We start from the raw sequence: 288,358 nt of genomic DNA, 5'->3' as shown, positions 1-288,358 counted from the left end.
CTACGCCACCCGTTGATTTGCGGTCAATACGGCCGCCGCTGCAGCAGGGTCCGCTGAGGCTGGTGGTATGTGTGCAGCTTCGGGTAGTATAACCCCCAACGGGAGGGGTATAGCCTCAGGGGGTCAGGTGTAGAGGATGGTGGTAGTGGTGGTGCAGTGTGGATGGTAAGAAGACTCAGAGTCGGGCAGTGCAGTTCAGGGTTTTTACTTACTGCTGTTCTGTTGGTCACTCCGGCCTTGAGTGACCGCCCGAGCCGTGCTGCGTCCACCAGGTCCTGGACTCGGCCAACCCCCAAGCAATTCCGGAGCGTGGTCCTGAGCTCCCTTTCTGACTTTCCTTTCTACTGGCCTTTCTCACCAGGGGTCCACTTATATCCGGCTCCCTCGGGCCTCTTGGTGGGTGCACCTCTTCGGGGTTCCCTGACCCTATACCTGGTGTGCCTTCTTAGTGGACTTAGTGAGGGGCTGCTCCACATGTAATGTCGCAGCCTCCGGTTCTTAGCTGAGGGTTGTTTCTCTCCTCCACTAATTTGGGATCCGGTTCCCTTGCGTGCCAACCCTTCACCCTTCTGGTCTAATTCTGGGTTCTTGGGGTTCCTTCTTCTCCCCCTCTGGGTCCTTCTCTTCTCCTCTCTCTCTTCTCTCTGCAGGCGCTCCTGGACCTCTCTCAGGACTGACTGACTCTCTACAGAAGACTGACTGACCCTGATCTAAGATGGTTCCCACCTTATATACTCCCTCTATGTGTGAGCTCAGGTGACCAGCACCCAATGAGCTCCTAGCATTACCCAGACTGCTCCCCCTATCTGCCCCTACACTACTGGGATGTTCCACCCCCCTCCCACTCCAGCCAGGGACAGACACTGTCGTACCTGCACATATACCTAGTGGGAGTACCATCGGTCTGTCCCTCGGAAATGGGATGTATGTAGTGTATGCAGCTAACTGAGCTCAGTTCCACACTCCATCCTTACCCGGGAGTGGAATATCACACCTCTGGCTTCAGGTGCAATACCCCTGTAGCAGCCGAATCCTCAGGGTGCTACATTCCCCCCTGGTAAATCACAGCATGTCCTCGGGCTGTAAGAGAATAAACATCCAAAAACATACAATTTTTTTTTTTTCATAACAACATAAACATATAAAACATTATATATATATCATAAACTTTCTTGTGCCTCCGGCCACAGTGCAAATTGTGACCGGGTAAAGTGCGACAGTCTCTTCTGGAAGAAAAAACAGTTTCCTATAAAACCGGTAGGGGGCGCCTTAAAAAGCGCAACTATATACAAGGGGAACATGGCCGCTCTCAGTCCTCGGCCAAAGGGGAAGAGGAATGGCTGTTCACAGTCCTCAGCCTGTTGGGGGATAGGGACACACGGGTACAGTTCAATTTGCTGGTCCCAACGGGGACTATATTTTAACTAGCAGCAGTAACAGTTCTTATACCCTGACGGGTAACTATGTACAGTTTCTTTACCGTACTTTAACGACGGCGTCCTCCTGCTCCTTCTTTGTCTTCAGACCCGTCCGGGTCCTCTTGCTCCTCCTCACACCGCAGCTCCTCCTCCGTCAGGCGATGTACATGGAGGGCGTAGGGTCCTTTGGCACACTTGTGCCGGGTGAATGTGACCTCGTCCCCTACATATAGGTCACGACCTCTGTGTCCCTCCGGCAGATGGCTTTCTACGTCTCTGCGGGTGACAAAGACGTCGCCGGGGGTGTGATGATCCCTGATGAAACCCCAACCGTGCTGCAGTTGGAATTTAATTACAGTCCCGGTGGCACGGGGACCGTGGGCTGCACGGGGGTTCCTCCTGGTCCGGCTCTTCTGCTCTGCGCTCTGTTCCTGCAGCCGCTGCTCTCGGACCCGCCTCTCTCTCCTCTCCCGGTCGAAGACCTCTAACTGCTGCCGGCAGCACTCCGCACGCTCAGCTGCGGCCGCCCGTGTTTCTTGGGTGAACCCCATGAGGTCTCCTCCGGTGGGGTCCCACTCGAACTGCGCTTCTTCCAGCGGGAGCGGGGTCCTCTTAACGGGCTTCGGAACCGGAATCAGGGGCTCATCTAGGGGTCTTTCTTTCCGGAGTCGGGGATGGTGGTACTCCGGTGGCCACACAAAGGGCTGCCCATACGGGCACGTGTGCTGGGCAAACAAGTCTTCACCCAGGTGTGGCACTCTAGATGTTGAGGGCGCGGTGGTGGAAGCGGCGCCCGGATTGACCAGGCCTTGCGACCAGGCCTGGGGCACCCTAAAGGTAAAGGGCACCGTGAAGACGGCGGCGCCCGGGTGTTCCTGGCCTTGCGACCAGGCCGGTGGCTCGGCAGAGGTAGAGGGCGCTGTTGGTACTGCGGCGCCCGGGGGCACTCGGCCTTGCGACCAGGCCGATGGTATTTCCTGCTTCGCCGCGCTCAGGATTGAGGCGCGTGACGTCACAGGGGTCGCAGCCGCGGCTTCTGCTTGAGGCCTAGTCTGGCACGGTGACGATGCAGCGACGGGCACGGCAGGGGGAATTTCGGGCTCTGCGACGGGGAGCTGGGACAGGTACACGGTTTCTCGGCTCGGGGTAGAGACGTCCCCTTTACCTGCCTCCGTCCGTTCAGCTCCCTTCTCGGCGCCGTCTCCTGCCTTCATTCCTCCTGCGCCATCCTCAGAGGCGGTCTGTCTCCTCGTCTCGGGCGGCGTGCTCCGCTGACGGGTTCCGGTCTGCTGGGCCATCTTGCTGCACCTGGGCCATCCTCCGTGCGAGGCCCTCCAGCGCGGTCTGTGCACACTCCCGGTCTCGGGGGAGCTGTGCTAGGATCTCCACTAAGCCTAGTGGGGTTGTTGCTTGCAGCAGGCTCCTGACCACTGGGTCGGTGCTGCCTGTCTCTCCCTCCATCTCCGGGTACGCTCTCTCTGGACTCCTCTCCAGACTTCTTGTCTCCGGGTGCGCTCTCTCCAGACTCCTCCAGGCTGCACCCATCTTCGCTCCATTGTTCTGTCTACGCCCACATTGAGGGTGGTCCCGGGGCAACTTAGTGATTGTCAGTTCCAGGGGCAGTTCTCTCACGCTGATGGACACTTCCAGCATCACAGTCTCTGTTGGTGGGCGCGGTTTCCGCTTTTGGCGCCATTCTTCGACCTGGCCCACGATGGGAGGTGGCCTTTTGCCACCCTCTGGCACGCCCATAATGGCGTCCGCTCTTCCAAGGCGGGAAATCTTTGGAAATGGCGGGAATCGTCTCCCAGTGGCGGGAAACTCCATGGATGGCGGGAAAAAGCTGCAAATGGCGGACAACCGGCGGGAAACGACCTGTGATGGGGTCCGTTGGCGGGGACCCTCCGGAACCGGCGGGAGACTTCTTTTTGAGGTAACGGTGAACTTTCCTTCAGGCACGCAGTACCCGGTTGTTGCGGGCACGTGATCCTGCCGACTACGCCAAAGTTGACGCGCCCCCTGGGCCAAGTTGTTAGGGATACCCGGAGCCGGATCAGATGGGGGTTGTAGTCTCCGAGTGGCTGTGACCCGGTCCGTGCCCAGGGTGTCAAGCTCAGTGTGTGGCAGTCTTTACAGATGTTATTAGTTCTTAGTGTCGACTACGCCACCCGTTGATTTGCGGTCAATACGGCCGCCGCTGCAGCAGGGTCCGCTGAGGCTGGTGGTATGTGTGCAGCTTCGGGTAGTATAACCCCCAACGGGAGGGGTATAGCCTCAGGGGGTCAGGCGTAGAGGATGGTGGTAGTGGTGGTGCAGTGTGGATGGTAAGAAGACTCAGAGTCGGGCAGTGCAGTTCAGGGTTTTTACTTACTGCTGTTCTGTTGGTCACTCCGGCCTTGAGTGACCGCCCGAGCCGTGCTGCGTCCACCAGGTCCTGGACTCGGCCAACCCCCAAGCAATTCCGGAGCGTGGTCCTGAGCTCCCTTTCTGACTTTCCTTTCTACTGGCCTTTCTCACCAGGGGTCCACTTATATCCGGCTCCCTCGGGCCTCTTGGTGGGTGCACCTCTTCGGGGTTCCCTGACCCTATACCTGGTGTGCCTTCTTAGTGGACTTAGTGAGGGGCTGCTCCACATGTAATGTCGCAGCCTCCGGTTCTTAGCTGAGGGTTGTTTCTCTCCTCCACTAATTTGGGATCCGGTTCCCTTGCGTGCCAACCCTTCACCCTTCTGGTCTAATTCTGGGTTCTTGGGGTTCCTTCTTCTCCCCCTCTGGGTCCTTCTCTTCTCCTCTCTCTCTTCTCTCTGCAGGCGCTCCTGGACCTCTCTCAGGACTGACTGACTCTCTACAGAAGACTGACTGACCCTGATCTAAGATGGTTCCCACCTTATATACTCCCTCTATGTGTGAGCTCAGGTGACCAGCACCCAATTAGCTCCTAGCATTACCCAGACTGCTCCCCCTATCTGCCCCTACACTACTGGGATGTTCCACCCCCCTCCCACTCCAGCCAGGGACAGACACTGTCGTACCTGCACATATACCTAGTGGGAGTACCATCGGTCTGTCCCTCGGAAATGGGATGTATGTAGTGTATGCAGCTAACTGAGCTCAGTTCCACACTCCATCCTTACCCGGGAGTGGAATATCACACCTCTGGCTTCAGGTGCAATACCCCTGTAGCAGCCGAATCCTCAGGGTGCTACACATACAGTGCTGAAAAGACATGGAACAGCATGGGGAAGACCCATGGAAGCATCTCTGACTCCCAGGTCACTGCCTAAAAGTGTGCTCATCATAAGTGATCCTTGGCACATGCGAAGATGCCTCCCGCCAAGCACCTGTCGTTGCAGACTTGCAACAATCACCGTCCACGTCCTTGTCCCAGCACAGCATTCAGTTGTCCCTACCCCATTCCTTGGAATGCAAGCGCAAGTATGCAGCCAGCCAGCCACCCACCCACATGCTGCAATAATATACTGTCAAATTTTTGACAGCTGCTTGCACTTGAAATGTGGCCTTTTAGGCTCATGGAGGCTGAAGCTGTCCACAATCTTATGGCGGCGGCGACCGTGTATCCATACTCGGTCCCCAGCCGCCACTATTTTTCCCGGTATCGTCTGCGCCTTCCACAAGCACGGGTCCCACAACATTGCCCGTGCCCTCCCCAGTGCACTTACAGGGAAGGACCACCTAACCACAAACACGTGGACAAGTGAATGAGGCCAGGGATAGTACCGAGCCAGTCCACAGCTTTTTTTGCTGAGTTGTATTTAGCTCGGTGAAAGGACTGGCATCCGGTCCAACATCAACTTGCTCTTGTCGGTGGTGCTTTGACACACAAACATCTTTCTTTGCGCACTTAGTTTCATGACTACAGAGTTGGGCAATGGCCAGATCTGCAATGCGGTTTGAGAAATAACATGCATAAGCACGTCCTATCCACGTTAAAATAGCAGCCATAGAGTGTCCGGGAACCTTCCCCCACACTTTTCTTACCCAGGACAGCTTCTCGGCAGGGTTGGACCATCCCACCAGAGAATCCTCAGGAAAGTTCATGATAGCTGCTATGGGGCTCTTGAGCGGGGGAGAAAGGTGAGCACTCAGAATCAAATCCTCTGGTGGGCACAATGTTTTTCAATCTGAAACAGCTTCTCAGTGGGAGTTGTATTTCACCACAGCCATATTCTTTAGCTCGGTGAAAGGACTGGCATAGAGGGAAACCTGTTAGAACTCTCCTGTTTGTTTTTTCCATCTTGTGTTTTGCGGTCACGTGACCATCTACCTTTATATTCCAGCTCCGCCCTTTTGGCTGTGCTGGACTTCAGTGTCTGACTGTTTCTCTAGCCAGGTGCTTCTGTGCCTTTCTCTGTCAGTTCGCTTGGTCCTTCTGGGACATCTAGTACCTTTTTGTCAGTTTGTATTTTTGTGTTCTGCAACTCCTTCTCTGTTTAGGAGGTGTCCCATTTTTTGTCCCAGTCCTTAGTTCTTTTAGGGACCCCTCCCTTTATGCTAAAGGTCTTCGTTCAGACTAGCCGAGGACTAAGGCGGGTCTGTTCGCTAGGAACAGGCAGCCCGCTACATCGTAGGGATTCAGCTTAGTCTTACTGTAGGGACTGCTTTCCCCTATCTTTCCTTAGTTCATGTTGCAGATCATAACAAAACCGTATCAACTCCGGCTGTCATTTCTCCGCCACCAGTTTCCGCCCATTGTCACACACGACCATGCCTGGCTGTAGGTTCAGCGGTGTGAGCCACAGATCTGCCTGCTCTTTCAGAGCTGTCCACAACTCTTCAGCATTGTGCGGTATGTCACCTAAGCATATTAGCCTCAGCACAGCCTGTTGCCACTGGGCCGAAGCAGTGCTGCAGTGCTTCCAGCTTGTGACTGATGTGGTCATTTCGGAGATGGAAGCTGTAAAGGAGGAGGAGGCTGAGGAGGATGAGGTGCAGGAGCTTTAGAATTTGGGGGCAACCCTGATTGACCTAGGGCCCGCAATCCTTGGCGTCAGGAGGACGTGTTCCGTCCCAAGGTCCGACTGGGTCCCGGATTGCACTATGTTAACCCAGTGTGCCATCAGCGAGATGTACCGTCTCTGCCCACAAGCACTTGTCCACATGTCCTTGGTTAGGTGGACTTTCCCGGTAACTGCGTTGTTGAGGGCATGGCTAATGTTTTGGGACATGTGCTTGTGTAATGCGGGGACGGCACACAGGGAGAAATAGTGGCGGCTGGGGACCGAGTATCGAGGGATTGCCGCTGCCATCAGGTTGCGGAATGCTTCCGTTTCCACGAGCCTAAAAGGCAACATTTCGAGCGCAAGCAGTCGTGAAATGTGGGACTTTAGTACTGTGGTCTGTCTTGCGTTGACTGCGTATTTGCGCTTGCGTTCCAAGGACTGGGGTATGGACAACTGAACGCTGTGCTGGGACAAGGACGTGGATGTGCTTCTTGATGCTGCTACTTGAGAGTGTGCAACGACAGGTGCAGGGCAGGAGGCATCTTCGCATACACCATGGACATGGGATTGGCTTTGCATGCACAACAGCGGAAGAAGCAATGGTGCCACCCACAGGCACTGTTCCTGGACCCTGGGGTTCGGCCCACAAAGTCGGGTGCTTTGCTGCCATGTGCCTGATCATGCTGGTGGTGGTCAGGCTGGTCGTTTTGCACCCCTGCTGATGCTGGCTTGGCAAGTGGTGCAAATGGCCTTTTTGGGGTGATCGGCAAAGTCATAAAAAAACAACCAGACTCGGGAACAGTTGTACTGGCAACTTCCTTCGTGTTGGTGTTACGGGGAACGGTTGACTGCCTTCTGTCTGCAGCCACCACACTGCTTCTACCTGCCTGTTGGGGTGCTCTGCCTCCCTCCCCCTATGTGCTGCTGTCCTCGCTCTGCATGTCCTCCTGCCAGGTTGGGTCAGTTACTATATCATCAACCACCTCGTCTTCCACTTCCGCACTCTGGTCCTCCTCCTGACTTTCTGGCAATTTTGTCTCATCATCGTCCACCTCTTGTGACACTTTCCCACCATCACCTTCGTGTGACGTGGCTGCTCAAATATTTGGGCATTGCTACATGCGATCTCCTCTTGCCCCGCTTCAAGTGGACCGGGCGAGAGGCTTGAATCTATAAATAGGAACGTGAACAGCTCTTCGGAGTGTCCAAGTGTGGGATCAGTTGTCTCTGGGCACTCGGCATGGTGGGAGGAAGGAGGTTCAAGGTGAGAAATATGCGGTCCAGACTCACAGCTACTGAGACTTGACTGTGTGGAAGACAAATTGGTGGTGGCTAAGTGACTGGAAGCATTATCTGCTATCCAACCAATAACCTTTTCACACTGCTCTGTGTTCAATAGTGGTGTTCTGCAGTCCCCTATTAATTGGTACAGTAATGTCGTGCGAGAAGATGTGGGTGTTTGTTGTGGCAAAATTTCTGCTTGCCTACGGCCTCAGCCTCTGCATGCACCATCATCACCATCATGTCCAGTTCCCCGTCCCTTGCCACTTGCCTTGCCCATTTTACATGGAGGACAATATCTTCCACGATCACAACAAATGACTGAATTTGGAGCGAACTTATATGTGATCCGTGTGACGGACAAACCACAGTTTTAAATACCTGGCCTGTAGGTAACTATTTTGAACAGCAATCTGGTGTCAATTGCATCACTGACACACTGAAATTTTTTTTTAATGGAGGCCAGAAATGGCAGTATTTTCTGAAAACGTATATGTGATCCGTGTGATGGAGAAAACACAGTTTTAAATAACTTGCCCATAGGTAACTATTTTGAACAGTAAACTGGTGTCAACTGCTTCACTGACACACTGAAACAAATTTTTAATGGAGGCCAGAAATGGCAGTATTTTCTGAAAACGTATATGCGATCCGTGTGACGGAGAAAACACAGTTTTAAATAGCTGGCCTGTAGGTAACTATTTTGAACAGTAAACTGGTGTCAATTGCTTCACTGACACACTGAAACAAATTTTTAATGGAGGCCAGAAATGGCAGTATTTTCTGAAAACGTATATGTGATCCGTGTGATGGAGAATACACAGTTTTAAATAGCTGGCCTGTAGGTAACTACACTGCTCCAAAAAATAAAGGGAACACTAAAATAACACATCCTAGATCTGAATGGATGAAATATTCTCATTGAATACTTTGTTCTGTACAAAGTTGAATGTGCTGACAACAAAATCACACAAAATCATCAATGGAAATCAAATTTATTAACCAATGGAGGCCTGGATTTGGAGTCACCCCCAAAATTTAAGTGGAAAAACACACTACAGGCTGATCCAACTTTGATGTAATGTCCTTAAAACAAGTCAAAATGAGGCTCAGTATTGTGTGTGGCCTCCACGTGCCTGTATGACCTCCCTACAACGCCCGGGCATGCTCCTGATGAGGTTGCGGATGGTCTCCTGTGGGCTCTCCTCCCAGACCTGGACTAAAGCATCCGCCAACTCCTGGACAGTCTGTTGGTGGATGGAGCGAGACATGATGTTCCAGATGTGCTCAATCGGATTCAGGTCTGGGGAATATATACACTTGAAGAAGTGGACGGGACGTCCACGAAACGCGTCTGTTTTTAGCTTGTCAAAGGAATAAATCTATCACAAAAGGACTGGATGCTGTATAATCTAATTTAACAAAGGAGCGCGGAATTACTGACACCTTTCATCATTCTTCTACAGCGCAATTATATGTGATCCGTGTTATGGACAAACCACAGTTTTAAATAGCTGGATTTTTATCGCTGTAATATGGAAAGGACCTGGCTGTATTCTGCAGTGCCAACAAGCAAATGGTGCAGAACAACGGTGTTCTCTGGATTGCTTTTTAAGCAAATAATGAGGATTAAGATCCCAAAAAAATTATTCCTAGCCCCTGAGACCTGAGTCTATTACTATAAATATCTAACAGCAGCAGCAGACAAAACTGGAATTGGTCCTCTTGTGCTATGTGCACTGCAGTCTGCTATATACCCTGCCTCCCTATATACACTGCCTTCCTGATATCTCTGCAGATGGATTAGTCCTCAGAAGGACTGTTTGTTGAGATGGATATGTGTCTCTAATATAGTTTGGTACACCTACACTAACTAGAAACAAGTAAATCTCTCCCTAGCTCAGCAGCAGCTCTCCCTACACTGTCTGATCCGAAGTGACTGTGACGATCATGGTGGTGCCAGGTCTGATATAGACCTGATGATGCTGTGCAGCCAGCCAATCACTGTAATGCCACAACCAACATGGCTACGGCATTACAGTAAGTGGCAGGCAATCCCTGCATATTTATTGGCTATGTAAAGAGCGCCAAACAAGCAGGGAGGATACCCGAGCTCCCACTGAGCAACCCCGGAAAAACTCGGCAAGTGCCGAGCATCTCGAACAGTGAGATGCTCGGGCGAGCACCGAGCAGTAGCGAGCATGCTCACTCATCACTAATTATTATACATAATTACATTTTTGGATGAGAGATTGAACAGTGTTCATAGTTTGGGCTATTTTTTTAATAACCTAACCCTGCTTTACTCTTCTCCGTAATTTTATCCCTGACATGACTGGTGTGTTCCTTGGTTTTCATGATGCTGTTTGATTCCTAATGTTCTCAAACAAACCTCAAACAGAACAGCTGTTGTTATACTGAGAATAAATTACATACAGGTGGACCCAATTTACTAAATAGGTGACTTCTGGAGGCAATTGGTTACTTAGACATGGGCTTTTATTTAGGGGTATCAGACTACAAGGGGCTGAAGACAAATGCACATCAATATTTTCAGATTTAAAGTGGCATGTAAAGGTTTGGGGACCCCTGGTCAAAATTACTGTTATTCTGAAATGGTATGCAAGTTGAAAATGAAATGGTCTCTAAAAGGGATAAAGTAAAGGTAACACATTTTCTTTGTATTTTAGGCAAAAAATAAAAATATATTGTAATTTTTTACGTTTTAAAAATTACAAAAAGGAAAATGGGCGATACCACTTTGTAAATGTTTTTCCCAGCAATATGCGCTCCAGAAGGATGATGATGGAACTTGATATTCGGATTCAAAGATAATTTTTATTTCAAACTAAAATACAACCGGTTTTGACTTCTTTGAGCCTTCCTCAGGTGTAATATCATGCTCTCATCAGCTCCCAGATTTCTGCAGCAAACTGAATGGAAAGAGGAATGGAGTAATCCACTGATTGGATTTACATGCAGTACCTCAAGACACCAAATAGGTGAGTGGATTTATACTGAGTATATACCCTTGGAATCTAACTACTACTACACTGAGAAGCCTGCGCTTCCTATTTTCTCTCCCTACAATCCTCTCTTGTTTCAAAAAGGAAAATGGGCAGATGCAAAAGGGCATCCTTGGAGCTTTGTGTGCTCAGATAACTTTGGCCAAGGTTTCAGACCTTAATTAGCCTGTTATGGTTTGGTCTTGTTCATTATCATCATTAGGAAAGGCCAGGTGATGAAAATTTCCCAACTTTATAAAAACCCAGCCTCCTCTAACCTTGTGTAAAAAAACAGCAGCCATGGGTTTTCTAAGCAGCTGCCTAGCACTCTGATAATAAAAATGGTTCAGGCCCACAAAGGAGGAGAAGGCCATAAGAAGATAGCAAAGTGTTTTCAAGTTGCCTTTCCTCAGTTCGAAATGTAGTTAAGAAATGGCAGCTGACAGGAACAGTGGAGGTCAAGATAAGGTTTTGATGACCAAGCAAAATTTCAGTGAGAGCTGCTCTTAGGATTGCTAAAGAGGCAAATCAGACTCCCGGCTTGACTGTAAAAGACCTTCAGAAAGATTTAGCAGACTCTGGAGTTGTGGTACATTGTTCTACTGTTCAGGGACACCTGCACAAATATGGCCATCATGGAAGAGAACCTCTCCTGCATCCTCACCATAAAATTCAGTGTCAGAAGTATGCAAAAGAACATCTGAACAAGTCTGATGCATTTTGGAAACAAGTCCTGTGGACAGATGAGGTTAAAATAGAACTCTCTGGCCACAATGATCAAAGGTATGTGCGGAGAAAAAAGGGCACAGAATTTCAGGAAAAGAACATCTCGCCAACCATTAAGCATGGGGTAGATCAATCATGCTTTGGGGTTGTGTTCCAGCCAATGGCACAGGGTACATTTCGCGGGTAGAGGGAAGAATGCATTCAATGAAATTTCAACAAATTCTTGTTGCAAACATAACACCATCTGTAAAAAAGCTGAAGTTGAAACGAAGATGGTTTCTACAAATGGATAATGATCCTAAACATACACCAAAATCTCCAATAGACTACCTCAAAAGGCGCAAGCTGAAGGTTTTACAATGGCCCTCACAGTCCACTGATCTGAACATCATTGAAAATCTATGGCTAGACCTCAAAATAGCAATGCATGCAAGACGACCCAGGAATCTCACAGAACTGGTAGAATTTTACAAGGAAGAATGGATGAAAATCCCTCAAACTAGAATTAAGTGGCTGGTTACCAAAAACGTTTACAAGCTGTGATACTTCCAAAAGGGGGTGCTACTAGGTACTAACCATGCAGGTTGCCCAAACTTTCGCATCGGCCTATTTTCCTTTTTGTAATTTTTAAAATGTAAAAATGACTATATATATGTATATATATATATATATATATATATATATATATATACAGTATATATACATTTTTTTTTATTTTGCCTATAATACATAGGAAATGTGCCATCTTTAGCTTTAGCCCTTTTAGAGATCATTTCATCTTCAACTTGCTTAACTATTCACTATAACAGTAGTTTTGACCAAATAATTAGAAAACCATGTTCCATTTCCTTCACACTTCACAAATATTTACCACATTGTGTAGGTATATCACATAAAATCCCGATAAAATACATTTAAGTTTGTGGCTGTAATGTAAAAAAATGTGGAAACGTTCACACGGTATGAATATTTTTTCAAGGCACTGTAATTGCATGCAGCGCTTGGGGCTCCCCTTTATGAGCCAGCACAGAGAGCCAAGCAAAAATAATTGTGCTCTGTGTCATAAAAGCTCAACTATATATCTTTTTATATGTGTAAATTAAAAAACACCAGATTTTCCTTGGATCATTCTGTGAGGGGGTTCATTCTATGGAAGGGCTGTCATAAAAATCATTATTGATACAACCTATTAAAACATAGGGCACAATCAATAGAAATACCTAAACTCAGCAAACTAAACATAAAAAATAAATAATGTGGTTTGTGCATTTGTGAAATTCTGAACATTGCTATCTTATTTGTGGCGTTAAAGGGGCTGTCTATATGAGATCCTGCTGTTTCTTTAACTGGCAGTGATCAGTTTTTATCATCAGTGAGGGGTTCACGATGAGACACTTCTTTCTATGAAGTCCATATGCCCTAATAGGACACATGATTGGGGTTGTTCTAGTGAGACAACCCCCTTTTATGCCATTATAAGCTTTTACTTGGATGGTTCTTAGGGTTTGCATTTATTTATTACACTTTTATTATAAATTTATAGTGTTTAGTGTCTCTTTATATATATTGTGAATGATGGTGATCACATTATTTATCCTTGCATTTGTTCTTCCTATAACCTTCAAGATGATTTTATATTACTTCGATAGATTATTCACTGTATTTTAGTAAATGGTAATCTGAAGCTCTGGGAAATTGTGGTGTTCTATGCCCCTGATTTTTATTGGTGCGTCTAGTTCAAATAATAATGATCTGAGCGATTTAATAGAATGTGTCTTTTTCCCCAGGTCATTACATCTCACAATGTCAATGACTTATCATCATGCTGCGCTGCAAAGGGAGTAGGAAAGGTTGTAATTAGGAGCCCCTGTAGCATTAACCAGTGAGCATTACAGACTCTAGAAACTGCATTGGATCCATCCACCTGCAAAGAACATGCCTTGGAGGGAATGGATTCATTGTAATGTATGACACATCTTTAATTAAAATGAAGGAAATATATATATATATGAATATGTGCAACCCTTGCACAGCCTGGGGTCCTTGATCTTTCATCTGCTGTGCCTTCTGCTTTGTAACAGTCAGCATGTGGGAAATATCCTCAGCTTGCCTGCACTTGGCTTCATTTTGTGATTCTCCAGCCAGATAAGATGTTTTCAGGGTCACCGCAGCTTCATATTTTCAATGCTATACCAAAGCTAACTGTATATTTCACTCACCTTTAAGCAGACACATTCATATTGGCATTTGGCAATATATACTTCCATATAATTATAAGCAAATTACATAAAATTTCAACTAATTTCTTCCATCATGGCACAAAGAGTATACTCAGGTCCTGATGCCTGAAATCCTGACAAATCATGCAGTAAATCAAGACTGTTAGAAGCTTGCACAGTAAAGAACAAATGGTATTGACTATCTATTTGTAACAACCGAATACTCTGATTGGATTTGAAGTCACATATTATAGTCTCAAAGAAATAATCTATGTTAGTAATAATTTTATTCAATGCCATGTGTTAATACAGTGCTTCTTCTGAACCAATGGTTTCACCTCATGTGGCTCTAAGGTCTTCTGTATTGGGCTCCAGGTATCACGGGGATTTCGCGACACAGAGGGGCCAGAAGATCATGGCGTCTAGTTACCCGGACTCCTGCACTGGTTAGAACTGCTTCACCATCATACTAAACAGTGCAGGTTTTCTTTGCTCTGGCTTTTCTGGGGTCAATCAGTTCAGTTGATCTCCTGGAGCTCTCCATCATGGAATGCCTCAGCTGTTCTGTGTTGGACACTCCTCTCTGGTATATACTGTATGCTTGCAGGGCTGGTCTTAGACAAAGTGGGGCCCTGGGCAAAAGTTTAAAGTGGGGCCGCAAATGTTCACAACACACAGAAACATTTTGGTTGTATTTACATGTGTTGAGTTCAGGCCGCTAAACGAGCGTCATCAACAATATTGAAATCGTTTGACACTTTTTTCCCGGCCTCTTTACACCGGCTGAGGAAGAATGTTGGGAACAGAACAATCATTAATAGATCAATTGGTCCACATACACAGGGGCATACATAGAAATCATGGGGCCCCATAGCAGAAGTTCTAATTGGGTCCCCCTCCCCCCACAAAAAATAAATAAATATTTGTCTGTGTCACAAAAGAGCAGATGTCACAACTTTCCAGCCTTTACATAGCAATTTTACTCCTGCTGAAGTCCTAGATTCCTCTTTCATTGCCCCCATAAAGTATGATGCCAATAAAAGTTCCCCCCAAACTCAGTATTATACCCCCATGGTGCATTCCTCCACATTAGTCTCCACATATACAGTATAATGACCCTACTGTGCCCCACCTCAACTCTCAAGGCCAAGTATGGTGACCCCAACACAGTATGATCCTCCAACTGTGACTCCCACACAGCCCTACATACAGTATAATGGGCCTACATACAGTATAATGGCCCGCATTAGCCCTCCAAACAGTATAATGGCCCCACACAGCCCTCCAAACAGTATGATAGACTCCCACACAAACCTTCACACCGAATAATTGCTTTCATACAGTATAATGGCCCCCCACATAAGCCCTCAAAATATTATAATGGCTCCACATAGCCTTCCATATAGTATAATACGCCACCTATAATCCTCCATATAGTATAATGCGCCCCCCATAATCCTCCATATAGTATAATGAACTTCACATGGTCCTCCATAGAATATAATGCACTCCCAATAGTCCTCCATACAGTATATTACACACCCCATAGGGTAAAATGCAGCCCCCATATAGTATAATGCATCCCACAGTCCTGCAGTATTATGGGCACCACGTACTCACTGATTTTAAAACACAGTATATTTTAAATAAGCCGACCTGAGTATAAGCTGAGGTCCCTAATTTTGACACAAAAAACTGGGAAAACGCATTGACTTGAGTATAATCCTAGGGTGGGAAATGTTGCAGCTACTGGTAAATTTCCCCATCCTGGTACGCATGGCTCCCTCCTCACCAGTCCTGGTATGTATGGCATCCCTCAGCCCCCCAATTGTGGTATGCATGGCCCCCTCATCCCCCAATCCTGGTATGCATGGCCCCATCATCCCCAAATCCTGATATGTGTGGCCCTCTCATCCCCCAATCCTAGTATGTGTGGCCCCCTCATCCCCCAATCCTGGAATGCATGGCCCCCTCATCCCCCAATCCTGGTATGCGTGGCCCCCTCATCCCCCAATCCTGGTAAGCGTGGCCCCTCATCCCTCAATCCTGGTATGTGTGGCCCCCTCACCACCCAATCCTGGTATGTGTGGCCCCCTCATCCCCCAATCCTGGTATGTGTGGCCCCCTCATCCCCCAATCCTGGTAGGTTTGGCCCTCTCATCCCCCAATCCTGGTATGTGTGGCCCCTCATCCCTCAATCCTATTATGTGTGGCCCCCTCACCCCCCAATCCTGGTATGTGTGGCCCCCTCATCCCCCAATCCTGGTATGTGTGGCCCCCTCATCCCCCAATCCTGGTATGTGTGGCCCCCTCATCCCCCAATCCTGGTATGTGTGGCCCACTCATCCCCCAATACTGGTATGTGTGGCCTCCTCATCCCCCAATCCTGGTATGTGTGGCCCCCTCATCCCCCAATCCTGGTATGTGTGGCCCCCTCATCCCCCAATCCTGGTATGTGTGGCCCTCTCATCCCCCAATCCTGGTATGTGTGGCCCTCTCATCCCCCAATCCTGGTATGTGTGGCCTCCTCATCCCCCAATCCTGGTATGTGTGGCCTCCTCATCCCCCAATCCTGGTATGTATGGCCTCCTCATCCCCCAATCCTGGTACGTGTGGCCTCCTCATTCCCCATTACTGGTATGCATGGCCTCCTCATCCCCCAATCCTGGTATGCATGGCCTCCTCATCCCCCAATCCTGGTATGCATGGCCCAATCACTACACACATAAAACAAATAAACACTTATACTCACCTTCCTTCCTCACCTCTGCTCCAGCACTGCATCCTCTCTGCCAGCAGATCATGTCAGCATCTGAGTAGTGCACGCTCTCAGAAGCTGATATGAGCTTTCGGCATCTTCACTCCTCTCCACGCCGGGACTATGTGCGTGGAGAAGAGTGAATATGCATTCTCTTTAGTAGCGGGCACTGTCAGCAGGAGCTGTGGCTCAGCGCTCCACCGTGCCGGCTGCTAAAGAGAATGTATATTCATTCTTCTCCACTCCCATGGGAGTGGAGAAGAGGGAATATTAATTTCCCTTTAGCAGCAGGCACACTAAGGTAGCTGCAAAAGTGGCTACTGCCACTATGCCTGCTCCTCTGCCGCCGCAACTTCGCCTCCCCCCGTAAATACAATACTCACCTATACTCCTCGTCACCCCGCTGCTTCAGGGCCCCCCCCCGGCTTATGGGCCCCAAAGCAGTGTCGTGGCCTGCCACCATTGGCGGTACGCCACTGCCCATAGAGTATCATGTTATCAGCAGCACATCTGCAGTTTTCACAGGGCAATGTGCTGCTGAGAACAATGATTTTTGTTCCGACATAAACAATCCAATCACCCGATGAATAGGCAGCATTTTGCTTGTGTAGTATAATATACCCCCTAGTCCTCCACATAGTATAATGCACCCCATAGTCCTCCATATTGTATAATGCACACCATATAGTCCTCCATATAGTATAATGTGCCTCATAGCCCTCTATATAGTATAATGCACACCCCATAGCCCTCCATGTAGTATAATACACTCCCCATAGCCCTCCATATAGTATAATGCACACGTCATAGTCTTCCATATAGTATAATGCACTCCCCATAGTCCTCAATATTGTATAATACACCCCCATAGCCCTTCATATAGTATAATGTGGCTCATGATCCTTGATAGAGTATAATGCAGTCCCCCATAGAGTATAATGCAGCCTCCCTCATAGAGTATAATGCAGCCTTCTCAGAGTATAATGTAGCCCCCCTCATAGAGTATAATGCAGCCCCCTCAGGGAACAGATAAGGGTAACTCAGGAGCATAGCAAGGCATGTGATACCGGCGTCTCCAAGTTCAGGGGTAATCCTAGGGACAGGGATAGACTAGCGCACCCCCTAGTGTGAGAGATAGGGAAGGAGCTCCTTTCCCTGAGAAATCCTGCAACAGTATTGTCACACTAGGCGTACTGGTCTGATGGCATGAGAGTGCTTTAGTGCTAAGGACATGATAATGGTACTGAAACTCTGATTCATCAAAGCAATTTCACCAGAATTATTTGGTAGTTGTGCAAACATTGAGACTTTTGGGCGTTTTCATTCTAGTTTCTTCCTGTTCCGCCAAAATGGGCTGAGCTAGGGCAGGAATGGGGGCGCAGGGGGGTCATTACACCACAGCTTGTCTATTTCATGACGAGCGGTGGCATTCCATACACCAGAAATCTTACTCCAGTCTGGGAGTAACATTTCTGGTGTGGCACACAGAGGAGCCTGCCACTGTTCAGACACTTCTGATTCATTAAGAGGCGTGCACTTTTTCATGAACCAAGAGTGCTTGACTGGACCACGACCCTCATCAAGATCAGCAAGAAAATCCCTGGTCTTGATGAATTAGTGCCCTGACAAATGGATTTTGTACTAAGACAACATAATTTCCACTCATCAGATTTCACATTAAAATTTTGTTTTCCTTTTTATTCCTTATTCCTAATAACAAAGCACAGAGAACTTTAAGGTTCTTCATACACATTAGATTTCTGATGGTCAAATTATGCTACTGCTGATTGTTTGGCCAACATCCATCTCGACCATCTCTCCTTTACATAGGAGTGTTAATTTGTCTGTTTTCTCTATGAGAGAGCCATCATCAGACATGTCTGGCATCAGCATATCTCCAAAAGAACAAAGCAATAGTCAGTCTGAAATTGGACATGCCCAATCAACATCTTCCCCAAAAAGTTGTCTGAAGCCCCAATACATATTAGGCTGTCAGACGAACCAGTTGATATAAGCAGGTTAACTAATAGAGGTCTTTAATGTATCTTTCATATCTTGTAACTCACATGCTAACATGGATTGGAGACCTACATTTTTGTGTTTTATTTGAGGTTGTGGGTGGAAATAGGTTATGTACAGTACAATGCCTAAAAGAAATGTACCCCTTTTTCATATTTTATTGTTTAGCAACATTGGACCACAGTGCATTTAACTTTTTGCAAAATCATGAGATACAGCACAGTATTTTTCCTTCACCATCAACATATTGGTGAAGTCTGTGATTGACAGATATACTTCCACTGTAACAGTTCCCAGGCATTTAACTACATACAGAAGATGTCACAATCAATATTAATCAATACAAGTCAAACTGATACTATATTCAATAGCTGTTTGTGAAATCCTTTTTCAGCCAACGGATATTTTGCATGACCTTTTTTCCCATAGACATAGATGCTTGGAAAGGGGTGTGAGCTGTTGCCAGACTCTTCTTGTGGCAGTTTACCTGATCCTTCTGTCTTGACTTCATCTTTTAGATGGAGGTGGAGGGGTCGGGAGAGTAGTGAGACCCTCATGCACATAAGATGGATAGCCTATCCCACATGAGGGATTTCATTAACTTTTAACTGTGTATAGATTCTTGAACTGTAGCCTATACACAAATAGTGAAGCAAGCAGCACTATTTTGTCCAGAAAAACGAAAACCAAACATACGTCCATTATAGAATTGGATTTGCACTGTTGGTGTTCACCATGATACACATCTGATAATACTGTAATTTCTCTTGTTTTGCTTCCATAACTAAGCAGAACATCATAAATAAAGAACATAAGGGCCAATTCATGAATCAGTTTAGTGCTCAAAATGTCACACATGTTTTGCACAAATCAAAGTTGCGCAAAAATTATGTAACTATTGATAATTTTATGCCAGTCCTGGCTAGCTCCGGCAACCTTTTAAAAAGTGAGCATAGATATGGTGTGATGGGGCAAGGCCAAACACGCCCAACAAATTGATCATGATTTATATTACTAAAGTGGCATAAATTACATCAAGGGCGCACCACAGTTCAGTGGCAGTGGCACACCCCAGTTGAAAGATACAAATTCACTAAGAGGCACACACAACTTTATTTAAAAGTTCTCCAATTTTGATGAGTTCCACAAAAATGAATCCCTTAGTGACCGAGCCAATTTTAACTTTCATGACCAGGACAAATGTTTTAAATCTGACCAGTGTCTCTTTATGTGGTAATAACTCTGGAACGCTTCAACGGATCCCAGTGATTCGGATAATGTTTTTTTGTGACACATTGTACTTCATGTTAGTGGTAAATTTAGGTCAATATGTTTTGCTTTTATTTGTGAAAATATGAGCATTTTGGCAAAAAATTTGAAAAATTCGCAATTTAACTTCCAAATTTATATCCTGAAATCAGTTTGTCATGCGGTACAAAATAATGAATAAATAACATTTACCATATGTCTACTTTACATCTGCATCAGTTTTCAAATGTCATTTTATTTTGGTAGGATGTTTGAAGGATTAAAAGTTTAGCAGCAATTTCTCATTTTTTCAAGACATTTACAAAACCTGTTTCTTTATGGATATATTCAGATTTAAATAGACTTTGCGGGGCCTATATGTTGGAAACTCCCCAAAAGTGATACCGTTTTAAAAATCGCACCCCGTCAAATACTGTATTTTGTGGACTATAAGATGCACCGGACCATAAGATGCACCCTAAATTTTGGGTAGGAAAATAGGAAATCATTTTTTAAAGTAAAATGATGGTGCCTCTTATAGTCCTATTTTATGGTAACTTACTGGGGTGTGGGGAGGGGGCGGCTGCAGTGGAGTGGGGTCACCGGGAGCAGGGTCGCTGCTGCATGTGGCTGGTGGCGGCAGGAGTGGGATGATATTGTTGGCCCTGTGCTGGGTGGAGGGGTTGTGCCAGCGGTGCGAGGCTGCGGGCCCTGGGCTTTCATTAAATGTCGGCAGTGAGCGGAGTCCCTTTCCCATTGATTTCCCTGCGGTTGGCTTTGGGAAAATGGCCATCAGAGGCGGCACATGTGCAGATTGAGATCTCGGCTCCCGAGTTTCTTTTTTTGTTTTGCTGCTATTGTGGAACCCCAGGGGTCTGGGTACCACAGTAATAGCAATATTACGTCTGAGAGCAGGTGGGAGGTCTCCTGGTCAGGTACCCTAAGCATGCCACACCTCCTGCCCAGTCCTGGGAGGGGAAGAACTTCCCCTATATAAACTGGGGGCTGAGGCAGGGTTAGGAGAGAAGAAGAGGAGTCCCAGACAGAGACACAGTCTGGTCTGGAGTGGAGCAGATACAGGGAAAGTAAGATCAGGAGCTCTGTGGGAGCAGTGATAGAAGGGGTCAGGGACTGGAAGCTGTAGAGCTCATCCTGACTGAAGAGATCTCACCGGACACGGAGTCCGAGGCTGTGGGGACTGATCCATACCCAGCAGCAGAAACCGACCGGCAGGGGATTTCAGGTCCTCTGGCCAAGAAACCCGAAGGCACGGTCACACGTAAGGGACCAGCACCGCCGGCGTGGAGCGGAGGCTACCAGAAGGCCCCGAGTCACCGGCCATACGGGTGAGCACCACACGGTACACTCAGGGACGTGGGCTACTTCTACCCGCTTCTAGCAAGGTAGCCAGGAAGAGTACAATTAGTTGGGGAGGCCTACAACTCCGCCTGGCCAGGGGAGATCCTATCTGCTCACGGACTGACCAGGCCCCGATCGCTAGCCAGTACTCCCGGGAGGGTCTACCTTTGCCACCAGTAAAGACCCTGAACTACACCGCACCATCTCTGAGTGGTTCCTGGTGCCTGCGTGCAATTCTGCTATCCCCATCATCCACGTCCGCTGCCCTGAGGCCATACCCCTCCCGTTGGGGGTTATACTATCCACGCTGCACAACCGTACCACCGGCCTCAGCGGTCTGCCCTGCAGCGGCGGTTTCATAACCGCATTCAACGGGTGGCGTAGTCGAACTCTATAACATCTTATTCTAAGTTCTGCCACTTTGTTTGACACCCTGGGCACGGACCGGGTCACCGCCACGAGGACTACTACCCCTATCAGATCCGGCTCCGGGTATTCCCCGAACAGGCCCAGGGGGCGCGTCAAGTTTGGCGTAGTCGGCAGGATTTCGTGCCCGCAACCACCGGGTACTGCGTGCCTGAAAAAAGACTGTTAAACTTACCTGTGGTGAAGATTCCCGCCATCCGACGCCATCTTCTGCCTTCTTCCCGCCATCCGTGGAGTTTTCCCGCCATCCGATGCCATCTTCTGCCTTCTTCCCGCCATCCGTGGAGATTTCCCGCCATTGGACGCCATCTTGAGGACGCCGCGCGGGAAGAAGAGGGGCGTGGACTCCGAAAGCGCGCGAGAACTGAAGCTCCGCCTCACGTCCGGACGTTGCATAAGGTCCTGGAAGGAGCCCAGCAGACGCCGACGTCACAGGAGCGCGACGGAAGGTCCTCAACCCTGACGATCGACTGCGGAGCCGCGGCCTACGGAAGAGGATCATCGCAAGGTAGGCCACGGTCCACTAGGGGGGAGGAGGATGTCGGATACGGAAGAGAGCTTCACTGCCACAGCCACCGCCAGCGCCACCGCTGCTGCGGTCATGCCTTTCACCATGCCCTATATCCCGGGGGCAGCCTGGCTACCCCAGTACTCAGGGGAGTCACATACCCTAAATGACTTCAGAGAAAAGCTGGATAGCCTCTTCCAGGTGTACCCCCTCACAGAAGAGCAAAAAGTGAGCATCCTGGTGGCTCAATTAACAGAGGCAGCCCAAAGGGAGGTAAAGTCCTGGCCACTTGGGAGGAGGAGGACTGTCGCAGAGATACTAGCCCGGCTGAAGGACGCCTTTGATACCCGTACCTCAGCCGAGATCAAGCTTAGATTCTACGGGTGCAAGCAGCGAGCACATGAGAATATAAGGGACTATGCACTAAACCTACAAGAGGCCCTGAGAGCCATTAAGCAGGCTGACCCTGACGGCGTGGGAAACGAAGACAAGTTGTTGACTGAACAATTTATAGAGGGTCTACATTGCAATGCCCACCGAACCCAGTTGCGGGCAATGGCCTTACAGGACCCTCATCTGGACTTTGCACAGTTCAAGGACAGAGCCATCCGGGTGCTCCGAGAACCGGCACCAGGTGGCGCTGTGACCCACAGATGCCCTACTACCACTTACCACCAGGAGACGGCGCCCTTGTCGGCAGGGCCTGTGGGAGCTGATGCGCAGGCTTTAAACAATGACCCGGCTACAGACCTGCACCATCAGGTCCAAGAGCTAACTAAAAACGTTGCCGCGCTAACCCGAACTGTGCAGTCTTTACAGGTTTCTACTCCAGGGAAGGTCCAGCTGGCATCCGGACCGGAGGATATCCCGTGGCGCCGACCAAGGAGGACCCCACCGGCCAGAAGAAGACCCAGCGACCGATACAACGAGGACGGACAACCCATCTGCCGCCGCTGCAATCAACCCGGACATATGGCAAGGTACTGTCCTTTAAACTGGCACAACCTGGGGTAGAGGGCCAACCCCTAGGAATAAGATCACCAGGCCCATCGAACTGGCGTGACAAATATGTGGGAGGACGTCCAGTCTTGCCTGTGGTACTGGATGGCATTCCTATGAGTGCCCTACTGGACACCGGGTCACAGGTCACCACCATCCCGTACGTGCTCTTCAAGCAGTACTGGAATGACTCGGATATAACCCGCTACCCTGGCGACGACTTGAGTATCATCGCCAGCAATGGTCAGCCCGTGCCACAGATCGGATTTAAAGAGATGACCATTAAAATCGGTAAAGTCGAACTGGCAGCACAGGGACTGATCATTGTGGACATTGACAAGCGCGAGAGTCACCCAAAGATAACTCTAGGAACTAATGTGATTGAAAATTGTCTTGCAGAGGTGATTCTCATTTTACAGCAGGTTGCCAAGAACGCCAGCTCCGGCCAGCAGCGAGTGCTCCAAAAAGAGATCCGGGCACTGATGCGACGGCAACAGGTGGAACTCTCCGGTGGTGAGATTGGTAGCGTGAGAATGTGTGACCCTTTCCCTATTGCCATGCCCCCGAAAAGTGAAATGATGATTTGGTGCTGGGCAGCTATTGGTCTGAGAGGTAGAGATTACCAGGCAATGGTTGAACCAGTCTACTCAGACAGTAGGCCCACCATTTTGACGGCACGGGGGGTGGTTGATGTACGCCATGGGAGGGTGCCCGTTCGCATAATAAATATCGGGAAGAGGGAAGTGTACCTGCCCAGGTATGCTACGCTAGCCAAATTGTATACCATCAACCAAAATTCTGTACAGTCCGTGGAACCCTTGCCTCCATCTCATCCAGAGGAAGATAACGGCTCTAAGCAACAAATGGGGGACTGGTGTCAGCAACTGCATTTGGGTACTGACTCCACACCCGCTCACCAAAAGCAGGGAGTCTACCGGGTGATCCAGGAATACGAGAGAGTGTTCAGTAAACACCCGCTAGACTTCGGGCGAGTAAAGGGAGTGGAACATCACATCCCCACGGGAGACCATCCTCCCATAAAGGAGAGATATTGTCCCGTACCCCCTTCACACTACCAACACGCCAAGGGGATGCTTAGAGACATGAAGGAGGCTGGGGTAATCAGGGATAGCTGTAGCCCCTGGGCAGCTCCACTAGTCTTGGTTAAAAAGAAAGACAACACCATGAGAATGTGTGTAGATTACCGGAAAATCAACCGTATCACACACAAAGATGCGTACCCCTTACCAAGGATAGAGGAGTCTTTGGCTGCTTTAAAATCTGCTAACTTCTTCTCCACTTTGGATCTCACTAGCGGGTACTGGCAGGTTCCTGTAGCAGAGGCGGACCGGGAGAAGACCGCATTCACCACCCCGATGGGACTTAGCGAGTTTACCTGCATGCCGTTCGGACTCTGCAACGCACCAGGAACCTTCCAACGATTGATGGAATGCTGTCTGGGACACCGGAACTTTGAGACGGTCCTGCTGTACCTGGACGATGTTATAGTTTATTCCAAAACCTACGAGGACCACCTGAAACACCTAGCGGAAGTGTTTGAAGCCCTGGCAAACTACGGTCTGAAGGTGAAACCGTCTAAGTGTCACCTGCTAAAACCAAAAGTGCAGTACCTGGGACACGTGGTGAGTGCTGACGGAGTGGCTCCCGACCCTGATAAGATCACCGCGATTAAGGAATGGCCAAGACCCTCCAGCGTAAAGGAAGTGCGGCAGTTCCTCGGGTTGGTAGGCTACTACCGAAGATTCATTCCCGGTTTCACCAAAAAGGCAGCTCCTATGCAGGACCTCCTGATAGGCCAGTCCAGGAAGGCCAAGAACCAGAAGCCGCCCTTCAGATGGGAGAAGCTGGAAGAAGAGTCCTTCCGCCAGCTGAAAATGGCCCTCACGGGGGATGAAATCCTGGCGTACCCTGATTACAGCCAGCCCTTTATCCTCTACACCGACGCAAGTAACATCGGGCTAGGAGCCGTACTGTCCCAGATCCAGCAGGGAAGAGAACGGGTAATTGCTTACGCCAGCCGAAAACTGCGACCCACCGAAAGAAACCCTGAGAATTACAGCTCATTCAAGCTAGAGTTCCTGGCAGTGGTGGGGGCAGTCACCGAACGCTTTAGGCACTACCTAGCCTCTTCCCGGTTCACCGTGTACACGGATAACAACCCGTTGACACATCTGGACACTGCAAGACTCGGTGCCCTGGAGCAGAGATGGATGGCCCGCCTGTCCAACTATGAGTTCATGATCAAATACCGGGCAGGACGCTCCAATACCAACGCGGATGCCTTGTCCAGAATGCCAAACCTACCGGACGTAGGGGAAGATCCAGAGGAACTAGAAGAAGTTGAACTCCCCGCGTTCCACCGTCATGGGACTACCCAGTATTCCCACCGTGTAAGGGGTAAGCAATCCGCTACGTTCAACCCCTTACCTCATTACAACTGGGCGGAAACGCAAGACAGTGACCCCGCCGTCCGACTGGTGAAGGAGATGCTGACTCAGCCAGATGCCCGCCTTGACCCAGACGCTCCGGAGGAGACCAAGCAACTGTGGGCTGAGAAGAGTCGACTGTTCCTTTACAAGGGGAAGTTGTGCCGCAGAGTGGTTAACTCCCGGACGCATGAACTGATCTGGCAAGTAGTGGTGCTAAGAAGAGACGCGGCTATGGTACTGGAGGCATACCACGACAGAGCTGGGCACTTCGGATGGAAGAAGCTGGAGTTCCTGCTGCGTGGGCGGTTCCACTGGATAGGCATGAGAGGAACCATCGAGAGGTGGTGCAGAGACTGTGGCCCATGCAGCCTAAGAAGGAAGGACCGTGCCAGCCAGAAGACTCCCCTGCAGTCCATCGTCACCAGGCAGCCGTTGGAACTGGTAGCCTTGGACCATGTAAAACTGACCCCCAGCAGAAGTGGCTACGTCTATGCGTTAACCATCGTGGATCACTACTCCCGGTTCTTGGTTGTAGTCCCCGTCAAGGACTTAACGGCTCAAACAGCGGCTAGAGCCTTCCAGCAGCACTTCTGCCGTCCACACGGATACCCAGAGCAGGTGCTGACGGACCAAGGACCTGCCTTTGAAGCGGAAGTCTTCCAGGAGTTCTGCACTCTGTATGGCTGCCGGAAGATAAGAACAACACCCTATCATCCGCAAACCAATGGACTCTGCGAGAAGATGAACCAGGTGGTGATAGACCTTCTGAAAACATTGCCCCTGGAAGAACGCAGTCTGTGGCCTGAGAAACTGCCTGATCTGGTGGACCTATACAACCACATCCCTGTAGGTTCTACCAACTGTACCCCGGCTTACCTAATGAGAGCAAGACCTGGTAAGCTGCCTGTTGATCTGGATATGGGAGTCCTGACACCCGAGGACACTTCACCAGAAGCAGACTGGGACACAGAGAGGCAGCAGCAGTACCGGAAAGTACAGGAGAGCATTGAGCGAAGTCTCTGTCAAGCAAGAGAAAGACAGGAGAAGACTTACAACCAGTATGCTCCCGCTGTTCCCCTGGTACCTGGAGAGCAGGTCTTGAAGAGGAAAAGACGGCTTCACAAGTTGGACGACCAGTGGGAGAAGGACCCGTACACCGTACTGCCATCAAGCCATGAAAACCCAAAAATCTGCACAATCAGTAAGGATGGAGGAGAAACCACAGCCATTGTCTCCCGAGATCACCTGAAGAAGTGTCCCGAGCAGCTACGAAACCCTGAAGAAGATCAAGAAAACCCTCGACCCGCAGAGGAAAGGGAAGAGATGGTCAGTACTGTACTCGGAGACTTCCCTCGGTCTTGGACACAAGTGAATGGCGCTGTTGTGGTACCCGTCCTCACCTTCCTCCAGCCAGCATCCCAAGTGCCTACGGAAAAACAGGTAGAGCTGGAAGAGCAGCCGGTCCAGGAGGCAGAAGACCCCACACAAGCAGACCAGGAGAATCGACCCTCTGCTTATAGTGAGCCTGCCGTGCCCCTAGTGAGCCAAAGAACCCGTAGACAGCTGCCCAGCTTACCTTTGACAGCTCCTACACCCTGTAGCTCAGGACCGGTCAGTAAGCTCCGTAGGTCTACTAGGGCCACTAGAGGCCAGTTGCCCGTACGTTGGAGGATCTAAAGTGTTCAGACTGTTTTATTGGTATTTACCTGTTTACTGTTGTTTGTAAATAATTATGTTTTTCAAGTTATTTTATAGGTGTCTTTTGTGGATTAACCGGAACTCTGTTGTATATATGTTTGGAGCGTAACCCAGGAACGGACTAAAGACTGTTAAAGACTCGGGGCAGGACAGACCCCTACCTGGTTACGGCTCCCCGTTCTTTGGTGAAATGGACACCCTTATTGCTTCAAAAACTGCACCCGGTTGCGGACACGCCGTGACCACCCTAACGTGTTTTTCCTTATTGTATTGTTCCTGTTTATACCCTGTTATGTTTTCAAAAATATGTTTAGTCCCGGAGTACTAAATTTTACTAGGGGGAATGTGGAACCCCAGGGGTCTGGTTACCACAGTAATAGCAATATTACGTCTGAGAGCAGGTGGGAGGTCTCCTGGTCAGGTACCCTAAGCATGCCACACCTCCTGCCCAGTCCTGGGAGGGGAAGAACTTCCCCTATATAAACTGGGGGCTGAGGCAGGGTTAGGAGAGAAGAAGAGGAGTCCCAGACAGAGACACAGTCTGGTCTGGAGTGGAGCAGATACAGGGAAAGTAAGATCAGGAGCTCTGTGGGAGCAGTGATAGAAGGGGTCAGGGACTGGAAGCTGTAGAGCTCATCCTGACTGAAGAGATCTCACCGGACACGGAGTCCGAGGCTGTGGGGACTGATCCATACCCAGCAGCAGAAACCGACCGGCAGGGGATTTCAGGTCCTCTGGCCAAGAAACCCGAAGGCACGGTCACACGTAAGGGACCAGCACCGCCGGCGTGGAGCGGAGGCTACCAGAAGGCCCCGAGTCACCGGCCATACGGGTGAGCACCACACGGTACACTCAGGGACGTGGGCTACTTCTACCCGCTTCTAGCAAGGTAGCCAGGCAGAGTACAATTAGTTGGGGAGGCCTACAACTCCGCCTGGCCAGGGGAGATCCTATCTGCTCACGGACTGACCAGGCCCCGATCGCTAGCCAGTACTCCCGGGAGGGTCTACCTTTGCCACCAGTAAAGACCCTGAACTACACCGCACCGTCTCTGAGTGGTTTCTGGTGCCTGCGTGCAATTCTGCTATCCCCATCATCCACGTCCGCTGCCCTGAGGCCATACCCCTCCCGTTGGGGGTTATACTATCCACGCTGCACAACCGTACCACCGGCCTCAGCGGTCTGCCCTGCAGCGGCGGTTTCATAACCGCATTCAACGGGTGGCGTAGTCGAACTCTATAACATCTTATTCTAAGTTCTGCCACTTTGTTTGACACCCTGGGCACGGACCGGGTCACCGCCACGAGGACTACTACCCCTATCAGATCCGGCTCCGGGTATTCCCCGAACAGGCCCAGGGGGCGCGTCACTATCACACAGTAAAATGCTTTTTTAGTTAAAAAATTGTTATTTCGTCACCATATTCTGAGAGCTGTAACTTTTTTATTTTTTGACGAATAGAGCTGATCGAGGGCTTATTTTTCCCGTGATGAGTTGGAGATTTTTTTGGTACCATTTTTGGGTATATAACGTTTTTGATTTTTATTCAGATTTTTCAGACACACAATGAGCAAAAACCAGCAATTCAGTAATTGTTTTTATCCTTTTTATTGCGCTGTTCCTCGTGCGGTAAAAGTGATAAGACGGATTTATTATTCGGGTCAGTAGGATTACAGCGATACCAGATTTATATCTATTTTTATGCTTTGCTGCGTTTATAGACTAAAAACAATATTTTACAAAAATGAAGTTGTCTTTGTATCACCATATTCTGACAGCTGTAACTTTTTTATTTCTTTCCCAAATGAGATATATTAGAGCTTGTTTTTTGCGGGCCGATTTTGCGCTTTTATTTATACCCTTTTTTTTAACATATGACTTTTTGATAGCTTTTTATTCCATTTTGTTTGTGTATTAGTATGTTTTTTATTATTTTTTACGATATTCACCATACGGAGTAAATAATGAGCCAGTTTTATAGATCAGGTCGTTTTGGACATGTTGATGCCAATTATGTGTACTTTTTTTGTTTATCTTTGTTTTATTACAAACACTGTTTTTAATGATGAAATAGATTTTCATGATTTTTGTGTGCTTTTTTGTGTTTTTTTACCTTTTTACACATTTTATTTTACTTTTTTCACTTTTTCACTAAGTCCCACAATTGGACATGTATATTTTTTTACTCTGATCATTGATCTCATGCATTACAGTACTTGCGTACTGCAGTGTCTTAGATCTGTCAGTGACTCACTGACTGTGTCTGTGAGACCCTGCTTATGGCTGGATCTCACAGGCCACCATACACTTGGATCATCACATGACCTCGGGGCACCGTGGCAACGATCGGCACCCGCGATTACGATTGCAGGGGAGTCGATTCTGCCTTGGGGGATCTTTTTACCCTCTTTTAACCACTGAGATACCGCTGTAACTACTAACAGCAGTATTTAAGGGTTAATTGGCCCCGATCAACTCCAAAACTGGCGGGAGCTGATACCACAGGGTGTCAGCTCTCATATACAGCTGTCACCCGTGGGAATTTTAACCGTGGGGCGGCGCTATTCTCCTATTCCGATCGCTGTTTTAAAATGACGATGAGGGAATAAGGCCCCTTAACGGCCACTGTTTTAATACATATTGGCAGTCTTTAAGAGATTAAAGGTTAATTTACAGAATGAACGTTTTTTACCTATTTACCTATCCTGTGGATATCTGATAGTTATCACCTATGGTATTTTTCGTAAAGCCAAATAGTGATACCTACTCTTTGTTTCTAATCTGTTTTTAATTTTTGATTGGTTAATCATCCATTCTTATTTCTGTATAAAACTATTGAGGCTGCCATATTACCAGAGCTTCTGTGAACAGCATTTAGAGATATGTTTTACAGCAGCACAATAAAATGTAATTAATTATTTCCATTAATTTCTATAGAAGAATTTTCTATACATTCTCTGATTAAGGCAAAGGTGCACAGGAAGGAAGGGCATGAGTTGTTACAATTGCTTTTTCTCAATAGTAGATCCTACAGTATGTTATCAACTGAATATATCCCTTTATTTCACTATGACATATATATATTTTTTATGAGCACTTGTCAATTAATGCTCCATGACCGTTATAGACATGATGCTGATCACATGCATATGAAATCATTAGGAAAATATCCTTACAAAATATTGAGTTTTTCATGTACATTAAAATTCTGTGTCACCAGGCTATGCATTTCAGACAGACAAGTTTTTTTTTAAATATTTTTTTATATGCAAGTTTGGTCCACCTGATTTTTGGATGTCCATGCACGTGAGTTCCTTGTCCACAGAAACTAATTGGTGAGCTGATTGCTTGAAGGTGATTATATCACTATTGCTCAGAACCCATGTGATCAGCTACCGGTGTTTGCCTGACATACAAATCTGAGTTCCTTAATACGAATATAGATCAGAATATAGCAAAAAAAACATATTGAAATATTTTTTAAAAATCTGAACATAAAAACATGGTTTAAATAATTCATTTTCTAATGACAATTTCTTTAAAGTCCTCCACGTAACTTAAGGATATTCAAGACCAGGAACTGAATATTCTCGCTTGAATAGGAATGCTGTCTTTAGAAATTGTGATTTTACATATGGTGTTGTTTCATATGAGCACTTTATAACCTTGATAAAGGCGTTCAGCCGAAACGTTGGTTAAAGCTCTTTTTTTGGTTACATGTAATTAAATTAAAATCATTTTTTTGACACATTTTTTCTACATTATTGGTGCCGAAGGTTTCTTTATATACTATTGAATTTTCTTCCTTCTTAGCACAAATTAATTTAGTCTGTGCAGGCCTTTGTGATTATATACAGTATATTCTACTATTTTCATTAAAAACGCAGCAAAACCTGATAGCTATGTTCACATATCAAGGTTTTTTCAGCGTTTTTTTCAAAAACACTGAAAAAAACACTGAAAGAAGTGACATGCTCTGTTTTCCAAAAACCCAACCAAGGCACAAAATATGCAACAAAAAAAAACAAGATGTGTGAACAGAGAATTCTGGTTTCTCATAGACTTTGCTGGTACTCAAAACTCAGTTGAAAATTTACATAAAAATCTGCAGCAAAAACCGCTGAAAAACCCAACATTTGTGAACATAGTCTTAACTGGTAGAAAGGCAAAATGAGCAATTGTAAGTAAACAATGCCATATAATATGATGATTACAATATAGTAAGATAATTAAAACTTTGATGGGAGTGCTTCTTTAAATACTAACCTTGAGTAAAAGCAATTTCCTGTCAAGTGCTCTACATTTATTGTTATATTTTCTGTAATTTTACATTTGTTCTGTCTGAGGAGACAATAAAAACATCTTGTAACAAAGGATGAATGAAATAGGAACATCTTTAATATCTTGTAAAAGTCTCCTTAAAGAGGTATTCCCATCTCCAAGATTCTATACCAATACATAGTAGGTGTAATAATAATAATATTAGAAAATACCTCCAATTAGAAATGTAGTATAGTTCTTCTGATTCGCTATGTCACTTACTCCACATTCAGGGCATTGCAGTAGCTTAGGTAACCATGGTTACAACCACTAACAGCTAACTAACTAATAGTGTTGAGCGAGCGTGCTCGTTTAACCCTTTAAACAAGCAAGCTTGGGTACTCGCCGAGTAGTCTCGGTGTGCTCGGCATCTCTATTTGAGCCTTTGTGGCTGCATGTGTGGCGGCTGTTACACAGCTGTGACACATGCAGCGATTGCCTGTTTGTTAGGCAATGATGAGTTTTTCAAGCAGGAGACTCTTCAAGAATATCCAAAGTTTTTTTTCCTAAAGCTTCTTTTGTATAATTTGTTCGGTTGTTTCCTAAGAAGTTCTTTTCAGCCGTAGTTTTTTTGGAGAGTTTTCCCATGGTTTTTGTGAAGTCTTTTTGACTTTTGTTTATCGGTCATTTTGTTTTTTACTACATTTTAATAATGAAGAAACTAATAGCATTTTTTAAGTAAAAAATCATGGTTAAATGCTCCAAGAAATGTCTGGTTGTCTTTTGAGTCTTCCAGTTGACTTGTATTGCAAAGGAGAGAGTCAGAAGAGTGGTCACATAATTTCTTTAAACCATTTGGCATTTTTAGAAACATTAAGTGGTTAAAAGAAGTTCCAAAGCCTGAACATACAGTGCTGGCCAAAAGTATTGGCACCCCTGCAATTCTGTCAGATAATACTCAGTTTCTTCCTGAAAATGATTGCAATCACAAATTCTTTGGTATTATTCTCTTCATTTAATTTGCTTGCAAGGAAAAAACACAAAAGAGAATGAAGCAAAAATCAAATCATTGATCATTTCACAAAAAACTCCAAAAAAGGGCCAGACAAAAGTATTGGCACCCTCAGCCTAATACTTGGTTGCACAACCTTTAGCCAAAATAACTGCGAACAACCACTTCCGGTAACCATCAATGAGTTTCTTACAATGCTCTGCTGGAATTGTAGACCATTCTTCTTTGGCAAACTGCTCCAGGTCCCTGATATTTGAAGGGTGCCTTCTCCAAACTGCCATTTTGAGATCTCTCCACAGGTGTTCTATGGGATTCAGGTCTGGACTCATTGCTGGCCACCTTAGAAGTCTCCAGTGCTTTCTCTCAAACCATTTTATAGTGCTTTTGGAAGTGTGTTTTGGGTCATTGTCCTGCTGGAAGACCCATGACCTCTGAGGGAGACCCAGCTTTCTCACACTGGGCCCTACATTATGCTACAAAATTTGTTGGTAGTCTTCAGACTTCATAATGCCATGCACACGGTCAAGCAGTCCAGTGCCAGAGGCAGCAAAGCAACCCCAAAACATCAGGGAACCTCCGCCATGTTTGACTGTAGGGACCGTGTTCTTTTCTTTGAATGCCTCTTTTTTTTTCCTGTACACTCTATGTTGATGCTTTTTCCCAAAAAGCTCTACTTTTGTCTCATCTGACCAGAGAACATTCTTCCAAAACGTTTTAGGCTTTCTCAGGTAAGTTTTGGCAAACTCCAGCCTGGCTTTTTTATGTCTCGGGGTAAGAAGTGGGGTCTTCCTGGGTATCCTACCATACAGTCCCTTTTCATTCAGACACCGACGGATAGTACGGGTTGACACTGTTGTACCCTCGGACTGCAGGGCAGCTTGAACTTATTTGGATGTTAGTCGAGGTTCTTTATCCACCATCCGCACAATCTTGCGTTGAAATCTCTCGTCAATTTTTCTTTTCCGTCCACATCTAGGGAGGTTAGCCACAGTACCATGGGCTTTAAACTTCTTGATGACACTGCGCACGGAAGACACAGGAACATTCAGGTCTTTGGAGATAGACTTGTAGCCTTGAGATTGCTCATGCTTCCTCACGATTTGGTTTCTCAAGTCCTCAGACAGTTCTTTGGTCTTCTTTCTTTTCTCCATGCTCAATGTGGTACACACAAGGACACATGACAGAGGTTGAGTCAACTTTAATCCATGTTAACTGGCTGCAAGTGTGATTTAGTTATTGCCAACACCTGTTAGGTGCCACAGGTAAGTTACAGGTGCTGTTAATTACACGAATTAGAGAAGCATCACATGATTTTTCAAACAGTGCCAATACTTTTGTCCACCCCCTTTTTTAGGTTTGGTGTGGAATTATATCCAATTTGGCTTTAGGACAATTCTTTTTGTGCTTTTTTCATTGAAGACAAATTAAATGAAGATAATAATACCAAATAATTTGTTATTGCAATCATTTTCAGGAAGAAACTGAGTATTATCTGACAGAATTGCAGGGGTGCCAATACTTTTGGCCAGCACTGTATGCACAGCAAGTAGTTTTTACAGAGAAATGCATATGTTCATTCTTTTGAACGTTTTCTGATAGTTGTTTTCGGTGGTTTCAGAATCCACCTGAAATGGCATTGCATGTACATAACCAGTCTCCGCTTCAAAAACTCAGTAGAAAGACTCAGTGTGCACATACCTTAAAGGGAACCCGTCTCCAGGTTTTCCCCATATAAAGTATAAAACACAGCCAGCATTAGGGCCTCTTTTACAGCATACTGGCATGCTTTAAAAAAGTCCCCAATCAGTCTGAAGATCCCTAAAAATACTTTTTATTAGTCACAGATGGCGTGGTCCAGTCCCATGGGCATCTCTAGTCTTGATTCAGTGCCTCCTCTCTTCTTATGATCACTGTCCTCCTTCCCTGCTTCATGTGGATGATGTGTCCTATATCAGCACACAGTGACCCCATTGTGCTCCTCCACTGCCGCACTTCTCTCTGTCCTGCTGAGGGGAGAGCAAAGTACTGTAATGTGTATGCTCTGGGAAAGGCCAAAGCGCGCCGATGGTCTGGAAGTAAAGTTGGCACATGCCCACTACAGTACTTTGCTCTGCCTTCAGCAGGGCAGAGGGATGGAGGATACTGTGTGAATGACATAGGACACATCATCCACAAGAAGCAGGGAAGGAGGACGGTGATCGTACGAAGAAGAGAGGAGACGCTGGACCAAGGCCAAAGACACCTGTCGGATCGGACCACACCGTCTGTGAGTATAATGAAAGTAATTTTTTTGGATCTGCAAACTAGACTGGATGGGGATTTTTTTTACAGAATTCCAGTATGCTGGTGACAGGGAACCTGGTGACAGGTTCCCTTTTAAAAACTTTTTAAAAGTTTTCAAAACTTGCTGAATAGTAGACAGTAGTGCAAAGTATGAGAACTGATTTGCCTAGGTGAGAGGCTCTGGACTGATATAGCCAAATCAGTTCTCATACTTTGTAGTGACGAGGGCCAACAGCCCGAAACACCGTGTCTGCAAATTGAGATTCTGATTTGGCTTTTATCCTAAGTCATATTGCACGACTCGTTAAAGGATTGATTGTGACTTATAGGATTGCTGCTTCCAATAGGTGGGTGGCGCTATAGAGCTCAATGCCTCTTTTTCTCTGAAGAGGCAATTTGCATATAAACTGAGATGTTATTTTTGTGCTGTTTTAGGCCCTTTGTTTTACTGCAGCAGTCAGATATGCATTACTGTTTTTTATTTTTCATAATTCAGGCATCCAATGTTTTTTCTACATGATTTCATGGAACTAAGGAACTTATAGTACAGTAGAGTTCAAAATAATAGCAGTCCAATATGACTAACCAGATTGATCACTGTTTTTCGTATAAATTATATTACCACATGTCAAACAGTTTACCAGTTGGTGCAGTAGATTCTAAGAAAACCAACAGACTCAGCATTCATGATCTGCATGTTTTTGAGTCTGTGTATTTGAATAATTATTTGAAAGGGGGTGTGTTCAAAATAATAGCAGCGTGAAGTTCAATTACTGAGATCAATCATTCTGTGAAGATCAGGTGTGAATCAGGTGGCTCTTATTTAAGGGAGAAGCCAGCACATGTTGTACATGCATTTCTCCTTGAAAGCCTGAGAAATATGGGTCATTCGAGACATTGTTCAGAAGAACACTGTACTTTGATTAAAAAGTTGATTGGAGAGGGTAAAACTTATAAAGAAGTGCAGAAAATGATAGGTTGTTCAGCTAACAAGATCTCCAGTGCTTTAAAATGGAAAGCAAAACCAGAGAGACGTGGAAGAAAACTGAAGACTACCATTCCAATGGATTGAAGAATAGCCAAAATGGCAAAGGCTCATCCATTGATCAGCTCCAGGATGATCAAAGACAGTCTCAATTTACTTGAGTACTGTGACAGAAGATGCCTGTGTGAAGCTAATCTCTTAGCAAGAAGTCCCCGCAAAGTCCCAGTATTAAAAAAAAATGTACTAAAGTGGATACAATTTGCCAAAGAACATCAACTGGCCTAAAGAGAAATGGAGAAACATTTTGTTGACTGATGAAAATAAAATTGCTCTTTTTGGGTACAAGGGCCGCAGACAGTTAATCGGACGACCCCAAACTCTGCATTCAAGCCACAGTACACTCTGAAGACAGTGAAGCATGGTGGTGCAAGCATCATGATATTGGCATGTTTCTCTTACTATGGTGCTGGATCTATTTAGCACATACCAGGCATCATGGAACAGTTTTCAGATATTAAAATACTTGAAGAGATCATGCTGCCTCACGCTGAAGAGGATATGCCCTTGAAATGGGTGTTTCAGCAAGATAATGACTCCAAACACACCAGTAAAGGAGCAAAATCTTAGTTCCAGTCCAACAAAATTGAGATTATGGAGTGGCCAGTCCAATACCCAGACCTTAATCCGATAGAACACTTGTGGGGTGAAATCAAAAATGCCATTTCTGAGGCAAAGCCAACAAATGCCAAGAAATTGTGGGATGTAGTCAAAGCATCTTGGGCTGGAATAACAGTTGACAGGTGCCGGAAGTTGGTTGACTCTATGCAACATAGATGTGAAGCAGTTCTAAAAAAAACTGTGGGTATACAACTAAATATTAGGTTAGTGATTCACAGGAATACTAAATCCTCAAAAAAAAGAGTACATATTGTGAGTTTGTAAAGACAAATGCAGACACTGCTATTTTTTAGAACAGCCCAATCTTCTTTTGTTGTTATTTTCGGTAAAGTAGTTAAAATTATATACATTTATCATGTTTTGAGTTAGAAAACAGTGTGCAATGTTCCCAATGCATGGAAATAAAAACTAGTATAAAGATTTTATGCGTAACTCATGTTTTTGAACACACTGCTATTATTTTGAACACTACTGTATGAACAGAGCCTCTGTAGAAAAATAGTGACTATATTAATTTCTGCCTTAATGCCTGTGACATTATTTTTTATTGTTCATTTGCTTACTGAATACAAAATAAAGTAATTCCTACCATGCTGTTGTAGTATGTGCAACTCCTTCACATAGCTAGCTGTTCTGATGTTACTAAAATTGATCTGTGAGCTCACAGCCACCAGCTATGTTGGCTCTCTCTACTCTCCCCCTTCCTTATCCCAGTGTTATAGGTAGCAGCAGAAAAAGGAAAAAGAACAGCTCAGAGTGTGGATAAAGAGATCATCCATGTGTATTGTTTATTAGATAGCTCACAATTACGGTAATTGTGGATTGTTATAGACAAAATGTATAAGGTGGTGCTCTGTGATAACCTATTTTGCTGAAAGTGGCCCATTTACTGCCTTTTCATGGGTTTTGATGTGCTGTGTTTCTTCCTCTATCAGAAAGACTGTATTGTATCCTAGTGGGAATAGTGCTGAAAGCACACAAGGCAGTCTGCAGGGGGATGTGTAATTCACAGGCTCTATGAGAATGGAAAGAGCCTATGGCGGACTCTGCAAGAGACAGAGGTAAATCACACACTCATCATCATCAGTGTATGACAAGTAAAAACAAAATCCACCCAGTGATATAGAATGGAAAATAGATAGTCAGTAAAGGATTCAAGCTGTGCTAGCACACGAGAGCTAGTGAAGGCAGCAACATCTTGGAGTCTCAGTATACAAATCTAGCATGACTTAATGAAGGAAAGGTGTGCAAGACTATATGACAAAAGTTTGGAAACTGTATATCGGTGGCTCTAAAATCAATAAAGAAATCAAGATTACAACCTGATAGTTAGTGCCACTTATAATTTCTTGCATGCCACGGCACTTAAGATGGTATTTGCTGGTCTTTTTCCTTACTGACTTTCAAGGATACATGTATCAAAGATATTTCATACAGATTTATTAGATTCCTGTTGAAAGGGCACCCATTTCATGATGGTCTTAGCCTTCTTTTTTATTAAAGTGGTTGCGGTTGCCTGGTCTTTTGCTAAAAGCATGCAGTCAACTCTATGTGACTGCAGGCATCAGAATCCTTGCAGCGATTTGCCACATACCGACTAGATGTGCACAGGCTTGCTCAATTCACTTGTATTAGCGAGACCACGCGAGACCACGCATGTCTAGTAGGAATGAGGCCGGAAGTATAATGTATACTTGAAATCACATGACTGCTCGCTTTGCAGAGAATACTGAGACAGCATGCGGTGCGCACACTGGGAGGCAGCAATATTAGTAAACATATTATTAAAATGGAGTGTGGGAATGGGGATATTCTGATCTGGATATTCGGGAAAGCAAATTAGGAAAGGATTTTTATCTTTTTTTTAACTTTGCCTTCTATGTGTGCTACTGAAAAACAAGATGTACATAATGATGTATATATGGTATTCCACATATGGCTGTGTACTGTATGGGAAAAATTATAGGAATATTTTCTAAAACTGTTTGTTTAAGAACAGTGGGCCTTTATTGCATTGCTATTGTACAAAAATAAAGGTGTTTGTATAAAAAAAAAGATTATGTGTTTAGTAAAAAAAAAAAGCAATCACACTCTTTTCAAGAGCATAGAAACCATTTCTTGTGAATAGATAATACAAAAGAGAAGTCTTGTTTTTATCATTGCAAACAACACATAATTCAGAACTCTAAAGTACCATTATTTTCTGAATGATGCAAATGTTTAATGACTGTTAATGAGGCTGAGCATAATTAACTCCTTCACTTTTTGAACGACCTAGAAGTTAGTTACTGTGCAATCCACTCCTATGTCTCTGCTGGAGCTCAAGACATTCAGTAGTAATTCAAAGTCATTGTTTTGTATATTAACCATTATATAATAGCATCAAATCATGTAATAGTACATGTCTAAAGCATAAAGTACCATTATAAAAAATGGCACTGAAAGTCCTGGTACAGGTGAATTTGTGCTACCATGATAGCCAATGTATAGATGCTAGAAAAACTGTGCAGTAGACTAGAAATACTGTATATACTTTCCACCCTGCAGAACGGTGCTGGACACCAAAGAGATCAGCGGTAGGCGAGTATATTAATACACTGACACTACATTACATCGATATATACACACATTTAATGAATAAAAACCTTAGTGGGAGTACTTCTTTAATAGTGTATTTTCTCAAATACCAAAATTCAGAGCGAATGAACAAAAGAGAAATCTTAATCAAATCAATATTTCATGTGACAGCATCAAAGTGTCAATTTTTCTAAGCCAGTGATCAACATCCTTTCTTACCTTGAGAGACATGTTCAGCTCTGAGAGATGGTTACAAGCCACATCCAGCCAGCCCTCCCAATAATGACACCTTGAGTCCCTATTAGTGGTATAATGACGGACAAAGCTTCCTGACCTACTCTTCTTCATAGATTTACTCAAAAAAGTCATAATCTCGAGACCTTCTCTATATAGCTCTTTGCTAGACCTGGTGCTAATGCACAAAGTTGGTAGACAGTTGTGAGCCATACATCATTGTCCCACGAGCCTCATGTAGCTTCCAAGCCACAGGTTGAAGACCCCTGTTTTAGGTACATTTACAAACAGCTTTTGGAGGAAGCCAGCTGGGAGGGTGTTCCAAACATCTTGGAGAACTAACCACAGATATTTTGTGAACATGGGATTGTGCAAATCCTTCTGTCTCATCATGTAAACCCATATAAACTCGTTGATGTTGAGATCAGGTATACCCCAAAACGCTGTATTTACACATTGAGATTCTAGTTTTGCTTTTATCCTAAGTCCTATGGCAAGGCTCATTAAAGGGTCAATATTGACTTTTAGGATTGTTATTTCCAATAGGTGGTGCTAGAGTTCAAGTTCTCTTTCAATCTTCTTGCACATCTGTCAGCACTGAAGTCACATGTTTTTTTTGTCATACATGCCACAGCACAACTAGCCAATCACCAAAGCTGCTGATATGTGAGGCTGCTGCTCAGTGGTATTACATAGGACTGCAGGTAACATCTACTGCATTATCTGTACTCAGAGAATTATTACTGTGTTGGGTTATTGTGGTATGATATAGGTCTACAGGTGGCATCTACTATAGTGATGATTCTGTGACCAGGAATTTAAATTGAATGTTCTGTATTTTACTGTTTAGTCTCTCTATACCCCAGAGCATAATAAAAATGGTTTGAAAAAAAACATGCTTACCTCAACCCTCACAGACCAGTTTTCCAAGCATTGTTAGTACTTGCAACGTCATGACATGATGACACATGTCTCGCGAGGCCAAGTCAGTGCCTCAGTCAAGGTGCATCATGATGTCATGAAGGTGATGTACATCAGCCAAAGCCAAGGCACCGACTAGGCCTCAGGGGGTGTGCTTTGCGCCATAATAATGTCACTGCTCATGGTGTAACATTTGAGACCTGCTCATCACCAGAAACACTGGTCGGAGTGAAGATGATGGAAGAGCCAAAAGGGATGCCAGAGATGTGGCAGCTAAACAGGCGAGGGGCCAGGAGATTATTTTTTTCCAATCCTCTACAAATCAGCAAAATGGTGGCTGGATGATTGCCATTTTGCTGAATTTGCAAAAAGTGAATCACAAAAAAAATTGGATTCAGGAGATTCTGAATTTTTTAACATTCAAGGTGAATTAAATTCCTATTGAACAGACTCTCTAGTCATCTTATTACTTACAGAGTTATCATTGTGTCTTATGTGTGGTATTACATAGGAGGTAGTATCTACTTCATTATCTTATACTCAGAATTATCACTGCTATCTATGATGTTACATAGGACTGCAAATAACGTCTACTCCATTATCTATTCTCAGATAATTTTGTGTGTTATCAGTGGTGTTACATAGGACTGTAGGTAACAGCTACTACATTATACGTCGTTCTCAAAGAGCTATCATTGTATGTTGTCTGTGGTGTTTTTGCCGGTGAAATCTACTTCATTATCTGTACTCAGAGAGCTTTTACTGTACGTTATGGTGTTACATAGGACTGCAGGTGACACCTACCACATTATCTGTACTCAGACAGTTATCACTGTATGTTATCAATGGTGTTACATAGTTTTGCTTGTAACAATTACAATGTTACCTGCACTCAGAGAGTTAAGGCCCCGTCACACTAAGCGATGCAGCAGCGATCCCGACAACGATACGACCTGTCAGGGATCGTTGCTGCATCACTAATACATCGCTGGTGAGCTGTCAAACAGGCAGGCTCACCAGCGATCAGGGGAGCAGCGATATCGTGGAAAGAATCGTTCCACGATGTCCTGCTCCCGTTACCAGCCTGCTGCTTAAGCAGGAGCAGGCTGGTAACTATGGTAAACATCGGGTTACTAAGTGCGCGTGTGCCCCTAGTAACCCGATGTTTACCACGCATACCACTCTGCTACGGTGCGCGGGAGGTTACCGTTCACCTTAGCGGAGTCGTATCCATGATAAACTGCGGGTTACTAGGGGCATACGCGCACTTAGTAACCCGATGTCTGCTAAGGTGAACGGTAGCCTCCGCGCACCGTAGTAGAGTGGTATCCATGGTAAACAGCGGGTTACTAAGTGCGTGCCGTGCCCCTAGTAACCCGATGTTTACCATGGTTACCAGCCAGATCGTTGGTCACACACAGCGATGTGTGCTGGCCAGCGGGAGGCCAACGACCAAAAAATGGTCCTGGACACTTTGCAGCGATCAGCGACCTCACAGCAGGGGCCTGATCATTGCAAAGTGTCACACATAGCGACACCAAAACCGTGACTCAGCAGCGATCTCGCTAGCGATATCGCTATGTGAGACGGGGGCTTTACAGTGGGGGAAATCATTATTTGATCCCTTGCTATTTTTGTAAGTTTGCCCACTGACAAAGACATTAACAGTCTATAATTTTAAGGGTAGGTTAATTTTAACATTGAGAGATAGAATATCCAAAAAAAATAATCAAGAAAATCACATTGTATAAATTAGATACATTTTTTTGCATTTTGCAGAGAGAAATAAGTATTTGATCCCCTACAAACCATTATGAGTTCTGGCTCCTACAGACCAGTTAGACGCTCCTAATCAACTCGTTACCTGCATTAAAGACTCCCATAGGAGTCTTTTATAGAGACCATCATCTGTATAAAAGACTCCTGTTCACAGACTCAATTAATCAGTCAGACTCTAACCTCTACAACATGGACAAGACCAAAGAGCTTTCTAAGGATGTCAGGGACAAGATCATAGACCTGCACAAAGCTGGAATGGGTTATAAAACCATAAGTAAGAAGCTGGGTGAGAAGCAGACAACTGTTAGTGCAATAGTAAGAAAATGGAAGAAATAGTAAATGACTGTCAATCGACATTGATCTGGGGCACCATGCAAAATCTCACCTCGTGGGGTATCCTTGATCACGAGGAAGGTGAAAGATCAGCCTAAAACTATACGGGGGGATCTTGTTAATGATCTCAAGGCAGCTGGGAGCACAGTCACCAAGAAAACCATTGGTAACACATTACGCCTTAAAGGTTTAAAATCCTGCAGTGCCCGCAAGGTCCCCCTGCTCAAGAAGGCACATGTGCAGGCCCGTCTGAAGCTTGCCAATGAACACCTGGATGATTCTGTGAGTTATTGGGAGATGAGACAAAAATTGTCAGATGAGACAAAAATTGAGCTCTTTGGCATTACCTCAACTCGCCGTGTTTGGAGGAAGAGAAATGATGCCTATGACCCAAAGAACACCGTCCCCACTGTCAAGCATGGAGGTGGAAACATTATGTTTTGGGGGTGTTTCTCTGCTAAGGGCATAGGACTACTTCACCGCATCAATGGTAGAATGGATGGAGGCATGTACCATAAAATCCTGAGTGACAACCTCCTTCCCTCCGCCAGGACATTAAAAATGGGTCATGGCTGGGTCTTCCAGAAAGACAATGACAAAAATCATACAGCCAAGGCAACAAAGGAGTGGCTCAAAAAGAAGCACTTTAAGGTGGCCTAGCCAGTCTCCAGACCTTAATCCCATAGAAAACTTATGGAGGGAGTTGAAGCTCCGAGTTGCCAAGCGACAGCCTCAAAATCTGAATGATTTAGAGATGATCTGCAATGAGGAGTGGACCAAAATTCCTTCTGACATGTGCGAAACCCTCATCATCAACTACAAAAAACATCGGACTGCTCTGCTTGCCAACAAGGGTTTTGCCACCAAGTATTAAGTGTTGTTTGCAAGAGGGATCAAATTCTTATTTCTCACTGCAAAATGCAAATAAATTTATCTAATTTATACAATGTGATTTTCTTGATTTTTTTGGAGGATATTCTATCTCTCAATGTTAAAATTAACCTACCCTTAAAATTATAGACTGTTCATGTCTTTGTCAGTGGGCAAACTTACAAAAGCAGCAAGGGATCAAATACTTTTTCCCCCCACTGTATCACTGGGTTCTTTCTATGCTATTACATAGGACTGCATTAACTTCTGCTTCATTATCTGCACTCAGTTGTCACTGTGTGTTATCAGTGGTGTGACATCATCGTTATCTGTACTCAAAGAGCTATCACTTTCTTTAGTGTTACATAGGACTGCAGTTAATATCTCCTACATTATCTTTACTCATAATTATTACCATCTCAGGTGTTGCATAGGGCTGCAAATAAAATCTACTACATTATCTGTACTCATAGTTATTAATGTGTGCTATCTGTGGTGTTACATAAGACTATAGATAACATCTACCACATTACTGTATCTGCACTCAAAGAGCTGTCACTGTGTTCTGTGCAATTACATAGGACTGCAGGTACCATCTACTTTATTTTCTGTACTCAGAGAGTTATCACTGTGTTAACTGTGGTATTATGTAGGTTTGAAGGTAATATCTACTACATAGTGTTATATAGGACTGCGGGTAACATAAACCACACCGGTACTCAGAGTTATAAACTGTTTTATTTGTATATTTATATAGGACTGCAGGTACAATTTACTGCATCATCTGTACTTTTAGAGTTATTACTCTGTTTGGTGTTACACAGGACTTCAGGTAGCATCTACTGCTTTATCTGTACTCAGAAAGTAGTTATCATTGTGTTATTTATGGTGTTACATAGGACTGCAGATAATATCTACTATATTATCTGTACTCAGAGAGTTATCACTCTATTATATTGGTGGTGTTACATAGGACTGCATATTACATTTACTACATTATTTGGACTCAAGAATTTTAACTGTAAGTTATCTGTGACGTTACATGGGACTGCAGGTAGACTATACAATATTATCATTATTCAGAGTGTTATCACTGTGTGTTAGGCAGCACACCAAAAAGAATGGCAAAAAAACTTGTGGTTTATTAGTCCATAGTGGCTGGCAACGTTTCGGCTCTGAAGTGTGAAACTTGGCTTGAGGAAGGTTCACACTTCAGAACCGAAACGTTGCCAGCCACTATGAGCTGATGAACGACAGTTTTTTTGCAATAATTTTTGGTGTTCTGCCTCCATTCATTGTTTCTCGTCTGGATGGTTTGATTTTTGCCAGGCTTTGCACCCATACCCATATTTATCTATCTATCTATCTATCTATCTATCTATCTATCTATCTATCTATCTATCTATCTATCTATCTATCTGTCCATTCATACATAGATCTCTCCGTCTGTATTAAATAGATATATCTTCTATAAAATGTATATGTTTATATTTTACATTTACCGATTCTTCTCTTTTTCTATGATATACTGTTCATTCCCATGTGTTCTACTCTATATTTCCATGAAAAGACTATGATTTATACTAATTACTTTATACACTTGCTGACTTAATATGCCTTGGGAGTCATTTACATTGAATAAGATGTGCCAGAAAACGTTAAACAACAATAATTGAATTTTTGAAATACGGAAGTGATTGATATATATGAAAATAAGTAACATTTTATTGTGTGGCAATAAACTGTATTCATACAATTTTATGTTTTAGAAAGTCTATGCGTAAATACTAACGTTGTAATGTAATGTATATTCAGTTTTAATATATGTGTTTTACTGGTTATAGAAGTTTTTAAATTCTATTACTGAGGAGATGTAGCTTGTACCTGATGATGGCCATTAACTTGCTATTGTTTCTAAGCTATTTCCTAAACAACTTCATGAAGAAAATGCATGGTATCATTCTTGATATAGTCTAAGTAGTAATCAGATTTAAGAGGTAATCAATGGAATTTCCTGGTTAGCATTTATACAGCTAAATGATTACACATTCTATAGAAACTTCCTTTTCATTCTGCCTTTGTTGAATTATTCAGAAAATACAATACTCTGGTTGCAAAGTATGTAGTAGATACACATTGCACATAGTAAAATATACAAGTTATAGATGAGTTAAAATATTCAAGTTGAATTGAATATTACTTGAATATTATAAAAATTTGTATTAGACAAAATGCATATTTTTTGTAATTAGCTTCAACAAAATGGCGGTCAGCTGGCCACCATTTGGTTGAATCATAAAGAACCATCAAAAGTTAAAAAAATATATTTATACTCACTGTCGAGTCCTTGGCGACTCTTCATATCACCACCATTAAGCATGGGCCATTGTTATTATGTAATTCAGTACTCAATGGTGATAAGAAGATTTGCTGAGGACTGGACTGAGGACAATGAAGAGTTGAGGGGCCAGTAAGGTGAGTATAACTATCAATTTATTTTCGACATGTTACGTTTATTATGTTTATTATGCTTTGGGGTCCTGAGAGACCCCAGAACATAAAAATGGGCATTCAATTCATGGAAAATAACATCTCTACAAATCTAATTACCCTGACAAATCAAATTGGCAATTCATACTTTGTCAAATCTGATTATCTCTAATACAAGTAGTGTAAACTATTGAGGAGGTTTTATATATCTAACAACTAGTGTTGAGCGATACCTTCCGATATCAGGAAATATCGGATCGGATTGGATCGGGCCGATACCCAAAAAGTATCGGATATCGCCGATTCCGATACCGGAAACCAATGCAAGTCAATGGGACACAAATATCGGAATGAAAATAAACCCTTTCTTTCCTTGTAGGTTAATTCTACATGAAGGAAAACAACTAACAATAATGTAGAATGTATTGGGGGAGGTGGTTCCCCAAATCGATGGGAACAGTGCTCACAGTGAAACATGAAAAGCAGGCAATTCAGCAGCGGCATACACCGGTACCCGACAATTTATAACAGAAAGAATAGAACTTCACACATAGATTAGATAGATAGAAACATGTCAGTCACATATATATGAAGTACAGTGACAGTGTTGCTTACTGTACTTGTCATTTAGTGTAAAGGGTTTATTAAAAAAAATATTAGTGTTTTCATGCACCGTCTCTTTTAAAAAGCCGGCCGGCAATTCAGCATCGGTACCCGACAACTTAGAATAGAAAGAATAGAGAATCACACATAGATTAGATAGATAGAAACATGTCAGTCACATATATATGAAGTACAGTGACAGTGTTGCTTACTGTACTTGTCATTTAGTGTAAAGGATTTATTTAAAAAAATGTTAGTGTTTTCATGCACCGTCTCTTTAAAAAAGCCGGCCGGCAATTCAGCATCTGTACCCGACAATTTAGAATAGAAACATGTCAGTCACATATATAATAAGTACAGTGATAGTGTTGATTACTGTACTTGTCATTTAGTGTTAAAATAAAGGATTTATTATTAAAAAAATTGGCGTGGGGTTCCCCTTAATTTTAGTCTCTAGCGGAGGTTAAGCAGACGGCTGGGGCAGATGTTTGAAGCCTGGGAAGGGGGTAATACCCACGGAGCTTCCCAGGCTACTAATATCAGCCTCCAGCTGAATACCTAGCCTTTACTAGTAGAGATGAGCGTTGTTCGACTCGAACTGTTCGCCAATCTCAAATTTGAGCTGTTTTGGGTGGTGTTCGAGCCGATCGGCGAACACGAACAATTTGAAAAAAATTCGGCTGTTCGAGGTTATGTTCAATAACTGTTCGTGCACCAAAATCATAACTGGATTTTTTCTCAGTAATGCTGAAAATTAATGTTAATACGCAGTTTGAGTGTTCAGCGGGGCGGGGGGAGGGGCAGGGTATGGATCTCTGCAGGAATAATGAAGATCTCCATTTTTTTTTCTCTTTCCCGCATTTACAGTGGGGAGGTGCAATCTGTCAGCCTATCAGCAGAGCACACACGGAGCGAACTGCTTTTTTTCACACAAGCAAGGGCATGTGTCATTGGCAGTGTATGTCACATGTCCTTGCCCTATAAGACCCAGCCATTTTCCCCGTCGCCACCATTTTCTCACTGCTGCAACTGAGTGTTAGACGGCACCGCTGTTGCTGTGTGCGCTATACCTTGTTAATTTAAAGCCAATTTTCGCACAAATCTACAGATAGCTTGGGAGTAGGGAAGAGTTGTGATTGCAGTCCTTTTAAGGACTAGGTTACAGCATTTCCTACGACTTTTATCAGGCAGGTCTGTGCTCTTAAATAGATAGGTTGGGAGTAAAGACTAATTGTAATTGCAGTCCTTTTCAGGACTAAGTTACATCAGTTCCTATCAGTTTTTGCCAGGCAGGTCTGTGCCAGTGCTGTGCAAGTTTTTTTCACAGCATTTGGCTAAATCTAGCAAAGCTAATCCTTTTTGGCCTATTGCAGAGTGTGTTAGTCAGTGGAGTAGCCTATCTCTGTTGCAAGCTACACCACCTGTGTATAGAACACCAATTTTTTTACTGCACCTAGTGAAGTAAAACATTTTGGGCATAGCATCATTCTATTAGTCCATCTATACTGACCTCCATAAGGTTGCAAATTGAATATAATTTTTATCTGCATCTAGCTCTGAAAAAATATTTGGGCTTCTAACAGTGTGTGGGACTTGTTCTATTAGTCCATCTATACTGACCTCCATCAGGTTGCAAATTAAAAATAATTTTTATCTGCATCTAGCTCTGAAAAAATATTTGGGCTTATAGCAGTGTGTGGGACTTGGTCTATTAGTCCATCTATACTGACCTCCATCAGGTTGCAAATTAAAAATAATTTTTATCTGCATCTAGCTCTGAAAAAATATTTGGGCTTCTAGCAGTGTGTGGGACTTGTTCTATTAGTCCATCTATACTGACCTCCATCAGGTTGCAAATTGAATATAATTTTTTTCTGCATCTTGCTCTGAAAAAATATTTGAGCTTCTAGCAGTGTGTGGGACTTGTTCTATTAGTCCATCTATACTGACCTCCATCAGGTTGCAAATTCAATATAATTTTTTTCTTCATCTAGCTCTGAAAAAATATTTGGGCTTCTAGCAGTGTGTGGGACTTGTTCTATTAGTCCATCTATACTGACCTCCATCAGGTTGCAAATTGAATATAATTTTTTTCTGCATCTAGCTCTGAAAAAATATTTGGGCTTCAAGCAGTGTGTGGGACTTGGTCTATTAGTCCATCTATACTGACCTCCATCAGATTGCAAATTGAATATAATTTTTTTCTGCATCTAGCTCTGAAAAAATATTTGGGCTTCTAGCAGTGTGTGGGACTTGGGCTATTAGTCCATCTATACTGACCTCCATCAGGTTGCAAATTAAAAATATTTTTTTTCTGCATCTAGCTCTGAAAAAATATTTGGGCTTCTAGCAGTGTGTGGGACTTGGTCTATAAGTCCATCTATACTGACCTCCATCAGGTTGCAAATTCAATATAATTTTTTTCTGCATCTAGCTCTGAAAAAATATTTGGGCTTCTAGCAGTGTGTGGGACTTGTTCTATTAGTCCATCTATACTGACCTCCATCAGGTTGCAAATTGAATATAATTTTATTCTGCATCTAGCTCTGAAAAAATATTTGGGCTTCAAGCGGTGTGTGGGACTTGGTCTATTAGTCCATCTATACTGACCTCCATCAGGTTGCAAATTAAAAATAATTTTTTTCTGCATCTAGCTCTGAAAAAATATTTGGGCTTCTAGCAGTGTGTGGGACTTGGTCTATTAGTCCATCTACACTGACCTCCATCAGGTTGCAAATTCAATATAATTTTTTTCTGCATCTAGCTCTGAAAAAATATTTGGGCGTCTAGCAGTGTGTGGGACTTGTTCTATTAGTCCATCTATACTGACCTCCATCAGGTTGCAAATTGAATATAATTTTATTCTGCATCTAGCTCTGAAAAAATATTTGGGCTTCAAGCGGTGTGTGGGACTTGGTCTATTAGTCCATCTATACTGACCTCCATCAGGTTGCAAATTAAAAATATTTTTTTTCTGCATCTAGCTCTGAAAAAATATTTGGGCTTCTAGCAGTGTGTGGGACTTGGTCTATTAGTCCATCTACACTGACCTCCATCAGGTTGCAAATTCAATATAATTTTTTTCTGCATCTAGCTCTGAAAAAATATTTGGGCGTCTAGCAGTGTGTGGGACTTGTTCTATTAGTCCATCTATACTGACCTCCATCAGGTTGCAAATTCAATATAATTTTTTTCTGCATCTAGCTCTGAAAAAATATTTGGGCGTCTAGCAGTGTGTGGGACTTGTTCTATTAGTCCATCTATACTGACCTCCATCAGGTTGCAAATTGAATATAATTTTTTTCTGCATCTAGCTCTGAAAAAATATTTGGGATTCTAGCAGTGTGTGGGACTTGTTCTATTAGTCCATCTATACTGACCTCCATCAGGTTGCAAATTGAATATAATTTTTTTCTGCATCTTGCTCTGAAAAAATATTTGAGCTTCTAGCAGTGTGTGGGACTTGTTCTATTAGTCCATCTATACTGACCTCCATCAGGTTGCAAATTCAATATAATTTTTTTCTGCATCTAGCTCTGAAAAAATATTTGGGCGTCTAGCAGTGTGTGGGACTTGTTCTATTAGTCCATCTATACTGACCTCCATCAGGTTGCAAATTGAATATAATTTTATTCTGCATCTAGCTCTGAAAAAATATTTGGGCTTCAAGCGGTGTGTGGGACTTGGTCTATTAGTCCATCTATACTGACCTCCATCAGGTTGCAAATTAAAAATATTTTTTTTCTGCATCTAGCTCTGAAAAAATATTTGGGCTTCTAGCAGTGTGTGGGACTTGGTCTATTAGTCCATCTACACTGACCTCCATCAGGTTGCAAATTCAATATAATTTTTTTCTGCATCTAGCTCTGAAAAAATATTTGGGCGTCTAGCAGTGTGTGGGACTTGTTCTATTAGTCCATCTATACTGACCTCCATCAGGTTGCAAATTCAATATAATTTTTTTCTGCATCTAGCTCTGAAAAAATATTTGGGATTCTAGCAGTGTGTGGGACTTGTTCTATTAGTCCATCTATACTGACCTCCATCAGGTTGTAAATTGAATATAATTTTTTTCTGCATCTTGCTCTGAAAAAATATTTGAGCTTCTAGCAGTGTGTGGGACTTGGTCTATTAGTCCATCTACACTGACCTCCATCAGGTTGCAAATTCAATATAATTTTTTTTTGCATCTAGCTCTGAAAAAATATTTGGGCGTCTAGCAGTGTGTGGGACTTGTTCTATTAGTCCATCTATACTGACCTCCATCAGGTTGCAAATTGAATATAATTTTTTTCTGCATCTAGCTCTGAAAAAATATTTGGGATTCTAGCAGTGTGTGGGACTTGTTCTATTAGTCCATCTATACTGACCTCCATCAGGTTGCAAATTGAATATAATTTTTTTCTGCATCTTGCTCTGAAAAAATATTTGAGCTTCTAGCAGTGTGTGGGACTTGTTCTATTAGTCCATCTATACTGACCTCCATCAGGTTGCAAATTCAATATAATTTTTTTCTGCATCTAGCTCTGAAAAAATATTTGGGCTTCTAGCAGTGTGTGGGACTTGTTCTATTAGTCCATCTATACTGACCTCCATCAGGTTGCAAATTGAATATAATTTTTTTCTGCATCTAGCTCTGAAAAAATATTTGGGCTTCAAGCAGTGTGTGGGACTTGGTCTATTAGTCCATCTATACTGACCTCCATCAGGTTGCAAATTGAATATAATTTTATTCTGCATCTAGCTCTGAAAAAATATTTGGGCTTCAAGCGGTGTGTGGGACTTGGTCTATTAGTCCATCTATACTGACCTCCATCAGGTTGCAAATTAAAAATAATTTTTTTCTGCATCTAGCTCTGAAAAAATATTTGGGCTTCTAGCAGTGTGTGGGACTTGGTCTATTAGTCCATCTACACTGACCTCCATCAGGTTGCAAATTCAATATAATTTTTTTCTGCATCTAGCTCTGAAAAAATATTTGGGCGTCTAGCAGTGTGTGGGACTTGTTCTATTAGTCCATCGATACTGACCTCCATCAGGTTGCAAATTGAATATAATTTTATTCTGCATCTAGCTCTGAAAAAATATTTGGGCTTCAAGCGGTGTGTGGGACTTGGTCTATTAGTCCATCTATACTGACCTCCATCAGGTTGCAAATTGAAAATAATTTTTTTCTGCATCTAGCTCTGAAAAAATATTTGGGCTTCTAACAGTGTGTGGGACTTGTTCTATTAGTCCATCTATACTGACCTCCATCAGGTTGCAAATTAAAAATAATTTTTATCTGCATCTAGCTCTGAAAAAATATTTGGGCTTCTAGCAGTGTGTGGGACTTGGTCTATTAGTCCATCTATACTGACCTCCATCAGGTTGCAAATTAAAAATAATTTTTATCTGCATCTAGCTCTGAAAAAATATTTGGGCTTCTAGCAGTGTGTGGGACTTGTTCTATTAGTCCATCTATACTGACCTCCATCAGGTTGCAAATTGAATATAATTTTTTTCCGCATCTAGATCTGAAAAATTATTTGGGCTTCTAGCAGTGTGTGGGACTTGGTCTATTAGTCCATCTATACTGACCTCCATCAGGTTGCAAATTCAAAATAATTTTTATCTGCATCTAGCTCTGAAAAAATATTTGGGCTTCTAGCAGTGTGTGGGACTTGTTCTATTAGTCCATCTATACTGACCTCCATCAGGTTGCAAATTGAATATAATTTTTTTCTGCATCTAGCTCTAAAAAAATATTTGGGCTTCTAGCAATGTGTGGGACTTGTTCTATTAGTCCATCTATACTGACCTCCATCAGGTTGCAAATTGAATATGATTTTTTTCTGCATCTAGCTCTGAAAAAATATTTGGGCTTCTAGCAGTGTGTGGGACTTGGTCTATTAGTCCATCTATACTGACCTCCATCAGGTTGCAATTAAAAATATTTTTTTTCTTCATGTAGCTCTGAAAAAATATTTGGGCTTCTAGCAGTGTGTGGGACATGGGCTATTAGTCCATCTATACTGACCTCCATCAGGTTGCAAATTAAAAATATTTTTTTTCTGCATCTAGCTCTGAAAAAATATTTGGGCTTCTAGCAGTGTGTGGGACTTGGTCTATAAGTCCATCTATACTGACCTCCATCAGGTTGCAAATTAAATATAATTTTTTTCTGCATCTAGCTCTGAAAAAATATTTGGGCTTCTAGCAGTGTGTGGGACTTGGTCTATAAGTCCATCTATACTGACCTCCATCAGGTTGCAAATTCAATATAATTTTTTTCTGCATCTAGCTCTGAAAAAATATTTGGGCTTCTAGCAGTGTGTGGGACTTAGTCTATTAGTCCATCTATACTGACCTCCATCAGGTTGCAAATTAAAAATAATTTTTTTCTTCATCTAGCTCTGAAAAAATATTTGGGCTTCTAGCAGTGTGTGGTACTTGTTCTATTAGTCCATCTATACTGACCTCCATCAGGTTGCAAATTGAATATAATTTTATTCTGCATCTAGCTCTGAAAAAATATTTGGGCTTCAAGCGGTGTGTGGGACTTGGTCTATTAGTCCATCTATACTGACCTCCATCAGGTTGCAAATTAAAAATAATTTTTTTCTGCATCTAGCTCTGAAAAAATATTTGGGCTTCTAGCAGTGTGTGGGACTTGGTCTATTAGTCCATTTACACTGACCTCCATCAGGTTGCAAATTCAATATAATTTTTTTCTGCATCTAGCTCTGAAAAAATATTTGGGCGTCTAGCAGTGTGTGGGACTTGTTCTATTAGTCCATCTATACTGACCTCCATCAGGTTGCAAATTGAATATAATTTTATTCTGCATCTAGCTCTGAAAAAATATTTGGGCTTCAAGCGGTGTGTGGGACTTGGTCTATTAGTCCATTTATACTCACCTCCATAAGGTTGCAAATTAAAAATAATTTTTTTCTGCATCTATCTCTGAAAAAATATTTGGGCTTCTAGCAGTGTGTGGGACTTGGTCTATTAGTCCATCTACACTGACCTCCATCAGGTTGCAAATTCAATATAATTTTTTTCTGCATCTAGCTCTGAAAAAATATTTGGGTGTCTAGCAGTGTGTGGGACTTGTTCTATTAGTCCATCTATACTGACCTCCATCAGGTTGCAAATTGAATATAATTTTTTTCTGCATCTAGCTCTGAAAAAATATTTGGGCTTCTAGCAGTGTGTGGGACTTGGTCTATTAGTCCATCTATACTGACCTCCATCAGGTTGCAAATTAAAAATATTTTTTTCTGCATCTAGCTCTGAAAAAATATTTGGGCTTCTAGCAGTGTGTGGGACTTGGTCTATTAGTCCATCTATACTGACCTCCATCAGGTTGCAAATTCAATATAATTTTTTTCTGCATCTAGCTCTGAAAAAATATTTGGGCGTCTAGCAGTGTGTGGGACTTGGTCTATTAGTCCATCTATACTGACCTCCATCAGGTTGCAAATTGAATATAATTTTTTTCTGCATCTAGCTCTGAAAAAATATTTGGGCTTCTAGCAGTGTGTGGGACTTGGTCTATTAGTCCATCTATACTGACCTCCATCAGGTTGCAAATTGAATATAATTTTTTTCTGCATCTAGCTCTGAAAAAATATTTGGGCTTCTAGCAGTGTGTGGGACTTGGTCTATTAGTCCATCTATACTGACCTCCATCAGGTTGCAAATTGAAAATAATTTTTTTCTGCATCTAGCTCTGAAAAAATATTTGGGCTTCTAACAGTGTGTGGGACTTGTTCTATTAGTCCATCTATACTGACCTCCATCAGGTTGCAAATTAAAAATAATTTTTATCTGCATCTAGCTCTGAAAAAATATTTGGGCTTCTAGCAGTGTGTGGGACTTGGTCTATTAGTCCATCTATACTGACCTCCATCAGGTTGCAAATTAAAAATAATTTTTATCTGCATCTAGCTCTGAAAAAATATTTGGGCTTCTAGCAGTGTGTGGGACTTGTTCTATTAGTCCATCTATACTGACCTCCATCAGGTTGCAAATTGAATATAATTTTTTTCCGCATCTAGATCTGAAAAATTATTTGGGCTTCTAGCAGTGTGTGGGACTTGGTCTATTAGTCCATCTATACTGACCTCCATCAGGTTGCAAATTCAAAATAATTTTTATCTGCATCTAGCTCTGAAAAAATATTTGGGCTTCTAGCAGTGTGTGGGACTTGTTCTATTAGTCCATCTATACTGACCTCCATCAGGTTGCAAATTGAATATAATTTTTTTCTGCATCTAGCTCTAAAAAAATATTTGGGCTTCTAGCAATGTGTGGGACTTGTTCTATTAGTCCATCTATACTGACCTCCATCAGGTTGCAAATTGAATATGATTTTTTTCTGCATCTAGCTCTGAAAAAATATTTGGGCTTCTAGCAGTGTGTGGGACTTGGTCTATTAGTCCATCTATACTGACCTCCATCAGGTTGCAATTAAAAATAATTTTTTTCTTCATGTAGCTCTGAAAAAATATTTGGGCTTCTAGCAGTGTGTGGGACTTGTTCTATTAGTCCATCTATACTGACCTCCATCAGGTTGCAAATTGAAAATATTTTTTTTCTGCATCTAGCTCTGAAAAAATATTTGGGCTTCTAGCAGTGTGTGGGACTTGGTCTTATAGTCCATCTATACTGACCTCCATCAGGTTGCAAATTAAAAATATTTTTTTTCTGCGTCTAGCTCTGAAAAAATATTTGGGCTTCTAGCAGTGTGTGGGACTTGGTCTATTAGTCCATCTATACTGACCTCCATCAGGTTGCAAATTAAAAATATTTTTTTCTGCATCTAGCTCTGAAAAAATATTTGGGCTTCTAGCAGTGTGTGCGACTTGATCTATTAGTCCATCTATACTGACCTCCATCAGGTTGCAAATTAAAAATATTTTTTTTCTGCATCTAGCTCTGAAAAAATATTTGGGCTTCTAGCAGTGTGTGGGACTTGGTCTATAAGTCCATCTATACTGACCTCCATCAGGTTGCAAATTCAATATAATTTTTTTCTGCATCTAGCTCTGAAAAAATATTTGGGCTTCTAGCAGTGTGTGGGACTTGGTCTATAAGTCCATCTATACTGACCTCCATCAGGTTGCAAATTCAATATAATTTTTTTCTGCATCTAGCTCTGAAAAAATATTTGGGCTTCTAGCAGTGTGTGGGACTTAGTCTATTAGTCCATCTATACTGACCTCCATCAGGTTGCAAATTAAAAATAATTTTTTTCTTCATCTAGCTCTGAAAAAATATTTGGGCTTCTAGCAGTGTGTGGGACTTGTTCTATTAGTCCATCTATACTGACCTCCATCAGGTTGCAAATTGAATATAATTTTATTCTGCATCTAGCTCTGAAAAAATATTTGGGCTTCAAGCGGTGTGTGGGACTTGGTCTATTAGTCCATCTATACTGACCTCCATCAGGTTGCAAATTAAAAATAATTTTTTTCTGCATCTAGCTCTGAAAAAATATTTGGGCTTCTAGCAGTGTGTGGGGCTTGGTCTATTAGTCCATCTACACTGACCTCCATCAGGTTGCAAATTCAATATAATTTTTTTCTGCATCTAGCTCTGAAAAAATATTTGGGCGTCTAGCAGTGTGTGGGACTTGTTCTATTAGTCCATCTATACTGACCTCCATCAGGTTGCAAATTGAATATAATTTTATTCTGCATCTAGCTCTGAAAAAATATTTGGGCTTCAAGCGGTGTGTGGGACTTGGTCTATTAGTCCATCTATACTGACCTCCATCAGGTTGCAAATTAAAAATAATTTTTTTCTGCATCTAGCTCTGAAAAAATATTTGGGCTTCTAGCAGTGTGTGGGACTTGGTCTATTAGTCCATCTACACTGACCTCCATCAGGTTGCAAATTCAATATAATTTTTTTCTGCATCTAGCTCTGAAAAAATATTTGGGCTTCTAGCAGTGTGTGGGACTTGGTCTATTAGTCCATCTATACTGACCTCCATCAGGTTGCAAATTGAAAATAATTTTTTTCTGCATCTAGCTCTGAAAAAATATTTGGGCTTCTAACAGTGTGTGGGACTTGTTCTATTAGTCCATCTATACTGACCTCCATCAGGTTGCAAATTAAAAATAATTTTTATCTGCATCTAGCTCTGAAAAAATATTTGGGCTTCTAGCAGTGTGTGGGACTTGGTCTATTAGTCCATCTATACTGACCTCCATCAGGTTGCAAATTAAAAATAATTTTTATCTGCATCTAGCTCTGAAAAAATATTTGGGCTTCTAGCAGTGTGTGGGACTTGTTCTATTAGTCCATCTATACTGACCTCCATCAGGTTGCAAATTGAATATAATTTTTTTCCGCATCTAGATCTGAAAAATTATTTGGGCTTCTAGCAGTGTGTGGGACTTGGTCTATTAGTCCATCTATACTGACCTCCATCAGGTTGCAAATTCAAAATAATTTTTATCTGCATCTAGCTCTGAAAAAATATTTGGGCGTCGAGCAGTGTGTGGGACTTGGTCTATTAGTCCATCTATACTGACCTCCATCAGGTTGCAAATTGAATATAATTTTTTTCTGCATCTAGCTCTGAAAAAATATTTGGGCTTCTAGCAGTGTGTGGGACTTGGTCTATTAGTCCATCTATACTGACCTCCATCAGGTTGCAAATTGAATATAATTTTTTTCTGCATCTAGCTCTGAAAAAATATTTGGGCTTCTAGCAGTGTGTGGGACTTGGTCTATTAGTCCATCTATACTGACCTCCATCAGGTTGCAAATTGAAAATAATTTTTTTCTGCATCTAGCTCTGAAAAAATATTTGGGCTTCTAACAGTGTGTGGGACTTGTTCTATTAGTCCATCTATACTGACCTCCATCAGGTTGCAAATTAAAAATAATTTTTATCTGCATCTAGCTCTGAAAAAATATTTGGGCTTCTAGCAGTGTGTGGGACTTGGTCTATTAGTCCATCTATACTGACCTCCATCAGGTTGCAAATTAAAAATAATTTTTATCTGCATCTAGCTCTGAAAAAATATTTGGGCTTCTAGCAGTGTGTGGGACTTGTTCTATTAGTCCATCTATACTGACCTCCATCAGGTTGCAAATTGAATATAATTTTTTTCCGCATCTAGATCTGAAAAATTATTTGGGCTTCTAGCAGTGTGTGGGACTTGGTCTATTAGTCCATCTATACTGACCTCCATCAGGTTGCAAATTCAAAATAATTTTTATCTGCATCTAGCTCTGAAAAAATATTTGGGCTTCTAGCAGTGTGTGGGACTTGTTCTATTAGTCCATCTATACTGACCTCCATCAGGTTGCAAATTGAATATAATTTTTTTCTGCATCTAGCTCTAAAAAAATATTTGGGCTTCTAGCAATGTGTGGGACTTGTTCTATTAGTCCATCTATACTGACCTCCATCAGGTTGCAAATTGAATATGATTTTTTTCTGCATCTAGCTCTGAAAAAATATTTGGGCTTCTAGCAGTGTGTGGGACTTGGTCTATTAGTCCATCTATACTGACCTCCATCAGGTTGCAATTAAAAATATTTTTTTTCTTCATGTAGCTCTGAAAAAATATTTGGGCTTCTAGCAGTGTGTGGGACATGGGCTATTAGTCCATCTATACTGACCTCCATCAGGTTGCAAATTAAAAATATTTTTTTTCTGCATCTAGCTCTGAAAAAATATTTGGGCTTCTAGCAGTGTGTGGGACTTGGTCTATAAGTCCATCTATACTGACCTCCATCAGGGTGCAAATTCAATATAATTTTTTTCTGCATCTAGCTCTGAAAAAATATTTGGGCTTCTAGCAGTGTGTGGGACTTGGTCTATAAGTCCATCTATACTGACCTCCATCAGGTTGCAAATTCAATATAATTTTTTTCTGCATCTAGCTCTGAAAAAATATTTGGGCTTCTAGCAGTGTGTGGGACTTAGTCTATTAGTCCATCTATACTGACCTCCATCAGGTTGCAAATTAAAAATAATTTTTTTCTTCATCTAGCTCTGAAAAAATATTTGGGCTTCTAGCAGTGTGTGGGACTTGTTCTATTAGTCCATCTATACTGACCTCCATCAGGTTGCAAATTGAATATAATTTTATTCTGCATCTAGCTCTGAAAAAATATTTGGGCTTCAAGCGGTGTGTGGGACTTGGTCTATTAGTCCATCTATACTGACCTCCATCAGGTTGCAAATTAAAAATAATTTTTTTCTGCATCTAGCTCTGAAAAAATATTTGGGCTTCTAGCAGTGTGTGGGACTTGGTCTATTAGTCCATTTACACTGACCTCCATCAGGTTGCAAATTCAATATAATTTTTTTCTGCATCTAGCTCTGAAAAAATATTTGGGCGTCTAGCAGTGTGTGGGACTTGTTCTATTAGTCCATCTATACTGACCTCCATCAGGTTGCAAATTGAATATAATTTTATTCTGCATCTAGCTCTGAAAAAATATTTGGGCTTCAAGCGGTGTGTGGGACTTGGTCTATTAGTCCATTTATACTGACCTCCATAAGGTTGCAAATTAAAAATAATTTTTTTCTGCATCTATCTCTGAAAAAATATTTGGGCTTCTAGCAGTGTGTGGGACTTGGTCTATTAGTCCATCTACACTGACCTCCATCAGGTTGCAAATTCAATATAATTTTTTTCTGCATCTAGCTCTGAAAAAATATTTGGGTGTCTAGCAGTGTGTGGGACTTGTTCTATTAGTCCATCTATACTGACCTCCATCAGGTTGCAAATTGAATATAATTTTTTTCTGCATCTAGCTCTGAAAAAATATTTGGGCTTCTAGCAGTGTGTGGGACTTGGTCTATTAGTCCATCTATACTGACCTCCATCAGGTTGCAAATTAAAAATATTTTTTTTCTGCATCTAGCTCTGAAAAAATATTTGGGCTTCTAGAAGTGTGTGGGACTTGGTCTATTAGTCCATCTATACTGACCTCCATCAGGTTGCAAATTCAATATAATTTTTTTCTGCATCTAGCTCTGAAAAAATATTTGGGCGTCTAGCAGTGTGTGGGACTTGGTCTATTAGTCCATCTATACTGACCTCCATCAGGTTGCAAATTGAATATAATTTTTTTCTGCATCTAGCTCTGAAAAAATATTTGGGCTTCTAGCAGTGTGTGGGACTTGGTCTATTAGTCCATCTATACTGACCTCCATCAGGTTGCAAATTGAATATAATTTTTTTCTGCATCTAGCTCTGAAAAAATATTTGGGCTTCTAGCAGTGTGTGGGACTTGGTCTATTAGTCCATCTATACTGACCTCCATCAGGTTGCAAATTGAAAATAATTTTTTTCTGCATCTAGCTCTGAAAAAATATTTGGGCTTCTAACAGTGTGTGGGACTTGTTCTATTAGTCCATCTATACTGACCTCCATCAGGTTGCAAATTAAAAATAATTTTTATCTGCATCTAGCTCTGAAAAAATATTTGGGCTTCTAGCAGTGTGTGGGACTTGGTCTATTAGTCCATCTATACTGACCTCCATCAGGTTGCAAATTAAAAATAATTTTTATCTGCATCTAGCTCTGAAAAAATATTTGGGCTTCTAGCAGTGTGTGGGACTTGTTCTATTAGTCCATCTATACTGACCTCCATCAGTTTGCAAATTGAATATAATTTTTTTCCGCATCTAGATCTGAAAAATTATTTGGGCTTCTAGCAGTGTGTGGGACTTGGTCTATTAGTCCATCTATACTGACCTCCATCAGGTTGCAAATTCAAAATAATTTTTATCTGCATCTAGCTCTGAAAAAATATTTGGGCTTCTAGCAGTGTGTGGGACTTGTTCTATTAGTCCATCTATACTGACCTCCATCAGGTTGCAAATTGAATATAATTTTTTTCTGCATCTAGCTCTAAAAAAATATTTGGGCTTCTAGCAATGCGTGGGACTTGTTCTATTAGTCCATCTATACTGACCTCCATCAGGTTGCAAATTGAATATGATTTTTTTCTGCATCTAGCTCTGAAAAAATATTTGGGCTTCTAGCAGTGTGTGGGACTTGGTCTATTAGTCCATCTATACTGACCTCCATCAGGTTGCAATTAAAAATATTTTTTTTCTTCATGTAGCTCTGAAAAAATATTTGGGCTTCTAGCAGTGTGTGGGACTTGTTCTATTAGTCCATCTATACTGACCTCCATCAGGTTGCAAATTGAAAATATTTTTTTTCTGCATCTAGCTCTGAAAAAATATTTGGGCTTCTAGCAGTGTGTGGGACTTGGTCTTATAGTCCATCTATACTGACCTCCATCAGGTTGCAAATTAAAAATATTTTTTTTCTGCGTCTAGCTCTGAAAAAATATTTGGGCTTCTAGCAGTGTGTGGGACTTGGTCTATTAGTCCATCTATACTGACCTCCATCAGGTTGCAAATTAAAAATATTTTTTTCTGCATCTAGCTCTGAAAAAATATTTGGGCTTCTAGCAGTGTGTGCGACTTGATCTATTAGTCCATCTATACTGACCTCCATCAGGTTGCAAATTAAAAATATTTTTTTTCTGCATCTAGCTCTGAAAAAATATTTGGGCTTCTAGCAGTGTGTGGGACTTGGTCTATAAGTCCATCTATACTGACCTCCATCAGGTTGCAAATTCAATATAATTTTTTTCTGCATCTAGCTCTGAAAAAATATTTGGGCTTCTAGCAGTGTGTGGGACTTGGTCTATAAGTCCATCTATACTGACCTCCATCAGGTTGCAAATTCAATATAATTTTTTTCTGCATCTAGCTCTGAAAAAATATTTGGGCGTCTAGCAGTGTGTGGGACTTGTTCTATTAGTCCATCTATACTGACCTCCATCAGGTTGCAAATTGAATATAATTTTATTCTGCATCTAGCTCTGAAAAAATATTTGGGCTTCAAGCGGTGTGTGGGACTTGGTCTATTAGTCCATCTATACTGACCTCCATCAGGTTGCAAATTAAAAATATTTTTTTTCTGCATCTAGCTCTGAAAAAATATTTGGGCTTCTAGCAGTGTGTGGGACTTGGTCTATTAGTCCATCTACACTGACCTCCATCAGGTTGCAAATTCAATATAATTCTTTTTTGCATCTAGCTCTGAAAAAATATTTGGGCTTCTAGCAGTGTGTGGGACTTGGTCTATTAGTCCATCTATACTGACCTCCATCAGGTTGCAAATTGAAAATAATTTTTTTCTGCATCTAGCTCTGAAAAAATATTTGGGCTTCTAACAGTGTGTGGGACTTGTTCTATTAGTCCATCTATACTGACCTCCATCAGGTTGCAAATTAAAAATAATTTTTATCTGCATCTAGCTCTGAAAAAATATTTGGGCTTCTAGCAGTGTGTGGGACTTTTTCTATTAGTCCATCTATACTGACCTCCATCAGGTTGCAAATTAAAAATAATTTTTATCTGCATCTAGCTCTGAAAAAATATTTGGGCTTCTAGCAGTGTGTGGGACTTGTTCTATTAGTCCATCTATACTGACCTCCATCAGGTTGCAAATTGAATATAATTTTTTTCCGCATCTAGATCTGAAAAATTATTTGGGCTTCTAGCAGTGTGTGGGACTTGGTCTATTAGTCCATCTATACTGACCTCCATCAGGTTGCAAATTCAAAATAATTTTTATCTGCATCTAGCTCTGAAAAAATATTTGGGCTTCTAGCAGTGTGTGGGACTTGTTCTATTAGTCCATCTATACTGACCTCCATCAGGTTGCAAATTGAATATAATTTTTTTCTGCATCTAGCTCTAAAAAAATATTTGGGCTTCTAGCAATGTGTGGGACTTGTTCTATTAGTCCATCTATACTGACCTCCATCAGGTTGCAAATTGAATATGATTTTTTTCTGCATCTAGCTCTGAAAAAATATTTGGGCTTCTAGCAGTGTGTGGGACTTGGTCTATTAGTCCATCTATACTGACCTCCATCAGGTTGCAATTAAAAATATTTTTTTTCTTCATGTAGCTCTGAAAAAATATTTGGGCTTCTAGCAGTGTGTGGGACTTGTTCTATTAGTCCATCTATACTGACCTCCATCAGGTTGCAAATTGAAAATATTTTTTTTCTGCATCTAGCTCTGAAAAATATTTGGGCTTCTAGCAGTGTGTGGGACTTGGTCTTATAGTCCATCTATACTGACCTCCATCAGGTTGCAAATTAAAAATATTTTTTTTCTGCGTCTAGCTCTGAAAAAATATTTGGGCTTCTAGCAGTGTGTGGGACTTGGTCTATTAGTCCATCTATACTGACCTCCATCAGGTTGCAAATTAAAAATATTTTTTTTCTGCATCTAGCTCTGAAAAAATATTTGGGCTTCTAGCAGTGTGTGGGACTTGGTCTATTAGTCCATCTATACTGACCTCCATCAGGTTGCAAATTGAATATAATTTTTTTCTGCATCTAGCTCTGAAAAAATATTTGGGCTTCTAGCAGTGTGTGGGACTTGTTCTATTAGTCCATCTATACTGACCTCCATCAGGTTGCAAATTGAATATAATTTTTTTCTGCATCTAGCTCTGAAAAAATATTTGGGCTTCAAGCAGTGTGTGGGACTTGGTCTATTAGTCCATCTATACTGATCTCCATCAGGTTGCAAATTGAATATAATTTTTTTCTGCATCTAACCCAGCCAATAGTTTTGGCCTAATACCACAGTTTGGCCACTCAGCTCTGCTCGGTTCCCATCCATTGTTTTTTTGTGCAAACAACTCCAGAGTTGTGAATTAGTTAACCATCAAAATGAGTGGAAAAAGGCCTGCTGCTGGTGGAAAGGGGAATAGGCGTGTTGGGAAGGGGAAAAAAGGTTGTGTCCGTGGGGTAGGTGTTAAAGCAACAGTAACATCTGCAGAAGAAAGACCATCTTCCAGCCAAACTAAAATGTCTACTTCTTTTAGCGGACAATGTGATAAGATCCCTTTGTTACGGCCACGCCAATCGCTACAAATTCCAGATGAGGCACAAAAACAGCAGGTGCTTCAACGGATATCAAGTGCTCCTTTAAGTGGGCTCTCCTCCACATCAACTTCAACATCACAAATACTCCAGTCCTCAAAGGTGTCACCCCAATCGCACTTGCTTCCTCACAGCTCCCAAATCTCCAGCTGCCCGTCTGAGTATGAGGTAGAACAGATGGTTGAGTCTGCAGAGCTGTTTACTCATACTATAGCCTGGGAATCAGAGGTCGACTCCAGCGCTTCTGTGAATCCAGACGAGGAAATGATCTGCACTGATGCCCAGAATCTTTATGAGTCGGATCCAGGACCAAACGCAGATGGTTCTGACCATAATGTAGACCCTCATTCCCAAACTGTAACTCCTGTTGGTGGAGACAATGAGGAAGACGATGATAAGACTCAAATACCTGATTGGAGCGACAACTTTAGTTTTTTGTCAGGGCAGGAACAGGTTGGCTCTGAGGACGACGGGTGTGATAACGCACAGGGTGATGATGATGAAGTTGGAGATCCCACTTACTGTCAACCCACAGTCAGCCAAGAGATGAGGTCAGCAGAGGAGGTGGAGGAAAATGCTAGTGACGACGAGGTCAGGTTGCGCCTTCCTGGACAGAGACGTAGTACTGGAAGCACGTCAACAACTGCATCCTCAAACACAACTCTGCCTCTCACCACAAGTCGTGGTGGCTCTTCAGGTCACATGGGTGCTAAGCCTTGCATAGCCTGGGCATTTTTTCAGATCGATAAAGATGACCCAACTCGTGTTATCTGTAACATTTGTTAGCAAAAGCTAAGTAGAGGCCAAAAAATACATAGTTTGAGTACTTCATGCATGAACCGGCACATGGACATGAAGCATAAGTTGCAGTGGGAAGCTCACTGTGCTACAATGTGGCCTAGCCAGCCGGGCCAACCACCGTCTGCCATATCTTGTGCATCCGCGGCCTCTTCATCCTCTGTGACTGGAGGGACAGCAGTCACACCTGTTTTGGGACGCAGACCTGCCACCTCTTTACCCGCAACAGCCAGCGTGATTGGCAGGTCATCATTTTCTTTGGAGGTGGTAACACCAGCTGGTGTTGAGCGCTGTCCGACATCGATAGCACCACCTTTGGATCAAGGCAACCTAACATGTCCGCCTGCATCTTCCTCACAGACCGGCAGTTTGCCGGTGACACCCTTATCAACCCCGTCTAAGCACAATAGCCAGCCCTCGGTCACTCAGATGTGGACAAGTAAAAGACCATTTCCTCCTAGCCATGAGAAAGCTAAGAGGTTGAATTTCACCATCTGCAAGCTCTTGGCTACAGAAATGCTGCCTTTCCGCCTGGTGGACACAGAGGATTTTCGAGACCTTATGTCCGTCGCAGTGCCCCAGTACCAGATGCCCAGTCGGCACTACTTCTCAAAGAAAGGTGTGCCTGCGCTCCACCAGCATGTCGCACACAACATCACTGCTTCTTTGAGAAACTCTGTGTGTGACAGGGTGCATTTCATCACAGACACTTGGACGAGTAGGCATGGACAGGGGCGTTACATGTCGCTGACTGGGCACTGGGTAACTATGGTGACAGCAGGACAAGGGGCTGCTGTCCAAGTCTTGCCGTCCCCACGAGTTGTGCGTCAATCCTCTTTATCTCAAAGTTCCTCCACTGCTTCTGCCTCCTCAACCTCCTCTCGGTCCTCCACCTGCACCCAAAGCTGTTAGAACTCTCCTGTTAGGTTTTTTCTAGTTTGCTGGTCACATGACCATTTTTGCCTATTTAATCCGGCTCCGCCCTCCTGGCCTTGCTGGACTTCATTGTATTTACTACTCTTGACCTAGCTTGGTGCTCTGTTACCGTTCTCTGTTAGTTTTGCTTGGTCTTCGGACCTCTATGTTCTTTGTTGTGTGTTTGTCTTTGACTGCTACAATTTCTGCTAGGAGGTGTCCAACTTTATCCCAGTCCCTAGTTCTTGTAGGGATTCCTCCCTTGCATCTATAGGTCTTCGTACAGACTAGCCGAGGACTTTAGCGGGTCTGATCGCAGGATCAGGTTCCCCGTTACATCGTAGGGATCCAGTTTATTTCGATTGTAGGGACAAATCTCCTGTCTTTCCTTAGTGCTTGTAGCAGATCATAACAAAAGCTTGTCTGGTCATGCCTCAAGCTTTCTAACTGCGCAGAAGGGATCCTGCACACCTCCTTACTATGCTGGCAGTAGGGCTCAACGTCATCAGGCGGTTTTTACTTTGAAATGTCTGGGAAATGTGAATCACACAGCTGAGGAGTTGTGGTCAGCTCTGGAGAACCAATTTCATGAATGGTTGTCTCCACTGGACCTGAAACCAGGGAAGGCCGTGTGCGACAATGCTGCAAACCTGGGTGCGGCCCTTCGCTGGGGCAATGTCACACACGCGCCTTGTATGGCTCACATGTTGAACCTGGTTGTCCAGCAATTTTTAGCCCACTATCCCGGACTAGATGGCCTTCTGCAGAGGGCACGGTCGCTGTTTGCTCACTTCCGCCGTTCGCATTCCGCAGCTCAGCGACTTACATCTCTACAGAAGTCGCTGGGCCTGCCACTTCACCGGCTAAAATGCGATGTGCCTACCCGGTGGAATTCAACTCTGCACATGTTGCAGCGACTCTGGCAGCACCGACAAGCCCTGGTGCAATACGTTCTGACGTATAGCCTGGGCCAACGAGATCCAGAGGTGGGGCAAATCACGCTGGAGGAGTGGTCTCAGATCAGGGACCTATGCACCCTTCTGCACAGTTTTGAAATGGCGACGAAGATGTTTAGTGCTGACGATGCCATTATCAGCATGACTATTCCGGTGATTTACATGCTGGAGCACATGTTAAACAGAATTCGGAGTCAGGTGGTGGCACAAGGAGGTGGAGGAAGTAGAGGAGGAGGAGTTGTATGCGGAAGGGCTAACATCTGCAAGGTCCAGACGGTCGGCAGCACCAAGGCGGCAGGCATGTGAGGGTGGGGGAGATGGTTTTACCAGGGCGCATGGTAGCAGCCAAACTAGTGAGGAAGGTGCAGGAGCCCAGGAAGAAGTGGAGGACGAACTGATGGAAGACTCATCAGATGAGGGAGACCTTGATCACATTTCTGTTGTGCGAGGTTGGGGGGAGAGGACAGAGGAAGGAAGCATGATTGTTACCTCGCCACCAACACAACAGGGACTTGGTGCTCCTGGATGTGCAAGACACATGAGTGCCTTCTTGCTGCACTACCTGCAACATGACCCTCGAATTGTGAGAATTAGAAATAATCCTGACTACTGGGTTGCCACACTGTTAGATCCCCGGTACAAAAGTAAATTTGCAGAAATTATTCCTGCCATAGAAAGGGATGAACGCATGCAGGAGTATCAGCAGAGACTGTTGCAGAATCTTACATGTGCTTTTCCACAAAACACCAGTGGTGCACGTAGTGAATCTCACAGTTCCAACTTGCCAACCGTGGGACCGTCGAGTGTTCAGCACTCAAACAGTAACAGAAACACAGTATCTGCTGGTAACATCAATTTTGCGGAATCATTTCACCACTTTTTTAGCCCATCCTTTGCAAGGCCACAGGAGACAAGAAGTCTGACACATAGTCAACGCCTAGAGACGATGGTACAGGAGTATCTCCAAGTAAACATTGAAGCCATGACTGTGTCACTGGACCCTTGCTCTTTTTGGGCTTCCAATCTGGATAAATGGCCGGAGCTAGCCACTTACGCCTTGGAGATCTTGTCATGCCCCGCAGCCAGCGTTCTGTCTGAACGTGTGTTCAGCGCTGCTGGTGGTGTGCTGACAGATAAGCGCACGCGGCTCTCCACTGATAATGTAGACAGACTCACGTTCATAAAGATGAACAAATCATGGATCCGAAACGACTTTTCTACCCCTGTGTCATCCTGGGGAGAGTAAAAGCTTGATGATTGGTTAAAATCACCTCACCAACCGTTTTAAGCTTTCAAATTACTAATCATGTTTATCTGTATCTTGGCTGGAAAATAATTTGGGCTTTGTAGCAGTGTGCAGCACTGATTCTAATAGGCCATCTATACTAAGCTCCACCAGATTTAAAATTACTAATCATGTTTATCTGTATCTTGGCTGGAAAATAATTTGGGCTTTGTAGCAGTGTGCAGTACTGATTCTATTAGGTCATCTATACTAAGCTCCACCAGATTTAAAATTAATAATAATTTTTAGCTGCATCTAGCCCGGAAAATAATTTTGGGGCTCCGAGATGCGCAAGACTCATAAGTGCCTTCTTGCTGCACTACCTGCAACATGACCCTCAGATTGTCAGAATTCGAAGTAATCCTGACTACTGGGTTGCCACACTCTTAGATCCCCCACACTCTTCGATCAACCTTTTCATTTTAATAAAGACCAAAAAAATGGTCATTTTTGAAATTATAAGCATTAGCAGGTTATTAGAAACTGAAATCAAACAGTTTTCAACTCAAAACTTTATTCTAGGTGATGTTACATTTGCACATAGGACCCCTTGTTCGAAAGGAGCTTTTGAACTCTCTCGTCCATTGAATTTGTCAGGTTTTGGATGGTTTCTGCTTCAATTGTTTTGCATGAGGACAGAATACCCTCCCAGAGCTGTTGCTTAGATGTGAACTGCCTCCCGCCATCATAGACACTCTGTTTGATGATGCTCCAGAGGTTGTGAATGGGGTAGAGGTCAGGGGAGCATGGGGGTTACAGCATAAGTTTGTCCCCTTTTATGCCCATATCAGCCAGAGATGCAGATGTGTTATGTGCAGCATGAGACGGTGCATTATCATGCATAAAAATGATATTGCTGTGGAATACACGGTTCTTCTTCTTGAACCATGGCAGGAAGTGCTGTTTGAGAAACTCCACATACATTATGGAGTTCATCTTTACCCCTTCAGGGATTCTAAAGGGGCCGACAATCTCTCTCCCCATGATTCCAGCCCAAAACATTACTCCACCTCCTCCTTGTTGGCGCTGTAGCCGTGATTGCGTGGGGTGTCCATCAACCAGCCATCCTCCACTCCATCCATCTGGACCATCGAGCGTTGCACGGCACTCATCCGTGAACAAAACAGTTTTGAAATCAGTCTTCATGTAATGTTTGGCCCACTGGAGTCGTTTCTGCTTGTGTGAAGTGGATAGAGGAGGTCGACAGGATGGCGTATGCACAGCTGCAAACCTCTGAAGGACCCTGCATCTTGTTGTTTGGGGGACGTTGGAGGCACCAACCGCTTCAAAAACTTGTCTGCTGCTATGACCAGGCTTTTTTGCTGCTGCTCTTTTAACCTGACGTAATTGCCTGTAGGAAAGAGTCCTCAATTTGCCCTTATCAGCACGCACACGTGTGTACTGTGAATCAGCTACATACTTCTTGATTGCCAAGACACTTCATCCTGATCATCGCACAATGTTGATTGTAGTCATGCCTTGACCTAAACACTCCACAATTTGTTGCTTCTCAGCAGCCGACACATCCTTTTTCTTTCCCATTTTGGCAGAAAATGTAGGCTGCTTAATAATGTGGGACAGCCTTCTTAAGTAGTCTTACCTTTCATTGGACACACCTGCCAAACTAATTAGCACAGGTGTCTGCAATTGCTTACAGTGATATAAAGAGCCCTGACACATATCACCATCAATGAGTTTAACTGACAAACAAACAAATTCTTCCCTTATCACTCCTAAACTCTTTTTGCATAATAATTTGGAACACAGTGTACATGTGCTTTTCCACAAAACACCAGTGGTTCACGTAGTGAATCTTACAGTTTTAACTTGCCAACCGTGGTCTGTATGGAGTTGTTCAATAAAGGGCCCAAAATTAAAATAACATAGACGGGAGAGGTCTCTATGAATATGAATTCCTAAGTATTTGATACCCTGTGAGGGCCAGGCAAAGGGAAAGTTGGACTGGATGGAATCCTGTATGGATTTTGGGAGGGAGACATCGAGGGCCTCAGACTTTGCTGCATTGATTTTAAAATTTGACCATGTAACAAAGTGATCTATTTCAGCCATAACAGCAGGGATGGATATATGTGAATGAGTGATATATACTAGGACATCATCAGCAAATAGAGAGCACTTGTACTCGGTGCCTCCCACCTCAATCCACCTAATATTGGGGTTATGGCGAATTGATGAGAGCAGGTGCTCCGTCACTAGGATGTATAAGAGAGGGGACAGAGGACATCCCTGCCTTGTCCCATTGGTGATTATAAAAGGTGATGAAAATGTTCTGACGCGCCCCCTGGGCCTTGGGACACCCGGAGCCGGACCATTTTTGGTGGATGCTTGTGGTTGTAGTCTCCATTGTGGCGACCCGGTTCCGTGGCTCAGGGCGGTCAAACCAGTGGCGGAACTATTTATGTGGTTTTGATGTTTAAATGTCCGACTACGCCACCCGTGGATTGCGGTCAGAGTGAACCGCCGCTGCAGGGCAGACCGCTGAGGCTGGTGTTGTGGGTGCAGCAGAGTGTAGCATAACTCCCCACGGGAGGAGTATAGCCTCAGGGCAGTGTATGCGGAGAATGGGGGGTATCTCCAAGTAAACATTGAAGCCATGACTGTGTCACTGGACCCTTGCTCTTTTTGGGCTTCCAATCTGGATAAATGGCCGGAGCTAACCACTTACGCTTTGGAGATCTTGTCATGCCCCGCAGCCAGCGTTCTGTCTGAACGTGTGTTCAGCGCTGCTGGTGGTGTGCTGACAGATAAGCGCACGCGGCTCTCCACTGATAATGTAGACAGACTCACGTTCATAAAGATGAACAAATCATGGATCCGAAACGACTTTTCTACCCCTGTGTCATCCTGGGGAGAGTAAAAGCTTGATGATTGGTTAAAATCACCTCACCAACCGTTTTAAGCTTTCAAATTACTAATCATGTTTATCTGTATCTTGGCTGGAAAATAATTTGGGCTTTGTAGCAGTGTGCAGCACTGATTCTAATAGGCCATCTATACTAAGCTCCACCAGATTTAAAATTACTAATCATGTTTATCTGTATCTTGGCTGGAAAATAATTTGGGCTTTGTAGCAGTGTGCAGTACTGATTCTATTAGGTCATCTATACTAAGCTCCACCAGATTTAAAATTAATAATAATTTTTAGCTGCATCTAGCCCGGAAAATAATTTTGGGGCTCCGAGATGCGCAAGACTCATAAGTGCCTTCTTGCTGCACTACCTGCAACATGACCCTCAGATTGTCAGAATTCGAAGTAATCCTGACTACTGGGTTGCCACACTCTTAGATCCCCCACACTCTTCGATCAACCTTTTCATTTTAATAAAGACCAAAAAAATGGTCATTTTTGAAATTATAAGCATTAGCAGGTTATTAGAAACTGAAATCAAACAGTTTTCAACTCAAAACTTTATTCTAGGTGATGTTACATTTGCACATAGGACCCCTTGTTCGAAAGGAGCTTCTGAACTCTCTCGTCCATTGAATTTGTCAGGTTTTGGATGGTTTCTGCTTCAATTGTTTTGCATGAGGACAGAATACCCTCCCAGAGCTGTTGCTTAGATGTGAACTGCCTCCCGCCATCATAGACACTCTGTTTGATGATGCTCCAGAGGTTGTGAATGGGGTAGAGGTCAGGGGAGCATGGGGGTTACAGCATAAGTTTGTCCCCTTTTATGCCCATATCAGCCAGAGATGCAGATGTGTTATGTGCAGCATGAGACGGTGCATTATCATGCATAAAAATGATCTTGCTGTGGAATACACGGTTCTTCTTCTTGAACCATGGCAGGAAGTGCTGTTTGAGAAACTCCACATACATTATGGAGTTCATCTTTACCCCTTCAGGGATTCTAAAGGGGCCGACAATCTCTCTCCCCATGATTCCAGCCCAAAACATTACTCCACCTCCTCCTTGTTGGCGCTGTAGCCGTGATTGCGTGGGGTGTCCATCAACCAGCCATCCTCCACTCCATCCATCTGGACCATCGAGCGTTGCACGGCACTCATCCGTGAACAAAACAGTTTTGAAATCAGTCTTCATGTAATATTTGGCCCACTGGCGACCCGGTTCCGTGGCTCAGGGCGGTCAAACCAGTGGCGGAACTATTTATGTGGTTTTGATGTTTAAATGTCCGACTACGCCACCCGTGGATTGCGGTCAGAGTGAACCGCCGCTGCAGGGCAGACCGCTGATGCTGGTGTTGTGGGTGCAGCAGAGCGTAGCATAACTCCCCACGGGAGGAGTATAGCCTCAGGGCAGTGTATGCGAAGAATGGGGGTGATGGTGCAGGGCAGCAGCAGTAACGACACGGAGTTAGTGATGCAGTCCAGGGCCTTTACTCACAGTTCTTATTATCCAGACCACTTCTGCAGGTAACGGCTGCCCACGTCGTACTGTGCTTACCAGGTGAGGGGCTCAGACAACTCCCAGATAACTTTGGAGCGCTTCACAGGACCCCCTTTGTGTGTCCTTTGTCTGGCCTTTCTTACCAACGCTTCTGTCCAGCTGCCTCGGGCCTCCTCTTGGTAAACTTGGCGCCAGTTTCCCTGACCCTATGTGGTGCCTTCCTAGCGGGTGTAGCGAGGGGCTGCGCCGCATAAAATGTCACAGCCTCCGGTTTCTAGCTGAGGGTCGTTTCCCACCTCCACTAGTTTCGGGGACCGGTCTCCCCCTTTGGCCTGACCCCTCCACGCAGGTGGATTCGGGCGTGCGGTGGCGACTCGCCCGTCCGCACCCCTGGGATCCCTTCATTCCTCGTTCCTGGAGCCTTCTCCGCTCCTCTTCCTTCCTTCTCCCTCTTCCAGGCCTGGGCCTCTGTTACTAGGCCCGCCTCCGGAGCAGAGCTCATGCAGAGCCCCTGCTCCCTGTCACTTTTGCTCAGACTTCTCTGCACTGAACTAAGATGGTGCCCACCTTTTATACTTCCTTCTCAATGCACCCAGGAACTGCTACCTCCCTGCTCCTGCACTACAGGCTTCCCCTTCCTCAGTGTTCCCTCCCCCCACTCCAGCCAGGGACAGAGACTGTCATGCCCATCTCAGAGGCATATTGGTCGCCCTGCCCCACGGCAATGTGGTGTAATGCATGCAGGTCTCGGGGTCCTGATCCACACTCCATCCTTACCTGAGAGTGAGATATCACACCTCTGGGTGAGGTGCAATACCTCTGTAGCAACCAAGCCCTCGGGGTGCTACAGTTCCATTTATCTTCATCCTAGGTGACGTATTGCGATACAGGGCCGTGATTTTTGCTATAAAAGGGTCCCCTAGACCCCTACCCCAAGCTTTTTAAGAGAATAATATATGGCGTGCCAAGAGACTCTATGGAATGCTTTCTCAGCATCCAACGAGAGTATCTAATTACAAATTTTTAGCTGCATCTAGCCCAGGAAATACTTTGTGCCTAGTAGCAGTGTCTGCTAGTCAGCGGATTATCCCAGCTGTTAAGCAAGCTGCACCACCTGTAGTTTGGACACTTAATTTTTTCAAAGGAAATGCTTCGGGACCCTGGGATGCTCCGTGAAGAGCATCAGGAGGCACCCCAAGGAATAGGGGCTGGGACTGGCGGTAGGACGCCTTGCGGTGGACCGCCGAGCTCGATCCTTATAAAAGCTTTTTAACTGCAGCAGCTTTAGTGGACGCTAATGGAGCTGGAATTACGCGGCTGCTGGCATGAGACTTGCCCTCCAATAGATCCTTGTAAAAGGATTTAAAGTGTATTCATTCAAATTAGAGAGACAATTTAAATTAAAAAGCTTAGACCTTCCTCCACCACAGGGGGCTCGCTCGACCCACCAGCAGACAGGCACCAGTATTGGGAGAGGGGGGCTGGCCGTCAGGGTCCACCGCGGCTCTGGCACAAACCCGGCGACACGGAGGTGGCACGGGCAGGAACGGACTGGCCGTGTCAGCTTCTCACTTTTTGGATTTTAGAAGGGCATGACATGCCTATATCTGTGTCTCCCCCTCCTTTTACTCCTCCACCTCTTTTCTTTTCGCATGACTATATGTACTTGTCACTTTTCCATGTGTTAGTTATGTCTTCTGAGCAGTTTGTCAGCTTTTGGACAGCTTTTTCTATGTGTTTTTGTTTGCCTGCCATTGGTTTTAACGGTGTTCGAAGGTGTTCGACGAACAGTTCGACGAACAGTTCGGCGAACACAAGGGTGTTCGACGAACCGAACCGAACTCGAACACTACGGGGGTGGCTCAACACTATTTACTAGCTATTAAAATGGGGGACCCCCCCAAAAAAAATGACATGGGGTCCCCCCTATTTTAATAGCTAGCAAAGGCTAGGCAGACAGCTGGGGGCTGATATTAATAGCCCAGGAAGGGTGCCATGAATATTGGCCCCCTCCCAGGCTAGAAACACCAGCCGTCAGCTGCCCCAGAAATGGCGCATCCATAGGATGCGCCAATTCTGGCACTTAGCCTCGCTCTTCCCACTGCCTTGTAGTGGTGGCAGTGGGGTAATGGGGTTGGGGTTGATGTCAGCTTATAATGCCAGCTGACATCAAGCCCAGGTTAGTAATGGAGAGGCGTCTATAAGACACCCCCATTACTAACCCCATAGCCAAAGTTAAAAAAAACACTAACACCCAGAATAAAATCCTTTAATTGAAATAAACACACAATTCTTTATTGTTCTAAATTAAACCTTACTTACCGTCACACCCATTCCAGCTGAAGCTAACGATCTCCTGCAATAAAAATAAAATAATAAAGCAACATCATCCTTACCTTTCCATGGTTCCCAGGACAGCTTCAGCTCTGCTACATCGAGATGACAGGCTGGACCGCAGCAGAACGCTGCCATCCAGCCTGTCATCCCGCAGACACTGAGAAGCGCAGGCATGCTTGCGCTCCTCAGTGTCTGGCTGTGACGCCATCCAGATGAGCCGACAATGAACTCAGCTCACCTCATGCACGACACTGACAGAGTGGGAGAATTCTCCTGCACATGCGGTGAGCGTGAGAGACTCGGCTCATCGGGATGCCGTCACAGCCTGACACTGAGGAGCGCAATCATGCCTGCGCTTCTCAGTGTCTGCGGGATGACAGGCTGGATGGCAGCGTTCTGCAGGTCCAGCCTGTCATCTCGATGTAGCAGAGCTGAAGCTGTCCTGGGAACCATGGAAAGGTAAGGATGATGTTGTTTTATTATTTTACTTTTATTGCAGGAGATCGTTGGCTTCAGCTGGAATGGGCGTGATGGTAAGTATGGTTTAATTTAGAACAATAAAGAATTGTGTGTTTATTTCAATTAAAGGACTTTATTCTGGGTGTTGTGTTTTTTTTTAAATACTTTACTAGAAATTCATGGCGGTCATGTCTAATATTGGCGTGACCCCATGAATTTCGGGCTTAGGGCCAGCTGATAATGCCAAGCTGGCCCTAACCCCTTTATTACCCAGTGAGCCACCGCACCAGGGCCCTGGATGAGTTGGGTACAGCGCCAGAAGATGGCGCTTCTATGAACGCGCCATTTTCTGGGGTGGCTGCGGACTGCAATTTGCAGCGGGAGGGGCCCAGAAAGCTTGGGCCTCCCTGCGCTGCAGATTCCAGCCCCCAGCTGCCTAGTTGTACCTGGCTGGACACAAAAATAGGGCGAAGCTCTACTTATTTTCTTTTTAAATTATTTCATGAAATTCATGAAATAATTAAGAAAAAAAGGGCTTCCCTATATTGTTGTGTCCGGCCAGGTACAAATAGGCAGCTGGTGGTTGGGGGCAGCCCGTTCCATAACTGTTGTACCTGGCTGGACACAAATATAGGGCGAAGCCCCACATTAATTTTTTTTTAATTATTTCATGAATTTCCTGAAATAATTTAAAAAAAATTGACGTGGGGCTTCGGCCTATATTTGTGTCCAGCCAGGTACAGCAGGCAGGAACGGGCTGCCCCCAACCACCAGCTGCCTATTGGTACCTGGTTGGACACAACAATATAGGGAAGCCCTTTTTTTCTTTATTATTTCATGAATTTCATGAAATAATTTAAAAAAAAATACGCGGGGCTTCTCCCTATTTTTGTGTCCAGCCAGGTACAACTAGGCAGCTGGGAGATGGAATCTGCAGCGCAGGGAGGCCCAAGCTTTCTGGCCCCCCCCCCCGCTGCAAATTGCAGTCCGCAGCCACCCCGGAAAATGGCGCGTTCATAGAAGCTGGATGCTGTACCTGGCTGGCATACAAAAATATGGCAAAGCCCACGTCAAAATTTTTGGGAAAAATTAATTAAAAAATAAATAATAATTTAGGGACTGCATCTTTATTAACTCCTCAAATGTCATTTAGTGTTAAAATAAAGGATTTATTTAAAAAAAAATTGGCGTGGGATCCCCCATAATTTTAGTCTCTAGCGGAGGTTAAGCCGACGGCTGGGGCAGATGTTTGAAGCCTGGGAAGGGGGTAATACCCACGGAGCTTCCCAGACTACTAATATCAGCCCCCAGCTGAATGCCTAGCCTTTACTAGCTATTAAAATGGGGGACCCCCCCCAAAAAATGATGGGGGGGTCCCCCCTATTTTAATAGCTAGCAAAGGCTAGGCAGACAGCTGGGGGCTGATATTAAAAAGCCCAGGAAGGGTGCCATGAATATTGGCACCCTCCCAGGCTAGAAACACCAGCCGTCAGCCGCCCCAGAAATGGCGCATCCATAGGATACGCCAATTCTGGCACTTAGCCTCGCTCTTCCATGCTACCCTGGTGCGGTGGCAGTGGGGTAATAGGGTTGGGGTTCATGTCAGCGCCAACTGCCATGAAGCCCAGGTTAATAATGATGGGCGTCTATAAGACACCCCCATTACTAATCTACAAAGTGTTAAAAAGAAAAACACACTCTACACCCAGAAAAAAATAATTTATTTGAAATAAAACACACCATTTTATTTAATTCTTAGTTTACTAAAAAAAAATAGTTACCTGTCCACGTTCCTGCGCTGATCTCCCATGCACAGCTGTCACATCTGGAGATGGTGACAGCTGTGCATGGCTGCTGTAAGCTCACGCTGCCGGGAACCCGTCCGCTCCCGGCAGCTGGAGCCCCTGACTGAGGTCACCGGAGTGCATTCAGGCAGCGCAGCTCCGGAGACCTCCTTTACGGCACTGCTGTACCGTGGGAATTTCTCACGATACAGCAGGGCCGTAAAGGAGCTAACCGGAGCAGCGCTGCCTGAACTCCGGCGAACCCGCTTATGCAGTGACGGGGCTGCTTTACGGCCCCGTCATTCTAGCGGCAGCAGCGGTTCAGAGCGGTCACATTCTATGTGGCTGCTCTAAACTGGAGATCATCGTGGGACACTCGTGGACTACTACGGAGGAGTAAGGATAAGGTTGTGGTTTATTATTTTATATTTTATTACAGGAGATCGATGGCTTCGGGGAATTAGGTGTCTAGGTGAGTATAGGTGTAGTTTTTTATTTTTTACTTTATTTTAGGTGGCGATCGGCGGGGACAGGTAATGTATGAACTAATTTATTGTAGGTAACCACTGGCCACCAATGACATGTATTTAAAATTTATTGGGGACACAGTAGGGCAATTTAAATAGCAGGATCAGGCTGATGGGAACTACTGCTCCCATCGAGCTGATCCTGCTGGCACGAGTGGAAGGGGGACAGACATAGGCCGATGGGAGTAGTAGTGTCACATCGGCCTATGTCTGCCTGCACGCACACACCCCCCAGACATAGCACACACTCGCAGACATCTCACAGACACCGCGCACACACCCGCAGACATCGCACAGACACCGCACACACTCGCAGACATGGCACAGACACCGCGCACACACCCGCAGATATCGCACAGACACCGCGCACACACCCGCAGACATCGCACAGACACCAAACACACTCGCAGACATGGCACAGACACCACGCACACACCCGCAGATATCGCACAGACACCGCGCACACACCCGCAGACATCGCACAGACACCAAACACACTCGCAGACATCGCACAGACACCGCACACACTCGCAGATATCGCACAGACACCGCGCACACCCGTACACACCCGCAGATATCGCACAGACACCGCGCACACCCGCACACACCCGCAGACATCGCACAGACACAGCGCACACCCGCACACACCCGCAGACATTGCACAGACACAGCGCACACCCGCAGACATCGCACAGACACTGTGCACACACTAATCATGACGGGCTGATGGTCTGGGAGGTGTGGCTGACCTGTGCGGCCGTGGGAAAGTTCATGTGAGTTCATGCAATGCAGTCAAGCATGAACTCACATGAACCCTCTGAGGGCACCGCGGCTACTTCAAATGAAAAGCTGATCAGCATCACCTGATACCTCAGCTGTTCATTTGAAATAACCGGCCGGAAAGCGCAGCACAGAACGGGAAAGCCGGCGGTGAAGTCTTTTCACTGCCGGCTTCCCCGCCCGGGTCCTTGGTGCTGTGCTCCCCGCCCGGTCCTAACTTACGATCGGGATGGGAGGTGGCGAGGGGAGCGGAGGATCGGGGTCAGAGGCTGGGGGGAAGCAGTATGGGGCTGTGTGATTGTTTAAAAGCCGGTGGCATTTTACCGCCCGCCGGCTTTTAAACAATCAGGAGAATTCTTTCAAGCTGGGATGGCATTCTGATGACAAGTTGGATCGCAGCTGAGCGCTGCCATCCAGCTTGTCATCCTTCAGAGACACTGCAGAGCGCAGGCATTATGGGAACTTCCGATTCCGGTATTCGATATTGTAAAAGTATCGGACTTAAGTTTCGGAATTCCGATACCGCGAATATCGGCCGATACCCGATATTTCAGTATCGGAATGCTCAACACTACTAACAACTCCAAAATAAAAAAGACAAAACCGTGCAAATAATTAATTAATGAAAAGCTATTTTGACTCAAAATATCAATGTGGGTGCTAGTACTCCAGGTAGGAATTTATAGAATATATACAAATAAATCTACACTACTCAACGTTGAAACTGCAACACCAAAAAGGAAACGTTATGGAATTATGGAAATAACAGGATTGATAGACATGTTATTACATGCAAATAATGAAAAAATGGAAACAAAATTTTGAAAACAACTCAATTTATTATGTACCGAGAATGAGGTTATTAATGGCTGTCTCAGGAAAGTTCTTCCACACTGAATGCAGTTGGCATGCAAATCATTAAGATCCACTGTTGCAGTTCCCTTTGCAATTGACAACCAATAATATCCCAGATATTTGAAATCCTTTTTGGAAACCGCAGGCGCCGTGTTCAGCAGACTTAAGAGGAGAGGGACCATCCAGCTTGTTATCAGAACACTTAAAAACTTGTATCTTTAACCCTTTTACCCCTGAGGGTGGTTTGCTCGTTAATGACCAGGCCAATTTTTACAATTCTGACCACTGTCACTTTATGAGGTAATAACTCTGGAACGCATCAACGGATCCCACTGATTTTGAGAATATTTTTTCAGGACATATTGCACTTCATGATAGTGGTAAAATTTATTCAATATGACTTGCGTTTATTTATGAAAAAATCAGAAATTTGGAGAAAATGTTGACAATTTTGCTATTTTCAAAATTTTAATTTTCATGCCCTTAAATCAGAGAGATATGTCACACAAAATAGTTAATAAATAACATTTTGAACATGTCTACTTTACATCAGCACAATTTTGGAACCAAATTTTTTTTTTATTAGGGAGTTATAAGGGTTAAAAGTTGACCAGCGATTTCTCATTTTTACAACAAAATTTACAAAACCATTTTTTTAGAGACCACACCACATTTGAAGTCACTTTGAGGGATCTATATGACAGAAAATACCCAAAAGTGACACCATTCTACAAACTGCACCCCTCAATGTGCTCAAAACTACATTCAAGAAGTTTATTAACCCTTCACGTGCTTCACAACAGTTAATTGAATGTGAAAGGAAAAAATGAACATTTACCTTTTTTTAACTAAAATTTTACTTTAGACCCCCATTTTTTTTATTTTTGCAAGGGTAACAGGAGAAATTTAACCCCAAAAGTTGTTGTGCAATTTTTCCTGAGTACGCTGATACCCCTATATTGGGGAAAGCCATTGTTTGGGCACACGGCAGGGCTCAGAAGTGAAGGAGCACCCTTTGATGTTTTCAACGCAAAACTCGCTGGAATTGACAGCGGATGCCATGTCGCACTTGGAGAGCCCCTGATGTGCCTAAACAGTGGAAACCCTCCACAAGTGACCCCATTTTGGAAACTAGACCCCTTAAGGAACTTATTTAGATGTGTGGTGAGCACCTTGAACCCCCAAGTGTTTCGCAAAAGTTCATGACGTAGAGCCATGAAAAAACAATCTTTTAGCCACAATTTTTTCACAAGGGTAACAGGAGAAATTGGACCCCAAAAGTTGTTGTGCAATTTCTCCTGAGTACGCTGATACCCCATATGTTGAGAAAAGCCATTGTTTGGGCACATGGCAGGGCTCGAAAGGGAAGGAGTGATGTTTTGGAATGCAGACTTTGATGGAATGGTCTTTGATGTGACTAAACGGTGGAAATGCCCAACAAGTGCCCCCCTTTTGGAAACTAGACCCCCATTGAATTTATTTAGATGTGTGGTGATCACCTTGAACGCCCAGGTGCTTCCCAGAAAATTATAATGTTTTTTTTCCACAAATATGTTAAAAAAATATTTTCACAAGGGTAACAGGAGAAATTGGACTGCAAAATCTGTTGTGCAATTTCTCCTGAGTACGCTGATACCCCATGTGTTGGAGAAAACTACTGTTTGGGTGCATGTCAGGTCTCGGAAGGGAAGGAGTGACGCTTTGGAATGCAGACTTTGATGGAATGGACTGTGGGTGACATGTCACATTTTCAGAGCCCCTGATGTGCCTAAACAGTGGAAATGCCCAACAAGTGCCCCCTTTTGGAACTGATGTCTGATTTGTGAATTATGTAATGTAGGGTCATATGTCAGTTGTGTAGGACAACCTGACGAACACTATATAACTGACGTAGGACAACCTGACGAACACTACGTCAGTTGTGTAGTGTTCGTCAGCTTGTCATACATCAGAAATATTTAGTAGTGCATGAAAGTATGGTACCTTCTGAAGCATTCTTTCATGCACAAGCCAGGTTTGTTGGGGCAGGTGTCACATTGATAAGCGTTGTCCTGGCATATTCCCCTTTTGTAACACACTCGGCACTTCTTTTGTGACTTACCTTTTTTTCCGCTATGAGGGACCTCCCCCGGGAAATGCTGGCCTGGTACAACTCGAGGTCCTTCAGTTCCAGAAGTACTGGGGCCCGCTCCATCACCACTGCCAAATATCAGGGCCTTGGTCACTGCCTCCTGGAAGTGAAGGTATAATGTAGAAGTTTGGCCTGCACATCGTGATAGAAGGAAAGCATTGTGCATTGCCATCTGTACGATGTGCACAGCCAGCTCCTTGTACCACACCTTGGCCTTTCTCAAAGCACTGTATGGCTGGAGGACTTGATCAGAGGGATCAACACCCCCCATGTACTTGTTGTACCCCACTACACAGTCTGGTTTGGCAACCTCGTACAGTGCTGAGGGTGCTGCCATCACCATGTATGGTGGTCAAGAGAAGGACATCCCTCTTGTCCTTGTACTTGACCACCAACAGGTGGTCGCTCCATTGGGCTCTGCTCTCACCCCTTCTGAGCAGCTGCCCAATTAGCGTCTTTGGGAAGCCTCTCTGATTTTTGCGGACAGTACCGCAGGCAACAGTACCTCGCGCAGACTGGGACTTAAAGAGAGGAACACTGGTATAAAAGTTATCCACGTAGAGATGATAACCTTTATCCGGCAGTAGATGCACCAAATCCCACACAATTTTCCCACTCACTCCCAGAACAGGGGGACATTCAGGGGGTTCAATCCGGGAGTCCTTCCCTTTGTAAACTGTAAACTTGTGAGTGTACCCTGAGGTACTCTCACACAGTTTATACAGCTTGATTCCATACCTGGACCTCTTACTAGTCAGGTACTGCCAGAATCCAAGCCGCCCCTTAAAATGGATTAAGGACTCATCCACGCAGATGTCCCTTTGGGGCACATACACTTTAGCAAACGCGTTGTTGAAGTGCTCGATGACCAGCCGAACTTTGAAAAGACGATCAAAGTTCGAGTCATCGCGTGCAGGACACCGTGCATTATCGTTGTAATGCAAGAACTTGTGGATTGCCTCAAAACGTGTCCAGATCATAGCCATGCTGAACACTGGAGTGTTATACAAAACGTCAACACTTCAGTATTGCCGAACTTCTGGCTTCTTCAGGATCCCCATATGAAGGACAGACCCCAAAATGTCATAATTTTTTACTGCGTCTACAGGAGACCAGTTAGAAAATGATGAAGAGGGATTTTGTTCCAAAAATTGATGAGCAAACAAATTAGTTTTGCCCACTATTAAATGAAGTTTACAAAATCCTCAGAGAAAAATACTTTTAAAAAGTCTGTTTCTGTGAGGCCTGTGGTGTCAAACTTGACTCCTGATTCCACTACGAAATCAGGAATCAGTGGCTCATATTTTTTGGGGGGCGAGATCCATACAGGATCAGTAGTGGGGGGCGCTGGTTCATCTTCTCTCCTGGGACAACTGGGAGGAGGTTCAGAAGCACCTGAGGAGGAAGGGGAGGAGGAAGAAGAGGAGGAAAAGGAGGATGATGATGAGGAGTTGGAAAAATAAAGAAAGGTGGGATCCTCTCCCTCGCTGTCAGTGTCAGAGGCAAGGAAAGCATATGCCTCCTCCACTAAATAGCGAGTTTGGGATGAGCGGGACATTTTTTTTTTATGCATGTGGTGCGTGTGTGTCAGTACTTTATTTAGAGTGTGTGCGTGTGTCAGTGTGCTTGGTGTAAACTTTTTTATTCTGAAAAAAAAAGAAAAAATAGGAACAACTGTAGGTGGTGCAAACAGCGAGCATTAGTGCGGATCAGTGAACTACGTCACCGATCAACGCTCGGCGGCTGGGTATGCGCATGGATATGGTGCAAAGGAGGGGGGGAGTGTAAAACAGCGAGCACGAGTGCGGATCAGTGATCTGTGGTCACTGATCAGCGCTTGGCCGATGCAGGAAGCTCGAAAAAAAACCTTACAAAAGTCGAGTGATGGCAGAAAGGGGGATGGGGAGGAGAAAGGGGAGAGAGGGAGATTGCGGTGGATGAGGAGGGATCAAAAAATTCTAGTTACAGTTGTCTTCTGTCAGATGTCTTCTGTAAGATGTCTTCTGTAGCAGCAGCAGGAGTGATGATTGTGATGTCACAGGCTTCTGTGGCACTGCAAGGCCCAGTGCGGCACACAATTGAACAGTGCAACCACCCTATACAAAAGAAAAAGTGTTAGTGGAAAAAAAGTGTAAAGTAGCGAGCGCGAGTGCTGATTGGTGATTTTGTCTCACCAATCAACGCTCGGCGGCTTCTGGATGCACGCACAGAGGTGGTGCAAAGTGGGGGGGGGTGAAAAAATGGACAGAGACAAAAAAAAGTCCTGGAAAGCAGCGAGCACGGACGTTGATCATTAACGTCTTTTCCCTTTAGTTTACTAAGTGCGCTCTTGGTATCTGACCCCGGAACCTTTGGCTTCCCTACCTCACTGTTTCATGCTAGGTATGGGAAGAACCCAGAGTACAATGACGGGAAAAGGGGGGAAGCCCAGCAACTAGGTCCTAGGTCCCTAAATAGGTTCTGCACCTATTGCCAAGCAGGATACCTTAGCTCAGGCTGACCCTAAAATTAGGCCCTAGGTAGGAAGTGGGAGGAGTCATCACTAGCCAGCCCCATTGCAACAAAAGACAAACCAGGGAAACAGACAAGGGAATACACTTAGCTTTGAGAAGACTGTTATGATCTGCAACATGAACTAAGGAAAGATAAGGGAAAACTGTCCCCACAGTAAAACTAAGATGAATCCCTACGATGTAGCGGGCTGCCTGTTCCTAGCGAACAGACCCGCCTTAGTCCTCGGCTAGTCTGAACGAAGACCTATAGCATTAGGGGAGTGGTCCCTAAAAGAACTAAGGACTGGAACAAAAAATGGGACACCTCCTAAACAGAGAAGTTGTTACAGAACACAAAAAGACAAACAGACAAAAAGGTACTAGAGGTCCCAGAAGGACCAAACGAACTGACAGAGAAAGGCACAGAAGCACCTGGCTAGAGAAACAGTCAAACACTGAAGTCCAGCACAGCCAAAAGGGCGGAGCTGGAATATAAAGGCAGATGGTCACGTGACTGCAAAACACAAGATGGAAAAAACAAACAGGAGGGTTCTAACAGTACCCCCTCTTTTATGAGGATCCTCCGGATCCTCCAGGCCTAGGCCTATCTGGAAACCTCTTGTGGAAAGCTTTTACAAGCCTAGGAGCAGAGACATCATCCGTCCTTACCCAGTAGTTGTCTTCGGGACCGAAACCCTTCCAGGAGACAAGATACTGTAATCTTCCTCTATGCCATCTAGAATTCAAGATACGAGAAATTTCATATTTGCCATCTTCCACAACAGGAGGAACTGTGACAGTGGCGTCCCTATCAGATACATCAGCCTTTTTCAACAAGGAAACATGAAACACAGGATTAATCTTCCAGGAAGTAGGGACATCCAACCTAACAGCAGACGGGTTAACAACCTGAAGCACTTTAAATGGACCCACAAACTTAGGACCCAGTTTTTTAGAGGGAATCCTCAACCGCAGGTTCTTTGAGGACAACCAAACCATGTCACCCACAGTAAACAGAACCTCCTTACGTTTCCTGTCAAAATACTTCTTGGACTTCTTGTTAGCCTCTTGAAGGTTGCAATGTACATTAGTCCAAACTCTCTCCAAATCACCGGAAAAATTCTCCTCCTCCGGCACCTCCGACCCCAATTTGGAGAACGAACCAAAAGACAGATGTCTCCCAGTACAACAAAAAAAGGAGAACACCCAGCAGAGGAGGATGTATGATTGTTAAGAGCAAATTCTGCAAGAGGCAGAAACTCAGACCACACCTCTTGATTGTCCGCCACAGAACAACGCAAAAACTGTTCAACATCCTGGTTCTTTCTTTCAGTCTGTCCATTAGACTCAGGATGATACCCAGACGAAAATGACAAATGGACTCCCAAACTGTCACAAAAAGCACGCCAAAAGCGAGCCACAAACTGAGGTCCTCTATCAGAAACAATATCCGTGGGAACGCCATGGAGCTTGACAATCTCCTTAACAAATGCCTTAGCGAGTGTCTCGGTGCAGGGCAACTTAATGAATGGAACCAAATGACACATCTTACTAAAACGGTCCACGACCACCCAGATGACAGTAAAACCCTCGGAAACAGGAAGATCAGTTATAAAATCCATTGTGAGATGCGTCCAAGGCGCACTAGGAACCTCCAGAGGGCAAAGCAACCCCGCAGCAGGAGTATGTGAAGCCTTTGACCTAGCACACACAGTACATTGACGTACCCACTTGATGACTTCCTTCTGCCATCCAGGCCACCAAAAACAGCGACTGATAAGTCTCTTAGTCTCTGAAATTCCTGGATGACCTGCCAACCGAGACTCATGACAATCCACAAAGAAATCTCTCCTAAAGGCTTTACGCACGAACAACCTCCCATGGGTTGTGTTAGATGGAGGATCATCTTGAGCTTTCAGAATCCCATTCTCCAAAACGGAGTCCAATGCCGCTACCACAACTCCTTTCTGTAAAATGCTCTCCTCCTCCTCGGCACCGACCGTAGGAGAGAAGCTGCGAGATAAAGCATCGGCTTTAACACTCTTAGTACCAGGGATATAAGTAACAGAAAAATGAAACCGAGAAAAAAAAGTGCCCACCTAGCTTGACGGGCATTCAAAGCGCTTGGCAGCATCCAGATAGATCAAATTCTTATGATCTGTGAAAACCTGAATAGGAAATCTAGTGCCTTCCAAAAAATGACGCCAATGTTCAAACGCGAGTTTAATAGCCAGCAACTCCCAATTTCCAACATCATAATTCAGTTCGGTTTCCGAAATTTTTTTCGAAAAGAAGGCACAAGGATGTACTCCATCCTTGTTCTCCTGAGACAAAATTGCTCTGACCCCCACCGATGAAGCAGCGACCTCGACCAAAAAAGGCTTGGTCTCATCAGGCTGCATAAGGATAGGGGCTGAACTGAACCTCTCTTTGAGATACTCAAACGCTTCAATGGCCTCAGTAGTCCACTGGACCGTATTCGCACCTTTCCTGGTGAGATCGGTCAGAGGCTTAACAATTACAGAAAAATTCTTAATGAATTTCCTGTAATAATTGGCAAAACCCAAAAATCTCTGTATAGATTTCAAACCAATAGGCCTAGGCCATTCCTGCACAGCCTGAACCTTCACGGGGTCCATCTCAATGCCCTCGTTGGAGACAATGTAGCCCGAAAAACTAATTTTATGCACAGCGAACTCACATTTCTCCTGCTTAGCAAAGAGTGAATTATCACTCAATAACTGCAAGACTTCACGTACACTCTGCCAATGGGACTCTAGATCTGGTGAATAAATCAAAATGTCATCCAAATACGCAACCACATTCTTACTAATCAAAGGTTTCAGGATGTCATTAATAAGGTTCTGAAAAAATGCAGGTGCATTGGTAAGACCAAAAGGCATCACCAGATTCTCAAAATGACTTACCGGAGTGTTAAAAGCAGTTTTCTTTTCATCACCCTCCTTCACTCGTAACAAATTGTATGCCCCCGCAGATCAATTTTAGAGAACCACTTGGCCCCCACCAACTGGTTAAACAAGTCATGAATTAACGGCAATGGGTAGGAATTGCGTACCGTAATCTTATTAATTTGACGAAAATCCAGACATGGACGTAAACCCCCGTCCTTTTTTTTAACAAAGAAAAATCCAACTGCCACAGGCGACTTAGAAGGTCTAATGTGACCAGCAGCCAGGCTAGTCTGTATGTACTCCTCCTAGGCCTTTCTTTAAGGGATAGTCAGATTAAACAAGGGACTCTTGGGAAGAGTAGCTCCAGGAACAAACTCAATGGCGCAATCATAATCCCTATGATGAGGTAAAACTTGCGACTCCTCCTCTGAAAAAAACCTCCAAAAATCTTGAATAAGTACAGGTAATTCCCCTTTTTCCAGAGCCGCAATGCGACCATTACAACATTTATCATAGCACTTCGGACTCCAAGACTTAATCACATTAGTAGACCAGTCCAGCAAAGGATTGTGCAGTTTTAACCAAGGCAATCCTAGAATGACCGGAGAGGGTAAATTATCTAATAAAACCAATCCAAAATTTCTTGGTGAACTCCATTGATAGTGAGGGGAAATGCAGCAACCTTGCGAGTAATACATTTCAAGGGAGTGTTATCAATTGTAATCATAGAAATAGGTGATGACAAAGGTTTGGATTTCAATTTAAGGTTTTCCAAAAACCCTTTATCAATCACATTAAGTATTGAACCACAATCCACAAATAGCTGAAATTCAATCAAATTTTCCTGTAAAGTAGTACTCCCAGAAAGAAATACTCCTGCAGAGCATAAACAAGTTATACGGGCGTAACTGACCTTTTTTTTTTCTTTACTTAAACGAAGCTCACAATACTTAATCAAATGGTCAGCTTTACCACAATAAAGACACAATCCCTCGGCGAACCTCCGGTCTCTTTCCAGAGAGGGGAGTGACTTTACCCCAACCTCCATCGGTTCTCCGCTGTCAGAGCAGATTTTCTGGGGACTAGGACCTGGCATTACAGGAGTCTTTACCTCATTCTGTCTAAATCTCAGTCTCCTATCCACACGAACAGCTAATTGCATGGCTTCCTGCAGAGTCTCAGGTGCGGGGAATGCAATTAGCAAATCCTTAACCCTTTCACTCAGACCTGCAAGAAATACACATTTCAGAGCTGGATAATTCCATTTAACCTCTGAGGCCCATCTTCTGAAGTGTGTGCAATCATTTTCAACATCACCTGACCCCTGATTAAAAAGCCTGAGTTCTGCCTCAGCAGATGAGATTTGATCAGGATCATCATATAATAGCCCCATAGGAGAAAAAAATTCTTCTACAGACCTTAAACATGGATCATTAAGTTGGAGAGAAAAGGTCCACCTCTGTGGTTCTTTGCGCAAAAGTGACATAATAAAACCAATGCACTGTGATTCATTTCCAGAGGACCTTGGTCTCAAACAAAAATATAACAAACAAGCATTTTTAAAGGAAAAAAACCTTGCTGTTTACCATAAAAAACATCATGCAGTCCTACCTTGGGTTCCACAAAATGCGCTTCAGAACAGCTACTCATGTGTTGCTGGAGCTTGGCCACCTCCAGAGACAATCCCTGTAAGCGTTGAGCCAAATCCTGGATGGAAATCATACTGATCCCCGAATTTCTTTCATTTTAGTTTTTTTGGGCTGGACTTACTGTTATGATCTGCAACATGAACTAAGGAAAGATAAGGGAAAACTGTCCCTACAGTAAAACTAAGACGAATCCCTACGATGTAGCGGGCTGCCTGTTCCTAGCGAACAGACCCGCCTTAGTCCTCGGCTAGTCTGAACGAAGACCTATAGCATTAGGGGAGGGGTCCCTAAAAGAACTAAGGACTGGAGCAAAAAATGGGACACCTCCTAAACAGAAAAGTTGTTGCAGAACACAAAAAGACAAACAGACAAAAAGGTACTAGAGGTCCCAGAAGGACCAAACGAACTGACAGAGAAAGGCACAGAAGCATCTGGCTAGAGAAACAGTCAAACACTGAAGTCCAGCACAGCCAAAAGGGCAGAGCTGGAATATAAAGGCAGATGGTCACGTGACCGCAAAACACAAGATGGAAAAAACAAACAGGAGGGTTCTAACAAAGATACCAGAGAGATTATGACTACAATCCACAAAGGAACTCCAACGAGAATCTAGTCGACTGCTAGAATTTCAGACCTGAACAGAGGAATTAACTCTATCACCAGAAACTCTCTGGAGAAACTGAGTGTATTTAAAGATCCAGCAAGGGTGCATTAATTAGCAGCAGAAGGTAGACATCACCGCTGGGTCCTAGAGAGGGAGGGATGATGAAAGGATCAAGAAGGTGTCTGCAAGAACAGCGACCTTCTACAGCCGGATCCAGGATGACTGTCTGTCAAACCTGACACACCTGTAACAAATGGCCTGTCCGTGAGTAGTGACTAGCGCCACAGATGCTGCCTAAAAGATAACTCTGCCTCCGTATTTCATTATCATGTGAATCGCCACACACAGCATCACTATGTGCCTGTGACACCATCTTTTCATCCTGGAATCTCGTGCCTGCGCAGTCCCAGTGCTGTCATTCCTCTTTAATGTTCCACCTTTCTCTGAGCTTGGCTTCACATTCATACTGCGCAGCTGCTGGCGAGTCACTGGTACTTCTGCTCATAGTATTTCTGCTTACTGGAGAATGCTGGGAGCAGAAGGCCAGTGCTTGCACAGCAGGAATGTGAACACTGATGAGGAAAAAAGGCACTGGAATTGCGCAGGATGGAAATCTGACATCACAGGCACACAGTGAGGCTGTGGGAGGCAATTCACATGATTGCATCCTCCCCATAGCCTGAAAAAAACTCATTTACATAAAATAATAAAAGTGTATTTCTCAACAATAAGGCATCTGATATGAGGCACACAGGTTGGACTTTTTTCAGTAGTCTATAACCTGCATGTCCATATTAATAGGTAGCATAGCTCAAAAGTGGTGACAGATTCACTTTAATGGTATGGGGTTTCATTAGTTCCTATGGCATGGGAAGCTTACACATCTTGAAAGCAACTATCAATGCTGAGCATTATTTAGCATTATGTAGAGCAGAGGTCTCAAACAACCGGCCCGGGGGGGCGCATGCAGCCCCTGAGGCTGCATTATGCGGCCCGCAGGCACAGACTCCTTGACAATCCTGACCTGGTCCAGGAGGAGCCGCCGACAGCAGCGCTGCATTGCCGCGCAGAGACCGTCTCCCAGAGCAGCATTTCCAATGCCAGCCGCCGGCCAATCAGAAGCCAGCAGCTGATATCTGCGTCCCAGCGCAGCGGCGTATGACGTCACTGCCATACGCACATTACTGCAAGATGGGGACCACCAGGATGGGGCACATTACTGCAAGATTGGGACCACCAGGATGGGGCACATTACTCCAAGACGAGGACCAGAATGGGGCACATTACTGCAAGATGGGGACCACCAGGATGGGGCATATAACTTCAAGATGGGGACCACCAGGATGGGGCATATTACTACAAGGTGGGGACCAGGATGGGGCACATTACTGCAAGATGGAGACCACCAGGATAGGGCACATTATTACAAGATTGGGACCACCAGGATGGGGCACATTACTACAAGATTGGGACCACCAGGATGGGGCACATTACTCCAACACGAGGACCAGGATGGGGCACATTACTACAAGGTTGGGACCACCAGGATGGGGCACATTACTAGATGTTTGCCAGAATTACTATATGGTGCTAATTGTAAAACAATATTACTGTATGTGGCCAATTGGAGGAAACAAAATTATAAAAATAAAAAATAAAAATTAAAATAAAAGCATGAAAAAATATTTTGCCACTAAAAATGCTGTTTTATATATAAACTAAAGTAAACACAAAAAAATGCATCTGTAACGACCCAAGCTATAAAAAAATAAAATAAACACAGCAAAAATGTTCAGACGGTGTATACAAAAAAAATGGTATCACTAAAAATGTCACTTTGACCTGCAAAGAATGCGGCCCCCAAATTCAAATTTTTTCCATGTGCGGCCCATATACCCAGCCGAGTTTGAGACCCCTGATGTAGAGGGTTTAGAACAACATACCGTATTTTTCAGACTATAAGACGCACTTTTTTCCTCCAAAATTTTGGAGGAAAGTGGGGGGGGGGTGTCTTATATGCAGGATATATGGTTGTCTGGCTATGGATTATGAGGGAGGGAGGGTTGGCAGCGGGTCACAGAGGCAGGATCCACCTGCTGCAGCTCACACTGTGCCCGCTGCTAAAGAAAATGAATGTTCACTTCTCCCCATGCCCATAGTCCCTGACACCTCTACACTGAAGCCAGAAGTGGGAGGGACTATGGGCATGGGGAGGAGTGAATATTCATGCTCTTTAGTAACTGGCGCTGTGTCAGCCACTGCTACGGCTTCTGCAGCTGCTCAGCGATTTAGTGTGCCCACTACTAAAGAGCATGAATATTCACTGTTCTTCACTCCCATGGTCGTGGAGAACAGTGAATATTCATGCTCTTTAGTAGCGGGCATACGATAGCCGAGCAGCTGCAGAAGCCGCGGCTGCGACTAACAGCTTTAGGAGACAAGCAGGAGAGTTTAACTCTTGCAGCCAACGAACAATGGAAATCTGCAAAGTTAACTGTAAAGCAAAGCAGATCCAACCAGTGCAGGCGTGCGTGCAGCGAAATGCTGCGATATTCTGACCCCTGAAAAGTAGAAAACCACTCTCTGTTGCATTATTCCCGTGACATTTGCCCCAGTAGAGGCATATCTTATAGAAATGCTTACGGTCCCATTGACTAATTTGTGTGCTAAATACCTTCATTTTATAAGAACATTCTATATAGAAGTAAAGCTGTTTACATTGGATTGTAACTATGCATATATTTATATATATATATATATATATATATTTATATATATATATATATATATATATATATATATACATCTATTTACTGTATATAAAACACTGTGCAAAGGTTTTAGGCGGCATTTTAAGAATGCTTTCTAAATTAAGAAGTGTTAATAGTTCTTTAGTGTGGCCACCCATTGCTTTTAAAACAATATCAAAGCATCAATTCTTCTAGGAACACTTGCACAGTTTCTGGAAGGAACTTGGCAGGCAGGTTGTTCCAAACCTTTTGTAGAACTAACCACAGATCTTCTGTGGATGTCAAATTGTAAATCCAAAGGCAGATCATCAGCACTCAATGAATCGGGGTGGTGCTCGTGGAGGAAATAAAAGTATATTTCAATAAGGTCCCAGTACTCACGTTCTGGTGACTTTGTCTTTAATTCAATTGAATATACTACACGTTTAATCCCATCACAAACTGGGTGGGGCTGCCCGAAACGCAACCTAGAATTATTGGAATTAAAGACAAATTCACCAGAACGTGAGTGCTGGGATAATATTGAAATCTTCTGTGGATGTAGGCTTGCACACATCTCTTTACCTCTTCATGCAATCCCAAACATGCCAATGCAAATCTCTATGATGTTGATATCAGGGCTCTGAGGGCAATATTATGGCTTCCAGAACTCCTTTTTTTACACGTGAAGATACTTTTTAATAACATTGTCTACACACACACATACGTACAATCACACACATGCTGAATTGGAGTGCTGCCTCTGCACTTCTTCCTTCCACCTCCCTCCCCATCCCAAAGCCTTGCTCAATATCCTTACTGTGGGCTGCCTATTCTCCCCTTAGGGTGCTTTCACATTGCGTTCTGTGTCCCCGTCAGGGCATACGTCCTAAAGTTCCCCGCAAAACGGGGTCCGGACAGATGCTGTGACAGGGGCCATAGTCCGCAAATGTGCGCTCTGCCGTGCACTTTTTTCCGGAGTGTACGCCCACTGGAGCCGGACACTCAGACGTAGGCTGCTGCGTCTGAGTGTCCGCCTCCTGTGGGTGTACACTCCCGAAAGAAGTGGTTGGAAGAGCTTACGTTCACTCTGCCGTCACCATTGCGGTCTATGGCCCCCGTCACAGGGGACACAGAACGTAATGTGAACGCACCCTTACACACACCAGCATACAGCAGAAAAGTTATTAACTTCCGAAGACTCATGTAGATTGCTGGAGTACTGATTGTGCTCCTTCCCCATTGTTTCCCAGCAGAAAGGGGGGAGAGGAGAGAAATATTTATATACTGTATATACATGTATGAAATGTTTGCTTGTGTGTGTAAAGTATATGTGAGAACTGTGACTCAAAAAGGGGCCCCTCACATACAGTACAGACCAAAAGTTTGGACACACCTTCTCATTTAAAGATTTTTCTGTATTTTCATGTCTATGAAAATTGTACATTCACACTGAAGGCATCAAAACTATGAATTAACACATGTGGAATTATATCCTTAACAAAAAAGTGTGAAACAGCTGAAAATATGTCTTATATTCTAGGTTCTTCAAAGTAGCCACCTTTTGCTTTGATGACTGCTTTGCACACTCTTGGCATTCTCTTGATGAGTTTCAAGAGGTAGTCACCGGAAATGGTTTTCATTTCACAGGTGTGCCCTGTCAGGTTTAATAAGTGGGATTTCTTGCCTTATAAATGGGATTGGGACCATCAGTTGTGTTGTTCAGAAGTCTGGTGGATACACAGCTGATAGTCCTACTGAATAGACTGTTAGAATTTTTAATATGGCAAGAAAAAAGCAGCAAAGTAAAGAAAAACAAGTGGCCATCATTACTTTAAGAAATGAAGGTCAGTCAGTCCGAAAAATTGGGCAAACTTTGAAAGTGTCCCCAAGTGCAGTTGCAAAAAGCATCAAGCGCTACAAAAAAACTGGCTCACATGAGGACCTCCCCAGGAAAGGAAGACCAAGAGTCACCTCTGCTTCTGAGGATAAGTTTATCCGAGTCACCAGCCTCAGAAATCGCAGGTTAACAGCAGCTCAGATTAGAGACCAGGTCAATGCCACACAGAGTTCTAGCAACTGACACATCTCTACAACAACTGTTAAGAGGAGACTTTGTGCAGCAGGCCTTCATGGTAAAATAGCTGCTAGGAAACCACTGCAAAGGACAGGCAACAAGCAGAAGAGACTTGTTTGGGGTAACGAACACAAGGAATGGACATTAGACCAGTGGAAATCTGTGCTTTGGTCTGATAAGTCCAAATTTAAGATCTTTGGTTCCAACCAACGTGTCTTTGTGCGACGCAGAAAAGGCGAAAGGATGGACTCTACATGCCTGGGTCCCACCGTGAAGTATGGAGGAGGAGGTGTGATGGTGTGGAGGTGCTTTGCTGGTGACACTGTTGGGGATTTATTCAAAATTGAAGGCATACTGAACCAGCAAGGCTACCGCAGCATCTTGCAGTGGCATGCTATTCCATCTGGTTTGCGTTTAGTTTGATCATCATATATTTTTCAACAGGACAATGACCCCAAACACACCTCCAGGCTGTGTAAGGGCTATTTGACCAAGAAGGAGAGTGATGGGGTGCTATGCCAGATGACCTGGCCTCCACAGTCACCAGACCTGAACCCAATCGAGATGGTTTGGGGTGAGCTGGACAGCAGAGTGAAGGCAAAAGGGCCAACAAGTGGTAAGCATCTCTGAGAACTCCTTCAAGATTGTTGGAAGACCATTTTCAGTGACTACCTCTTGAAGCTCTTCAAGAGAATGCCAAGAGTGTGCAAAGCAGTCATCAAAGCAAAATGTGGCTACTTTGAAGAACCTAGAATATAAGACATATTTTCAGTTGTTTCACACTTTTTTGTTAAGTATATAATTCCACATGTGTTAATTCATAGTTCTGATGCCTTCAGTGTGAATGTACAATTTTTATAGTCATGAAAATACAGAAAAATCTTTAAATGAGAAGGTGTGTCCAAACTTTTGGTCTGTACTGTAAGTGTCTCAAAGGTCTAACTGTTATGATCTGCTACAGGGACTAAGGAAAGACAGGAGATCTGTCCCTACAATAGAACTAAACTAGATCCCTACGATGTAACAGGGAACCTGATCCTGCGATCAGACCCGCTAAAGTCCTCGGCTAGTCTGTACGAAGACCTATAGATGTGAGGGAGGGATCCCTACAAGAACTAGGGACTGGGATAAGTTGGACACCTCCGAGCAGAAATAGTAGCAGTCAAAGACAAACACACAACAAAAAGCATAGAGGTCAGAAGACCTAGCAAAACTAACAGAGAACGGCAACAGAGCACCAAGCTAGCTCAAGAGTAGTAAATACAATGAAGTCCAGCAAGGCCAGGAGGGCGGAGCCGGATTAAATAGGCAAAAATGGTCATGTGACCAGCAAACTAAAAAAAACCTAACAGGAGAGTTCTAACAGTACCCCCTCTTCTAAGAGGATCCTCCGGATCCCCTAGGTCCAGGCTTACCAGGAAACCTCCTGTGAAAAGCTCTGACAAGTCTGGAAGCAGAAACATCATCCGCTCTCACCCATGAGTTATCCTCAGGTCCGAAACCCTTCCAAGCGACGAGATACTGCAAACTCCCTCTATACCGTCTAGAATTTAGGATGCGGGAAATTTCATATTCCCCGTCCTCCACCACCGGAGGAACAGTGGCAGAGGCGTCACCATCCGACACATCAGCTTTTTTCAACAGAGAAACATGAAACACCGGGTTAATCTTCCAGGACGTAGGAACCTCCAACCTAACAGCAGATTGGTTAACTATCTGAAGCACCTTAAAGGGCCCTACGAACTTGGGACCCAATTTTTTAGAAGGAATCCTCAATCGCAGATTCTTAGAGGACAACCAAACCATGTCACCAACAGCAAACAAAACCTCTTGCCGTTTCCTATCAAAGTACCTCTTAGATTTTTTGTTAGCCTCCTGAAGATTACCACGCACATCCGTCCAAACTCTCCAAATCACCGGAAAAACTCTCCTCCTCAGGCACAGCCGAAACCAATTTGGAGAATGACCCAAAAGACGGATGTCTCCCAGAGCAACAAAAAAAAGGCGAACACCCAGCAGAAGAGGATGTATGGTTGTTAAGAGCAAATTCAGCAAGTGGCAGAAACTCAGACCACCCCTCTTGATTGTCTGCCACAAAACAACGCAAGAACTGCTCAAAATCCTGGTTCTTCCTTTCTGTCTGGCGATTAGACTAAGGATGATATCCGGATGAAAACTAAACAAATGAACTCCCAACCTGTCACAAAAGGCACGCCAAAAACGAGCCACGAACTGAGGTCCCCTATCAGAAACAATGTCAGTAGGAACACCATGTAGTCTGACAATTTCCTTGACAAAGGCCTTAGCGAGTGTCTTAGCGCAAGGCAGTTTGATGAAGGGAACCAAGTGACACATCTTGCTAAAACGGTCCACGACCACCCAGATGACCGTGAAACCTTCAGAGGGGGGAAGGTCAGTAATAAAGTCCATAGCCAGATGTGTCCAAGGTGCACTAGGAACCTCCAGAGGGCAAAGCAACCCCGCAGCAGGAGCATGCGAAGACTTGGATCTAGCACACACAGTACATTGGCGCACCCACTTAGTGACTTCCTTCTGCCATCCAGGCCACCAAAAACTGCGACCCACAAGTCTCTTGGTCTCAGAAATTCCTGGATGACCTGCCAACCGAGACTCATGACACTCAACAAACAAATCTCTCCTAAAGGTCCTAGGCCCAAACAACCTCCCATGGGGAGTATTAGATGGGGCATTCTCCTGAGCTTTAAGAATCTCATCCTCCAAAACGGAGTCCAAAGCAGCAATCACAACACCTTCTTGTAAAATGCTCTCCTCTTCCTCCTCAACACCGACCATGGGAGAAAAGCTGCGAGACAAAGCATCCGCTTTAACATTCTTGGTACCCGGGATGTAAGTAACGGAAAAATTAAACCGCGAGAAAAAAAGTGCCTACCTAGCCTGACGGGCATTCAAGCTCTTGGCAGCATCAAGATAGATCAGATTTTTATGATCAGTGAAAACCTGAATGGGAAATTCAGCACCTTCCAAGAGGTGACGCCAGTGTTCAAATGCGAGTTTAATCGCCAGCAATTCCCGATTATCAATATCGTAATTAAGTTCAGTCTCAGAAAATTTTTTTGAAAAAAAGGCACAGGGATGTACTCCATCCTTGTTTTCCTGAGACAACACCGCACCGACCCCCACCGAAGAAGCATCAACCTCAACCAAAAACGGCTTAGTCACATCAGGCTGCATAAGGATGGGAGCAGAGGTGAACCTCTCCTTTAGAAACACAAAAGCTTCAATGGCCTCAGAAGTCCACTGAACCGCATTAGCACCTTTCCTGGTGAGATCGGTCAGCGGTTTGACAATAATAGAAACATTTTTTATGAATTTTCTGTAATAATTGGCGAAACCCAAAAACCTCTGTATCGATTTCAAACCAATAGGCCTAGGCCATTCCTGCACAGCTTGAACTTTAACCGGGTCCATCTCAAAACCTTCACTGGAGATAATGTAGCCCAAAAAACTAATTCTCTGTACAGCGAACTCACATTTCTCCAGCTTAGCAAAAAGCGAATTGTCCATTAATAACTGTAATACCTCACGTACACTCCGCCAATGAGACTCCAGATCAGGCGAATAAATCAGAATGTCATCCAAATACGCAACCACATTTTTGCCGATCAAAGGTCTAAGGATGTCATTAATAAGATTCTGAAAAAATGCTGGAGCATTGGTAAGACCAAAAGGCATCACCAGATTCTCAAAATGACCCACAGGAGTGTTAAAAGCAGTCTTCCATTCATCACCCTCCTTCATGCGCAACAAATTGTATGCCCCCCGGAGATCAATTTTAGAGAACCACTTGGCCCCCACTAACTGGCTAAACAAATCAGGAATCAATGGCAGTGGGTAAGGATTGCGTACAGTAATTTTATTAATCTCACGAAAGTCCAGACAAGGACGTAAACCGCCATCTTTTTTTTTTACAAAAAAAATCCAACAGCCACAGGAGACTTGGAAGGCCTAATGTGACCGGCGGCCAAGCTTGTCTGTATGTATTCCTCCAAAGCCTTTCTCTCAGGAATAGTAAGATTAAATAAACGACTTTTAGGAAGAGTCGCTCCAGGGACAAATTCAATGGTACAATCATAGTCTCTATGGGGAGGCAAAATTTGTGACTCCTTCTCAGAAAAAACTCTCCAAAAATCCTGAATAGGTACAGGTAATTCCCCTTTTTCCACCGCAGCAATACGTCCGTTACAACACTTGTCATAACACTTAGGACTCCAGGACTTAATTTCATTGGTAGACCAATCCAGTACAGGATTGTGCAATTTTAACCAGGGTAACCCCAATATTACTGGAGAAGGCAAATTATCCAATACCACCAAATCTAAATTCTCTTGATGACCACCATTAATAGTGAGGGGAAATTCACAGACCTTATGAGTAACACTCTTCAAGGGAGAGCCATCAACAGAAACCACAGCAATAGGGGATGACAAAGTTTTAGGTTCTAATCTAAGTTTTTCCAAGAATCCCCCATCAATCACATTCAGAGTAGAACCACAATCCACAAATACCCGAAATTCAATTAATTCATCCTGAGCAGCAGTAGTAGCAGATAGGAATACTCCCTTAGAATTTAAACAGGCAATATGTGCATGACTGATCATTTTTTTTCTTTCTTCATACGAAGCACACAGTTCTTTATAAAATGACCAGAATTTCCGCAATAGAAGCACAAGCCTTCAGAAAGCCTGCGGTCTTTTTCCTGAGAGCGGGGTGCCATCGCCCCAATCTCCATCGGCTCTCCATTGTCAGCACAGACCCTCTCAGGACTCGGAGCTGACATAGCAGAGGATTTGCTCTCATTAACCCTTGCACGCAGTCTCCTGTCCACCCGTATAGCTAATTGCATTGCCTCCTGCAAGTTTCCAGGTGTGGGATAAGCAATCAGTAAATCCTTAACCCTTTCACCTAGCCCTGCAAGAAACAAGCTTTTCAAAGCTGAATCGTTCCACCCCACCTGGGCAGACCACCGACGGAAGTGAGAACAATATTTTTCCACATTACCTGATCCCTGCCTCAAACGTCTCAATTCAGACTCAGCAGATGAGACACGATCAGGATCATCGTACGACAAACCAAAAGCAGAAAAAAAACTATCCACTGATCTAAAGCACGGATCACTAGGTTGGAGAGAGAAGGCCCATCCCTGAGGATCTTTGCGCAAAAGTGACATTATGAACCCTATGCGCTGTGATTCATCACCAGAGGATCTGGGTCTCAAAGGAAAATACAATAAACAAGCATTTTTAAAAGAAAAAAAATCTTGTTGTTTGCCAAAAAATAAATCAGGCAGACGTACCTTAGGTTCCACAAAATGTGCTCCAGAACAGCTACTCACGTGTTGTTGGAGCTTGGCCACCTCCAGAGAGAGTCCCTGCAAGCGTTGAGCCAAATCTTGAACCGAGACCATGATGGAAAACTGGAGGTCTTTCCTTAGGGAAAATTTTTTTTTTTTTTTTTCTTTTAGGGCTGGACTTACTGTTATGATCTGCTACAGGGACTAAGGAAAGACAGGAGATCTGTCCCTACAATAGAACTAAAATAGATCCCTACGATGTAACGGGGAACCTGATCCTGCGATCAGACCCGCTAAAGTCCTCGGCTAGTCTGTACGAAGACCTATAGATGTGAGGGAGGGATCCCTACAAGAACTAGGGACTGGGATAAGTTGGACACCTCCTAGCAGAAATAGTAGCAGTCAAAGACAAACACACAACAAAAAGCATAGAGGTCAGAAGACCTAGCAAAACTAACAGAGAACGGCAACAGAGCACCAAGCTAGCTCAAGAGTAGTAAATACAATGAAGTCCAGCAAGGCCAGGAGGGCGGAGCCGGATTAAATAGGCAAAAATGGTCATGTGACCAGCAAACTAAAAAAAACCTAACAGGAGAGTTCTAACACTAACACATCCAACTTTCTAGCTTATAATTTCCTGTTAGAGGCTATTTCTTATTAATTGAATTGCATTTAGTAATATGGGCCTTTTCTATGCAATGATAGCAACAAAGGTCACTATTACTTTACAAACCGGACATGTACAAATTCTACATGGAATGAGGGTCGAGCCTCAGAATTATTTCCTCCGGATGGACCAAAGAACCTCAATCCAAAGCTGTAGCTAATGTTTAGGTGACTTATTTGTTTAGCTTAACATGTCCTAATAGATATTATAACAAGCCCTTAAAAGGGGTTATCCAGTACTATACCATTTAATTTTTTTTTACTGTGGGCCTAAGAGCTAATAGGCATGTAGCTGCCTACCAGAGATTCTGCAGCTTCCACTGCCATCATGTCGACAGAGCAGCGGCTTCTCTTCCACTCTGCTCTATTGATGGGGCATGGCTGTTAATTTTGTGCTGATTGATGGCCAGCTCCCATCTGCATAATTGCAAGAAGCCTGTTGTCAATCAGCATGACATTGGCAGTCACGATCCGTTAACAGTAGTGTTGAGCGATTTTGTTCGGCATTTCAAATTCATGTTCGTGTTCAGGGTTCTGACTTGAAATGCAAAACAAATTCGCTCAACACTAGTTAACAGGGCAGCCTGAAAGAACATGAGTTGCTCTGTTGATGTGTAGCAGCTGAATCGCTGGCAGGTGCCGTCAATGACCGCTCTGAGCTGGCGCCGGATAGAACAGGCAGGTAGTTACTAACCAGCAAGCAACTATCTTCATGTTAATTTTTGGCTGATAGTAAAAAAAATTTGTCCTGCATAACCCCTTAAAATAATATACATAATGTCTTGATTCACGTAGCTTCACGAAGAACTAAAGTCTCAGTATTTGATCTGAAAATCACATTACTTTTCAAGCTGTAACATATTTGTTCTTTTCAAGAATAAAGTAGAAGTCCTAACCACTGCGTCCTCCCCATGCACCCCTTTCACATTATTGACTTTAGACTTCTGTTCCCAGATAAATCCATCATTTCTATTTAATCTTACCTCAGGCTTCATTTATTGATCCTAGCAAACAATAATTACAGCTGTTTTAATCAAGGGACAGACGCATTTTTGAATGCGTAAGTCTATTAATATATTGAATGATGGTTCTAGCATTTTAAAAGCATCTTCATTGAAAGAAGAATCTTTTTCAACTCAATCCTGAATGTGATATCGACAAATAAATCATTTTCTCTAAGTCTCACGATGTATATTGGGAAATGATGCTCTATATATTCATTAAAAGGCTGGAAACTAACTCCAGTTCTCTGTGTGTACAGTTCACATTCTGGGAAAGGGGTATAAAATGGATCATTTTTTTTTATGCATAGAAATGTAAGAAATATTACATTAATGTCATAGCTGTATGCAGATAATATTAATAACTGTATTTTCAAAGCCAATAGATTTTGGTTAGTAAATATACAGTAAATCCACTGCAAGCTATCAAATCAATCTCTACTGTTTCATCTATCATGCTGCAATTTTTGCCAGGACATCTCAATTGTCCCTTGAGTATCAGGCAGCATGTCTACTGCACTACACAATAATTAGAAGTCTGCAAGTGTATCATAATCTGGTAAAACTCTATGGCACTGTCACTAGTTTATTGATCAGTACTGTTTCCATTGGGTTATTTTAGAGAGGTTAGACAAGACTTTCCCTATTTATAATGTATCTCATTTGTAGCCAATATATCCAACACAACTTCTTCATTATAGTTACATAGTTACATAGGTTGAATAAAGACCTAGTTCCATCAAGTTAAACATTCCTCCACCAATTGTACATTTTGTCACTAATTTAACTACAATCCACAATGGTTTGTGTATCGAGAAAATCATTCAGTCCTTTTTTAAAAGCTGTTATAGTGTCTGCCATTACTACCTCTTATGGTAGGGAATTCCATAGTCTGACTTCTCTGACTGTAAAAATCGCCTTTCTTCCACTCGTAATGAGTGCCCCCTGGTCCTTAGTATGGTATTTGGAAGGAATAAGTCATGTGCCAGTACTTTGTACTGACCACACATACAGTATATTTGTACATGTAAATGAGGTCTACTCTGAGGCGTCTTTTTTCTAAGCTAAACAACCCAAACTTTTCCAACTTTCATCAAATGAGAGGCCTTCCATCCCTTGTAATAATCTAGTTGCCCATAGTGGTGAGTGAGCATGCTCGCCACTGCTCGGTACTCGCCCGAGCATCTCAGTACTCGAGATGCTGGGAGCTCGCCGAGTACTTGTGCGATGCTCGGGCGGGAGCTCGGGTACCCGTCCTGCATGTCTGGCGCTATTTAGAGCACCAATCATGCAGGGATTGTCTGCCACTCACTGTAATGCCACAGCCATGGTGGTTGTGGCATTACAGTGATTGCCCAAATCGATTGAAACAGTTCTCACAGTGAAACATGAAAAGCCGGCAATTCAGCAGCGGCATACACTGGTACCTGACAATTTAGAACAGAAAGAATAGAGCATCACACATAGATTAGATAGATAAAAACATGTCAGTCACATATATAATAAGTACAGTGATAGTGTTGGTTACTGTACTTGTCATTTAGTGTTAAAGGATTTATTAAAAAAAATAATAGTGTTTTCATGCACCAGTCTCTTTAAAAAAGCCAGCCGGCAATTCAGCATCGGTACCCGACAATTTAGAACAGAAAGAATAGAGCATCACACATAGATTAGATAGATAGAAACATGTCAGTCACATATATAATAAGTACAGTGATAGTGTTGGTTACTGTACTTGTCATTTAGTGTTAAAATAAAGGATTTATTAAAAAAAAATTGGCATGGGGTTCCCCGTAATTTTAGTCTCTAGCGGAGGTTAAGCAGACGGCTGGGGCAGATGTTTGAAGCCTGGGAAGGAGGTAATACCCACAGAGCTTCCCAGGCTACTAATATCAGCCCCCAGCTGAATACCTAGCCTTTACTAGCTATTAAAATTGGGGACCCCAAAAAAAAGACATGGCATCCCCCCTATTTTAATAGCTAGCAAAGGCTAGGCAGACAGCTGGGGGCTGATATTAATAGCCCAGGAAGGGTGCCATGAATATTGGCCCCCTCCCAGGCTAGAATCACCAGCCGTTAGCCGCCCCAGAAATGGCGCATCCACAGGATGTGCCAATTCTGGCACTTAGCCTCGCTCTTCCCACTGCCCTGTAGCGGTGGCAGTGGGGTAATAGGGTTGGGGTTGATGTCAGCTTATAATGCCAGCTGACATCAAGCCCAGGTTAGTAATGGAGAGGCGTCTATAAGACACCCCCATTACTAACCCCATAGTCAAAGTTAAAAAAAAACACCCAGAAGTCCTTTAATTGAAATAAAGACACATTCCTGTAATGTTCTAAATTAAACCTTACTTACCGTATCCCCCATTCCAGCTGAAGCCAATGTCTTCTGCAACAAAAGTAAAATAATAAACCAACCTCATCCTTACCTTTCTATGGTTCCCAGGACAGCTTCAGCTCTGCTACATTGACATGACAGGCTGGATCGTAGCAGAACACTGCCATCCAGCTTGCCATGCCGCAGACACTGAGAAGCTCCTCAGTGAAGCTCCTCAGCGTCTCGCTGTGACGGCATCCAGATGAGCCAAGTTCATGTCCAATGAACTCAGCTCACCTTACGCACGTCACTGACAGCGTGGGAGAATTCTCCTGCGCTCAGTGCTTGAGCAGGAGAATTGCGCTCTGCAGTGTCTCTGAAGGATGACAAGCTAGATGGCAGCGTTCAGAAAGCTTGGGCTACCCTGAGCTGCGGATTCCAGCCCCCAGCTGCTTAGTTGTACCTGGCTGGACACAAAAATAGGGCGAAGCCCCACATATTTTTTAAAAAATTATTTCATGAAATTCATGAAATAATAAAAAAAAAGGGCTTCCCTATATTGTTGTGTCCGGCCAGGTACAAATAGGCAGCTGGGGGTTGGGGGCAGCCCGTTCCTGGATGCTGTACCTGGCTAGCATACAAAAATATGGCGAAGCCCAAGTTAAAATTTTTGGGAAAAATTAATAAAAAAAAAAAATAATAATAATTTAGGGACTGCATCTTTATTAACCCCTCAATTGGAGGGGTTAATAAAGATGCAGTCCCTAAATGTGTTTTTTTTTTTTTGCGAATTTTTCACCAAAAATTTGATATGGCCTTCGCCATAGTTTTGTGTCCAGTCAGGTACAGCAGGCAGGAACCGGCTGCCCCCAACCCCACAGATGCCTATTTGTACATGACTGGAAACAAAATTACAGGGAAGCCCTTTTTTAATTATTTCATGAATTTCATGAAATAATTAAAAAAAAATTGACGTGGGGCTTTGCCCTATTTTTGTGTCCAGCCAGGTACAACTAAGCAGCTGGGGGCTGGAATCCGCAGCGCAGGGAGGCCAAAGTTTTCTGGGCACCCCCCGCTGCAAATTGCAGTCCGCAGCCACCCCAGAAAATGGCGCGTTCATAGAAGCACCATCTTCTGGCGCTGTACCCAACTCATCCAGGGCGGTGGCTCACTGGGTAATAAAGGGGTCAGGGCCAGCTTGGTATTATCAGCTGGCCCTAAGCCCGAAATTCATGGGGTCACGCCAATATTAGACAAGACTGCCATGAATTTCAAGTAAAGTATTTAAAAAACACAACACCAAGAATAAAGTCCTTTAATTGAAATAAAGACACATTACTTTAATGTTCTAAATTAAACACTACTTACCGTATCGCTCATTCCAGCTGAAGCCAACGATCTCCTGCAATAAAAATAAAATAATAAACCAACCTCATCCTTACCTTTCCATGGATCCCAGGACGGCTTCAGCTCTGCTACATTGATATGACAGGCTGGATCATAGCAGAACGCTGCCATCCAGCTTGCCATGCCGCAGACACTGAGAAGCTCCTCAGTGAAGCTCCTCAGTGTCTGGCTGTGACGGCATCCAGATGAGCCGAGTTCATGTCCAATGAACTCAGCTCACCTCATGCACGTCATTGACAGCGTGACGTGCAGAAGACATTGGCTTCAGCTGGAATGGGCGATACGGTAAGTAGGGTTTAATTTAGAACATTACAGGAATGTGTCTTTATTTCAATTAAAGGACTTTATTCTGGGTGTTGTGTTTTTTTTAACTTTGACTATGGGGTTAGTAATGTGGGTGTCTTATAGACACCTCTCCATTACTAACCTGGGCTTGATGTCAGCTGGCATTATAAGCTGACATCAACCCCAACCTTATTACCCCACTGCCACCGCTACAGGGCAGTGGGAAGAGCGAGGCTAAGTGCCAGAATTGGCACATCCTATGGATGCGCCATTTCTGGGGCGGCTGACGGCTAGTGTTTCTAGCCTGGGAGGGGGCCAATATTCATGGCACCCTTCCTGGGCTATTGATATCAGCCCCCAGCTGTCTGCCTAGCCTTTGCTAGCTATTAAAATAGGGGGGAACCCACGTCATTTTTTTTTGGGTCCCCCATTTTAATAGCTAGTAAAGGCTAGGTATTTAGCTGGGGGCTGATATTAGTAGCCTGGGAAGCTCTGTGGGTATTTTTTTTAATAAATCCTTTATTTTAACACTAATTGACAAGTACAGTAACCAACACTATCACTGTACTTATTATATTTGTGACTGACATGTTTCTATCTATCTAATCTATGTGTGATGCTCTATTCTTTCTGTTCTAAATTGTCAGGTACCGGTGTATGCTGTTGCTGAATTGCCGGCCGGCTTTTTTAAAGAGACGGGTGCATGAAAATCTGAGGGCACTAGTGTGTTCCCAGTGCCCTGCTATATTTTTCATGCACCCTCCTATATGCCCTGCCTGTCTGCCTATATATTCTGCCTGCCTGACGTTTAATTGAGCACTGTTCCCATCGATTTGGGCAATTTTTGACCTTCTGCAGACCGCCGGGGGGGGGGGGACAGCCAGAAAAATGCTCGAGTTTCCCATAGACTTACATTGGGCTCGTTGCTCGATTCGAGCACCCGAGAATTCCAATGTGCTCGACCCGAGCTTCGAGTACCCGAGCATTTTAGTGCTCGCTCATCACTAGTTGCCCACCTTTGAACTGACTCTAATTTTTAAATATCCTTTTTAAAATGTCAAGCCCAAAACTGGATCCCATATTCCATATGTGGCCTCATCAGTGATTTATAAAGGGGTAACAATATGTTGGGATCTCTCTTTTTATACATCCTAAAATCTTGTTTGGTTTTGCGGCAGCTGCTTGACATTGAGTACTGCTGCTCATCTTACTTGTAACCAGAATACTCAAGTCCTTCTCCTCTTCTGTAGTCCTGAGTACAGTCCCATTTAATGTGTATCCAGCAATAGGATTACTCCTTCCTAGGTGCATTACTCTACATTTATCTACATGAAACCTCATTTGCCAAGTGTTTGCCCATTCAGACATCTTATCCAGATCATTTTGCAATATTGTAATGTCAAGATCAGACTTTAATATCCTACATAGTTTGGTGATGTCAGCAAAGACTGACACTTTACTAGCAATCCTATCCACAAGGTCATTAATAAAGAGGTTAAAAAGAATCGGTCCTAGCACAGATCCCTGCAGTACCCCACTGCTGACTATATCTCATTTAGAGAAAGTACCATTTGTTTCCTGTCATTTAGCCAATTCCTTACCCATCTGGGTATAGTTCTCCCAAGTCCTTGCTTCTGTACCTTCAGTATAATGCTGTTGCGTGGTACAGTATCAATTCCCTTTGCAAAGTCCTAGCACAGATCCCTGCAGTACTCCACTGCTGACTATATCTCATTTAGAGAAAGTACCATTTGTTTCCTGTCATTTAGCCAATTCCTTACCCATCTGGGTATAGTTCTCCCAAGTCCTTGCTTCTGTACCTTCAATATAATGCTGTTGCGTGGTACAGTATCAATTCCCTTTGCAAAGTCCAGATAAATCACATCAGCTGCATTACTAAAATCCAGATTTGCACTGACCTCCTCATAGAACCCCCAAATGTTGGTTAGATATGACCTATCTATCATGAATCCATGTTGGTTATCCTTTATTATATTATTCACTGCGATATAACTCTGCAGGTCATCTGTTATGATGCCCCCGAAAACTTTGCACGCTACTGATGTCAAACTATCGGATGGTAGTTACCTGGATATACCTTTTTTCCTTTCTTTAATTTTGGTACCACATCAGCCATCCTGCAATCCTGTGGCACCAACCCTGTGACATGAGAGTCTAAGAATATGAGATACAGTGGTCTGTCAATTATGGAGCTCAGTTCCCTCTGTATCTGTGGATGAATGCCATCTGGACCAGAGGATTTGTCAATGTTTAATTTATTTGCTCAGACGCAGGCGTACTTCTCTTTGTGTTAAACTAGTTATATCAGGTGGTGAACTTTGATTTTTGCCTTATTGAAAGATCCCTGGAACATACGGTTCGTTTGTGAACAAGGATGAAAAGTGCCTGTTTAATATCTCAGTAGTGATGAGCGAACGTGCTCGCCACTGCTAGCTACTCACCCGAGCATCACTGTGCTCGACAAGCTCGGTGAATATTTCCGGGTGACTGGGGAAGGAACACGGGTTCCCTCCCTGCATGTTTGACTCTCTTTATAGAGCCAATGAACATGCAGGGATTGCCTGGCACACACTGTAATTCCGTAGCCATGTTGGTTGTGGCATTACAGTGATTGGCTGACGCACAGCGTCATCAGGTCTATATAAGACCTGGTGCCGCCATGTTCGTCACAGTCTCCCCCGGAATCAGTCAGAGTAGGGAGAGGTGCTGCTGCATCAGGGAGAGGTTTGCTTGTTTATAGTTAGTATAGGTATTCCAGGACATACAGTACAGACCAAAAGTTTGGACACACCTTCTCATTTAAAGATTTTTCTGTATTTTCATGACTATGAAAATTGTACATTCACACAGAAGGCATCAAAACTATGAATTAACACATGTGGAATTATATAGTTAACAAAAAAGTGTGAAACAACTGAAAATATGTTGTATATTCTAGGTTCTTCAAAGTAGCCACCTTTTGCTTTGATGAGTTCTTTTTGCACAATCCTGGCATTCTCTTGATGAGCTTCAAGAGGTAGTCACCGGAAATGGTCTTCCAACAATCTTGAAGGAGTTCCCAGAGATGCTTACCACTTGTTGGTTTTTACTTCACAGGTGTGCCCTGTCAGGTTTAATAAGTGGGATTTCTTGCCTTATAAATGGGGTTGGGACCATCAGTTGTGTTGTGCAGAAGTCAGGTGGATACACAGCTGATAGTACTACTGAATAGACTGTTAGAATTTGTATTATGGCAAGAAAAAAGCAGCTAAGTAAAGAAAAATGAGTGGCCATCGTTACTTTAAGAAATGAAGGTCAGTCTGTCCGAAAAATTGGGAAAACTTTGAAAGTGTCCCCAAGTGCAGTTGCAAAAACCATCAAGCGCTACAAAGAAACTGGCTCACATGAGGACCGCCCCAGGAAAGGAAGAACAAGAGACACCTCTGAGGATAAGTTTATCTGAGTCACCAGCCTCAGAAATCACAGGTTAACAGCAGCTCAGATTAGAGACCAGGTCAATGCCACACAGAGTTCTAGCAGCAGACACATCTCTTTAACAACTGTTAAGAGGTGACTTTGTGCAGCAGGAAACCACTGCTAAGGACAGGCAACAAGCAGAAGAGTCTTATTTGGGCTAAAGAACACAAGGAATGGACATTAGACCAGTGGAAATCTGTACTTTGGTCTGATGAGTCCAAATTTGTCTTTGTGCGACGCAGAAAAGGTGAACGGATGGACTCTTCATGCCTGGTTCCCACCGTGAAGCAAGGAAGAGGAGGAGTGATGGTGTGGGGGTGCTTTGCTGGTGACACTGTTGGGGATTTATTCAAAATTGAAGGCATACTGAACCAGCATGGCTACCACAGCATCTTGCAGTGGCATGCTATTCCATCTGGTTTGCGTTTTGTTGGACCATCATTTATTTTTCAACAGAACAATGACCCTAAACACACTTCCAGGCTGTGTAAGGGCTATTTGACCAAGATGGAGAGTGATGGGGTGCTACGCCAGATGACCTGGCCTCCACAGTCACCAGACCTGAACCCAATCTAGATGGTTTGGGGTGAGCTGGACCGCAGAGTGAAGGCAAAAGGGCCAACAAGTGCTAAGCATCTCTGGAAACTCCTTCAAGATTGTTGGAAGACCATTTCCGGTGACTACCTCTTGAAGCTCATCAAGAGAATGCCAAGAGTGTGCAAAGCAGTCATCAAAGCAAAAGGTTTGGAAAAATGCAAATAAAGAGGCGGTGGCAGGCTAGTCAATCTACAGCAGCGAATTTGGGAGACACAAACCACTATGTGTCAGTGAGTAGGGATATCAATATATCAAGTGGTAATTCGCGCTTAAGGAACGGGATACAGACGCAAAGGGAGGTATTGGAAGTACAAAGTGGGTCTTTATTAGAATATCAAGACATAAAATGTAAAAGGTATAAAAAGGTATAAAATATATAAGGAAGGGGGGGTTTTGAAGTAAGAGTTAAAAGAAGGGGGGTCTAGAATCTAAAAAACACACACTGAGGTGTGTATAGTGAAACAATGGTCCTGAGGAACAATAATGGCTGGGTACAGATAGATCCTCTGTGGAGCTCAGAGTGGGAGGACCTGTAAGGAAGAGGAGTGGGTGGTTAGGATATTTAAGATATTTTAAAGGTATTTTAAAAACATTTAGTTTAAAATTGGTCCTAGAAGAGTAGTAGGGGTGGTATGAATGGATCAATACCTGATCAGATGAGTAGGGATGATCAGGTGGGTCGTCTCGGGCGATCCTCAGGTTAATACCTATGGTATAATAGATAATAAGTAACTGGTATGATGCGGTATTATGGTACAATATGGGGGTCTTAGTACCTGTTTATGGGGTCGTGCTCCTGAGTCCAATCTGTTGATCACGTAGTAGGGATGCGGCTTATTGGGGGGTATGGTAACCTGCTCAGTGGCTGGGTTCCATTGCAGGTGGTACCTCTGAATGGTAGCAAAAGTAAGTAGGGCTGGTAAGAGGGTGGTGGGTTGGGTGTGCTGATCTAAGATGGGGGGGGGGGATGGAGGTTACCTGGCTTTCATCATACTCAGATATGTTGTGGTAGGTATCTAAATGGTCCAGAGAAATCTGGTATATAAGTAGCCGTGGGGATCCACAAGTGGTATTTGATATCACCTGAGTCACTAGATATTTGAGTGCTATCCTATAATATTCCTGGTGGGATGATAATGAGCTGTTGGTGGCCTATAGCCTCTGATCCAATATGTCCAGTGGTAAATAATATTACCTGAGTCGCTGGGTTTATAAGTGCTATCCTATAATATTCCTGGTGGGATAGTGATGAGCTGTTGGTGGCTAATAGCCTCTGATCCAATATGTCCAGTGGGGCACGAGAGTGGATGATAACGTCTTTAAGAGGTCGTCCAGTTGGATGGCCTTACGTGGGGCTAGTGGCGGTCGGTCGTGCAGGATGTACCGCTGTCTGATGGGGCTGGTAGAAATGTCCTGGATCCGGAGCGGGAGCGGAGTCCCGGCCGGTGACTACCGCTTCCCGCGTCTTCCGGATATAGAAGTAAGTGTGCTCCCTGCAGAGAGCGCTTGAGGACCTGGGTCACGTGACGGCACGTGATGCTAAAAGATACGGTGGCTGTAGTGGGGCAATCTTCCAACGCGTTTCGAAAGGCTCGGCTTTCTTCTTCAGGGATAGCCTCACACAGCGCTATGGCACCTATATATGGTCTGATGGGGGTGTGGTCCTGTGAGTACCTGTCAATCTGTCAGTCAGCAAATGCAAATAATTCAATTTCGCTGTTAAGTCCTCTGGGTTTGAGGGTGTTTAATTGAAAGATCCATTTTCTTTCTGTTCTGGACATAGTTTTGATGAAGTCACCCAATCTCCAATGTTTTGGCACAATTTGGATCCCTGTTACCTGGGTCCCATTAGGGCATCCTTTGTGTTTTTCCATATAGTGTTTAGATAGTGGGTGTCCGATATACTTATTTTTTATATTTCTTAGATGTTCATTAATTCTGACGTTCATAGGCCGTTTCGTTCTCCCCACATACATTTTTTTACATGGGCATAGTATACCGTATATCACCCCTGTAGTGGTGCATGTGATAAAGTCCTCAATAGGGTATATCTCAGGTCCATGGCTGACAGTACACTGTTTAGGTATTTTTAATGTTTTGCACATTTTACATTTTTTGCACGGAAAAAAAACTTTAATTTTTTGTTGAAAGGGGGTGTGTGGTTGGTTGTGTTGTTGGTAATTGTTTATTGTTGGGGCTATGATGTTTCATAGGTTCCGTGCTCTTTTGTATATGAATTTTGGTTTGTCAGTAAGTAGTTCTCCGATTATTTTATCATCCCTAAGTGTGTGCCAGTGTTTAGTGACGATTTTTCTGAATAGGTAAGTGTTGGAACAGTATGGTGTGATTATTGGGATATTTAACTGGTGTTTCACTGGTTTTTCATATGGGATTTTTTTATTATTATTATTGGATATCCCCAAGAGGTTTTCTCGTGGTATTTTGGCTACCAAATTTACCGTTTCTTTCAGGAATTCTGCATTATATCCTTTTTCGATAAACTTTTTAGTTAGTTGGTCGGCCTCTTCTTCGAAGTCTGGACCCTTCGAACAGTTCCTGTGTAGTCGTATAAATTGGCTACGGGGGACGTTGAGTAGCCAGTTTGGAAGATGACAGCTGTCAAGTGGTATGTATCCGTTAGTATCTGTTGGTTTGCAGTATGTACGGGTGTGGATATGGTTATCCTCGATATAAATTTTTAGGTCCAGGAAGTTCACCGTTTGGGTGCTGGTAGTTGAGGTAAAGTGTAGGAAATAGTCATTAGTATTTATATTTAATAAAAATTGGTCAAGGGAGGATTGGTCACCTGACCATATAAAAAGTATGTCATCTATGAAGCGCCGCCAAAGGACCAGGCCCGCGCGTAAGACTCCACCCGGGTGAATGGCGATGGATTCCCACTCACCTACATAGAGATTAGCGTAGCTAGGCGCAAACCTGGTTCCCATGGCGGTGCCCCACTGCTGGGAGTAGTAGTTCCCCTGATAAACAAAGTAGTTGTGGGTGAGGATGAAGGCCATGCATTCCGTGATGAATAGGCTTTGTTCGGTTGACATTTTCTCTAATAGAAAACGATGGGAGGCCTCGCATCCCTTTTTGTGCTGGATGTTAGTGTATAGTGAGGTGATGTCTAATGTTCCCAGGATATAGTTTTCTTGCCATGAGATTTGGTTTAATATTTGGATCGTGTGTTTACTGTCCTTAAGGTGGGATGATAGTAGGGGCACCAGGTCCTGGAGGTGGTGATCCACTAGTCTGGAGAGGTTTGCAGTGAGGCATTGTATTCCTGAGATGATAGGTCTCCCTGGTGGTTTTATTTGGTCCTTATGGATTTTAGGTAAATGGTAAAAAGCAGCTAATCTTGGATGTGGAATATTGACATATTCATATTCGTCCTTGGTGAGGTAACCTGCTTCCAGTCCTTTATTAGTTAAAGTTTTCAGTTCCTGTAGGTAGGTATTGGTTGGATCGTGGGGAATAATTTGGTATGTCTGTGGGTCACTCAGGAGTCTTAGTGACTCTCTGTGATAGTGTTCATAGTCCAGGATAACCAGGCCCCCTCCCTTGTCCGCTGGGCGGATGACTATGTCATTGTTTTGTTGTAAATTTTTCATGGCGTTTATTTCAGGTATAGTGAGATTTTTCTTGTAACTAGCACACTTCTTATTATTGAGTTGGCGGATGTCGTCAATAACATTTTTTTCAAAAGTATTGAGGGCCTCTGAATACTCTTGGATGGGGTGAAAGTGTGATTTATTTTTTAGAAGGGTGTGTAGGGTAACAGGCGGGGTGGTTGGTGAATTGTTCATTATCGTCAGTCTGGTTTCCCCTTCTTTTTTGATGTAGTACTTTTTTAGGGCCAGCTGTCTCATGAACTTTTTCACCCCTATAAATGCCTGAAATTTATTTAATTTGGATGAAGGGGCGTATTTAAGGCCTTTGGCTAATAGGGTGGTCTCGCTCCGTGTTAGGGTATGTTGGCTGAGATTAAATATGGATGTTGTATTGGTTATTTCTTTTGATTTGTTCTTTTTCTTTTGGGTGAGTTTCCCTCCTCGACAGCCTCTTTGGCGTTTTTTCGGGTGGCCTTCTGAAAAAAATTAGAGTTGCTCATACGTTTCCTGACCAGGGGGTATGCAGTGGTGGTTTCAGGAGGGGTAAGGGCTGGTCGAGAGGGGAGGGGAGTGGGGGATTTACTGGCAGATGGAGGGGGATGTGTTCTGGGTGAAAGGGGGATCGATGGGTTTCCGGCTGTTTCCTCTGTATCCCTAAGGGGTAGGAACCTGTTTTGAGTTATGACTGGGGATTGTGGTCCCTGTGGTAAAGGGTTTGGGTTACTGGTATTTATTCCACAATTGGGGTCACAGATAGGAGAGGGTTCGATGTCAGGGGTGGGATGAATAGAAATATCCTCTAAGGAAATGGTGGGACTGCCCACCACCTCATCAAGAATTTCAAAGAAATTACGTTGTGGGCTCTCGCAATATTGGTCAGGTAGTGGTACAGCGTCTCTCCCAAATTTAGTCTTTTTTCTTTGCACTATTTCTAATTCTTTCTGGTTGATTCTATTTTTTATGTTATTTGTGAGACTCACAATCTTGGGGTGGTTCTGGTGGGGTTTAATTTCATTGAAGAGTAGGTTTATTTTGTTTTTGTTTTCTAGGAGTGTTCTTTTCCTCTTATTGATAATGAAACGCATAGCTTGTTTGGAAAATTCTTTGAGCATGTCGTTCCACTCTTCTAAGGTCTTTGGGTCCCCAATGTCCCCTGATAAAGCTTTTGTAATTACTAGGCCCGGGGGAACAATATTATAGGCCAAGTAATGTTCGAGAGTGGCGACCTCCCAAAGGTCCCTCATCTCTTTCAGTAGCAGTTGTTCCAGTGTTCTCAATGATTCCTTGGTGGCTATTATTGTTTCTGGGTCAGTGTTGGGTTTTTTTTTTTGGGTACTATGAAAGAATTGTTGGATATTCTCTATGCGTTCTTTTCTGTCATACCAGAGGTCTCCCATATTGTTAGGGGTGAATTCCCAGTAAGTGGGGGGAGAAAAGGAGCACAGAGAGGTGTATGACAGGCCTAGCAGCCTCTTATGTGGTTGTAAAAGAGGGATTGGAAAAATGCAAATAAAGAGGCGCTGGCAGGCTAGTCAATCTACAGCAGCAAATTTGGGAGACACAAACCACTATGTGTCAGTGAGTAGGGATATCAATATATCAAGTGGTAATTCGCGCTTAAGGAACGGGATACAGACGCAAAGGGAGGTATTGGAAGTACAAAGTGGGTCTTTATTAGAATATCAAGACATAAAATGTAAAAGGTATAAAAAGGTATAAAATATATAAGGAAGGGGGGGTTTTTGAAGTAAGAGTTAAAAGAAGGGGGGTCTAGAATCTAAAAAACACACACTGAGGTGTGTATAGTGAAACAATGGTCCTGAGGAACAATAATGGCTGGGTACAGATAGATCCTCTGTGGAGCTCAGAGTGGGAGGACCTGTAAGGAAGAGGAGTGGGTGGTTAGGATATTTAAGATATTTTAAAGGTATTTTAAAAACATTTAGTTTAAAATTGGTCCTAGAAGAGTAGTAGGGGTGGTATGAATGGATAAATACCTGATCAGATGAGTAGGGATGATCAGGTGGGTCGTCTCGGGCGATCCTCAGGTTAATACCTATGGTATCATAGATAATAAGTAACTGGTATGATGCGGTATTATGGTACAATATGGGGGTCTTAGTACCTGTTTATGGGGTCGTGCTCCTGAGTCCAATCTGTTGATCACGTAGTAGGGATGCGGCTTATTGGGGGGTATGGTAACCTGCTCAGTGGCTGGGTTCCATTGCAGGTGGTACCTCTGAATGGTAGCAAAAGTAAGTAGGGCTGGTAAGAGGGTGGTGGGTTGGGTGTGCTGATCTAAGATGGGGGGGGGGGGAAATGGAGGTTACCTGGCTTTCATCATACTCAGATATGTTGTGGTAGATATCTAAATGGTCCAGAGAAATCTGGTATATAAGTAGCCATGGGGATCCACAAGTGGTATTTGATATCACCTGAGTCACTAGATATTTGAGTGCTATCCTATAATATTCCTGGTGGGATGATAATGAGCTGTTGGTGGCCTATAGCCTCTGATCCAATATGTCCAGTGGTAAATAATATTACCTGAGTCGCTGGGTTTATAAGTGCTATCCTATAATATTCCTGGTGGGATAGTGATGAGCTGTTGGTGGCTAATAGCCTCTGATCCAATATGTCCAGTGGGGCACGAGAGTGGATGATAACGTCTTTAAGAGGTCGTCCAGTTGGATGGCCTTACATGGGGCTAGTGGCGGTCGGTCGTGCAGGATGTACCGCTGTCTGATGGGGCTGGTAGAAATGTCCTGGATCCGGAGCGGGAGCGGAGTCCCGGCCGGTGATTACCGCTTCCCGCGTCTTCCGGATATAGAAGTAAGTGTGCTCCCTGCAGAGAGCGCTTGAGGACCTGGGTCACGTGACGGCACGTGATGCTAAAAGATACGGTGGCTGTAGTGGGGCAATCTTCCAACGCGTTTCGAAAGGCTCGGCTTTCTTCTTCAGGGATAGCCTCACACAGCGCTATGGCACCTATATATGGTCTGATGGGGGTGTGGTCCTGTGAGTACCTGTCAATCTGTCAGTCAGCAAATGCAAATAATTCAATTTCGCTGTTAAGTCCTCTGGGTTTGAGGGTGTTTAATTGAAAGATCCATTTGCTTTCGGTTCTGGACATAGTTTTGATGAAGTCACCCAATCTCCAATGTTTTGGCACAATTTGGATCCCTGTTACCTGGGTCCCATTAGGGCATCCTTTGTGTTTTTCCATATAGTGTTTAGATAGTGGGTGTCCGATATACTTATTTTTTATATTTCTTAGATGTTCATTAATTCTGACGTTCATAGGCCGTTTCGTTCTCCCCACATACATTTTTTTACATGGGCATAGTATACCGTATATCACCCCTGTAGTGGTGCATGTGATAAAGTCCTCAATAGGGTATATCTCAGGTCCATGGCTGACAGTACACTGTTTAGGTATTTTTAATGTTTTGCACATTTTACATTTTTTGCACGGAAAAAAACCTTTAATTTTAACTGGTGTTTCACTGGTTTTTCATATGGGATTTTTTTATTATTATTATTGGATATCCCCAAGAGGTTTTCTCGTGGTATTTTGGCTACCAAATTTACCGTTTCTTTCAGGAATTCTGCATTATATCCTTTTTCGATAAACTTTTTAGTTAGTTGGTCGGCCTCTTCTTCGAAGTCTGGACCCTTCGAACAGTTCCTGTGTAGTCGTATAAATTGGCTACGGGGGACGTTGAGTAGCCAGTTAAATATCCCAATAATCACACCATACTGTTCCAACACTTACCTATTCAGAAAAATCGTCACTAAACACTGGCACACACTTAGGGATGATAAAATAATCGGAGAACTACTTACTGACAAACCAAAATTCATATACAAAAGAGCACGGAACCTAGGAAACATCATAGCCCCAACAATAAACAATTACCAACAACACAACCAACCACACACCCCCTTTCAACAAAAAATTAAAGGTTTTTTTCCGTGCAAAAAATGTAAAATGTGCAAAACATTAAAAATACCTAAACAGTGTACTGTCAGCCATCGACCTGAGATATACCCTATTGAGGACTTTATCACATGCACCACTACAGGGGTGATATACGGTATACTATGCCCATGTAAAAAAATGTATGTGGGGAGAACGAAACGGCCTATGAACGTCAGAATTAATGAACATCTAAGAAATATAAAAAATAAGTATATCGGACACCCACTATCTAAACACTATATGGAAAAACACAAAGGATGCCCTAATGGGACCCAGGTAACAGGGATCCAAATTGTGCCAAAACATTGGAGATTGGGTGACTTCATCAAAACTATGTCCAGAACAGAAAGCAAATGGATCTTTCAATTAAACACCCTCAAACCCAGAGGACTTAACAGCGAAATTGAATTATTTGCATTTGCTGACTGACAGATTGACAGGTACTCACAGGACCACACCCCCATCAGACCATATATAGGTGCCATAGCGCTGTGTGAGGCTATCCCTGAAGAAGAAAGCCGAGCCTTTCGAAACGCGTTGGAAGATTGCCCCACTACAGCCACCGTATCTTTTAGCATCACGTGCCGTCACGTGACCCAGGTCCTCAAGCGCTCTCTGCAGGGAGCACACTTACTTCTATATCCGGAAGACGCGGGAAGCGGTAATCACCGGCCGGGACTCCGCTCCCGCTCCGGATCCAGGACATTTCTACCAGCCCCATCAGACAGCGGTACATCCTGCACGACCGACCGCCACTAGCCCCACGTAAGGCCATCCAACTGGACGACCTCTTAAAGACGTTATCATCCACTCTCGTGCCCCACTGGACATATTGGATCAGAGGCTATTAGCCACCAACAGCTCATCACTATCCCACCAGGAATATTATAGGATAGCACTTATAAACCCAGCGACTCAGGTAATATTATTTACCACTGGACATATTGGATCAGAGGCTATAGGCCACCAACAGCTCATTATCATCCCACCAGGAATATTATAGGATAGCACTCAAATATCTAGTGACTCAGGTGATATCAAATACCACTTGTGGATCCCCACGGCTACTTATATACCAGATTTCTCTGGACCATTTAGATACCTACCACAACATATCTGAGTATGATGAAAGCCAGGTAACCTCCATTCCCCCCCCCCATCTTAGATCAGCACACCCAACCCACCACCCTCTTACCAGCCCTACTTACTTTTGCTACCATTCAGAGGTACCACCTGCAATGGAACCCAGCCACTGAGCAGGTTACCATACCCCCCAATAAGCCGCATCCCTACTACGTGATCAACAGATTGGACTCAGGAGCACGACCCCATAAACAGGTACTAAGACCCCCATATTGTACCATAATACCGCATCATACCAGTTACTTATTATCTATGATACCATAGGTATTAACCTGAGGATCGCCCGAGACGACCCACCTGATCATCCCTACTCATCTGATCAGGTATTTATCCATTCATACCACCCCTACTACTCTTCTAGGACCAATTTTAAACTAAATGTTTTTAAAATACCTTTAAAATATCTTAAATATCCTAACCACCCACTCCTCTTCCTTACAGGTCCTCCCACTCTGAGCTCCACAGAGGATCTATCTGTACCCAGCCATTATTGTTCCTCAGGACCATTGTTTCACTATACACACCTCAGTGTGTGTTTTTTAGATTCTAGACCCCCCTTCTTTTAACTCTTACTTCAAAAACCCCCCCTTCCTTATATATTTTATACCTTTTTATACCTTTTACATTTTATGTCTTGATATTCTAATAAAGACCCACTTTGTACTTCCAATACCTCCCTTTGCGTCTGTATCCCGTTCCTTAAGCGCGAATTACCACTTGATATATTGATATCAAAGCAAAAGGTGGCTACTTTGAAGAACCTAGAATATAAGACAAATTTTCAGTTGTTTCACACTTTTTTGTTGACTATGTAATTCCACATGTGTTAATTCATAGTTTTGATGCCTTCAGTGTGAATGTACAATTTTCATAGTCATGAAAATACAGAAAAATCTTTAAATGAGGTGTGTCCAAACTTTTGGTCTGTACTATATACAGTGCCTACAAGTAGTATTCACCCCCCTGCAGATTTAGCTGGTTTGATAAGATGCAAATAAGTTAGAGCCTTCAAACTGCAAACGAGAGTAGGTTTTATGAACAGAAGCATAAGTGTTACAAACCAAAAAGTTATGTTGCTCAGTTGAATTTTATTAAATTTTAAACATAAAAGTGTGGGTCAATTATTATACAACCCCTATGTTTAATATTTTGTGGAATAACCCTTGTTTGCAATTACAGCTAATAATCGTCTTTTATAAGACCTGATCAGGCCGGCACAGGTCTGTGGAGTTATCTTGGCCCACTCCTCCATGCAGATCTTCTCCATGTTATCTAGGTTCTTTGGGTGTCTCATGTGGACTTTATTCTTGAGCTCCTTCCACAAGTTTTCAATTGGGTTAAGGTCAGGAGACTGACTAGGCCACTCCAACACCTTGACTTTTTCCCTATTTAACCAGGCCTTGGTTTTCTTGGCTGTGTGCTTTGGGTCGTTGTCTTGTTGGAAGATGAAATTACGACCCATCTTAAGATCCTTGATGGAGGAGCGGAGGTTCTTGGCCAAAATCTCCAGGAAGGCCGTGCTATCCATCTTCCCATGGATGCGGACCAGATGGCCAGGCCCCTTGGCAGAGAAACAGCCCCACAGCATGATGCTGCCACCACCATGCTTGACTGTAGGGATGGTATTCTTGGGGTCGTATGCAGTGCCATCCAGTCTCCAAACGTCACGTGTGTGGTTGGCACCAAAGATCTCGATCTTGGTCTCATCAGACCATAGAACCTTGAACCAGTCTGTCTCAGAGTCCTCCAAGTGATCATGAGCAAACTGTAGACGAGCCTTGACATGACGCTTTGAAAGTAAAGGTACCTTACGGGATCGTCTGGAACGGAGACCATTGCGGTGGAGTACGTTACTTATGGTATTGACTGAATCCAATGTCCCCACTGCCATGAGATCTTCCCGGAGCTCCTTCCTTGTTGTCCTTGGGTTAGCCTTGACTCTTCGGACAAGCCTGGCCTCGGCACGGGAGGACACTTTCAAAGGCTGTCCTGGCCGTGGAAGGCTAACAGTAGTTCCATAAGCCTTCCACTTACGGATGATGCTCCCAACAGTGGAGACAGGTAGGCCCAACTCCTTGGAAAGGGTTTTGTACCCCTTGCCAGCCTTGTGACCCTCCACGATCTTGTCTCTGATGGCCTTGGAATGCTCCTTTGTCTTTCCCATGTTGACCATGTCTGAGTGCTGTTCACAAGTTTGGGGAGGGTCTTAAATAGTCAGAAAAGGCTGGCAAAAGAGATCTTTAATCCACACATGTGAAGCTCATTATTCTTGGTGCCTGAACTACTTCTTAATACTTTAGGGGGACCAAACAGAATTCTTGTGGTTTGAGGGGTTGAATAATAAATGACACTCTGAATTAACTTTTTACTTTTAAAAAAAAAAAAAAAAAAACAACAAAATTTGCTGCAGTGCATTTCCCACTTCCAGGCTGATCTACAGTACAAATGTCACAATGCCAAGTTAATTCCGCATGTGTCAACCAGCTAAATCTGCAGGGGGTTGAATACTACTTGTAGGCACTATATATATATATATATATATATATATATATATATATATATATATATATATATATATGTATATATATGTATATATATATATATACAACTGAATTAACAGTCCTTCTGAGGACTAATCAAGCTGCATATATTCAGTGATGATAGGAGGAGGCAGGCAGGCAGGGTATGTGGCAGACTGCAGTGCATGATACAGCACAAGAGGGTCCATTGAACATCCTGTTAGTATAAGTATTCCACAACATATATATATATATATATATATATATATCCATCTGTACTAACAGTACTTCTGAGGACTAATCCAGCTGCATATTATCAGTGCTAGGCAGGCAGGCAGTGTATGTTGCAGACTGCAGTGTATGATACAGCACAAGAAGGTCCATTGACCGTCCTGTCTGCTGCTGCTGTAATAATTACAGATATTTGTAGACATAGCCACAGATATCAGGGGCGAGGGCGAGAGCAAATTTTTTTTTGATCTTAACCCTGGTTATTTGCTTAAAAAGCAATCCAGAGTACACCATTTTTCTGCTTCATTTGCTCGTTGTCACTGCAGAATAAAGCCAGATCTGTTCCATATTTCAGCAATAAAAATCAATAAATTTAACTGTTGCAGTGTGTCAGTCAAGCTATTCACACTAGGTGTCTGTGAAGAATAGTATTAGTAAATTACAGGTCTGCTATTTAAAACCGTGGTTCTCTGTCAGACGCATCACATATAACTGCGGTTCAAATCCAGCCATTTGTAGTGAACGTGGAAAATATTGTCCTCTATTTATAGATTATAGTAGTGTGTCAGTGTACACCATTTTACAGCTCCATTTGCTTGTTTGCAGAACACAGCCAGATTTTTTTCGTTTTATTCATATTACTGTGTTGTGGAAGCAGAGGAACTTTTTTCAATGATCAGACGCACGTGATCCTTTTTACTGTCGTAATAATGCAGAAATTTTGTGGAGCATGCCAAATATTCCACTCCTATTAAAGTCAGCCACCTGTGTTTTTTTGAACCAATTGACACTTGGTTGCTGACAAATACCACATTATTAGGCAACTGCCCGAAACCGTGGCCATCAGACGATATCCCATATGACTGCCCTAATAATCCAGCAATTATTGTGAGCGTCGAACATGAGCTCCATTTAAAGTATTGCAGTTGAGGGTTCAAACCTGTTCTCAGTTGGCCGCTGACAAATAGCATATCTGTGAACAATGTTGTCATAGTATTACACCACTTTTGTGGACTGACAAATAAAAAAAACATACAAAAAACAAGCTAAAATGGAAAAAATGTTAAGAAACATTCTTTCCAGGGTAATGACTTGTATATAAGGCCAAAGAAATAAAAAAATAAAGTTATGGACTGTGGAAGCCATTTATGTGACCAGAATGAAAACTCATGTGTAGCTGGTGATGATACCACCTAGCAGCATCACCTGTTCTTATTGTAAATGCATCTGATAGCGTTATCGATAGAGAATAGAATAGATTTTAATTTTTTTTTGGCAGCACCAGCAGCACACAATATAAGGCAATAATACCTGTCTGCATCGGTGTAATACGCTATCCATACTGCGATACCTCACCCGTAAAAGAATTTCAGATAAGACAGTTAATATTCTAGAACATAGAATCTATTTGAATTGTCCTTCCCATTATTAAGGAGTGTGTTTCCTACACTGTTATTGCATATGCAACAATTTCAAGGGCTGCCCAAAATTAGGACGCACTCCAATACACATTTGAAGAGACGTAAAAAAAATAAAAATAAATAAGAACACAGTAGGATTTTTCTTTAGTATAAAAACCAATGTAACCTCAATGTAATCACATTGTTCAGCTCCTGCACCTTCTTCTCCAGTTCAGCCTCCAACTCCAAAATGACCACTTCAGTCACAAACTGGAAGCACTGCAGCACTGCCTTGGCCAAGCTTCAACAGGCTGTGCTGAAGATAATATGCTTAATGCTTAGGTGACAAACCGCCCACCGCTTCAGAGTTGTTGAAAACTGTAACACAGCACCCTGATCTGTGGCTCTCACCACTGAACATTCAGCCAGACATGGTCATGTGAGACAATGGGCGGAACCTGGTGGTGGAGAAATGACAGCCGGAGTAGATACAGTTTCCCTCTATGTCAGTCCTTTAACTGAGCTAAAGAATATGGCTGTGGTGAAATACAACTCTCACAGAGAAGCAGTGTCAGTGAAAAACATTGGGCCCACCAGTGGATTTGACTTTGAGGGCCCACCTTACTCCCCCACTCAAGAGCCCATAGCAGCTGCAAAGTTTGCGCTATCATGAACTCTCCTGATGGAGAAGCCAGGCCCACCCGAGGATTCTCTGGTGGGCCCGTAAAACCCTGCCGAGAAGTAGCCCTGGCTAAGAAAAACATGTGGGAAGGTTCCTGGACACTCTATGGCTGCTTTTTTCTTTACTGTCGACTGGCTCCAGAAATCTATAAGATTGCAATCTATGATCCCTTCAGTGGCTCCCCATTGGCCAGAGACTTCAGTTCAAAACCGTACTTATTGTACGCTGGGTCAGTTGTTGGCACTTTCCTGGTGACTGCCCCTAAAGTGATGTGTTTTGGCACCTTTTGGTCCCGTTTGAAGGTGTTGTGTATATGTTTGGTTTTGGCACCCATTGAATCCAATGGCATTTGGCAATGTTTGGTGAATATTCGACAAATACATTGGGGAATATTGAAAAAACGGCGATTGTAATCCAAAACGAATATTGAAATATTTGCTCGTCTCTGATCTGAAACAACCTTAAAAAAATTATGTAGGTGTTGCATCACGGTCTCCCTGGTGATATGGTGGTGGAGGATGAAGAGAAGGAGAAGGGCGACCTAAAATAGAACAATTCCTGAAGGGTATACCCATGTCTGGGTGTGAAGGGGTGCATGGGAATAGACCCCCAAAAAAATAATCACTGGATTTGAGTTTATGTTTGATGCTATCATCTGGTGGTGTTGAGAAGTCTGGCCCAATTCAGCCCTTGTTCATTTTTATAAGAATCAGTCTGTCAGCATTTTCAGTTGACAGGAGGATGCGCCTATCAATTTTATCAGTTATAATGCCCCTGGCGGCACTAAAAACTATCTCTGACAAAACGCTAGCGGACAGTACCTCCAAGGCGTAGAAAGACCGTTCATGCCACTTGTCCAGCTTGCATCTTCCAAAACTTTGGCCTCCTTGTCAGAGTATTCGGGTATCAGGGCCTGGGCGCTGGGAGGATCTCAGAAAACTGTCCCAGACCTTTGACAGCGTTCTGCTGCCTCTGCCGCATCTGGTTTGTGTCTTCCTTGCTTGTACTCCTTGGTTGTCCAGTGAACTGTCTGACTGAGACCTCTGCCACCAGCATTGTCAGACTTTGGAAGTGCATTGAGGTGAAAGGTACATTGCTGGAAAAAAAAAAAAAAAACTCTTTAAATCTCTTAGTTTGCGAGTGTGAACGAGCTGCGTGTGTCCGGAGCGTAAGTGCGAACGAAATTAAGTGTGTGACTTGTTTTTCAGTGACTTTGGATTCAGGGAGTTTGGAAGGGAGGACTTAGGACTGAATTGCTGACTGTATTTCATTCTTTCTTTACTTTACTTTTTACTTAATTAATCCACCTGACCTACTTAGCTGATTCCCCCGTCCATACTTGATACTTAATTGATCCCCCGTCCATACTTAACTGATCCCCCGCCGATATTTAATTGATACACTTGCACATCCCTAATTGATCCCCGTCCATACACCTATATATAAATAATTGTGTTTTGTACTTGTATATATATACTGACTGTATCCCCATATTTAGAATGAAGTCCATGTTGGCCGGAGCCGTGCAGTGTACATCTTGCGCAATGTATGCATTCCGTGAGCAACCGCTCGAGGATCCATACTGCTGCGAGAGATGTGAGCATATCGTGCACTTGGAAGCCCAAATTCTGGATCTAAGTGCTCAGATAGCGATACTGAGGAGCATCGACAACAAGGAACGGAGTTTGCTGCTCACCGAGCAAACACTCAATGGGTCAATACTGGGGGTGGAGCATAGAGGGGAAGTGCAGGCTGAACAGGCAGGGAGCTGGATAACAGTTAGGAGGGATAGAGGGAAGAAGTATAGGAAGGCTGGTTCAGAACCGGCATTATTGGAGCACGACAGATCCTCTGACCGCCGGGGGAGTGTATGCTCCAGTAATGAGGGGAAGGGGGGAAGTGTAGGGCAGTCAAGACAGGTTCTGGTAGTGGGTGACTCTATTATTAGGGGGACAGACAGGGCAATCTGTCACAAAGACCGGGATCGCCGAACGGTGTGCTGCCTCCCTGGCGCTCGAGTCCGGCACATCGCGGATCGGGTTGACAGGTTACTGGGTGGGGCTGGCGAAGACCCAGCGGTCATGGTCCACATCGGCACCAATGACAAAGTGAGTGGTAGATGGAGGGTCCTTAAAAATGATTTCAGGGACCTAGGTAGGAAGCTTAGGGCAAGGACCTCCAAGGTAGTTTTCTCAGAAATACTACCAATCCCGCGAGCCACACAGGAGCGCCAACGGGAAGTTAGGGAGGTGAATAAGTGGCTAAAGAGTTGGTGCAAGGCAGAAGAGTTTGGGTTCATGGAGAACTGGGCCGACTTCGCGGTCGGCTACAGGCTCTACCATAGGGACCGGCTGCACCTCAATGGGGAGGGTGCAGCGGTGCTGGGGAAGAAGATGGCTAATAGGTTGGAGAAGTTTTTAAACTAGAGACGGGGGGGGGAAACCAAGGAAATAGGTGGGATGTGAGGCAAGCAAGGGGGAAGGGGAGAAGTGAATATAATGAGGGTGGAGAGGGAGGTGGGGATATTATAGTTAGATCGTTAGAGAAGAATAGGATGCTAAATAACCCTAAAGTTTTATCTTGCATGCTGACCAACGCAAGAAGCCTGACCAATAAGGCGGATGAGCTGCGGGCGCTTATATCGGAGGAGAGGTATGACATCGTAGGTATAACAGAGACTTGGCTAGACGATAGCTACGACTGGGCGGTAAATTTATTAGATTATAGTTTATTTAGAAGGGACCGGAAACAGGGGAAAGGCGGAGGAGTCTGCTTATATGTAAAGTCATGTCTAAAACCCAGACTATGGGAAGATATAGGAGAGGGAGAAGAGGGGGTCGAGTCCATGTGGGTAGAGATAGAGGGGGCAAAAAATAATAATAAAATATTACTGGGGGTCTGCTATAAGCCACCAAATATAACAGAGGAGAATGAGAATCTGCTATTAGGACAAATAGACAAAGTAGCAAAACATAATGAAGTGATTGTAATGGGGGATTTCAACTACCCGGATATTGACTGGGAAACAGAAACCTGTAGATCTCAGAAAGGAAAAAGGTTCTTGACAAATATTAAGGATAATTATCTCTCCCAACTAGTGCAGGAACCAACGAGAGGGAAGGCCGTGTTGGACTTAATATTGACTAATAGGCCTGATAGAATAACTGAGGTACAGATAGGGGGGCACCTAGGTAATAACGATCATAATATTATCGACTTCAAAATGCCCTTCAGTAGGGTTATCAATAAGGGAACAACAAAAACATTAAACTTTAGGAGGGCGAAGTTTGATCAGCTGATAGAAAACCTTCAACTTATTGACTGGGACAAAGTACTTAATCAATGGAATACGAATAGTAAATGGGAAACCTTCAAAAGAATTCTGAATACTCAGTGCGAGAGGTATATATCGTATGGGAATAAAAGGGCCAGAAATAAGAGGAAACCAATATGGTTGAACAAGAACGTAAAAGGGGCGTTAAATAGCAAAAAAGAGGCATTCAAGAGATTAAAACAGGAAAACAGTAAGGAGGCACTAATGTGTTACAAGGAAAAAACGAGAACCTGTAAAAAACAAATAAAAATAGCGAAGGAGGAAACAGAGAAACGTATTGCTAGGGAAAGTAGATCAAATCCCAAACTGTTCTTTACGTATATGAATAGTAAAAGGATTAAATTGGATAATATTGGACCGATAAAAAGTGAGGAAGGCAAAATCATAGAGAAAGATGAGGATAAAGCTAATCTATTAAATAATTTTTTTTCGACAACTTTCACAAAGGAAATAGAACTAACAGGAGAAATGAGAAGTGACAAGCTTAATCCTCCACTAAGTATGACAAATCTAACCCAAGTTGAGGTACAGAAACGCCTCAGTAACATTAAAATAAACAAATCACCAGGACCTGATGGCATACACCCACGGGTACTAAGGGAACTAAGTAATGTGATAGACAGACCGTTATATCTTATATTTAAGGACTCTGTTGAGACTGGGTCTGTGCCACTTGATTGGCGACAGGCGAATGTAGTGCCAATATTCAAAAAGGGAGCGAAAAGTGACACCGGAAACTATCGGCCGGTGAGTCTGACGTCCGTTGTGGGCAAAATTTTTGAAAGCTTCATTAAAGAGGCAATTACGGAGCATCTTGATGCTAATAATCTTTTAATCCCGAACCAACATGGATTCACGAGGAATCGCTCCTGCCAAACAAACCTGATTGACTTCTACGAGGAGGTTAGCTCTCGAGTAGATCAGGGGGAACCAGTGGATGTCGTGTATCTCGACTTCTCAAAAGCGTTCGATAGCGTGCCACATAATAGGTTGGTATACAAAATGAGAATGATGGGGCTGGGGGAAAATGTCTGCAAGTGGGTAGCTAACTGGCTAAAGGATAGAAGGCAGAGGGTGGTTATAAATGGAATATATTCAGATTGGGTAAGCGTCACTAGTGGGGTACCACAGGGGTCTGTACTAGGCTCAATGTTATTTAATATCTTTATTAACGACATAGTCAATGGGATAAATAGTAAAATATCAATATTTGCAGATAACACAAAGTTATGTAAAACAATTAATACAAAAGAGGACAGTGCAGACCTACAGAGGGATTTGGATAAGCTGGGTAGGTGGAGCATTAAATGGCAAATGAGGTTTAACGAGGAGAAATGTAAGGTCATACATATGGGAAGGAAAAATGGAAGTCACCAGTACTCACTGAATGGGAAATCATTGGAGAATTCAGAGATGGAGAAGGACTTGGGCATCTTGATTGATAGCAAACTAAATTGGAGAGCCCAAAGTCAGGCCGCTGCTGTAAGGGCAAACAGGGTAATGGGATGTATCAGAAGAGGTATAGCTGCAAAGGATGAGAACATTGTTCTTCCACTGTACAAAGCACTGGTCAGACCACACTTGGAATACTGTGCTCAGTTATGGGCCCCAATATATAGAAAGGATATAAATGAGCTTGAAAAGGTACAAAGGAGGGCAACAAAATTAATAAAGGGAATGGAGGGACTGCAATACCCAGAGAGGTTGGCAAAACTAGGACTATTCAGCCTGGAAAAGAGAAGGTTGAGGGGGGACATAATAAATGTGTACAAATATGTTAGGGGACAGTATAGAGATCTTGCCTGGGATTTGTTCAAAAGGAGGGATATTACGGTAACAAGAGGGCATTCACTAAGACTGGAAGAGAAAAGGTTTCAGCACCAGCATAGGAAGGGGTTCTTTACGGTAAGAGCAGTGAGAATATGGAATTCACTGAGTGAGGAGACGGTAATGTCAGATTCACTACACCAGTTCAAGCGGGGACTGGATGCATTTCTAGATACCAGGCAGATTTCAGCATATACTTAAAAGTAAAATAAAATAGTAGGTTGATACAGGGATTTATTCTGACTGCTGGTTTCAGAGTCGGGAGGGAATTTTTCCTCAGGTGAAGATTGGCTAAATCATTTGGGTTTTTTGCCCTCCTCTGGATCAACTTTAGCAATTACAGAACTAACAGGTCGAACTTGATGGACGCAAGTCTTTATTCGGCTTTACAAACTATGTTACTATGTTACTATGTAGATGAGAATTTTTTTTTCGTTATAATTCTTCAACAATAGCCTGAACTTAATATCTCCCAAAATGAACTCCTTCAGTTTCCTCACTCTAATAACCTACCTATACCTGACTTTGCAATTTCCTTTAGGTGCTGCCGCCATAACTCCCACTCGACACGCCTGCTATCTTGGAGTCATATTTGACACACAACTTTCCTTTATTCAACTTGGAAAATCACTCACTCGCTCATATCACCTGCACCTTAAAAATTTCTCCTGAAGTCGACCTTTTCTCACCTTTGATACTGCAAAAACTCTTACTGTCACTTTTATTCACTCTTGCAACTCTCTTCTAATCGGTCTCCCTCTAAACAAACTGTCTCCTCTCCAGTCCCTTCTGAATGCAGCAGCCAGGGTCGTATTTCTATCAAGCCACTTCACCGACGCCTCTACCCTGTGCCAGTCATTGCACGGGTTAGGTTAAGCAATCACTACAGAATACAATACAAACTCATCTCTCTCACCCACCAAGCTGTTCATAGTTCTGCACCGGCCTATATCTCTTCCCTCATTTCTGTGTATCACCCCTCCTGTGCCCTCCATTCTGCAACTGATCTAAGACAGACATCCTCCTTAATAAGAGCCTCAATTCTCTCGTGCTGTGCCAGTTTTCTGTAATGTCCAAAATGCGTACAACGCGATGGTCACGGTAAAGGCAGGGGAACATAAAGTCGACCTTGTGTGCCAGACTGCCAACAGCTAAGACCCTGTTCTCACCAAGAGTATTACTGTCTATGTTCTCTTCCTCCTCCTCCTAATTATCACCCAATCTGCACTGAGATGAGGCTGGGCTGGGTAGCATCACCCTGTACAGTTCCTTGCTCCGTTTGTAATGCCTCCTCTTTAATTATGAGCAGCGAGCGTTTAAGTAGACAGAGAAGCGGGATGGTGATGCTAATTGTGGCATTATCGCCACTCACCATCTTGGTGGAGTCCTCAAAGTTTTGGAGGAGGACACAGATGTCAGACATCCATGCCCACTCATCAGCTCTTATGTGCGGAGGCTGACCTGAATGCTGACGAACGTGTTGAAGCTAGTAGTTAACAACTGCTCTCTGCTGCTCAAAATCATTCCAAACATCTGCAGCATTGATTTTCAATGCGTAGTCAAATCACACACCAGTCGGTGAACTGGAAGCTGCAAACATTGCTGAAGCCCTAGGAGTGCAGTGGAAGATGTAGCTGACTGTTTGAAATGGGCACACAGGTGGCGTACTTTCACAAGCAGCTCTGGCAGATCTGTGTAGATGTAGAGAAACTGCAGAACCACTAAGTTGAGCACATGGGCCAGGCATGGTATATGTGCGAGCTTGCCTAGCTTCAGAGCTGACATCAGGTTCTCTGATACAGCTTTCAACAACTCTGCAACAGTGTGCGGTTTGTCGCCTAAGCAAACAGTCCTGCTTATTGTTATTGCCACACACAAAGTTTAAGTAAATAATCTGGAATATGTCCTGAAAAATGAATCAAGTGATGGAGATGGAGGCTTAAGAGGAGGAGGAGGCGGTGGTGCAGGAGCTGTAGAATTTAGGGGTAACCCTGATTGACCCAGGGCCCGCAATCCTCGGCGTCGGGAGGACGTGTTTCATCCCAGGGTCCCACTGGGTCCTGACTTCCACAATATTAACCCAGTGGAATGCGTCAGTGAGATGAACCATCCCTGGCCACATTCACTTGTCCATGTGTTTGTGGTTAGGCGGTCCTTCCCACTTTTGTGCACTGGGGAGGGCATGGGTAATGTTCTGGGACTCGCGCTTGTGGAACGCGGAGACGATACCAGGAGAGATAGTGGCGACTGGGGACCAAGTATGGACACCCGGCCGCTGCCGCCATGATCTTGTGGAAAGTTCCCACCTCTACGAGCCTAAAAGGCAACATTTCAAGTGCAAGCAGCTGTCCAAAAATGTGGCAGTTTAGTATTGCGGCCTGTGGGTGGCTGGCTGGCTGCATACTTGTGCTTGCATTCCAAGTAACAGAAATAAGTAGATGATGGCCTCTATCATCATCATGACCTCACCTCGGCACTATGAACTCTCCTGAAGGAGAAGCAAGGGCCCACCGGAGGATTCTCTGTGTTTTTGGTGGGCCAGTCCAACCCTGCCGAGAAGCAGCCCTGGCTAAGAAAAGTGTGTGGGAAAGTTCCTGGACACTCTATGGCTGCTTTTTTTTTACTGAGGGGGAAACCCACGCAAACACGGGGAGAATATACAAAATCCTTGCAGATGTTGTCCTTGGTGGCATTTGAATCCTAGATCCCTGTGCTGCAAGGCTTCAGTATTAATCACTGAGCCAATGTGCTGACTTCATTGTTCTCCCTCTGATATCTAACATGCTGGACAAACTTGCACCTACTGCCACTCGGTATCTTCAGCTCATTTGTGGGAAACTAGTTTATTTCGGCAGCCACTCAGTCTACCAAATAAAATTCCTGAGAAGGAAATTGTGGATGGCTTCGCTTTTGGTACTGGGTGCCAATACCAAACCACTGGAAATATTCCAGACTGGTTGGAGCCAAGCTGATTCCCACAGAAAAGTACCAGCAGCAAGCTAAGGAGATGGTGATCTCTATCATCATCACGACCTCACCTCGGTACTATGAACTCTCCTGATGGAGAAGCCAGGGCCCACCGGAAAATTCTCTGATTCTGTGGTGGGCCCGTTCAACCCCGCCGAGAAGCAGCCCTGGCTAAGAAAAGTGTATGGGAAAGTTCCCAGACACTCTATGGTTGTTGTTTTACTGTGGACTGGCTCCGTACCGTCCCTGGCCACATTCACCTGTCGACGTGTTTGTGGATAGGCGGTCCTTCGCAGTAAGTGCACTGGGGAGGGCATGAGTAATTTTCTGGGACCCGTGCTTGTGGAAGGCGGAGACAATACCGAGAAAAATAGTGGCGGCTGGGGACCGAGTATGGACACCCGGCCACCGTCGGCATGAGGTTGTGAAAAGCTTCCGCCTCCACGAGCCTAAAAGGCAACATTTCAAGTGCAAGCAAGCAGTCCAGAAATGTGGCAGATTAGTATTGTGGCCTGTGGGTGGGTGGTTGACTGCACACTTGCGTTTGCATTTCAAGTAGCACAAAGCTAAGGAGATGGATGATCCAACCATCATGAATAATTTGGTCATTGTCTAGGAGACCAAGCACAATATTAACCCAGTGATATGCATCAGTGAGATGTACCGTCCCTGACCACATTCACTTGTCCACGTGTTTGTGTTTAGGCGGTCCTTCCCCCTTAAGTGCTCTGGGAAGGGCACGGGTAATTTTCTGGGGCCCACGCTTGTGGATGGTGGAGACAATACCGGGAGAAATAGTGGCGGCTGGGGACCAAGTGTGAACACCCAGCCGCCGCCATGAGGTTGTGGAAAGCTTCCGCCTCCATTAGCCTAAAAGGCAACATTTCAAGTGCAAGCAAGCAGTCCAGAAATGTGGCAGATTGGTATTGCAGCCTGTGGGTGGGTGGTTGGCTGCACACTTGCGTTTGCATTTCAATTAACACAAAGATAAGGAGATGGATGATCCAACCATCATGAATAATTTGGTCATTGTCTAGGAGACCAAGCACAATATTAACCCAGTGACATGCATCACTGAGATGTACCGTCCCTGACCACATTCACTTGTCCGCGTGTATGTGTTTAGGCGGTCCTTCCCACTTAAGTGCTCTGGGAAGGGCACGGGTAATTTTCTGGGGCCCATGCTTGTGGAAGGTGGAGACAATACCAGGAGAAATAGAGGCGCCGCCATGAGGTTGTGGAAAGCTTCCACCTCCACGTGCCTAAAAGGCAACATTTCAAGTGCAAGCAAGCAATCCAGAAATGTGGCAGATTAGTACTGCGGCCTGTGGGCGGGTGGGCGGTTGGGTGAATACTTGCGCTTGCATTCCAAAAACTGTGGTAGGGACAACTCAACGCTGCAAAGGAACAAGGACGTGGACGGTGATGGTTGCAAGTCTGCAATGACAGGTGCAGGACGGGAGGCATCTTCGCATATGCCATGGACAGGGGATTGGCATGCACGCACAACAGTGGAAGAGGCAGTGGTGTCACCCGCAGACACTGTTTCTGGACCTTGGTGTTTGACCCAGCTTGTCAGGTACTGTGCTGTCATGTGCCTGAGCATGCTGTTGGTGGTCAGGCTGGTAGTTTTGGTGCTTTTGCTGATGCTGGCCTGGCAGATGTTGCAAATGGCCTTTTTGGGGTTATCTAAACAGTCTTTAAAAAAGAACCAGTCTCGGGACGATCTAACAGTTGTACAGGCAACTTCCGTCGTGTTGGCGTTACAAGGAACGCTTTCCCGCCTTGTGTCTGTGGCCACCACACTGCTTCTTCCTGCCTGTTGTGGTTCTACGCCTCCCCCCCCCTGTGTGCTGCAGTCCTTGCTCTGCATATCCTCCTGCCAGGTTGGGTCAGTTACTATATCATCCACCACCTCGTCTTCCACTTCTGCACCCTGGTCCTCCTCCTGACTTTCTGGCAATTGTGTCTCATCATCATCATCCACCTCTTGCGACAGTATTTGCACTTTCCAGTATCACCTTCGGGTGACCATGGCTCCTCAAATCGCTACATGTGATTTTTTTGTTGCCCTGCTCGAAGCTGGCTGGTTGAGAGGCCCAAATTTATTGATAGAAAAGTGAACAGCTCTTGCGGTAAGCCTGGACTCTAATCTCTCCTTCAAACCACATATCCACGCTCTTTCCACTTCCGAGTGGACCGAGCAAGAGGCAGAATCTATAAGTGGAAAGATGAACAAAACAGCTCTTCGGAGTGTTCAAGTGTGGGATCAGTTGTCTCAGGGCACTTGGAATGGTGGGAGGAAGGAGGATCAGGGTGAGGAAGATGCCGACTCCTAGTAAAACAAATCTCCCAAATCCGCACAGTCCTCAACCACAAATCTAGAAAAACACTAGTGCACGCGCTCATTATCTCCCTTCTTGACTACTGCAACCTCCTGCTCTGTGGCCTCCCTTCTAACACTCTCACAATCTATCCTAAACTCTGTTGCCTGACTAATCCACCCCATTACCCAGAGACTCCAGTTCAAATCCCTAACCTTGGAATGCAAAGCTATCCACAACCTGTCTCCTCCATATATCTGTGACCTAGTCTCCCGGTACTTACCTGCACGCAACCTCCAATCCTCACAAGATCTCCTTCTCTACTTCCCTCTTATCTCATCTTCTCACAATCGCATACAAGATTTCTCCCGTGCATTCCCCCTTCTCTGGAACTCCCTACCCCACCATTTCTGACTCTCGCCTACTGTTGAAACCTTTAAAAGGAAGCTGAAAACCCATATCTTGTGACATGCGTACAACCTGCAGTAAACCTCGCTCCACCATACCGTTGCAAGAGCAGCTCTATCCTCACCTACTGTATTCACACCCATGCCTTGTAGACTGAGCCCTCGCGGGCAGGGTCCTCTCCTCTCCTGTACCAGTCGCTGTCACATTTTTGTTCAAGATTATTGTAATTGCTTTTGCGATGTATACACCTTTTTCACATGTAAAGTGCCATGGAATAAATGGCGATAAAGTAATAATAATAATGTGATCCAGACTCACATCTACTGAGACTGGACCTTGTGGAACACAGGGTGGTGGTGGTGGCAAACTGACTGGAAGCATTATCTGCTATCCAACCAACAACCTTTTCACACTGCTCTGACTTCAATAGTGGTGTTCCGTGGCCCCCTAGAAATTGGGACAGGAAGGTAGTTCGACATGACGTGGGTATTTGTTGTGCTCCCTCAGCAGGCACAGTTTCATTTTGCCCACGGCCTCTGCTTGCACTATCACATCACCATAACGTCCACTTCTCCATCCCATGACACACACCTTGCCCATTTTAACTGGAGTTTGAGATTTGTCACATTGCCAAAAATATCTATATTATTACCGCAGTAATATAGGCTCACGTCTGATGAGATGACCACAGTTTTAGGCTGTGCCCTGGGAGTCAGAGATGATTCCAGCCCCAAGGGTCTTCCCCATGCTGTTCCCATGTCACACACCACATGGCCAGATAAGGTTGTAAAATGTTAAAATGACATTTCCCAGTGAATGCATTTGTCTTGGTTGAATGCAATGCAAAGGTGCAAAAACGAATCATAAACACAGCATGTGAACATAGCCCAAGGTGTGGAGAAGCATTTTTGTTTTTGTATGTTTATTTTGCCTTATATACAAGTCATTATCCTGGAAAGGATGTTCCTTAACATATTTCCCAGGAAAATCCATTTTGGTTTTGTTTTTGTATGTTTTAGTGAGTCCTTAAAAGTGGCGTAATACCTCTGACAACATTGTTGACAGCATTGACCTGGGAGTCAGAAATGCTTCCAGATGTCTTCCCCATGTTGTTCCCATGTCATTTGAGCACTGTTCCCATCGATTTGGGCAATTTTTAGGACCTCTGCAGACAGCTGGGGGGGGCCGCCAGAAAAATGCTCAAGTTTCCCATAGATTTACATTGGTCTGGTAACTCGGACCGAGCACTCGAGCATTCCAATTTGTTTGACTCGAACAACGAGTACCTGAGCATTTTAGTGCTCGCTCATCACTATATCTCAGGGGCTAATACATCTGTTTTTTTCTTTTTGGCATTAATGTATATTTTTGGCCTTCATGATTTTGAATGCCCTTTGTTTTTGACTTATTAAACTTTGTCTCATTTATCCATAATGGTTTCTTTATATTCCTGGACATTTTATTACCAGAGGGTATACATTTTCTACATTCTAGTAGTATTTCCTTAAACATGCCCCTTTTACTGTATGACTGGTATTCCCAGTTACCATGACATGACAGTCTACACGATTAACCGGTTCCCGACCGCCCACTGTACATAAACGTCGGCGCTGCCTGGGCTCTGTGCAGCGCCGACGTTTAAAAACGGTGGGTGGTCCCGCAGTGCTCAGGACCCCCAGGGTCCTGCTAGCGCTGCGGTACCGGTTCAGAGCGATAGCTCTGACATGTGGCATCATGGGGACCTGATTGGATCAGGTCCCCATGATGTTAACCTGTTCCTATCTTCTAGATGCCGCGATCCATAGCGATCGTGGCATTTAAAAGATAGTGACAGCCGGTGGTCGGCGATCGGGACCCCCCACATACCTGCCAGCGGCGGGGATCCCAGTGCTGTGACCTCTGACATCATCGAGACCTGATTGGCTCAGGTCTCGATGATGTCAGCGTCACACCAGCCAATCAGAGAGATCACCAGGGAAGTTTGTTTTAGCAACAAACTTTCCCTGGCGATCTGCCTGATAAATACACTGTTTCTCCTCCGATCTCAGTGAGAGAGCAGAGGAGAAACACTGTGACAAGAGCTGTCAGCCTTGCCACAGTAAAAGTGAAAAAAATAAAATAAAAAAGAAAGTAAGAGTTAGGGTTAGTCAGTCCTGTCAGATCAGTCAGTCAGTCCTGTCAGATCAGTCAGTCAGTCCAGTCAGTCAGTCCTGTCAGATCTGTCAGTCAGTCAGTCCTGTCAGATCTGTCAGTCAGTCAGTCCTTTCAGATCTGTCAGTCAGTCAGTCCTTTCAGATCTGTCAGTCAGTCAGTCCTGTCAGATCTGTCAGTCAGTCTGTCCTGTCAGATCAGTCAGTCCTGTCAGATCAGTTCAGTCAGTCAGTCCTGTCAGATCTGTCAGTCAGTCAGTCCTGTCAGATCAGTCCAGTCAGTCCTGTCAGATCAGTCCAGTCAGTCCTGTCAGATCAGTCAGTCCTGTCAGATCAGTCAGTCCGGTCAGTCCAGTCCGGTCAGTCCAGTCCGGTCAGTCCAGTTCGGTCAGTCCAGTCCGGTTAGTCCAGTCCGGTTCCGTCCTTTCAGTCCGGTCCGTTTAGTCCGGTCCATTCAGTCCAGTCAAAAAATAAAAAAATAAAATGGCCCGTCAGACTTATACCGCAGAAGAGGTGTATGCCCTGCTATGTTCTGACACTGATGACAGTGCAATCTCAGATGGAGATATGGATTTTGAGGGCTTTAGTAGCGGCGACACTGAGAGCTCAGAAATGAGCAGTGATTCTGTTCCATCCTCAAGCCCAAGGACCAGTACAGCAATAGGGGCAAATAGCGCTACTGGAGAAACGTCTCCAAATCAGGGAACACTGCCCAGTACAAGCGCTGTCCCTGCTACTAGTGAATTGGCGCACGCCAGTGTACAAGGGGCGTTGCCACATGATCTAGCATTTCCCAGATGGGAGGCTTCGGATTCGGCTGCTCCATTCAGCCCTGATTTCAACGCCATTCCTGGTATAAATGTGGAGGTGGAGGATTTTGGACCAATTCATTTTTTTAATTTGTTTTTTACAGACAGCTTGCTAGAGCATATTGTCGTGCAAACAAATTTATATGCATCCCAATTCATAAGCCAAAATCCCCAATCTTACTATGCTAGGGCAAATTTATGGACACCAACTAATGTCCCGGAAATTAAAAAATTTTTAGGACTTACATTTGCCATGGGGCTTGTTAAAAAACCGAGCATTCGATCCTACTGGTCCAACCACCCTGTTCAAGCCACCCCTATGTTTTCAGTCGTTCTGCCTAGGACCCGTTATTAAATGCTCATGCAGTTTTGGCATTTTAACGACAATAGTCAATGCCTGCCCAGAAATGCCCCAGAACATGACAGGTTATATAAAATTAGACCCATCATTGAAAATTTGTCAGAAAAATTCTTAAGAATCTACACCCCAACACAAAATATTTCTATAGATGAATCCCTTGTAAAATTCAAAGGAAGACTGCACCTCAAGCAATTTATCCCATCTAAAAGGGCAAGGTTTGGAATAAAGATCTATAAAATGTGTGAAAGTTCAACCGGATACACATCCGCTTTCCGCATATATGAGGGGAAAGATAGCCAGCTAAACCCACCAGGATGACCTACTTATCTGGGGACATCTTGAAAAATTGTTTGGGAGCTGATAAGTCCATTTTTTCAAAAAGGCTACAATCTATATGTGGACAATTATTACACCAGCATACCCCTATTTAAAAGTCTGGTTGAACACAACATCGGGGCTTGTGGGACCATCCGTAAAAACCGTCAGGGGTTTCCACAACCATTGGTCAACCAAAAGTTGCAAAAGGGGCAGTCAGGGGCTGTACGCAACGGAGAGCTGCTTGCCCTGAAATATAGGGATAAGCGGGATATTTTTGTCCTCAGCTCGATCCACACAGATGCCACAAGGGCCACTGTAGAACTAAGATCCACCACTCCGAAGCAAAAACCTGTGTCAGTCATTGACTACAGCAAACACATGGGGGGTGTGGACCTTGCAGACCAGGTTCTACAGCCATACCAAGTATAAAGAAAGTCCTATACCTGGTATAAAAAGTTGGTTATTTATTTGTTTCAGGTGGCCACATAGAATTCTTTTGTGTTGTACAAAAAAGCAGGAAATTCAGATCCTTTTCTTGATTATCAAGAAAAGGTAATTGAAAATCTTGTCTTTCAAAGTGTTAGCCCCGCTCATCCATTAGAATCTGAGGATGTGAAAAGACTCACTGAGCGACATTTTATTGCACTTATTCCAGCAACGGAAACAAGAAGGAACCCCCAGAAAAGATGTCGTGTATGTACTAAGAGAGGAATGAGGCGTGATACCCGCTACTATTGCCCACAATGCCCATCATTGCCAGCCTTATGCGTCACTGACTGCTTTAAAATCTTCCACACAGAACCACGTTTTTAAACTGTAAAAATGTATCCCAATTTGTCATTCAAACATTTGGTTCATTTAGTGAATGACACATTCGAGTAGAGCTCACTTAATTTCCAGGGGGGGGTTCTCCAGAATCTAAACCTTCCATTGCGTGCTTGTTTCTGGAAATCATCCATTGAGTTAAAATGGTCACTAAACCCATAGATGAATTCCCAGAGGGGTGTCATTTCCAAAATGGGGTCATTTCAGGGGGGATTCTTTAGCTCTGGTACTCTGAAAAGTGCCAGAACAGCATAATCCCCCCTGAAGTGACCCCATTATGGAAATGACACCTCTGTGGGAATTCATCTATGGGTTTAGTGACCATTTACCTATCTACTTATTTTCCCATCACTAGATTAATTTATACAGAGAAGTAGATTGTAAAATTCGGTCACTTGTTGTGGGTTTCCTCTGTTTAGGCACCTCAGGGGCTCTCCAAATGCAACATGTCGTCAGCTATCCATTCCAGTCAAATTTCCATTCCAAAAGTCAAATGGCGCTCCTTACCTTCCAAGCCATGCCGTGCGCCCAAACAGTGGCTTTGCACCACATATGGGGTATCAGCGTGCTCAGGAGAAATTGCACAACACATTTTGGGGTCCATTTTTTCTGGCTGCCCTTGTGAAAATTAAAAATTTGAGACTAAAGTAGCAGTTTTGTGTTAAAAATGTGTTTTTTTATTTTCACACTTCAACATTATAAAATTCTGTGAAGCCCCTGGGGGTTCAAGATGCTCACCGCACATCTAGATAAGTTCCTTAAGGGGTCTAGTTTCCAAAATGGGGTCACTTGTTGGGGGCTTCCTCTGTTTAGGCACCTCAGGGGCTCTCCAAATGCAACATGGCATCCGCTATCGATTCCAGTCAAATTTCTATTCCAAAAGTCAAATGGCGCTCCTTACCTTCCAAGCCATGCCGTGCGCCCCAAACAGTGGCTTTGCACCACATATGGGGTATCAGCGTGCTCAGGAGAAATTGCACAACACATTTTGGGGTCCATTTTTTCTGGCTGCCCTTGTGAAAATTAAAAATTTGAGGCTAAAGTAGCAGTTTTGTGTTAAAAATGTGTTTTTTTATTTTCACACTTCAACATTATAAAATTCTGTGAAGCCCCTGGGGGTTCAAGGTGCTCACCACACATCTAGATAAGTTCCTTAAGGGGTCTAGTTTCCAAAATGGGGTCACTTGTTGGGGGTTTCCTCTGTTTAGGCACCTCAGGGGCTCTCCAAATGCAACATGGCATCCGCTATCGATTCCAGTCAAATTTCCATTCCAAAAGTCAAATGGCGCTCCTTACCTTCCAAGCCATACCTTGCGCCCAAACAGTGGCTTTGCACCACATATGGGGTATCAGCGTGCTCAGGAGAAATTGCACAACACATTTTGGGGTCCATTTTTTCTGGCTGCCCTTGTGAAAATTAAAAATTTGAGGCTAGAGTAGCAGTTTTGTGTTAAAAATGTGTTTTTTTATTTTCACACTTCAACATTATAAAATTCTGTGAAGCCCCTGGGGGTTCAAGGTGCTCACCACACATCTAGATAAGTTCCTTAAGGGGTCTAGTTTCCAAAATGGGGTCACTTGTTGGGAGTTTCCTCTGTTTAGGCACCTCAGGGGCTCTCCAAATTCAACATGGCATCCGCTATCGATTCCAGTCAAATTTCCATTCCAAAAGTCAAATGGCGCTCCTTACCTTCCAAGCCATGCCGTGCGCCCAAACAGTGGCTTTGCACCACATATGGGGTATCAGCGTGCTCAGGAGAAATTGCACAACACATTTTAGGGTCCATTTTTTCTGGCTGCCCTTGTGAAAATTAAAAATTTGAGGTTAAAGTAGCAGTTTTGTGAAAAAAAGTTAAATGTTCATTGTTTTCTTCCACATTCCAAAAATTCCTGTGAAGCACCTGAAGGGTTAATAAACTTCTTGAATGTGGTTTTGAGCACCTTGAGGGGTGCAGTTTTTAGAATGGTATCACTTTTGGGTATTTTCTGTCATAAAGGCTCCTCAAAGTCACTTCAAATAAGATGTGGTCCCTAAAAAAATGTTTTTGTATATTTTGTTGTAAAAATGAGAAATCGCTGGTCAACTTTTAACCCTTATAGCTTCCTAACAAAAAAAAATTTTGGTTCCAAAATTGTGCTGATGTGAAGTAGACATGTGGGAAATGTTATTTATTAACTATTTTGTGTGACATATCTCTCTGATTAAAGGGCATGAAAATTCAAATTTTGAAAATTGCAAAATTTTCAAAATTTTCGCCAAATTTCTGATTTTTTCACAAATAAACGCAAGTGATATCGAACAAATTTTACCACTATCATAAAGTACAATATGTTCCAAGAAAACAATCTCAGAATCAGGGGGATCCGTTGAAGCGTTCCAGAGTAATTACCTCATAAAGTGACAGTGGTCAGAATTGAAAAAATTGGCCCGGTCACGAAGGCAAAACAGGCTCTGGCGCTAAGTGGTTAAGCTCTTCCCTTAATTTGTTGAAATCAGCTTTCCTAAAGTTCCTTTTGAATGTTTGATTGAAAATTACATTGAAACTAACCATATTCACTGCTCCCCAAATGCTCTCGGACCTGTAGATCTGAAATCGTATCTGGTCTATTTGACAGGACCAGATCCAGCAGTTTACCTCCCCTGGTTGGTTCATCTACCAGCTGAGAAAGGTAATTGTCTTGAATTGTGCATAAGAACTTATATCTTTTACCACATCAAGAAGATTCTATGTCCCATTGAATGTCTGGATAGTTAAAATCCCCATAATAAGGACCCTATTAGTAATTACTGCATTTTTAATTTGTTGCATCATTTCATCCTCTACCTGTTCAGCTATATTAGGTGGCTTGTAACAAACTCCAATTAGCAGCTTTCCATTATTGTCATCCCCATGTACATTTACCCATACTGACATACTGTCGAAGCTCCCCCAAATGTCGTCATTGAGCTCAGGTTTTAAGTTGGATTTAATGAAAATACACACCCCTCCACCTTTTTTGTCTTTCTTATCCTTTCTAAATGTAGTGTAACCCTCTACATTTGTCACCCTGTCATGGCTTTCATCCAGCCAGGTTTCCGTAATGCCCACCACATCGTATTCTGTGACCGACATAATAGTCTACAGTTCATTCACTTTGTTTGCAAGACTTATTGCATTTGCCATCAGACATTTAATGCTATTAGCAGATTTATTACTCATACTCCCCTCCCTACTTTCCTTACATATCCCACCCCCCTAGATCCTCATTAACCCCTACTGCCTCATTCTCTCTGTTTTCTCTACCTACCCCCTTATTTGCACAACTACCCTCCCTCCCTCCCTCCAGATCCTAATTTAAAAGCTCCTCCATCCATCTGATCATTTTTTCCCCAAGCACAGCTGGACCCTCCCCATTGAGGTGCTGCCCATCCCTACAGTAGAGCCTGTAGCCTGGAACTTTTCTGAAAAAGCTCTAAAAATGTGAAAAAATAATGAACATATGCACAGCAATTTCAAAATGACTTGCTGTGCATATGTATTTTTTTTTATCTTTTAACCACTTCAAGGTTTTAAAGCCGTTAAGTGGCAAAAAGAAGTGACATGACCATTATTTAGGCAGATTCTATTTGGAAGCCCTTTCTGACATACTATGTAATAATATGTCCCTGTGCCCTGATTCTTATGGACCAGGTACGTATTATTACGACTTAGCGATCGCGCCCACACAGAGTCCGTGTGGGTGTGATTGCTGCCAGGTGTCAGCTGATTCTGACAGCTGACACCAGGCACTCAGTGCCAGGAGCGGTCCCGCACCGCTTTCAGCACATTAACTCCCAAAATGCCGCGATCAAAGTCGATAGCAGCATTTCGGGAGCAGGCAGAGGTAAGACAGCCCCTCTTGCCTTGGATCGGAGACCCTGTGACAACATTGCGGGCTCTCGATCGTTGCCATGGTGACCCGATGTCGTCATGACGACATCCGGGTCACCAGGAACCAGCAAGTTAGTTAGATCATGCACAGTGCATGATCTGTCTAACTTGTATCAGTGCAGCGCTGAAAGCCCGCTATTATTGGTATGCTGTTGCATCCCTATGCTATACAATCGATCAGCCTGCAAAAAATGAAAGTCCCATAGTAGCACAAAGTAAAAAAATGAAAGAAAGTGAAAAAAAATTATAAAAATATAAAAAAATAAAGAAAAAATAATCCCAAAAATATTTATAGTGTATATTTTGTACCCATAAATAAATATTATTATGAAAAAGAAACTAAACAAACAATAAAAGTACATATATTTGGTATCGCCGCATCCGGAACGACTTGACCTATAAAATTGTCCCACTAGTTAACCCCTTTAATGAATACTGTCAAAATAAAAAACGAAGCAAAAAACAGTGCTTTATCATAATACCGCCAAGTAAAACTTGGAATAAAACGCAATCAGAAAGACAAATGTAAAAATGGTACTGCTGAAAACGTCATCTTATCCCGCAAAAAACAAGCTACCATACAGCTCCATCAGTCGAAAAATAAAAGTTATAGCTCTCAGAAAAAAGCAATGCAAATTTTTTTTTTCTATTTTCTCTATAAAATAGTTTTTATTGTGTAAAAGCGCCAAAACATAAAAAAACAAAATAAATGTGGTATCGTTGTTAACGTACTGACCCGAAGAATAAAGCTGCCTTATCAATTTTATCACATGCGGAACGGCATAAAAAAAACCCAAAAAACAATTCTTGAATTGTTGGTTTTGTTTATTCTGCCTCCCAAAAATCGGAATAGAAAGCAATCAAAAATGTTACATGCCCAAAAATGGTACCAAGAAAAATGTTAACTTGTGCGCCCAAACAGTGTTTTCTCCCCACATATGGGGTATCGGCAAACTCAGGAGAAAGTGCACAATTTTTCGGGGTTAATTTTCTCCTCTTACCCTTGTGAAAATAAAAAAAAATTGGGGCTATAAGATCATTTTTGTGGAAAAAGTTCGATTTTTTTTATTTTCACGGCTGTACGCTGTGAAGCACCTGGGGGTTCATGGTGCTCACCACACATCTAGATAAGTTCTTTGAGGGGTCTAGTTTTCAAAATGGGGTCACTTGTGGGGGGTTTCTACTGTTTAGGCACATCAGGGGCTTCCCAAATGCGACATGTCATTCGCTAATTATTCAAGCAAATTTTACATTAAAAGGTCAAATGGCGCACCTTCCTTTCCGAACCGTGCCATGTGCCCAAACAGTGGTTTTCCCCCACATATGGGGTATCAGCTTACTCAGGAGAATTTGCACAACAAATAGTTTGGTGAAATTTTTCCTATTACTCTTATGAAAATGCAAAATTTGGCTCTGAAAAATATTTTTGTGGGAAAAATGTGAAAATTTTATTTTTACCGCTCAATGTTATAAACCTCTGTGAAGCATTTAGGGGTTCAGGGTGCTCACCATACATTTAGATAAGTTCCCTGAGGAGTCTAGTTTCCAAAATAGCGTCATTTGTGGGGGGGCATCCACTGTTTAGGCAAATCAAGGGCTCCCCAAACATGGCGTCGGCTAATTATTCAAGCAAATTTTACATTAACCACTTCGCACCAGAGCCTGTTTTTGCCTTCGTGACCGGGCCAATTTTTTCAATTCTGACCACTGTCATTTTACGAAGTAATTACTCTGAAACACTTCAACGTATTCCCCTGATTCTGAGACTGTTTTTTCATGACATATTGTACTTCATTATAGTGGTAAAATTTCTTTGATATAACTTGCGTTTATTTGTGAAAAAATTGGAAATTTGGCGAAAATTTTACAATTTTCAAACTTTGAATTTTCATGCCCTTAAATCAGAGAGATATGTCGCACAAAATAGTTAATAAATAACATTTCCCACATGTCTACTTTACATCAGCACAATTTTGGAACCAAAATTTTTTTTTGCTAGGGAGCTATAAGGGTTAAAAGTTGACCAGCGATTTCTCATTTTTCCAACAAAATTTACAAAAACATTTTTTTAGGGACCACATCATATTTGAATTGACTTTGAGGGGTCTTTATGACAGAAAATACCCAAAAGTGACACCATTCTAAAAACTGCACCCCTCAAGGTGCTCAAAACCACATTCAAGAACTTTATTAACCCTTCAGGTGCATCACAGGAATTTTTGGAATGTGGAAGAAAAAATTTAACATTTAACTTTTTTCACAAAAATGTTACTTTAGACCCAATTTTTTTTATTTTCACAGGGGTAACAGGAAAAAATGGACTCCAATTTTTTTTCTGCAATTTCTCTTGAGCGTTCTGATACCCCATATGTGAGGGAAAACCACTGTTTGGGCACACTGCAGGGTTCGGAAGGGAAGGAGCGCCATTAGACTTTTTGAATGTAAAATTTGTCTGAATAATTAGCAGACGCCATGTTGCGTTTGGAGAGCTCCTGATGTGCCTAAACAGTGGAAACCCCCCACAAGTGACACCATTTGGAAACTAGACCCCTCAGGAACTTATCTAGATGTGTGGTGAGCACCTTGAACCCCAAGGTGCTTCACAGAAGTTTATAATATTGAGCTGTAAAAATAAAATTTTCACATTTTTCCCACAAAAACGTTTTTCATCCCTTAATTTTGCATTATCTTAAGGGTAATAGGAAAAATTGCACCATGATATTTGTTGTGCAATTTCTCCTGAACACGCTGATACCCCATATGTGGAGGCAAACCACTGTTTGGGCGCACGGTAGGATTTGAAAGGGAAGGAGCGCCATTTGACTTTTTGAATGTAAAATTTGTTTGAATAATTAGCGGACACCATGTTGCATTTGGGGAGCCCCTGATGTGCCTAAACAGTGGAAACCCCCCACAAGTGACACCATTTTGGAAACTAGACCCCTTAGGGAACTTATCTAGATGTGTGGTGAGCACCTTGAACCCCAAGGTGCTTCACAGAAGTTTATAATATTGAGCTGTAAAAATAAAATTTTCACATTTTTCCCACAAAAACGTTTTTCATCCCTTAATTTTGCATTATCATAAGGGTAATAGGAAAAATTGCACCATGATATTTGTTGTGTAATGTCTCCTGAACACGCTGATACCCCATATGTGGAGGCAAACCACTGTTTGGGTGCACGGCAGCGTTTGAAAGGGAAGGAGCGCCATTTGACTTTTTGAATGTAAAATTTGTTTGAATAATTAGCGGACGCCATGTTGCATTTGGGGAGCCCCTGATGTGCCTAAACAGTGGAAACCCCCCACAAGTGACACCATTTTGGAAGCTAGACCCCTTAGGGAACTTATATAGATGTGTGGTGAGCACCTTGAACCCCAAGGTGCTTCACAGAAGTTTATAATATTGAGCTGTAAAAATAAAATTTTCACATTTTTCCCACAAAACTGTTTTTCATCCCTTAATTTTGCATTATCATAAGGGTAATAGGAAAAATTGCACCATGAAATTTGTTGTGAAATTTCTCCTGAACACGCCGATACCCCATATGTGGAGGCAAATTACTGTTTGGGCGCATGGCAGGGTTTGAAATGGAAGGAGCGCCATTTGACATTTTGAATGTAAAATTTGTTTGAATAATTAGCAGAAGCCATGTCGCATTTGGGGAGCCCCTAATGTGCCTAAACAGTGGAAACCCCCCACAAGTGCCACCATTTTGGAAAATAGACCCCTTAGGGAACTTATCTAGATGTGTGGTGAGCACCTTGCACCCCCAGCTGCTTCACAGAAATTTATAATATTGAGCCGTAAAAATAAAATTTTCAAATTTTTCCCACAAAAAATGTTTTTCATTCCCTAATTTTGCATTATCATAAGGGTAACAGGATAAATTTCACCATGAAATTTGTTGTACAATTTCTCCTGAGTACGCCGATAACCCATATGTGGGGGAAAACCACTGCTTTGGTGTACGGCAGGGTTCGGAAGAGAAAGGAGCGCTATGTTGGCTGGGATAGGCAGCAGACACCATGTTACATTTGAAGAGTCGCTGACATGCCGAAACAGCAGAAACCCCCACAAGTGACCCCATTTTGTAAACTACACCTCTCAAGGAATTCATCTAGTGAAGTAGTGAGTATTTTTTAATTTTTAAATTTATACCATTGGGCAGTGAAAAAATCATAATTATATTTTTACCACAAAAAAATGTTTTACCCTCAGATTTTACATTTTCACACAGGGCAATGGCTAAAAATGGTGCCGAAATGTGCCACACAATTTCTTCTAAAAATGGCAATACCCCATATGTGGCTGTATCGTACCGCTCAGCCATATGGCGAGATCTGGGGGGGACGGAGTGCTATTTGACAATTGGAGAACAAATTATTGTAGAATAGGCATTTGGATTTGGGAGCACAAAATTTTCTGAATTTCTTTTGGGGGGCAAGGGCCATTTCGCTTTTCCAGAGCCTTTCTGCTACCAGTAACTTGGAAGTCCCTTATATTTTTAACAGATGACGGACCTGAGTGGGGACTAGCTTTTTTTGAGGACTGAGTTGAAGCTTTTATTGAGAACATTTTACGTAACATTTATTCGGCGCTCTAGGCTGAGCACTTACATCGGGGTTTCCATCTAAATTTCCAAGTGATGTAATTCAGATGAAACCCCTGCCAGATCCATTTACTGTAATGAGGCAGCAGAGTTACTCGGGACTCCATCTGGCCTCTGTTTAGCGGTGTCCTTTTTTTCAGAAGTGCACAAAATTGTGGCCAACTGCACTTTTATGCACGCCTAAAACAAATGACACCGTGGGATCACAGGCCAGACGGCATCCACAGTGGCCTATATCTGCCTCATTACAGGGAATCTTCCATCATGGGTTCCGGCTGAATCACATATTTCAGAGATTTACACGGAAACTCTGGTGTAAGTGCTTAGCGCGGAGCGCAGGATAAATGAGAGCAGAGCCTTACTGCGATCTTTGGGAGACATAATAAACAAATCAGTAGCAGGTGAAGAATTGGTTTTATTTATTTTTTACGCCGTTCCTAGTGTGATATAACTGATTAGATTACTTTATTCTTTGGGTCGGTGCGATTACAGAGATACCAGATTTATATCGGGTTTTTATGATAGACAGCTGTCACACACTTTTTTTTGCAAAATCTAGTTTTTGCATCACCATATTTTGAGAGCTATAATTTTTCCATATTTCCGCCGACATAGTCATGCCGACATAGTCATATGATGGCTTGTTTTTTGCGGGACGAGTTGACATTTTTATTGGTACCATTTTTGGGTACGTGACATTTTTTGATCGCTTTCTATTCCGTTTTTTGGGAGGTAAAAATAACAAAAACAAACAATTCAAGAATTGTTTTTTGAGGTTTTTTTTATGCCGTTCTGCGTGTGGTACTGACTTCGAGTCAGTACGTTTACAGCGATACTACACTTACTGTATTTTTTATTATGTTTTGGCCCTTTTACACAATAAAACAATTTTATAGAAAAAAATATTTTTTTTGCATTGCTTTATTCTGAGCACTATAACTTTTTTATTTTTCAGCTGATGGTGCTGTATGGCAGCTTTTTTTTTGCGGAACAAGATGCCGTCAGCGGTACCATTTTTATTTCTATTTTGTTTTTTGATCGCATTTTTTTCCACTTTTTGTTTGGTGATATGATGAAAAAGCATATTTTTTTGCTCCGTTTTTTATTTATTTTTATTACGGTGTGCACAGAAGGAGTTAATAAGTGTGACAGTTTTATAGCTCGGGTTGTTTCGACGCGGCGATACCAAATATGTGTACTTTTTTTGGTTTTGTAAAAATATACGGATTTATTGGTTTAATATTTTATTTATTTATTTTTATTTATTTTGTGATTTTTTTTTTAACAGTTTAAAAACTTTTTTTTTACTTTTTTTTACATTTTTACTTAGTCCCTGTATGGGACATTAATTTTTATTTTTCTGATCACTGATCTCATGTAATGTAATAGACATGTATTACATTACATGAGATCTTCGCTGACTGTTTCACAGTCAGTCTCCTGCCTGGCTTCAGCTGCAGGCTGAGCCAGGCAGGACACCATATATGGCAGATCTGGAGGTGGTCATGTGACCTCCAGCTGCCATAGCAACCCCAGGTCCTGGAAGCTATCAGGGGTCGTCGGAGAGGTAAGTCAGACGACCCCCTCTCCTCCTTCTATCTTCTATATGCCGCGATCACTATAGATCATAGCAAAGGGTTAACATCACTGGGACCTGATCCAATCAGGTCCCGATGATGTCCCCTGTCAGAGCTAACGCTCTGCACCGGAATCACAGCGCTTGCAGGACCCTGGGGGTCCTGAGCGCTGCGAGAGCACCCACCGTTTTTAAACGTCGGCGCTGCACAGAGCCCAGCAAGCGCCGACGTTTATCTACAGTGGGCGGTCGGGAACCGGTTAAAAAAGTCATGCCGTGCACCCAAGTAAAATCTTTGTGAAAAAAAGGTAAATGTTCATTGTTTTCTTCCACATTCCAAAAATTCCTGTGAAGCACCTGAAGGGTTAATAAACTTCTTAAATGTGGTTTTGAGTATCTTGATGGGTTCAGGTTTTAGAATGGCGTCACTTTTGGTATTTTCTGTCATAAAGGTCCCTCAAAGTCAATTCAAATGTGATGTGGTCCCTAAAAAAATGGTTTTGTAAAATTCGTTGGAAAAATTAGAAATCGCTGGTCAACTTTTAACCCTTATAACTTCCTAACAAAAAAAATTTTGGTTTCAAAATTGTGCTGATGTAAAGCAGACATGTGGGAAATGTTATTAACTATTTTGTGTGACATATCTCTCTGATTTAAGGGCATAAAAATTCAAAGTTTGAAAATTGCAAAATTTTCCATATTTTTGCCAAATTTCTGATTTTTTCATAAAGCAATGCAAGTCATATCAAATAAATTTTACCACTATCAAGAAGTACAATATGTCATGAAAAAACAATCTCAGAATCAGGGGGATCCGTTGAAGCGTTCCAGAGTAATACCTCATAAAGTGACACTGGTCAGAATTGTAAAAATTGGCCTGGTCATTAGGTTAAATATAAAATGAATTAACTAAAAAGACGCTGTCGGCAAAGACAGCAAAGAAGACGCTTCTGAAAAAACACCATTGACATTTTCTTGAAATGTCTTGTGCTTAAAAAACTAGTATGAGGGTATAGAGGCACCTGCAAGATGCTGTGTACACATGCCATAGCAAAAACCACATAATTTCCATTTATGACAGGAACCAAATCTCAAACATTTCCTGAATTCTTAAACAGCTTCCTACTCTGATTAATCTCACTTTTCACATGCTGTTTCTCTATATCTTATTTCTGTGATCTGCATTTAAAGCAAGTGTCGATGCACAGGGGGAGTATGGTAGGTCACAATTAATGAAATGTCAGGGTCTGAATAAATTCAGCTTTGGCATTTTATTTATAAAGTAAGCTAATAGCTTTGAGATTACAGACAGTCATGGCGACATATTATGTCATGACTTCATACTACTGTTTTTTACCATTGTCCATATGGAGACATGGTAGCATGAGGCATATGGGAATATCTATAAGACATCATATCAGAGTCAGAAGTAACATTTACCCTATGTCTACTTTATGTTGCCATCATTTTTAAACATCTTTTAGATTTTTTTAGGATATTACAAGGTTTACAAGTTTAGCAGCAATTTTCTACATTTCCAAATGTATTTTTTGAGAGCTGATCAGTTTGAGGTGGATTTGAGGGGCTTATATAAAAGAAATGTGGCCCCATTTCAAAAACTTCAGCCCTCAAAGTATTCAAAACCACACACAAGAACCTTGTTACCCTTGGGTGCTTTACAAAAGTTCATGCAAAGTGGAATGAAAAAATAGTTTATTTTTTATTCCACTAAAAATCACCTCACAATTCATTTTGCAATTTCTGCATACTGCGGCAGTACCTCAATGGGGCCAGAAGCTACTCTTTAGGCACATTAAAAAGTGTTATTTGGCTTTTGGTACACAGATTGTGCTAGAATAGTTAGTGTGTGGGTCACAGTTATAGAGCCCCTGAAGTGACAGAACAGCTGAAAGCCACAAAAAGTCACCGCAATGCGGAAATTACACTGCTCAAGGAATTCATCCGGTGATGTGGTGAGCAATTTCACCCCACAGAAGATATATTCTTTGTATTTTATATATTATTTTTATATATATTGTGTGCATATGTAAATTATATTTGAAGAAAATATTTCATTTTAGTTTATTTTTTTTGCAAGAGATAAAAAGGGAAAAAGCACCCTACAATTTGTTATGCAATTTACTACCCCGTATGTAGTAGTACACTACCATTTGGGAAAACAGCAGGGCTCAGAAGAGAAATAGCGCTATTCGGCGTTTAGAGCTTTCATTTTGCTTAGTTTTCATTTGCCGTTTTACAGTTCATTTGCAGAACCCCTGAGGTACCAGTACTGTAGAAACCCACCAGAAGTGACCTCATTTTGTCAACTACACCGCTTCATTCATCTAAGTGTGTAGTGAGTATTTTTACCACATACAGTAGATGTTTCACTGATTTATTTTTACCATTGGGCTGTGAAAATGAAAGAATGCACTTGCTACAATAATATTGTTGGCATATGCAACAGATTAGGACTTATTATAAGTGAAAGGAGGACTTTATACTAACCAGACAGCAGATGGCAATAGTGTGCAAAGTTATATGCTTGCTGTAATGTGGGGAGGAAAGCTCTCAATTGTTGGCTGTTTTCTACTTCCTGTGGTTTTTTTTTCCTTTCCTGAATGTGTTATGTCAGCAGCACACAGACTGTGTGACACTGAATTGTATCTCATGTTTATCCAGTATGAAGTAAATACTGTTTACTCAAGATATCCTGCTGATTGAAGCTCTCGTAAGTACAGTGGTGACTGTAAGAAGATGCACTCTGCGACAGGTTATGGGCCCAGACTCTACATGCCCGCACTACAAGCCCAGGCAGCAGGATCCCGGTTTATAACCCCAGATAATGGAGCACACAGATAAGCTCTGCAAACAGAAGGAAATAAATCCAGATACAGAGTGACAGAGGAATTCATGGTCCCAGGAGCTGGATATAATTACAGAGAATTCAACACAGGCAGGACATACAGGAACTATCAAGAAGAAAACAACAGGAGAGATGATGAGTAACACAGAACTGAAATTCACAGTAGCTAAACTGAATAGTGAAAATTATCAGTTATGGAAATTCAAAGTAGAGATGTTGTTATCTAAGGATGATTTATGGGAAGTAATTGTTACAGAAAGACCAGATCAAGATAATCAGACATGGGATAAGAAGAATAGACAAGCGAGAGCCACCATTAGCTTATTAGTGGATGATGCTCAATTAATACATATAAGAAATGAAGAAACAGCGAAAGGAATGTGGGAAGAATTAAGAAAACTGTATGAAAGACCTAGCTTGAATCACAAGTTATTTTTTATTAAGAAAGCTTTACAGTATGAGATTGAGTGCAAATGACGACATGCAGAAGCACATATTCTCAATGATGGAAGTGATATCACAGCTAAGATCTATTGGTGAAGACATTAAAGAAAGTCATGTAGCAGCTATATTATTGTGCAGTTTACCAGATTCGTATTCAGCCTTGATAAATGCCCTTGAGACGAGACCAGAAACTGACATTACATTACATTTTGTGAAAACAAGACTCATAGATGAATATCAGAGAAGAAAAGAACAATGAAATGATTCTTCTACTGAAAAGGACAGTGAAAGCTACAGAATTTAAAAAACCCTATAATAAAGAGACAAGAGAATGCTTCAGATGTAAGAAAAAAGGTCATTTAAAGAAAGACTGTACCATGTGGAAAGCAGAACAACAAAAATTGCAACATAAAAAGCATACACAGAAAGTAAAAAACACAATTTCCGATTCATGTGAGAATAATTGGAATGGCACATTTAAAGTAACAGACAAGAAATCATCACTTGGTTGGTTTATTGATTCAGGAGCAACGAGTCATATGACAAGTGACAAGAATTTCTTTACTGATCTTGATTTAGATAAGAAAGAAGCCATTTATCTTGCAGATGGAAGCAAAATAACCACAGAAGGTATCGGACAAGGTATGCTAAAATGTTCAAACAAGTTCGGACAAGATTCAAAGATACTTGTACAGGATGTGTTGTATGTTCCAAAATTGGAAGGCGGATTATTATCTGTGAAACGTTTAACAGCAAAAGGACTTAAAGTAAAATTCAAAGACAATGAGTGTGCAATTATTACAGGAAACAAGATGATAACCAAAGTCAAGGCAGATGGACAATTATATCATTTTGACACACCAAAGGAACAGATGAAGGTATGTACACATGATCCCAAAAACTGTATTTACATGTGGCATAGACGTCTAGGACATAGACACCCTGACAGTATAAGGGAACTACAGAGAAAAGAATTGACAAAAGATTTAAAGATATCAGATTGCTCAATTACCGTAAGATGTGAATGTTGTATAAAATACAAAGCCACAAGGATATCTATTCCAAAAGAAAGTGAGATGAAAAGCGAAAGACCACTTGATTTGGTGCATACTGATGTATGTGGACCCATGAAAGTGACTACATCAGGAGGCAATAGATACATGTTGACTTTTATAGACGACTACTCAAGATACACAGTCACATACTTAATTAAAAACAAAAGTGAAGTTTTTGATAAACTTGTAGACTATGTAACAAGATCAAGTAACAAATTTCAAAGGAAGCCAATTGTCATCAGAAGTGATAATGGAGGTGAATTTACAGGTCACAGAATAGAAGACTACTTAAGACAAAATGGAATAGAACACCAGAAAACTGTTCCATACACACGTGAACAAAATGGAGGAGGAGAAAGTAAAAGCAGAACTCTAACAGAAATGATAAGATGTATGCTGACGGATTCCAAACTACCAGAGAAATATTGGGGTGAGGCAGCAATGACAGCTACATATCTACAGAACCGACTTTTTTCCAGAAAACTGACGAAAACTCCATATGAACTGTGGCAAGGTATGAAACCAAGTGTCAATCATTTAAAAGTTTTAGATGTAAAGTTTCTATATTCATTCCAACAGAAAAACTTTCCAAACTAAACTTCAAAACAGATCCATGGAAGGAATATTTGTTGGATATAGTGAAAATTGCAAAGGATATAGAATCCTAGATCCCAAAACAGACAGAGTTACGGTGAGTAACAGTGTGACATTCATTGAAGATTTAAATGAAGACATTATGATTTCAGCTGAAACAAAAAATGAGAAAAACAATAGTGACATAACTGAAGAAATATCTCATGAGAAAGAAGTAGAAATTAATGAAGAACAAAATACTGAAAGTGAAGAATCACAACTACAAACAGACACAGAACCATGACGTTCAATGAGAGAGAACAAAGGAAAACCAACAAAACTGAAAGAGGACAATCAATGATGTCTTGTTCTTGCTCAGATGGAAAGAGTCAATCTAAGAACCAAGCATATTGATGTGAAATATCATTTCTTGAGAGATCATCAGGAACAAGGAGTCTTGAAGTTAGAGTATTGTCCTACTGAAGAAATGACAGCAGACATCTTCACGAAACGTTGAATGCTGATAAACACCAGAGACTAATAAAAAAGTAGGGTTTGATTGAATAAGTCCTTACTGTTGAGAAATGGTGTTGGCATATGCAACAGATTAGGACTTATTATAAGTGAAAGGAGGACTTTATACTAACCAGACAGCAGATGGCGATAGTGTGTAAAGTTATATGCTTGCTGTAATGTGGGGAGGGAAGCTCTCAATTGTTGGTTGTTTTCTACTTCCTGTGTTTTTTTTTCCCTTTCCTGAATGTGTTATGTCAGCAGCACACGGACTGTGTGACACTGAATTGTATCTCATGTTTATCCAGTATGAAGTAAATACTGTTTACTCAAGATATCTTGCTGATTGAAGCTCTCGTAAGTACAGTGGTGACTGTAAGAAGATGCACTCTGCGACAAATATAAGGCTTGCATAATGTGCCAGTCACACATTATGCAAGCCTTATCTGTGTCCCTTTAAAATACTATGCTTTTACCCCTAAATATTATATACCATTGATGCCTGTTTGCATCCTGTAGTGAACTGGTATTTTAACCATATATTGCTAACTATCAAATTTTGTCAGTGATGCACAAGTATTGTAATGTAAGCACTATGGCTATGAATATTATATAAGCCCCATTACTGTCACAAGTATATGCTTAAAAGGGTTTGATCTATTTAGCTGAACTCTGCAGTGCACCATGATGGTTAACAGCCTATTAGTCACACTTATACATACTATTAAATCAGAAAGGCTGTCCAGCATCTACTATATGTAAGTGTTAATCACCTGTCCTGGCTCTTGTGCCAGGCTCTGCTTCCTTCACCTATCGAGGGCTCCCTCTGTGGTATTCCTCACTGGGTACTATGGTAACCAAGCATACACCTCTGATATGAACATCCAAGAACTTATAATGCTTACTCAGGCATCTATGCTCCTCCTGAGTATTCAACAAGTAGTGCACTCTATTTTCTTTCTACGAGTCTGTACAACTCAGTTGTTCCTACTGCACTCTTGCCACAAAGTACATGATTGCCTACTCAACTCTGCTGTTTTTACTTTAGCCACACATTTGTCTCTGCCTACATCTAGTACTTTCAGCTCAGCTGATCCACTTGCCATCCAGCATATCCAACTCAATGCTACCAGGCCGTACTGCTCACCCTGACCTACAGCTTACAAATCCATCTTGTGAGCCCACAACAATAAATACATGGTGTAAGATGGCTGCATCTCACTAAATTATAATATCATCAAAAAGTTAATTTATTTCAGTTCTTCAATACAAAAAGTGAAACTCATATATTATATAGAGTCATTACAAATAGAGTGATCTATTTCAAGTGTTTATTTCTGTTAATGTTGATGATTATGGCTTCAGCCAATTAAACACAAAAGTAATTATCTCAGTAAATTGGAATAATTATCAAAAAGCACCTGCAAAGGCTTCCTAAGCATTTAAAAAGGTCCCTTAATCTGTTTCAGTAGGCTCCACAGTCATGGGGAAGAGCGCTGACTTGCCAGATGTCCAGAAGGCAGTCATTTACACTAACTAAATGCAAAGTAAATTTTGCATTTCATTTGGAAATCAAGGTCCCATAGTCTGGAGGAAGAGTGGAGAGGCACACAATCCAAGCTGCTTGAGGTCTAGTGTGAAGTTTCCACAATCAGTGATGGTTTGGGGAGCCATGTCATCTGCTGGTGTAGGTCCACTGTGTTTTATCAAGACAAAAGTCAGCACAGCTGTCTACCAGGAAATTTTAGAGCACTTCATGCTTCCCTCTGCCGACAAGCTTTTTGTAGATGGAAATTTCATTCTCCAACATGACTTGGCACTAGTGATGAGCGAGTATGTTTTGTTAACCCTTTCGCCCAGTATGCTCGGGACGAGCACCGAGTAGTTACAGCTGCTCGGTGTTATGTTTGAATCACTCCCGTGTGCATGATTTGCGACTGTTTCACAGCTTTAATACATGGGAGGAATGTGTAAGAAATAGACATTCCTCACATGTATTAAACCTGTCAAACAGTCGCAAATCATGCACACGGGAGTGATTCGAACATATCACCGAGCAGCTGTAACTACTCGGTGCTCGGCCCGAGCATACTCGGTGAAAGGGTTAACAAAACATACTTGCTCATCAGTAATTGGCACCTGTCCACATTACGAAAAGTACCAATTCCTGGTTTAAAAACAACAGTATCAGGGTGCTTGATTGGCCAGCAAACTCGCCAAGAGGAAGATGAGAGACACCAGACCCAACAATGCAGACGAGCTGATGGCTGCTATCAAAGCAACCTGGGCTTCCATAACAGCTTAGCAGTGCCACAGGCTGATCGCCTCCATGCCACGCTGTATTGATGCAGTAATTGATGCAAAAGGAGCCCCAACCAAGTATTGAGGGCATTTACTGAACATACATTTCAGTAGGCCAACATTTCAGATTTTAAAAACATTTTTCAAGCTGTTGTTATAAAGTATTCTAATTTACAGAGATAATGACTTTTGTGTTTTCATTGGCTGTAAGCCATAATCATCAACATTAACAGAAATAAACACTTGAAATAGATCACTCTGTTTGTAATGACTCTATATAATATATGAGTTTCACTTTTTGTATTGAAAAACTGAAATAAATTAAGTTTTTGATGATATTCTAATTTAGTGAGATGCACCTGTATGTATCATCAAGGTTAGTAGCTTCGTTAATTTAAGCCTGGGAAAGCAGTCTGAAGTACATATAGTGCTGAAAGAGTTAATAGGGCATATCAGAGTCGGGTTTACGAGCAGTCAAAGAGATGGGTGTGAGTGGCTGCTCTGATATCTCCACTCCGGGAGCATGGTATGGCAGATAAAATGGAGAACAAGTGTCTCCTTCAGTGTCTGTGACTGGAGGTGTGGAGAGCTCAAGTGTTTTTTCTAAAGGACACTGACCTTTTCGGGCAATCCCGCAATACTGTGTGGACTATTTACTTTCTCTTTTTCATGCTCTGTCCTGAAAAGGCTGTCTTTTTGTTTGCTTATGCTGTGTGGTTTATGAAGCTCTAATAAACCAGCCTGGACATTTTAATGAAACCGCTTCCTGTGCCTATCTCAAGCATAGGTGAGTAGAAAACCCTACAATGGATAATAGGTGTGTGAGTTGATGTACATAAGTATTTTGAACCAATGCTACCTTTATACACCATTGTTGCCTGTTTGCGTAATGCATAGAATTGGTATTTTAACCATACATTAGTAAGTATGGACCTTTTCAGTGATATAAAGCCATATAAAATTTTCAAGACAATGTACCCTTAATATTGTTCGTATCTTACCTACTGAACTAACATGCATTACTCACTGTGCTAAAATAATACTGCTAATCACAATGTCCTTATGATGCTGACAGCTTCAAGAATTATTACATTTAATGAAGGGATATTTCACGTATCACCAATTGTGACTGTAATATTTTAACTTTAAATTAATTTTAAAAAATCCCAAAAAGCTAATAGGTTTTGTATATGTGTACATATGTTCCTTATAACATAATGAAACCAACTTACACTAAATACTATGCTCACTTGTAAATAAATAACATTTGTACCAAGAGGACACTTTGTGCAGACATGGATTGAATGCCATCAGTAGGGTAAAAACTCACTAGTTAGAAGAACACCATTTTCTGTTATCTCTGTTAAGTAATTTGGAAACTTCATTTTGATGTAAATTGTCACTCAGTGTTGAGCGAGTATGTTCTATTAACCCTTTCGCCGAGTAAACTCGGGCCGAGCTCCTAGTAGTTACAGCTGCTTGATGATATGGATGAATCACTCCCGTGTGCATGATTTACAACTGTTTGACAGTTTTATTACATGTGAGGAATGTCTATTTCTTACACATTCCTCACATGTTATAAAGCTGTCAAACAGTCGCAAATCATGCACACAGGAGCGATTCAACCATATCACCGAGCAGCTGTAAATACTCGGAGCTCGGCCCGAGTATACTTGGACAGAACATACTCGCTCAACCCTAGTCCGACTCACTCACAGTTCTCCAGCTTTAGTAATTGCACAAAATTAACTATGGAAATTAAAGAAAAAGTGCTGGAATCCAAACACATTTCACCTAATCCAAAAATAAAAGATAAAACAATAAAAATATTAAGTGCAAAGGTAGTAGATATTTAACATTGAAGTCAAACTGTCCTCTAGCAGAATGGAAAGTGTTCAATTAATCGCAGCCACCCACCCTTCATTTTTCGGCTTTCCAAACTATTATGTACCTCTTTTTTTATCCAGCAAGAGAACCTTGAGCTTTCAGTCCTGACACATTGTGTAGTGAATAGTTGCTTCATGTTTCACAAGAGGACAAAAGACGACAAAAAATTGATTACAAATAAGTTCATGTGTTCATCAAAAGGGGTCAGAAGCCAAATTCTGCCCTATACAATTGTCTGGCCAGGCTTGCTAAGTGTTCCCTGAATATCAAGAATCAGATGAAAAAATGGAAACTACATTTCAAAACATTTTTGTTTACGAAGTTAGTAATGGTTTCGGAATGTTCTGCTACACTGAATACACTTGGCCATACAAATCATTAAGATTAATCTGGCAGTTTAATTTACAATTGCTGACCAATGGCATCCTAGATGTGCTCGATGGGAGACAATTATGGAGACGTTGCTGGCCATGGTAGCTTGTTTTGGTCACACAGATTGCTCACAAAAGCACATCATAACATGTGGCCTGGCATTATCGTGTTGAAAAACGGCTCCTGGGACACTTGCAAAACTGGTCTTATCACTGGTTCCGCCATCAAATCAATGTAACGCTGAGATGTTAGTGTACTTGGAACAAAAACTAGAAGGATTTGGCTGCCATACATTATGCCACCCCACACCATAATCATGGGAATAGGATATGACATTCCCTTTTGAAGGCTTCTTCATTGCCTTGTCCACATGATTTCCAGAGTAATATCTAGCTAGTATTACGTCCACAACAAAAGCAGGTCTTCTCGCTAAAGAAGGTAAACCTCCATTTCAGCCTCCATCTCTCCATGTTGGACTCCATTGTCCATCTGCAGACCCCATCTGACAATGCTATAAGGAGGCTTTCACAAAGTGATGACACCAGTTCTACTCCTGGGCTTATGCCGTGGGATGGCATAATGTACAGTACCCGGAGTCCTCTAGTCTAAATTCCAGGTATGCTAACAGCTTTGCATTACATTGATTTGGTGGTGGAACCAGTGGTGTGGCCATTTCTCTAAAGTGTCAGTGTGTATCAATAGAACAACACCAGGCTGCATGTTGCTTGTGTTACTGTGAGCAGTCTACATGACCTAAATGTCCTACCATGGTCTGTAGTGTCTCTGGACTTGTCTGCAATCGTGCACATCTGGGACATCACTGGTCATCAATTGCAAAGGAAACTGCCAGCAGCAGATGTTGATTATTTTCTTGCCAAAGTGCATTCAGTGTTGCAGGCTGTGTCTGACCGTGCAAGAACATGGTCTGAACATACCACAGCTTCTGGTCAGGGGAGACAGCAAAAGAGAATATACAGGCATGACAGCATGAGATCACAACTTATTCTTTATATGAGGTAAAGTTTTTGCATCTTGTTTTTAAACATATTTTACCCCACAAAAAGCAACAGTTGCAATATAATGCTGTCCCGTCTGTATGCTCTTCTACTTTCCTCCACCAAGGATGTGTGATATGTTCAGACCATGTTCCTGCATGGTCAGATACAGCCATTACACAGTACATAGGAGGGGCACATTTAAAAGCTTATTTCAGCATAGGAACATTTTTACATATCCAATCAGGGGCTGGCAAATTTTGGCCTGTGGGGCAATCACAAAGCAGTGGCGCTGAAGTTGCGGTGGCCCATCTTTAGCCTGTTTCTCTGCTTTAAGGCAGCAGCTGAGGTAACAGGCTTTAAACATAATTGTGGCTGGTACATAGATATGTGAAAGGAATGGAGCTTACTACGTAGATACAGGAACAAAGAGAAACTACAGAACAGATTTGGAAACAGAACCAAGCATACTATACAGATACGAGAAAAGAACCAAGCTCAGAACATAAATTCAAGAACAGAAAGTAGCTTAATGCATAAATAAGGGAGCAGAACTGAGTTTACTACATAGATACTGGAACAAAACTAAACCTACTACACATATATGAGAACAGAACTGAGCTTAGTATGTCAACATAGAAACAGAACCTCGCTTACTACATAGATACAGAAACAAAATCAATCTTACTACATAGATATAGGAACAGATCCAAGCTTACTATATAAATATGGTAGCAGAACTGAGTTTACCACATAGATACGGTAACAGCCAAGCTTACTGAATAGATATGGGAAAAGAACCGAGCTTACTACTTAGATGTAGTTCCAGAACTGAGCTTGCTACTTAAATGTAGGAGAAAAACTAAGTTTACCATAGAGATACGGGAACAGAACACAATGTCAGAATAAAAAGTCTGTGAATTGGAAATTGCATGTTATTCCTATAGCTTTGCCTAATTCATCAAACAGCAAGTTGTGTTGGCAAAAGCTGAACACTATACAAAAATTATATTATGGGCCCCTTTTGCACACCACCTTTGAAAAAAACAAAACAAAAAAACTTTAGTAAACTTTATTTTTACCTTAAAAATTATTAGTGATGAGCGAACGTGCTCGCTACTGCTCGGTACTCGCCCCAGCATCACGGTGGATAGCAGATAATACTTCCAGTCACTTTGCCACCACCAACACCCTGTCTTCCATATGGTTAAGTCTCAGTAGCAGTGAGTCTGGACCGCATATTCCTCACCCTGATCCTCCTTCCTCCCACCATGTCGAGTGCCTGGAGACACGTGGCATGAACTTGCTCTCTATGCCTTGGAGGTCCTGGCCTGCGCTACCGGTAGCATTTTGTCAGAGCGGGTTTTTAGTGCCGCCGGTGGAATTATAACCAATAGGCACATCCACCTGTCAACTGAAAATGCTGACAGGCTGACTCTTCTAAAAATGAATAAGGGCTGGATTGGGCCAGACTTCTCAACACCACCAAATGATAGCAGCATAACATAAACTCAAATGCAGTGGCTTTTTTTTGGGAAGTCTAACTCTATTCCCATGCACCTCTGTCTTCACACCCAGACATGGGTATATGCTTCCTGATTTTGTCTATTTGCTCTTGTCCTCCTCCTTCTCCGCATCCTCATCCTCCACATCCTCCTCCATATCACAACCATCTACCATATCACTATATCTTTGTCTCTTGCCAGGGACATTGGAGTTCCTCCAAATTTTTGGCAGCCATTGCTTCACTGCATAGGCAGAGAGTATGGGAGACCCACATCCTAATAATGGGAACATCGTTTTCAGGAGCCCCTCCGACCTCTACGATTCTTGGAAGGGACATTGGAGTTCCTCCAAATTTTTGTCAGCCATTGCATTCACTCCGTAGGAAAACAGTATGGTAGACCCACTCCTTTTTAATAGGAAAATGTCGTACTCATTACTGTAGCCCAGCTCTATCTGTCTTTAAATTGATAGTAGGGTTTTTCTTAAACTTTGGCAGCCGTTGGAATCACTGCATACCCTATAACTGTATAGCAGACCCTCTCCTTTCTAACGGGAACATGTCATTACTGTGGCCCAGCTCTATGTGTCTTTAAATTGTTAGTGGGGTTTTTCTGAAATTTTGGCAGCAGTTGGACTCACTGCATACCCTCTAACTATATAGCAGACCCTCTCCTTTCTAATAGGAACATGTCGTTACTGTGGCCCAGCTCTATGTGTGTTTAAATTGTTAGTGGGATTTTTCCTAAATTTTGGCAGCCGTTGGACTCACTGCATACCCTATAACTTTATAGCAGACCCTCTCCTTTCTAATAGGAACATGTCATTACTGTGGCCCAGCTCTATGTGTGTTTAAATTGTTAGTGGGATTTTTCCTAAATTTTGGCAGCCGTTGGACTCACTGCATACCCTATAACTTTATAGCAGACCCTCTCCTTTCTAATGGGAACATGTTGTTACTGTGGCCCAGCTCTATTTGTGTTTAAATTGTTAGTGGGGTGTTTCCCAAATTTTGGCAGCCGTTGGACTCACTGCATACCCTATAACTATATAGCAGACCCTCTCCTTTCTAATATGAACATGTCATTACTGTGGCCCACCTCTATATGTGTTTAAATTGTTAGTGGGGTTTTTCCTAAATTTTGGCAGCCGTTGGACTCTCTGCATACCCTATAACTGTATAGAAGACCCTCTCCTTTCTAATGGGAACATGTCGTACTCGTTACTGTGGCCCAGCTGTATGTGTCTTTAAATTCTTAGTGGGGTTTTTCCCAAATTTTGGCAGCCCTTGCAGTCACAGCATGGGCATTACCACTTTAGGATACCCACTTCTTTGTAATGGGAATATTTTTTTTATTGAGACCCTCCTCTATGTCTTTTCAAAGGGGTATTGGGGTGCGTCCAAATTTTTGCCAGCCCTTGCAGTCACTGCATACACAATTGTAGCGCCCCGAGGGTTCGGCCGCTACAGGGGTATTGCACCTCAGACCAGAGGTGTGATATTCCACTCCCAGGTAAGGATGGAGTATGGACCAGGGCTCAGTTAACTGCATGCAGCACACACACCCCATTTCCGAGGGACAGCTCAACGGTGCTCCCACTAGACAGAAGTGCAGGCACGACCGACCATGTCCCTGCTGGAGTGGGGAGGGAGGGGTGGAACACCCAGTGCTGTAGGGGCAGATAGGGGGCGGTTCCTGAGCGTAGGTAGGAGCCCATTGGTTGTGGGTCACCTGGGCTCATGGCTAGAGGGAGGTATATAAGGTGGGCACCATCTTAGATCTAGGTTCGTTCTGTGGAGAGGAGAAGACAGGGAGCAGCAGCTCAGGCTGAGTGCTGCTCCAGAGGCAGGCCTAGGGAAGAGGCCGGGGCCTGAGAGGAGAAGGAGAAGTGGGCCTGGAGAAGAGGCCGAGGAGGAGGTGAAGGGGAGCTGAGATTCTGGCTCATCTCAGCTCCAAAGAAAGGAACAGAAACAGAAAGGAACTGCAAAGAAGGAGAGACTGAGAAACAGAAGGGCTCAGGAACAAGAAGGTGGAAGGGACCCTAAGAACCCACGAGAATCCAGGGTGCAGGGTCAGGCAGATTAAGGGTACCGGATCCCAAGTTGGTGGAGGAGAAACAACCCTCAGCCAAAGACCGGTCGTCGTGATCATATATTGGTGCGACACCTCATCAAACCTGCTAGGAAGGCACCATATAGGACAGCGGAGGACGGGGCCCACGTTTAACCGCACAGGTCCGCGGCAGCTGGACAAAAGTGGGTCACTGGTGAGGCAGGCCAGAGAAAGGACAAAAGGGGGTCCTGTGCCATGCTCCTGAACTGCCTGGGAGTTGACCGAGCCCCTCACCTGGTGGACACAGCACGGCTCGGGCGGTCACTGCTGGCCGAAGTGACCTGGAACAAACGAACTGTGAGTAAAGACCCTGGACTGTAACTTGTTGTCTGTGTGCTCCTTCGCGCCTCCAGCACTATTAGCACCGGGACTCGCTCTACCATCACTCCCAACATCCACTAAACTGCCCTGGGGCTGCACTCTTCCGGTGGGGAGTCACATCACCTCAGCTGCACCCATCATCAGCCCCAGCGGACTGCCTTGCAGCGGCGGTTCCTAATAACCGCAATCCACGGGTGGCGTAGTCGGACATTATTTGGAGCGCATAGCAGACTACCATTGGCCTGACCACCCTGAGCCGCGGGACCGGGCCGCCACTACTACTGCCCCCATCGTTCCCCTATCGCCAGGATCCACGTGCCCCACGGCCCAGGGGACGAGTCAGCTTTGGCGTAGTCGGCAGAATCATTACCAACCCGCCACAAGCGGGTATTGCGTGCCTGAAGAAAATTGCACATGTACCTTAAAAAGAAGTTTCCCGCCGTCCGGAGTCGTTTCCCGCCATCCGGAGCCGATTCCCGCCATCAGACGCCATCTTGGACCGTTTCCCGCCATCTTCATCCGTCTTTCCCGCCCTGGCAGAGCGGACGCCATTATGTGCGCACCAAAAGACAGCAGGAAGCCACCTCCCATCGTGGGCCAGGTCCCAGAATGGCGCCAAAGAAGGAGCCCGCCCCCACCAGCCATGAATGCAGCAGTGGAGATGTCCATCAACATGGGGGGGCTGCCCCTGAGAGTGATTGTCAGCAGAATGCCCCAGGACCACCCCCCATGGGGGCGGAAAGAGAAGAAAACTGTGGGGCAGGGTGCGGTCTGGATCAGTCTGGCCAGGCCGCACCCGGAGATGGAGGGAGAAACCAGTTCCGGTACCCTGGCAAAGGGCCTGCTGCAAGCTACACCACCCTGCAGCCTCACCAAGCTGTTAGCCCATCTCCCCAAGGAGGACCCCGAATATACATGGGCGGCGTTGGAAGAGCTGGACCGGAGGATGGTCCGGGCGCAGCAGGACGTGATCGCCAGATGGAAGAAGGAAGTGGCCCGGCGGGCTGTGATCCTGCAGCCGAAGGCGCCATCAACGAGCAGCGCACCAGCCACCGAGGGCAGTGAAGGCCGAGCGGAGGCCGAGGACGACGCCGCGGAGGAGGCCGCGACAGCAGAGGCAGGTAACGGAGACGCCCCTGAATCCTGAGGCCGCCGACCTGCCCCTGCACACCGTCACGGAGCCCAACGCACCGGGACCCGCCGTCGACACCGTGCCCCCGCCGCCATCAACCGGCCCCCAGGCCGTCGACGCTGCCGGTGAGCCCCGCCCCACGCCGTGCCCTCTGACCCCGGGCGTGCTCAGCCAACCACCATCGCAGGCCCGGCCACAAGGTCCTGCGCCCCTGGGCGCCGCTGCCCCGACGGAACCCCCTGCACCTGCTGTACCGCCCTTGGGAGCAACCAGGAGACGACCAGCACGGGCCTGGTCGCAAGGTCACGTGCCCCCGGGCGCCGCCAACCCACCTGCGCCCCCTGCTGCTGCAGTACCACCACTGGGCGCGGATCTCTTCGCCCAATACACCACTCCGGATGGGCTGCCTTTCATCTGGCCCCCCGAGTTTGTCAACCCCCGCTTCCGGAGGAGCCCATCCGCGGAGGTCGATGTACCCTCTGAGCCCCTCATACCTGCTCCGGCGCCTCATGAAATCCCCCAGCTGCCATTGGAAGATGCCCAGTTTGAATGGGACCCCACAGGGGAGCACCTGATGGGGTTCACGAAAGAAACGCGAGCGGGCGCAGCTGAGCGGCGGGAGGCCTGCCGCCAACAGCTGGAGATGTTTGAAAAGGAGCAGCGAGAGCGGCGGGTGAAGCAAGAGAAGCTGCAGGTCCAGAGCGCGGAGCAGAAAATGAAGGCGCGACGAGATCCCCGAACTGCCCGCAGACCCCGAGTCACCGGGACTGTAGTGAAGTTCCAGATGGAGCGCGGCTGGGGCTTCATCCGAGACCCCGAGACCATCAGTGACGTGTTTGTGACAAGGAGAGATGTGGAGAGTCACCTACCGGAAGGCCATAGTGGGTGGGATCTATTCCCAGGCGACGTGGTGTCTTACACCCGACACCAAGGCGTGAAGGGGTGGTACGCCCTACACGTCCGCCGAGTAGTAGAGGAGGAGGAACAGCACTACTCGGACGTTGAGTACCAGGAGGGCCCGGACGGGCCTGAAGATCCGTATGAGGAGGAAGAACGAGCGTCACGAAGACACCGTTACTAGTGAACGGTCAAGTGGAATTGTAAATAGTTACCCGTAAGGGTGCAAAGGAACTGTGTGGGACTGTTTCAAATTGCGTGTGGTCCCCGTTGGGACTGATATAGGACTGTGTGAACGTTATGCCCTATCCCCTAAGTAACCTGGCTGAGGACTGAGAGCAGCCATTCCCCTATCCCCACCGGCCGAGGACTGGGAACGGCCAATCCCATGTATATAGTTGTGCTTCTTAAAGCGCCCCCTACTGGTTTAATACAAGAACCGCAACGTCTACCTCAAAGTTAAAATGGACTGTTGCACCTTTAAAAAGAAAGAACACCTGGTCGCAAGTTGCACCGCGGCCAGGATACAAGAATATGCCGTATCTGAAAATGTTTTACATAAGAAAGTTTTATATGCTGCTAGGTGATAATGCAAGAGTTTTATAAGATGTTTTATACAAAAGAGTTCCGGAAGTATTGAAAATATAATGTCTAGTGAAAAGAAAAGTGTGTCCCATAAAGGGAGTTGAACCGTAATGTCTGTTTCTAATGTAAAAAGTTATTGAAAAAGTCTTTGCATGTCCTGTAATCAACTGTTTTTGCTCTTTTCCAGCCCGAGGGCGTGCTGTGCTTTACCAGGGGGGAATGTAGCGCCCCGAGGGTTCGGCCGCTACAGGAGTATTGCACCTCAGACCAGAGGTGTGATATTCCACTCCCAGGTAAGGATGGAGTATGAACCAGGGCTCAGTTAGCTGCATGCAGCACACACACCCCATTTCCGAGGGACAGCTCAACGGTGCTCCCACTAGACAGAAGTGCAGGCACGACCGACCATGTCCCTGCTGGAGTGGGGAGGGAGGGGTGGAACACCCAGTGCTGTAGGGGCAGATAGGGGGCGGTTCCTGAGCGTAGGTAGGAGCCCATTGGTTGCTGGTCACCTGGGCTCATGGCTAGAGGGAGGTATAAAAGGTGGGCACCATCTTAGATCTAGGTTCGTTCTGTGGAGAGGAGAAGACAGGGAGCAGCAGCTCAGGCTGAGTGCTGCTCCAGAGGCAGGCCTAGGGAAGAGGCCGGGACCTGAGAGGAGAAGGAGAAGTGGGCCTGGAGAAGAGGCCGAGGAGGAGGTGAAGGGGAGCTGAGATTCTGGCTCATCTCAGCTCCAAGAGAAAGGAACAGAAACAGAAAGGAACTGCAAAGAAGGAGAGACTGAGAAACAGAAGGGCTCAGGAACAAGAAGGTGGAAGGGACCCTAAGAACCCACGAGAATCCAGGGTGCAGGGTCAGGCAGATTAAGGGTACCGGATCCCAAGTTGGTGGAGGAGAAACAACCCTCAGCCAAAAACCGGTCGTCGTGATCATATATTGGTGCGACACCTCATCAAACCTGCTAGGAAGGCACCATATAGGACAGCGGAGGACGGGGCCCACCTTTAACCGCACAGGTCCGCGGCAGCTGGACAAAAGTGGGTCACTGGTGAAGCAGGCCAGAGAAAGGACAAAAGGGGGTCCTGTGCCATGCTCCTGAACTGCCTGGGAGTTGACCGAGCCCCTCACCTGGTGGACACAGCACGGCTCGGGCGGTCACTGCTGGCCGAAGTGACCTGGAACAAACGAACTGTGAGTAAAGACCCTGGACTGTAACTTGTTGTCTGTATGCTCCTTCGCGCCTCCAGCACTATTAGCACCGGGACTCGCACTACCATCACTCCCAACATCCACTACACTGCCCTGGGGCTGCACTCTTCCCGTGGGGAGTCACATCACCTCAGCTGCACCCATCATCAGCCCCAGCGGACTGCCTTGCAGCGGCGGTTCCTAATAACCGCAATCCACGGGTGGCATAGTCGGACATTATTTGGAGCGCATAGCAGACTACCATTGGCCTGACCACCCTGAGCCGCGGGACCGGGCCGCCACTACTACTGCCCCCATCGTTCCCCTATCGCCCGGATCCGCGTGCCCCACGGCCCAGGGGGCGAGTCACAATAACAGTATAGGAGACCCACTCTTTAATAATGGGAACAACAAAGCATAGCCGACTGCTGGCCCTTTAAGAATAGTAAGGCTGTAAAAATAGTGTTTGTGACTTTCACAATCCCTGCTTCATAAATGAAACAGAATGTGTTTGATGATGTTTCACACACCACATGGCCAGATAAGGTTGTAAATGTTAAAAATGATATTTCCCAGTGAATGCATTTGTCACGGTTGAAGCAATGCAAAAGTGCAAAAACACATCAAAAACGCTACGTGTGAACATAGCCCAAGGTGTGGAGGAGCATTTTTGTTTAGGTTATTCATTTTGCTTTATATACAAGTCATTACCCTGGAAAGGATGTTTCTTAACATATTGCCCTGGAAAATCCATTTTCGTTTTGTTTTTGTATGTTTTATTGTGAGCCCGTAAAAGTGGTGTAATATCTCTGACAACATTGTTGTCAGCAGTGACCTGGGAGTCAGAAATGCTTCCAGGGGTCTTTCACGTGCTGTTCCCATGTCATTTGAGCACTGTTCCCATAGATTTGGACAATTTTTAGGCCCTCTGCAGACCGCTGGAAAAATACTTGATTTTCCCATAGTCTTACATTGGGCTCGTTACTCGGACCAAGTACTTGAGTATTCCAATTTGCTCGACCCGAGCAACGAGTACCCGAGCATTTTAGTGCTCACTCATCACTAAAAATTATATTCTAATTTAGATTTAGGACACTGTTAGAATTCAGCTGTTTTCACACCCTCATCATATTACCGCTTTATGTACAGTTTGTCTACTTGCAATTACCTGCCAACCGCTTTCTCTTCTGCGATTTTCAGTTGAAACAATGAGAGAAGCAGAAGAGAAAGCAGTTGGCATGTGATTGTATCTATGAAGGAGGCCTTGACCGTATCACAGGAATCATGAAATCAGAGAATTATGAAGATATTACAGAGCGAAATGTCCTACCCAGTTTAAGAAAACTTGGTTTGAGTCGAAGACCATGGATCCTCCAGCACAATGACCCAAAGCACACATCCAAAAGTACACAGGAATAGTTGAAAAAGAAAAAATGTTTTAAAATAGCCAGCAATAGGTTCTGTCCTCAATCCCATTGAAAATTTTTGGGGTGACCTGAAATATGCTATTGGGAAAAAGAACCCTGCAAACATTCAAAAGCTTGAACAAACTGCAAAGGAAAAGTGGGAGAAAATTCCAGCTGAGAAGTGCAAGAAGCTTATAGATGGCTACAAGAAATGTTTGGAGGCTGTCAGCAATGCCAAAGGATATGCAACCAAGTATTAATTAGGGTGCCTTTATTGCTGCACATGCTTTTTATTCTGTTTTGTCTTTGAAATTGCATTATGGAAGCTGAAAAACAATGTTTTATTGTTGTATTACTTCGGACCTCTAATTAAAAAATCCTGAGGATATAACTTTGGTACATTTCCATTTATTTCTGAAGATATTCTACAGTCTATGAAAAAAATGAAGGTGTGCCTATAATGGTGACCAGCCCAGCACTGTAAAGCTTGGTTAGCCAGCTTACTGGGAAAGCATTAACTACAGAGAGAAAATTACGATTTATTCTCCCTGCTGCCTCTCGCTACCTTTCAAAGGATCGGTGCAAGAAGCCGTTACAGTCACCACTAACTACAAACTGAGCGTGCTGTAATAACATCCCATCACTATGATTATGACATCTTCCAAGCAGCCCAACCTCAGGCTGGGCTTCATAGAAAGCAACACCTTGCAACCCATCAGCAACCTGCAACTGCATCACAGAGAAGTTGATGGGTGCATATACCATCCATGGTGCTTTCTAAATGCCGCTGTCAATGATTGACTAGGGCTTTAAATACTTAGAACAGCAGCAATAAAGGTGAGCTCTGATCACTGCTGTTACAGGCAGATGTCAACTGTGATATATAGTCGGCGACATCTGCCTGGTATGGAGGGAACTTAGCTTCTGAACTCGCTCCATACAAGCACATCCTTATGGTGACTTATCTCAAAGTTCGCAAAGGGGTTCATTTCACTTGTGTGTTCCTAAACTTGGAAAGATAAATGGAATTCCCTAACACAAATGTGAAAGAGCCCTTATAGATTTAGTAAATGTGCCCAAACATGTGAATGTTTTTACACACCACAATGCACTATGACTTACACGCATCTTACAAAAATACATATAATTCCAGATATAAGCAGAAATTCACACATACGCAGACAAGCACACACACGCAGACATGCACACATATACAAATATCAGTACATAAATAAATCACCTGAACCACCATGAGTATACATGGTACATCAATGGTAATTTCAGGTCAGTCCATATAAATTTATGTCACATGAACCTACAACTCACAATATGCCCTTAACAATGGTAAGGTGATCCTGGGAGTTGTTATCAGTCAACAGCAGACTGCGGACCATTGAGGAACCAAAGCACTGATTAGAATTTTTCAGTATCAAAAATGAAAACATTTAGGCTGTGTGCCCACGATGCGCTTTTTAAGCGTTTCCGCAGCAGCAAAAACGCTGCAGAAACGCTTAAAAAATGCATGGTAGAAGGCCTGCCATGTTCCCCAATGATAATCCGCATGTGCTGTGCACATGCTGCAGAAATTTCCGCTGCGGATTATCATTGCGGAAAAAAACGCAGCACTACCAATTATTTTTCGGAAGTGCTGCGTTTTCGCCGCCATTGACTTGCATTAGAACGCGCCAATTCCACAAGACTGCATCTGTACTTGCACAATTGGCACATTCTAATGTGCTGATGGTACCCGGGTGTGGAGGACAGGAGACTCTCCTCCACACCCAGGTACCATTAAAAGCTGTAAAAAAAGAATAAAATAAAAAATAAAGATTATATTCACCTTCCGACGGCCCCCGGACTCCTTCCCTGTGCTTGCTGATAGATCGCGGGCAGATCTGTAGGACCTGCGCTGACGTCACAGTCATGTGACGGCAGGCCCTTCAGAACAGCGCACCGTGATCTGCCGGCAGCCAGCACAGTAGCGCAGCAAGTCTCGGGGGCCATCGGAGGGTAAGTATACATTTATTTTTTTATTTTTTGACATTCTCTCGGGTCACACTATATAAATCCATGCTGTTTGCATGGATTTATATAGTGTGACCGAGTTGTCAAACACTTTCCAAGTGATGCTAAAATCGCTTAGAAAGCGCTTGACTCCCGCATGCGGAAATGCAAGTGAAGAACGCTTCATTTCCGCATGTCCCTGGCAGGAAAACACATGCGTTTTTTTCTGCCAGGGAGATGCAGAAATGCTCAGGAAAAAATCCTGAGCATTTCTGCATCGTGGGCACATAGGCTTACATCCAGGTACCTTACAAGTGACATCTTCTTTGATTGGAGTCATTCTCTTTCTTTTCTTCTTCATCTTGTCCAGACGCCAGGATGAGTTTTCACATCCGCAGCTCATCTCTTCAGACTTTCATCTTCTCCAGTAGTCTGCAGCCCATCTCGATGCAGTGGTGGGCACCTTAAATCCCCGGGTGCTTGACAGAAGTTTATAATGTAGAGTCGTGAAAATAAAAATCACATTTTTGCCACAAAAATGTTTTTAGCCCCATTTTTTTTATTTTTACAAGGGTAACAGGAGAAAATGCACTGTATAATTTGTTGTGCAATTTCTGCTGAGTATGCAGATACTCCATATTTGGAGGAAAACTACTGATTGGGTGCATGGTAGGGCTAAGAAAGGAAGGAGCGCCATTTGACATTTTGAACGCAAAATTAGCTGTAACCATTAGCGGATGTCATGTCGCGTTTGGAAAGCCCCTGATGTGCCTAATCAGTTAAAACCTCCAAAAAGGACCTTATTTTGGAAACTACACCCCTTAAGGAATTTATTTAGATATGTGGTGAACACTTTGAATCCCCAGGGTGCTTGATAGAATGTTGAACTGTGAAAATTAAAAATTAAAATTTTCCCGCAAAAATGTTGGTTTTGCCCAAAGTTTTTCATTTTCACAAGGGTGACAGGAGCAAAATGGACCATACAATTTGTTGTGCAATTTCTCCTGAGTACACCAATACACCATATGTGGTTGAAACTACTTTTGAGGCACCGTGCAAAGCTCAGAAGGGAAGAAGCGCCATATTGGTGTATAGCATATTTTGCTGGAATGATTTGAGGGTGCCATGTCACATTGACAGAGCCCCTAAGGTGCCAGGACAGAAGAAACCTCCCATAAGTGATGTCATTTTACAAACTAAATCCCCCAATAAATTCATCTAGGGATGCAGTGAGCATGTTGACTAGTGATGAGCGAGCATGCTCGCTACTGCTCGGTGCTCGCCCGAGCATCACGCTGCTCGAGATGCTCGGTGCTCGCCGAGTATTTCCGGGTTGCTCGGGTGGGAGCTCGGGTCCCCTCCTTGCATGTTTGGCTCTCTTTAGAGAGCCAATGAACATGCAGGGATTGTCTGCCATGCACTGTAATGCCGTAGTCATGTTGGCTGTGGGCATTACAGTGATTGGCTGGCCGCACAGCGACATCAGGTCTATATCAGACCTGGCGCCGCCATGTTCGTCATAGTCACTCCGGATCAGGCAGTATAGGGAGAGCTGCTGCTGTGTCAGGGAGAGATTTGATCGTGTATTAGGTAGTGTAGGGAGAAAAAACGTTCATTACACATATCCATCTTAACAAACAGTCCTTCTGAGGACTAATCCATCTGCAGAGATATCAGGCAGGCAGGGTGTATAGGCAGGCGGTGTATATAGCAGACTGCAGTGCATATAGCACAAGAGGCTCCATTCCAAATCTGCCTTCTGCTGCTGTTAGATATTTTTATACAAAGGCCCAGGTCTCAGTGGCCAGGAATACTTTCTTTGGATCTTAATCCTTAAAAAGCAATCCAGAGAACACCGTTTTTCTGCGCCATTTGCTTGTTGGCACTGCAGAATACAGCCAGGTCCTTTCCATATTAGAGCGCTAGAAATCCAGCTATTTAAAACTGTGTTTTCTCCGTCACACGGATCACATATACATTGTCAGAAAATACTGCCATTTCTGGCCTCCATTAAAAATTTCCTTTAGTGTGTCATTGAAGCAATGAACCACAGTTTGCTGTTCAAACTAATTACCTACAGGCCAGGTATTTAAAACTCTGTTTTCTCTATCAAACGGATCACATATAAGTTCGCTCCAAACGCAGTCATTTGTAGTGAGCGTGGAAGATACTGTCCTCCATTTAAAATGGGCAAGGCACGTGGCAAGGGACGAGGAACTGGACGTGATGGTAATGGGGCATGCAGAGGCCGAGGACAAGGCTGTGGGCAAGCCGAAATTGTGCCACAACAAACACCCACATCTTCTCGCCTGACCTTCCTGTCCAAATTTCTAGGGGACCGCAGCACACCACTATTAAACCCAGAGCAGTGTCAAAAGTTTGTTGCTTGGATAGCGGATAATGCTTCCAGTCACTTAGCCACCACCACCACCACCCTGTCTTCCACACGGTCAAGTCTCAGTAGCCGTGAGTCTGGACCGCATATTCCTCACCCTGATCCTCCTTCCTCTTACAATGCCAAGTACCCAGAGACAACTGATCCCACATTTGGACACTCTGAAGAGCTGTTCACTTTTCCATTTATAGATTCGGGCCTCTCGCCCGGTCCACTTGAAGCAGGGCAAGAGGAGATCGCGTGTAGTGATGCCCAAATATTTGAGCAGCCACGGTCACACGGTGGGAAAGTGTCACAAGAGGTGGACGATGATGAGACACAATTGTCAGAAAGTCAGGAGGAGGACCAGGGTGTGGAAGTGGAAGACAAGGTGGTGGATGATATAGTAAGTGACCCAACCTGGCAGGAGGACATGCAGAGCGAGGACAGCAGCACACAGGGGGAGGGAGGCAGAGCACCCCAACAGGCAGGAAGAAGCAAGGTGGTGGCCGCAGACAGAAGGCACGCAACCGTTCCCCGTAACACCAACATGAAGGAAGTTGCCAGTAGAACTGTTAGGTCTTCCCGAGTCTGGTTGTTTTTAAAGACTCTGCCGATAACCAAAAAAATGCCATTTGCACCACCTGCCAGGCCAGCATCAACAGGGGTGGCAAAACGACCAGCCTGACCACCACCAGCATGATCAGGCACATGGCAGCAAAGCACCTGACTTTTTGGGCTGAACCCCACTGTCCAGATACAGTGCCTGCGGGTGGCACCATTGCTTCTTCCGCTGTTCAGCATGCAAGCCAATCCCCTGTCCATGGTGCATGCGAAGACGCCTCCTGCCCTGCACCTGTCGTTGCACACTCTCAAGTAGCAGCATTAGGAAGCATGCCCATGTCCTTGTCCCAGCGCAGTGTTCAGTTGTCCATACCCCAGTCCTTGGAACGCAAGCGCAAATATGCAGCCAACGCCCCACAGGCCACACTACTAAATTCTCACATTTCACGACTGCTTGTGCTCGAAATGTTGCCTTTTAGGCTCGTGGAGATGGAAGCATTCCGCAACCTGATGGCTGCGGCCGTCCCTCGGTACTTGGTCCCCATCCGCCACTATTTCTCCCGGTGTGCCATCCCCGCATTACACAAGCACGTGTCCCAAAACATTAGCCGTGCTCTCAACAGCAGAGTTACCGGTAAAGTCCACCTAACGTGGACACGTGGACAAGTGCTTGTGGGCAGGAACGGTACATCTCACTGATGGAACACTGGGTTAACATAGTGGAAGCCGGAACCCAGTCGGACCTTGGGACGGAACACGGCCTCCCGACGCCAAGGATTATGGGCCCTAGGTCAATCAGGGTTGCCCCCACGGTCTATTTCTCCTGCACCTCATCCTCCTCAGTCTCCTCCTCCTCTTCAGCCTCCATCTCCAAAATGACCACATCAGTCACAAGCTGGAAGCACTGCAGCACTGCCTCAGCCAAGCGGCAACAGGCTGTGCTGAAGCTAATATGCTTAGGTGAAAAACCACACAATGCTGAAGAGTCGTGGACAGCTCTGAAAGAGCAGGCAGATCTATGGCTCACACCGCTGAACCTACAGCCAGGCATGGTCATGTGTGACAATGGCCGGAACCTGGTGGCGGCTCTGAGGCGAGGCGAGCTCACACACGTACCATGCCTGGCCCATGTGCGTAACCTTGTGGTTCAGCGGTTTCTCAAATCCTACCCGGAGCTGCTGGATCTGCTTGTTAAAGTACGCCGCCTGTGTGCCCATTTTAGAAAGTCAGCTACAGCTTCCGCCGCCCTTGCCGCGTTTCAGCAGCATTTGCAACTTCCGGCTCACAGACTGGTGTGTGATGTCCCCACGCATTGGAACTCTACACTGCAGATGTTGAGAAGGATTTGTGAGCAGAAGAGGGCAGTTGTTGAGTACCTGCATCAGCAAGGCAGGTCGGTATTCAGTTCAGACTCCACACATAAGACCTCAGGAGTGGACATGGATGTCAGACATCATCCAAAACTTTGAGGACTCCACCAAGATGGTGAGCGGCGATGCCGTCATAATTAGCATCACCATCACGCTTCTCTGTCTTCTGAAGCGCTCTCTGCTCACAATCAAAGAGGATGCATTGCAGGCGGAGCATGATGAGATGGAGCAAGGAACTATACAGGGTGATTACACACAGCCAAGCCTCATCTCATCCCAACGTGGATTGGGTGACAATGAGGAAGAGGAGGAGGAGGAGGAAGGACAGGAGCTAGTTTCATGCACTATAGATGGTACTACCTGCACAGCTGTCATACCATCTGTTCAGCGTGGATGGCCAGAGGACAGAGAGGAGGAGAGCATGGTCAGTCATCCTCTTGGTGAGGACACGGAAGTCTTGCCTGTTAGTAGTCTGGCACGCATGGCTCAGTTTATGTTACGCTGCCTTTCCCATGACCCTCACGTTCTCAGAATTTTGATTGACAGTCATTACTGGTTGGTGACACTTCTAGACCCATGCTACAAGGAGAACTTTATATCTCTTATTCCTGAGGTGGACAGGTCTACAAAAATGGGGCAGTACCAGAAGGTCCTTGTTGCGAAACTATTAAAAAAATTCCCATCTGAAAATGCTGGTGGCAGAGGGCACACTTCGTTGGACAACCAAGGCGAGAGAGACACAACTTCAATCCAGCAGTGGCAGGGGAACACTGTCAAAGTTCTGGGACAGTTTTCTCAGACCCTCCCATCGCAGAGGCCCTGAGGTGCGGGGAACTCTCACAAGGAGTGCAAAGTTTGGGAAGATGCTGAGGGAGTACCTTGCCAACCGTACCAACATCCTCCGTGATTCCTCTGTGCCTTATAATTATTGGGTATCCAAGCTGGATACGTGGAATGAACTGGCTCTCAATGCCTTGGAGGTCCTGGCCTGCCCTGCCACCAGCGCTTTATCAGAGTGGGTTTTTAGTGCCGCTGGTGGAATTATAACTGATAAGTGCATCCGCCTGTCAACTGAAAATGCTGACAGGCTGACTCTTGTAAAAATGAACAAGGGCTGGATTGGGCCAGACTTCTCAACACCACCGAATGATAGCAGCATAGCATAAACTCAAATCCAGTGTCTTTTCTTGGGAGGTGTATTGCCATGCACCTTTTCACACCCACCCACACATGGGTATACGCTTCCTGATTTTGTCTATTTGCTCTTGCCCTCCTCCTTCTCCTCATCCTCCACCACCATATCACCAGGGTGACCGTGGTCCGTGATGAAACACCAACATTATTTTTTTAAAGGGTGTTTATGATGCCCGTGAAATTTTTTTTTTATACAGTATGTTCATGTATACCCCCAGGGGTAAATGTTTGTCAGCCCATACACTTAGTGCATGGGCATTACAAGTATAGGAGGCCCGCTCCTTTCTAATGGGAACATTTTTTTATGAGGCCCTCCTCCACGTCTCTTCCAAGGGGCATTGAAGTGCCTCCAAATTTTTGGCAGCCCTTGCATTCACTGCATAGGCCAACACTATCGGAGACTCTCTCCTTTCTAATGGGAAATAGTCATTACTGTGGCCCTGCTCTGTGTGTCTTTAAATTCTTAGTGGGGTTCTTCCTAAAATTGGTCAGCCGTTGGACTCACTGCATTCCATATAACTGTATAGCAGACCCTCTCCTTTCTAATGGGAACATGTCGTACTTGTTACTGTAGCCCTGCTCTGTGTGTCTTTAAATTCTTAGTGGGGTTTTTCCTAAAATTGGTCAGCCGTTGGACTCACTGCATACCCTATAACTGTATAGCAGACCCTCTCCTTTCTAATGGAAACATGTCATACCTTGTTACTGTGGCCCCGCTCCGTGTGTCTTTAAATTCTTAGTGGGGTTTTTCCTAAAATTGGTCTGCCGTTGGACTCACTGCATACCCTATAACTGTATAGCAGACCCTCTCCTTTCTAATGGAAACATGTCATACCTTGTTACTGTGGCCCTGCTGTTTGTGTCTTTAAAGTCTTAGAGGGGTTTTTCCAAAATTTTGGCAGCCCTTGCAGTCACAGCATGGGCATTACCACTATAGGAGACCCGCTCCTTTATAATGGGAACAGTTTTTTTACTGACACCCTCCTCTATGTCTCTTCAAAGGGGTATTGGGTTGCGTCCAAATTTTTGGCAGCCCTTGCAGTCACTGGATACGCAATAACAGTATAGGAGACCCACTTGTTAATAATGGGAACAACAAAGCATAGCCGGCTGATGGCTCTCTAACAATAGCTACGGCCGACTGCTGGCCTTTTAAGAATAGTAAGGGCCGTCTGATGTCCCTGTAAAAATAGGCTTTATGACTTTCAGAGTCCCTCCATCATAAATAAAAATGGATGAGTCTGATGATGTGTCACACACCACATTGCCAGATAAGGTTATAAATGTTAAAATGACATTTCCCGGTGAATGCATTTGTCTTAAAAAATAACGTAAAAAAAAACAAAACAATAGAATCTTTCTTTAGTATAAAAAACAGCGTCACCAATTGAACCTCAATGTAATCACATTGTTCAGCTCCTGCACCTCCTCCTCCATCTCCGAAATGATCACATCAGTCACAAGCTGATAGCACTGCAGCACTGCCTTGGCCAAGCGGCAACAGGCTGTGCTCAAGATAACATGCTTAATGCTTAATTGACAAACTGCCCAGCGCTGGAGAGTTGTTGAAAGCTGTAACACAGCAGCCTGATCTGTGGCTCTCACCGCTGAACATACAGCCAGGCATGGTCGTGTGTGACAATGGGCGGAACATGGTGACGGAGAAATGACAGCCGGGGTAGATACGGTTTCCCTCTATGCCAGTCCTTTCACAGAGTTAAATAATATGGCTGTGGTGAAATACAACCCCCACTGAGAAGTTGTTTCAGATTGAAAAACATTGTGCCCACGAGAGGATTTGATTCTGAGGGCTAACCTTTCTCACCCGCTCAAGAGCCCCATAGCAGCTGCAAAGTTAGCGCTATCATGAACTCTCCTGAGGTAGAAGCCAAGGGACCGTCCAACCCTGCTGAGAAGCAGTCCTGGCTAAGATAAGTGTGTGGGAAGGTTCCCGGACACTCTATGGCTGCTTTTTTACTGAGGAGGAAACCCACGCAAACACGGGGATAACTTGCAACAATCACCGTCCACGTCCTTGTCCCACTGCAGCGTTCAGTTGCCCATACCCCATTCCTTGGAGTGCAAGTATGCAGGCAGCCACCCACCCACCTACAGGCTGCAAAACTATAATGCCAAATTTTTGAGAGCTGCTTGCACTTGAAATGTGGCCTTTTAGGATCGTGGAGGCGGAAGCTTTTCATAACCTCATGCCTGCGGCGGCCGAGTGTCCATACTCGGTCCCCAGCCACCACTATATTTCCCGGTATCTCCTCCGCCTTCCACAAGCACGGGTCCCACAACATTACCCGTGCCCTCCCCAGTGCACTTACTGGGAAGGACCGCCTAACCACAAACACGTGGACAGGTGAATGTGGCCAGGGACAGTACGGAGCCAGTCCACAACATTTTTTGCTAAGAGTTGTATTTAGCTCAGTGAAAGGACTGGCATAGGGTGCTGCCGTTCACCCTCTAATATCTAACATGCTGGAAAAACTTGCACCTATTGCCACTCTATCTTCAGCTCCTTTGTGAGAAAATGTATTTGGGCAGCCACTCAGTCTACCAAATAAAATGCCTGAGAAGGAAATTGGAGATGGCTTCGCTACTGGTACTGAGGGCAGTGCTAATACCATGGCGTCGTACCATAGTTTGCTGGAAATATTCCAGGCTGGTAGGAGACAAGCAAATTCCCACAGAAAAGTACTAGCAGTAATGTTCAGGCCACATTTCAAGTGCAAGCAGCTTTAGAGGACTTCCTGGGAGAAATGACACGCAGGGTACATACGGTTTCCCTCTATGCCAGTCCTTTCACTGAGCTAAATACAACTCTTAGCAAAAAATGTTGTGGACTGGCTCCGTACTGTCCCTGGCCACATTCACCTGTCCACGTGTTTGTGGTTAGGCGGTCCTTCCCAGTAAGTGCACTGGGGAGGGCACGGGTAATGTTGTGGGACCCGTGCTTGTGGAAGGCGGAGGAGATACTGGGAAATATAGTGGCGGCTGGGGACCAAGTATGGACACTCGGCCGCCGCAGGCATGAGGTTGTGAAAAGCTTCCGCCTCCACGATCCTAAAAGGCCACATTTCAAGTGCAAGCAGCTCTCAAAAATTTGGCATTATAGCTTTGCAGCCTGTAGGTGGGTGGGTGGCTGCCTGCATACTTGCACTCCAAGGAATGGGGTATGGACAACTGAACGCTGCAGTGGGACAAGGACGTGGACGGTGATTGTTGCAAGTCTTCAACGACAGGTGCATGGCGGGAGGCATCTTCGCATGAGCCAAGGATCACTTATAACGGGCACACTTTTAGGCCGTGACCTGGGAGTCAGAGATGCTTCCAGAGGTCTTCCCCATGCTCTTCCCATGTCTTTTCAGCACTGTATGCATGTGTCTGATGATGTGTCACACACCACATGGCCAGATAAGGTTGTAAAATGTTAAAATGACATTTCCTGTTGAATGTATTTTCTCGGTTGAAAGCAATTCAAAAGTGCAAAAACGCATCAAAAACGCTACATGTGAACATAGCCCAAGTTGTGGAGGAGTATTTTTGTTTTTGGTTATTTATTTTGCCTTATATACAAGTCATTACCCTGGAAATGATGTTCCTTAACATATTTCCCAGGAAAATCCATTTTGGTTTCGTTTTTGTATGTTTTATTGTGAGTCCGTAAAAGTGGTTTAATACTCTGACCACGTTGCTGACAGCAGTGATCTGGGAGTCAGAGATGCTTCCAGGTGTCTTCCCCATGTTGTTCCCATGTCATTTGAGCACTGTTCCCATCGATTTGGGCAATTTTTAGGACCTCTGCAGACCGCCGGGGGAGCCGCCTGAAAAATGCTCGAGTTTCCCTTAGACTTACATTGAGCTCGTTGCTCGGGTCGAGCACCCGAGTATTCCAATTTGCTCGACCCGAGCAACGAGTACCCGAGCATTTTAGTGCTCACTCATCACTAATGTTGACACCACATGTGCCTCACAAAAATTTATACCTTTGAGTGGTAAATAAAGAATAACATTTCTAAAATGTTGTTTTAGTCCACAATTTTTTATTTTTATAAGAGCTAATAGGAAAAATTACCCTAAATTTAATCAGGAACTACTTTTGAGGCATAGTGCGAAGTTCAGAAGAGAAAGAGCGCCATATTATAATGCAGATTTTACTGTTATGGTTTAGAAATGCCATGACCCACTGGAAGAGCCCCTGAGATGCCAGAACTGCAGAACCTTCCATAAGTGATTCCATTTTACTAACTACACCTCTCAATGAATTCATCTAGGGGTGCAGTGATCATATCGGCACCACTGGTGTGACACAGAATTTTATACCATTGGGCAGTGATGAAAAAATAATTACATTTTTACTACAAAAATGTAGTTTTAGCACCAGATCACAGGCCAGATGGTGTCCATAGTGTCTCTATTTGCCTCATTATAGGGAATCTTCTGCTGGGAGTTTTGTCTGAATCATGTATTTCAGAGATTTACACGGAAATCCCAGTGTAAGCGCTCAGCGTAGAGCGCAGGATAAATGTGAGCCGAGCCTTTGGGAGGCTGAATGAATAAATCAACAGCAGGACAAGAATTGTTTTTATTTATTTTTTACACCATTCCTCATGCGGTATACGTGACTAGACGACTTTATTCTTTGTGTTGGTGTGATTACAGCGATACCAGATTTATATCAGGTTTTTATCTTTGGCTGATATCACATACTAAAAGATGCTTTTTTTTGGTCATATTTTGAGAGCTATATGTTTTCCATATTACTGCCGACAGAGTCATGTTAGGGTTGATTTTTGCAGGACAAGTTGATGCTTTTATTGGTACCATTTTCAGGCAAATACATTTTTTGATCACTTTCAATTCCGATTTTTGGGAGGCAGAATGAAAAACAAACCACCAATTCAGGAATTGTTTTTTTTTCTTTTATGCCTTTCTGCGTGTGATGAAGTTGATAAGATAGCTTTATTCTTCGGGTCAGTACAATTACAGCGATACCACATTTCTATTATTTTTTTATGTTTTGAAGCTTTTACACAATAAAAACTATTTTATAGAAAAAATAATTATTTTTGCATCGCTTTATTCTGAGACCTATAACTTTATTTTTCCGATGATGGAGCTTTATGATAACTTGCTTTTTGTGGGACAAGATGACGTATTCAACTATACAATTTTTATTCACATTTGTCTTTTTGATCGCATTTTTTTCCACTTTTTGTTTGGCGGTATGATGAAAAAGCATTTTTTTGCCTCTTTTTTTTTTTTTTACGATGTTCACTGAAGGGGTTAACTAGTGGGACAGTTTTATAGGTCTGGTCGTTCCAATACCAAATATGTAAACTTTTTTTTCCCACATAGAAATAGTTATTTTTGGGTATAATATATATATATATATATATATATATATATATATATATATATATATATACAGTGCCTACAAGTAGTATTCAACCCCCTGCAGATTTAGCTGGTTGACACATGCGGAATTAACTTGGCATTGTGACATTTGTACTGTAGATCAGCCTGGAAGTGGGAAATGCACTGCAGCAATTTTTTTTTTTTTTTTTATTTTTTTTTTTAAAACGTTAAAAGTTAATTCAGAGTGTCATTTATTATTCAACCCCTCAAACCACAAGAATTCTGTTTGGTCCCCCTAAAGTATTAAGAAGTAGTTCAGGCACCAAGAATAATGAGCTTCACATGTGTGGATTAAAGATCTCTTTTGCCAGCCTTTTCTGACTATTTAAGACCCTCCCCAAACTTGTGAACAGCACTCAGACATGGTCAACATGGGAAAGACAAAGGAGCATTCCAAGGCCATCAGAGACAAGATCGTGGAGGGTCACAAGGCTGGCAAGGGGTACAAAACCCTTTCCAAGGAGTTGGGCCTACCTGTCTCCACTGTTGGGAGCATCATCCGTAAGTGGAAGGCTTATGGAACTACTGTTAGCCTTCCACGGCCTGGACAGCCTTTGAAAGTGTCCTCCCGTGCCGAGGCCAGGCTTGTCCGAAGAGTCAAGGCTAACCCAAGGACAACAAGGAAGGAGCTCCGGGAAGATCTCATGGCAGTGGGGACATTGGTTTCAGTCAATACCATAAGTAACGTACTCCACCGCAATGGTCTCCGTTCCAGACGAGCCCGTAAGGTCCCTTTACTTTCAAAGCGTCAAGTCAAGGCTCATCTACAGTTTGCTCATGATCACTTGGAGGACTCTGAAACAGACTGGTTCAAGGTTCTATGGTCTGATGAGACCAAGATCGAGATCTTTGGTGCCAACTACACACATGACGTTTGGAGACTGGATGGCACTGCATACGACCCCAAGAATACCATCCCTACAGTCAAGCATGGTGGTGGCAGCATCATGCTGTGGGGCTGTTTCTCTGCCAAGGGGCCTGGCCATCTGGTCCGCATCCATGGGAAGATGGATAGCACGGCCTACCTGGAGATTTTGGCCAAGAACCTCCGCTCCTCCATCAAGGATCTTAAGATGGGTCGTAATTTCTTCTTCCAACAAGACAACGACCCAAAGCACACAGCCAAGAAAACCAAGGCCTGGTTCAAGAGGGAAAAAGTCAAGGTGTTGGAGTGGCCTAGTCAGTCTCCTGCCTTAACCCAATTGAAAACTTGGGGAAGGAGCTCAAGAATAAAGTCCACATGAGACACCCAAAGAACCTAGATAACTTTGAGAAGATCTGCATGGAGGAGTGGGCCAAGATAACTCCACAGACATGTGCCGGCCTGATCAGGTCTTATAAAAGACGATTATTAGCTGTAATTGCAAACAAGGGTAATTCCACAAAATATTAAACATAGGGGTTGTATAATAATTGACCCACACTTTTATGTTTAAAATTTAATAAAATTCAACTGAGCAACATAACTTTTTGGTTTGTAAGATTTATGCTTCTGTTCATAAAACCTACTCTCGTTTGCAGTTTGAAGGCTCTAACTTATTTGCATCTTATCAAACCAGCTAAATCTGCAGGGGGTTGAATACTACTTGTAGGCACTGTATATATATATATATATATATATATATATATATATATAAACACGAGGGTCAGTCAATAAGTAATGCCTCCTATTTTTTTTCTCCTTTTAATTGGCAAGAAATTCAAATGCAATTACATAGGTTGAAAACCACAACATTAACGATTAATTTGTCACTTTTCAATATAATCTCCATCCATTTCCAAAGTCTTGGTCCACCGTTTAACAAGGGCATGTATTCCAGCATGGTAAAAAGCATTCTTGGGACTCACCGTGCACAAACTTTTCTGTATCCCAGTTGTCCAATAGTTTTCATCACACTGCCTTTACTGAGGCAGATAATGGCACACAATTCATCTGCAGTCACCCGGCGGTCACCACGAATGATGTCATCGACTCTCTGAATGTTGCTTGGAGTCACTGCGGTTACTGGCCTGCCACTCCGCATTTTGTCAGCCAACGGTGATGGCCCTTCAGCTGTGCTACAGCGACGAACCCATCGTCTAACAGTACTGACATCCACTGTTGCATCACCGTACACATTTTTCAGTCTCTCATGAATTCCAATGGGTGTTTTACCTTCTGCATGCAAGAATTTAATCACAGAACGTTGTCTAATATGAACATCAATGTCAGCCATTTTGCAAACAGATACAGTCCTGCCACCTGTTGGTGCAGGAAGTTGCAATTGCTGTGGATTGGAGAAGAAGGTTTGAGGAATTGTGCCAAATGCAAATATTTAACATAACTACCTTATTTAAGGAGAAAAAAAATAGGAGGCATTGACTGACCCTTGTGTATATATATATATATATATATATATATATATATATATATATATACAAGCTTGTTAGACCATTTTCTGAGCATGGGCTAACAAGCTTGCTAGACCTTGTGACCCAGATGTAGTTATGATGACGACAGATCACCATGGCAATGATCATGCCCTCATCGGGGGCACTAATCGGAGGGGTGAGGGGGTCATGAAAGGGTTAAAGACACAGTGCCTACACGGTCAATGAAAACACAGGCGGCCCTGCACAACTGCTGGTAGAGCAGGGTGGGAGCTGGTGAAACTTATTATTATTCCAAGATCTATTAATTTTAATGTACTTTGTGGGAAAACACCTTTAATAACCTCATTGATAGCATGCCAAGGCATGTAAGAGCATGTATTTTTGTCCATGGCAGTCATATGCAATACTGATCAAATTGAGATGTTTTGAAAATTCTATTTCCATTTTTTCACCACTTGCTTATCATTAACATGACTATCAGTCCTTTTTGCGTAATTCCGTGACTTTTCCTTCTTGGTGTTGTGTATGTATATATATATATATATATATATACATATATATATACAGTACAGACCAAAAGTTTGCACACACCTTCTCATTTAAAGATTTTTCTGTATTTTCATGATTATGAAAATTGTACATTCACACTGAAGGCATCAAAACTATGAATTAACACATGTGGAATTATATACTTAACAAAAAAGTGTGAAACAACTGAAAATATGTCTTATATTCTAGGTTCTTCAAAGTAGCCACCTTTTGCTTTGATAACTGCTTTGTACACTCTTGCCATTCTCTTGATGAGCTTCTAGAGGTAGTCACTGGAATTGGCTTTCACTTCACAGGTGTGCCCTGTCAGGTTTAATAAGTGGGATTTCTTGCCTTATAAATGCGGTTGGGACCATCAGTTGTGTTTTGCAGAAGTCTGGTGGATACACAGCTGATAGTCCTACTGAATAGACTGTTAGAATTTGTATTATGGCAAGAAAAAAGCAGTTAAGTAAAGAAAAACTAGTGGCCATCATTACTTTAAGTAATGAAGGTCAGTCAGTCCGAAAAATTGGGAAAACTTTGAAAGTGTCCCCAAGTGCAGTTGCAAAAACCATCAAGCGCTACAAAGAAACTGGCTCAATGAGGACCGCCCCAGGAAAGGAAGACCAAGAGTCACCTCTGCTTCTGAGGATAAGTTTAACCGAGTCACCAGCCTCAGAAATCGCAGGTTAACAGCAGCTCAGATTAGAGACCAGGTCAATGCCACACAGAGTTCTAGCAGCAGACACATCTCTTCAACAACTGTTAAGAGGAGACTTTGTGCAGTAGGCCTTCATGGTAAAATAGCTGCTAGGAAACCACTGCTAAGGACAGGCAACAAGCAGAAGAGACTTGTTTGGGCTAAAGAACACAAGGAATGGACATTAGACCAGTGGAAATCTGTGCTTTGGACTGATGAGTCCAAATTTGAGATCTTTGGTTCCAACCACCGTGTCTTTGTGCAACGCAGAAAAGGTGAAAGGATGGAATCTACATGCCTGGTTCCCACCGTGAAGCATGGAGGAGGAGGTGTGATGGTGTGGGGGTGCTTTGCTGGTGACACTGTTGGGGATTTATTCAAAATTTAAGGCATACTGAACCAGCATGGCTGCTGCAGCATCTTGCAGCGGCATGCTATTCCATCCGGTTTGCGTTTAGTTGGACCATCATTTATTTTTCAACAGGACAATGACCCCAAACACACCTCCAGGCTGTGTAAGGGCTATTTGACTAAGAAGGAGAGTGATGAGGTGCTACGCCAGATGACCTAGCCTCCACAGTCACCAGACCTGAACCCAATCGAGATTGTTTGGGGTGAGCTGGACCGCAGAGTGAAGGCAAAAGGGCCAACAAGTGGTTAGTATCTCTGGGAACTACTTCAAGATTGTTGGAAGACTATTTCCAGTGACTACCTCTTGAAGCTCATCAAGAGAATGCCAAGAGTGTGCAAAGCAGTCATCAAAGCAAAAGGTGGCTACTTTGAAGAACCTAGAATATAAGACATATTTTCAGTTGTTTCACACTTTTTGTTAAGTATATAATTCCACATGTGGTAATTCATAGTTTTGATGCCTTCAGTGTGAATGTACAATTTTCATAGTTATGAAAATACAGAAAAATCTTTAAATGAGAAGGTGTTTCCAAACTTTTGGTCTGTACTGTATATATATATATACTGTATTTTTCGGACTATAAGACGCACTTTTTTCCTCCAAAATTTTGGAGGAAAATGGGGGGTGCGTCTTATAGTCCAAATGTTGGGGGGGTGTATATATATGTGGGGTGTGCGGGGAGCAGTAGCGGTGGAGGAGGGGGGCACAGGAGGCAGCAGCCACCCGCTGCACCCTACACTGTCCCCGCTGCTAAAAAAAATGAATATTCACTGCTCCCCATGCCCATGGGGCATGGGGAGCATTGAATATTCATATTCCTTAATAGCAGCACACAGTGTAGCCGCAGCGCGTCTCTTGCTGCTGCCGGAATCGCCTGTGCCCGCTGTTAAAGGGCATGAATATTCAACCTCTCTCCACGCCCATGGGAGTGGAGAGGGGTGAATATTCATGCCCTTTAATAAGTGGGCACACGCGATAGCCCGGCAGCAGCAGGAGCCGCAGCGCGGCTACACTGTGTGCCGGCTATTAAGCAGCATGAAGTCACTGCTCCCCGCGCACACAGTCCCGGCGTGGGGAGCAGTGACTTTTGGCAGCTGATCTCTCCACGTGAGCCACGTATGGCAGTGACGTCATGTGTGGCTCACATGGAGAGATCAGTGCGGGCAGACAGGACGCAGCGCTGGAGGAGAGAGAAGAAAGGTGAGAAAAAGTGTTTATTTTTTGTTTTATGTGCAGCCTGATGGGAATGAGGGGGCCATACATACCAGGGTAAGGATGAGGGGGCCATACATACCAGGGTAAGGATGAGGGGACCATACATATCAGGGTAACGCTGAGGGGGCCATACATAACAGGATAAAGATGAGGGGACCATTCATACCAGGATAACTCTGAGGGGGGCATATATAACAGGATGAAGATGAGGGGGGCATACATACCAGTATTAGGATGAGGGGCCATACATACCAGGATAAGGATGAGGGGTGCCATGCATACCAGGATAGGGATTAGGGGTGCCATGCATACCAAGATAGGGTTTAGGGGTGCCATGCATACCAGGATAGGGATTAGGGGTGCCATGCATACCAGGACGGAGATGAGGGGTGCCATGCATACCAGGACAGGGATGAGGGGGCCATGCATACCAAGACAGGGATGAGGGGTGGCATGCCTATCAGGATAGGGATGAGGGGTGCCATGCATACCAGGATGGGGATTGCTGTGCCATGCATACCAGGAAAGAGATTAGGGGTGCCATGCATACCAGGATAGGGATGAGGGGTGCCATGCATACCAGGATAGGGATTAGGGGTGCCATGCATACCAGGATAAGGATGAGGGGTGCTATGCATACCAGGATAGGGATGAGGGTTGCCATTCATACCAGGACAGGGATGAGGGGTGCCATGCATACCAGGATAGGGATGAGGGGTGCCATGCATACCAGGATAGGGATGAGGGGTGCCATGCATACCAGGATGCAGGGATGCCAGGCATACCAGGATGGGGATGGGGACCACATATAAAAGGAAGGGGGGGCATATATACCAGGATAGGGGATATTGTCAGAATTGGGGGATATTACCGCTATACCAGTGTCAGCAGTAGAGATGAGCGTTGTTCTACTCGAACTGTTTGCCAATCTCAAATTCGAGCTGTTTTGGGCGGTGTTCGAGCCGTTCGGCGAACACGAACAATTTGAGAAAAATTTGGCTGTTCGAGGTTATGTTCGATAACTGTTCGTGCACCAAAATCATAACTGGATTTTTTCTCAGTAATGATGAAAATTAATGTTAATACGCAGTTTGAGTGTACAGCGGGGTGGGGGGAGGGGCAGGGGATGGATCTCTGCAGGAACAATGAAGATCTCCATTTTTTTTTTCTCTTTCCCGCATTTACTGTGGGGAGGTGCAATCTGTCAGCCTATCAGCAGCGCACACACAGAGCGAAGTGCTTTTTTTCACACAAGCAAGGGCATGTGTCATTGGCAGTGTATGTCACATGTCCTTGCCCTATAAGACCAAGCCATTTTCCCTGTCGCCACCATTTTCTCACTGCTGCAGCTGCGTGTTAGACGGCACCGCTGTTGCTGTGTGCGCTATACCTTGTTAATTTCAAGCCAATTTTCGCACAAATCTACAGATAGCTTGGGAGTAGGGAATAGTTGTGATTGCAGTCCTTTTAAGGACTAGGTTACAGCATTTCCTACGACTTTTATCAGGCAGGTCTGTGCTCTTAAATAGATAGATTGTGGGAGTAAAGACTAATTGTAATTGGAGTCCTTTTCAGGACTAGGTTACATCAGTTCCTATCAGTTTTTGCCAGGCAGGTCTGTGCCAGTGCTGTGCAAGTTTTTTTCACAGCATTTGGCTGAATCTAGCAAAGCTAATCCTTTTTGGCCTATTGCAGAGTGTGTTAGTCAGTGGAGTAGCCTATCTGTGTTGCAAGATATACCACCTGTGTATAGAATACCAATTTTTTTACTGCACCTAGTGAAGTAAAATCTTTTGGGCATAGCATCATTCTATTAGTCCATCTATACTGACCTCCATCAGGTTGCAAATTGAATATAATTTTTTTCTGCATCTACCTCTGAAAAAATATTGGGCTTCTAGCTGTGTGTGGGACTTGTTGTATTAGTCCATCTATACTGACCTCCATCAGGTTGCAAACTGAATATATTTTTTTCTGCATCTACCTCTGAAAAAATATTGGGCTTCTAGCTGTGTGTGGGACTTGTTGTATTAGTCCATCTATACAGACCTCCATCAGGTTGCAAACTGAATATATTTTTTTCTGCATCTACCTCTGAAAAAATATTGGGCTTCTAGCTGTGTGTGGGACTTGTTGTGTTAGTCCATCTATACTGACCTCCATCAGGTTGCAAACTGAATATATTTTTTTCTGCATCTACCTCTGAAAAAATATTGGGCTTCTAGCTGTGTGTGGGACTTGTTGTATTAGTCCATCTATACTGACCTCCATCAGGTTGCAAACTGAATATATTTTTTTCTGCATCTACCTCTGAAAAAATATTGGGCTTCTAGCTGTGTGTGGGACTTGTTCTATTAATCCATCTATACAGACCTCCATCAGGTTGCAAACTGAATATATTTTTTTCTGCATCTACCTCTGAAAAAATATTGGGCTTCTAGCTGTGTGTGGGACTTTTTGTATTAGTCCATCTATACTGACCTCCATCAGGTTGCAAACTGAATATATTTTTTCTGCATCTACCTCTGAAAAAATATTGGGCTTCTAGCTGTGTGTGGGACTTGTTCTATTAATCCATCTATACAGACCTCCATCAGGTTGCAAACTGAATATATTTTTTTCTGCATCTACCTCTGAAAAAATATTTGGCCTTCTAGCAGTGTGTGGGACTTTATCTATTAGTCCATCTATACTGACCTCCATTAGGTTGCAAATTGAATATAATTTTTTTCTGCATCTAACCCAGCCAATAGTTTTGGCCTAATACCACAGTTTGGCCACTCAGCTCTGCTCGGTTCCCATCCATTGTTTTTTTGTGCAAACAACTCCAGAGTTGTTAATTAGTTAACCACCAAAATGAGTGGAAAAAGGCCTGCTGCTGGTGGAAAGGGGAATAGGCGTGTTGGGAAGGGGAAAAAAGGTTGTGTCCGTGGGGTAGGTGTTAAAGCAACAGTAACATCTGCAGAAGAAAGACCATCTTCCAGCCAAACTAAAATGTCTACTTCTTTTAGCGGACAATGTGATAAGATTCCTTTCTTACGGCCACGCCAATCGCTACAAATTCCAGATGAGGCACAAAAACAGCAGGTGCTTCAACGGATATCAAGTGCTCCTTTAAGTGGGCTCTCCTCCACATCAACTTCAACATCACAAATACTCCAGTCCTCAAAGGTGTCACCCCAATCGCACTTGCTTCCTCACAGCTCCCAAATCTCCAGCTGCCCGTCTGAGTATGAGGTAGAACAGATGGTTGAGTCTGCAGAGCTGTTTACTCATACTATAGCCTGGGAATCAGAGGTCGACTCCAGCGCTTCTGTGAATCCAGACGAGGAAATGATCTGCACTGATGCCCAGAATCTTTATGAGTCGGATCCAGGACCAGACGCAGAAGGTTCTGACCATAATGTAGACCCTCATTCCCAAACTGTAACTCCTGTTGGTGGAGACAATGAGGAAGACGATGATAAGACTCAAATACCTGATTGGAGCGACAACTTTAGTTTTTTGTCAGGGCAGGAACAGGTTGGCTCTGAGGACGACGGGTGTGATAACGCACAGGGTGATGATGATGAGGTTGGAGATCCCACTTACTGTCAACCCACAGTCAGCCAAGAGATGAGGTCAGCAGAGGAGGTGGAGGAAGATGCTAGTGACGACGAGGTCAGGTTGCGCCTTCCTGGACAGAGACGTAGTACTGGAAGCACGTCAACAACTGCATCCTCAAACACAACTCTGCCTCTCACCACAAGTCATGGTGGCTCTTCAGGTCGCATGGGTGCTAAGCCTTGCATAGCCTGGGCATTTTTTCAGATCGATAAAGATGACCCAACTCGTGTTATCTGTAACATTTGTCAGCAAAAGCTAAGTAGAGGCCAAAAAATACATAGTTTGAGTACTTCATGCATGAACCGGCACATGGACATGAAGCATAAGTTGCAGTGGGAAGCTCAGTGTGCTACAATGCGGCCTAGCCGGCCGGGCCAACCACCGTCTGCCATATCTTGTGCATCCGCGGCCTCTTCATCCTCTGTGACTGGGGGGACAGCAGTCACACCTGTTTTGGGGCGCAGACCTGCCACCTCTTTACCCGCAACAGCCAGCGTGATTGGCAGGTCATCATTTTCTTTGGAGGTGGTAACACCAGCTGGTGTTGAGCGCTGTCTGACATCGATAGCACCACCTTTGGATCAAGGCAACCTAACATGTCCGCCTGCATCTTCCTCACAGACCGGCAGTTTGCCGGGGACACCCTTATCAACCCCGTCTAAGCACAATAGCCAGCCCTCGGTCCCTCAGATGTGGACAAGTAAAAGACCATTTCCTCCTAGCCATGAGAAAGCTAAGAGGTTGAATTTCACCATCTGCAAGTTCTTGGCTACAGAAATGCTGCCTTTCCGCCTGGTGGACACAGAGGATTTTCGAGACCTTATGTCCGTCGCAGTGCCCCAGTACCAGATGCCCAGTCGGCACTACTTCTCAAAGAAAGGTGTGCCTGCGCTCCACCAGCATGTCGCACACAACATCACCGCTTCTTTGAGAAACTCTGTGTGTGACAGGGTGCATTTCACCACAGACACTTGGACGAGTAGGCATGGACAGGGGCGTTACATGTCGCTGACTGGGCACTGGGTAACTATGGTGACAGCAGGACAAGGGGCTGCTGTCCAAGTCTTGCCGTCCCCACGAGTTGTGCGTCAATCCTCTTTATGTCAAAGTTCCTCCACTGCTTCTGCCTCCTCAACCTCCTCTCGGTCTTCCACCTGCACCCAAAGCCTGTCTGGTCATGCCACAAACTTTCTAACTGCGCAGAAGGGATCCTGCACACCTCCTTACTATGCTGGCAGTAGGGCTCAACGTCATCAGGCGGTTTTTACATTGAAATGTCTGGGAAATGTGAGTCACACAGCTGAGTTGTGGTCAGCTCTGGAGAACCAATTTCATGAATGGTTGTCTCCACTGGACCTGAAACCAGGGAAGGCCGTGTGCGACAATGCTGCAAACCTGGGTGCGGCCCTTCGCCGGGGCAATGTCACACACGTGCCTTGTATGGCTCACGTGTTGAACCTGGTTGTCCAGCAATTTTTAGCCCACTATCCCAGACTAGATGGCCTTCTGCAGAGGGCACGGTCGCTGTTTGCTCACTTTCGCCGTTCGCATCCCGCAGCTCAGCGACTTACATCTCTACAGAAGTCGTTGGGCCTGCCACTTCACCGGCTAAAATGCGATGTGCCTACCCGGTGGAATTCAACTCTGCACATGTTGCAGCGACTGTGGCAGCACCGACAAGCCCTGGTGCAATACGTTCTGACGTATAGCCTGGGCCAACGAGATCCAGAGGTGGGGCAAATCACGCTGGAGGAGTGGTCTCAGATCAGGGACCTATGCACCCTTCTGCACAGTTTTGAAATGGCGACGAAGATGTTTAGTGCTGACGATGCCATTATCAGCATGACTATTCCGGTGATTTACATGCTGGAGCACATGTTAAACAGAATTCGGAGTCAGGTGGTGGCACAAGAGGAGGTGGAGGAAGTAGAGGAGGAGGAGTTGTATGCGGAAGGGCTAACATCTGCAAGGTCCAGACGGTCGGCAGCACCAAGGCGGCAGGCATGTGAGGGTGGGGGAGATGGTTTTACCAGGGCGCATGGTAGCAGCCAAACTAGTGAGGAAGGTGCAGGAGCCCAGGAAGAAGTGGAGGACGAACTGATGGAAGACTCATCAGATGAGGGAGACCTTGATCACATTTCTGTTGTGCGAGGTTGGGGGGAGAGGACAGAGGAAGGAAGCATGATTGTTACCACGCCACCAACACAACAGGGACTTGGTGCTCCTGGATGCGCAACACACATGAGTGCCTTCTTGCTGCACTACCTGCAACATGACCCTCGAATTGTGAGAATTAGAAATAATCCTGACTACTGGGTTGCCACACTGTTAGATCCCCGGTACAAAAGTAAATTTGCAGAAATTATTCCTGCCATAGAAAGGGATGCACGCATGCAGGAGTATCAGCAGAGACTGTTGCAGAATCTTACATGTGGTTTTCCACAAAATACCAGTGGTGCACGTAGTGAATCTCACAGTTCCAACTTGCCAACCGTGGGACCGTCAAGTGTTCAGCACTCAAACCGTAACAGAACCACAGTATCTGCTGGTAACATCAATTTTGCGGAATCATTTCACCACTTTTTTAGCCCATCCTTTGCAAGGCCACAGGAGACAAGAAGTCTGACACATAGTCAACGCCTAGAGACGAGGGTACAGGAGTATCTCCAAGTAAACATTGAAGCCACGACTGTGTCACTGGACCCTTGCTCTTTTTGGGCTTCCAATCTGGATAAATGGCTGGAGCTAGCCACTTACGCCTTGGAGATCTTGTCATGCCCCGCAGCCAGCGTTCTGTCTGAACGTGTGTTCAGCGCTGCTGGTGGTGTGCTGACAGATAAGCGCACGCGTCTCTCCACTGATAATGTAGACAGACTCACGTTCATAAAGATGAACAAATCATGGATCCGAAACGACTTTTCTACACCTGTGTCATCCTGGGGAGAGTAAAAGCTTGATGATTGGTTAAAATCACCCTACCAACCGTTTTAAGCTTTCAAATTACTAATCATGTTTATCTGTATCTTGGCTGGAAAATAATTTGGGCTTTGTAGCAGTGTGCAGCACTGATCCTATTAGGCCATCTATACTAAAGCTTCACCAGATTTAAAATTAATAATAATTTTTAGCTGCATCTAGCCCGGAAAATAATTTTGGGGCTCCGAGATGCGCAAGACACATAAGTGCCTTCTTGCTGCACTACCTGCAGCATGACCCTATTGTCAGAATTCGAAGTAATCATGACTACTGGGTTGCCACACTCTTAGATCCCCCAAACTTTTCGATCAACCTTTTCATTTTAATAAAGACCAAAAAAATGGTCATTTTTGAAATTATAAGCATTAGCAGGTTGTTAGAAACTGAAATCAAACAGTTTTCAACTCAAAACTTTATTCTAGGTGATGTTACATTTTCACATAGGACCCCTTGTTCGAAAGGAGCTTCTGAACTCTCTCGTCCATTGAATTTGTCAGGTTTTGGATGGTTTCTGCTTCAATTGTTTTGCATGAGGACAGAATACCCTCCCAGAGCTGTTGCTTAGATGTGAACTGCCTCCCGCCATCATAGACACTCCTTTTAATGATGCTCCAAAGGTTCTGAATGGGATAGAGGTCAGGGGAGTATGGGGGTCACACCATAAGTTTGTCCCCTTTTATGCCCATATCAGCCAGAGATGCAGATGTTTTATGTGCAGCATGAGATGGTGCATTATCATGCAGAAAAATGATCTTGCTGTGAAATACACGGTTCTTCTTCTTGAACCATGGCAGGAAGTGCTGTTTGAGAAAATCCACATACATTATGGAGTTCATCTTTAGCGCCTTCAGGGATCCTAAAGGGGCCGACAATCTCTCTCCCCATGATTCCAGCCCAAAACATTACTCCACCTCCTCCTTGTTGGCGCTGTAGCCGTGTTTGCGTGGGGTGTCCATCAACCAGCCATCCTCCACTCCATCCATCTGGACCATCGAGCGCTGCACGGCACTCATCCGTGAACAAAACAGTTTTGAAATCAGTCTTCATGTAATGTTTGGCCCACTGGAGCCGTTTCTGCTTGTGTGAAGTGGATAGAGGAGGTCGACAGGATGGCGTATGCACAGCTGCAAACCTCTGAAGGACCCTGCATCTTGTTGTTCGGGGGACGTTGGAGGCACAAGCAGCTTCAAAAACTTGTCTGCTGCTATGACAAGGCTTTTTTGCCGCTGCTCTTTCAACCTGACGTAATTGCCTGTAGGAAAGAGTCCTCAATTTGCCCTTATCAGCACGCACACGTGTGTACTGTGAATCAGCTACATACTTCTTGATTGCCAAGACACTTCATCCTGATCATCGCACAATGTTGATTGTAGTCATGCCTTGACCTAAACACTCCACAATTTGTTGCTTCTCAGCAGCCGACACATCCTTTTTCTTTCCCATTTTGGCAGAAAATGTAGGCTGCTTAATAATGTGAGACAGCCTTCTTAAGTAGTCTTGCCTTTCATTGGACACACCTGCCAAACTAATTAGCACAGGTGTCTGCAATTGCTTACAGTGATATAAAGAGCCCTGACACACATCACCATCAATGAGTTTAACTGACAAACAAACAAATTCTTCCCTTATCACTCCTAAACACTTTTTGCATAATAATTTGGAACACAGTGTACATGTGCTTTTCCACAAAACACCAGTGGTTCACGTAGTGAATCTTACAGTTCTAACTTGCCAACCGTGGTCTGTATGGAGTTGTTCAATAAAGGGCCCAAAATTAAGATAACATAGATGGGAGAGGTCTCTATGAATAGAAATTCCTAAGTATTTGATACCCTGTGAGGGCCAGGCAAAGGGAAAGTTGGACTGGATGGAATCCTATATGGATTTGGGGAGGGAGACATGGAGGGCCTCAGACTTCGCTGCATTGATTTTAAAATTTGACCATGTAACAAAGTGATCTATTTCAGCCATAACAGCATGGATGGATATATGTGATTGAGTGATATATACTAGGACATCATCAGCAAATAGAGAGCACTTGTACATGGTGCCTCCCACCTCAATCCACCTAATATTGGGGTTATGGCGAATTGATGAGAGCAGGTGCTCCGTCACTAGGATGTATAAGAGAGCTGACAGAGAACATTCCTGCCTTGTCCCATTGGTGATTGTGAAAGGTGATGAAAATGTTCTGACGCGCCCCCTGGGCCTTGGGACACCCGGAGCCGGACCCTTTTTGGTGGATGCTGGTGGTTGTAGTCTCCGTGGCGGCGACCCGGTTCCGTGGCTCAGGGCGGTCAAAAAAGTGGCGGAACTATTTATGTTGTTTTGATGTTTAAATGTCCGACTACGCCACCCGTGGATTGCGGTCAGAGTGAACCGCCGCTCCAGGGCAGACCGCTGAGGCTGGTGTTGTGGGTGCAGCAGAGCGTAGCATAACTCCCCACGGGAGGAGTATAGCCTCAGGGCAGTGTATGCGGAGGATGGGGGTGATGGTGCAGGGCAGCAGCAGTAATGACACGGAGTCAGTGATGCAGTCCAGGGCCTTTACTCACAGTTCTTATTATCCAGACCACGTCTGCAGGTAACGGCTGCCCACGTCGTACTGTGCTCACCAGGTGACGGGCTCAGACAACTCCCAGATAACTTTGGAGTGCTTCACAGGACCCCCTTTGTGTGTCCTTTGTCTGGCCTTTCTTACCAACCCTTCTGTCCGGCTGCCTCGGGCCTCCTCTTGGTAAACTTGGCGCCAGTTTCCCTGACCCTATGTGGTGCCTTCCTAGCGGGTGTAGCGAGGGGCTGCGCCACATAAAATGTCACAGCCTCCTGTTTCTAGCTGAGGGTCGTTTCCTGCCTCCACTAGTTTCGGGGACCGGTCTCCCCCTTTGGCCTGACCCCTCCACGCAGGTGGATTCGGGTGTGCGGTGGCGACTCGCCCGTCCGCACCCCTGAGATCCCTTCGTTCCTCGTTCCTGGAGCCTTCTCCGCTCCTCTTCCTTCCTTCTCCCTCTTCCAGGCCTGGGCCTCTGTTACTAGGCCCGCCTCCGGAGCAGAGCTCATGCAGAGCCCCTGCTCCCTGCCACTTCTGCTCAGACTTCTCTGCACTGAACTAAGATGGTGCCCACCTTTTATACTCCCTTCTCAATGCACCCAGGAACTGCTTCCTCCCTGCTCCTGCACTACAGGGTTCCCCTTCCTCAGTGTTCCCTCCCCCCACTCCAGCCAGGGACAGGGACTTTCGTGCCCATCTCAGGGGCATATTGGTCGCCCTGCCCCACGGCAATGTGGTGTAATGCATGCAGGTGTCGGGTCCTGATCCACACTACATCCTTACCTGAGAGTGAGATATCACACCTCTGGGTGAGGTGCAATACCTCTGTAGCAACCGAGCCCTCAGGGTGCTACAGTTCCATTTATCTTCAGCCTAGGTGACGTATAGCGATACAGGGCCGTGATTTTGGCTATAAAAGGGTCCCCTAGACCCCTACCCCAAGCTTTTTAAGAGAATCATATATGGCGTGCCAAGAGACTCTATGGAATGCTTTCTCAGCATCCAACGAGAGTATCTAATTACAAATTTTTAACTGCATCTAGCCCAGGAAATACTTTGTGCCTAGTAGCAGTGTCTGCTAGTCAGCGGATTATCCCGGCTGTTAAGCAAGCTACACCACCTGTAGTTTGGACACTTCATTTTTTCAAAGGAAATGCTTCGGGACCACGGGATACTCAGTGAAGAGCATCAGGAGGCACCCCAAGGCATAGGGGCTCGGACTGGCAGTAGGATGCCTTGCGGTGGACAGCCGAGCTCGATCCTTATAAAAGCTTTTTAACTGCAGCAGCTTTAGTGGACGCTACTGGAGCTGGAATTACGCGGCTGCTGGCATGAGACTTGCCCTCCAATAGATCCTTGTAAATGGATTTAAAGTGTATTTATTCAAATTAGAGAGACAATTTAAATTAAAAAGCTTAGAGCTGCCTCCACCACAGGGGGGCTCCCTCGACCCACCAGCGGACAGGCACCAGTACTGGGAGAGGGGGGCTGGCCGTCAGGGTTCACCGTGGCTCTGGCACAAACCCGGCGACACGGAGGTGGCACGGGCAGGAGCGGACTGAACGTGTCGGCTTCTCACTTTTTGGATTTTAGAAGGGCATGACATGCCTATATCTGTGTCTCCCCCTCCTTTTACTCCTCCACCTCTTTTCTTTTCGCATGACTATATGTACTTGTCACTTTTCCATGTGTTAGTTGTGTCTTCTGAGCAGTTTGTCAGCTTTTGGACACCTTTGAAGGTGTTTTCTATGTGTTTCTATGTGTTTTTGTTTGCCTGCCATTGGTTTTAACGGTGTTCGACGAACAGTTCGACGAACAGTTCGGCGAACACACGGGTGTTCGACGAACCGAACCGAACTCGAACACTACGGGGGTGGCTCAACACTAGTCAGCAGAAGACCCCCTCCCACTTAAAAGTGCATCATGAACACATTTTTTGCTTAAATTTATTTATTTTTTTCCTCCTCTAAAACCTAGGTGCGTCTTATGGTCCGGTGCGTCTTATAGTCCAAAAAATATGGTATATATATAAATATATGATCTACACATATATATATATATATATATATGTATATATATATACAGTACAGACCAAAAGTTTGGACACACCTTCTCATTTAAAGATTTTTCTGTATTTTCATGACTATGAAAATTGTTCATTCACACTGAAGGCATCAAAACTATGAATTAACACATGTGGAATTATATACTTAACAAAAATGTGTGAAACAACTGAAAATATGTCTTATATTCTAGGTTCTTCAAAGTAGCCACCTTTTGCTTTGATGACTGCTTTGCACACTCTTGGCATTCTCTTGATGAGCTTCAAGAGGTAGTCACCGCAAATGGTCTTCCAACAATCTTGAAGGAGTTCCCAGAGATGCTTAGCACTTGTTGGCCCTTTTGCCTTCACTCTGCGGTCCAGCTCACCCCAAACCATCTCGATTAGGTTCAGGTCTGGTGACTGTGGAGGCCAGGTCATCTGGCTTAGCACCCCATCACTCTCCTTCTTGGTCAAATAGCCCTTACACAGCCTGGAGGTGCATTTAGGGTCATTGTCCTGTTGAAAAATAAATTGTGGTCCAACTAAACGTAAACCGAATGGAATAGCATGCCGCTGCAAGATGCTGTGGTAGCCATGCTGGTTCAGTATGACTTCAATTTGGAATAAATCCCCAACAGTGTCACCAGCAAAGCACCCCCACACCATCACACCTCCTCCTCCATGCTTCACGGTGGGAACCAGGCATGTAGAGTCCATCCGTTCACCTTTTCTGTGTCGCACAAAGACACGGTGGTTGGAACCAAAGATCTCAAATTTGGACTCATCAGACCAAAGCATAGATTTCCACTGGTCTAATGTCCATTCCTTGTGTTCTTTAGCCCAAACAAGTCTCTTCTGTTTGTTGCCTGTTAGTGTTGAGCGAACATGCTCGACACTGCTCGGTACTCGCCCGAGCATCACGCTACTCGGGATGTTCGGCGAGCACCGAGCATTTCCGGGTTACTCGGGCGGGAGCTCGGGTCTCCGCCCTGCATGTTTTGGCGCTCTTTACAGAGCCAATGAACATGCAGGGATTGCCAGCCAGTCACTGTAATGCCGCAGCCATGTTGTTTGTGGGCATTACAGTGATTGGCTGGCCGCACTGCGTCACCTCGAGTATTTAAAACCGGGCGCCGCCATCTTGGACACAGTCGCTCCGGATCAGACAGTGTAGGGACAGCGCTGCTGATTTAGGGAGAGATATACAGTTATATGAAAAAGTTTGGGCACCCCTATTAATCTTGAGCTTAATGTTTTATAAAAATTGGTGTTATTGCAACAGCTATTTCAGTTTGATATATGTAATAACTGTTGGACACAGTAATGTTTCTGCCTTGAAATGAGGTTTATTGTACTAACAGAAAATGTGCAATCTGCATTCAAACAAAATTTGACAGGTGCATAAGTATGGGCACCCTTATCATTTTCTTGTTTTAAATACTCCCACCTACTATTTACTGACGTACTAAAGCACTTTTTTTGGTTTTGTAACCTCATTGAGCTTTGAACTTCATAGCCAGGTCTATGCAATCATGAGTAGAGATGAGCGGTGTTCGACTAGAACTGTTCGCCAATCTCAAATTCGAGCTGTTTTGGGTGGTGTTCGAGTTGTTCGACGAACCCGAACGATTTGCAAAAAATTCGGCTGTTCGAGGTTATGTTCGATAACTGTTCGTGCACCAAAAGCATGTCCTGCATGTCTGGTGCTATTTAGAGCACCAATCATGCAGGGATTGTCTGCCACTCACTGTAATGCCACAGCCATGGTGGTTGTGGCATTACAGTGATTGCCCAAATCGATGGGAACAGTGCTCACAGTGAAACATGAAAAGCCGGCAATTCAGCAGCGGCATAGACCGGTACCCGACAATTTAGAACCGAAAGAATAGAGCTTCACACATAGATTAGATAGATATAAACATGTCAGCCACATATATACGAAGTACAGTGAAAGTGCTGCTTACTGTACTTGTCATTTAGCGTAAAGGATTTATCAAAAAAAATAATAGTGTTTTCATGCACCGTTTCTTTAAAAAAGCCGGCCGGCAATTCAGCAGCGGTACCCGACAATTTAGAATAGAAGGAATAGAGAATCATACATAGATTAGATAGATAGAAACATGTCAGTCACATATATAAGAAGTACAGTGACAGTGTTGATTACTGTACTTGTCATTTAGTGTAAAGGATTTATCAAAAAAAATAATAGTGTTTTCATGCACCGTCTCTTTAAAAAAGCCGGCCGGCAATTCAGCATCTGTACCCAACAATTTAGAATAGAAGGAATAGAGAATCACACATAGATTAGATAGATAGAAACATGTCAGTCACATATATATGAAGTACAGTGACAGTGTTGCTTACTGTACTTGTCATTTAGTGTAAAGGATTTATTAAAAAAAATAATAGTGTTTTCATGCACCGTCTCTTTAAGAAAGCCGGCCGGCAATTCAGCATCTGTACCCGACAATTTATAACAGACAGAATAGAGCTTCACACATAGATTAGATAGATAGAAACATGTCAGTCACATATATATGAAGTACAGTGATAGTGTTGGTTACTGTACTTGTCATTTAGTATCAAAATAAAGGATTTATTATTAAAAAAATTGGCGTGGGGTTCCCCTTAATTTTAGGCTCTAGCGGAGGTTAAGCAGACAGCTGGGGCAGATGTTTGAAGCCTGGGAAGGGGGTAATACCCACGGAGCTTTCCAGGCTACTAATATCAGCCCCCAGCTGAATACCTAGCCTTTACTAGCTATTAAAATGGGGGACCCCCCCAAAAAAATGACGTGGGTTCCCCCCTAATTTAATAGCTAGCAAAGGCTAGGCAGACAGCTGGGGGCTGATATTAATAGCCCAGGAAGGGAGCCATGAATATTGGCCCCCTCCCAGGCTACAAACACCAGCCGTCAGCCGCCCCAGAAATGGCGCATTCATAGGATGCGCCAATTCTGGCACTTAGCCTCGCTCTTCCACGCTGCCCTGGTGCGGTGGCAGGGGGTAATAGGGCTGGGGTTGATGTCAGCTTATAATGCCAGCTGACATCAAGCCCAGGTTAGTAATGGAGAGGCGTCTATAAGACACCCCCATTACTAACCCCATAGTCAAAGTTAAAAAAAACACAAACACCCAGAATAAAGTCCTTTAATTGAAATAAAGACACAATTCTTTATTGTTCTAAATTAAACCATACTTACCATCACGCCCATTCCAGCTGAAGCCAACGATCTCCTGTAATAAAAATAAAATAATAAAGCAACCTCATCCTTACCTTTCCATGGTTCCCACGACAGCTTCAGCAGAACGCCGCCATCCAGCCTGTCATCCCGCAGACACTGAGAAGAGCAGGCTTGCTTGCGCTCCACATTGTCTCTCTGTGACGGCATAAAGATGAGCCGAGGTCATGTCCAATGAACTCAGCTCACCTCATGCACGTCACTTACAGCGTGGGAGAATTCTCACGCTGAAGCGCTGAGTGCAGGAGAATTTTCCCACGCTGTCAGTGAGGTGCATGAGGTGAGCTGAGTTCATTGGACATGAGCTCACCTCATGCACGTCACTGACAGCGTGGGAGAATTCTCCTGCACTCAGCACTTCAGCGTGAGAATTTTCCCACGCTGTCAGTGACGTGCATGAGGTGAGCCGAGTTCATTGGACATGACCTCGGCTCATCTGGATGCCGTCACAGCGAGACACTGAGGAGCGCAAGCATGCCTGCGCTTCTCAGTGTTTGCGGGATGACAGGCTGGATGGCAGCGTTCTGCTGCGGTCCAGCCTGTCATCTCGATGTAGCAGAGCTGAAGCTGTCGTGGGAACCATGGAAAGGTAAGGATGAGGTTGGTTTATTATTTTTCTTTTATTGCAGGAGATCGTTGGCTTCAGCTGGAATGGGCGTGATGGTAAGTATAGTTTAATTTAGAACAATAAAGAATTGTGTCTTTATTTCAATTAAAGGACTTTATTCTTGGTGTTGTGTTTTTTTTAAATACTTTACTAGAAATTCATGGCGGTCATGTCTAATACTGGCGTGACCCCATGAATTTCGGGCTTGGGGCCAGCTGATAATACCAAGCTGGCCCTAACCCCTTTATTACCCAGTGAGCCACCGCACCAGGGCCCTGGATGAGTTGGGTACAGCGCCAGAAGATGGCGCTTCTATGAACGCGCCATTTTCCGGGGTGTCTGCGGACTGCAATTTGCAGTGGGGGGGGCCCAGAAAGCTTGGGCCTCCCTGCGCTGCAGATTCCAGCCCCCAGCTGCCTAGTTGTACCTGGCTGGACACAAAAATAGGGCGAAGCCCCACGTATTTTTTTTTTAATTATTTCATGAAATTCATGAAATAATTAAGAAAAAAAGGCTTTCCCTATATTGTTGTGTCCGGCCAGGTACAAATAGTCAGCTGGTGGTTGGGGGCAGCCCGTTCCTGCCTGCTGTACCTGGCTGGACACAAATATTGTGCGAAGCCCCACTTCAATTTTTTATAATTATTTCATGAAATTCATGAAATAATTAAGAAAAAAAGGCCTTCCCTATATTGTTGTGTCCGGCCAGGTACAAATAGGCAGCTGGTGGTTGGGGGCAGCCCATTCCTGCCTGCTGTACCTGGCTGGACACAAATATAGTGCGAAGCCCCACTTCAATTTTTTTAAATTATTTCAGGAAATTCATGAAATTATTAAAAAAAAATTGACGTGGGGCTTCGCACTATATTTCTGTCCAGTCAGGTGCAGCAGGCAGGAACAGGCTGCCCCCAACCACCAGCTGCCTATTTGTACCTGGCCGGACACAACAATATAGGGAAGCCCTTTTTTTCTTAATTATTTCATGAAATAATTTAAAGAAAATTGACGTGGGGCTTCGCCCTGTTTTTGTGTCCAGCCAGGTACAACTAGGCAGCTGGGGGCTGGAATCCGCAGCGCAGGGAGGCCCAAGCTTTCTGGGCCACCCCCGCTGCAAATTGCAGTCCGCAGCCACCCCGGAAAATGGCGCGTTCATAGAAGCGCCATCTTCTGGCGCTGTACCCAACTCATCCAGGGCCCTGATGCGGTGGCTCACTGGGTAATAAAGAGGTTAGGGCCAGCTTGGCATTATCAGCTGGCCCTAAGCCCAAAATTCATGGGGTCACGCCAATATTAGACATGACCACCATGAATTTCTAGTAAAGTATTTAAAAAAAACACAAACACCCAGAAAAAAGTCCTTTAATTGAAATAAACACACAATTCTTTATTGTTCTAAATTAAACCATACTTACCGTCACGCCCATTCCAGCTGAAGCCAACGATCTCCTGAAATAAAAGAAAAATAATAAAGCAACATCATCCTTACCTTTCCATGGTTCCCATGACAGCTTCAGCTCTGCTACATCGAGATGACAGGCTGGACCGCAGCAGAACGCTGCCATCCTGCCTGTCATCCCGCAGACACTGAGAAGCGCAGGCTTGCTTGCGCTCCACAGTGTCTCTCTGTGAGGGCATCCAGATGAGCCGAGTTAATGTCCAATGAACTCGGCTCACCTCATGCACGTCACTGACAGCGTGGGAAAATTCTCCTGCACTCAGCGCTTCAGCGTGGGAGAATTCTCACACTGAAGCGCTGAGTGCAGGAGAATTCTCCCACGCTGTCAGTGACGTGCAGGAGGTGAGCTGAGTTCATTGGACATGAGCTCACCTTATGCACGTCACTGACAGCGTGGGAAAATTCTCCTGCACTCAGCGCTTCAGCGTGGGAGAATTCTCACGCTGAAGCGCTGAGTGCAGGAGAATTCTCCCACGCTGTCAGTGACGTGCAGGAGGTGAGCTGAGTTCATTGGACATGAACTTGTCTCATCTTCATGCCGTCACAGCCAGACACTGCAGAGCGCAAGCATGCCTGCGCTTCTCAGTGTCTGCGGGATGACAGGCTGGATGGCAGCGTTCTGCTGCGGTCCAGCCTGTCATCTCGATGTAGCAGAGCTGAAGCTGTCGTGGGAACCATGGAAAGGTAAGGATGATGTTGCTTTATTATTTTTCTTTTATTGCAGGAGATCGTTGGCTTCAGCTGGAATGGGCGTGATGGTAAGTATGGTTTAATTTAGAACAATAAAGGATTGTGTCTTTATTTCAATTAAAGGACTTTATTCTGGGTGTTTGTGTTTTCTTTTAACTTTGACTATGGGGTTAGTAATGGGGGTGTCTTATAGACGCCTCTCCATTACTAACCTGGGCTTGATGTCAGCTGGCATTATAAGCTGACATCAACCCCAGCCCTATTACCCCCTGCCACCGCTACAGGGCAGCGTGGAAGAGCGAGGCTAAGTGCCAGAATTGGCGCATCCTATGAATGCGCCATTTCTGGGGCGGCTGACGGCTGGTGTTTCTAGCCTGGGAGGGGGCCAATATTCATGGCTCCCTTCCTGGGCTATTAATATCAGCCCCCAGCTGTCTGCCTAGCCTTTGCTAGCTATTAAATTAGGGGGGACCCCACGTCATTTTTTGGGGGGGGTCCCCCATTTTAATAGCTAGTAAAGGCTATGTATTCAGCTGGGGGCTCATATTAGTAGCCTGGGAAGCTCCGTGGGTATTACCCCCTTCCCAGGCTTCAAACATCTGCCCCAGCTGTCTGCTTAACCTCCGCTAGAGACTAAAATTAAGGGGAACCCCACGCCAATTTTTTTTAATAATAAATCCTTTATTTTAATGCTAAATGACAAGTACAGTAACCAACACTATCACTGTACTTCATATATATGTGACTGACATGTTTCTATCTATCTAATCTATGTGTGAAGCTCTATTCTATCTGTTATAAATTGTCGGGTACAGATGCTGAATTGCCGGCCGGCTTTTTTAAAGAGACAGTGCATGAAAACACTATTATATTTTTTAATAAATCCTTTACACTAAATGACAAGTACAGTAAGCAACATTGTCACTGTACTTCATATATATGTGACTGACATGTTTCTATCTATCTAATCTATGTGTGATGCTCTATTCTTTCTGTTATAAATTGTCGGGTACAGATGCTGAATTGCCGGCCGGCTTTTTTAAAGAGACAGTGCATGAAAACACTATTATATTTTTAAATAAATCCTTTACACTAAATGACAAGTACAGTAAGCAACACTGTCACTGTACTTCATATATATGTGACTGACATGTTTCTATCTATCTAATCTATGTGTGAGGCTCTATTCCTTCTTGTCTAAATTGTCGGGTACCGGTGTATGCCGCTGCTGAATTGCCGGCCGGCTTTTTTAAAGAAAGCGTCTTCTGAGCAGTTTGTCAGCTTTTGGACACCTTTGAAGGTGTTTTCTATGTGTTTCTATGTGTTTTTGTTTGCCTGCCATTGGTTTTAACGGTGTTCGACGGTGTTCTAAGGTGTTCGACGAACAGTTCGACGAACAGTTCCTCGAACATCCCGGTGTTCGACGAACCGAACCGAACCCGAACACTACGGTGGTGGCTCAACACTAATCATGAGAAAAGCTACTTAAAGTGGCCACTTGCAAGTTGTTCTCGTGTTTGAATCTCCTCTGAAGAGTGGCATCATGGGCTCCTCAAAACAACTGTCAAATGATCTGAAAACAAAGATTATTCAACATAGTTGTTCAGGGGAAGGATACAAAAAGCTGTCTCAGAGATTTAATCTGTCAGTTTCCACTGTGAGGAACATAGTAAGGAAATGGAAGAACACAGGGACAGTTCTTGTTAAGGCCAGAAGTGGCAGGCCAAGAAAAACATCAGAAAGGCAGAGAAGAAGAATGGTGAGATCAGTCAAGGACAATCCTCAGACCACCTCCAGAGAGCTGCAGCATCAACTTGCTGCAGATGGTGTCACTGTGCATCGGTCAACTATACAACGCACTTTGCACAAGGAGAAGTTGTATGGGAGAGTGATGCGAAAGAAGCCTTTTCTGCAAGCACGCCTCAAACAGAGTCGGCTGAGGTATGCAAAAGCACATTTGCAGAAGCCAATTTCTTTTTGGAAGAAGGTCCTGTGGACTGATGAAACCAAGATTGAGTTGTTTGGTCATACTAAAAGGCGTTATGCATGGCGGCAAAAAAACACAGCATTCCAAGAAAAACACTTGCTACCCACAGTAAAATTTGGTGGAGGTTCCATCATGCTTTGGGGCTGTGTGGCCAATGCCGGCATCGGGAATCTTGTTAAAGTTGAGGGATGCATGGATTCCACTCAGTATCAGCAGATTCTTGACAATAATGTTCAAGAATCAGTGATAAAGTTGAAGTTACGCAGGGGATGGATCTTTCAGCAAGACAATGATCCAAAACACCGCTCCAAATCTACTCAGGCATTCATGCAGAGGAACAATTACAATTTTCTGGAATGACCATCCCAGTCCCCAGACCTCAATATCATTGAACATCTGTGGGATCATTTGAAGAGGGCTGTCCATGTTTGGCAACCATCAAACTTAACTGAACTGGAATTGTTTTGTAAAGAGGAATGGTCAAAAATACCTTCATCCAGGATCCAGGAACTCATTAAAAGCTACAGGAAGCGACTAGAGACTGTTATTTTTGCAAAAGGAGGATCTACTAAACATTAATGTCACTTTTCTGGTGAGGTGCCCATACTTATGCACCTGTCAAATTTTGTTTGAATGCAGATTGCACATTTTCTGTTAGTACAATAAACCTCATTTCAAGGCAGAAACATTACTGTGTCCAACAGTTATTACATATATCAAACTGAAATAGCTGTTTCAAAAACACCAATTTTTATAAAACATTAAGCTTAAGATTAAAAGGGGTGCCCAAACTTTTTCATATAACTGTATCCTGCAAAATAGTTAGTGTAGGGTCTGTAAAGGCTGCCAGATCAAACAAACAGTCCTTCTCAGGATTAATATCCATCCCAGGTATATCAGGCAGGCAGGCAGGCAGGCAGGCAGGCTGTATAGGAGACGCAGTGGTTATACCAGCAAACGCTGCATTACAGTCCTATGTGCTGCTCCTGTTGCTGAAATTGCTGGACTTAGCTCCAGGTCCCGGGGGCCAGGAAAAATTCTTTTTTTTTATCTAAATCCTCTTTTTTTTTTCCTCCTTCACAATGTACAAATACCCATCTTATTAAACTTTTGGTGCCCCCCCCACCCCAAAAAAAAAAAGTGTGCCTCTGATTTTTCAGACACAAATATATCTGTTGAAAATAGTCTGGTGTAGGCCAGAGAAATAGAAGTGTGGTTTTGCAGTTCTATGGGCCATTTGTATCTAAAAAAAAACAGTTTGAGAGTGTCGCTCACTGTTCAGCCGCAAATATATATATATTTTAAAAAGCCTGGTATACACCTGTAAATTATTACTGTGGTTTTGATGTTCCACGGTAAAACATCTCTATTATCCTGTTTTTGGCATTTTTTGCTGTATAAAAATAATAAGTGTCTCCCTGATTTTTCAGACATAAATATATCTGTTGAAAATAGTCTGGTGTAGGCCAGAGAGACAGAAGTGTGCTTTTGCTGTTCCACGGTTAAAAATCTCTATTATCCTGCTTTTTGCATTTTTTGCTGTAAAAAAAAAAAAAATAGTGTCTCTCTGATTTTTCAGACACAAATATATCTGTTGAAAATAGTCTGGTGTAGGCCCGAGAAATACAAGTGTGGTTTTGCAGTTCCATGGTACAAACCTCTGTATTATCCACTTTTGGGCCATTTGTATCTAAAAAAAACAGTTTGAGTGTGTCGCTCACTGTTCAGCCGCAAATATATATATATTTTAAAAAGCCTGGTATATACCAGTAAATTATTACTGTGGTTTTGATGTTCCACGGTAAAACATCTCTATTATCCTGTTTTTGGCATTTTTTGCTGTATAAAAATAATAATAGTGTCTCCCTGATTTTTCAGACACAAATATATCTGTTGAAAATAGTCTGGTGTAGGCCAGAGAGACAGAAGTGTGCTTTTGCTGTTCCACGGTAAAAAATCTCTATTATCCTGCTTTTTGCATTTTTTGCTGTAAAAAAAAAAAAAAAATAGTGTCTCCCTGATTTTTCAGACACAAATATATCTGTTGAAAATAGTCTGGTGTAGGCCCGAGAAATACAAGTGTGGTTTTGCAGTTCCACGGTACAAACCTCTGCATTATCCACTTTTGGGCCATTTGTATCTAAAAAAACAGTTTGAGTGTGTCGCTCACTGTTCAGCCGCAAATATATATATATTTTAAAAAGCCTGGTATGCACCAGTAAATTATAACTGTGGTTTTGCTGTTCCACGGTAAAAAATCTCTATTATTCAGGTTTTGGTAGTTTTTTCTGTAAAGAAAAACAGTAGTGTCTCCTGACTGTTGTGACACAAAAATATATCTGTTGAAAATAGTCTTGTGTAGGCCCGACATCCCAGTGTGGTTTCGCAGTTCCACGGGTCAAATCGCTGTACTATCCAGTTTTGGACCTTTGGTATCTAAAAAAAAAGCAGTTTGAGTGTGTCGCTCACTGTTCAGCCGCAAATATCTCTATTTAAAAAAGTTTGGTATACCCCAGTAAACAATAACTGTGGTTTTCCTTTTCCACGGTTCTAATCTACTCTTTATTACCCTTTTTCCATTGATAGTGCAAGTGTAAGCTATTTTACTTCATTTACAATGGGCAAGGCGCGTGGCAAGGGAAGTGGAAGTGGATGTTCTGGTGGTGGTTCGTGCAGAGGACGGGGCCGTGGCCAAGGTGAAAATGTGCCACAACCAACAGCCACATCTTCTCGCTCCCACTTCTTGACCGAATTACTAGGGAAGCACAGAACAACAACAGTACTGAGAACTGATCAGTGTGAACAGGTTATTAATTGGATAGCAGACAATACTTCCAGTTACCTGGGCACCACCACCTCCGGTCTGTCTTCCACACGGTCAACTCTTAGTAGCCGTGAGTCTCGACCGCATACTCCTCCTCACCCTGATGCTCCTTCCTCCCACCATGCCGAGTGTCGTCAGACAGCAAGTGATCCCACACTTGGACACTCTGAAGAGCTGTTCACTGGTCCATTTCCATATTTGGGCCACTCGCCTGATACGCTTGAAGTGGTGGAAGAGGAGATCCCATGTTGCGATGCCCAAATATTTGAACAGCCACGGCCACAGGAAGTCGACGTTGGCAATCTGTCACAAGAGGTGGACGATGACGAGACACAATTGCCAGGAAGTGAGGAGGAGGATCGTGGTGCGCAAGTGGAAGAGGAAGAGGTGGTGGATGATCTAGTAACTGACCCAACGTGGAAGGAGGACATGCAGAGTGAGGCCAGCAGCACACAGGGGGAGGGAGGCAGAGTAACCCAACAGGCAGGAAGAAGCAGTGTGGTGGCCGCAGACAGAAGGCAGGCAACCGTTCCCCGTAACACCAACACGAGGGACATTGCCAGTACAAGCGGTAGGTAGTGTTGAGCCACCCCCGTAGTGTTCGAGTTCGGTTCGTCGAACACCCGTGTGTTCGCCGAACTGTTCGTCGAACTGTTCGTCGAACACCTTCGAACACCGTTAAAACCAATGGCAGGCAAACAAAAACACATAGAAACACATAGAAAACACCTTCAAAGGTGTCCAAAAGCTGACAAACTGCTCAGAAGACACAACTAACACATGGAAAAGTGACAAGTACATATAGTCATGCGAAAAGAAAAGAGGTGGAGGAGTAAAAGGAGGGGGAGACACAGATATAGGCATGTCATGCCCTTCTAAAATCCAAAAAGTGAGAAGCCGAGACGGCCAGTCCGCTCCTGCCCGTGCCACCTCCGTGTCGCCGGGTTTGTGCCAGAGCCGCGGTGAACCCTGACGGCCAGCCCCCCTCTCCCAATACTGGTGCCTGTCCGCTGGTGGGTCGAGAGAGCCCCCCTGTGGTGGAGGCAGCTCTAAGCTTTTTAATTTAAATTGTCCCTCTAATTTGAATGAATACACTTTAAATCCATTTACAAGGATCTATTGGAGGGCAAGTCTCATGCCAGCAGCCGCGTAATTCCAGCTCCAGTAGCGTCCACTAAAGCTGCTGCAGTTAAAAAGCTTTTATAAGGATCGAGCTCGGCTGTCCACCGCAAGGCATCCTACTGCCAGTCCCAGCCCCTATGCCTTGGGGTGCCTCCTGATGCTCTTCACTAAGTATCCCGTGGTCCCGAAGCATTTCCTTTGAAAAAATTAAGTGTCCAAACTACAGGTGGTGTAGCTTGCTTAACAGCCGGGATAATCCGCTGACTAGCAGACACTGCTACTAGGCACAAAGTATTTCCTGGGCTAGATGCAGTTAAAAATTTGTAAGTAGATACTCTCGTTGGATGCTGAGAAAGCATTCCATAGAGTCTCCTGGCACGCCATGTATGATTCTCTTAAAAAGCTTGGGGTAGGGGTCTAGGGGACCCTTTTATAGCCAAAATCACGGCCCTGTATCACAATACGTCACCTAGGCTGAAGATAAATGGAACTGTAGCACCGAGGGCTCGGTTGCTACAGACGTATTGCACCTCACCCAGAGGTGTGATATCTCACTCTCAGATAAGGATGGAGTGTGGATCAGGACCCGACACCTGCATGCATTACACCACATTGCCGTGGGGCAGGGCGACCAATATGCCCCTGAGATGGGCACGACAGTCCCTGTCCCTGGCTGGAGTGGGGGGAGGGAACACTGAGGAAGGGGAACCCTGCAGTGCAGGAGCAGGGAGGAAGCAGTTCCTGGGTGCATTGAGAAGGGAGTATAAAAGGTGGGCACCATCTTAGTTCAGTGCAGAGAAGTCTGAGCAGAAGTGGCAGGGAGCAGGGGCTCTGCATGAGCTCTGCTCCGGAGGCGGGCCTAGTAACAGAGGCCCAGGCCTGCAAGAGGGAGAAGGAAGGAAGAGGAGCGGAGAAGGCTCCAGGAACGAGGAATGAAGGGATCCCAGGGGTGCGGACGGGCGAGTTGCCACCGCACGCCCGAATCCACCTGCGTGGAGGGGTCAGGCCAAAGGGGGAGACCGGTCCCCGAACTAGTGGAGGCAGGAAACGACCCTCAGCTAGAAACCGGAGGCTCTGACATTTTATGTGGCGCAGCCCCTTGCTCCACCCGCTAGGAAGGCACCACATAGGGTCAGGGAAACTGGCGCCAAGTTTACCAAGAGGAGGCCCGAGGCAGCCGGACAGAAGTGTTGGTAAGAAAGGCCAGACAAAGGACACACAAAGGGGGTCCTGTGAAGCGCTCCAAAGTTATCTGGGAGATGTCTGAGCCCCTCACCTGGTGAGCACAGTACGACGTGGGCAGCCGTTACCTGCAGACGTGGTCTGGATAATAAGAACTGTGAGTAAAGGCCCTGAACTGCATCACTGACTCCGTGTCGTTACTGCTGCTGCCCTGCACCATCACCCCCATCCTCCGCATACACTGCCCTGAGGCTATACTCCTCCCGTGGGGAGTTATGCTACGCTCTGCTGCACCCACAACACCAGCCTTAGCGGTCTGCCCTGTAGCGGCGGTTCACTCTGACCGCAATCCACGGGTGGCGTAGTCGGACATTTAAACATCAAAACCACATAAATAGTTCCGCCACTGGTTTGACCGCCCTGAGCCACGGAACCGGATCGCCGCCACGAAGACTACAACCACCAGCATCCACCAAAAAGGGTCCGGCTCCGGGTGTCCCAAGGCCCAGGGGGTGCGTCAGAACATTTTCATCACCTTTCACAATCACCAATGGGACAAGGCAGGGATGTCCTCTGTCCCCTCTCTTATACATCCTAGTGACGGAGCACCTGCTCTCATCAATTCGCCATAACCCCAATATTAGGTGGATTGAGGTGGGAGGCACCGAGTACAAGTGCTCTCTATTTGCTGATGATGTCCTAGTATATATCACTCAATCACATATATCCATCCCTGCTGTTATGGCTGAAATAGATCACTTTGTTACATGGTAAAATTTTAAAATCAATGCAGCGAAGTCTGAGGCCCTCGATGTCTCCCTCCCTAAATCCATATAGGATTCCATCCAGTCCAACTTTCCCTTTGCCTGGCCCTCACAGGGTATCAAATACTTAGGAATTCCTATTCATAGAGACCTCTCCCATCTATGTTATCTTAATTTTGGGCCCTTTATTGAACAATTCCATACAGACCACGGTTGGCAAGTTAGAACTGTAAGATTCACTACGTGAACCACTGGTGTTTTGTGGAAAAGCACATGTACACCGCGTTCCAAATTATTATGCAAAAAGTGTTTAGGAGTGATAAGGGAAGAATTTGTTTGTTTGTCAGTTAAACTCATTGATGGTGATGTGTGTCAGGGCTCTTTATATCACTGTAAGCAATTGCAGACACCTGTGCTAATTAGTTTGGCAGGTGTGTCCAATGAAAGGCAAGACTACTTAAGAAGGCTCTCTCACATTATTAAGCAGCCTACATTTTCTGCCAAAATGGGAAAGAAAAAGGATGTGTCGGCTGCTGAGAAGCAACAAATTGTGGAGTGTTTAGGTCAAGGCATGACTACAATCAACATTGTGCGATGATCAGGATGAAGTGTCTTGGCAATCAAGAAGTATGTAGCTGATTCACAGTACACACGTGTGCGTGCTGATAAGGGCAAATTGAGGACTCTTTCCTACAGGCAATTACGTCAGGTTGAAAGAGCAGCGGCAAAAAAGCCTTGTCATAGCAGCAGACAAGTTTTTGAAGCTGCTTGTGCCTCCAACGTCCCCCGAACAACAAGATGCAGGGTCCTTCAGAGGTTTGCAGCTGTGCATACGCCATCCTGTCGACCTCCTCTATCCACTTCACACAAGCAGAAACGGCTCCAGTGGGCCAAACATTACATGAAGACTGATTTCAAAACTGTTTTGTTCACGGATGAGTGCCGTGCAGCGCTCGATGGTCCAGATGAATAAAGTGGAGGATGGCTGGTTGATGGACACCCCACGCAAACACGGCTACAGCGCCAACAAGGAGGAGGTGGAGTAATGTTTTGGGCTGGAATCATGGGGAGAGAGATTGTCGGCCCCTTTAGGATCCCTGAAGGCGCTAAAGATGAACTCCATAATGTATGTGGATTTTCTCAAACAGCACTTCCTGCCATGGTTCAAGAAGAAGAACCGTGTATTTCACAGCAAGATCATTTTTCTGCATGATAATGCACCATCTCATGCTGCACATAAACATCTGCATCTCTGGCTGATATGGGCATAAAAGGGGACAAACTTATGGTGTGACCCCCATGCTCCCCTGACCTGTACCCCATTCAGAACCTTTGGAGCATCATTAAAAGGAGTGTCTATGATGGCGGGAGGCAGTTCACATCTAAGCAACAGCTCTGGGAGGGTATTCTGTCCTCATGCAAAACAATTGAAGCAGAAACCATCCAAAACCTGACAAATTCAATGGACGAGAGAGTTCAGAAGCTCCTTTCGAACAAGGGGTCCTATGTGAAAATGTAACATCACCTAGAATAAAGTTTTGAGTTGAAAACTGTTTGATTTCAGTTTCTAACAACCTGCTAATGCTTATAATTTCAAAAATGACCATTTTTTTGGTCTTTATTAAAATGAAAAGGTTGATCGAAAAGTTTGGGGGATCTAAGAGTGTGGCAACCCAGTAGTCATGATTACTTCGAATTCTGACAATATGAGGGTCATGCTGCAGGTAGTGCAGCAAGAAGGCACTTATGTGTCTTGCGCATCTCGGAGCCCCAAAATTATTTTCCGGGCTAGATGCAGCTAAAAATTATTTTTAATTTTAAATCTGGTGAAGCTTATTATAGATGGCCTAATAGGATCAGTGCTGCACACTGCTACAAAGCCCAAATTATTTTCCAGTCAAGATACAGATAAACATGATTAGTAATTTGAAAGCTTAAAACGGTTGGTAGGGTGATTTTAACCAATCATCAAGCTTTTACTCTCCCCAGGATGACACAGGGGTAGAAAAGTCGTTTCGGATCCATGATTTGTTCATCTTTATGAACGTGAGTCTGTCTACATTATCAGTGGAGAGCCGCGTGCGCTTATCTGTCAGCACACCACCAGCAGCGCTGAACACACGTTCAGACAGAACGCTGGCTGCGGGGCATGACAAGATCTCCAAGGCGTAAGTGGCTAGCTCCGGCCATTTATCCAGATTGGAAGCCCAAAAAGAGCAAGGGTCCTGTAAAGGGAAGTGTCCTAGGTTGTACATGTATATATGTATCTGTATGCTAGCCATGCTTGCAGATAAGTGTACATGTATATATTGGCCCCCATCTCCTTATGTGTTTCAGTCTGTTTGCTGCTGTTGGGGGCAGGATCAACAAACTGTCCAGCCATGTACTAAAACAGGTTTTGCGAGTATGGCTGGACATGTACAAAGACCTTAGCCAGTGGGCGGGGAATACCACCTCATTTCCTGTGCAGGACTAAAAAACCCCAGAGCACTCATGTGCTGCCCTTTTTGTTTTTTTGGACGGAGAGATGGAGAGATGGACATAACACATGGCTGAGTATCTCTCTTCCCCTGTAACTCTTTTACTTACTAGCCCAACATACATTCTACTAACCTTACTATCCTTGTATCTATATATATATATAGGGAAAGTTAGTATAGTTGGATGGGCTGATATTGCATGAGTGATTAGGAAACATGGGTGGAAAATAGGTAATTGGGAATTGTATATTGTTATTATTATTGTGTACTGTGTTAGTGGGATAAACAGTAGTATATTAACTGCAGACTTTTGTGTAATAAATACCTTTTATTAGCACACGGTTTTGTCTCAGTTGGTGTATAGTATAAGGCACAGATAACGTTAGTGGATATTAATTATTAATAATCAAGTTTGATGTTAATAGTTAATATCGGACCTCAATAGAGGAGTAGGAGAGTTCCCCCATTAATTACTGATATTTTTGGAGGGAAACTCTCGTCCTTTAACAGGTCCAGTGACACAGTCGTGGCTTCAATGTTTACTTGGAGATACTCCTGTACCATCGTCTCTAGGCGTTGACTATGTGTCAGACTTCTTGTCTCCTGTGGCCTTGCAAAGGATGGGCTAAAAAAGTGGTGAAATGATTCCGCAAAATTGATGTTACCAGCAGATACTGTGGTTCTGTTACGGTTTGAGTGCTGAACACTTGACGGTCCCACGGTTGGCAAGTTGGAACTGTGAGATTCACTACGTGCACCACTGGTATTTTGTGGAAAAGCACATGTAAGATTCTGCAACAGTCTCTGCTGATACTCCTGCATGCGTGCATCCCTTTCTATGGCAGGAATAATTTCTGCAAATTTACTTTTGTACCGGGGATCTAACAGTGTGGCAACCCAGTAGTCAGGATTATTTCTAATTCTCACAATTCGAGGGTCATGTTGCAGGTAGTGCAGCAAGAAGGCACTCATGTGTGTTGCGCATCCAGGAGCACCAAGTCCCTGTTGTGTTGGTGGCGAGGTAACAATCATGCTTCCTTCCTCTGTCCTCTCCCCCCAACCTCGCACAACAGAAATGTGATCAAGGTCTCCCTCATCTGATGAGTCTTCCATCAGTTCGTCCTCCACTTCTTCCTGGGCTCCTGCACCTTCCTCACTAGTTTGGCTGCTACCATGCGCCCTGGTAAAATCATCTCCCCCACCCTCACATGCCTGCCGCCCTGGTGCTGCCGACCGTCTGGACCTTGCAGATGTTAGCCCTTCCGCATACAACTCCTCCTCCTCTACTTCCTCCACCTCCTCTTGTGCCACCACCTGACTCCGAATTCTGTTTAACATGTGCTCCAGCATGTAAATCACCGGAATAGTCATGCTGATAATGGCATCGTCAGCACTAAACATCTTCGTCGCCATTTCAAAACTGTGCAGAAGGGTGCATAGGTCCCTGATCTGAGACCACTCCTCCAGCGTGATTTGCCCCACCTCTGAATCTCGTTGGCCCAGGCTATACGTCAGAACGTATTGCACCAGGGCTTGTCGGTGCTGCCACAGTCGCTGCAACATGTGCAGAGTTGAATTCCACCGGGTAGGCACATCGCATTTTAGCCGGTGAAGTGGCAGGCCCAACGACTTCTGTAGAGATGTAAGTCGCTGAGCTGCGGGATGCGAACGGCGGAAGTGAGCACACAGCGACCGTGCCCTCTGCAGAAGGCCATCTAGTCTGGGATAGTGGGCTAAAAATTGCTGGACAACCAGGTTCAACACGTGAGCCATACAAGGCACGTGTGTGACATTGCCCCGGCGAAGGGCCGCACCCAGGTTTGCAGCATTGTCGCACACGGCCTTCCCTGGTTTCAGGTCCAGTGGAGACAACCATTCATGAAATTGGTTCTCCAGAGCTGACCACAACTCCTCAGCTGTGTGACTCACATTTCCCAGACATTTCAATGTAAAAACCGCCTGATGACGTTGAGCCCTACTGCCAGCATAGTAAGGAGGTGTGCAGGATCCCTTCTGCGCAGTTAGAAAGCTTGTGGCATGACCAGACAGGCTTTGGGTGCAGGTGGAAGACCGAGAGGAGGTTGAGGAGGCAGAAGCAGTGGAGGAAAAATGACATAAAGAGGATTGACGCACAACTCGTGGGGACGGCAAGACTTGGACAGCAGCCCCTTGTCCTGCTGTCACCATAGTTACCCAGTGCCCAGTCAGCGACATGTAACGCCCCTGTCCATGCCTACTCGTCCAAGTGTCTGTGGTGAAATGCACCCTGTCACACACAGAGTTTCTCAAAGAAGCGGTGATGTTGTGTGCGACATGCTGGTGGAGCGCAGGCACACCTTTCTTTGAGAAGTAGTGCCGACTGGGCATCTGGTACTGGGGCACTGCGACGGACATAAGGTCTCGAAAATCCTCTGTGTCCGCCAGGCGGAAAGGCAGCATTTCTGTAGCCAAGAGCTTGCAGATGGTGAAATTCAACCTCTTAGCTTTCTCATGGCTAGGAGGAAATGGTCTTTTACTTGTCCACATCTGAGGGACCGAGGGCTGGCTATTGTGCTTAGACGGGGTTGATAAGGGTGTCCCCGGCAAACTGCCGGTCTGTGAGGAAGATGCAGGCGGACATGTTAGGTTGCCTTGATCCAAAGGTGGTGCTATCGATGTCGGACAGCGCTCAAGACCAGCTGGTGTTACCACCTCCAAAGAAAATGATGACCTGCCAATCACGCTGGCTGTTGCGGGTAAAGAGGTGGCAGGTCTGTGCCCCAAAACAGGTGTGACTGCTGTCCCCCCAGTCACAGAGGATGAAGAGGCCGCGGATGCACAAGATATGGCAGACGGTGGTTGGCCCGGCCGGCTAGACCGCATTGTAGCACACTGAGCTTCCCACTGCAACTTATGCTTCATGTCCATGTGCCGGTTCATGCATGAAGTACTCAAACTATGTATTTTTTGGCCTCTACTTAGCTTTTGCTGACAAATGTTACAGATAACACGAGTTGGGTCATCTTTATCGATTTAAAAAAATGCCCAGGCTATGCAAGGCTTAGCACCCATGCGACCTGAAGAGCCACCACGACTTGTGGTGAGAGGCAGAGTTGTGTTTGAGGATGCAGTTGTTGACGTGCTTTCAGTACTACGTCTCTGTCCAGGAAGGCGCAACCTGACCTCGTCGTCACTAGCATCTTCCTCCACCTCCTCTGCTGACCTCATCTCTTGGCTGACTGTGGGTTGACAGTAAGTGGGATCTCCAACCTCATCATCATCACCCTGTGTGTTATCACACCCGTCGTCCTCAGAGCCAACCTGTTCCTGCCCTGACAAAAAAGTAAAGTTGTCGCTCCAATCAGGTATTTGAGTCTTATCATCGTCTTCCTCATTGTCTCCACCAACAGGAGTTACAGTTTGGGAATGAGGGTCTACATTATGGTCAGAACCTTCTGCGTCTGGTCCTGGATCCGACTCATAAAGATTCTGGGCATCAGTGCAGATCATTTCCTCGTCTGGATTCACAGAAGCGCTGGAGTCGACCTCTGATTCCCAGGCTATAGTATGAGTAAACAGCTCTGCAGACTCAACCATCTGTTCTACCTCATACTCAGACGGGCAGCTGGAGATTTGGGAGCTGTGAGGAAGCAAGTGCGATTTGGGTGACACCTTTGAGGACTGGAGTATTTGTGATGTTGAAGTTGATGTGGAGGAGAGCCCACTTAAAGGAGCACTTGATATCCGTTGAAGCACCTGCTGTTTTTGTGCCTCATCTGGAATTTATAGCGATTGGCGTGGCCGTAAGAAAGGGATCTTATCACATTGTCCGCTAAAAGAAGTAGACATTTTAGTTTGGCTGGAAGATGGTCTTTCTTCTGCACCTACCCCACGGACACAACCTTTTTTCCCCTTCCCAACACGCCTATTCCCCTTTCCACCAGCAGCAGGCCTTTTTCCACTCATTTTGGTGGTTAACTAATTCACAACTCTGGAGTTGTTTGCACAAAAAAACAATGGATGGTAACCGAGCAGAGCTGAGTGGCCAAACTGTGGTATTAGGCCAAAACTATTGGCTGGGTTAGATGCAGAAAAAAATTATTTTTAATTTGCAACCTGATGGAGGTCAGTATAGATGGACTAATAGACCAAGTCCCACACACCGCTAGAAGCCCAAATATTTTTTCAGAGCTAGATGCAGAAAAAAATTATATTCAATTTGCAACCTGCTGGACGTCAGTATAGAAGGACTAATAGAACAAGTCCCACACACTGCTAGAAGACCAAATATTTTTTCAGAGCTAGATGCAGAAAAAAATTATTTTTAATTTGCAACCTGATGGAGGTCAGTATAGATGGACTAATAGACCAAGTCCCACACACCGCTAGAAGCCCAAATATTTTTTCAGAGCTAGATGCAGAAAATTTTTTTATTCAATTTGCAACCTGATGGAGGTCAGTATAGATGGACTAATAGACCAAGTCCCACACACTGCTAGAAGCCCAAATATTTTTTCAGAGCTAGATGCAGAAAAAAATTATTTTTAATTTGCAACCTGATGGAGGTCAGTATAGATGGACTAATAGACCAAGTCCCACACACTGCTAGAAGCCCAAATATTTTTTCAGAGCTAGATGCAGAAAAAAATTATTTTTAATTTGCAACCTGATGGAGGTCAGTATAGATGGACTAATAGAACAAGTCCCACACGCTGCTAGAAGCCCAAATATTTTTTCAGAGATAAATGAAGAAAAAAATTTTTTTTAATTTGCAACCTGATGGAGGTCAGTATAGATGGACTAATAGACCAAGTCCCACACACTGCTAGAAGCCCAAATATTTTTTCAGAGCTAGATGCAGAAAAAAATTATTTTTAATTTGCAACCTGTTGGAGGTCAGTATAGATGGACTAATAGACCAAGTCCCACACACCGCTAGAAGCCCAAATATTTTTTCAGAGCTAGATGCAGAAAAAAATTATATTCAATTTGCAACCTGCTGGAGGTCAGTATAGAAGGACTAATAGAACAAGTCCCACACACTGCTAGAAGCCCAAATATTTTTTCAGAGCTAAATGAAGAAAAAAATTATTTTTAATTTGCAACCTGATGGAGGTCAGTATAGATGGACTAATAGACCAAGTCCCACACACTGCTAGAAGCCCAAATATTTTTTCAGAGCTAGATGCAGAAAAAAATTATATTCAGTTTGCAACCTGATGGAGGTCAGTATAGATGGACTAATAGAATGATGCTATGCCCAAAAGATTTTACTTCACTAGGTGCAGTAAAAAAATTGGTATTCTATACACAGGTGGTATATCTTGCAACACAGGTAGGCTACTCCACTGACTAACACACTCTGCAATAGGCCAAAAAGGATTAGCTTTGCTAGATTCAGCCAAATGCTGTGAAAAAAACTTGCACAGCACTGGCACAGACCTGCCTGGCAAAAACTGATAGGAACTGATGTAACCTAGTCCTGAAAAGGACTCCAATTACAATTAGTCTTTACTCCCACAATCTATCTATTTAAGAGCACAGACCTGCCTGATAAAAGTCGTAGGAAATGCTGTAACCTAGTCCTTAAAAGGACTGCAATCACAACTATTCCCTACTCCCAAGCTATCTGTATATTTGTGCGAAAATTGGCTTGAAATTAACAAGGTATAGCGCACACAGCAACAGCGGTGCCGTCTAACACGCAGCTGCAGCAGTGAGAAAATGGTGGCGACGGGGAAAATGGCTTGGTCTTATAGGGCAAGGACATGTGACATACACTGCCAATCACACATGCCCTTGCTTGTGTGAAAAAAAGCACTTCGCTCCGTGTGTGCGCTGCTGATAGGCTGACAGATTGCACCTCCCCACTGCAAATGCGGGAAAGAGAAAAAAAAATGGAGATCTTCATTGTTCCTGCAGAGATCCATCCCCTGCCCCTCCCCCCGCCCCGCTGTACACTCAAACTGCGTATTAACATTAATTTTCATCATTACTGAGAAAAAATCCAGTTATGATTTTGGTGCACGAACAGTTATCGAACATAACCTCGAACAGCCGAATTTTTCTCAAATTGTTCGTGTTCGCCGACCGGCTCGAACACCGCCCAAAACAGCTCGAATTTGAGATTGGCGAACAGTTCGAGTAGAACAACGCTCATCTCTAGCGGTAGGTCTTCCAGAGTCTGGAATTTTTTTAAAGACTCTGCTGATAACCCCAAAAAGGCCATATGTTCCACCTGCCATGCCAGCATCAGCAGGGGTGACAAAACTACCAGCCTGACCGCCACCAGCATGAACAGGCACATGGCAGCAAAGCACCCGACTTTGTGGGGCGAAACCCAGGGTCCACGACCAGTGTCAGCGGGTGTCACCACTGCTTCTTCCACTGTTGTGCGTGCAATAGAACCCCCTGTTGTGTGTGCAAGGCAATCCCCTGTCCATACTGCATGTAAAGATGCCCCCTCCTCTCAGTCTTCACTTGTTATGGCAGTTTCTCAAGAAACAGCATCAACGTCCACGTCCACGTCCCACCGCAGCGTTCAATTGTCCATATCCCAGACCTTTGAACGAAAGCGGAAATTCGCAGCTAACACCCCACGGACCACAGTCCTAAATTCGCACATTTCACGACTGCTTGCATTGAAAATGCTGCCTTTTAGGCTGGTGGAGACGGAATCCTTCCGCAATCTTATGGCGGTGGCCATCCCTCGGTACTCGGTCCCCAGCCGACACTATTTTGCCCGGTGTGCCATCCCCGCACTAAACAAGCACGTGTCCCAAAGCATCTGCCGTGCCCTCAACAACGCAGTTACTGGGAGAGTCCACCTGACAACGGACACGTGGACAAGTGCTTGTGGCCAGGGACGGTACATCTCTCTGACGGCACACTGGGTAAACATAGTGGAAGCCGGGACCCAGTCGGACCTTGGGACGGAACACATCCTCCCCACACTGAGGATTGTGGGCCCTATGTCAGTCAGAGTTGCCCCCACAGTATACAGCTCCTGCGCATCCTCCTCCTCCTCCTCCTCCTCATGTTCAGCCTCCATCTCAGATATCACCACATCAGTTACAAGCTGGAAGCATTGCAGTACTGCCTCCGCCAAGCGGCAACAGGCTGTGCTGAAACACATAAGCTTAGGTGATAAACCTCACACTGCTTGTGAGTTGTGGACAGCTGTGAAAGAGCAGGCAGATCTGTGGCTGAGACCGCTGAACCTACATCCCAGCATGGTCGTGTGTGACAATGGCCGTAACCTGGTGGCGGCTCTGAGGCGAGGTGAGATCACACACGTACCATGCCTGGCTCATGTGCTTAACCTCGTGCTTCAGCGGTTTCTTAAATCGTACCCCGAGTTGCCAGATCTGCTCGTGAAAGTACGCCGCCTGTCAGCTCATTTTCGCAAGTCGGCTACAGCTTCCGCCGCCCTTGCTGTGTTGCAGCAGCATTTGCAGCTTCCGGCACACCGACTGGTGTGTGATGTCCCCACACGTTGGAACTCTACCCTCCACATGTTGCAAAGGATTTGTGAGCAGAAGAGAGCAGTTGTGGAGTACCAGCTGCAACAAGGCCGTCGATATTCAGGTCAGACTCCACACATAAGACCTCAGGAGTGGACCTGGATGTCTGACATATGTACCATCCTGACAAACTTTGAGGAGGCCACCAAGATGGTGAGTGGTGATGACGCCATCATTAGTGTCAGCATCCCACTTGTCTGTCTTTTGCAACGCTCTCTGCAGAGAATTAAAGAGGAGGCATTGCAGCCAGAGTATGATGAGATGGATCAAGAAGCCGTAGCGGGCGATTACACACAGCCCAGCCTCATCTCATCCCAACGTGCATTGGGGGACAATGAGGGAGAGGAGGAGGAGGAGGAGGAGGAAGAACAGGAGCTGCTCTCATGCGTTGTAGAAGGTAGTACCTGTACAAGTGTCATACCGTCGGTTCAGCGTGGGTGGCCTGAGGACAGGGGGGTGGAGGAAGAGGAGGAGGAGGAGGAGGAGGAGAGCATGGTCAGTCGTCATCTTGGTGAGAACACGGAAATCTTGCCCGTTACCAGTCTGGCACGCATGGCTGACTTTATGTTACGCTGCCTTAACCGTGACCCTCGCGTTGTCAAAATGTTGGGTGACAGTCATTACTGGTTGGTGACACTTGTAGACCCCCGCTACAAGGAGAACTTTCACTCTCTTATTCCTGAGGTGGAGAGGTCTACAAAAATGGGGCAATACCAGAAGGCCCTTGCTGCAGAACTCTTAAACAAATTCCCATCTGAACACGTTAGCGGCAGAGGTCACAGTTCGTTGCCCAACCAAGGCGTACAGGCGAGAGAGATGCAACTCCAATCCAGCAGAGGTAGGGGAACACTGTCAATATTCTGGGACAGTTTTCTGACACCCGCCCAGCTTACAGGCCCTGAGGCGCGGGGTACTCTCACAAGGAGTGGAAAGTTTCAAAAGATGGTGAGGGAGTACCTTGCCGATCATACCAGCATCCTCCGTGATTCCTCTGTGCCTTTTAATTATTGCGTATCCAAGCTGGACACTTGGAATGAACTCGCTCTGTACGCCTTGGAGGTCCTGGCCTGCCCTGCCGCTAGCGTGTTATCGGAGCGTGTTTTTAGTGCCGCTGGGGGAATTATAACTGATAAGCGCACTCGCCTGTCAACTGACCATGCTGACAAGCTGACTCTTATCAAAATGAACAAGGGCTGGATTGGGCCAGACTTCTCATCACCACCAAATGACAGCAGAGTAACATAAAGTCAAATCCACTGTGTTATTTCGGGAGGTGTATTCCCATGCATCGCTTCACACCCACACATGGGTATACGCTTCCTCATTTCGGCTGTTTTTTGCTCTTCTCCTTATTCTCAGCCTCCACGACCACTATACCACCAGGGTGACCGTGGTCCATGTTGCCAGCATTGCAAGTTCCTCTGTCCTAATTTTTGGCAGCTTTTGCTTGGAAGGCATAGGCAAAGACTATGGGAGACCCACTCCCCAATAATGGGAATAATGTTTTTAATATGCTGTACTGCATGGCTCTTGTAAGGGACATTGCAAGTTCCTCCTTCCTAATTTTTGGCAGCTTTTGCTTGGAAGGCATAGGCAAAGACTATGGTAGACCCACTCCCCAATAATGGGAATAATGTTTTTAATATGCTGTACTGCATGGCTCTTGTAAGGGGCATTAAAATCGTCTTGTTAAGCTACTGTGACCTCCACGTCTCTTACAAGGGTCGTTAATATTGTCTTTTTATTCCACTGCAACCTCCACCACTCTTCCAAGGGGCATTAAAAGCATCTTGTTAAGCTACTGTGACCTCCACGTCTCTTCTACAGGGCGTTGATATTGTCTTTTTATTCCACTGCGACCTCCACCACACTTCCAAGGGGCATTAAAACCGTCTTGTTAAGCTACTGTGACCTCCACGTCTCTTCCACGGAGCATTGATATTGTCTTTTTATTCCACTGTAACCTCCACCACTCTTCCAAGGGGCATTAAAACTGTCTTGTTAAACCACTCTGAACTCCACCACTCTTCCAAGGGGCATTAAAACTGTCTTGTTAAACCACTCTGAACTCCACAGCTCTTCCAAGGGGCATTGACATGTTGTTTTTAATTACCTCTAACCTCCACGACTCTTGCAACGGGCATTGCATTTCCTCCTAATTTTTGTCAGCTTTTGCTTTTCAATGCATAGGCGAACACTAAGGGAGACCCACTCCCCAATAATGGGTAGAACGTTTTTAATACGCTGTAATCCACGTCTGTTTCAAGGGGCATTGCAGTGCCTAATAATTTTTGGAAAGCCTTCCATTCCCTGCTTAGGCCAACAGTGTACAGGAGACCCAGTTGCTATAAATGGAAAAAACGGTTTAGTTAAGGCCCTCTGACCTCCATGTCACTTCCAAGGGGCATTGGAGTGCCTCGAAATTTTTGGTAGGCATTGCATTCACTGTATGCCTTATAACTGTGTAGCTGAACCGCTCCTTTTGGTACAGAAACATATCCTACAAGACATGTGTGGTTGGCTGGCCTGATATTGATGTGAATGGTCCCTGTTCCTCTTGCTCTTTCTCCTTTGCCACCACCTCATCCATCATTCATCACCTGAAGCTTTGTTTTAACGGGAGTCATAGAACTGGGATAGTAGCAGGAAAACATCCAGCAATCCTCGAAGGAGGTAGAATATGCGCCAAAACGCTGACCACCTCAGGCCTAGCTGCTACTACATACATGCACTTGCATTCCAAGGAACAGAAAGCTAAGGAGGTGGATGGCCTCATGATCATGAATAATTTACTCGTTGTGTAGGAGGCTGACCACTGCTGCTGTCTACCTTCTGAACTTTGTGTTGAAGCCTGATTGACCCAGGACCCGCAATCCTCTATGTCTGGAGGACGTGTTGCATCCCAGTGTCCAACTGTGTCCCGGCTTCCACAATATTAACCCAGTGTGAAGGCGTCAGTGAGATGGACCATTCCTGGCCACATTCACTTGTCCACGTGTTTGTGGTTAGGCTGTCCTTCCCACTAAATGCACTGGGGAGGGCACAGGTAATGTTTTGGTATGCGTGCTTGTGTATAAGGCGCACAGGGACAAATAGGGGCGGCTGGGGACCGTTTATGGACACCCGGCCACCCCCACGCGGCTGGGGACTGTGTGTGGGGACCCGGCCGCGGGGCGGCAGGGGACTGAGTATGGACACCCGGCCGCCCCCTGGCGGCTGGGGACCAAGCGTGGACACCCGGCCGCCGGGCGGCTGGGGACTGAGTATGAATACCAGGCTACCGACGCAGCCATGACGTGGTGGCCAGATTCCACCTCCACATGCCTAAAAGGCCCAATTTCAAGTGCAAGCAAGCTAGCAGTATGGTATTGCAGCCTGGGGGTGGGTGGGTGGCAGGCTGCATACTTGCGCTTGTATTGCAAGTTATGGGGGAGGTACAATTGAACACTGCCCTGGGACAAGGACTTGCACGGGGATAGTTGCAAGTCTGCATCTTCTGATGCGGCAAGGATCACTTCTGATGGGCACACTTTTAGGCAGTGACCTGGGTGTCAGAGATGCTTCCAGGGGTCTTCCCCATGCTGTTCCCATGTCTTTTTAGCACTGTATGCATGTGTCACACAGCACATGGCCAGATAACGTTGTAAAATGTTAAAATGACATTTCCCGGTGAATGCATTTGTCACGGTTGAAAGCAATACAAACGTGCAAAAACGCATAAAAAATGCTACTTGTTAACATAGCCCAAGGTGTGGAGGAGTATTTTTTTTTTTGGTTATTTATTTTACCTTATACACAAGTCTTTACCCTGGAAAGGATGCTCCTTAACCCCTTTCCGACTTGGTCAGTAATAGTACGCACCAGGTCGGGAAAGCCGGTTCAGCGGGGGCTCCGGCGGTGAGCCCGCACTGAAGCGAGCACATGTCAGCTGATTATTGGAATCGCAATCCACCCGCGGCTGTTAACATGTTAAATCTCTGACAGTGGCATTTAACTCGCGCTTCCGGGAGTCCTAAGCCCCGCCCATCAGTGACCTCGTCACGTGATCACGGGTCACCAATGGGTGGGCATGACAACTCAGGGTCTGCAGCAGACGCCTGTGGTTGTCATGTCTCAATTGCTATGAGCGCCACCTAGTGGTCAGCGCTCATAGCAAGTGAGCATTTCTCCTGCATACAAGCGATCTGCTCATCGCTTGTATGCAGAAGAAGCAATCAGACAACTGCTGCTTCTAGTCTCCTCTGGAGACTATAGAAGCAAGCAGAAAGTGTAAAAAAAAAGTTTTTAAAAAAATAAAAAAAATAAAAAATATATAAAAGTTTAAGTCACCCCCCTTTCGCCCTATTCAAAATAAAATATATATATATATATATAAAAAACCACATACACATATTTGGTATCGCCGCGTTCAGAATCGCCCGATCTATCAATATAAAAGAAGAATTAATGCAATCAGTAAACGGCGTAACGAGAAAAAAATTTTAAACGGCAGAATTAAGTTTTTTTGGTCGCTACAACTTTGCAATAAAATGCAATAACGGGCGATCAAAACATCGGATCTACCCCAAAATGGTATCAATAAAAACATCAGCCCGGCACGCAAAAAATAAGCACTCACCTGGCCCCAGATCCCGAAAAATGGAGAAGCTAAGGGTCTCGGAAAATGGCGCCATTTTTTTTGTTTTTTTTAGCAAGCTTTGGATTTTTTTTTCACCACTTAAATAAAAAATAACCTATACATGTTTGGTGTCTATGAACTCGTAACGACCTGGAAAATAATGATGGCTGGTCAGTTTTAGCAATCTGTGAACGTGGTAAAAAAAGGACCCAAAAAACAAATGTGGAATTGCATTTTTTTTGCAGTTTCACTGCACTTGGAATATTTTTACCATTTTCCAGCACACGATATGGTAAAACCAGTGATGGTGTTTAAAAATACAACTCGTCCCGCAAAAAATAAGCCCTCACATGGCCATATTGAACGAAAATTATAAAAGCTCTGGCTCTGGGAAGAAGGGGAGCAAAAAAGGAAAACACAAAAACAGAAAGACCCATGGTCGTTAAGGGGTTAACATATTTCACAGGAAAGCACTTTCACTTTAGTTTTTGAACGTTTTATTGTGAGCCTGTAAAAGTGGCTTAATACCTCTGACCACGTTGTTGACAGCAGTGACCTGGGGGTCAGAAATGCTTCCAGGGGCGATCCCCATGCTGTCCCCATGTCATTTGAGCACTGTCACTATCGTTTTGGGCACTTTTTAGGCTTTCTACAGACTGCCGGGGGTGCCGCCGCAAAAATGTTCGGGTGTCCCATAGACTAACATTGGGCTCGTTGCTCGGGTCGAGCACCCGAGTATCACAGTGAGCTCGGCCCGAGCTTCGAGCACCCGAGCATTTTAGTGCTCGCTCAACACTATTGCCTGTCCTTAGCAGTGGTTTTCTAGCGGCTCTTTTACCACTAAGGCCTGCTGCACAAAGTCTCCTCTTAACAGTTGTGGAAGAGATGTGTCTGCTGCTAGAACTCTGTGTGGCATTGACCTGGTCTGTAATCTGAGCTGCTGTTAACCTGCGATTTCTGAGGCTGGTGGCTTGGATAAACTTATCCTCAGAAGCAGAGGTGACTCTTGGTCTTTCTTTCCTGGGGCGGTCCTCATGTGAGCCAGTTTCTTTGTAGCGCTTGATGGTTTTTGCAACTGCACTTGGGGACACTTTCAAAGTTTTCCCAATTTTTCACACTGACTGACCTTCATTTCTTAAAGTAATGATGGCCACTCATTTTTCTTGACTTAGCTGCTTTTTTCTTGCCATAATACAAATTCTAACAGTCTATTCAGTAGGACTATCAGCTGTGTATCCACCAGACTTCTGCACAACGCAACTGATGATCCCAACCCCATTTATAAGGCAAGAAATCCCACTTATTAAACCTGACAGGGCACACCTGTGAAGTGAAAACCATTTCCGGTGACTACCTCTTGAAGCTCATCAAGAGAATGCCAAGAGTGTGCAAAGCAGTCATCAAAGCAAAAGGTGGCTACTTTGAAGAACCTAGAATATAAGACATATTTTCAGTTGTTTCACACTTTTTTGTTAATTATATAATTCCACATGTGTTATTTCATAGTTTTGATGCCTTCAGTGTGAATGTACAATTTTCATAGTCATGAAAATACAGAAAAATCTTTAAATGAGAAGGTGTGTCCAAACTTTTGGTCTGTACTGTATATACATCATATTGTATGTCTTTTGATTCTCCGAAAGCCTTCTTTTTGCAATAGTGCAATATTGTGCATGTGGATATATGATCAAATTGGATTTTGTTATACTGTGCTATGCTATTCCTCAATTATTGTGGATATATTAAATCTAATTTGATAACTAAAACATTTTACTTTCCTTATGTTGTGTCTTTGATATATCAAAATTATGCAACTTTCTTCTCTTAAAAAAAAGAAAAGAGTTTAACTGAAAAAAAAAACATATTACTATGAGTTCCAAGCTAATCAGTAAACTATATCAAAATGTAATACTAATAAAAATATTACTACTAGTAGTAGTCATGATGATTAAAATATTATGTATTATTTGTGTATTTCATTACGATAATTCATTTCAAATGACTGTGGGCTTTTACAGTAAGCTACGTCTTACCAATGATTTTCTGGCTTGGAGTTTAATGTCATTAGCCTCCATAGGTCAGTAAGCTCCATGTTGCAGAGCTTTGAAAAGCCCTTTGATAGAAGTATAGGCACAACATTTCCTTAAGATACATTTAATCCTGGATCGAACTGGGAATAGGGTTAATGGGGAAGCAATTCACATAATTATCCCTCCACTCAGCAATTATTGGATAACCAGTCTGCACTAATTTCACCTTGCGGGGCTGACTAACTAATGGCTCACCTAGCTGCATCACTGATCAGGTAGCCTGGGGTTTGAAAGCCAAACTCTTTCCTTTGCTGAGAATTGATTTTGAAAAGTCCAGACAATGCAGAATTCAGTGAACAGGCTGTTCCTGCGTGTAAATTATGTAGTAAGGATGCAACATGCAACATTTCGGTCAGGTTTGTAAAAAGTGGTTTTGCCCAATCAATATAATTGAGTTTTATTTCACCTGAATATCTATGTTGTGTTTTTTAACACTCTCATTTATTATTCCCAACTGCAGACTGACGTAACATCCACACTTTAATGTCAAGAGGGATTTCCAGTTACATTGCATAGCTGAGCAGTCAGCATTTAGGGGATTGGTCGCTACGGCAACAAAGACTTGCTCTACCATTGTGGCTGATGGCCTCATTAGATGCTCCCAGAGGTTTTAATGAAAAATAGCTGGGGATAAACAAAAGGGAGCAATCACATACATATCATGGAGTAAGTACGTGCCATATTACATCACCAATATACTATGAGTAAGAGAAATTGAAGAGTTGGTAGCTTATGATATGGTAAAGACCCCGCTAGAATTTTTAAAAACCATATTGCAAATTATTAATGCATTGTAAACCTTTAAGCAATAGGTTAAATGTGTCAGTCTGTGGTCGCCTGGCAGCTCTAAACAAGATGACCACAGACAGACTTTGACTGGCTACCCCGACCATCAGGTCCAAGGGAAACCCTGTCCTTCAACCCTTTAACCCCTGGATAGGGATATACACTTACACAGGACCCCTGAGTTGGTGCGGGTTGGCAGAACTAGCCAGGTCGATGGGTCAGTAACAGTAGGGAAAACAAGGGACAAAATCAGGAAACAGAAGAATTGTCATAAAATAGGTCAAATTGAGGTAGAAACAGGCTGAATAGGATCGAAAACCCAAATTTAACCAGAGCTTTAACCAGAGAATATTAACTATAACTGAATAAATAAGGAACAGCCCCGCCTAGGGCTTCTAGCCGGGAGACATTTTTAAAAGACCATAAGCTTCCATGTTGGGTGATACCTCAAGTCCCAGGAGAAAATCAGGACTACCTTATAATTGCTTTGCATAACCTTGTGACAGATATGGAAACAGAAAGGATAGGTGATGGTATGGATTTTACAATTACAGCACTATATGTAATGAGGGCACCAACCAACAACTGGGATCAGCCTTTTACAAAAACTTCATGAACTCTTTTATAAAATTGTTAGTTTTGTCTTGATAGACAGTGCTTCTTCATTCGTGTTGATGCTGGGGAAGTACGTCATCTCAATGACATCACAGTGATTCCCTGAGCAGAGGACGCCTTGGAAACATGCAATGAAATTTTAATCTACGTCTTTTATGCATATCTGTATACAGTGGTGGCCAAAAGTATTGGCACCCCTGCAATTCTGTCAGATAATACTCAGTTTCTTCCTGAAAATGATTGCAATCACAAATTCTTTGGTATTATTATCTTCATTTAATTTGTCTTCAATGAAAAAACACAAAAATAATTGTCCTAAAGCCAAATTGGATATAATTCCACACCAAACCTAAAAAAGGGGGTGGACAAAAGTATTGGCACTGTTTGAAAAATCATCTGATGCTTCTCTAATTCGTGTAATTAACAGCACCTGTAACTTACCTGTGGCACCTAACAGGTGTTGGCAATAACTAAATCACACTTGCAGCCATTTAACAAGGATTAAAGTTGACTCAACCTCTGTCCTGTGTCCTTGTGTGTACCACATTGAGCATGGAGAAAAGAAAGAAGACCAAAGAACTGTCTGAGGACTTGAGAAACCAAATTGTGAGGAAGCATGAGCAATCTCAAGGCTACAAGTCCATCTCCAAAGACCTGAATGTTCCTGTGTCTTCCATGCGCAATGTCATCAAGAAGTTTAAAGCCCATGGCACTGTGGCTAACCTCCCTAGATGTGGACGGAAAAGAAAAATTGACGAGAGATTTCAACGCAAGATTGTGCGGATGGTGGATAAAGAACCTCGACTAACATCCAAACAAGTTCAAGCTGCCCTGCAGTCCGAGGATACAGCAGTGTCAACCCGTACTATCCGTTGGCGTCTGAATGAAAAGGGACTGTATGGTAGGATACCCAGGAAGACTCCACTTCTTACCCCGAGACACAAAAAAGCCAGGCTGGAGTTTGCCAAAACTTACCTGAGAAAGCCTAAAACTTTTTGGAAGAATGTTCTCTGGTCAGATGAGACAAAAGTAGAGCTTTTTGGGAAAAAGCATCAGCATAGAGTGTGCAGGAAAAAAATAGAGGCATTCAAAGAAAAGAACACGGTCCCTACAGTCAAACATGGCAAAGGTTCCCAGATGTTTTGGGGTTGCTTTGCTGCCTCTGGCACTGGACTGCTTGACCGTATGCATGGCATTATGAAGTCTGAAGACTACCATTTGCAGCATAATGTAGGGCCCAGTGTGAGAAAGCTGGGTCTCCCTCAGAGGTCATGGGTCTTCCAGCAGGACCATGACCCAAAACACACTTCCAAAAACACTATAAAATGGTTTGAGAGAAAGCACTGGAGACTTCTAAGGTGGCCAGCAATGAGTCCAGACCTGAATCCCATAGAACACCTGTGGAGAGATCTCAAAATGGCAGTTTGGAGAAGGCACCCTTCAAATATCAGGGACCTGGAGCAGTTAGCCAAAGAAGAATGGTCTACAATTCCAGCAGAGCATTGTAAGAAACTCATTGATGGTTACCGGAAGCAGTTGTTCGCAGTTATTTTGGCTAAAGGTTGTGCAACCAAGTATTAGGCTGAGGGTGCCAATACTTTTGTCTGGCCCATTTTTGGAGTTTTGTGTGAAATGATCCATGATTTGATTTTTGCTTCATTCTCTTTTGTGTTTTTTCCTTGCAAGCAAATTAAATGAAGATAATAATACCAAAGAATTTGTGATTGCAATCGTTTTCAGGAAGAAACTGAGTATTATCTGACAGAATTGCAGGGGTGCCAATACTTTTGGCCACCACTGTATATAGATCAATGGTAATGGTAATTAATACCAATAGCAATGATGCCTTCATCCAGGACCAGATGCTACATCTAGATGGTAAGGGAAAGTAATGTATTAAATTCTAAATTATGGTATTTGACTCTTTGCTCTTTTAGCTATACAAAATTGCAAAAGTTAACATTTTGCTCTATGCTTCAAGTCATATGACTCCCCCGTTCATGAAAGGTTTAAATAACCTTACAATGAAAGCTTAAAGGGCTTTTCCACTACTATTAGGAAGGGTCATTAAATACCAGATTGGTGGAGGTCCGAAACCCCCACCGATCAGCTGTTAAAAGCTCTGAATAGCAACTGTGCATGGAGCAGAACACAACAGCTTATTCACACTGTTTAGAGGCCTCTCTCAGACACTGAAAATCAGTTCTTGTTTATTTAAATACGAGTTGATCTACAGTACCTGGCTGCTACCAAACAGTGTGACAGAGCTGTGTTCCTCCGCTCTATACATTGTTTACATCCAGATCTGGTAACAACTTATCGGTGGGGATTCTTGGTGTCAGTGCAGATCTAATATTAAAGACCCATCTTAAAGATAGATAATAAATATCACAGTAGTGGAAACCCCCTTTAAGTGTTCACATAATACCATGCACATAATACCATAATACCAGCCACTTTACCCAGGAAATAATTTCAGCCACAGGAGGGACTTTATCAGCCCCTGTACAATTTCATTTTCTGGTTCATAACCAGCTCAAAGAAGTGACTCATTTATTAAAAGGCATGTGACCCTTAATAAATTTGGGGCACCTTACTCCTGACCTGTCTGATGTGTTCCTTGGTTTTCATGATGCTGTTTGATTCGTAATGTTCTCAAGCAACCCTCTAAGTCCTTCACAGAACAGCTGTACTGAGAATAAATTACACATGAGGGGGCTTAATTTACTAATTATGTGACTTCTGCAGCCAATTGGTCACTCAGGATTTTATTAAGGGATATCACATTACAGGGGGCTGAATACAAGTGCACGTTGCAATTTTCAGATTTATATTTTTTAAATAATTATAAAACCATATATTTTTTCTTTTACACTTCACAAATAGTTGCTACTTTGTGTTGGTATATCACAAAAAATCCCAACAAAATACATTTAAGTTTGTGGGTTTACCGTGAAAAATTGTGGAAGAGTTCATGGGGTATGAATACTTTTAAAAAAGTATTGTATCTTATTAGAGAAATCAGTTTTGTCTTCTCCTGGAATGATCATATAGTATCAAAATTCTCAATTCTCTGGTAAAATGTGTGTTGAATAAAAACAGATTTTCCCATTACTGAGATAAGGAGATGACACTTGATGCTCATAAAGTTCTATGGAGACCTGTAGCTGTCCTTCTTCTCACCCTTCCCATAGATTTTTATAAGCACTAACTGATAATACAGTAACAGGAAAATCTGTCTTCACAGAATATATTTCACCCATTAATTGAGAGTGAAAGATTAATTCTGGAGGAGAAAAAAGCACAATTATCTGATAAGATATATTAAAAAAGTTTCTTATTTTCATGTGTACTTTTAATTTATAAAAAAAAAATAAAATGACTGTTACTTTTTAAGTACCTTTTCCAGTGTTTTAATAGCATTGTGTATGCATTGTGTCAACAAAAATGTTTGTTGCTTCGCTGTCAACAGTAAATTGAATAGGGAATCTAATTATGTTTGCAACAATTTATTGCAAGTTTTCAGCGAACTGTAAACTGAAGATAATAGAGTTTTTGGTAATTTTACTTGAAGTGCTAGGCCAATGGTTATTGTTTCTGTTATTTTAATTTGTGGAATAAGTTGCAAAGCTAACAGGTAAATAATTAGTTTTCAATAGAATTACTCCATATAAATTGGAGTCAACAAACCATTTTCATAGAGGATAAGTAACTAAATTAGCCTTAGCTCCCTGACAAACACAGAAGAACTCTTTTGTTGAAACTTTTGTAATTAAAGTCAGGGTTTGGTGGACAATCACCATGGAAACAAGCTGTACCCTTCATCAGATAAAAGCTGTCTCACAGAAGGAGAATGAAAACAGGTGGAAAAAGGAAGTCAATTGCAAACTTACTTATTTTCCTGCCGTCTATCTAATTAGAGCAATTTAATCAATTAACTTGAGAATTTAATTCCATGATAAATTTTCTTTCTAGGTGTTGCAATTTCAATGTTGAGACGTGAAGAACACCTCTCACTGGTAGCAGCTCCTTTTTAAACTTGTAACTACACACATCAAACAGAAGAACAGAAGAATTCTCTGGTTGGCCCCTGTTCAAGAGTGGGCCACCACCCTCTTTTATGAGCAGTACTTGGCACTATATACTTGCATAACTATGTACAGACAAAAGCAGCATCTTATTCATTTAACAATATACCCAGTTCATTGTTATATAAATGAAAGGGAAAAAAGGTGGGGAGGGGAGAACAAAATGGGAAAAAAAGGGAAAAAAGAAAAAAAAAGGGGAGAGAAAAGGGGAAAATAGGAATAGATGGAAAAAGAAAATTAGAATTAGGAAAATAAATAATCAATAATTGGATGAGTCATGAAAAACTGAATAATGGGTAAGATAAAAGGCAAAATACTTAAAATAGTAAGACTCATTATGTGGACCACAGGATTACAAACCGCATTAGTGACAACAGAGACGAAAAATGCAAGTGCCGGAATGTTAACTAGATAAAGTGCAACAGGGACAAAGGAAAATGAGTGTACCAGATTACTCAAGTAAAAGACACCTGACAGGAGCAGCGCTATGTGGCATCTGTGGCATCCACCGCAGTGTGGAATGAGGAGGCGCTGAGTGATAATAGATGTTTAAATAGTTCTGGAGACAGGAAGGAGCACAGAAGGGGTGTAACCAATCAGGTAGCCCAGCCATGAGGGTAAGAACCCTTGCATCATGAGGGAGGCGTAGCAGTGAATACAACGTTGGAAAATCTGGCGCATGCACTGTGGCAAGAGGCAGGACGTCATGAGGAGAGAGGCATGTCAGTAAGAACAGCGTCGGACAATCCGTTACATGCGCTGTAATGAGAAGCATATCTGTGTCTCAGGCTGTGGGCTTAAAATGCACTGATATTTCTATATGCAAATACAGAGATAACAGTAGAGACTTCAGAACAAACCACTGATAACTGACTGTGTTCCAGGAGAATTTGTGCTAAGCTTTATAGTTTTACTAATACTACAGCTCTGCTCCTTACAAGAACTGTCACTCAAAGAGGAGACATGTTAATTGATATGCAGATGATGACAAAATGGAAACAAGATTTTTTTAAATATTTCCATCTATTCATTATTAAGTATGAGTGTACTGCGCAAAAATATTAACATTTAAATGCCTTAGAATGAGGTTATTGAGATTATTAATGATTGTCTGAGTATAATGATCTGCCACTCTGAATGCACTTGGGCACATAAATCATCAAAGGAGCTGCTGGCAGCGGAACTTGATGATTGATTGCCCAAGTGGCGGACATACCGCAGAAAACCATTAATAACATCATTGATAGCATGTATTTCTGCCTGTGTCGCCATACTCAGTATTGAATAAATCAAGATGTTTTGAAAATTTTGTTTTCATTTTTTTCATCATTTGCATATAATTAACATGTCTATCCATCTTGTGATTTCCATAATTCCAATAATGTTCCTTAACATTATGTTGTAATTTCAATGTTTAGTTTTTCAAGAAAATTCAACTCTCTTCCCAAAAAAGACACGTTATGAAATGCTAGGTAGGTACATCCAAAAAGCCATCTGCTGCAACAGGGCTCTGTATTGGTGTGGCATATATAGTTGTAAAAGTTGACTTGTAAAGCAGATATACAAAACAAAAATAGTTTGTGACACTTTGTAAGGTAGACAGTTGTTGTTAAAGGTATAGATTTTAGGAAATTTACTTTTGTATTTTCTAAAAAACAATTATTATCCCCCTACATAAAAATGATTGCACAAGAAATGCAAATGCTACAGTTAATTGTGAGAAGCGAGCACCCCGTCTGACATGGATTTTTAATTTTTTTTGTTTTTTGCTGTCTTGCTTCTACCTTATTGTGCATTAAGAATGATGAAGTAAAAAGTGTAATTGTAATTTTAATGCAGCAGGACAGACGCCAGGTACATCATGTCCCTGATCAATCACACTGAACCTGGAAATGCTGCTGACATCTCTCCTTTTGACTGTGCTACTGTATATCATGGGATAGCTGCAAGGTATTATGGGAAAACCTGAGTGAGCGGTCACACCTGAGGTCATGTCAGCCTTCTGTGACTCGATCTGATGCAATCTTCAGCAATGTGTAAAAAGGTGGCTGGCAACTTCATTGCAATTTGCACAAATTAAAAAGCAAATTGTTTCATTCTCTTGGGACCTGCAAATTTTCTAAAATGTGATTTGAATTCAGTTTCATCGTCTATAACGGAGATATTAATTTTCATGTATTTTTTAAAGAAATGTTTTAATTTTTTTTTTAATTTTCTATTGTTTTCCCCAGGAGACTTGAATCTACAATCGCTTGATGGAGTATACTATGCACTGCAATACTATAATATTGCAGTGAATTGTAAAATTACCTCATCCTATGAATCTCAACCACACGCTGGGCGTCATAGGTGTGCAAACATAGCAAACATGGGTTTCTCAATTGGGCCATTCTCTTGACAACTTGGTTACTCTGCTTAAGTATTCATCCATCTTTTTACCAGTCATAATAAACCTTCAAACTTTCTGCTGAATAAATGTCTTTTCTAATAATCAGAATATTCTGACATATATAAAATAAGGTCATTTTATTCTTTAAGAGGATGATAACCCCCTCTATGATGAATGATGAAGATCCAAGATTAAAGAGGACCTTTGATCAAATTTTACATGTTAAGTTGGACACACGATTTAAGAGGCACTGCAGAGCAGAATAACATGTTTTATTTATTTTTATTTCGCCTTTCCATTGCGGATTAACAAAGCATTCGCACCCAATAAAATAATTTTCGCTAAGGAGGTGTTAATATTTATTTTTAACTAGAGATGTTTACTTTCTCCCCTGTATGACATTGACCAATTGTAAGCAAGCATTAATATATAAAGGAAAAATTACACTTTCCCACAATGGCATAGAACTAACTTTCTGAGTGAGACGTATGATGAAGATAGACAGTCCTGTGGAGGAGCAGTACAGCATAGTTGTGTCAAATAACAAACATTTCTAGAAGTGCTCCCACAGTGCTACCAGCTCATCTGTACTGCTCCTCCCACAACACTGACTGAACGGAGCTGAAGGATGAAATGTATCCATAATCTCATTAATTTCTGCTGTACTCATAGAAATTTCACTCAGCAGTGAGATCAGCACTGTCTGTCATTATACAAGTCTCACTGAGAAAGCCAAGTATATGCTATTGTGGGAGTTTTCATTTTCCATTGTATGCTGAAGCTTACTTTTGATTGGTCAGCATCATACAGTGAAGAAAGTAAGCACCAACCAAGGAGTATCATTACTTTGTGGGGGAGAATTTAATTCCCAATGGGTATCCTGTGCACTTTCCCTTTAATAGTTATATACTATTTCTTTTTTAAGTTTTATTGTCTTTTAAACTGTTGACAAACTACAAAGTTCTTGATGAATACTTTGCTTTTTATGTGGAAGGTATGCCATCCGCTCCTGTATCTCACCTTACTTCAAGTTCTTTGTGTTTAATAAAAATGTATTGAACCATAAAATAAAATACCAACCATAACTTATATATATAGCTTCAAATAACTTCTAGAATAGGTGACACAATGAGGGCATATTACATACTATGTCTGTTAGTGGCCAGTGTGAACATGTGCCTACACATGCTGCATGCACACTAACTTATATTCCAGTTGATCTCTTAAGGTTTTTATTTCATTTTTTTTTGCGCTCTGTGGCCCCCTTTTCCTTGAACAGGACATTACATTCCTATGGTTCCCCATGGCTGGGTGTCCATTAGCTGGGTGTCCATTAGCTGGGCCTCAGATCTTCTCAGCCCTTATTCACATCATATGATAAGGTTTTAATACTAGAGATTAGGACCGTCCCGAATAGGGTCACCTTGATAGTTTTTAAGTTTTTTTAATCAAAATTATGTCAACTAAGTACCCTATATTATTTTCATGCACTATTGCTATTTATTTATTGCAGGGTATTTTTTATTTTTTTTTTATCTGAGGTTTTGTCTGTGGCCAGTATGAACATGCGCCTACATGTGCATGCACACCAACTTATATTCCTGTTCATCTGTTTAGGTTTATACTACATACTATGTAGTGGTAATGAATGTTTGGGGGTAAAAAATAGGAATTGAATTATTGTGCTCAGGCTGTATAATATCATTAAAGGGTCTCTCTCAGCACAGAATGACTGTTAAAACCAAGTACAGAAGCTCAGTGCCAAACATTTAAATACATCTGCTAGTTTTCCTTCTCTCTCCCTTCCCCCCATTCTTTGATTGACTGCTCTTGCTTCATATATAGCCAGAGAAGGGTGCAGATAGAGGGAAAACAAGCTGGTAGGAAGGTGTATTTGAATGATTGGCAACACCATGATGCACCGAGAGCCTGTACTTGGTTTGAACAGTCATTCTGTGCTAACAGAGTCCCTTTTAGCATCTGCTTATATTTTGTGTATATTACCACCTTTGGGACTATGAATAAAATCAATTAAAAATTATATGTTTATCTAAAGCAAAATAGCTAATTTAATGAAAAATCTATTCATTATGGGTAATGTTCTAAAAATTCAGTTTTTTTAAATTCCTAGGACATTTTTTTCTTCATGCCAAAAAGGTCCAAAGTAAATGCAGTACTCATGTTCAATGAAACAATGCCAAACAGAATGTATATTATTTACTGGAACAAATTAGGATGCAGCTTCCCTTAATTTCTCGGCTAAGTGCTCCTTAAATGTTCAACACTAACTGAATTATGAAATGAAAGTGCTTTTAAATGGGATTTACTGAAAATCAGTGCCATTTTTTGGTTCCAACTTCTGACGTGTCCCTGGGGACTTTGACACACGGTTAACCTTATTAAATGCCATAGGGTGTGCACACCAAGATGGATTGGATTGTCTAACAACACAATATGTTTAGGTCTATTTTTCTTTTTCCCCCTAATAGCTTTCATTAGGCAATGTTAGTCTATACTCACTAACAACACAATAGGGTTTTAAAGGGAAGCAAACACCTACGATAAGGGCCTATGGTAGAAGCAAGTGCCCCATTAACAATGTTGCTATATGTTTAAATAGAAGTGGATATGTTTGCTAAATGCAAACTATCATCAGGAAATTACCTATTGTTTAAATCAGATTTTTGTGTTGCATGTATTTTTTTTAAAAATAATTGTTTTGTTATATCATGATCTGTATTAAAAATGCAAAATTAGTAAACTCGTTATTTTCGCATTGTCCTCTGGGGATTTTAGACTCTTACTTGCTGTTCTTTCAGGAAGAATGTAAAGCAAGGCTCCATATTATCAAAGGCAGAATTAAACTGATGGGTAACCTCTCTACACAGCTGACCATACTTGATCCACCAATTACAATAAACAATGTCACAGTTGAACCTGCTCCCCCTCCCTTCACAATGACCTTTGCACAGGCTCTTTAGACACTTCAAGGTCTAAATATAGGGGTCTGACCATTGTGGCTATCTACATGTGTTGTTTCCTGAAACAACAGGAAATTAGCATCTAAAAAAGCACCAATGGTTAGTGCAAAAAATTGCCAGTTTTTATTTTCAATTTTTAACACAGATTGTGATATGCAAAACAATCCCAAGAAAACATTGCCATTTTTTTTAAATTAATTCAATTAACACAAAAAACATATTTAAATAATACATTTTCTGATTGCTTTCCTTAAATGGTGGGCAACTGTTGAAATGAGATAATGCGGAAGATTGCCACTGATCTTTTGTCATCTGATCATTATTACTTATAGAAGACCAACATGTTTAGTGTACATTTTTTATTCCAATATTATCCTCAAAAATGGGAAAAAGACCACGATATTTCAAGATAGTTTAAAAGACATTTGTCATTATTAATTAAGTTGTGTAATACAGCTATTATATGGCAGAGAACATATTGTGGAACAAAAATGTCATCAGTTTTGAGGAAGTGAAATGCCATGTGGACAGGGAATTATAACTGGGGTTAATAAGTTAGTGACCTATTGTATTAGACAAGCCTACACATGATGACAAGGCAGAAATGAACTCTGAAAGAGTGGATTTACAGATATAATATGGGCCATTTTGTTAGCTTTGTTGCATGCAACCTCATTACCTAAATCGATATAGCTACGACTGGCAATTAGAGCTTTATAACAGCACAGATCATGTGACTAGGTGACACTGATGCATCTGTATGGACATGCCGACAAAGAGAGAGCTGGTTTATTGCTATTTCAGTACTTGATATATGACAAACAATTACTGATTATTGTAATAAATGATACAGAGTATGTACAATATCAGAAAGACTACTGTCTAAGTACATGATTTAACTCCACTTTCTCAAACAATTGCAATATGACACATCAACATCTGACGGTTGCTCCATAGCAGGTGACAACAATCTAATACTATAATGTTAAAGGGCATATCAAGTCAAAATTAACTTCTGATATGTCATAGATTAATTCCTTAAATATTGGAAATTATTAGTCATCCAGGCCACAGACTGTCTATTTTTTGTCTGTAACTATATGTTTGACTGGATTTTTCCTTAAAGGGAACCTGTCACCAAGATTTTCCCATATAAAGTACAGCTACCACCATTAGTGCCTTTTTTACAACATAGTGGAATGCTGGAAAAAAGTTCCCAAATCAGTCTGCCGATCTCAGAAAGTAGCTTTTATTATACTCACATACTGTAACATACCTGGCGGCGTCCTTGCATGGTGGTCCATCTCCCACTGTGCAAGAGGGCGCACTTGATCTCCTGTCCAGAATGTCTCTCTGGCTTCCCTCCATGCTGTCTGTTTGTGTCTGTTTCTGCTGCTTAAGGGCGGCGCCCGATCACTTCCTGCCTTTTGTACCTGCTGTGGGTCACACCCCTTGTGCGTCCTCAGCCTATTGCTGTCTGTCACTTGGTATATAGCTCAGCAGCTCCCTTCTATCCCTGCCTGAGCATAGTGTTTCCTTCAGTGTGTGCTTGCACTCTGAAGGTGCCAGGTCCCGTCTCTTGTCTCCTGCTTTTTGTTTTCAGTTCCCGTGTCTGAACTGAGTCCTGTATGTCTCCTGCTTTGCGGTATCAGCTCCCGTGTCTGAACTGTGTCCTGTATGTCTCCTGCTTTGCGGTATCAGCTCCCGTGTCTGAACTGAGTCCTGTATGTCTCCTGCTTTGCGGTATCAGCTCCCGTGTCTGAACTGAGTCCTGTATGTCTCCTGCTTTGCGGTATCAGCTCCCGTGTCTGAACTGACTCCTTTCTGTGTTCTCTTGTCTGTCCTGTCTGAACACGCTCCTAGCCTGTTCCTCTCGCCTTCTAGTGGCTGATTTCCTAGACCCGCTCCTGTGTCTGGTCTGTCCTGTCTGAACACGCTCCTTGCCTGTTCGTTCCGCCTTCTAGTGGCCGATTTCCTAGACCCGCTCCTGTGTCTGGTCTGTCCTGTCTGAACACGCTCCTTGCCTGTTCGTTCCGCCTCTCTGGGGGCCGTATTCCCAGTCCCGCTCCTGTATCCCTCTGCAGTGTCGGTCTCCTCCGTACACTCAGTTCCAGTCTGAACTCTCTCCTGTCCTTTACCTGTTTTGCCTCTATGTCCGTTCCCTTCCTTTTTCTGCAGAGTCTGAACTCGTACCTAACTCCTGCTTGTTGTCTCTGCAAGTACTGTGTGAGTATCTGGCTCTGTCTTTCCCTTCCTGTCTGTTCCGTGTGAACAGAGCCCTGTCCTCCCTGCTCAGCCTTGTCTGCACTCTAGCTGTGCTTGCCTGTAACCCTCTGCCTGTATTGTTCCTGAGTCCCGGTGTGTACTGGGTCCTATCCCGCCTGTGTTCCTACCTGCTAGTGCCTCCCTGTCTGCACTCTAGCTGTGCTTGCCTTTACCCCCCTGCCTGCATACCCGCCTGCCTGCATACCAGTCGTGCCTGCCTATACCCACCAGTCTGTGTGCCAGCCTACCAGCCTGTTCCTGTATTCCCCTGTGTGGGTCAACAGCCGTGTCCGGGGTCTGTCCTGGAGTAGCACCTGGTCCCTCTGCTCGGTTCCTCCTTGGTGCACTGGAGTCGTATGCCGTCGTGCGACCCTGGTCGGATCGGGTGAATACTTAGTCACGCCCCTCCAGGCATTCACTCTCCGGCACGGTCCAGTGGAATCACTACCAATCACACGCACACGCCGCTTAGCCCGGGCGTGTGCATAACAGCATGCTCAGGCCATGGTTCCCGTTGAGCCCCACGACCTTCGCTCTTTGAGAAGTTTTTCCAGCGAATACATGCATTAAAATAAAATAAATAAATTTTTTTCCCCCTTTAGCTGAGTTCCAGGCGAGTTACGCACCCGTCCAGATGGATCTATCAGCCCTCGTTCCTGCGGATCCGCCACGTTACTATGGGGATCCAAGACAGTGTCGTGCATTTGTGGAGCAATGCATGCTACACTTTAAGGCCTACCCTCTCTATTTTCCTTCCGATTGGGCTAAAGTGGCCTTTATGATTGACTACCTAGCGGGTGATGCCTTGAAATGGGTCACCCCCCTATGGGAAGCATGGGATCCTGTCATCCTTGACCTGCAGGCCTTCCTGGTGGCCTTTCGTATGGTCTTCGAGGACCCTAACTCTGAAGCCCCTGCTGAAGCTTCACTTCCCAATATCCCGGAGCAGCCCCGACGGGTAATGTGTGTGGGTAGCGCAATAGTCCTCCAGCCCAATGAGACTACTGCCCACCCAGAATCCTCACAGGGTGACTACGCTTTCCGGAATACTTCTCTGAACCTCAAGAGGCAGTCCAGACGTGCTAGACTTAGAGGCAAGCCGTCACGCCAGGGTCTGTCCTCCCTGAGACCTCCTGACCCCAACCTTGAAGTCCCTACTGAAGCTTCATCTCCCTGTATCCCGGAGAAACCCCAATGGGTAATGTGCGTGGGTAGTGCACCAGTTCTCCTGGCCGAAGAGACTTCTGCCCATCCAGACTCCACACAGGAGAACTTCCTGCACCCGGCATCAGATGCTTCTTTCTCTTTAACCGGTGTGCATGTCCAAGGATGCTCCAAAGCTGTGGTTACCTCAGAGTCTGTGCACCTCTACTACCTGGCGGAGGATCCCCTGTTGCCTCCTGAACCCTCCGGGATACCACTCGATGACAAATGGAGAGAGACTTCTCTACACCCGGTACTCAATACTTTGTCCGCTTCGTCCTGTGAGCCTGACAATGGGTACCCCAAAGTGGTAGTTACCTCCGAGTCTCTACACCCCTCCGACCAGGCGGAGGATCTCCAGTTGTCTCCTGAACCCTTCGGGGTGCTACCTGGTAGCGAAAGGACAGAGACTCTCCTATACTCTGTACCTGATACCTCGCTCGCTTCGTCCAGTGAGTCCAACCTAGTGTACTCCGAAGCAGAGGTTACTCCTGAGTCTCTACACCCCTCCGACCAGGCGGAGGACCTCCAGTTGTGTTCAGAATCCTTCGGGGTGCCACCTGGTGGTGAATGGACAGAGACTTTCCTATATCCTGGATCTGATACCTCGCTTGCTTCGTCCAGTGAGTCCGACCTAGTGTACTCTGAAGCAGAGGTTACCCGTGAGTCTCTACACCCCTCTGACCAGGCGGAGGACCGCCAGCTGTCTCCAGAACCCTTCGGGGTGCCACCTGGTGGTGAATGGACAGAGACTTTCCTATACTCGGTACCCGATACCTCGCCTGCTTCCTCCAGTGAGTCCGACCTAGTGTACTCTGAAGTAGAGGTTACCCGTGAGTCTCTACACCCCTCTGACCAGGCGGAGGACCGCCAGCTGTCTCCAGAACCCTTCGGGGTGCCACCTGGTGGTGAATGGACAGAGACTTTCCTATACTCGGTACCCGATACCTCGCCTGCTTCCTCCAGTGAGTCCGACCTAGTGTACTCTGAAGCAGTTGTTTTCTCTGAGCCTCTGCACTCTTCTGACCCGGCGGAGGACCTCCAGTTGTTTCCTGAATCCTCCGGGATACCACCAGATAACAAAGAGACAGTGACTTTTCCTCATTATGTACGTGATAACCCGTCTATTTCTTCCTGTGAGCTTGACAAGATGTACCTCGAAGCAGAGATTACCCTTAAGTCTCTGTCCCCCTCCAACCCAGTGAACGACTGGCCCTCGAATTCCCTGCGGAAGATTCTGGCAGGCCTGAAGAAGAGGGGGCGTAAGGGGGGAGGTACTGTAACATACCTGGCGGCGTCCTTGCATGGTGGTCCATCTCCCACTGTGCAAGAGGGCGCACTTGATCTCCTGTCCAGAATGTCTCTCTGGCTTCCCTCCATGCTGTCTGTTTGTGTCTGTTTCTGCTGCTTAAGGGCGGCGCCCGATCACTTCCTGCCTTTTGTACCTGCTGTGGGTCACACCCCTTGTGCGTCCTCAGCCTATTGCTGTCTGTCACTTGGTATATAGCTCAGCAGCTCCCTTCTATCCCTGCCTGAGCATAGTGTTTCCTTCAGTGTGTGCTTGCACTCTGAAGGTGCCAGGTCCCGTCTCTTGTCTCCTGCTTTTTGTTTTCAGTTCCCGTGTCTGAACTGAGTCCTGTATGTCTCCTGCTTTGCGGTATCAGCTCCCGTGTCTGAACTGTGTCCTGTATGTCTCCTGCTTTGCGGTATCAGCTCCCGTGTCTGAACTGAGTCCTGTATGTCTCCTGCTTTGCGGTATCAGCTCCCGTGTCTGAACTGAGTCCTGTATGTCTCCTGCTTTGCGGTATCAGCTCCCGTGTCTGAACTGACTCCTTTCTGTGTTCTCTTGTCTGTCCTGTCTGAACACGCTCCTAGCCTGTTCCTCTCGCCTTCTAGTGGCCGATTTCCTAGACCCGCTCCTGTGTCTGGTCTGTCCTGTCTGAACACGCTCCTTGCCTGTTCGTTCCGCCTTCTAGTGGCCGATTTCCTAGACCCGCTCCTGTGTCTGGTCTGTCCTGTCTGAACACGCTCCTTGCCTGTTCGTTCCGCCTCTCTGGGGGCCGTATTCCCAGTCCCGCTCCTGTATCCCTCTGCAGTGTCGGTCTCCTCCGTACACTCAGTTCCAGTCTGAACTCTCTCCTGTCCTTTACCTGTTTTGCCTCTATGTCCGTTCCCTTCCTTTTTCTGCAGAGTCTGAACTCGTACCTAACTCCTGCTTGTTGTCTCTGCAAGTACTGTGTGAGTATCTGGCTCTGTCTTTCCCTTCCTGTCTGTTCCGTGTGAACAGAGCCCTGTCCTCCCTGCTCAGCCTTGTCTGCACTCTAGCTGTGCTTGCCTGTAACCCTCTGCCTGTATTGTTCCTGAGTCCCGGTGTGTACTGGGTCCTATCCCGCCTGTGTTCCTACCTGCTAGTGCCTCCCTGTCTGCACTCTAGCTGTGCTTGCCTTTACCCCCCTGCCTGCATACCCGCCTGCCTGCATACCAGTCGTGCCTGCCTATACCCACCAGTCTGTGTGCCAGCCTACCAGCCTGTTCCTGTATTCCCCTGTGTGGGTCAACAGCCGTGTCCGGGGTCTGTCCTGGAGTAGCACCTGGTCCCTCTGCTCGGTTCCTTCTTGGTGCACTGGCGTCGTATGCCGTCGTGCGACCCTGGTCGGATCGGGTGAATACTTAGTCACGCCCCTCCAGGCATTCACTCTCCGGCACGGTCCAGTGGAATCACTACCAATCACACGCACACGCCGCTTAGCCCGGGCGTGTGCATAACACATACACTGTGGTCTGGACTGATGGGTGTTTCTGGTCTGGATCTGGCACCTCCTTTCTTCTTGGAATTGCCACCTTCCTTCCCCACTATGTGTAATTGACATGTCCTACGTCATTCCAACAGTGTCCCCATCGTACTCCTGCACAGGCGCATTTCTCTCTGCCCTGCTGAGGGCAGAGCAAAGAAAGGTCAAAAAGTCGGGAAAGGCCAAAGAGCACCGATGACCCAGAAGTAAAGCTGGTGCATGCACACTGCAGTACAGTACTTTACTCTGTCCTTGGCAGGGCAAAGGGAAATATGCCTGCTAAGGAGTGTGATGGGGACACGGTGTGGATGATGTAGGATGCGTCATCCAAATGAAGCAGGGAAGGGTGACAGCGATTGCAAGAAGAGAGGAGGCACCGAATCAAGACCAGAAATGCCCATCGGACCGATCTGTGAGTATAATAAAAGGTCTTTTTTTGGGATCTGCAAACTCAATTGGGGACTTTTTTTAGAGCATTCCAGTATGCTATAAAAGTGTCCCTAATGGTGGTGGCTGTACTTTATACCTTTGTACCTGGTGACAGGTTCGCTTTAAAGAGGTTTCTGAGATACTTTAAAACTTTCTGAATAGTAACCAGGATAATGACATAAAAAATAACCATAACCCTCCACCACTCCAGCATCACCACTCTAGTCATCTCTGCTGGTCTTTATCTACTCGTCTTTCAGTGATTATGTGGCATTCAAACGTGTAACTCAGTGGTCTCAAGTCTTACATGCAGACATCATGCTGAGGTCAGTAGAGACGAGTGGTGTTCGACTCGAACTGTTCGCCAATCTCAAATTCGAGCTGTTTTGGGCGGTGTTCGAGTCGTTCGACGAACTCGAACGATTTGCAAAAAATTCGGCTGTTCGAGGTGATGTTCGATAACTGTTCGTGCACCAAAAGCGTAACTGGATTTTTTCACAGTAATACTGTTAATCAATAGTGATGAGTGAGCATGTTCGCCACTGCTCGGTACTCGCCCGAGCATCTCAGTACTCGAGATGCTCGGGCAGGAGCTCGGGTCCCCGTCCTGCATGTCTGGCGCTATTTAGAGCAACAATCATGCAGGGATTGTCTGCCACTCACTGTAATGCCACAGCCATGGTGGTTGTGGCATTACAGTGGTTGCCCAAATCGATGGGAACAGTGATCACAGTGAAACATGAAAAGCCGGCAATTCAGCAGCGGCATACACCGGTACCGACAATTTAGAACAGAAAGAATAGAGCATCACACATAGATTAGATAGATAGATAGAAAAATGTCAGTCACATATATAATAAGTACAGTGACAGTGTTGGTTACTGTACTTGTCATTTAGTGTTAAAATAAAGGATTTATTAAAAAAAAACTTGGCGTGGCGTTCCTCGTAATTTTAGTCTCTAGCGGAGGTTAAGCAGACTGCTGGGGCAGATGTTTGAAGCCTGGGAAGGGGGTAATACCCACAGAGCTTCCCAGGCTACTAATATCAGCCCCCAGATGAATACCTAGCCTTTACTAGCTATTAAAATTGGGGACCCCCCAAAAAAAGTACGTGTGGTCCCCCCCTATTTTAATAGCTAGCAAAGGCTAGGCAGACAGCTGGGGGTTGATATTAATAGCCCAGGAAGGGTGCCATGAATATTGGCCCCCTCCCAGACTAGAAACACCAGCTGTCAGCCGCCCTAGAAATGGCACATCCATAGGATCCATCAGCTGTGTATCCACCAGACTTCTGCACAACACAACTGATGGTCCCAACCCCATTTATAAGGCAAGAAATCCCACTTATTAAACCTGACAGGGCACACCTGTGAAATGAAAACCATTTCGGGTGACTACCTCTTGAAGCTCATCAAGAGAATGCCAAGAGTGTGCAAAGCAGTCATCAAAGCAAAAGGTGGCTACTTTGAAGAACCTAGAATATAAGACATATTTTCAGTTGTTTCACACTTTTTTGTTAAGTATATAATTCCACATGTGTTAATTCATAGTTTTGATGCCTTCAGTGTGAATGTACAATTTTCATAGTCATGAAAATACAGAAAAATCTTTAAATGAGAAGGTGTGTCCAAACTTTTGGTCTGTACTGTATGTGACTGACATGTTTCTATCTATCTAATCTATGTGTGATGATCTATTCTTTCTGTTGTGATGAATTGCCGGCCGGCTTTTTTAAAGAGACGGGTGCATGAAAACACTATTATTTTTTTTTAATAAATCCTTTATTTTAACATTAAATGACAAGTACAGTAACTAACACTGTCACTATACTTCTTATATATGTGACTGACATGTTTCTATCTATCTAATCTATGTGTGATGCTCTATTCTTTCTGTTCTAAATTGTCGGGTACCGATGTATGCCACTGCTGAATTGTGAATTGTGAATTGAACTGTGTCTCCTCCTCCTTTTACTCCTCCACCTTTGAAGGTGTTTTCTATGTATTTCTATGTGTTTCTATGTGTTTTTGTTTGCCTGCCATTGGTTTTAACCGTGTTCGACGGTGTTAGACGGTGTTCGACGAACCGTTCAACGAACATGCCGGTGTTCGACTAACCGAACCGAACCCGAACACTACTGGGGTGGCTCAACACTAGAGGTCAGTGCCTGCTTCAGCAGTCACATGCACGTGAATTCATGTTTTTGCAGTTGCGACTATTATTGATGTTTCTAAAATCTCAAACAACCCCTTAAAAAATTACTACAAAAAACGTGACACGGATATACGAGGTATAAATGGCACATTGCACTTAGGCACTTACTCAGGATTTCAACTTGAGATTTTTCACCTCTGTATTTTTCTATTACTATGTCATAAATGTATGTTTTGCTTACTATTTTCCTACTTCACTATGTTTGCCAAAATATTATGGAAAATTTACAATGTTTTCATAGCAAACATCTCTGTTATTTAATATAACATTGTCTTCTGTATTTCTCTGCATGAGACTGGACATGGAGGGAGAGGTACTGCACTACATGTATCTTGTGCAGAGGAGAGAAGTGGTAACACTTAAAGGGAATGTGTCACCCCCCTGGTCGATATCAGACCTCTACTATGGGCATGCAGGTGATAGAAAAGTAAATCTATACATACCTGTATGGCCCATAGCAGAGGTCTGACTGCAGAGAAATATGGTTTTATAAAGTCTGTTTTCCAGAGGCTTGGCATCCGGGAGACACTAAGCAAACCCCTCCTATCTGCTTACTATTCCCCTAAATCGCCGCCTCTGTGCTAAATGACCATATTCCCACCCCTCCCCTGCACGTCACATGGCCCTGTGACAGGCCCTGTGACGTGCCCTGCTCTGCCTCCCATGGAGCGCGCTTTGTTTCCCTCCGGCCCCGTTTGGCTGCATACTGCCAGCGGAGCGGAAGTCTCAGTGACTCACCGTCGCTTGCGCAATACAAGGCTGCGGCACAGTACGCAGCCAAACGGAGCCGGAGGGAAACAAAGCGCGCTCCATGGGAGTGGCGCTTTGCGTATGCGCGGGATGGAAGGCAGCACAGGGCCTGTCACAGGCAACTGTGATGTGCAGGGGAGGGGGGAATATGGTAATTTAGCCCAGAGGTGGAGATTTAGGAGAACAGTAAGTATATAGGTGGGGTTTTCTTGGCATCCCCCAGACGCCAAGCCTCTGGAAAACAGACTTTATAAAACCAGATTTCTCTGCAATCAGACCTCTGCTATGGGTCATACAGTTAAGTATAGATTTACTTTTCTATCACCTGTATGCCCATAGTAGAGGTCTGATATCGCTCAGGGAGGTGACACATTCCCTTTAACCCCTTTACCCCCGAGGGTGGATTGCACGTTAATGACCAGGCCAATTTTTACAATTCTGACCACTGTCATTTTATGAGGTAATTACTCTGGAACGCTTCAACGGATCCCCCTGATTCTGAGACGGTTTTTTCGTGACATATTGTACTTCATGATTGTGGTAAAAAATTTTTGATATCACTTGTGTTTATTTGTTAAAAAAATGGAAATTTGGCAAAAATTTTGAAAATTTTGCAATTTTCAAACTTTGAATTTTTATGCCCTTAAATCAGAGAGATATGTCACACAAAATACTTAATAAATAACATTTCCCACATATGTACTTTACATCAGCACAATTTTGGAACCAAAATTTTTTTTTGTTAGGGAGCTAAAAGGGTTAAAAGTTGACCAGCGATTTCTCATTTTTCCAAAAAAATTTACAAAACTATTTTTTTAGGGACCATATCACATTTGAAGTCACTTTGAGAGGTCTTTATGACAGAATATACCCAAAAGTGACACCATTCTAAAAACTTCACCCCTCAAGGTGCTCAAAACCACATTCAAGAACTTTATTAACCCTTCAGGTGCTTCACAGGAATTTTTGGAATGTGGAAGAAAAAAATGAACATTTAACTTTTTTCACAAAAATGTTGCTTTAGACACAATTTTTTTTATTTTCACAGGGGTAACAAGAAAAAATGGACTCCAAAATTTGTTTTGCAATTTCCCCTGGGCACGCAGATACCCCATATGTGGGGAAAAAACACTGTTTGGGCGCACGGCAGGGCTCGGAAGGGAAGGAGCGCCATTTGACTTTTTGATTGTAAAATTTGCTTGAATAATTAGTGGACGCCATGTTGCATTTGGAGAGCCCCTGATGTGCCTAAACATTGGAGCTCCCCCGCAAGTGACCCCATTTTGGAAACTAGACCCGCCAAGGCACCTATCTAGATGCATAGTGAGCACTTGGAACCCCCAGGTGCTTCACAAATTGTTTCGTAAAAATGAAAAAGTGTTTTTTTTTTCACTTTTTCATTTTTACGAATCAATTTGTGAAGCACCTTGGGGCTCCAAGTGCTCACTATGCATCTAGATAGGTGCCTTGGGGGGTCTAGTTTCCAAAATGGGGTCACTTGTGGGGGAGCTCCAATGTTTGGGCACACAGGGAGTCTCCAAATGCAACATGGTGTTCGCTAACAAATTGAATGGAAAATCGGCTCAAATTGTTAGCGGACACCATGTTGCATTTGGAGAGTCCCTGTGTGCCCAAACATTGGAGCTCCCCCACAAGTGACCCCATTTTGGAAACTAAACCCCCCAAGGCACCTATCTAGATGCATAGTGAGCACTTGGAACCCCCAGGTGCTTCACAAATTGTTTAGTAAAAATGAAAAAGTGGAAAAAAACACACTTTTTCCTTTTTACGGATTAATTTGTGAAGCACCTGGGGATTCCAAGTACTCACTATGTATCTAGATAGGTGCCTTGGGGGGTCTAGTTTCCAAAATGAGGTCAATTGTGGGGGAGCCCCAACGTTTAGGCACACAGGGGCTCTCCAAATGCGACATGGTGTCCGCTAACAAATTGGAACCATGTCGCGTTTGGAGAGCCCCTGTGTGCCTAAACATTGGATCTCCCCCACAAGTTCCCCCTTTTTGGAAACTAGACCCCCCAAGGCACCTATCTAGATGCATAGTGAGCACTTGGAACCCCCAGGTGCTTCACAAATTGATTCGTAAAAATGAAAAAGTGGAAAAAAACACACTTTTTCCTTTTTACTGATTAATTTGTGAAGCACCTGGGGGTTCCAAGTGCTCACTATGCATCTAGATAGGTGCCTTGGGGGGTATAATTTCCAAAATGTGGTCAATTGTGGGGGAGCCCCAACGTTTAGGCACACAGGGGCTCTCCAAACGCGACATGGTGTCCGCTAACAAATTATAACCATGTCGCATTTGGAGAGCCCCTGTGTGCCTAAACATTGGAGCTTCCCCACAAGTGCCCCCTTTTTGGAACGGATTCCTGATTTGTCAATTTTATTATGTAGTGTTATATGCCAGTTGTGTATTACAACCTGACAAACACTACACAACTGAAGTATGACAACCTGACGAACACTACGTCACCTGTGTAGTGTTCGTCGGGTTCTCATACGTCAGAAATTAATTCAATAGTCCATGGAGGTATGGTATCTTCTGAAGCAGTCTTTCATGCAGAGGCCAGGTTTGTCGGGGCAGGTGTCACATTGGTAAATGGTGTCCTTGCGTATTCCTCTTCGGTAGCACACTCGTCACTTCTTTTGTGACTTACCCTTTTTTCCGCTGTGAGGGATCTGCCCCGGGAAATGCTGGCCCGGTACAATTCGAGGTCCTTCAGTTCCAGAAGTAGTGGGACCCGCTCTGCCACCACTGCCAAATATCAGGGCCTTGATAACTGTCTCCTGAAAGTGAAGATACGACGCAGAAGTCTGGCCTGCACATTGAGACAGAAGGAAAGCGTTGTGCATTGCCATCTGAACAATGTGTATGGCCAGCTTCTTATACCATACCTTGGCCTTTCTCAAAGCACTGTACGGCTGGAGGACTTGATCGGAGAGATCAACTCCCCCCATGTACTTGTTGTACCCCACTACACAGTCTGGTTTCGCGACCTGTGTAGTGGAACCTCTTACAGTGCTGAGGGTGCTGCCATCGCCATGTATGGTGGTCAAGAGAAGGACATCCCTCTTGTCCTTGTACTTGACCACCAACAAGTGGTCGCTAAATTGGGCTCTGCTCTCAACCCTTCTGAGCAGCTGCCCAATTAGTGTCTTTGGGAGGCCTGTCTGATTTTTGCGGACAGTACCGCAAGCTGCGGTATGTCGCGCAGAGAGGGACTTGAAGAGTGGGATACTTGTATAAAAGTTATCCACGTACAGGTGATAACCTTTATCCAGCAGTGGGTGCACCAAGTCCCACACAATTTTCCCACTCACTCCCAGAACAGGGGGGCATTCAGGGGGTTCAATCCGGGAGTCCTTCCCTTCATAAACTCTAAACTTGTGAGTGTACCCTGAGGTACTCTCACAAAGTTTATACAGCTTGATCCCGTACCTGGACCTTTTACTGGGCAGGTACTGCCGGAATCCAAGCCGCCCCTTGAAAGAAATTAAGGACTCATCCACGCAGATGTCCCTTTGGGGCACGTACACTTCACCAAACTTGTTGTTGAAGTGCTCGATGACCGGCCGAACTTTGAAAAGACGATCAAAGTTCGGGTCATCGCGTGCAGGACACCTTGCATTATCGTTGTAATGAACTTGTGGATGGCCTCAAAACGTTTCCGGATCATCACCATTCGGAACACTGGAGTGTTATCCAAAACGTCAGCACTCCAGTATTGCCGAATCTCTGTTTTTTTCAGGATCCCCATACGAAGGACCAGGCCCCAAAACTTCATCATTTCTTCTGCGTCTACAGGAGACCAGTCAGAAAATGATGAAGAGGGGTTTTGTTCCAAAAATTTATGAGCGTACACATTAGTTTGGCCCACCATGAGGTTTATAAAATCCTCAGAGAAAAAGACTTTGAAAAAGTCTATTTCTGTGAGGCCGGTGGTGTCAAACTTGATTCCTGATTCCGCCACGAAATCAGGAATCAATGGCTCAAAATTTTCGAGGGGCGAGGTCCATATGGGGTCAGTATTGGGGGGCGCTGGAACATCTTCTCTCCTGCGATGACTGCGGGGCGGTCCAGGAGAACCTGAGGAAGAAGAGGAGGAAGAAGAGTAGGAAGAGGAGGACGATGAGGCGTCAGAAAAGCAAAGAAATGTGGGATCCTCGCCCTCGCTGTCGTTCTCAGTGTCGGAGGCAACAAAAGAGTATGCCTCCTCCTCTGAATAGCGAGTTTGGGATGAGCCGGCCATTTTTTTTTTTACGTGTATGTGGTGCATGTGTGTCAGTAATTTCTTTAGAGTGTGTGTGTGTCAGTGTGCTTGGTGTAAACTTTTTTTTCCTGAAAAAAAAAGAGAAAAAAAAGAACTACCGTGGGTGGTTCAAACAGCGAGCACGAGTGCGGATCGGTGAACTATGTCACCAATCAACTCTCAGCAGCTGCTGGGTGTGTGCGCAGATGTGGTGCAAAGGTGGGGGGGAGAATTGACAGGGACAAGAAAAAGAAGAGAAAGAAAAAAAAAAGAAAAAAGAAAAGTCGTGAAAACAGCAAGCACAGAAAAGAAAAAAAGAAAAGTCGTGAAAGCAGCGAACACAGAAAAGAAAAAAAGAAAAGTCGTGAAAACAGCGAACACGGAAAAGAAAGAAAGAAAAGTCGTGAATACAGCGAACACGGAAAAGAAAAAAAGAAAAGTCGTGAAAACAGCGAACACGGAAAAGAAAAAAAGAAAAGTCGTGAAAAGAATAAAAGAAAAGTCGTGAAAAGCAGCGAGCACGGACATTGATCAGTGACGTAGACACTGCTCAGCGCTCGGCCGCTGCAGGACGCACGAAAAAAAAAAAATTGGTAAAAAGGAGGGGGGGAGAGAGGAGTGCGGGGAGAGGGGTGGATGAGGGGAGAACAGAGATGCACTTACCAAAGTCTTCTCTGTTCTTCTTTCAGCAGGCTCAGGAGCAGGATCCGCAGGATAAGGAGCTGGAGACCGACGACCCAGGAGACAGGAGCAGGAGATCCAGGACCCTGGACAGAAGCCAGACGCCGAAGCTCAGCCAGCAGCCTGAAGAGCTCAGCAGGATGCCGGAGCAAGAGATCCAGGACCCTGGAGAGCGCAGAGGGATGCCGGAGCAGAAGCAGCGACTGGAGCAGGTAGGAGAGAGGTCTTGTAGTGTCACAAAAGGTTGTGGAACTACAAGGCCCAGCACAGAGTGATCAGACATGATCGCTCTGTAGAAATCCTCACCAAGTGTGAGGATCTGCAGGGTGGTCACAGGGAGGTGACAGGGTGGTGACAGGCAGGTCACAGGCCGGTCACCACCCGGTCAAGTACTCTGATTGGTGTGATTGATGATGACATCGATCGCACCAATCAGAGATGGCTGGGGCCTGGGCATGCACCACAGGGGGTTAAAGGGAGGTGACAGGCAGGTCACAAGCCGGTCACCGCCCTGTGACCGCCGTGTCACCTGTGTTCATGTACTCTGATTGGAGCGATCGATGTCATCATCGATCGCTCCAATCAGAGCTGGCTGGGGGCTTGTATGACTTCACAGGGGGTCATGGGGAGGTGACAGGCAGGTCACAAGCCGGTCACCACCCCATGACCGCCCTGTTACTGCGCGGTCCCGCTGTGATCGGTGCGATCGATTTGATCGGCGATCGCACCGATCCTAGCAGTTTGGGGAGAGGGATGGGGTTACTAGGCAACAGCCTAGGATCGGTGCTCTTTGGAGCACCGATCCTATGCTGCACATCACTGTTTCCGGCAATCTGATTGCCGGAAACAGTGAGAAATGCTGTGATTGGCTGTTCAGAATTGAACAGCCAATCACAGCGATCGTGGGTGCGGGGGGGGCGGCACCACCCCCCGAGATGCCGGCGCCATCTACCCTGAGGTAAGATGGCACCGGAATTTTAATTTTAGCACCGCGACTTCGGTCGCTTTAAAGATAGGGCATACTAATACGTAACTGGTCCATAAGTCCCAGGGCACAGATACGTATTAGTACGCCTTGGGTCGGAAAGGGGTTAAAGAGGTTACCCACTACTTTATCATTGAAGACCTATTGGAGTGGCAATGTGCATGATCAACTGCCGTCTAATTCACATAGGGCTCTTCATTGACCCAATTCTTGTGATCGGTGAGGGTTCAAGAGGTTGAGCCCCCAACTATCTGAAAGTTAGTCCAACGTATAGGGGATAATCTCACTTGAGAATATCTTTAGCCTCTTTTACTCTGCCCTCTCGATACCTTTTACAGGTCACTTTCCTGTATTATGGTTTTTTTCCTATGTTGATGTAAATGGATGTTGTGCACAGAAAATTACTGGTAATGAAAGGCTAGAGACCTTAGAACCATAGGCACTCTATACGACTCTACACATGTTCCATGTACATGGCTCCCCATAAGCATGATATCTCAGTCTTTATAATTGCCAGAATGAAGGTAACAGAAGACTTGGAGCTACTTTATCAGTTATTAGCTGAAGGGAAACATTTCGATTACTGATCTCTCTTTTTCTCTGAGGCACAGGGTTTTTGAGTTATCTGACTAATAAAGACAAATCTTTCTCCATGTTAAAAGACTATGGCCGTTGTAAGGAAAAGCGTGTTTTCAATTCTGTCAAAAGAGAGTGTAATTTAATCTTGGTGCGGAAGATGTGAGTGAGAATGTTAAGTAAGTGCCGTTCAAGTGTAAGCAGGTTTGCCGAGCCTCTATCTCTTGTGCTGGGGCAGTTGAAATATGACAAGACATCTTTTTGTGATGAATTTCAGAGAGTGTCTCAGACCCTCCAACATGAAAATAAGTATGTATTAGTTTCTTCTGTCAGCGAGAGATACATGATCTTGCAAACAAGTTAACAGCTTCTAGGAAAGTAGGCTTTATGCCATTTGTTATGTGCAGTGATCATGTTCCCTATCAGCCACTGTCTGAATTTATTATGTTTGACGACTTAAACATAATGTGGAAATAAATAACGGTTCTTGAAAGAAGATCCATTACTTTCCTCTCGGTGGTTATGGAGAAGTATAAAAATGCTAATGACATTTAAAAATTACCATCCAGTATTACAACATTATAACATAGCATATCTTTTGATCTGTTTTTAATTGAAATGCCCTTTATTTTGCAACAAGCAGTATTTATGTTCAAAATTGTAGCCCGGCTTTCCTTCACCCAGGGCATAGACTCAAATTGCTGACCAAGACATCAGCAAAGAAGAGGGCATTTGATGCCTCCCTGACATCCCTACTGTTTATGACATTTACTAATTGTGAACTAAATAAAAGACAATATAACAGGCCTAAGGCTCTATTCCCATCTGCTTCGGTGGATCAGAAATCCTCATAGATGAGGGAAAGAATAGTGCTCCATCCAGCACTGTTTTTCCCATTAAAATGTCGGACACAACGTCGGACCTTAATGGACCCCACTGTAATGGTTTGTTTACACAAACAAACAGAAGGCACTAAACCACCACCGATCGATAAAGATTTACTGATCATTTACATAGGCAGATCTGTAGTAAACTATGTGACTGAAGGTAATTTTTAAGGCCACTTTTACAGCATTCTAGAATCCCCCAATCCCCGCTGCATAGCACTAATAAGCACGGTCCGGTCTGATGGGCGTCTCTGGTCTTAATCCGCAGCCTCCTCGCTTCCCACAATTGCCTTCCTCCTTTTCTGCTTCATGTGGATGACGCGTCCTATGTCATCCACATAGTGTCCCCAATTGTACTCCTGCGCAAGCACACTTCTCTCTGCCCTGCTGAGGGCAGAGCAAAGTACTGTAATGTGCTTGCGTGGGAAAGGCCATAGAGCGATGATGAACCAGAAGTAAAGCTGGTGCATGCTCTCTACAGTACTTTGCTCTGCCCTCGGCAGGGGAGAGAGAAGTACGCCTGAGCAGGAGTGCGATTAGGGACACTTTGTGGATGACGTAGGACGTGTCATCCACATGAAGCAGGGAAAAGGACGGTGATTTTAGGAAGAGAGGCGGAGCTGGAACAAGACCAGAGACGCCTAACAGATTGGACCACGCCATCTGTAGGTATAATAAAAGGCCTATTTTTTGCTATTAAAAAGTTAATTTATTTCAGCTCTTCAATCCAAAAAGTTCAACTCATATATTATATAGAGTTATTACAAACAGAGTGATCTATTTCAAGTGTTTATTTCTGTTAATGTTGATGATTATGGCTTATAGGCAATGAAAACACAAAAGTCATTATCTCAGTAAATTAGAATAATTTATAACAACAGCTTGAAAAATGTTTTTAAAATCCGAAATGTTGGCCTACTGAAATGTATGTTCAGTAAATGCACTCAATACTTGGTCGGGGCTCCTTTTGCATCAATTACTGCATCAATGCGGCGTGGCATGGAGGCGATCAGCCTGTGGCACTGCTGAGGTCTGGTGTCTCTCATCTTCCTCTTGACAATACCCCATAGATTCTCTTAGGGGTTAAGGTCAGACGAGTTTTCTGGCCAATCAAGCACAGTGATACTGTTGTTTTTAAAACAGGTATTGGTTCTTTTGGCAGTGTAGACAGGTCTCCTGCTAGAGAATGAAATTTTCATCTCCATAAAGCTTGTCGGCAGAATGAAGCATGAAGTGCTCTAAAATTTCCAGGTAGGCGGCTGCGCTGACTTTGGTCTTGATAAAACACAGTGGACCTACACCAGCAGATGACATGGCTCCCCAAACCATCACTGATTGTGGAAACTTCACACTAGACCTCAAGCAGCTTGAATTGTTTGCCTCTCCACTCTTCCTCCAGACTCTGGGACCTGGATTTCCAAATGAAATGCAAAATTTACTTTCATCTGAAAACAACACCTTGGACCACTGAGCAACAGTCCAGGTCTTTTTCTCCTTGGCCCAGGTAAGACGCTTCTAGCATTGTCTATTGGTCATGAGTGGCTTGACACAAGGAATGCGACACTTGTAGCCCATGTCCTGGATACGTCTGTGTGTGGTGGCTCTTGAAGCAATGACTCCATTGCTATATCTTCTTGCCTGATGAAGAGGCTAGAACAACCTCATAACGTGTAGCAAATAAATATGGATTTTCAAGATCACTCCTTTGTGGCATCGCTTCCTGGGTAGTGCTATCGATCACCCATTCCCACCATCCGTCATCCTAAGTAGTACACTGGATATTGGTTGGTATATCCTGTGTCTAGACAAGTAAGCATTTAAGAGGTTTCTTTACATTGGGGCTACAGAAATTCCTGCCTCAGGAAATTGTGATTTTTGACTCATTTAATGACTGTAAAAGAGACCTAGATATCTTTATGGAAAGATAAATATTAAAAGATATCTACAATAGTTTGCATAATATCGATATAAGAAAATATATTCTGATTACTGTACAATTACAAGACTTTTGCATCATACCAGTTGTTTTCATTTATCTGGAATTAAATTAGCATGATGCAAGTTTGCGCCAGATGGACATTTTAGCATGTACAGTATAAGGAGTCATCATCTTTTTTTATACCCATTTCTCTTTTCAACCGGCCAATGCATATAGTGTCTTAAACTAAATTTCACATTGATTTACCATTGCCAAAATTAATACATAAAGATGAGAAAGAAGAGGCTAAAACATCCTGACTACAACTCTCAATATGATAAATACACATGTCATAATATATAACGGACAAGGAAAGCCTTCACAGTTGAATCCTTTATTAATGGACCGTTGCTTAGTGTACCTTCTGCTACTTCAGATCATGGCTAAAATTTCCAATAGTATTTAAGTTATCTATTTGTAGTCACACTGTAGTCAAAGCAGTAAGTATCTTACTTCATTACTTGCTTTATTAGATAAGATTCACAGTTTATCAGAAGATAAAAATGCATTCTAATTTGTCATTTATATTGAGAAGAACAGATGCTATGATATGTCTTTCACATGCACCATGAAGACGTGCTGCTGTGCATTATCACACACACATAAAGAATCAGACCAATCTCCAGTAATATATGCACTGTTAATGACAACATCAAATGTGCAGACAATGCTACTTGACATTTGCAGCAGCTGAATGTCAGCAGATTGTATCCTTGTACAACCCAGTGGATGGAAAAACAAAAGATATCACCAACTTTCAAAACGGTATGGTCTGAGCATGGCAGATGAATTACAGAAGAGCGGTTTCTATGTTTGACACCTCTTTTAAAAGAACACATATAGCAGATGTACATTTAAGTGGCCATATTACATGCTCAGTTTCCTTAATGTTTCATCTATATTTAATGAGCGTTGAATGTAAATGGTGGTGACACCGACTCTAATTGATGGAGGTTAACTCTAGTCAACTATTTGCATAAAGCCAAAATCCAGTCAAAAAGTATAGATAGATCACAACACATTTTTAAATCCTGTGATCTTGGAGCATCCCTGGTTTCCCAAATAAAACATTTTGAAGATCATTTTGAGATGATTCTTTTAATTGTTGTAAAGGCATTTGGGACTATTGTTCTTGTTTCTCCTTGAAATGAGCACTAAAAATATAACAAGACAAAACAAAACATAGAAAGTTAGCTCTCTAAGATGTATTGGGCCAGAATCAAGCAGTAATTATACTTGAGAGGAGATAAAAGAGTGAGAGATAGAGAGAAAATGAAAGAGAGAAGAGAGAGACAATGAAAGAAGAAAAATAGGGAGATAGAGAGAAGAGAGAGAATGAGAGAAGAAAGAGAAAAGAGAGAGGGAAAAGAGAGAAGAGAGAATGGGAAGAAAGAGAGAGAAAGAGTGAAGAGAGAGAGAGCGAGAGAGAAGAGATAGAGAGAAGAGAGAGAATGAGAGTGAAGTGAGAGAGAAGAGAGAGGAGAGAGCTTCACCACAGTTCAATACGATATTCTCTATATTTCGATAATAAATCAGGAGGAAGAGTACAATGCACAATGCAGTCATAAATATGATGTCTTCCCTTACCTATATAGAATCTTAAGTTGGGTTTAGAGTAACCAGTTTTTGGCATTTGACGACCGCTGATCGGTAAATATTTGTGCAATGTGCACTGTGCAATTTGTAATAGATCGTTCGGAGCGCATAGTGTTCCATTAATCTCGGCAGTGTGAGTCCTGTTTACACAGGATTTTTTTGTGCAGCTTTTTGTGCATTATTTCAAAGCCTGTTAACACTGCAATATTATTGTGAAATGAGCTTTCGTAAGAACACTGGTTCACAGCAATCTTTTAGTGCAAATGCATCTTTTAAGGTCATACAAAGGTCATAGAGGACACTGGAGACCTTGTCAATTATCCAGAATGGACAGCTACCGATCAGATGAATGCTCATCATTAGTGTTGAGCGAGCACTAAAATGCTCGGGTGCTCGAAGCTTGGGCCGAGCTCGCCGTGATACTCGGGTGCTCGACCCGAGCAATGAGCCCAATGTTAGTCTATGGGAGACCCGAGCATTTTTGCGGCGGCACCCCCGGCAGTCTTTTAAAAGCCTAACATAACAAGTGCCCAAAACGATAGTGACAGTGCTCAAATGACATGGGGACAGCATGGGGATTGCCCCAGGAAGCATTTCTGACCCCCAGGTCACTGCTGTCAACAACGTGGTCAGAGGTATTAAGCCACTTTTAAGGGCTCACAATAAAACGTTCAAAAACAAAACTGAAACTGCTTTCCTGTGAAATATGTTAAGGAAGTTACTTTCCAGGGTAAAGACTTGTGTATAAGGTAAAATAAATAACCAAAAAAAGAATACTCACCGTGGGCTATGTTCACAAGTAGCATTTTTTATGCATTTTTGCACTTTTGTATTGCTTTCAACCGTGACAAATGCATTCACCGGGAAATGTCATTTTAACATTTTACAACCTTATCTGGTCATGTGCTGTGTGACACATGCATACAGTGCTGAAAAGACATGGGAACAGCATGGGGAAGACCCCTGGAAGCATCTCTGACACCCAGGTCACTGCCTAAAAGTGTGCCCTTCAGAAGTCATCCTTGCCGCATCAGAAGATGCAGACTTGAAACTATCCCCGTGCAAGTTCTTGTCCCAGGGCACTGTTCAATTGTACCTCCCCCATTCCATGCAATGCAAACGCAAATATGCAGCCAACCACCCACCCACCCCCAGGCTGCAATAGCATAATGCTTGCTTGCACTTGAAATTGGGCCTTTTAGGCATGTGGAGGCGGAATCTGGCCACCACGTCATGGCTGCTTTGGCGGCCTGGAATCCATACTCAGTCCTCAGCCGCCCGGCGGCCGTGTGTCCACACTCGGGCCCCAGCCGCCAGGGGGTGGCAGGGTGTCCACACTTGGTCCCCAGCCGCCCCGCGGCCGGGTGTCCACACACGGTCCCCAGCCGCCTGGGGGCCGCCGGGTGTCCATAAACGATCCCCAGCCACCCCTATTTCTCCTTGGAACATCCCCCCACACACTTTTCTTAGCCCGGCTTGCTTTAGGGCAGCATTGGACGAGCCCACCAGAGAACCAGACTCCTCCGGTGGGCCCCGGCTTCTCCATCAGGGGAGTTGAGAGTGCCAAGGTGAGGAGCATGATGATGATGATACAAGTTAGCATCTGCTTTGTTTTCTTGGAATGCAAGCGCATGTACAGTTAGGTCCATATATATTTGGACAGAGACAACATTTTTTTAATTTTGGTTCTAGACATTACCACAATGAATTCCGATGCAGTTGAAGTTCAGACTTTCAGCTTTCATTTGAGGGTATCCACATTAAAACTGGATGAAGGGTTTAGGAGTTTCAACTCCTTAACATGTGCCACCCTGTTTTTAAAGGGACCAAAAGTAATTGGACAGATTAAATAATTGTAAATAAAATGTTCATTTCTAGTACTTGGTTGAAAACCCTTTGTTGGCAATGACTGCCTGAAGTCTTGAACTCATGGACATCACCAGACGCTGTGTTTCCTCATTTTTGATGCTCTGCCAGGCCTTCACTGTGGTGGTCTTCACTTGCTGTTTGTTTGTGGGCCTTTCTGTCTGAAGTTTAGTCTTTAACAAGTGAAATGCATGCTCAATTGGGTTGAGATCAGGTGACTGACTTGGCCATTCAAGAATATTCCACTTCTTTGCTTTAATAAACCCCTGGGTTGCTTTGGCTTTATGTTTTGGGTCATTGTCCATCTGTAGTATGAAACGACGACCAATCAGTTTGGCTGCATTTGGCTGGATCTGAGCACACAGTATGGCTCTGAAGACATCAGAATTCATTCGGCTGCTTATGTCCTGTGTCACATCATCAACAAACACTAGTGACCCAGTGCCACTGGCAGCCATGCATGTCCAAGCCATCACACTGCCTCCGCCATGTTTTACAGATGATGTGGTATGCTTTGGATCATGAGCTGTACCACGCCTTCGCCATACTTTTCTCTTTCCATCATTCTGGGAGAGGTTGATCTTTGTTTCATCTGTTCAAAGAATGTTCTTCCAGAACTGTGCTGGCTTTTTAGATGTTTTTTGGCAAAGTCCAGTCTAGCCTTTTTCTTCTTGATGCTTATGAGTGGCTTGCACCGTGCAGTGAACCCTCTGTATTTACTTTCATGCAGTCTTCTCTTTATGGTAGATTTGGATATTGATCCGCCTACCTCCTGGAGAGTGTTGTTCACTTGGTTGGCTGTTGTGAAGGGGTTTCTCTTCACCATGGAGATTATTCTGCGATCATCCACCACTGTTGTCTTCCATGGGCGCCCAGGTCTTTTTGCATTGATGAGTTCACCAGTGCTTTCTTTCTTTCTCAGGACGTACCAAACTGTAGATTTTGTTACTCCTAATATTGTAGCAATTTCTCGGATGGGTTTTTTCTGTTTTTGCAGCTTAAGGATGGCTTGTTTCACCTGCATGGAGAGCTCCTTTGACCGCATGTTTACTTCACAGCAAAACCTTCCAAATGCAAGCACGACACCTCAAATCAACTCCAGGCCTTTTATCTGCTTAATTGAGAATGACATAACGAAGGTATTGCCCACACCTGTCCATGAAATAGCCTTGGAGTCAATCGTCCAATTACTTTTGGTCCCTTTAAAAACAGGATGGCACATGTTAAGGAGCTAAAACTCCTAAACCCTTCATCCAATTTTAATGTGGATACCCTCAAATGAAATCTGAAAGTCTGAACTTCAACTGCATCTGAATTGTTTTGTTTAAAATTCATTGTGGTAATGTCTAGAACCAAAATTAGAAAAATGTTGTCTCTGTCCAAATATATATGGACCTAACTGTATGTAGTAGCGGCTAGGCCTGAGGTGGTCAGCGTTTTGGCTCATATCCAACCTCCTCCGAGGATTGCTGGATGTTTTCCTGGTACTATCCCAGTTCTATGACTCCTGTTAAAACAAAGCTTCAGGTGATAAATGATGGATGAGGTAGTGGCAAAGGAGAAAGAGCAGAAGGAACAGGGACCATTCACATCAATATCAGGCCAGTCAACCACATATGTCTTGTAGGATATGTTTCTGTAACAAAATGAGCGCATCGGCTACACAGTTAAAGGGCCTACAGTGAGTGCAATGCCTACCAAAAATTTTGAGGCACTCCAATGCCCCTTGGAAATGACTTGGAGGTCAGAGGGCCTTAACTAAACCGTTTTTTCCATTTATAGCAACTGGGTCTCCTGTACACTATTGGCCTAAGCAGTGAATGGAAGGCTTTCCAAAAATTATGAGGAACTGCAATGCCCCTTGAAACAGACGTGGATTACAGCATACTAAAAACCTTCTACCCATTATTGGGGAGTGGGTCTCCCTTGGATTTCGCCTTTTCATTGAAAAGCAAAAGCTGACTAAAATTAGGAGGAAATGCAATGCCCGTTGGAAGAGTCGTGGAGGTTAGAGGTAATTAAAAACAACATTTAAATGCCCCTTGGAAGAGCTGTGGAGTTCAGAGTGGCTTAAGAAGACGATTTTAATGCCCCTTTGAAGGGATGTGGAGGTCACAGTAGCTTAACAAGACGGTTTTAATGCACCTCGGAAAAGTGGTGGAGGTCACAGTAGCTTAACAAGACGCTTTTAATGCCCCTCGGAAAAGTGGTGGAGGAGACAGTAGCTTAACAAGACGCTTTTAATGCCCCTCAGAAGAGACGTGGAGGTCCCAGTAGCTTAACAAGACGCTTTTAAGCCCTACAGAAGAGACGTGGAGGTCCCAGTAGCTTAACAAGACGGTTTTAATGCCCCTCAGTAGAGACGTGGAGGTCCCAGTAGCTTAACAAGATGCTTTTAATGCCCCACGGAAAAGTGGTGGAAGTCGAACTAGCTTAACAAGACGCTTTTAATGCCCCTCAGAAGAGACGTGGAGGTCCCAGTAGCTTAACAAGATTATTTTAATGCCCCTCGGAAAAGTGGTGGAGGTCCCAGTAGCTTAACAAGATGCTTTTAATGCCCCTCAGAAGAGACGTGGAGGTCCCAGTAGCTTAACAAGACGCTTTTAATGCCCCTCGGAAAAGTGGTGGAGGTCCCAGTAGCTTAGCAAGACGCTTTTAATGCCCCTCAGAAGAGACGTGGAGGTACCAGTAGCTTAACAAGACGCTTTTAATGCCCCTCGGAAAAGTGGTGGAGGTCCCAGTAGCTTAGCAAGACGCTTTTAATGCCCCTCAGAAGAGCTGTGGAGGTCCCAGTAGCTTAACAAGACGCTTTTAATGCCCCTCGGAAAAGTGGTAGAGGTCCCAGTAGCTTAACAAGACGCTTTTAATGCCCCTCAGTAGAGACGTGGAGGTCCCAGTAGCTTAACAAGACGCTTTTAATGTCCCTCGGAAAAGTGGTGGAGGTTGCAGTAGCTTAACAAGACGCTTTTAATGCCCCTCAGAAGAGACGTGGAGGTCCCAGTAGCTTAACAAGACGGTTTTAATGCCCCTCGGTAAAGTGGTGGAGGTCCCAGTAGCTTAACAAGACGCTTTTAATGCCCCTCAGAAGAGACGTGGAGGTCCCAGTAGCTTAACAAGATGGTTTTAATGCCCTTCAGAAAAGACGTGGAGGTCCAGTAGCTTAACAAGATGCTTTTAATGCCCCTCGGAAAAGTGGTGGAGGTCAAAGTAGCTTAAAAAGACATTTTTAATGCCCCTCAGAAGAAACGTGGAGGTCCCAGAAGCTTAACAAGACGCTTTTAATGCCCCTCAGAAGAGACGTGGAGGTCCCAGTAGCTTAACAAGACCCTTTTAATGCCCCTAGGAAAAGTGGTGGAGGTCGCAGTAGATTAACAAGACGCTTTTAATGCCCCTCAGAAGAGACGTGGAGGTCACAGTAGCTTAACAAGACACTTTTAATGCCCCTCGAAAAAGTGGTGGAGGTCCCAGTAGCTTACCAAGACGCTTTTAATGCCCCTCAGAAGAGACGTGGAGGTCCCAGTAGCTTAACAAGACGCTTTTAATGCCCCACTGAAAAGTGGTGGAAGTCGCACTAGCTTAACAAGACGCTTTTAATGCCCCTCAGAAGAGACGTGGAGGTCCCAGTAGCTTAACAAGACAGTTTTAATGCCCCTCGGAAAAGTGGTGGAGGTCCCAGTAGCTTAACAAGACGCTTTTAATGCCCCTCAGAAGAGATGTGGAGGTCCCAGTAGCTTAACAAGATGCTTTTAATGCCCCTCGGAAAAGTGGTGGAGGTCACAGTAGCTTAACAAGACGCTTTTAATGCCCCTCAGAAGAGACGTGGAGGTCACAGTAGCTTAACAAGACGCTTTAAATGCCCCTCTGAAGAGACGTGGAGGTCCCAGTAGCTTAGCAAGACGCTATTAATGCCCCTCAGAAGAGACGTGGAGGTCCCAGTAGCTTACCAAGACGCTTTTAATGCCCCTCAGAAGAGACGTGGAGGTCCCAGTAGCTTAACAAGATGCTTTTAATGCCCCTCGGTAAAGTGGTGGAGGTCACAGTAGCTTAACAAGACGCTTTTAATGCCCCTCAGAAGAGACGTGGAGGTCACAGTAGCTTAACAAGACGCTTTTAATGCCCCTTACAAGAGCCATACAGTACAGCATCTTAAAAACATTATTCCCATTATTGGGGAGTTTGTCTCCCATAGTATTTTCTTATGCCTTCCAAGCAAAAGCTGCCAAAAGTTAGGACGGAGGAACTTGCAATGCCCCTTACAAGAGCCATGCAGTGCATCATATTACAAACATTATTCCCATTATTGGGGAGTGGGTCTCCCATAGTCTTTTCTTATGCCTTCCAAGCAAAAGCTACCAAAAATTAGGACGGAGGAACTTGCAATGCCCCTTACAAGAGCCATGCAGTACAGCATATTACAAACATTATTCCCATGATTGGGGAGTGCGTCTGCCATAGTATTTGCTTATGCCATCCAAGCAAAAGCTGCCAAAAATTAGGACGGAGGAACTTGCAATGCCCCTTACAAGAGCCATGCAGTACAGCATATTACAAACATTATTCCCATGATTGGGGAGTGGGTCTCCCATAGTATTTGCTTATGCCTTCCAAGCAAAAGCTACCAAAAATTAGGACGGAGGAACTTGCAATGCCCCTTACAAGAGCCATACAGTACAGCATCTTAAAAATATTATTCCCATTATTGGGGAGTGGGTCTCCCACAATCTTTGCTTATGCCTTCCAAGCAAAAGCTGACAAAAATAAGGACGGAGGAACTTGCAATGCTGGCACCCTGGTGGTATAGTGGTGGTGGAGGCTGAGGATAAGGAGAAGAACATTAAACAGCCGAAATGAGGAAGCGTATACCCATGTGTGGGTGTGAAGTGGTGCATGTGAATACACCTCCCGAAATAACACAGTGGATTTGACTTTTGTTACTCTGCTGTCATTTGGTGGTGATGAGAAGTCTGGCACAATCCAGCCCTTGTTCATTTTGATAAGGGTCAGCTTGTCAGCATTGTCAGTTGACAGGCGAGTGCGCTTATCAGTTATAATTCCCCCAGCGGCACTAAAAACACGCTCCGATAACACACTAGCGGTAGGGCAGGCCAAGACCTCCAAGGCGTACAGAGCGAGTTCATTCCAAGTGTCCAGCTTGGATACCCAATAATTAAAAGGCACAAAGGAATCACGGAGGACGCTGGTACGGTCGGCAAGGTACTTTCTCACCATCTTTTGAAACTTTCCACTCCTTGTGAGAGTACCCCGCGCCTCAGGGCCTGTAAGCTGGGCGGGTCTCAGAAAACTGTCCCAGAAAGTTGACAGTGTTCCCCTGCCTCTGCTGGATTGCTGTTGCCTCTCTCTCACTTGTACGCCTTGGTTGGTCAACGAACTGTGACCTCTGCCGCTAGTGTGTTCAGATGGGAACTATTTTAACAGTTCTGCAGCAAGGGCCTTCTGGTACTGCCCCATTTTTGTAGACCTCTCCACCTCAGGAATAAGAGAGTGAAAGTTCTCCTTGTAGCAGGGGTCTAAAAGTGTCACCAACCAGTAATGACTGTCACCCAACATTAGGACAACGCGAGGGTGACGGTTAAGGCAGCGTAACATAAAGTCAGCCATGCGTGCCAGACTGGTAACGGGCAAGACTTCCATGTCCTCACCAAGATGACGACTGACCATGCTCTCCTCCTCCTCCTCCTCCTCCTCCTCCCCCCTGTCCTCAGGCCACCCACGCTGAAACGACGGTATGACAGTTGTACAGGTACTACCGTCTACAGCGCATGATTCAAGCTCCTGTTCTTCCTCCTCCTCCTCCTCCTCCTCTCCCTCATTGTCCCCCAATGCAGGTTGGGATGAGATGAGGCTGGGCTTTGCGTAATCGACCGCTACGGCTTCTTGATCCATCTCATCATACTCTGGCTGCAATGCCTCCTCTTTAATTCTCTGCAGAGAGCGTTGCAAAAGGCAGACAAGTGGCATGCTGATGCTAATGATGGCGTCATCGCCACTCACCATCTGGGTGGACTCCTCAAAGTTTGTGAAGATGGTACAGATGTCAGACATCCAGGTCCACTCCTGAGGTCTTATGTGTGGAGTCTGACCTGAATATCGGCCTTGTTGCAGCTGGTACTCCACAACTGTTTTCTTCTGCTTACAAATCCTTTGCAACATGTGGAGGGTAGAGTTCCAACGTGTGGGGACATCACACACCAGTCGGTGTGACGGAAGCTCCAAACGCTGCTGCAACACAGCAAGGGTGGAAGAAGCTTTAACCGACTTGCGAAAATGAGCTGACAGGCGGCGTACTTTGACGAGCAGATCTGGCAACTCGGGGTACGATTTAAGAAACCGCTGAACCACGAGGTTAAGCACATGAGCCAGGGATGGAACATGTGTGATCTCGCCTCGCCTCAGAGCCGCCACCAGGTTACGGCCATTATCACACACGACCATGCCTGGATGTAGGTTCAGCGGTCTCAGCCACAGATCTGCCTGTTCTTTCACAGCTGTCCACAACTCACAAGCAGTGTGAGGTTTCTCACCTAAGCTTAGGTGTTCCAGCACAGCCTGTTGCCGCTTGGCGGAGGCAGTACTGCAGTGCTTCCAGCTTGTAACTGATGTGGTGATATCTGAGATGGAAGCTGAACATGAGGTGGAGGAGGAGGATGATGCGCTGGAGCTGTACACTGCGGGGGCAACTCTGACTGACATAGGACCCGCAATCCTCGGTGTGGGGAGGATGTGTTCCGTCCCAAGGTCCGACTGGGTCCTGGCTTCCACTATGTTTACCAAGTGTGCCGTTTTGGAGATGTACCGTCCCTAGCCACAAGCACTTGTCCACGTGTCCGTTGTCAGGTGAACTCTCCCAGTAACTAAGTTATTGAGGGCACGGCAGATGTTTTGGGACACGTGCTTCTGTAGTGCGGGGATGGCACACCGGGCAAAATAGTGTCGGCTGGGGACCGAGTACCGAGGGACGGCCAATGCCATAAGGTTGCGGAAGGATTCCGTCTCCACCAGCCTAAAAGGCAGCCTTTCCAATGCAAGCAGTCGTTAAATGTGCGAATTTAGGACTGTGGCCTGTGGGGTGTTAGATGCGAATTTCCGCTTTCGTTCAAAGGTCTGGGATATGGACAATTGAACGCTGCGGTGGGACGTGGACGTAGAAGTTGATGCTGTTTCTTGAGAAACTGCCATAACAAGTGAAGACTGAGAGGAGGGGGCATCTTTGCATGGACAGGGGATTGCCTTGCACACACAACAGGGGGTTCTATTACACGCACAACAGTGGAAGAAGTAGTGGTGACACCCCCTGACACTGGTCGTGGACCCTGGGGTTCGCCCCACAAAGTAGGGTGCTTTGCTGCCATGTGCCTGATCATGCTGGTGGTGGTCAGGCTGGTAGTTTTGTCACCCCTGCTGATGCTGGCATGGCAGGTGGTACAAATGGCCTTTTTGGGGTTATCAGCAGAGTCTTTAAAAAAATTCCAGACTCTGGAAGACCTACCGGTTGTACTGGCAACGTTCCTCGTGTTGGTGTTACGGGGAACCGTTGCCCACCTTCTGTGTGCGGCCACCACACTGCTTCTTCCTGCCTGTTGGGGTACTCTGCCTCCCTCCCCCTGTGTGCTGCTGGCCTCACTCTGCATGTCCTCCTGCCACGTTGTGTCAGTTACTAGATCATCCACCACCTCCTCCTCTTCCACTTGCGCACCACGAATCTTCCTCCTCACTTCCTGGCAATTGTGTCTAGTCATTGTCCAGCTCTTGTGACAAATTGCCAGCATCGACTTCCTGTGGCCGTGTCTGTTCAAATATTTGGGCATCGCTACATGGGATCTCCTCTTCCACCACTTCAAGCCAAGCAGGCGAGGGGCACAAATCTGGAAATGGACCACTGAGCAGCTCTTTAGAGTGTCCAAGTGTGGGATCAGTTGCTGTCTGACGACACTCGGCATGGTGGGAGGAAGGAGCATCAGGGTGATGAGGAGTTTGCGGTCGAGACTCACGGCTACTAAGAGTCGACCGTGTGGAAGACAGGCTGGAGGTGGTGGTGCCCAGGTAACTGGAAGTATTATCTGCTATCCAATTAATAACCTGTTCACACTGATCAGTTCGCAATACTGGTGTTGTTCTGTGCTTCCCTAGAAATTCGGTCAAGAAGTGGGAGCGAGAAGATGTGGTTGTTGGTTGTGGCACATTTTCACCTTGGCCACGGCCCCGTACTCTGCACGCACCATCACCAGAACGTCCACTTCCACGTCCCTTGCCACGCGCCTTGCCCATTGTAAAGTAAGCAAAATAGCTTACACTCGCACTATCAATGGATAAAGGGTAATAAAAAGTAGATTAGAACCGTGGAAGAGGAAAACCACAGTTCTATTTCTCTGGCCTACACCCGACTCTTTTAAACAATCTGAACAATCAGGGAGAAAATATTACTGTTTTTCTTTATGGAAAAAATACCAAAAGCTGAATAATAGAGATTTCTTACCGTGGAACAGCAAAACCACAGTTATAATTTACTGGTGTATGTATACCAGACTTTTTTAAATATATATATTTGTGGCTGAACAGTGAGCGACACACTCAAACTGTTTTTTTAGATACAAATGGCCCAAAAGTGGATAATACAGAGGTTTGAACCGTTGAACTGCAAAACCACACTTGTATTTCTCGGGCCTACACCAGACTATTTTCACCAGATATATTTGTGTCTGAACAATCAGGAGACACTATTTATTTTTTATGTCAAAAAATGCCAAAAGCAGGATAATAGAGATTTTTTACCGTGGAGCAGCAAAACCACAGTTATAATTTACTGGTGTATACCAGACTTTTTTAAATATATATATATTTGCGGCTGAACACTGAGCGACACACTCAAACTGTTTTTATTAGATACAAATGGCCCAAAAGTGGATAATACAGAGGTTTGAACCGTGGAACTGCAAAACCACACTTGTATTTCTTGGGCCTACACCAGACTATTTTCAACAGATATATTTGTGTCTGAACAATCAGGAGACACTATTATTTATTTTTTGCGGCCAAAAATTGTGAAAAGCAGGATAATACAGAGATTTGACCCATGGAACTGCAAAACCACACTTGTATTTCTCGGGCCTACACCAGACTATTTTCAACAGATATATTTGTGTCTGAACAATCAGGAGACACTATTTATTTTTTACGGCAAAAATGCCAAAAGCAGGATAATAGAGATTTTTTACCGTGGAACAGCAAAACCACAGTTATAATTTACTGGGGTATACCAGACTTTTTAAAATATATATATGTTTGTGGCTGAACAGTGAGCGACACAGTCAAACTGTTTTTTTTTAGATACAAATGGCCCAAAAGTGGATAGTGCAGAGGTTTGAACCGTGGAACTGCAAAACCACACTTGTATTTCTTGGGCCTACACCAGACTATTTTCAACAGATATATTTATGTCTGAAAAATCAGGGAGACACTACTATTTTTTTTTTTACGGCAAAAAATGCCAAGAGCAGGATAATAGAGATTTTTTACCGTGGAACAGCAAAACCACAGTTATAATTTACTGGTGTATACCAGACTTTTAAATATATATATTTGCGGCTGAACAGTGAGCGACACACTCAAACTGTTTTTTTTTAGATACAAATGGCCCATGGAACTGCAAAACCACACTTCTATTTTTCTGGCCTACACCAGACTATTTTCAACAGATATATTTGTGTCTGAAAAATCAGAGACATACTTCTTTTTGGTGGGGGGGGGGAGACACCTAAAGGTTAATAAGACGGGTATTTGTACAGTGTGAAGGAGGAAAAAAAAATGAGGATTTAGATAAAAAAAAAAGGATTTTTCCTGGCCCCAGAGACCTGGAGCTAAGTCCAGCAATTTCAGCAACAGGAGCACACAGGACTGTAATGCAGTGTTTGCTGGTATAACCACTGGGTCTCATATACAGCCTGCCTGCCTGCCTGCCTGATATCTGGGATGGATATTAGTCCTGAGAAGGATTGTTTGTTTGATCTGGCAGCCTTTACAGACCCTACACTAACTATTTTGCAGGATATATCTCTCCCTAAATCAGCAGGGCTGTCCCTACACTGTCTGATCCGGAGTGACTGTGTCCAAGATGGCGGGCCCCGGTATTAAATACTCGAGGTGACGCTGTGCGGCCAGCCAATCACTGTAATGCCCACAAACAACATGGCTGCGGCATTACAGTGACTGGCTGGCAATCCCTGTATGTTCATTGGCTCTGTAAAGAGCGCCAAACATGCAGGGCGGAGACCCGAGCTCCCGCCCGAGTAACCCGAAAATGCTTGGTGCTCGCCGAACATCCCGAGTAGCGTGATGCTCGGGCGAGTACCGAGCAGTGTTGAGCATGCTCGCTCAACACTACTCATTATGCAATAAATAGATTTTTCAGCAACAGCAAGTGATCATGAATGTCATACTATTTACACAAGGAGTTTGGGGCACAGTACGTTGTATTTCAGACTGCAGAATTTCTTCGTACTTTGTTGAATTGACTACCTTTTGGCACCCTTGTTAAAAGCAGTTATCTAATCTGAGATATTTTTGGCTTATTCACAACATAAGCCATAATTGCCTGATTGATGTGCTTGGACCTACATCTACAGTATTTCAAGAACGTGTTATGGCTTATGCCTTAAACAAGATTTGTTACTAGGTTAAAATTAGGTTTCTCTGGGGGCTTCTCTTTAGGATATTATGCATTATTATCTTGTGAGCAATGCCCCCTTGGTAAGCACTAGTGATGAACGAGAGCTAAAATGCTCGGGTGCTTGTTGCTCGAGTCGAGCAATTTATAAAGCTCGGGTGCTCGACCCGAGCAACGAGCCCAATGTAATTCAATGGGAAACTCAAGCATTTTTCCCCCAAAGGTCTGGAGGGGGCCTAAAAATTGTCCAAATCAATGGGAACAGTGCAAAAATGATATGGAAACAGCATGGGGAAGACCCCTGGAAACATTTCTGACTCCCAGGTCACAATGTTGTCAGAGTATTACGCCACTTTTACAGACTCACAATAAAACATACAAAAACGAAGCCAAAATGAATTTTCCTGGAAAAAATGTTAAGGAACATTCTTTCCAGGGTAATGACTTGTATATAACCAAAAACAAAACTGCTCCTCCACACCTTGGCCTATATTCACACATAGAGTTTTTGGTGCATTTTTGCACTTTTGCATTGCTTTCAACGGTAAAAGTACATTCACCAGTAAATGTAATTTTAACATTTTACTACCTTATCTGGTCATGTGGTGTGTGAGACATTATTAGACACATTCATACAGTGCTGAAATGAAATGGGAACAGCATGGGGAACACACCTTGAAGCATTTCTGCATCCCATGTCACTGCCTAAAACCGTGGTCATTATATGTGATCCTATAACACTGCGATAATAATACAGACATTTTTGGCAACGTGACAAATATTAAACTCCATTTATAATGGGCAAGGTGCGTGGCAAGGGACGGGGAAGTAGACGTAATGATGATGGTGATGGTGCACGCAGAGGCCGAGGCCATGGGCAAGATGAAACTGTGCCTGCTGAGGGAGCTCAACAAGCACCCACATCATGTCGACCTAGCTTCCTGTCCCACTTTCTAGGGGGCCACGGAATACCACTGTTGAAGCCAGACCAGTGTGAAATTTTTGTTGGTTGGTTAGCAGATAAATAGAAATTGCTTCCAGTCAGTTTTCAACCACCACCTCCACTCTGTCTTCCACATGGTCCAGTCTCAGTAGCCATGAGTCTGGACCACATTGTTATTATTATTATTATAGTGCCATTTATTCCATGACGCTTTGCATGTGAAAAAGGGGTATACATAGCAAAAACAATTACAATAATCTTGAACAAAAATGTGATGGCGACTGGTACAGGAGGAGAGTGGACCCTGCCTGCGAGAGCTCATAGTCTACAATGGATGGGTGAGGATACAGTAGGTGAGGGTAGAGCTGGTCGTGCAGCAGTATGGTGGAGCGGTGGTTACTGCAGGTTGTAGGCTTGTCAGAAGACCTAGGTCTTCAGGTTCCTTTTGAAGGTTTCCATGGTAGGCGAGAGCCTGATGTGTTGGGGTAGAGCGTTCAAGAGTTGGGGGGATGCACAAGAGAAATCTTGTATGCGATTGTGGGAAGAAGAGATAAGAGGGGAGTAGAGAAGGAGATCTTGTGAGGATCGGAGGTTGCGTGCAGTTAAGTACCGGGAGGAGGCAGGTTGCGGATGGCTTTGCATGCCAAAGTTAGGGTTTTGAACTGAAGTCTCTGGGCAATGGGAAGCCAGTGAAGGGATTGACAGAGAGGAGCGACCAGGGAATAGCGGAGGGACAGGTGGATTAGTCGGGCAGCAGAGTTTAGGATAGATTAGAGAGGTGCGAGAGTGTTAGAAGGGAGGCCACAGAGCAGGAGGTTGCAGTAGTCAAGGCGGGAGATGATGAGGGCATGCACAATTGTTTTTGCATCATGTTTTTGATTCTTGCTTGAGGAATGTGCGGATCCGGGAAATTGTTTTTGCTTGGAGTTGGCATCTTCCTCACCCTGATCCTCCTTCCTCCCACCATGCTGAGTGCCCGGAGACAACTGATCCCACACTTGGACACTCTGATGAGCTGTTTTGTTCATCTTTTCATTTATAGATTCTGGCCTCTCGCTCGGTCCGCTTCAACCAGGGCAACAGGAGATCGCATGTAGCGATGCCAAAATATTTTAGCATCCCTGGTCACACAAAGGTGTGACCAGGGCTGTCGCAAAAAGGTGGATGATTATGAAACACAATGGACCGAAAGTCAGGAGGAGGACCAGGGTGCATAAGTGTAAGATGAGGTGGTGGACAATGAAGTCACTGACCCAACCTGGTAAGGTGACATGCATAGCGACGACAGCAGCACAGAGGGGGGGAGGCGTAGCACCACAAAAGGCAGGAAGAAGCAGTGGGGTGGCCGCAGACACAAGGCGGGCAACTGTTCCCCAAAACACCAATACCAGGGAAGTTGCCAGTCCAACTGCTAGGTCTTCCTGAGTTTGGCTCTTTTTTAAAGACTGTCCAGTTAACCTCAAAAAGGCCGTTTGCAACCTCTGCCGTGCCAGCATCAGCAGGGGTAGCAAAACTACCAACCTGACCACCACTAGCATGCTCAGGCTCATGACAGCAAAGCACCCGACTAGTTTGCCCGAACACCAGGGTCCAGAAACAGTGTCTGCGGGTGACACCACTGCCTCTTCTCCTGTTGTACGTGCATGCCGAGCCTCCGTCCATGATGCAGGTGAAGGTACCTCCCACCCTACACCTGCCGTTGCACACTTGCAACTATCACAGTCAGCACCCTTGTCCACGTCCTTGTGCCAGCGCAGCCTTCAGTTGTCCCTACCCCAGTCCTTGTAACGCAAGCACAAATACGAAGCCACCCACAGGCCACAATAATAAACTGCCACATTTCTCGACTGCTTGCACTAGAAATTTTGCCTTTTAGGCTTGTGGAGTCGAAAGGTTTCCGCAGCCTCATGGCGGCGGCTGTCCATCGGTACTCGGTCCCCAACCGCCACTATTTCTCCTGGTGTGCTTTATACAAGAACATTACCAGTACCCTCACCAATGCAGTTACTGGGAAGGACTACCTAACCACAGACATGAAAAAACCTGAAGGTCTGAACAGAAACGTAAGTTGATGTGCATGCAAAATGTAAATGCATGTTCACACAAGGCCATTAAACAGAGAGAAACCAAAGACAAGCAAAATACCCAAATAACTGAAAGTAAATGTATAAATCGCACAGTGCAAAAATAATAAATAATAAAGGGTATTTAGTTAACATAATTTTTGATCAAAATAATGTGAAAGCCATCCCGCCACTTCATGGCAACCCTTATGGGACAGTCCTAACTCTAATATTAAAAACCTTACCATTTGTCAAGTGACATACATATGGACAAGGGCAGAGAGACTGGATCCCTGGTGTAAGCATAAAGCCGAAGCAGAATGAGCATCTCAGCCCACACAAAGGGTGGCCACACCCTTTTATATGCACTAAAGCATACTGACTGCAAAGAAAAAACCTGAAGGTCTGAACTGAAACGTAAGTTGATGTGCATGCAAAATGTAAATGCATGTTCACACAAGGCCATTAAACAGAGAGAAACCAAAGACAAGAAAAATACCCAAATAACTGAAAGTAAATGTATAAATCGCACAGTGCAAAAATAATAAATAATAAAGGGTATTTAGTTAGCATAATTTTGATCAAAATAATGTGAAAGCCATCCCGCAACTTCACGGCAACCCTTATGGGACAGTCCTAACTCTAATATTAAAAACCTTACCAATTGTCAAGTGACATACATATGGACAAGGGCAGAGAGACTGGATCCCTGGTGTAAGCAAAAAGCCGAAGCAGAATGAGCGTCTCAGCCCACACAAAGGGTGGCCACACCCTTTTATATGCACTAAAGCATACTGACTGCAAAGAAAAAACCTGAAGGTCTGAACTGAAACGTAAGTTGATGTGCATGCAAAATGTAAATGCATGTTCACACAAGGCCATTAAACAGAGAGAAACCAAAGACAAGAAAAATACCCAAATAACTGAAAGTGAATGTATAAATCGCACAGTGCAAAAATAATAAATAATAAAGGGTATTTAGTTAACATAATTTTTGTTTTTTACAGACATTTAGACAAGTGCTTGTGGCCAGGGATGGTACATCTCACTGACGGCACACTGGGTTAATATTGTGGAAGCCGGGACCCAGTCACGATTAGTGATGAGCGAGCATGCTTGCTACTGCTCGGTGCTCGCCCGATAATCTCACTGCTCGCGGCTCTCGAATATTTCCGGGGTTGCTCGGCAGGAGCTCAGGTCCCCTCCCTGCATGTTTGGCACTATTTAGAGCGCCAATCAACATGCAGGGATTGCCTGTAGTGATGAGCGAGTATGGTTTTTTTAACCCTTTCGCCGAGTATGCTCTGCCGAGCACCGAGTAGTTACAGCTTCTCAGTGATATGTTTGAAACACTCCTGTGTGCATGATTTGCGATGGTTTGACAGCTTTAATACATGTGAGGAATGTGTAAGAAGCAGACATTCCTACCATGTATCAAAGCTGTCAAAAAGTCGCAAATCATGCACACAGGAGTGATTCAAACATATCACCGAGCACGCTATAAATACTCGGTGCTCGGCCGAGTATACTCGAAGAAAGGGTTAAAAAAAACATACTCGCTCATCACTAATTGCCTGCCACTTATTGTAATTCCGCAGCCATGGTGGTTGTGGCATTACAGTGATTGGATGGCCGCACAGCGTCATCAGATCTATAACACACCTGGCGCCGCTAGCGGAGTAGGGAGAGGTGCTGCTGCGTCAGGGAGAGATTTGCTTGTGTATTAGGTAGTTTAGGGAGAAAAACCGTACATTACACATATCCATCTTAACAAACAGTCCATCTGCAGAGATATCAGGCAGGCAGTGTACATAGGCAGGCAGGGTATATAGCAGACTGCAGTGCATATAGCACAAGAGTCTCCATTCCAATTCCGCCTTTTGCTGTTAGATATTTCTATACAAAGGCCCAGGTCTCAGGGGCCAGGAATACTTTTTTTTGGATCTTGATCCTCATTATTTGCTTAAAAAGCAATCTAGAGAACAACGTTTTTCTGCGCCATTTGCTTGTTGGCACTGCAGAATACAGCCAGGTCCTTTCCATATTACAGCGCTAGAAATCCAGCTATTTAAAACTGTGTTTTCTCCGTCACACGGATCACATATACGTTTTCAGAAAATACTGCCATTTTTGGCCTCCATTCCAATTTTTTTTCACAGTGTTAACAACATTTTTGACACCGGTTTGCTGTTCAAACTAGTTACCTACAGGCCAGGTATTTAAAACTCTGTTTTCTCCGTCACATGCATCACATATACGTTGTCAGAAAATACTGCCATTTCAAGCCTCCATTAAAAATTTCCTTTTGTGTGTCAGTGAAGCAATTCACACCAGTTTGTTGTTCAAACTAGATTCCTACAGGCCAGGTACTTAAAACTCTGTTTTCTCTGTCACAAGAATCACATATACGTTGTCAGAAAATACTGCGATTTCTGGCCTCCATTAAAAATTTCCTTTAGTGTGTCAGTGAAGCGATTCACACCAGATTGCTGTTCAAACTACTTACCTACAGGCCAGGTATTTAAAACTCTGTTTTCTCCGTCACACGGATCACATATGCATTGTTAGAAAATACTGTCATTTCTGGCCTCCAGTAAAAATTTCTTTCAGTGTGTCAGTGAAGCAATTCACACCAGTTTGCTGTTCAAACTACTTACCTACAGGCCAGATATTTAAAACTCTGTTTTCTCCATCACACGGATCACATATAGGTTCGCTCTAAATTCAGTCATTTGTAGTGAGCGTGGAAGATACTGTCCTCCATTTAAAATGGTGCATGGCAAGGGACGTGGAACTGGATGTGATGGTGATGGTGCATGAAGAGGCCGAGGACAAGCCCGTGGACAAGCTGAAATTGTGCCACAACAAATACCCACATCTTCTCGCCCGACCTTCCTGTCCCAATTCCGAATCCTAGGGGACCGCAGCACACCACTATTGAACCCAGATGAGTGTCAAAAGGTTGTTGGTTGGATAGCGGATAATGCTTTCAGTCACTTAGCCACCACCACCACCAATCTGTCTTCCACATGGTCAAGTCTCAGTAGCCGTGAGTCTGGACCGCATATTCCTCACCCTAATCCTCCTTCCTCCCACCATGCCGAGTGCCCGGAGACAACTGATCCCACACTTGGACACTCTGAAGAGCTGTTCAATTTTCCATTTATAGATTCGGGCCTCTCGCACGGTCCACTTGAAGCAGGGCAAGAGGAGATCGCGTGTGCCCAAATATTTGAGCAGCCACGGTCACACAAAGGTGATGGTGGGAAAGTGTCACAAGAGGTGGATGATGATGAGACACAATTGCCAGAAAGTCAGGAGAAGGACCAGAGTGCGGAAGTGGAAGATGAGGTGGTGGATGATGAAGTCACTGACCCAACCTGGCAAGGTGACATGCAGAGTGAGGACAGCAACACTGAGGTAGGGAGGCATATCACCACAACAGGCAAGAACAAGCAATGTGGTGGTCGTAGACAGAAGGCGGGCAACCGTTCCCCGTAACACCAACATGAAGGAAGTTGCAAGTACAACTGTTAGGTCTTCCCGAGTCTGGTTGTTTTATAAAGACTCTGTCGATAACCCCAAAAAGGCCATTTGCACCACCTGTCAGGCCAGAATCAGCAGGGGTAGCAAAACGACCAGCCTGACCACTACCAGCATGATCAGGCACATGGCAGCAAAGCACCCGACTTTGTGGGCCGAACCCCAGAGTCCAGGAACAGTTTCTGCAGGTGGCACCATTGCTAGTTCCGCTGTTGTGCATGCAAGCCAATCCCCTGTCCATGGTGCATGCGAAGATGCCCCCTGCTCTGCACCTGTCATTGCGCACTCTTAAGTAGCAGCATCAGGAAGCACGTCCATGTCCTTGTCCCTGCACAGCGTTCAGTCGTCCATACCCCATTTCTTGGAATGCAAGCGCAAATATGCAGCCAACGCCCAACAGGCCACACTACTAAATTCTCACATTTCACGACTGCTTGCGCTCGAAATGTTGCCTTTTAGGCTCATGCAGATGGATGCATTCTGCAACCTGAAGGCGGCGGCCGTCCCTCGGTACTCGGTCCCCAGTCGTCATTATTTCTCCGGGTGTGCCATCCCCGCATTACACAAGCACGTGTCCGAAAACATTAGCCGTGTCCTCAACAACACAGTTGCGGGGAAAGTCCACCTAACCACGGACACGTGGACAAGTGCTTGTGGACAGGAACGGTACATATCGCTGACGGCACACTGGGTTAACATAGTGGAAGCTGGAACCCAGTCGGACCTTTTGACGAAACACGTCCTCCTGACGCTAAGGATTGCGGGCCCTAGGTCAATCAGGGTTGACCCCACCGCATACAGCTCCTGCACCTCATCCTCCTCAGCCTCCTCCTTCTCTTCAGCCTCCATCTCCGAAATGACCACATCAGTCACAAGCTGGAAGCACTGCAGCACTGCCTCAGCCAAGCGGCAACAGGCTGTGCTGAAGGTAATATGCTTAGGTGACAAACCGCACAATGCTGAAGAGTTGTGGACAGCTCTGAAAGAGCAGGCAGATATGTGGCTCACACCGCTGAACCTACAGCCAGGCATGGTCATGTGTGACAATGGCCGGAACCTGGTGGCGGCTCTGAGGCGAGGCGAGCTTACACACGTACCATGCCTGGCCCATGTGCTTAACCTCGTGCTTCAGCGGTTTCTCAAATCCTACCCGGAGCTGCCGGATGAGCTTGTTAAAGTACACCGCCTGTGTGCCCATTTTAGAAAGTCAGCTACAGCTTCCGCCGCCCTTGCCAAGTTTCAGCAGCGTTTGCAGCTTCCGGCTCACAGACTGGTATGTGATGTCCCCACGCGTTGCAATTCTACACTGCAGATGTTGGGAAGGATTTGTGAGCAGAAGAGGGCAGTTGATGAGTGCCAGCATCAACAAGGCCGTCGGTATTCAGTTTATACTCCACACATAAGACCTCAAGAGTGGACATGGATGTCAGACATATGTACCATCCTCCAAAGCTTTCAGGACTCCACCAAGATGGTGAGCGGCGATGACGCCATAATTAGCGTCATCATCCCGCTTCTCTGTCTTCTGATATGCTCTCTGCTCACAATCAAAGAAGATGCATTGCAGGCGGAGCACGATGAGATGGAGCAAGGAACTATACATGGTGATTACACACAGCCAAGCCTCATCTCATCCCAACGTGGATTTGGTGACAATGAGGAAGAGGAGTAGGAAGAAGGACAGGAGCTAGTTTCATGCACTATAGACGGTACTACCTACACAGCTGTCATACCGTCTGTTCAGCATGGATGGCCAGAGGACAGAGAGGAGGAGGAGGAGGGGAACATGGTCAGTCATCCTCTTGGTAAGGACACGGAAGTCTTAACCGTTAGTAGTCTGGCACGTATGGCTGACTTTATGTTACGCTGCCTTTTCCATGACCCTCGCGTTCTCAAAATTGTGGGTGACAGTCATTACTGGTTGGTGACACTTGTAGACCCACGCTACAAGGAGAACTTTATATCTCTTATTCCTGAGGCGGACAGGTCTACTAAAAAGGGGCAGTACCAGAAGGCCCTTGTTGCGAAACTATTAAAAAAATTCCCATCTGAAAACGCTGGTGGCAGAGGGCACACTTCGTTGGACAACCAAGGCGAGAGAGACACAACTTCAATCCAGCAGAGGCAGGGGAACACTGTCAAAGTTCTGGGACAGTTTTCTCAGACCCTCCCATCGCACAGGCCCTGAGGCGCGGGGTACTATCACAAGGAGTGCAAAGTTTGGGAAGATGCTGAGGGAGTACCTTGCCGACCGTACCAACGACCTCCGTGATTCCTCTGTGCCTTATAATTATTGGGTATCCAAGCTGGATGCGTGGAATGAACTGGCTCTCTATGCCTTAGAGGTCCTGGCTAGAGATGAGCGTTGTTCTACTCGAACTGTTCGCCAATCTCAAATTCGAGCTGTTTTGGGCGGTGTTCGAGCCGTTCGGCGAACACGAACAATTTGAGAAAAATTCGGCTGTTCGAGGTTATGTTCGATAACTGTTCGTGCACCAAAATCATAACTGGATTTTTTCTCAGTAATGATGAAAATTAATGTTAATACGCAGTTTGAGTGTACAGCGGGGTGGGGGGAGGGGCAGGGGATGGATCTCTGCAGGAACAATGAAGATCTCCATTTTTTTTTCTCTTTCCCGCATTTACAGTGGGGAGGTGCAATCTGTCAGCCTATCAGCAGCGCACACACGGAGCGAAGTGCTTTTTTTCACACAAGCAAGGGCATGTGTCATTGGCAGTGTATGTCACATGTCCTTGCCCTATAAGGCCAAGCCATTTTCCCCGTCGCCACCATTTTCTCACTGCTGCAGCTGCGTGTTAGACGGCACCGCTGTTGCTGTGTGCGCTATACCTTGTTAATTTCAAGCCAATTTTCGCACAAATATACAGATAGCTTGGGAGTAGGGAATAGTTGTGATTGCAGTCCTTTTAAGGACTAGGTTACAGCATTTCCTACGACTTTTATCAGGCAGGTCTGTGCTCTTAAATAGATAGGTTGTGGGAGTAAAGACTAATTGTAATTGGAGTCCTTTTCAGGACTAGGTTACATCAGTTCCTATCAGTTTTTGCCAGGCAGGTCTGTGCCAGTGCTGTGCAAGTTTTTTTCACAGCATTTGGCTGAATCTAGCAAAGCTAATCCTTTTTGGCCTATTGCAGAGTGTGTTAGTCAGTGGAGTAGCCTATCTGTGTTGCAAGATATACCACCTGTGTATAGAATACCAATTTTTTTACTGCACCTAGTGAAGTAAAATCTTTTGGGCATAGCATCATTCTATTAGTCCATCTATACTGACCTCCATCAGGTTGCAAACTGAATCTAATTTTTTTCTGCATCTAGCTCTGAAAAAATATTTGGCCTTCTAGTAGTGTGTCGGACTTTCTCTATTAGTCCATCTATACTGACCTCCATCAGGTTGCAAATTCAAAATAATTTTTATCTGCATCTACAGTACCTCTGAAAAAATATTTGGGCTTCTAGCTGTGTGTGGGACTTGTTGTATTAGTCCATCTATACTGACCTCCATCAGGTTGCAAACTGAATATATTTTTTTCTGCATCTACCTCTGAAAAAATATTGGGCTTCTAGCTGTGTGTGGGACTTGTTGTATTAGTCTATCTATACTGACCTCCATCAGGTTGCAAACTGAATATATTTTTTTCTGCATCTACCTCTGAAAAAATATTGGGCTTCTAGCTGTGTGTGGGACTTGTTGTATTAGTCCATCTATACTGACCTCCATCAGGTTGCAAACTGAATATAATTTTTTTCTGCATCTAGCTCTGAAAAAATATTTGGCCTTCTAGTAGTGTGTCGGACTTTCTCTATTAGTCCATCTATACTGACCTCCATCAGGTTGCAAATTAAAAATAATTTTTATCTGCATCTACAGTACCTCTGAAAAAATATTTGGCCTTCTAGCAGTGTGTCGGACTTTCTCTATTAGTCCATCTATACTGACCTCTATCAGGTTGCAAATTCAAAATAATTTTTATCTGCATCTACAGTACCTCTGAAAAAATATTTGGGCTTCTAGCTGTGTGTGGGACTTGTTGTATTAGTCCATCTATACTGACCTCCATCAGGTTGCAAACTGAATATATTTTTTTCTGCATCTACCTCTGAAAAAATATTGGGCTTCTAGCTGTGTGTGGGTCTTGTTCTATTAATCCATCTATACAGACCTCCATCAGGTTGCAAACTGAATATAATTTTTTTCTGCATCTAGCTCTGAAAAAATATTTGGCCTTCTAGCAGTGTGTCGGACTTTCTCTATTAGTCCATCTATACTGACCTCCATCAGGTTGCAAATTCAAAATAATTTTTATCTGCATCTACAGTACCTCTGAAAAAATATTTGGGCTTCTAGCTGTGTGTGGAACTTGTTGTATTAGTCCATCTATACTGTCCTCCATCAGGTTGCAAACTGAATATATTTTTTTCTGCATCTACCTCTGAAAAAATATTGGGCTTCTAGCTGTGTGTGGGACTTGTTGTATTAGTCCATCTATACTGACCTCCATCAGGTTGCAAACTGAATATATTTTTTTCTGCATCTACCTCTGAAAAAATATTGGGCTTCTAGCTGTGTGTGGGACTTGTTGTATTAGTCCATCTATACTGACCTCCATCAGGTTGCAAACTGAATATAATTTTTTTCTGCATCTAGCTCTGAAAAAATATTTGGCCTTCTAGTAGTGTGTCGGACTTTCTCTATTAGTCCATCTATACTGACCTCCATCAGGTTGCAAATTAAAAATAATTTTTATCTGCATCTACAGTACCTCTGAAAAAATATTTGGCATTCTAGCAGTGTGTCGGACTTTCTCTATTAGTCCATCTATACTGACCTCCATCAGGTTGCAAATTCAAAATAATTTTTATCTGCATCTACAGTACCTCTGAAAAAATATTTGGGCTTCTAGCTGTGTGTGGGACTTTTTGTATTAGTCCATCTATACTGACCTCCATCAGGTTGCAAACTGAATATATTTTTTTCTGCATCTACCTCTGAAAAAATATTGGGCTTCTAGCTGTGTGTGGGTCTTGTTCTATTAATCCATCTATACAGACCTCCATCAGGTTGCAAACTGAATATAATTTTTTTCTGCATCTAGCTCTGAAAAAATATTTGGCCTTCTAGCAGTGTGTCGGACTTTCTCTATTAGTCCATCTATACTGACCTCCATCAGGTTGCAAATTAAAAATAATTTTTTTCTGCATCTAACCCAGCCAATAGTTTTGGCCTAATACCACAGTTTGGCCACTCAGCTCTGCTCGGTTACCATCCATTGTTTTTTTGTGCAAACAACTCCAGAGTTGTGAATTAGTTAACCACCAAAATGAGTGGAAAAAGGCCTGCTGCTGGTGGAAAGGGGAATAGGCGTGTTGGGAAGGGGAAAAAAGGTTGTGTCCGTGGGGTAGGTGTTAAAGCAACAGTAACATCTGCAGAAGAAAGACCATCTTCCAGCCAAACTAAAATGTCTACTTCTTTTAGCGGACAATGTGATAAGATCCCTTTCTTACGGCCACGCCAATAGCTACAAATTCCAGATGAGGCACAAAAACAGCAGGTGCTTCAACGGATATCAAGTGCTCCTTTAAGTGGGCTCTCCTCCACATCAACTTCAACATCACAAATACTCCAGTCCTCAAAGGTGTCACCCAAATCGCACTTGCTTCCTCACAGCTCCCAAAGCTCCAGCTGCCCGTCTGAGTATGAGGTAGAACAGATGGTTGAGTCTGCAGAGCTGTTTACTCATACTATAGCCTGGGAATCAGAGGTCGACTCCAGCGCTTCTGTGAATCCAGACGAGGAAATGATCTGCACTGATGCCCAGAATCTTTATGAGTCGGATCCAGGACCAGACGCAGAAGGTTCTGACCATAATGTAGACCCTCATTCCCAAACTGTAACTCCTGTTGGTGGAGACAATGAGGAAGACGATGATAAGACTCAAATACTTGATTGGAGCGACAACTTTAGTTTTTTGTCAGGGCAGGAACAGGTTGGCTCTGAGGACGACGGGTGTGATAACACACAGGGTGATGATGATGAGGTTGGAGATCCCACTTACTGTCAACCCACAGTCAGCCAAGAGATGAGGTCAGCAGAGGAGGTGGAGGAAGATGCTAGTGACGACGAGGTCAGGTTGCGCCTTCCTGGACAGAGACGTAGTACTGGAAGCACGTCAACAACTGCATCCTCAAACACAACTCTGCCTCTCACCACAAGTCGTGGTGGCTCTTCAGGTCGCATGGGTGCTAAGCCTTGCATAGCCTGGGCATTTTTTCAGATCGATAAAGATGACCCAACTCGTGTTGTCTGTAACATTTGTCAGCAAAAGCTAAGTAGAGGCCAAAAAATACATAGTTTGAGTACTTCATGCATGAACCGGCACATGGACATGAAGCATAAGTTGCAGTGGGAAGCTCAGTGTGCTACAATGCGGCCTAGCCGGCCGGGCCAACCACCGTCTGCCATATCTTGTGCATCCGCGGCCTCTTCATCCTCTGTGACTGGGGGGACAGCAGTCACACCTGTTTTGGGGCGCAGACCTGCCACCTCTTTACCCGCAACAGCCAGCGTGATTGGCAGGTCATCATTTTCTTTGGAGGTGGTAACACCAGCTGGTGTTGAGCGCTGTCCGACATCGATAGCACCACCTTTGGATCAAGGCAACCAAACATGTCCGCCTGCATCTTCCTCACAGACCGGCAGTTTGCCGGGGACACCTTTATCAACCCCGTCTAAGCACAATAGCCAGTCCTCGGTCCCTCAGATGTGGACAAGTAAAAGACCATTTCCTCCTAGCCATGAGAAAGCTAAGAGGTTGAATTTCACCATCTGCAAGCTCTTGGCTACAGAAATGCTGCCTTTCCGCCTGGTGGACACAGAGGATTTTCGAGACCTTATGTCCGTCGCAGTGCCCCAGTACCAGATGCCCAGTCGGCACTACTTCTCAAAGAAAGGTATGCCTGCGCTCCACCAGCATGTCGCACACAACATCACCGCTTCTTTGAGAAACTCTGTGTGTGACAGGGTGCATTTCACCACAGACACTTGGACGAGTAGGCATGGACAGGGGCATTACATGTCGCTGACTGGGCACTGGGTAACTATGGTGACAGCAGGACAAGGGGCTGCTGTCCAAGTCTTGCCGTCCCCACGAGTTGTGCGTCAATCCTCTTTATGTCAAAGTTCCTCCACTGCTTCTGCCTCCTCAACCTCCTCTCGGTCTTCCACCTGCACCCAAAGCCTGTCTGGTCATGCCACAAGCTTTCTAACTGCGCAGAAGGGATCCTGCACACCTCCTTACTATGCTGGCAGTAGGGCTCAACGTCATCAGGCGGTTTTTACTTTGAAATGTCTGGGAAATGTGAGTCACACAGCTGAGGAGTTGTGGTCAGCTCTGGAGAACCAATTTCATGAATGGTTGTCTCCACTGGACCTGAAACCAGGGAAGGCCGTGTGCGACAATGCTGCAAACCTGGGTGCGGCCCTTCGCCGGGGCAATGTCACACATGTGCCTTGTATGGCTCACGTGTTGAACCTGGTTGTCCAGCAATTTTTAGCCCACTATCCCAGACTAGATGGCCTTCTGCAGAGGGCACGGTCGCTGTGTGCTCACTTCCGCCGTTCGCATCCCGGAGCTCAGCGACTTACATCTCTACAGAAGTCGTTGGGCTTGCCACTTCACCGGCTAAAATGCGATGTGCCTACCCGGTGGAATTCAACTCTGCACATGTTGCAGCGACTGTGGCAGCACCGACAAGCCCTGGTGCAATACGTTCTGACGTATAGCCTGGGCCAACGAGATCCAGAGGTGGGGCAAATCACGCTGGAGGAGTGGTCTCAGATCAGGGACCTATGCACCCTTCTGCACAGTTTTGAAATGGCGACGAAGATGTTTAGTGCTGACGATGCCATTATCAGCATGACTATTCCGGTGATTTACATGCTGGAGCACATGTTAAACAGAATTCGGAGTCAGGTGGTGGCACAAGAGGAGGTGGAGGAAGTAGAGGAGGAGGAGTTGTATGCGGAAGGGCTAACATCTGCAAGGTCCAGACGGTCGGCAGCACCAAGGCGGCAGGCATGTGAGGGTGGGGGAGATGGTTTTACCAGGGCGCATGGTAGCAGCCAAACTAGTGAGGAAGGTGCAGGAGCCCAGGAAGAAGTGGAGGACGAACTGATGGAAGACTCATCAGATGAGGGAGACCTTGATCACATTTCTGTTGTGCGAGGTTGGGGGGAGAGGACAGAGGAAGGAAGCATGATTGTTACCTCGCCACCAACACAACAGGGACTTGGTGCTCCTGGATGCGCAACACACATGAGTGCCTTCTTGCTGCACTACCTGCAACATGACCCTCGAATTGTGAGAATTAGAAATAATCCTGACTACTGGGTTGCCACACTGTTAGATCCCCGGTACAAAAGTAAATTTGCAGAAATTATTCCTGCCATAGAAAGGGATGCACGCATGCAGGAGTATCAGCAGAGACTGTTGCAGAATCTTACATGTGCTTTTCCACAAAATACCAGTGGTGCACGTAGTGAATCTCACAGTTCCAACTTGCCAACCGTGGGACCGTCAAGTGTTCAGCACTCAAACCGTAACAGAACCACAGTATCTGCTGGTAACATCAATTTTGCGGAATCATTTCACCACTTTTTTAGCCCATCCTTTGCAAGGCCACAGGAGACAAGAAGTCTGACACATAGTCAACGCCTAGAGACGATGGTACAGGAGTATCTCCAAGTAAACATTGAAGCCACGACTGTGTCACTGGACCCTTGCTCTTTTTGGGCTTCCAATCTGGATAAATGGCCGGAGCTAGCCACTTACGCCTTGGAGATCTTGTCATGCCCCGCAGCCAGCGTTCTGTCTGAACGTGTGTTCAGCGCTGCTGGTGGTGTGCTGACAGATAAGCGCACGCGGCTCTCCACTGATAATGTAGACAGACTCACGTTCATAAAGATGAACAAATCATGGATCCGAAACGACTTTTCTACCCCTGTGTCATCCTGGGGAGAGTAAAAGCTTGATGATTGGTTAAAATCACCCTACCAACCGTTTTAAGCTTTCAAATTACTAATCATGTTTATCTGTATCTTGACTGGAAAATAATTTGGGCTTTGTAGCAGTGTGCAGCACTGATCCTATTTGGCCATCTATAATAAGCTCCACCAGATTTAAAATTAAAAATAATTTTTAGCTGCATCTAGCCCGGAAAATAATTTTGGGGCTCCGAGATGCGCAAGACACATAAGTGCCTTCTTGCTGCACTACCTGCAGCATGACCCTCATATTGTCAGAATTCGAAGTAATCATGACTACTGGGTTGCCACACTCTTAGATCCCCCAAACTTTTCGATCAACCTTTTCATTTTAATAAAGACCAAAAAAATGGTCATTTTTGAAATTATAAGCATTAGCAGGTTGTTAGAAACTGAAATCAAACAGTTCTCAACTCAAAACTTTATTGTAGGTGATGTTACATTTTCACATAGGACCCCTTGTTCGAAAGGAGCTTCTGAACTCTCTCGTCCATTGAATTTGTCAGGTTTTGGATGGTTTCTGCTTCAATTGTTTTGCATGAGGACAGAATACCCTCCCAGAGCTGTTGCTTAGATGTGAACTGCCTCCCGCCATCATAGACACTCCTTTTAATGATGCTCCAAAGGTTCTGAATGGGGTAGAGGTCAGGGGAGCATGGGAGTCACACCATAAGTTTGTCCCCTTTTATGCCCATATCAGCCAGAGATGCAGATGTTTTATGTGCAGCATGAGATGGTGCATTATCATGCAGAAAAATGATCTTGCTGTGAAATACACGGTTCTTCTTCTTGAACCATGGCAGGAAGTGCTGTTTGAGAAAATCCACATACATTATGGAGTTCATCTTTAGCGCCTTCAGGGATCCTAAAGGGGCCGACAATCTCTCTCCCCATGATTCCATCCCAAAACATTACTCCACCTCCTCCTTGTTGGCGCTGTAGCCGTGTTTGCGTGGGGTGTCCATCAACCAGCCATCCTCCACTCCATCCATCTGGACCATCGAGCGCTGCACGGCACTCATCCGTGAACAAAACAGTTTTGAAATCAGTCTTCATGTAATGTTTGGCCCACTGGAGCCATTTCTGCTTGTGTGAAGTGGATAGAGGAGGTCGACAGGATGGCGTATGCACAGCTGCAAACCTCTGAAGGACCCTGCATCTTGTTGTTCGGGGGACGTTGGAGGCACCAGCAGCTTCAAAAACTTGTCTGCTGCTATGACAAGGCTTTCTTGCCGCTGCTCTTTTAACCTGACGTAATTGCCTGTAGGAAAGAGTCCTCAATTTGCCCTTATCAGCACGCACACGTGTGTACTGTGAATCAGCTACATACTTCTTGATTGCCAAGACACTTCATCCTGATCATCGCACAATGTTGATTGTAGTCATGCCTTGACCTAAACACTCCACAATTTGTTGCTTCTCAGCAGCCGACATATCCTTTTTCTTTCCCATTTTGGCAGAAAATGTAGGCTGCTTAATAATGTGAGAGAGCCTTCTTAAGTAGTCTTGCCTTTCATTGGACACACCTGCCAAACTAATTAGCACAGGTGTCTGCAATTGCTTACAGTGATATAAAGAGCCCTGACACACATCACCATCAATGAGTTTAACTGACAAACAAACAAATTCTTCCCTTATCACTCCTAAACACTTTTTGCATATTAATTTGGAACGCAGTGTACATGTGCTTTCCCACAAAACACCAGTGGTTCACGTAGTGAATCTTACAGTTCTAACTTGCCAACCGTGGTCTGTATGGAATTGTTCAATAAAGGGCCCAAAATTAAGATAACATAGATGGGAGAGGTCTCTATGAATAGGAATTCCTAAGTATTTGATACCCTGTGAGGGCCAGGCAAAGGGAAAGTTGGACTGGATGGAATCCT

The sequence above is a fragment of the Phyllobates terribilis genome, unplaced genomic scaffold (assembly GCF_046119375.1).
Source record: "Phyllobates terribilis strain yellow unplaced genomic scaffold, ASM4611937v1 Scaffold_2__4_contigs__length_985480577, whole genome shotgun sequence".
In the NCBI taxonomy this organism is placed as follows: Eukaryota; Metazoa; Chordata; class Amphibia; order Anura; family Dendrobatidae; genus Phyllobates; species Phyllobates terribilis.
Note: the sequence above shows the minus strand (reverse complement) of the source record.